The 281,656-nt window shown below is 43.4% G+C and overlaps 4 protein-coding genes and 1 long non-coding RNA gene across 10 annotated transcripts; 2 read left to right on the top strand and 3 right to left on the bottom strand.

Moving 5' to 3' along the window:
* Positions 1 to 3,787: 3,787 nt before the first annotated feature.
* ZFYVE19 (zinc finger FYVE-type containing 19) lies at positions 3,788 to 15,371 on the bottom strand. The gene is made up of 11 exons (XM_072865286.1): positions 15,150 to 15,371; positions 14,467 to 14,588; positions 12,598 to 12,651; positions 11,924 to 12,084; positions 10,527 to 10,672; positions 9,525 to 9,639; positions 8,750 to 8,959; positions 8,166 to 8,245; positions 7,330 to 7,440; positions 5,751 to 5,887; positions 3,788 to 4,321 (listed from the first exon to the last, which is right to left on the bottom strand). Exons 1-11 carry the CDS (start codon positions 15,201 to 15,203, stop codon positions 4,255 to 4,257), a joined length of 1,257 nt encoding a protein of 418 aa, XP_072721387.1. The 5' UTR covers positions 15,204 to 15,371; the 3' UTR covers positions 3,788 to 4,254.
* Positions 15,372 to 15,646: 275 nt separating this feature from the next.
* Positions 15,647 to 27,128, top strand: LOC140653611 (uncharacterized). The gene is made up of 3 exons (XR_012043169.1): positions 15,647 to 15,973; positions 17,963 to 18,034; positions 26,317 to 27,128. It is a non-coding gene; the product is annotated as an uncharacterized lncRNA (long non-coding RNA).
* On the bottom strand, positions 20,873 to 33,976 carry LOC140653610 (astacin-like metalloendopeptidase). Its single transcript, XM_072865863.1, has 11 exons — positions 33,908 to 33,976; positions 33,718 to 33,742; positions 32,613 to 32,750; positions 31,051 to 31,168; positions 30,330 to 30,508; positions 26,488 to 26,569; positions 25,443 to 25,570; positions 23,553 to 23,668; positions 22,889 to 23,114; positions 21,673 to 21,791; positions 20,873 to 21,103 (listed from the first exon to the last, which is right to left on the bottom strand). The coding sequence occupies exons 1-11, from the start codon at positions 33,974 to 33,976 to the stop codon at positions 20,873 to 20,875; spliced, it is 1,431 nt and encodes a 476-aa protein (XP_072721964.1).
* A 19,817-nt stretch (positions 33,977 to 53,793) lies between these two features.
* LOC140653385 (transmembrane protein 263-like) lies at positions 53,794 to 254,999 on the top strand. 3 transcript variants are annotated; one of them, XM_072865441.1, is made up of 4 exons: positions 53,893 to 53,927; positions 65,852 to 65,919; positions 68,208 to 68,298; positions 254,470 to 254,999. In XM_072865441.1, exons 3-4 carry the CDS (start codon positions 68,229 to 68,231, stop codon positions 254,754 to 254,756), a joined length of 357 nt encoding a protein of 118 aa, XP_072721542.1. In that variant the 5' UTR covers positions 53,893 to 53,927; positions 65,852 to 65,919; positions 68,208 to 68,228; the 3' UTR covers positions 254,757 to 254,999. The 3 variants fall into 3 exon arrangements, with proteins under 3 accessions (XP_072721541.1, XP_072721542.1, XP_072721540.1); XM_072865439.1 differs by lacking the exon at positions 53,893 to 53,927 and adding an exon at positions 67,781 to 67,879 and having other exon boundaries at positions 65,881 to 65,939; XM_072865440.1 differs by lacking the exon at positions 65,852 to 65,919 and having other exon boundaries at positions 53,794 to 53,927.
* Positions 255,000 to 261,962: 6,963 nt separating this feature from the next.
* On the bottom strand, positions 261,963 to 271,485 carry CHST1 (carbohydrate sulfotransferase 1). Of its 4 annotated transcripts, none has more exons than XM_072864725.1 (3): positions 271,000 to 271,485; positions 270,751 to 270,868; positions 261,963 to 263,947 (listed from the first exon to the last, which is right to left on the bottom strand). In XM_072864725.1, exon 3 carries the CDS (start codon positions 263,901 to 263,903, stop codon positions 262,644 to 262,646), a length of 1,260 nt encoding a protein of 419 aa, XP_072720826.1. In that variant the 5' UTR covers positions 263,904 to 263,947; positions 270,751 to 270,868; positions 271,000 to 271,485; the 3' UTR covers positions 261,963 to 262,643. The 4 variants fall into 4 exon arrangements, with proteins under 4 accessions (XP_072720826.1, XP_072720827.1, XP_072720825.1 ...); XM_072864726.1 differs by having other exon boundaries at positions 270,751 to 271,221; positions 271,324 to 271,485; XM_072864724.1 differs by having other exon boundaries at positions 270,751 to 271,485.
* Positions 271,486 to 281,656: the final 10,171 nt, after the last annotated feature.

Here is a 281,656-nt window from a genome sequence, read left to right as displayed (position 1 = left end):
TTAAATACATACATTAGTCTTTTCATCTTTATCAGTAACAGGGTGGTGACTATTACCTTTTGCTTCCCTCCTATTTTCCAGCAGAAGCGTCAGTGAACAAGCTGTGGGCTGTGCACATCTCTGAGAGGACAAAATCCAAGCTGCAGTAACAACTGCGATGTAAGGGCTTGCTTCCCTTCATGTGCTGTTCTTGTATGCAACAGCCTGCTGGAAGTTAGCAAGCCATGCAGCTCATTCCTTGTCCTAAGGCTGCTCCAAGAGGCTCTAAGCCTCACCCACTAGGTTGGAGAAATGGTCTTTCTTTATCAGGTCCATATATATCTATGGTAGCCCTAGGGACATGCCATTTCTGGCTTAGTAAGGAGCCTGCCCTCCTGAAATCTCAACTTTGTAAGACAACAGCAAAATTAAATCCAGAGCTGCACTAGTTGTAGATCTGACATTGCTCATAGATTGACACCTGCTAAAACTCATGTATCATACCCCTTGAGAAAGAAGAGCAGCACACTGATGAAGAGCTCTGAGCACTGTTAAAAACACAGACTAGGTTCAAACAGAAGTTCAGGTAGAAGATCTAGGTGGACAGGCCATGAGCTGTGTCCTAAACTAGAGCTGTAATTAGCTGCAGCACAGTAGTGCATAGGAGTCCAGACTAATTATGTACCCTACCAGGAGTCTTTGTTTTATTCTGCTGAGCTGTGACAGCACAAAGACCCAAGATGCCTCTCCTCTGGCCCAAGCGATAGATTTTCTCTACCCTGGGCATTGTCCTGTATTCCCTCAATATGGAGTGATGCAAAGAGAATTTTTGTCTATGCTTTAAGGCAGACATTGCTAGAATCACTACCACATGAGTGCTTCAAATGAGCACAGTGTAATCATGGGGAACAAAGCAAGATATGGCCAGTGCTAGATGATTTCTCAGCTCACTGGTGCAAAAGAAAAAGCAACATAAGGCAATCAGAGCAACTTTTTGTTTAGTTCTTAAAAGTAGTAAATCATACTTGCTTGTATTTACTTTTTTGGCTGTTCTCAGCCTAGACCAAAAGGATAGACTAATTTTTTTTTTTTTTTTTTTACCACAGCTTCCAGTTAACTTTGCTGTTTCTCAGCACCGTCACTAGCATAAGGCTGTAATGTTTGGGATGCAGATACTTTGTAAGAATGTTTCTTTAAAGGAACTTTGGCCTCTTGATTATACCAAGATAACTCGGAACGTATGAGAAAGTTCATGTGCTTTCCTAATTGAGGGTTTATGAAGGTGTATAAAATAACCTTTAATGCAATTTTACCTTAGTTATGATCAACGCTTACATTGCCTTTAAAAATATTCTGGCTGCTACATTTGGACACATGACCACATTACAGCACTTGAGACAACATGCATGCTCGTGAACCACAGCAAATGCAAGTTAATGCAGCTTAACTAAGCTGAGACCTCTCTTTGTAAGCTAATCTGAGTTCAGTCTTGTGTTATCATTATTTTGAATTCTCGTTGGGGTGGAGCCTACATTTGATAGTTCACATACAAAACATTTTGTCAGGGAAAGAAAATCTTCTTGTGCCCTTGTGGCATGCTACAAAGACAGAAGCAAAGAAGCTGATTCTCTTTCTTGAAGATACCAAGCTCTCTTCAGTCCTTGAATGGCTATGACTGAAGTTGATCTGGCCTGTCAGGAACTGATTGTTTACTAGTATCTTTATTTGTTTACCAGCACCTTTTCAAAGACAAGGACAGGGAGTAAGCAACACAACTAAAAGTGCTCAGCCCACTTAAAGGTCATGCAGCGTTCCTCTTTCACAATGACAGATTCAGCTAGGTTTGCTTCCTGCAGACAGCTGATCTAGATACCCCTTCTACCCCTCCTACATGGAGGTCACTGAGACAACAGCTACAGTGCGAATGGCTTTTCAGGGGAAAGTGATTGGGCTGCCACTAAAATGGCCAATTACATGCAGAAAGCTCAGCAGCCACAAAAATGTCCATTAGTGGTGCAGGGAAAGCATCAGCATGTGTGTGTATGGCTGAAGAGAGTCTTCCATGTATGACTAAGTTCTGTTTCAGGTATTGGGTTGGGTGCATTTCTGGATTCCTTGGGATGACCCCACAGAAACCAACCTGGGAAACTAAACTGCTTCTGGCTGTAACCTGCTCCTTTACTACTGATGTGAACAGGGCAGGGCTTACAAGATACAGGCTGCCTAACTGCACAAGGAGCTCAAAGTTCGGTTGCAGCTGATGAAGGATTCAAAATGTTACAAGTAGCGCACCAGCTCATACTAAGGTATTAAAAAAAAAGCAGCTGTAAAGCAAGAATTAAAACATCTGCTAACTGCTTGGAAAGGACACAGGCTGAAGCCCAAAAGAGTGGATCAGTCTTAGAAGAGATATAAGAACAGGTATTTGCATCTTCTGTACATGCAAAATACAAAGGATTTAACCTAAGACATAATTGGGCTGTCTTGCTATCAGACTAGTTATCTGGGTCAAATAGCAATGAAAAGGTGTCATTCCTACAGTAACACAAAGCCAGAACAGCATTTTGTTTTCATTTTTAAGACTGCAAGCTCCTCAGGCAGTAACTCTCTACTTAAATTTTGTGTAACACAGGCCTCTGCATCAAAACATGTAACACTGAGCTCTTGCATCAAAACAACTCAAGTAGTTTTCCCATCTACCTGTCCCAAAGCAACAGGCACTGGTGAAGCAAGGACTGCCAGGAGAAAGAAGATCCTCCACAGAGTCAGGTTTTGCCACCCCTTCCTAACTGGAAGGGGTCCTCCCCACTGTCCTTCCTATCAAAGGGTTTTGATAGCACTGCCAGATACATTTGCAATTTTTAGTGTGTTAACCTGCAGTATTTACTATTAACTATATAACCTGCAGTATTACTATTCTACATTGTCTGATACAGGTTTCTGTTGAAGGGCCTGATCCAGTCCAGCATGTTAGCACAAACCCATCTTCAGCAGTAGTTTAATTTATTTGCTGTGCTCTGACCAGGGGTGGCTGAGGTGCACGCAAACACTGTTTCGTCAACTCACCTACAGAGGCAGTGACCTTAAGCACAGGGGCAGGGCAGACAGCTGGGAGCGGCAGTGTCAAACCAGACAGGCAAGATTCATCAGAAACTCCCTGTCAAAGGCAAATCCTTGATTTTTTTGCTATTGAAATTTGTCAGCCTTAGAGAGCTGTCTCGGAAGTCACATTATAGTCCTGGGAAGAGCTCATCCTGATGGGATATTAGAGCCAGTTTAGGGCAAGTTTAGTTGGGTATTTGAAGCAATTCTGGGTGCTTTGGTCACTGGCAAGTGCCACTTGCATCTGGACTGCCTCCAGAGAGGGATATGAGCATATTAAACTGAGCTTCTCTCACAGCCAGATAAAGAGCGTCACATGGGTAACATCTTTATCCTACCAGGGGACCAAATAATAAACAGAGCCAAACCCCGCTTTCAGACTAATACACAACTCTTACAACTAACATGCTGCTATTACAGACCACATCGAACCTCGGCACAGCCACTGCAGATCACAACACTGTGCATCAGTAGCAGATTACCTTTACAAAGCATCCTTCGTTTCAAGTACATGAGCAACACTGCCCATCAAGGCAGAGTAGCCCCTGCACCTTTTCAGCCACACCACAGAAACATTTTTGATGACTTCATGATCCTTCATTTCTTTCCCTAAGCCACTTGACACTAGGACTAAGATACCATTACAAGAGGGCAACACTTTGTAAAGGGCTATCAGGCATTTTCATGAGAGACATTAACCACAGGCCTCTGTAAATAGTTTTTATTATGCTTTGGAAGTTCTCATCACACACGTGATCACGACGTAGACAGTTTTCTTAGTGCAAAGTGCTTTGCTGCCTGTTGAACCAGTGTGTAAGCTGTTAGCAAAAGCAGGAAGTTACTTATCAGCCAGTCAGTACTGCCTTAAACACACATCTTTACATCTTTACCCACACTGCCTTACCATCTGTATTTATAGACTCGTATCCACCTCCTCATATCAAGTCCTCATTTATCCCCAAGCATACACAGCAAACCCTGCACTTCTCTGGTTGTATTTGTGAGGACAAGTCACATGCCCTCCAAGCCTCTCTCAGATTACAGCACATCCTTTAACTGTCCAAAACATCACCCGTTTTGGCTGCAAATCCACTTGGACTCTTCCCATCTGGCCGAATCCTCTCTTTTCCCGTTCTCCATCTCCTTTTCTGCCCATGAAGAGTGTGATCACTTCTACTTGCAAGGAAGATGATAGCGGGAGGTGTGGTGGTCCTTCAGGTCAAACTCATCATGGCCTTCCCTGAGAAGCAAACACAAAGTGCAGTCAGAAGTAAATACCCAGGCAGGGAACTCACCCTTAGCCACTGCACAAGATGTCTCCCAGCAGCCCTTAACTAGAAACCTATCCCAAGGGTTAGCTGTGAGGACCCGACTGGCAGCCATGCAGCCTGACTACTTAAGATGTTTGCTTGTAACAGAAACCTCTGAGGGGCTTTGTGGAAAGGTCTGCTCATCCTTGTCTGCTGGAATGGGAAATGATAATAGGTCCCTCTGTCTCTTTCCCTCTTTTAGAGATTCATGTAACTGGTGGCTCATTTTCAGCACCATATCTGTGATTCCCAGGCACATTAGCAACTCCTACAACAACAGTCAAAATGACAGTCTGCTTCACACAACTCTGAAAAATAACTGTTGTGGCTAAAATGCAGCGTATTGGCAGCTGTCTTTTAACCATGCTCAGAAGTAGGCAGTGTCGAGTAAGACACAAGCTTGCATCTGCAGCATTCAACTGATACACTCACTCACCTGCCAGACTGCCAATTCTGCTTTTACTGATGTTTGCTGTCTGATACTTTTGTTTGTTTGTTTTGGTTTTAATCATCTAACATTGCCAGTCATATGTTTTCTTACCATTTTCATATGTTCTCCCCTACTCCATTTCCATCTCTCTACAAAAACATTTGCAGGAAATGAGAGAATATATACAAAAGCATCTCTTACTATCCCAACCAGATTCTTATCATCCTGCTGTCTAAATGTCATCCAGCACTAATCTGAGAACCTAGCCAACTACCCAATACTTTTGAGGCATGAAAAAGAGAAGCCACACAAGCTGTGAGGAATAGCTTTGTATTCAAAGGAATCAACTAACCAAATCTGAGACATGCAACTTTTTTTGTCAAAAATCAAGCTACAGTTGTTTAAGAACCAAGACTATAGCTGCTGCAAGGCCTGACTGAGCAAAAAAGGCTCACCCATACATATTTCAACAAAGATTTTTTTATATGGTTTAAGACTGCAGAGTCTCAACCTAAGAAAAGCCTCAGGAATTTATACTATCTGATCTCCCCTCTTATAGGAACACAGCCCAGATCATCCATCAATGTCATTAACAAGCCATAGGAGGCACTGAACAATGGTCTCGCTTATCCCATCCCACACAATGCAGCACATCAGCTGCTCCAGAGAACACTCAGACAATGTGCCCAAACATGCACTGGAGCAGTACAGACAGAACATTTCTGCCTAGGACCAGTTTAGTCCCTGAAGCCTAGGATAACTACTGATCGCACAAAGTATTTCCATAATGACTAGCATTCAGCTCAGATCTGGGTTCCTCAAATCTTCCCTCCTACTGCCTGCTTTTCTGCCCAATGGGAAGAACAAACAAAAGCAGCAAAGCTTACCTGTGACCCACCTCTCAGATCAAGAGGAATTGCAAGACTTACCGAAAACAGCGCTGGCAGTAGAGGTCCCCATCACAGCCATGGCAGCGCAAAGTGGCATCTTCATTGCAGATACAGCACCAGGGTAACTCATCCTCATCACTGTCATCTGCCCTGGCAAGAGCTGGGGCGGTTGGAGTCTGGCTCGAATTCACAAAGAAAACAGAGACACAGAATTTGAAGCCCAGCAGAGACAATACAGGACTTTCATTGTAATGCATGATGGCCACAATGACATGTCACATGATCCATAGTTCACTCTCTGTTGATCCTAAGTCTGTGAGATTAACTTGCCCAGAGCCCAAGGATAGGCTCCATAAATATCTAGATTGTTAAATAAAAACCCAAGGTACTCCCTACCATTTGCTCATGATCTATGTTGCTTGGAAGGTAAACAGGTATTCACCCTCATTTAGTGTCTATAGCAATATACACCAACATTGTCCATACTGTGTTAAGGGCATGAAGCCCAGATCTTCGGGCAGGCACCACAGCAATACAAAGTGATAGACAATCCCTGCTGCAAAAGCAAGCCATCAAGCAGTTTTGCTGAAAGCAGTTATGTAGGAAGGGAAAGCAGTGGGGAGGTGGGGGGATTGTTTTCTCCCTGTTATAGAAAGAAAACTGGGGGAAAAAGGAAGTGATTTGCCAAAAGGCCCCTACTATTGATCTGTACCTGAGGTTGGACCAAAAAGATCTTCTGAAATCATAATCTAAAATCTATCCATAAGGCCATCTATTGTCTCCTTCTGCTTTACAGAGAACTCTTGTGGAACTGAACAGCCATACACACATTGGGACACAGTGCCTGGACACTGGCAAAGGCAGCTTCCTAACACAACAGCAGTAAGATGGCGCTATCTTTTACATCAGGAATCCCAGAAGCACAAGGTGGCATACCTATGAGATGGATGTTTTCAATAATGCTTACAATTAAATAATTTCTTCCACTGCAGACAGGCCTGTCAGGTGTCTGTGAGTCACAGGTGCTTTTAATTCTTGTAATATACATTAGAGAAGGTGTATGTATTTCCATAATAGGCTGGCATCCATTCTGAGCGTAGGATATCTTGTTACTAATTCCTTCCTCTGACGTTACATGAGAACACAGACAATCAACTACTATCTAGAGGTTCTATTCTGCACATGCTGAAAGCACTGGCAAACCTCCCACTTACTCTGGTTCAGGCTGTATGGTACTAGACTGTGGCCTCCTTGGTCTACTTATATTGGTGAGTTAAAAATCCCTTCTCTAATGGGCATCTTGCGAGGTCTATGTTAACTTCTCTGGGTTTAGAGGACACCATCCCATTCAGCAGAAAGCCAGCCTGAAAGGAATTGTATTCCAGGGAGCAATTCCTTTTAAAAGTACAAGGATAACTCACAGCTGTGCTCAGGGCTGGTCAGCCTTGCAGAAGCCACTCAGCTTGTCTGCTCTGGAGAAGCTGGTTGGTTTATTTATTTATTTATTTATTTTTTCCCCTGCATCAAGCCTAGGATACAGCAAACTCTTTCTGCAGAACTGTACTCTCCCGAGACCTTGGAACATGTCATTTCAAGAGATCCTGACCAGCTCACTGACCTTTTGCTTTGCTTTCTTATGCAGGTTCTGTTGCGAGGGTCCTGGTTGAGTGGTCTGATCTGGAGGAATGTTGAATCCACTTGCTTCATCCAGGGCTGCTTCCTCTGTGAGCTGGTAACAACAGAAAGCAAGAAGCCTCTTGTTTCAAACACAGTTGGGAGCCTCATTCTAGGCCCTAAACCTCCTGCCCTTCTCCTTGCTTTCATGCAGTAACAGGAGATGACAAGTCTGAATACATCTGGTGTTACCCAGACAGATGTGAGCTTGCTCTGTCTGCACCCTGAACACTGTGTGTACATTGTGAACAGTCAGGGTAGCAGCAGGGGCCTTCAGCTAACACATTCTGCTTTGCAGTGCAGCTATCAGCAGACCATCAAGACCATGCAAATCATGCACGTGTGGTCTGTAATCAGGCAGAAACTTAAGCACAGAAAGCTCATGTCTGCCTGCAAGACAATTCATAGACATTTTAGAGAGAAATCTAGGCATAAGCTGTGCTAAACAGCACACATCTCATCATCCATGTTCTAGCTGGGTGTGGGAAAAGATGAAACAAGAAGTACAGAAGTACCAGCAGAGTGGGGTTGGAGAGGAGACACACACCACAAGAGACACTAAGCATGAATGAGAAAGACAATGTGACAGACTAGAAGTAATGTTGTCAATCACCTGTAGCTGAATGGCCCATGGGAGCTAGTGTTGGAAAAGCACTAGGAGGGGAAGGAATGAAACTCTGCCCAGGAACAGAAACATATCCTTTGCGCACTCACCAGGTAACATACACACTGGGAATAATTGAGAGGAAGATAAACAAGGCCACAGCTGCCACTTCTGACCTGTTTTAGCACTCTGCGAATGGCTTCCTCCTCAGCCACTTCCTCGTCGCTGTCAGGGAGTTTATAGGTTTCCAGTGTAACTGCAGGAGTAAGACAGGAGACTGTAACCCACACCTGCCTCAAACTTTGTGCCCACTTAAGTGCCAGAGACAATCCTTTGTGGTGTGAGCTGGTTTTGGCATTCTGGCTCTGGCACAGACAGATCCTTTTCAGATGGGGACTCCTCAAAAAGGGCATTACTGTTTTTTTTAACACTGGAAGAGGGAAGGAAAAAATCCCCACCAAAAACAGAGGTTTGCTTTTAAAAGCTTTGTTAACCTCACCAGAGCATGCTAGAATTTTCTCCAAGAAGGGTGCAAGACAAAGCAATCTGACCTTACAGCTCTGGCCTTTACCCTCAACTAAGATCTTTTATACTCATTTCATGATGAACCAACCTGTACAAGTTTACAGACAGAACCAAATCTCAGTCTGTTTCTTGCAGAACAGTGGAATTAAATGGATGAACACCTCTCAGAAAAGAAATTACTCTGTCACAGGAAATCGGTTCCTCTCTTGGCACTGTGTTCTCGTCTGCTACCCACCTTTCTCTGGGTCCTCGCCTCTGAGCGCTGCCAGTCTCTTGGCAACTTGTAGGATCTTTTCCTGCCTAGTGTTCTCTTCCCACAGCTCAGAGGCAGCTTCTGCCAGAAGTTTATTCTTCTCTTCCTCTAGCTGTTTTGGGTCCAGGTTTGCAGGGCAAACACAATCTTCACTTTCCCGATTGAGATCATTCAAACTTTGGCTACTAACAGCTGCAAACAGACAAACAGAACATGCTGGTGACTCGGCATCAGTGTTCCTTGGGCACAGACAACATGACTAAAGCAATGGTATGAGAGCAACTTGCTGCCCTCCATTAATCTGGGTAATAATGGGAGAAGGCATGCCACAGTAGGATCCGCACTGTACATGAAGAGAAGAAAGTGAGCTAATCTGTGTTTTATAGTGAGATTACAGAGAAAGCACTGCAGCTAGGAAGATAACGGTATCCCAGATTCTGATGTTTTGTAACAGAGCACAGGTGTGTTAGGAGTAGCAACAGCTCCTCCTCAGGGAAGGGTCACCTTAGAGAAACAGAGAGGAGCAATCTGAATAATACAACCCTGAGAAGAAGGGACCATCTCCAAGCAAAGACAATGAGACCCAGTATGGAGCCAGATAGCTGCTCTTGGTCAATTTGGGAGTCAAAAGGGGGAGATAAGGACAAACTGGACACCCAGCTCACCTGTACGCTAGACAGGGAGGCACATATTCCCTTCTCACTACAGCATATACATTATTAGACAGAAACAGGTCTTTGGAAGCCAAAACAGATACCTTGAGGCTGGACTCTTGGTCTGTAATGCTCATCAATGGCAACTTCCTCAGACAGTTGAGTTAACAGGTCATCTGTCTGCTGGACCAGACTTCTGGTATCAGGAGGCTGGTGTACCTAAGAAACAAGGAGGGCATGGGAAAAGGCAAATGAGAGGGAAGTGGCATACACAATCAAAGGAAAAGTTTGGTAACCACGATCACCCTAGGTGGGAGCAGCATAAAAAGATGCATCCACTGATCTTGAGAGCCTCAGCTTATGGTTATGTGGTGTAAGACTTTCAGAGCTTCATTCTCAGAGGTGCTGAATGCGCACAACTCTAAAAGCAGTCACCCAAACAAGGCAAAGTAGTGCTGAATGTACAGGAGTACATGCTGCTGGGTCCCAACCCAAGCTCTGCCACTACCTCCAATGTAAATAAAGAGTCATTCTCAACAGCGTCAGCCAGCAGCCCTGCTGAGGCCTATGATAACAGCTGGGTGGGCAGCACTGCTGAAAAAGGAGCATGAGGAAATGATTTCTTGGGGACAAGATTGTTCATATAGGCTTTGAAGGCATATATCCAACTCATTCCTCTGCAGTCTCAGACTCTGTGTTTCCATTTCTGGAATAATTAACAGGATTTTGCCCAGCTGGGATGTAGTAACAACTACAAGATACAATTAGAAGGTAGGGCTGATAAGCCCCAAACACAGACAAACAGCTCTGAAAAAATATCAGACCACTTAGGTATGCAAATGGGTTGAGAGGAAAAAGCTTAGCATCTATTGTTAAAAATAAATACATTAACTACATTGGACATAAAGGAACATACAGCATTCAAATTGAAGCAGTGAACTGGTAAAGGCTGGCCATTTGCTTCTGGAGCAATGACACAAACAGGAAATGGAGATTTCTGAAGGGACAGAAAAAAGCTGAAGAAGGAAGAACGGCTAACATGCTGGGACACCAGTTACTGTGTCAGCTCAGAATACATTGCTAGCTAAAGAGCTGAGGGATCTTACAGGTCTGGGAGCCTGGGATGGAGGATCTCTCCCCTGCAGGACAGCCAACCGTTCCTCCATTTCCTGTGTGGATGGAACAGGTCCCCGGCAGTCCTCCTTCAGGGCAGCCAGTCTAGCTTCAATCTCAGCCTGAGTAGGGATGGACTCTGCAATTCAGAATAACCCAAGCGAGGAGATTACTCTGTTATTGAAAACAAAAGGCTTCAATTTTTTTTTTTCTTAAAACTATATTTCTTTCTGGAATCAGACTCTGAACACATGAGCAAAAACCTCCCTCAGCCCCTGACATGAATGAGGGATCATACTGCAGTGACTTGGAGACTACCCTAACGCTAACTGCTATACTTTTCTACCGAGTCCTTGCCTCCTTCACAGTTTATCTCCTAGCCGTAAGGCGAGTATTAGGTTAATGTCATTTGGCAATCATCTGACTCGGGATACTAGGGACAGGCAGAGAAATAAGTGTCATTTAGGCAGTACAGTCCATTGCTCCAAAATCTCTTAATGTAATCCTAGGCATATCAGACTGAAACCCTCCCCCACCACATAACAGGACGAGAGGAAATGGCCTCAAGTTGCTCCAGGGGAGGTTTAGATTGGATATTAGGAAAAATTTCTTCACTGAAATGGTTATCAAGCATTGAAACAGGCTGCCCAGGGAAACGGTTGAGTCACCATCTTTGGAGGTATTTAAAAGACGTGTAGATGTGACACTTAGGGACACAGTTTAGTGGTGGACTTGGCAGTCTTAGGTTTACGGTTGGATGTGATGATCTTAAAGGTCTTTTCCAACCTAAATGACTCTATGATAATCAGGTAACCACTTTGCAGTGTGTTCTTTCCCTTTTAGAGATCACATATCATTTTTTAAATAGTTCGTTCTCCCACAAGCACCACAAAGCTGTCCCAGCACCTGACAGCTGTGGACTGGGATGAGAGTCCTTTTTCTCCTCTGTGAGGCAAGGCTGGCCAGAACATAATCCCACAGAGACTGGCACTGCTGTTGCCCAGGACAATGACCCACAGGAAACCTCCTGCAAAATAGTTTGGCCAAAGACCCTCATTTCATTCTGCTCCTATTGGGCTTGACACAGGCTTTTACCCCAAACAATGGAAAATGAGAAAGTGATTTTACAGGTAAGATACTGCCCCAAAACAGAGAAGCAGTTTCAAGGGAAACCCCAAGAAGCAAAACAAAACTGGAACATTAATCTAAAATCACTGTAGAATCTGGCCATTGTGGTAGCAGGACGTAGATGCTCTGTCCAATTTTAACCCTTCAATTCCCTAAAAAGGCAGCCTCTGAAAGCCCAGCACTTCCCTGTCCCTCCAGGTTCCACACTTCCCAAGTAGCAGTGTTCCCACCCAAGGTATCTCTGGTATCCTCCAAAACTCACTCGGTTTCCTTTCCTCCCTGAGCCTCTCCAGTCTCTCTGCAATAGCTCTGTCCTCTTTAGAGAGCCCCTGGTATCTGGAGCCTGCTTGACCTGGGGGTTTTGCAGCTGCCTTCTGTTGTTCTTTCAGCTGGTTTTGCTTAGCCTCAAAAGCTGCTACACGCCTGTGACAAGGACGGAAAAAAGACATGACAATTGAGAACAGGGGTTTAAACCCTGAGATATGAAAACATCCTCTGTGAGCCAACAGGCTATTTGAAGAACGTCGGTGTAGAACAGAACAGAAACCACTCCCTTCTGTACCAGGCTCTCCCATATCAGCACAATGACGTACTCCCAAGAATAAGGAAAACTTTAGCTCACAGGAGCAGCACACCTGGCACCATTTCCAAGGAGACAAGGAACATTTCACCACCAGGTTCCTGTTTCCAAGCCAACCCCGATCATAGGCAGGTGGCTGTTCAGGAGTCTATTCAAAAGAGCACACACCCCATCCCCCCAAACTAACAAAAAACCCAAACAACAAAACAAAAGCCCCATCCTTAATCTAATTCTGAACAAGCAAATACCAACATCACAACCCCCACTTTTGCTGGTCTCTATAGAGGAAGAGGAGTGAGGGCCTGAAAGGCTACTCTGCGGCAGAAACAACCGTCTGATTGGCAAATGCAACTCACTTTTTGTAGTTTTCTGGTGGTGACCATTTTGCTGAACTGCTTTGAGATCCCTCTCTGGAAAACAAAAACAATGATTTCTCTGAACTCAAGATACTGGCAATGCTTCAATCATCTAGTCTCTCAACTCAAGAGGAATCAGTATATGTTTCTCCTGGTACAGCCCCTTTCATAACCTCATTAATATGGAGAAGTGATCAGCTTATGGAACGGATTAAGATAATATAGCTGCCTGGGACAGCAGGGGACTTCATTTCTAGTCCTTTGGTCTGGTTGTTTTGCATGTGGACAAAGTATCATTTAATGTGGTCACCAGTGATCCAAAGGAGGAGGGGCTGAAATACGCTTGCCTCCACAGCCTGCACCACCCAGTTCAGAGAGCAGATAGAGAGAAGTCAGGTAAAGACTCCCAGTGTAATTAGCTTCCATGCAGCAGAACACTCTGAAAGGAGCTGTGGCATGCAACAAACACAGAATTATATAATGCACAAGCTAAACAAAATGTTACAACAATTATTATATAACCACCAGTATCATAACAACAACTAGCACACTTGAACACTGCACACCACAAACACATCATGTGTAACTATCTTCTACTTTGCTGTATTCAGGTTGAGCTGCTAAACTACACACTTATGTAAGGTAGTTAGCATATTTTATTCATTCTTAGGAGTCACAGGTACAAACACATCTGCGCTGTGCTAAGGCCTGTACAGTAATGAATGAATGCAACATTGTTGGACCACTTTCCAGTTCTAAGGTTTCAGTTCTGAAAGCTATTTGCATGAAGAACAACAATACATGCAGTTTACAGAGCCGCAGCCATGTGTATTATCTACCTGCTATCCAGTCAGGGAGGATTTTTTTCTGCTGTAACTCTACAGTACTGATATTAAACAGATGAGAAAAAACCCCAAAAGAAACATGGAGAAAGGCTGCCCTGTTTTCTTAATGGCTTTGGAGTTGTAAAAGGGAAATCAGAAAATTTCAAAACTGAAGGACTGAATACTGTACTTTCACCACCAATAGCTCACATTGTTTTCATGAGCCAGTGCTTCTGAAATGAAGACCTCTGCTAAGGAGAGGCTCTTCTCCTTTAGACACCTACAGAGCCAGAAAATTCCCCACTCACTGGCAAAAATTCCTTGCTATGGGAGAGAAGTGAGGAAGAGAGGTAAGAGAAATGCAAGAGAAGGAAGAGGACACAGAAGAATTGGTTGAGGGAGGGGTTGCAGTATACACTTGTGCGTTACTTGTTCATGCGTATAACCCATACTGCTACTGAATTACATTTTCAACAGGCAATCTACAGATTATGTTTGCAAATATTTTTTTTTCTTTTAAAAGCAAACCAATTTTATGGTACAAAATTTTAAGTCTTCAGGCTACAGAGAGCAGAGTCCCCTCAGCAAGGAGGACTTGTGTCACTGTTTGCCCACAGAGGTAATAACACTTTGAACACCTTATTGTCAGGCCGTTCAACTACTACACATCTGAAAAGACTGCCAGTGCTTTCAAAGGGGTGTAGATTTCTGGGCAATAACATGGCGGGGCTTAACCTGGTCTCATCTAGCTAAGATATCCAGTGGCATTCAGCGTCCATCCATGAAGATTTAAACCGGTTTCTTTCAGACTACTCTGTCACCATAGAGAACAGCCTAACAAATCCTGATTCCTATCTTTGGACTGCACAGCTCATGTAACAGCAGTTCAGTAATGGACTGGCTTGAAACTCCAGGGTACAGGCAGCGTGCATGCACAAGTGCAAGGCACAGCTCTCACGCAGAAATCTGCAACACAACATTGGGACGCAAAATGAAGAAACAAAGCAGGACACTGTCTTTGGGTGAAGAAACATTCCCGTCTTACCCAGTTAGCTTTTCGTGGCACTGCTTGCACACCTTCTGCTGAGTGCTTCCACAGCGGGGAATAACAGCACTGAAGCTACGGCAGCCTGAGCAGAACGACCGTCCACAGTTCTTGCATCCACACTGTGGAGATATAAGAGAGGGGCAGGACAGGACTTCATCACCTAGTGACCATACGCACCCCATTGCTCTGGCTGGCTGTATGCAGGGACAATGCCCCTGCCAAGGTGCACTAAAAATAACGCTGGGGTTATGCTGATGTTTTACGAGAACTGCATCATTAGCTGCTGCTGAAGATATGGAGGCTCTCAAGAGCCTTTGAGCACCAGCACATAACTCCTGCTAGAAGCAGACACCATCTTGTCCCACAGTATAATAAAGTGTGTATGTGGGGAATTACTCTGAGACAATGATCGAATATTGGATTAGAGGGATGACATCTAATGACGATTTTTTTTTTTTTTTTGCAGTGATTGCACATATTTAAAGACGTAGGCACCACGAGAGCTCAGTAAGCGAGCAAGGACACCACCACTACGACGCTGGTCGGGAAGCGTGCCCCGGCGCCGAGAGGCAGGCTGCCCAGCTGCCCGCTCAGGCCCGCTCGCACTGCGGGGCAGGCGCCCGCGGGACCGGCCGGGCTCCGCCTCACAGCCGCTCCTGACCCCCCTCAGCCGGACTTGCCTCTTTCTTGAAGACAGAGAACTTGGACGCGCACCCATAGCACCGGCTATCCATGGCGCTACCGGAGGCGCGACCGCCGCCCGGGCCCGGCGCTCAGGCACCGCGCTGCGCCCCCGCTATGCCAAGCTCCATAGTCTCCCCCCCCAAAACCCCCCAGATCTTTCTTTAACTGCCGCAGACGCAAAGCGCGGCAGCGAACAGGGGCTACCAGAGACACCCCTCTCACACACCGAGCCGGTGCCGCACGGCACCACGCCCCGACCCGCCGCGGCGCGGCGCACGGCCCGACGGGAGTTGTAGTCCTTCGGGCCGCCTTCCTCGCCTCCAGCCGCCAGGCGGCACTCCACGGACAAACTACACTGCCCAGGGCTCCGCGCCGCACCCGGCGCCCGGCCTGCCGGCAGCCGCCTGGCGCTGCTCGGGACCTGAAAACATCCGATTCCGTCGCGCGATGCATTGTGGTACTGGAGGTCTGGTGCCGCGGTCCCGCTATGCCGGTAGCGCGGCACGGAGCGGTTGGGGCCCGGGAAGACTCCATTTCCCGGCAGGCAGCGCGCCGGGCGGGCGGGCCGGGGAGCCCGGCGGCGGGGCTGAGGTGACGGTCAGCTTCTGGCGGCGGACTAGTTGGCCCCGTACGCTCTGTGGTGGGTCGGGAAGGAGGGCAGCGCCTCTCTCCTGCGCCCCTCCTCGCCAGGAGGGCACACAGGGCGGCCGGCCCGACGCCACGGGGTGGGCGCCGCCTCAGCCTCCCCGCCCCTCAGAGGCCCCCTTGCCCCGGCCTAGCTCTGTCTCGGATGTTCGCTGCTCCCACAGCCGCTTTTGAGGTGGGAGAGGGAGGACCGGCAGGCTGGGTGCTTCGTTGGTTTCTCCTTATGTAGTTAAGCAATTGCTTACAACGGTTTCAGTATGGTATCACTGCCTCGTACGCCTATGTGTGCCGTGCTCCCAGTACAGCCGATGTAGGTAGTAGGGTGTTGCATTTTTGCCCATTAGCTGTCGTTGGGTGTTAATAAGACAAAAAGCGTACTCTTTAACGCTGACAGGGTTGCACTCAAGTTATTCTGTTTTTTTGTCTTAAACCTGTGGTGAGATCCTATTTTGGAAGAGCATGAAGTCAGTGGAACTGCAAAAACTCCAGTTATTGCCAGCCAATACTGCCAGTATTTGTTTGCATGCCTTCAGAAGTGAACGTGCTACAGTGTTTGTAAAAAAAAGTTACTGAGTGTAGTTCTAGATACCATTGGTTCCCATGACTCATCTTGTTAATTGCGTGGGTTTGCAATTACATTTTGCATTCTTTCCAGTTTAATAGACAAGCCCACACTGTAAAGAGCTATGTAATTAAATTAGGAAACTGACTGATCTATTCAAGGAAGAAGATATCTATCTGAACAAAGCTAAATTTAAAGGAAAAAATTGGGGGTTTCCCCTCTCAAGCTTTCAGGTTTTTTTAATGGTAAAGAACATTAGAAAGACAACTGTATACAACTTGGAGCTAAACTTTGCAGCTGTCCAGCAACTGTATTAGAGACCACCTGGAAATTCCAGGTCCTGTAGGCATAAAGCAGGGAATCGAGACAAATATAAAACAGAATTGACTCAAATAAAATACTTCTTTTTATGTTGCCTTTGCTATTGAGCTGGCCAATGGGAAAAGAGGAAGAGGAAATTTCAATCTGAATGTAGTTATAGTGCAACCTACCGATTGACAGGTGTAATGTGGAGTGCTGCTCTTTAATACAAAATACGAGCAGTGACCCAAAGAACCTTCCTATCCAGAGAGCAGCAACAACAGAGGTGCACGGGAGGGAGCAAGACAGGTAAAGAAATTGAATTTACCTGTTTAGAAACGCCTCGGCTGAATTTGCCGGATGGAACTGAGAGTCGTGAGTAGGGCAGGAGAAGACCTCGCTCTCCCGTGTCTGGAGAAGAGGGAGGAGGCACGTTCCCGTTCCCCTGCTGGTGTCCACCAGAGGGGGCCCGGGTCCCACAGTTCTTCCAGCTCCTGCACCAGAAGGAAGCTGCACCGTTTGGCAGCTGAACAGCAGCAGCTTTTCTTTATTTCTTCTCTTGCCTGCAGATGTTTCCCATTATAAAGGGAAGTCCAATTATTAAAATTTTATGTGACAACTTAGTCCATAAGGTTTTCAATTTCTGTTTGAAGTGTAGGAGAGATTAAATGGTCTTTGGTTCATATGTCTTCTCCTTGCCAAACTCAGTTGTTGCACAGTAAGTTGTACGTTCTCTGTCCTATGTAGTTATAGCTGCAAATGCTGTGTTCTTCTCTAACTTGCTGTGAAACTGTGCCCCAGTCTATTAGACTATATTGTATATATGTTGTATGGATTACTATAATGGAACACATCTAGAAGTAAAACTGTTGGTCTGAAAAAGTTCAAATTAATTCAAAATGTGGCCGCCTGCCTACTAAGTCTCCCAGGCTGTAATGTTTCTCCTTGCAATTCAGTGTGATAAAAAGGGAAGATCATCACCACAGTGAAACTGAAAACTGAGTTTCAGTACTCTCTTGCTGTTTCAGTAGGCTCATTTTCTTCTTCTAGATGAGGAACCAGCTGTACTATCAGCATGCCAAAAGCTGCCCTGATTTTCTGTCAGGCATTGGGGTTCTAGTCATGCAACCAAGGCCTCATCTCAACCACAGTTATTTACTTATATAAGGGAAATGTGTTTTAAATTAAACACAAAAAAAGACTTATGAGTGGTACATTTTTTGTGTGTTTCTGTAGTGCTTTATTCCAGGCTGTTTTTCTCCTACAGCAGTAATTGACAGATCTCTGCTCTGGTTCTTACAGATTACAAAAGCATACCACTGTGATTTCCCCTGATTTGCCTCCCAGATAGGAACCTGGACAGTCCCAAAGCAGGTAAGATTGGAATACATGGATGCAAACAGTCTTGTCTCTTCCACGTTCACAGGCTTGTGGAAGTGGGTCTCTCTTAGCACAGATCTGGTTTTGTACACAATTAAGGTAATACCTGTTTGTGTCATGAGGCATGTACAGATATGGGAATACATATATATATATTCATCACTGCTAGATACCTCTGTTTTTTAAGGTTAAATACTTACACGTTGCATTTCAAAGGTGTGTTAAGTGAATGCTGAACTTTCATTAGAACCTCTCAAAATCCTCCTATGGTGGTATTTGAATCCTAAACTTTTGGCTATACTGTCCATTGTGTCTACTTGGTCACTCTTAATTAATATCTTTCAGAATATGAATGTTAATAGCAAGCTTATAAATCATTTTTATACATGGACAATGCCTGTGTGGGAGGATTATTGACTGTTAGATGCAAGTCCCCTTACACTGTGCAGCTGGGTACACCTAAGCTCTTAGCAGGGTTTGTGAATCCTACAGCTTCTCCATTTAAGATTCAGAACAAACTGTAGGTGAAAATGAGCAGCAGTCATTATAAGAAGGATGCCATTCATCAGGATGTTTTGTATCTTGCATTTTCCTGTTTGGTGGGCCACAGATTTATAGATGAGTAATGTATAACTAAAGTGGAGACTGCTGGCAGGAAACCAGAGATTTTAGCAATAATTAGAGGAAAGATGAAGGTTTTGATATCTGCAGAGGGTTAGGAGGTGGTTTGGAGCATGTGTGGAAGCTTCAGCTAACGTGCATATCCCTTAAGGAAAGTGGTTAACAAGGACCCCTAACAGATCTCAGGAAAAGTGGAGCCTTTAGATCACAGACTGAAAAGCCTTTCCTATGAAAGAGAGAACTTACTCATCACATTACATTTCAGCCTCTCTGTACATTCAGGAATGCATTTCTACATCATTACTGTTGAACTCATGTTTTCAAAACAAATGAGATTGGAGTCTTTAGCCAGGCTGCGTGCCCTTAGGGCTCACAACTTGCCTGCAGGAAGGGCTTGCTTACAAATAAAGCACCCTGAACAAGTCACATTGCCAAGTCTCAGACTCCTACTTAAAAAACATATTTCTAGGGACAAGTTGCAAGACTAATATTCCTGTATGCGGTACATTGCTGTTTCAATATGTTGTTCATGCTCCTTTACCATGGGTAAATATGGGTGAATATCTAAAACATTGGACCTATGTAGAGCCCCACATCAGGCCACGGGAAGGGAATCTAAAGTAATACTCAAGTTACAAAGCTATTCAGCACTGTACTTTTAAAATAGGGACCCATTCAACTTTGTATGCAACAACAGTTGTCATGGGGTTATTACTTTTGCACCTCCATAAAAGTCCTCAGACTCAGGGAGAAGAATTGGCTTTTGTACAGCCTGAAGTTGAGGTTAAAAGTAGAAATAGCGTTTAATTTTCTCTCATGCTGCTGAAATTGTTACATCCTTCAAAAAGGTGCCAATCTAAATAGTGAGCCAAATTAAATGAAGGAATACTTTTTATAGCCAGAAGACAGGAGCTTGTAAGAACTACAAATATTTGTTGCCTGCTGCACATGCACTTTCCCATCATAATGCAAGCAAGCTCTAGACCCTGATGTCCACAACTTATTATTTATCATTCTTCTGAGGGTGAAAATTAACCAGTGCTTATAAAGAAAAACATTACAGATCCTTAAAAAAAAAACAAAACAAAACCAAAAGTCATCATAATTCAAAATTTTCTTCGCTGCCTTCCTAGCACCAGGAAAGCAAATTGGCATTTTCAGCATGCTCTTCTTCACAAAGGCATAATTGCAGCATGAACTTTTATTATTTATTACATTTTGGCATCTTCCAGTTTGGCACTGGCATTTAGTTCTGAATACATCAAGTCAAGGCAAAGTGTTAGCTGTCTACAGTGGTGATTTCTTTGTCCTCTTCAGACATCTCCTCAGAGGTGGAAGATTTCTCTCTACAGACAAGGGACTTCACACCTAGTATGTTCTCCAAAGTTACTGGCTCCATTTACATTCAGTGGACTTTGCATTAAGTTTGTAGGCCTCATTTTTAAAACATATTTTGGTAATAGTCCATGGACAATTTCATTACCTGACTCAAGCCACAGCAAAGTGGCAACAATAGGTGTTTCACTCCATTCCCTCTCCCTCACTGCTTGTTCCTGTCACTCGTTCCTGCCACGATTAAGTCATTTCTTTAGTTAAATCTGTTCCCTGACCTGGTACATCTCACAGAGGAGTAGTGCAATTCTTTGAGTTGAGATGCTGTACAAACATCCTAGTTTGCACCTTCAGTGTAAAATGGTGATTTCCAGGCTAAGGTGTCTATATGAACTGTATAAGTGAGCTTGGCTTCAAAGCATAAACAAACATGTGTCTGAAGGTTTTTCTATATGCATACTGAAATGCACATTAGAGTTGGGTAATAACATTTGTCAGAATACAGGTTAAAGTTGCTACATAGCCATATTCTGAAATTTTTACGGGCACAGTTTCTAACACTAGAAGTTCTTGAAAATCTGCTTCCATAGTTTCAGTTCTGCTATTGTATTTTGCCATGCAACACCAGCAATGGGAATACTATAACAAAAAGCTTACAGTCTCAGACAGAGGCATCCTATGGGCAGGAACATTTTTGTCCATAATTCACCATGCAAATTACACCACTGTAGACCTAAGACTAAGAGATCAAGCTTCAAGCTTGTTAAAGGTATCAGGGAGCTATATTTTTTGCTGAAATTGGTGGCATCTTGACCTTTACCTGTGGCTAGCTGGTCTCTTACTTTCATGCTGTGTTTTTGAATTCCTGTCTGTATAGTACTACCTACCAAATGTATAACTCATCATGAATCCAGGCAACTCCCAAACTATATCGCTGTGAAATTCAACCAGCACAAAGTTCCCAGTGGAAGTAAAGTCTGCAACCTTCTCTGTCCCACAATAAGGGCCAACTGCAGGTGATGTAGGTCGGCTTCCATCATGTATGAGCAAATAGTCATAGATGCATCTGTCACTATCTTCCAGCTCAAAGGATAACATTTTGAGAGATATCTGGAGAAAATACAACCAAAGCACTTTGCTTCCAGGTTATATCCTTTTCTCTTACCTTTTGTATGTAGCAAGCACAGGTAGTCTAAATTCCTTACGTGCAGGCACTGTTTTTTATTCTGTGCTTGCACCACATCCCTATCCCATATTGTAATGCAAATTAGTAGCAAATTATTTGCTTAGTTCATCAGCATTTGGATTGGAAGGAGAAGCAAGGAACAAGATTGATCTTGTACACTTTAAATTCTTTTCTCTAGAGAAATATAAAAACAGCACCTGTGCAACGTTTCAGTTTTCTAGTGGGAACTCTTACCTAGGGATTATTCTGAACAAAGCCTACTGGTACAAGCTAAATTCATAAGAGTTCACATGCATCTGTAAAGGTTTTTTCTTTCTGAACACCTCAGATACCAAGATCTAGCATAAGTTCTTAAACTGGGTTTTTGTGTTCAGATTTTTACTCTGAGAATGCCTGCTCAAAAAGTGACATTACAGCTGTTATTCTCCAAGGCAAAAAAAATTCCATTAGAGAACACTGATGAAACCCACAGATGAATTCATCTGTGCCTTACCTTGTATCCTACTGGAGAACTGATGACCCAGAAGCATGCTTGTTTTTTGGGGTATTTATTGGGGTAGTTTGGAGAGGTGATGACTCCATTTAAGTCTGTGAAAGTATCTCCACAATTCACTGAGGAGTAAAGGAGAAAAACAGAGAAAGGCATATTAACAAGAGTATTTTGGCAGTAGAAGTGAGCTTGCTTATTGTATTCTTTCTTCAAGCCAAGAAAAAATGTACTACCATGAAAATCTACTGCTGAAATATTTTATTTCTTTGCTTAGTATTTGTATCAGCAGCTGTATTGAAGGAACTAAAAACATGGCTGCTAAATAACCTTTGGAGGACAGGAAACAGCTGCATCTAAAGCCATATCTGTCTTTACAATTGTTACCATATTAGCATAGCATTCTAATGGTACTAACTTACTGCACTTTCAGAAAAGAATTAGCTCAAGTCTTCAAGTTTGCATTATCAAGCTAGACCTAATGCTATCTAGAAATGACTCCATCAAGACTAATGCAAAAAGAGTAAAAATGGCACATTTCTAAGACTTCTTCAATTTATTAAAAAAGTTTGCATTTTGAGTTGAAATAAGGCAATAACAAGTTATTTGGGCTACTGCCTTCTAACTGAAAGCATGGTGCAGCACAACAGAATTTTATCCAGCAGTCCATAATACATTTGTATGTTCATAAAACAGACACCCCTCACGTGACTACAGTAAGGACTGTGTTTCACGCAACATAACAAAAGCCTTTAATTCAGAAAGTGTAAGTTACCCAAGGTTAGTACCTCTCCTGTTGCACATAAATCCTTGAATAACATATTGCCCAGATACTGGTTTTACATCTCATTGGTTGAGATTTCTTGTTGAGTTCTGTGTCTTTGTGCTCTTTGGCTGCACTGTTCCTATTAGTTACAGTTGTTGCATTGTTTTTATTTAAATAAATTGTTCTACAGATTTGAAGAAGCCTAGCAGAAGCTCTCAGAAGAATGTGAGTGGGTTCTCAGGATTACTAACATAAGACCCATGCAACATCCCATTTTCTGTTTCCTGCTAACCTTCAGCCCCATCATTGCCTAGCCTTCTGCATTAGCAATTGCTATGGAAGTGTAAAGAATAACACAGAAAAAACCTACTCTGGAGTAGATGTTCAAAATTTTCAGTTGTTCCATACAAATACTATTAATGCTGTTCTCCAATCTCTGTAAAGGAGTGTTCATACCCCTGTGGTAAGAGGCTCTGAATCCTGTGGCTGTAATGCTGTCATCACTTGCAAACTCTATCAGCATTGTCGATCCAGATGCCACTAAGGAGGGCAGTGGCCCCTTCCCACAGTATTTGTCCAGCAAGACAGGGGAATTCTTGCTGTTTCCATTGTAAATTTTTATATAGTCAGAAGAACAGTCTGAGGAGGGTTGGAGATCAAAAGCCTCAAACTGCAGGAAAATCTTGAGAAACAAGAAAACAGATGTTAGGTTTAATGCTATACACAGGGAAAGAGTCAAACCATCTAATTGTTATGAAGTGAACTAGGCCTTCGTATTCATTTTACTATCCATGTATCACTGAAATTTTACTTTCTGTATAAAAAGAGCATAGAATTTAACCTACCTACCCTGTTACTGAGCCCAGTGATTGATGTTTGACTATTGCTTGTCTTTGAAAAGCCATCCAGTCTTAGCTGGATAAAAATCAAGTTAAATAATGCATCTGATAGTCTTAATAAGTCTTATGAAAATTGTTGAGACTGTCTTTTCATTCACTGCGTAACAAAATAAATGTCTTGGTCCATGAAAATGAATCCCAGAGGGTAGTCATAATAATGAAATAATGCTGTGTAGCCTTGACACTGTGGTTCAAACCTTTTTTCTCCCAATAAAAATTACCTTACTTTGATGGATGCGGATCAACCACAGGCAGTTGCTATTGTTCGGGTATGGGGATGGGTAATTGACAGAGGAGAACGAGCCTTTGGATTTAGACAACACAGAGCTACAGCAATCTGAAGGGAAGAACCAAACAGTGTTGAAGAGAATGAAACTGCACAAAAATCTTCCAGAAAGGCCTGACAAGTCTCTCCAAGCATTTGCATCAGTCAAGCTTGTAAAAGAGAAATTAATTACAATGCTTACAATTGTGTTGATATTCCTAGTGCAAAAGTTATTCAAAACCTGCGAGTGAAATAAAGTTAGTTAAGGTACTTATCTGCTTCAGCTACTACTGTTTTTGTAAAGACAGTAGGGCTTCACTCACATATTTTAGTTTACTAAAAAAGGCCTGGATCTTTCATGAACTTCCTTAACCTCAATCACAGGACTAGTTTCAATGACATCAGTACCTCAATTCCCATCAGCAAATGTGTGTGTATTCATAACTGTATGCAAAAATCAAGCTTGAAAACTAGGTTCTGTCAAAGCAAAGAGGGGTAGTCACTGGGGGAAAACAATAACAGAGAGCACTGAAGTCAAGCTACAGACCTAGTGACTGGTATACAAAGTCTGATCTCATCTGTCTTTCATCTTTCCACATGTAGTCTTAATTTATTGCACTATGTGTAACTTCCCAAATTACAAAATATGAATCTATGGCATCTGAACATATGAATTTATGACATTTTTTCTTTTGCTCTCTACTTTCCCTGAGACAACCAGACTTTTTGTCCTTTTTTTTTAGCCCCTGAGTTTTTCTCCTTTTTTTTCAATTTAGCCCTTTTCTTCCAAAACATACAGATCTAATTATGAAATTACATAATAATGGTATTGAAGTGTGATTCATTCCCAGTCCCACTATCAAGAATAAATATCGTTAAATGCTTGTTATCACTATCTTTGAGACCATCCAGACACTTAAATTGTAAACTTTTCTTATCTGAACTTAAGAATTTGGGAGGAACCACTCTCAGCAATGATTTCTGTACCTAGCTCTCCAGCTGAAGGAATGCCCACTAATTACTGAAGTTTGTTTAACTAAGTTCTAACACAATTCAGAGCAGAATTTGGTACACTAATATTTAGGCCATGTTAATGTTTCTTGCTGTTTTGGTGGAAACTAATTGAATAACATCTCAGAAAAGTCAAATACCATATAAATCAATTAGCTTATGTACTGGGAGTCGAGGCAAAAAACATGCATTGCAGGAGCACATCTGGTGTTTTACCTGTATTTTGTGGAGCTCAACTGAAGAGTTCCTGCAACAGAGGAATGCTAGGTATTTCTAGACCTTAAGACACCACAGTGATGAGTTAAGAAATGGATGGGGCACAGAAGTAGATAACTATACAAAAACCCTGGGGAATTCCCCTCAAAGAGATGTTCTGATCAGCCTAAATGGCATCCATACTTACAGCCCTGAAGCCATTTTCTAATTGAAAGAAATCACAAACCTGCTGGCACTACTGATGCACATGACTCTAAGCTATAATCATGGCTGAGGATAGCTTACATGCTTTGCAACCTTCAGAGCTTTCCTGAAATGAGAATTTGATTGACGTAGCAACCATGATTTCTCTGATGGGTTTTACTTGTCTCAAAGAGCAGGGACTAGGTGAGGATAACTCAGAATGACAGTGAATTATTGAAAGTAAATTGTCCTTTCCAGGAAGGCAGCATCTTGGCACAGGGACAGGTCTGTTTCCACATGCATAGCAGCCTTCTTGTAGGGTGAGGGAGAGATGTATTGAAAGAGCTGTGGGCTGAGTTCCTTTGGGGGATGTCTGACAGTGCCTAGAGATATCAGCTGTATAAGGATTCACATGCCTTCTATCTACAGCACTTACTGCACTTGTAGAGCTTGTTGATTTTAGCTACATCCAAGTTACTCAGCCCTTCTCTCTGCCCAATGGGTATAGAGGGGTCAGGAACTGGTACAATAGTTGGTTTCCCTGGAGTGCTGGAGAAATCATACCTGTAGAAATAAGGAAATGACATTTCTAGATCACTTCTCTTAAACAGTGAAGTTCTCTAACTGCATAATCATACTCATGTACCATATGCACAGAATTTCAATGGAAAAAGGCAAGAAGCTTCTCAGAGACCAGTTAGTCTTCCCTGAAAAGGACCAGCATGGCAGCCATTTTGTGTGCAGCAGCTGAAAGCAAGAAACAAGAAAAAGCTGCACTGTCCTGAGTGAGGAGAGCTTTCGCCAATGTCCCGGCAAAATGAACTGAATCCCACCTTCATGGTTCCAGAGGCAGAGTAGCAGGAGTAGTTCTGTCTCAGTTACTAATAGTTTATTTGCTATCTGCAATTTCCTGCCTCCTGCTAGGCAAGTTTTATTTCACAGTTCTGTTCAGAAGCTGTTACTTGCTAGTAGTAATAAAGGAGAAGGTACATGATACAAGCTTGTACATTATGGACTAAAACACAACCTTAGACAGTGTTCCCAGATGAACATGAGGGAGCACACAACCTCTTAATGATATAAAAAAATTCCATCTTTCTTCTCTCTGTACCTAAATATTGTTGTCTATGATCAGCTGTTACTATGTTAATGAAATCATTTAGACTTCAGAACTGTTTTAGATCAGTGACTCAGTAGAGTTGAACTTTGGACCATAGCCATGTCAAAGGCCTCTAGCAAGAGAGAGGAGTACGGTGAAAGAAAACATTGTCCTAATTTTTTCTTCTCTCTATATCGACTCTGTTTTCCAGGAATCCTGCTGACAAAGGAAGTATGCTCACCCTCAATTATGTCCGTTCACTCAATTTTAAGTCAACAGCAAAAATCATTCCCTGCACAGAACAATTCCTTCTTCCTAGATCTGAGCAGAAGATCTGAAAGCTGTTTCCTCCTTTGAAAAGACATCTCAGAAAACAACTTACGCGCCATAGTGCATCACTGAAGAGTAGTCATAGGGAAGGCCCAGATTTTTGGAATTCACTTTTCCAAAGTTCCCTTGTTCCCCTGTAAGGTAGGAAAGCAACATTTCAGTCAGAAAAATTATTGCTGCTCTAATAGTACACTGCCTGCTGTCATAATCCTAGGAGTACCTTAGGATACAAATACTTGTTCTCATGAGATCTTAGATCTATCAAAACCACCAGAACCTTTTGAAGCCCATGGGAATCCATTTTCACTCAGTCTAGTAGGTTTCAGAATATAAACTGAATCAAGTAAGTCAAAGTTCTGATATAATCAATGAATCTGTTCCACTCTTCAAGTAAAGGTATTAATCTGTCCATCTTCATTAGGGTGTCTCCAAATATATTTCAGTGCATTATCTTGAACATTATAAGCATCCAACCTGTGTCCCCAATGCTGCATCCATACCTTGAGAGGGAAATTTGTCTGACCACCTAGATCAAAAATTCAGAGGTATGTGTGGGTGACCACCAACCTGCCTTGCTGAGTCCTTCCACCAAAGGGTTCTAAGACCACAAAAGAAAGGGATACAGTTTGCCTGTTATTTGCATCAAAGGACATGTTATCAGCCATGTTCTGGCTTTGTCTCTGGTCAAGCCCATCAGCGGTGACTACAGTGAAGTGATATGACTCGCATGAAACAAGCGCACTCAGTAAGATCAGCTAGAAACATTCTGTCTGAATATAGCTGGTGATATAGCCCCTCTCATCATAGCTGCTGAGCATCTCATCACTTTTCATCTGTTTAGGCTTAAAAAGCCCATATGAGGTAAGAAAGCATTACGCTGATACAGGACTGGGGCTCAGAGACACAGACTGGAATTCATGTCACCTGGCTTTATTTCTCTAAGTTAGGCACTGAAGCTATTAATCAAGGCTCCCAGGATAGTCGGAGGAGAGGGAGAGGAAGAGAGACACAGTTGGAGGGAGTTTCATCTGAAGGCACCTATTTCTCTCCATTGGCTGGAGAGCATGAATACAAATTGCACCCTGGGTCTCTTGTCCATGGTAAGACAGGCAAGCAAGCAATGTCAGAGCAGGGAGCTGAATGCAGTCAGTCTGGCCTTCAAGCTAATGCCCTAACCACTGAGCACTCCTTTCCAGTTCAACATCTGTACCTTCATTATTGTAACTAGTGGTTTGTAAACCACAAACCATCTGGACAAGAGTTCAGCATTGGACACTTGTCAGAAAAATCTCTGGAGTCTGCACAACTTGGCTGGCAGGTTTGCAATCAGAGCCAGTCTCTTCCAGTAATGTCCTTCAGCACTGCTCCCCATGAGGGCTAGGAAACACAAAGAGCAGCTTCAAAATCCTGAATTATAGAAAGTCTGGGGATAAACATAACTTTGGAGCTTTTCACAGCTCAAAAACTCAGTGAAGGCTCAAACTGGTTCTCAACAGCATTGGCTTTCCTGGCTCTGTTAGGTTTTTATCTCAGTTCCTCTTATCTGCTATACTGACTTCAGAAAGAATTATCAGCAAGTGCACAGCTTGTTTTGAGGTGATGAACAGAGAACACAGTTCAAATGCAGTGAAACATTTAAGCATATGGCTACTGTTTGGCACAGAAATGCTTTGCTGAATTGGTTTGCTAAAAAAGAAAAAGTAACAGCAGCCTGGCTGGACAGAGACGCTGCCAGAAAACTAGTATCTGCCTCATCACATGCCAGAGAGATTTGGCTGTCTAGACCTGCACACATGTGGACACTTCACCCATCTTTTCCACTCTAAAAAAAATAATCTATGTCTGCCAGCATCTAAGTGTAATGACTCAGAAGAGCTGAAAAGGAAGCTTTGGCTGAAGACTCTGAATACAGCTTTTTTCCCCAAAAGTTTGGGAAAAACAAGTTGAGTTTCAAGTAGCTAAGTGGACTGCAACCAATCAGGCTCATTTTGTCAAAACAAAGAAGTAGGATGGCTTCCAAGGTGAATTGCTGGGTAAAAACAAAAGCCAGCAAACATCCACAGTACTGCAGTCCTGGCAAGAGAAAAACAGCTTGTGTGGAAGATCTGGGAAGCTGCAAAAGGTCTTGAGGTCTAGTTCTGCCCCACTGAGGTCATGGGGAGCTCTACCATCAGCACTGTTAACAGCAGCATGTTTTTACAGGAGAGGTACACTAACAGTCCTCAAGAACATAGCTGTGTTTCTTCATTTCCTTTTCCCTGCATTTCTTTGCATTTTTTCCCTACAGTGCTTGTGCTGCACACACTCTGCATTCTAACTCCCTTGTCATGCCAGTCTTCTCAGCCTCCACTCCTGGTGAATGCTGTTAAAACACTGAAGATATACCCCATCTCCTTTTGCATAGTCTTGTCTTCTTCACCTCTTTCTCCTCTTTTATCCTTTCATGATACTGTGCCTGAATCAGAGCTTGGTTACATCTGTATCCTTTAGGAATGATGATATCTGAACATGTGGACTTCCCCCTGCAAAACTAGTGTAAGATTTTATGTGTGTTTAGTATCTTTGGTATAACTTCATGTTTTCAACTCCTCTTTCCTGGCATATCCTTTGCTAGCATTTCAAACATGGCACAGCCTTGTTGTACAATGGCAAACAATTAATAGCAAAATTACACCTTAACTTTAGAGCTGAAACGGCAATAAAGAACAGCACAAAAGGAATTTACTTAGGATATCATGGGAATAGCTGAAAAAAGTTTGGAGAACAGTGTGTTAGGAATTCACAATAAAAACAATCAAGTTCCATCTGGAGAAAGAGATAGATATATTTTCAGCTGTTCATGACATTGAAGAGTTGAATATCTTATTTGTTGAAAAGACTTCTTAGAATTTGGTATTCAATTGTCCCGCCTCATTTACTATTATTTTCTATAATGAACTAAGTACACTATTATCATTTTACAATTGTTGTGGGTTGTCCAGCTCTCTCATAGCTGTCAGACAAATGATTCCTTGCATCCTTTCTTCCCCTACTTTCCTTTTACATACCACTTTCTCGCTTTCCCTGGGTCCTCCTACCATTCTCTCTACCCTCCCCTCCCCAGAGCCTGGAGCTCTGTATATGCTCCCATGTTCCCAGCACACAGATCAAGGGCACATGCTCAAACTATTCATCCTGCATTCCTTTCCCTAAATAACATTCACTTGTTTTCCCCTACAGATTTACAGTCCTGATTGCAACCCATTGCTCCTTCTTTTCATGGCAGTGTATATTATTCTCTCCTCAAGGAGGAAATAATAGCAGTCCCTCCTCTCACATCATGCCAGGTCCCAGAATCTTGCACATGCTAGTGCTTGCATGTGCTTCCATCCTCTCCGCACTGAGTCCCTTGTTCATCTACATTTTAGGCTACGTGCATTTCACTCACTGCCAGTGCCAAGATGCCTACCTGCTGCCTTCCCTATTTCCATGGCTTTCCCCGAGATAGAGTTGCTGTGTGATTCCCCACCATGATCTCTGAATATCACATTTCTCCGCACCTCAGCTAAAAGTCTCATAGTCTTGCCTCCTGGCCAAGTCTTTGCTACGACATTTTGTGTTCTTGATGATCTTGGTATTTTGGATATAAGGTGAGTCTGGGCTCAAGATGGCAATAAAAATAAGAAAGTAGAGCTACTTCTAGGCTGCATCTGCCTTGGAGGACCACATAGGTAGGTGTAGCCACAGAAATTCCCCTAGTACGAACACTGAACGAGAAATTTCATCACACTGAATGTGCTGCTGCTGCAATTCAGCCAGTATTAATCATGATTCTTATTTGCATTGCTGTTCACAGAAGAAACATTCTCCTTTGTCTGAAAGTATATGTTTTCTCTTAAGATTTAGTGGACGTACCTGCCACAATGTGTTCCCACATAATCTTGACAAACCTGTCCCGATCACTCCGTGCTTGTTCATGGATGAAGCCCAGTGCGTGGTTCATTTCATGCTGAATTGCTCCTTTATCCATGCAGCCATTTTTCACCAGGCCTACTGCTTGACGTCCTCCAATTTTTCCAAAGTAAGACCAGCAGCTAAGAATAGGCAATCAATAACCAAAATGATCACAGTCAGCAAATACAAAGAAATAGATGTACTGATTATGCCACTAAGGGCCTCCAGATATGCAGCCACAGAAGGGGACATGCAAATAGTCACTGGTGTGAGATATCTAGGCTTCTGAAAGCTGCCAAATGACATAGGGGGAGAAATAAAACCTTTGTGATGAGTATGGCAAATTTTAAAACAGTAAAATGGCTATATCAAACTAAGATGAAGCAGTTTAAGTAGTTAAGCAAAGAACCTGAAACAATTATACTTCTTTAAATTTTTACAACAATTAAGGAAAATACCTCATTTTGAATTATACCCCATTATCTTTAAGTCCACACACACATTTATTCCTGCAGCCTATTAACTGATGTAACTACCAGTATATCTAAAGAAAAATGAAAAATTGCACCTGCTCTCTTGACTCCTAGGATAAAAAAGGGCAATTACTTAAATCCAGATCAAAACAGAAAAGAAGCTGAAAGACCTTTTGAGTGCTTGCACTCTCAGGAGACAGGGAGCTTACCTCTGCCCACGTTCAACATACACATAGTCTGTTTCTGTAGTGCGATTTACAAACTGCACACAGGTCAGCGTGGAGATCTCTTGCAGAGCGTCATCAATCCAAGACCTCTCTGCTACTGCTAGAAAGAGAAAGGGGCCAAGAGAAATCTTCCTTGGTTAATCAAAACCAAGGTGCATTGATGGGGTGCATTCCTTTAAAACTTCACAGCACTTGTTAGCTTTTTATCATACAAGTATAATAAAAAGGGGCACAAAGCCTTCAGAGATCTTCAAGTTGATTGGACTTATAAGGGGAGATGTAAGAATTATTGCTGGCGCTTATGCATATTCTATAGGAGGCAGCTGATGGAAGGCAAGACTGGCATTGTTTCTTCCACTAGATAGAACGGAAAAAATTAAACAGTTTCAGATACAAATAATTGGATTAAAGTATCCCAAATCAGCCATCAGACCATAGCTAAGCACCAAAACCATATTTTGTTCATCAGAGATAACAAATGTCTGCCACACACTCCTTGGAATCACTTGAGATAGCCAGTGTTCAGAGGCTTTGAAGATCACAGTGTTTCTATTCAGGTACCAGATAAAGATTGGAGTGTTTATCTACTCCTGAACATTTTGGCCTAATTTGGCTTTCTCAGTTATGAATCACCTACAACTGATTTGTATCTCAATTTCCTCATCTTTAAAGTTTGGAGAGAGGGAGGTAGATGGAATAACCCTCACCTAACCACAAGAGTATATGCTGTGGTTCTGGAAGCACATGGGCAGAGGAGCAGCCTAGATAACGCAAAGAGTGGACTTTCCTCAGCTCAGATGATAACACAGATTCCCTTTCCCCAGGAACAGGAATCAGGCACAGGCTGTATTTCAATTCCATGCCATTTTCTCTCAAGGTAAGATCTTTTAAGAAGGGTCTGTATGGAAGCCTCAGACCAGAGAAGCCTCAGCAGAGGAAAGATGGAAGACGCACACAGCCCATATGAAGTCTTCTGGAACAAAATTTTCTAGATTAAGGTATTGGTCCTGTAGCCTTTTGCACGGGACAGAGCTATTGACTGACTAGAGGGAAATAATAAGGGGAAAAATATCTCCAAGGATTTTTCCTCCATTTTTCCCTGTACAGGTTTTCTAGTGTGGGAATATTTCTATGAGAGATTTGAAATAAAATTATAATGTTCAAAAAAGTGCTCATAGTGGTAATTTTGACAAAAATACATTCATAATGTGAACAAATTATATTTCTTCTTCTGTACTTGCTAAATATCAAAGTGCATTGTAGCTAGCAGGAATGAGCTAATATTTGTAATTAAAATTAGTTAGCTGATATTTATATAACAACTACTACCCAAGTAACTGCATATTTTAGTGTCTGCAATGGAAATGTTTGGAGTCTTAGCCAAACTACCATAGGGCTAACAGATTAGCAAAAGAGACATGTCAATAAATTCTCATTTGGACAAAGATTGCTTTTGGTGCATGCCACAGAAACATAAAATAACAGAGAGTATAGGGACTAGAAGATCAATGCTAACTTTACAGCATCCATTTGCATATACTCACAGAAATCAGAAGAGATGTTAATTGGAACCTTGACTAGTCCATCTTGTGACTTGGGCCATAAACAACTCTCACAGTTAATTGCACTGCGTCGTCCTCTTCTCAAGAGGATGTCTCCTTCATACACAGCTATTTCACTACCTGGCAGATGAAGAAAATAAAGAACATACAAGGCACTGAGAAGACAAATAGATGTGCAAAAGGGAGACGAGAGGTATACGCTAACCAAGCTTTTGTACCTTTGGAAATTTCTTTCACTGAAGTTCATTTCCCAATAATGTGAAAAAGGATTAGTAAATTAAGACTGAGTGAATCTAGCATTCACAATATGCTAAGACTGGTTAGGTCTGCCTTGCTTCCTGGATAGAAAAGATTAATATTAATATAGATGTCATAGTGCAGCTCTAATCAAAGTCATCATGACTAAATATATTTTAGCTTAAGAAGCTTTGGGAGCCTTCAGAGTGGAAGGCTAAGTATTATAAGTAATTGTTCTCTTCATTAGAGCTTGTGGAATTAAAGAAAAATCACAACTGACCTCTGTAAAAATAGGATGAATCATACAAAAGAAATGACTATTTTTATCATGCATATTGAATGCATGCAAGCTATTAATTTCCAGGTTAACTGTTAATTTGACATAAGACATTGTGACACGCTCCTCAGTTCTGACTCCAAAATACTTAGAATACATTCCTCACAGACAAGTGCTATTGGTTATTATGCCAAAAATGTACAATAGTCTTGGGTATAGCAGACAGGGAAGTGCCTTGTATCACATAGGAAAGAAATCAAAGTGAAAAGTATTCTGATTTTCTGAGGAGGAAAAGATTTCTGGAAAGATGTCTGAGGAGGAATGTTCTTTTCCACAATAGAACATTCCTTGTAGCAATTGCTCAATGAGTCTTCTTAATTTCTTTATCATGACAGCATAAATAATCACACTGAGTGCGACTTTAAAACACATCTGAATTCTGTGAATTGTTTTCCACTGATGCTGGAAAATATTTTCAAAGAGAAAAATATACCAAATAATGAGAATGAGGTATAGAGAAGCAGCCCCACCAAAATCTACAGTTATTTATATAATAATTACAATCAAACTCACCGAAGTCATTGTTTCTTGTAGCTATCTGGAAAAAAAAAAAGGCATATCTTTTAATACATGTTTATCTCTATAGCAGAAAAATTCTATCATGTAGAATCATAGCAGTAAAAGTTTGTAACTAATTTTAAGGTAGTCAGAGCAAGACAGCAGCAGCAATGTAAATTCTAAACATCTGAGAGCAGGGACACACCTGGACAGGTTTACTTAGTGCAAAGCTATAGAGAAATGCTAAATGAGTTGGCAGAAGAAAGTACTTCATCTTCAAGTTTCCGAGATGATCTTCTCTGCTCTGCAGCTCAGTTCTCAAAGCTGTGGTTAGTTTACTTGGGGCAAGTTTTATGGGAAAGCTGCTGCTGTTGTTAACAAGTGTAACAAAATTAGATAACAAGAAGTATTTTCACAAAACGAACAAGCTGCGGGACCTCTCAAGAGAATTTCCAGGCTCTCATTTCTTATTTATCTTCAGAAAACAGAGGAAGTGGAGCAATAGGAAAGAAAATCCAGCAACCTTAAAGTGACTCATCTTTAATTCTACGAAGAACCCATGAGCTGCTGCAGGTCCCCTCACTGCTGACCAAGGGACAGGATATCTGGCAGCAGTCTGTTTACAGCAAAGCTCAATGTCAAGGAACTCTTTGATCCATCCACACTTGACTACCTGTCCTAGAAACTCCTCAGCTTGCTGCCAGGAGCCACCCGACTCTGCAGAGCCCATCTGTCAGCCTGCCTGTTCTGTGCACAGCTCTCAGCCAGGCACTGCTGGCCAGGAGCACTGGAAATCTGTTGGAGCCAGAGATGAATCTGATTGTTGGTTGAAATTGTTTTTCCGATACCATATGTTGCAATATAATCATCACTGGCAGTGATTGTGTGTCTTTCTGGAGTCTACAAATAAATAAATACACCAGCTCCCACAGATCTGGCTTCCCACCTTCTGGGAAGCCCTCCTTCCTTTGATGTCCATGAATAGAAACAAGCCTAAAAAGGCAGGCTGAATCCTAGAAAACCCACACTCTAAGAGTAAGCCACACAATGGGAATATTCATGTGGAAGCCACATGAACACCACCATAGGCAGGCAGATGTTGCTTTCTCCTCCCAGCTTCAGCCCCTGCACAAATACTCAGGTGCTATAGAAAATCCTAAGGAATTGCTGCGTCAGATCTTTAAGAAACAAGAAAGAAAACCTTTGGAATTGCCTGCAAAGGCAAAATTCAGAGGGCTCTATGTGGTTCACAGCAGATCGAGATGGCAGAAGGTGCCTTTCCAGATAGATGTATGGGCTGGTCCTTTGTTTTTAACGAGTACTTTGCTAGGAAAATTTTAGCTGATATTATGTAAAACTTTGCTACTAATATTTTCATTTTACTCTACTAATAGTTTGTTCTTAAACTTTCTAAAATATTCCACATTTCTGTGACTTCCACAATTCATCTACAGTTATAATTTCGATGTAGATTATACTGCAATAACAAGGTGCAGACATAAAGGACCCCTTTTGCTTTGGCTGATAAAGAGGATGAAATTCAGAAGTCCTCATTAGTGTGTTACACCGATAACCAGAGATCCTCCCGTACAGTTGCAAGCAACCTCCATGTCTATTCAAGATCAGGTTCAAAAGAGAGAGAGGGAGTCACAGGGGCACATTTCTGCTGCTCCACATCACAAAATGACAGGGGAGAGAGCAGAAGTTATTAGACAACAAAAGCAAGGGAACAAGACCAGATCATTGTGCAGAGCCTGGAGCTGGGTCACTGCAGGCATGCAGCAAGGTGGGAGGGAAGGGCCCTTTGAAGTTCTGCCATGCAGATTTGCATATCCATTCTGTGGAAGGCTGTAATACCTTACTGACTCCAGTTGCAGATCACAGACCAGAGTAACCCTTGAGTCATAAGATTTATCCCACGGTTTAATTCATTTTCCTGGCTGCTGGAAACAATTGGGTATTTTTCAAGGCTAATTAATAGACCAAAGTCTCATATCACCTGATAACACATTATCAGAAGTTGTCTCATAGATGCAAATTTCCTTTTTGATGCTGCTTGTCTACACTGTCTGCTTTGATATTCTGGCAGAATAATGTTCGGGTCTCAGTCTCATTATCTATCCAAATAATTTGATTACACAGCTGTAACTTGCATTCTTTCTCCTGTACACCTTTTCTTACGCTGCCTTTTGACATTTCTTATTCTTAGCCACACTGTCCTTGATCTGCCAGATATTTTATCACTGCTGTTTGTTAGTAATTTTAATACGATGTTTGCCACATTCTTAGTGATGCTTACTTAGTTTCACCTTCATTCCACAGCAGAGAATGAGCACTTCTTTCACCATGTAATCCAAGTCCCTCTTGGCATAATATTAAATGACAAAGTTAGAAAAACCAAACACCTATTGGTGTTCAAGTGTAGGTTTTTCCCTAGCTCTGTAGCAGTAATAGGTATCATCAGAAGCAACGGGAATAGTAAGTCCAATGATCTTTCCATAACGAGAAAGTAGAGAGGGCACTTCCCCTGGCTAAAGCACTAGAGTGTATGAACCTCAAGGGAAACAAAATTCAGGAGAGCGAAAGGCCACGTGGTTGTCTAAGGACCCAGTGGAATATCACTCTAATGCTCAGTTTCTCAGCTATTCACACCAAAGGTTATGCGGACAAGTGCTGGTGAACAAGCAGTTGGCTTAACTAAGCTGTGCGTTCTCCTTAAGAACCTTATTACTTTTCAGGAGGCTTCACAGTATCTCTATATGTTTAAACAGGTCGATTGTTCATACTACATTAAGAGTCCTAATTTTTTATTTAAGTCACCATCATAGAAAGTATTGCCCTCACTAGATGACAATTCTTCTTAAACTTGTTTTGTGTGACGCTGCACTTGGACAGAAATCAGATTCTGCAGAAGAGCATTTTTAAATAACTTTGTATCCATTAAATGAAACGATTATACTGTAACAAGTTGAAAAGAGTTAAATAATAAAAACATTCACAAAACTTCCTTTGTGTTTAAAACGATGTTGTTAAACAGTTATCTGTTTACAGATACCGTGTCCTTCAGAATGCTAGGATTAGTGAAAGCATGCATTCATGCCTCATTGTTTACTGATTGGGAGAAGAAAATGAGCTTTGCTGCTTTTCAGTTGCCACTCAGTTAATCAGTTTAGAATAATTAAATCACTGACCTTGATCAAGTGCAATAAAAATGTTTTGGCTTTTGTAGAAAAGGTCACAATCATGAAACTAAGATTTTGTAAATCTGGTCCCTGGTGCCTAGTCTTTACTTTGTCCCAGGTACCAGCCAGCAAAAGCAAACCTTTTACAGAAAAGGTTACTATCGAGCATAGTGTATGCTTGATACGTAAACACTTGAATGCTAGTTTTAATATAATTAGCCAGTTTTAGTGTAGGTTAGAGTATCTTATGCCATAGCATATATTGACGTATTTCCACATTTTAGGTATATTTTTGTTTAAATGAAAGATTTATTCTTTAAAAGAAAAAAAACCTCCAGCATAAATACTGAGATGTGTTGGAATTAATTTGAAACCAATGCATGTTTGGACTCTGTTCCTCCTAAACGACTCCTGCAGCAGTGTGATCTCTGCTATTTTACCACCATTTATCTTTTACCTTTCCGGTGTCAGAATGATACCGTAACATTAGAAAGGAGAGGCACAAGTCCTAAAGACTCTGCACTGGACATAACTACAGGTGTCAGTGAGCCTTAACCTGAGATGATGGCTAGAGAGAAGAATCAGCTGAAACTTTTATAGCTAACTTGGTTTTATCTGGTTTGCAGTAGCTGTAGGCTGAAGATAACTTTACTATAGTTTTTGAAATTGATGCATGGGGAAAGTTGGGATCCTGGAGACAAACTACAAAGGTTGGTTTCAGTATTTGAGTATCTAAGTACCCAAGGGCTGAGCCAGATGGGACTGGCTGACCTATAGCTTCCCTGGTTCTGATAAAATCTGATCTGAAACCAGCGTCCAACTGCAAATATCACCCTAATGCTTTGTTTTATTCACAAGTTGTTCAGACACATAACAGAAGTCCTGATCTAATGCTGCTCTCTAGTGGTTTGACATTTGTGCAAGTGGGACACGTTTCCAGAAAGTCAGGAACTCCCCATCACCACTCACAGCCTGTTCACTGCTTTGATCCCTGTCTGCACAGTACCAAACAGTAGCTGCTTCCTGAAGAAAATGCTTGCAAGCATGAAGAGTCTCCTGTAATCCATACTGACAAGTGATGCATCAGTTTTAGCCCGAACCATCTCAAAACTTTGTTTTAGCATCCGCAGCTTGTTACTTGACTATTCACCTTCTCCAGATATTTATAGATTATACATACAGATGCCACAATAGATTTCTGAGGTGCTCTGATGGCCTGTTAGGAAAATGAGCCATTTACCTGCACCATTTTCCCTAAAGGACTTTTAAATCTTAATATTTATTTTATTGATGAGTCCTCCTAAAAGCTTTTGGAAAGCTTATACGGCAGAACCAAATACTCTTCTGGCTCTACCTTAGCTCCACTTTGACTTCACAACATAGGTCATTGCCCCATTCCCTGGTTTGCCTTGAAAGAGAACCAAGACAAATTGGCCAAAGGGGAGCAGCAAGAAAAGGGCTGCTCCTTAGGAGCCGTGACTACAGCACAGTCTCACAGTACCTCAGCACAGTGGGGTGGGCAGAGAGCACAGCTTGTTGACAAGGTGTTGAATCACATCCAGACACTGAAGGCAAAGACAAGACCAAAGACAAGGATACAACATAGGTCCAATACAACAAAGGTCCAAGGGCCAGCAAGGAGACTGAGACCAGACTGGAGATAGGTACGCCTAAAACACAGCCCAAGCAGGGAGCAAAGGCTAAGGCTAGAGTTTAAATGGAGCCCCTGGGCCAATGGACAGAGGCCGTGGGTGGAGGCCCTAGGTGAGGCCAGTCAGGAGCCATTCAGGTCTGTTGGCACCCTCCATCCCTAAAAGCTACAACATGCTGCAACAGCCTTCCTCACTCCCTATACCCCAGTGTGGACTGTCCAGCAAACACAACTGCAGCTTAGATAACTATATGCACCTGATCACCTACTGGATCATCACTGCCTTCTTCAGAGACCTCTAGGAGATTGTGTTTCAGGCTCTGTGAAAGCTATGTTGACTCAGTCCCAACATATGATATTTATCCCTGAGTCTACTGCTTCCATTTTTATTACGTATTTCTTCCAACCCTGGGTATGGAAGAAATACAATCACTCATCCTGGATCCTTTTTAAGGTTTGATTGCACTTTCCCGTAGCTCTGGCACTGCGGGGATTTAAGCGGCACTTAGCGAGCTCACTCAGCAGCTGAGCAGTTTCATACGTGAGCTGCCTCTGAACTCCTGGGTAAGCGTCATCTGCTCCTAGCAAGATGTTACTGTTCATTGCACTGATTTGTGCTAAAACCCATTCTTCCAAGCAATGACACTTTCTCTGGGACATTGTTCCTGAACCTGAGATTTCCTCAGATTCAACCCCTGTAAGGAATGATCTGACCAGGAACTTGCCTGTCCTGCTCCGTAGCATGTGTCAACCTAGGGAATGCACAGCTTTTCCGAAGTGACCTTAACTTCCCTGAGAGCCTCTTTTATGTCTTGCTTATCTACTGATTCCATCAACTTTGATAGACTTCCAATTTAAAAAAAATATATTATCTTTTTAGCTATTATATGTTTCCACTTGTCAGAATTTACACGGCTCTTTATTTTCACCATTCAGATATGACTTAGACTCTTTATTTCTACTGCTCCTGACATCTAAGCATGATTGTTGTCTTTTCACAATATCTAGTATACATTTTATTTCTATCTCAGATATTATTTTCTTGTCTTTTCCAAGTTTTTATATTTTTTATCTAAATTTTTTGCTTTTAGGGCGTTACACTTTTTAAAGTGTCATGTTACAACCATGCATTTTGTGGCTCCTTCTGTGCAACCAGAACACTGACTTTATACAAACATACAAACATATATACATGTACATATGCATTTCCACAGCAGCTTTCAGGGAAAGAAACCTAAACCTTGCTAAGAAATGAAACTGGTTCCATACACAAGAGAGTACTTTCAGATGAAATTTCTTAATAGATAAACATTAGGCAACTGGGCAGGGATAAACATTTCTTTCATAAATCTGTCAGGATGAAGCTTCAGAAATAGAATAGGTTCAATTTCTCTGCATGTTTGTAGGGACAGCACATGTCTTGGGAATACACACTGCTAGGCTAAAAAATGACATGAAAAATGTACAAGCAGGTAATAATGTTCAGTACTTTCTCAGCATGTCTCATTCAAAGTATTTTGAAAATATATAGAAATACTGTGCTGAAAAATGGGATGTTTAGCCGCATTTTGTGAATAAAGAAATCCAGATGCTGACTCATGAAAAAGCTTATCCAGGATTTCCCCGTAGCAGAATGAGGACTAGAAGCCAGGACTCCTGTGTCATCCCTCCCTATGGGGATTGCTACACTTTCCTGACAAGTAATATTTGGCAAAGGAACAAAGCTTCCAGTCTTCAAGTGTTCTCTTACTATTGCTTACAAAGCAGTTGGGTGCTATTACCTCTGTTCTAGACAAGCAATTAGGGTCAAGTTTTCAAAGCTGATTGCTAAAGAGGAGCACCTTCAGCCACACTTAGGATTTGAAACAGGTGGGCTAGTTCTCAGAAGTGCTTAATACCTGTGGCTTTCATGGAGTTCAAGGATACAGCTTTGAAAAAGTTGTATTGAAGGAGTTGTTTAGCTTTGCACAGGGGAAGCTTTGTTAGAGTCAGTGTTTCTGTGGCTAATCTCTTTATACTTACTGATGAAGTACTTTGCCTTGAATCCCAAGGACTGCAGGCAGTAGTTGCTGTGGTACTGGATAACGTGTAGTTAACAGCAGGGACTGGGTCCTTTGCACAGGATTTTCCCATGTGGTGGGAGAGGGTTGTGCCACCACTGTAAGTGACTAAAGGGAGTAGTACTGAAAATTCTCAGAGTCAGAATACAGTATATGCAGTCGTGTCTGTCAGCACAAAACACAAGTGGATGCTTGATGGTATAAGTGTGCATGAGTAAAAGACACTTAGTCTTTTACTAAGGCCACTTCAAGGCCACTTAGTCCAGCTTCTGCTGGTCCAGGTATTAATGTCATAGGTTAGCTTTTTTTAACTTAAAATTTGCTCCCTTTCCCCCATCACACATGTGCTCTTGTTAGAATATTGTTCTGAAAGTAGATTTTGTGAATCATATAGGTACTAATGATGGTTTATTGAGAGTTCATGGGAGAAGCTGGAGTCTAAGGAAACATTGCTAATGACCCAAACTATCCTTTGATGTAAAGATTTGTGATGAACATGGATTGTAACAGGAAGCTCAGCCTGGGGTTAGGTGAGTAGCATATCATTACTACTAAAATAGCTGTATTCTGGTCACCATTGCTGACTTTTAGAGCACTGGTTTACCTGAGGGGATGCAACTCTACAATCCTACAGCTCTAAAGTGTTCTTTTCTGAAGTAAGAAAAAAAGTTGAGTGTACTGAGCTGTGAAAGACAGTGTTGAAGAGAGCAGCCCAGGTTGTCTTAGGCAAAATTTTTGGCTTTTCAGTTAGAAAAAGTCAGCTTATAAGGCCTTTTTGTGGCCTCCAAGTACTCCTATCTTCCACCTTCCATGGAAAAATTAAGCTGCTTAAATGGAGCTGAGATGCCCAGGACAGAGAAGAATAGATGTAAATGGTCAAAGAGCAAATTGATCTATGCTCAGCAAGAGGGATGGGTATTTTCAGGTGTGCTGGAGGAATGGGGCAGCATGGCGGCAGAAGACGGTTCATTTGGCCCATGGGAAAATGATGATGTTCTTTGCAAAAGCAAAGAGGAGAAATTTGGGAACTAGTATAACCACATTATTCTTCCTCAGTTTTGGGATATGTATGCTTTCAACAGCTTAAGACCTGACATCACATGTTTATAAAATGTGCTAGGAGAGCTTTCATGAAAAGAAATATTTGAGTTCCTAATTTTATATCTCATCTGAAATGTGGAGTTTCCAGCCAAAAAGTACTTCAAACACCAAGCTGTGAGTATCAGCTGGTTATAATTCACAGGAGAAAAAGCAATAAATTTAGAAATCAGCACAATTTCTTCTGTTTATCTTGACTATCTGAAAAATGCTTTTACACAGGTATTTTCCAGGTTCTTGTTTGCTTTTGTTTGCTGATGGGCTTATAGCATGTACAGGCAATATGCATGTTATAGCCTTAATCCTGGAGACTCTCAAGAGTTAGACGTGTAGCAGTTTGACTGAGTTTGACTTATTGCATTGCTGGGATTTGACATTAGCAGCAATTCAAAGATCAGAGTTGCATTATCTCAGGCATCTCCAAACTGTGTTTTTTCAACTGTATATTACTGGTGAGCCATTCAAGAGCAGTTTCCATGCTGGGGCCTTGTCATGCAAGCAGCCCTATAGCCTGTGCTGGTAGAGAAAATAATCTCCAGCTGCATTCTGGAGTCATACTGGATTCAGCCTGCTCGTCTACTGCTACCTGATTTCCTAATAGGTTGGTGGGATTCTCGGAGAGGCATCACTCTCTCTAGTGTGTTATACGTGCCTAAAGTTCCTCTGGTTTGCCTCTGTGATGTTTATGAACAGCATCTGATTTCAGTATCAGTATGATTCAGTATGATCAGTATGAATTCAGTATGATTTCAAGTATCTCAGTTGGTCACTGCCTTTCTCCTGGAGACTGAAAAGTGGCTGAAACAGCTATCTAAGGGTACATGGCTGTCTCCATCAGCTGAAGAACTGGATACCTCATGAACAGTCAAATTAAATCAGGAAGGGAGGAAGAGAAAAAGAAGGTGACAGTGCTTCGGGAAGGCTGTGTGCCAGAAATGGGATTACCACAGCATCTTTCACAGTTCTGCTATGCAAAGTTAGTACTTTCCCTGGATGCAGTGGAGAACTGAGACCTTACACCTTAAGCATTTTGCTTTTTAAATAGTTCATATATTTTTCAACAGTTACTAGAATCCATATAACTTGCCCGTGCTTTTAGCTCCAGGGCAGTGCTAATATCCTGACTCCATAGTAGCTCTACAGCAGGTAAGCCCAGCTCACCTTTTTTACTTCTAGAACTATAATTACCCAGGCACAGCCCATTAGTGGAGAATAATATGAAGGGTATGAAGGAGACAAAAGTTCCCTTTCTTGGCAGTAATGGTCCTACCACATTTCACTAGGATTAGAAAAAGGACTAATTGTACATGCTAATCCCCACATGCATGCATAAAAGTGTAAGTGTGTGCATAAATGCAGAAGCAGAGTTTTGCATATGGGCACTGTCTCTTGCAAGTACACAAGCATAGAAACATTAACAAATATTTGCTCTGCAAGGGATTTTTAAGAGTGTATATGATCTGTAACAAGAATTTAAACAGTCTGTGCAAAATACTTCTGTGTGTTTGTGTGGTGAGGATCAGGTAGGAATCTCCTTCCACCACTCCTCCTAACCCACTGCTGTGAGTTGGGTCTGAGATGGAACTGGATTTCTGTCAAAATGGTGATTATGTATTATATCATCAGCTCTGAAGCATTGTTGTGACCCACTTTGCGTGCAACTTCAATTAAATATACATAATAAGAAGGCACATCCTTTGACTGGTGCACTGCCAGGCATTTTTTTTATACGTGCACCCCCGTCATTCCTGTTCACACAGCATCCCCAGTGCACAGTTTAATTCATGGTGAATTATTCCCTCTTTCATGCAGCTTTTGCTCAAAGTCATTACCTGGGAGCCTCTGTTCTTACTAAAGTGAGACCAGCACCTAGAGAATGGAAGAAGGTCCTCTAGACTTCATTTCTCAACCAAAGACTGGAGCTGGCTCCAAACTTAATCTATAAAAAGGGAGTCAGTCACCTATGGCAGCTAGCAATATCTGTGTTGACTATAAACCGCAAAAGCTACATGTGGATTGCATATTACACCAAATAAGGGAATGCATATCCCTGTTCCTTGTTTAGTACTAGTCATTCTGGGATTACATAGTTGGTTTGAAGTGTTCAATACCCTCTGGGACTAGACACCGTTCCTGGTGCTGACATCTGCCCTAGCCTGACATAATAGGCAGCTTGAACACAGACCTGATTCTGTAGAAGCTGTCTGGGGTTTTTTAGAGGATTTTTGCCTAGTGATTGGACTTTCCCAGCAGAATTAATGTGTATTGTCAGCTGCTCTCAGTGGAAACTTGTTTTGAGCAGAAGCTGTTGAATGTAGGTAATATATTTAAAGCTACACAAAGCGTGCCTGTGTGAGAAGTGAAGCATCTCAGCCAATTACTGCATCAACACAGTGACATGGCATTTCTCTTTTCACTGTAGATTGCCAGGTAGTCAGTCTCTGCCTGTTTCGCTAGGCAGTTCAACAACACTGTCACTATTCTAGAGAGTGTGTTAGAACATTAATATGGGCCTAATCCAGAGCAGTGGATGCTTTGTGGATCAGTGGTCAGGTTGGAAAGACAACCTGGGAGAGGCAGTAAGAGGGCACTATGTCAGGACAGGGGCATGTGGGTAAAGCTGCAGTGGACAAGCAGATCTGGAATTTGTTTACAGCCCCAAGTATACCTGTAGAGCTTAGAAGAGTTCACACCGTGCCCAGCAGAGAAACAAGCCACTGCTGTTAATCTCTCCTCTCCAGGAGTATTAATTTTTACACCACTAATTTATTGATTAAGGAGTAATGGGATCAGTGCACTGGAACCTACCTGTCATTAGGAGAAATACTTATGCGGTCCTTTCCTCTTGTGCAGTCTAAAAAACAGATACAAGTCAAGATGTCATACTGTGGGATGGCCCCACCAAGCCTAATGCCTTTTTCCTAATGATCTGTGAGAGGAATCCACTGAGAGCACTGCTAACACCAAATGAATCTCCTCTTTTGGTAGCAGGTACTTTAGGGCATCAGTCTACCTTTGCAACACAATTTGCACAAAGCCATGTGACTGCGCTTAATGAAGATGCACGTTTGCAAATGTTAACAAGCACCTTAAATGCAGTGGTAGACACCTATGCAGGTAAGGCTGTCTATTGGGATGCAATTCAACCTAGCAGAACTGGGCTGTAAGACAAAATCCTTGGAATCTCAGGGTGCAGACCCTTGACGCAGGAGCTACAGAGCTGGTTACAGAAGCAGCAAAGCTCCACCAACAGTATGTGGAAGCCACAGCTAACATCCCAAGTCTATCTGCCGCAGTGCCTCATGATATTATTTCCCTCTGGTTCCCACTACTAACAGCAAGTAAAGGGAATGACACTCCAGTTAATAACTTATAAATGTCCAGTACTGTTTAGCTGTTTAGTTGTGCACAGGCATCCCTACAGAGACAATGAGCAGAGCAGGGGCCTGAGACTCAGCATTTGAGGGGAGGAGCTCTTACCAGTGAAAGGGCGCTGGAGAGAGCCTGAGGAATGTCAGTGTATCATCCTTCACTTCTTAACTGCTAGAAAGGTGGGTGTGTTAGGAAGGCATGTTGGTTGGGCAGTAGCGCCTGCTCAAGCTACACCATAGGGATGGTTCCAGAGTCCAAATGTTACATGTGAGAGCAGCCACGATGAACTCCTGGAGTGAATGTCAAGAACAGTATTTGTAGAGAAGGCCAAAAAATGTGGGAGAAACTCACCTTTCCACATATTTACCACTGCAGTATATGGCCAGGAGATAAACTGGGAGAAGGTCTTCTTTAGGAGGTCTCCAAAGGTTCCTGATAGGCACATGCAGGGTGGTATGAGTGATCTAAAATACTGGATACTTCATGTCTTACCTACATTTAATCTACCACTGGCTGGATTGAAGGGCCTTGTCCTCCTTTAGCGTGTCCACTATCTCTTTTTTAACAACTAGAAAAGAGAGGATTTTTTCCTCCTCTTTTCTTCTTGTTCTCTGTCTCACGGGACAGATTACTCACCTTTTCCCATCTGCAACTGCGGGACAATTTCATTTAAAGGGATATACATATGTGCATGTGTGTGCAGTGGTGGCAAGATGGGAGAAAGAAGAGTGTTTCACAGCAAGAACAGGGGAAGGGAAAATTCCGCCTACTCCAAAAGCACCTCAGAAACTCAGCAGAAGGTTAACCAGGCCAATATTTAATTAAACCTTAATTCTGTAAGGTACAATTTATGCTGGAATAAAAGTCTATCTCAGTTCAGTGCCACTAATACTCTTTCTGGACCACAGATCCTAAGCTTGGAGGCTACCAGTTGACTTCTCATCCCTGTCGTTATCAATGTTGAGAAGAAAGTTTACTGTAGGGAGGGGAGATCACAAAATGGATGATAAATTCATTAGAGGATTTTGGCCAGAAGCACTGGTTAAAGGAAACACCGTAACTTTGCAAGCATTATTACGGCAATATCTCCTTCCTGTAAATGAATTTACTGCCTGTGTAGGTGGAAAAAAAATACTTAAAATGAAAAGGTCAAAAATACCCTGAAATACACCCCCATATGAATTTTATTGTTCATGATAGGGGTGAAATATTATCTACAGCCTTGTTCTGGCATCCTGAGAACAAATCACTGGTGATTCCAAATGTCAGCAGAACCTGTTAGCAGAGCTCTGCTGTCTGTACAGTTCAGAGTCTTTGGCATGAGTTCAAAGTAAAAATGAATCTGAGAATTTCTGAAGTCTGGGAAGCCCATATGTGAACCCAGTTATGTATCCTGGCATTTTGGCAGAGATAGTTTTCTATTGCAAGACTTTGAAGCCTACATAAAAGAATAAATTGCCTTCATGCTCTATAACTAAAGGCATATGAAATACAGCAGCTTTGTTTAAGTGAACCCAAAAGTTCAAAACCACTTATTTTCACTTTTTTTCCTCATTAAAATTATCAAAACCTGCTTTCATTGCCAAATACATGGCTTTTTATGATGTGCAGCTTCCAGTTGCTTTTAAGGCTGGTGAATCTCTGTAGATTTTTCAATTAATCTCATCTGAGTTTTAATTTTGGAACCATATAAGCATAGATGCTTTCATAGTTTATTTGGTATAAAATACTTCCAAATCTTGTCAGTTTATTTTTCTCAGTGATGCAAAGCTAACCATGTATTATATGAACAAACTGACTACCTTAATTAAATTTTAAAATTAAACTAAAATACTATCTTTTTCATTCTCAAAGAAGGCAAATTCTAATAAAAAAGAGCAAAAATATGAACTTCGGACAAAATACAATTCTTGACCAGTCTGAGAATTAAACACATGGGGTATCTAGTATATTGCTATCAAACTGAAGCAAAATACTAGCCCTATGGAAGTTAGTGGGAATTTTGTATGACTTCAGCAAATGAAAGTATTTTATTCCCTGAATGCTCCTATAACTATTTTCTAATGCGCAGGAAGTGCAACTATTATAGTTATGCTTCTATAAGGGCTATTCTTACCTTATCATTTATGCCATCCTTCCAGGTGGTAGCATTTTCTACCAAGTGTGTACTGTGTTTGCAGGGATGTGCATGGTATAAGATGCATGGCAGGTGAAAAATCAGGCTCTAAGCATCCTTGGTTGCTAACAATATGCTCCTTCTTACACAACCCATGTTGTAAAAATCTCTCTAGAAGATGCCATCATCTGTTGGTGGAAGTGCCTTGCCCATATAATTTAAGCATCATGAAATACTGCCTGCCATAGTGTAATAGACAATTATTCTTTCTTGGTGCTCTGAGAACAAGCAGACCATGGTCATAGTTCAGTGTCTCCTCATATCATCTTTGATATATTTATTTTCTTGTTATGGAACAGTTTGTGAAAGGCTCTGTCACAGGCATTAAACAGCTAGCCTCATTTAACAATGCTCTTTCAAAGAACTATAAAGAAACACAACAAAGAACCAAAAATAATGACACAATAAGCCAAGCTGATATTTGGAGTTCAGGATTTTATACAGTTGAGCAAAAAACATTTGCATTCAGAGAAGTGGGTAGTCTGATTACAGTACAGCTCTAGAAGGTAATGGGTAAGCGTTGTATGCCTGGGCAGAAGGATCTTTATTAAAGAGATTTTAAATGGATTTTATATAAGAACTTTCCCAATAAGAGAGGAAAAAACCCAGACTAAAGCCAAAGTACCATTTGTAATCTGAAGCAGCAATATGTACTGAGTTCTTTTCATATATCTACTTGATAGCTAGATGACTTCAGCTTAGTAAGAGAGGGCTGATATATTTTTCTTTCTATTACTGCCATTTTTCAGTATTGTATAAATCACATCTTTATAGTCTTGTTTAGGGCTCCCCTGTATGAACAATACTTTTATATTTAACATGCCCAAGCCTGTTAGTAATGTAACAACACCAAATGAGGGGAAAAGGGGAATTAAAAACATTATGAAAGCAAAGGCCAATCACAAGTAGTTTTCCAGCTTATTTTTAACACTTACGGTAAGAAAGGAGAATGTAGTATTACAGTCATCAATAGCAAAAATCAGTTACAAGAGACAAATCTGGCAATGGCTTTGTTATTTCACTCTCCCATCAATAGGGAAGCTCGCAGTGACCTGAAGCTGAGATGCAGAATAGGAGAATTAGGTCTATCAAGTTCTGAAGGCTTGCCAGCAGCACAGTCTACTACGCTGTTCTGTAAATACCTTTTAAACTTTCTTGGTACTTCACAGTGGAGCTGCCACACTGTCTCTTCATGCATGCATGAGGTGTGACTATAAGCAAAAAACCTGGAGAAAAAGTGAACCCTAGACCAAAACTGACAGATCTTTTGAGCTGTGCAATATCCATGAAGAGAATAGCTTTGAGAGTGAAAACAATTTATTCTTAACAGTTGTTATCTGTAAGGTGGAAAGAAGTTTACTATTTGAATGAACATCTCTCAGTGTCTGGTCTTTATATTTTGCCTTTCAGCTCAGAGAGTGAAAACAGCTAGTTAAATCTGTGTTCCCCTTGCCAACTTTTCATTCTGTTCTCAGTAAGGCTTAAGACATGCAGATATACCAGGGATATTGTTTGGGCTGTATAGTCTCCACCCTCCCTATTATTACCAAATGATGCAGCATCAGTGTTCAGTCATGAGTATGTTTTAATGCACAACATTAACCTTACCCTTATTATGAAGTATTTTATTAAACAGATCTGTTCTATAGCCTAGATATTGAAAAGACATTGGTAGAAAAATATTTCCTTATTTTCAGATTTCAAATGTTCTCAAATCTTGCTGTTGCTTGCATTAATTTGTGCAGCAGTACTGTTTTAAGTATCAATTTTTAATAGTCTACGGCCACCAAATCTGCTTTAAACATGAGGAGTGTAATAGATTATTTAGAAATGTCAAAATCTCTTCCTCTCCATCTGCAAGAGCCAGAAGTCATATGCACGAAGCTAGGCAATAATATATCAAATCCAGCTATAACTAATTTCAGAAACTATTAATACAATCTCCTATTGTTACCATCCCCTAAACAGGCATTCAGGAATATGCTGGCCACTTGGCTACACTTGATTCTATTCCCCTTCTTGATACTTCTCATCTTTCCTGATAAAAAAGACTTCTCTCTGCCCAGGGGGAACCATGGCTTACCTTTATTTCATGCAACACCGAACCATTCTTTTGCTTTTAAGCATATGTGTACACTTTGCACCTAACACCAGAATGCCATGTGAAACACTGAAATCCTCACAGAGGAAAAACCCCTGTCACGTGAGCTTTTGGCATTCCAAATTCTTCAGCTTAAGTGCCACAGACTCCTCTCAGGAGAGGGCAGGTAGAGACCTGTGGACCTCTGAATGCTCCTTGCTACAGCTATGAATTGTGGCCTCCAATGACACAGCCAAATCACAAGATTGTCTATGCTTCTCTTGTTATACCATTAGGATTTAATTATGTTTTAAAATGAATAGGGACAAGTATTTAAAAGGAGTCAGTTCCTGAATTGCTGTTACCAGTCCAGGACATAGGAGACTAAGTGATGCTCCTTGCTCTGCCACAAATGTTTTCTGTGGCATCTGATACCTCACTCAGATTCCAATGTATGGTGGTTAGGCAACTGACTGCTGTAGGTCTGTAACTTCCCTTGGTTTAGTCACCTTTATGCCTTCAGAAATCTGAACTTCGTTCTCAGAGTTTTATGAATTCTCTGCTGGAGTTGGAGTGTTCTCCAGTATCCAGCTATCCAATGCAGCAAGTACCTCCCTACCTTCCAGGGATTTTGTAAGGGTGAAGTCAGGAAAGAGAGAAGCAAATGCTGCTGTACTGACAGCTATATAAGCCTATAAAAATATACAGATTCAGGGTAGTTATCGCAATACACAAGTCCTTCACCAAGATGAAGCATGAGGAAAGGCTACTGCTTACATTTTTGCAAAGTTGTGGCTAATTTGTTTGCTGGGTGTTCTTGGGATGCTTGATAAGGCCAGTGGCCAATTTATTTTCTCAAGGTAAGGGAGAATTTTTTGATCTGGAACAGAGAGGTCTGGAGGAGTTGTAAATGCTACAGTCATTACTAATCAGCAGCTTCATTGTCTGGAAATAATTTCCTTTCTACCAGGACCCTTTAGCACATGAGCCAACTACTGCCACCATATCGTGACTACCTGTTACAATGAATTATTACTGTTCATTGTTTTCCCGTCTTATATCACATGGTACTTGCATTTCTTTTATGTTGCATTATCCTTTTTAACAGCAGGCAATGTGAAGGCTGTTCAAATGTCACACAGGGCAAGTACATGACATAGGAAACCAGGGCTGAAAAGAGCACGGAGGTAAACAGGGGTAACAAGACAGGGCAATTCTGCTTTATGATGCCAGCCACCTGCATCAGGTGGCTAGTGTGGAAAGGTGAAATAGAACCTCGCAGCAGTCTAATTTGGTACCAATTATCCCTGTTTTAATGTTTCAGTCCACCTGAATGCTTTACAATGTTCATTAATTATCTCAATATGTTAAAATACATCTCACGGAAAGCTCTGTCATTGTAGGGGTGAGATCTGGAATCTCAGCTGTTGATCAGACTCTTATCTCCAAGCCAGTGTCTTGTCAAGAGCATAGGCAAAAAGTGCTGAAGTCTCATCTCCTAAAGTTAGCACTCATGACAGGGAGATGCCATTATGTTATGCTGTACCTGAGGAGTGTGCTTTCTAGTCTACACAGCAAAAATTATGCCTGAATATCACTCACCCACACACACTCACCCCTACACAAAGAATGACAACTTTTAATGAAACTGTGTTTCTTGTAAAAAGTTGTTTGGGAATGTACTGTGACCAAATCTGAAGGTCAAAGTATTTTTCACTGGTTTCAACACCTTGAAGGAAATTGTAAGTGAACCATGATTTAGTCATTTAAGATGTTTGAGATCCTCAGCCTTCACTGAAAATTCTGGGTAGGTAAATCTCCTTGAGTGGTCCGTGCTTCAGGAAGGCTGGGAAGGGAATTTCTGCATTATAAAGACATCACTTTTAATTTACAGAGAGTAGAGTTTAACTATGGGAACATCTACACTAGGCTTTTGGCTTCAATAAAGACACACTTGTGAGGTGAATCTCACCAGAGCAGGCTTGGAGTGCATTAACTGGATTAAATCCTTTTGGATGAAAATAAATTGGAAAAACTTATTCCAGGTGCACAGTTGTTACAGTCATTAATGGCATTCAGTCTAAAGTATTAGAACTTGTTCAAAGCAATCATGCCCTGAAATATGTATAAGGACCTAGCGTCCTCAGAACTGACTGTTTCACTGAACAAAGTCATACCCTGTGAGCTGCACTATCTGCTAGTGTGTATGTAGCCTGTGTTGTTTAACTTTTTGTTAGGGAATATTTTTGGTAGCTGCTGAAATAGTTTCAGGAATAAAGGACTTTCTGGGCCTAGCATAAAGTAAACAACTTATTTCCCATTCCCCCCCCCAATTTGTCTATCATCCAGAATATTCTGATTTTTCAGCTGGAACACTCTTTGAATGTTCTACAGACATTGCAAACACGACAACTTACTGTTAACTTGTTCAAAATATTGCACATATTTTATTTTAGGGGCTTAGGAACTTCCTGAGAAATCACATTATGTTCATCTGAAATTTCGAATTTGAAATGTAGAAAGCTGCATTATTTTGAACTTCACTAGAATGACTCATTTTACCTTGACGAGGGAAAAGATAGTTTACTCTTTAACCCTTTATAATTTAGGTAATATCCTTTTATTGGGAATTGGGCTATGATTTACATGTTAAACTCAATACAAACATGGTATGAACTTCTTTCTACTCATCATCTGATTAGAACATAAATATGGATTTCTATTATACAATTAAAAATCTAATACAATCTAATTCTACTAATACTATTGACAAGATTATTTTATATAAATTTTGTTATATAGTGTGTTGAGGAGAGGATTTATATTTTTGTTATGTTATTACAGTTAGTATTATATATAATACATAGGATAATATCTCACACACACATAGTAGGTGTGCTTATATATGCACACATATATATATGTGCACGTTTGTAGAAATTTGTGTGGTCTGTGAAACCGTCCCTGAATTCACTGGCTTCCACTACTGGTCTTCTGAGAAGATGCACATGCTTGAAGTGAAGTATACATGTATGAGCAAAAGAAATTGTAAATTCTGCTATGAGAATCTGTGCCAGGAAAGGGTTGCAGGATACTTCCTCTAAGAAGTGATCAAAAAAATGCTTTAATGCACAGCTGTGTTGTGAGAAGCAAAGGAAAGGGGTCTCTGTAGTTGTCAGTCCATGTGGGGCAGGGGGATTACTTTGTTTAGTGTCTTTCAAGAGCTTCCTATTTAACTGAAAAATGAATACTAGTCTTAGGTACACTCTACCTCTACTCTCCAAGGAGGTTCTGCAGATTAGAAAAGACAGTATGAAACAAAAAAATTAACTGCTTTTCCTCCGTGGTGCACTGAGAGAAGGCATTTCTAGCCTTTAAGGTAGCACATTTTTCCTTTTGTAGTTTCTGACTAAAAAGGGTCCACTGTACTGAAGAATGATTTAGAAGACATACATGGCTGCCAAGAGCATATTATTTGGAAAAGAAATTGCAAAGTTCCTCAGTTGAGGGGTAAAAAAAGGGAACAAAAGCAATCTTTCCTCTTTTGGATTCAACCACTTGTCAAGCTGTAGTTACCTTCTCTACATAACATTAACTCAGTATTCACCTGTGGAATAATACTAAATCAGAGAAAATTGAACTCTCATCACCATCATTTGCTTAACGTTGTTTTATCTCCCAATTCCAGGAATCATTTCTTCAACCCACCCTTCTTTTTGTTTTGCTTTGGCTTTCCTCATTGCATTAAGCCATTTGCTAGCAGTTAGCACCATTCTATCCACGTGTGCGATTGTGCCCGATGATACTTTTAAAGCAATACATGAGAAAGAAGACGTTACGTGCCAAAGACTATTTCCAGACTCCTTCATCTTCACCACCAAACAGTCCACCCTCACGTGAAGCAGCAGCAGTGGGCGAAGGCCCACCTCCAAGCTGGAGGCATGCTACGTTGGCCGAGGATAATGTGGGTGAGCCCCATCTCTCCTAGGAGCTCAGCACTTGGCTAGAAATGGTTAGACAACGGCAAGCGTAGAGCGAGCGAGGCCAGAGCCTGGAGAACAGGCTCCTCGTCTTGGCCAAACACCAATTCCTTGACTATGGCCGGGTCACTTCATCTCCCTTTGCTGCATTCCCATCAGGGATACAATGGAAATCTGAGGTGGTGAATGTGTTACAATCTGTAAAGCACTTTAACATCAACTGTCGGGAAGCATTTTTTACTACAGCGTGGCTCGTGGCCTGGCTTCGCTGGAGCGTCTCAGCTCTAAATCTCTCGGAGCATTACCGAAAGCCCCACGCCAGCTCCCGCGGCCGCCTCCCCCGGCAAGACGAGGCCTCGGCGCCAGGATGTACCGCGGAGAGAGAAAGCGAGAGCCCAGCTGCCCCCGCCAAGATGGCGCCCCTGACCCCCGCGCTTCCTCTTCCGGCCGGGGTTGCCATGGCGCTGCCCCCCCTCGGCCCACCCTCCCCCTCCCGCCGGTGTGTGTTTACATCGGGCAGGAGGAGCCGGAGCCCCAGCGCCGGGGGAGACGGGGACGCAGCCGACGGCGACGGCCGCCCGCCCTCCATCCCCGCCGGGCGGTGCTCCGGGAGACGCGGCATGAAGGTGATGCTGGCGGCTGTCACCGGGGCGAGGCGGGGGTTTCCCGCCGGCGGCGGTCGGCTGGGCCGCGGCGGCTCCTGGTAGCTGAAGCGGGGGGGCGAGGGGTAGGGGCCAGCCGGTGTAACGGGGCCGGGCCCGAGGCGGTAGCCAGCGGCGGGAGGTGGTGGCCGCTCGCTCCCTTAATGAAGCACAACTTCCAGAAGCTTCTAACTTCGTGGGGGATGTGGTGCCGCTTCTTGGAAACGTCTCCCGAGGAAGATTTCCCCCCGTCTCTCCATTAAAACCCAGATCGTTTCCTGCGGCGCCGTGACGGGAAGGGGGCAGCGTGGGAGCCGGGGGAGGCTGCCCGCGCCCGCTCCCGCCCTGGGCTTATGTCCCTGCAGAGAAATCGTCCTACTTTCCCCGGGCTTCTTCCCTCCTGCCCATAGCGCTGTAGGCGGTTTCACTCCCCCAGCAGCCGTGGGGTTTCGTGCTTTCGGTATGCCAGCGGGAGCAGCTCCGGCGCTCACCTGCGCTGCTTCTCTCGCAGGCCGTTCCGAGAGCGCGGAGGAGACGGTCGCCTTCTCCTTAGTTCGCTGTGGAAAACTATGAGGATAGAAACGGGCTGACCCGAGCCGGCTGGCAGCTTCGGCGCCGTGGGGGAGGCAGATGCCGAGGCTGGTTGGGCTATAAAAGTAGTAATGTACTAGCTCTCAGTTGAGAGGTTGTCTCTTCGGTTGTGTTGGTTAGGAGTCAGCAGTGCTGTGGTGTTGCTTTTTTCCCATTATGTTGTGTCGTATCTGTTTAATTTGCAGGTGTGTGACTTTTTAAAGGGTTCCCTCTTGTTAATCAGTCTGAAACGCAAGGCACAGCAGGCATTCCCAGTCTCCTGAATTTGTCTAGCAGTAAAAAAATGTATTGATCAGCTAGATTGTAAGCTCTTTGAGGCAGAAACTGTATGTAGCTATGGTCTGTACCTATCCTAATGGAGAAATTTGGTTCAGGCCATCCTCCAAGCCTCTGAGTCAAGTAAGTATGTGTTAGAAGTTGTGCAGCTTGTGCGGGTTTTGGGTTCTGGGCAGTGTGCCTGTGTCGGTCATTCAGGTTAACAGTCGCCTCTGTGCACAAGGGGCTTTCAACTATCGGTGTCTGCGCAGCTAACAGGAAAGAAAAGCGGCAGTTTCCAAGTACATGAAATAAATATATACAAAAAGAAAGTTTCCTTCTATACTGTGATATTTATTTGTTTTGCTTTAGTTCAAAACCTGGTAGTAAAGAGTAATTTTTTTCTTTCAGTGAATGCTTGTTAGTTCAAATAGTGTGGGATAACAAAAAAATTATACGTAGGGCAGTTATTGGTAAACAGTGCTATGGCCCTGGGTGAGTTGTTGACTTGTACTGCAAAACAAAAACCTCAGAATGCTGTCTGAACAGTACATCCAGCTGGAGGCCAAAAATGAAATTATTTCCTTCAGTTTCTGTTTTATTGCATGCAGAGTAAACAGCTGATTATTCTTGCTAAGCCCATTACTTCTGCTGAATTCCTCTTTTGCCCCACTAGAGTAGGGAAAGCTCATGGCTATTTTAGGTGGTCTCACTCAAAATACAGCAAGATGTGAGTGGAGTCATGTTCTGATTGTAAGGAAAACATGTGTGTTTGGGGGGAGAGTATTTTTAAAAATTTTTTAACAAATCATTTACCAGGTATAAGCACTGTATAGAGCTTTTCAGTATAAAAGGGTTCACAGTTTTCTCTCTGGGTAATTTCTTTAAGTGTGTATTTCTTTCCATATGTACCACCTTTTGCTGTAGCAGTTGCCTCAGTTTCTTCTATATAAGATCATCGCAGATGCATGATTTAAAGTCTTAAGCTGGGGGGGGTAATTACACTTTTAATTAACAAGTGGAACGCATCCAAGTGTTTGTGCATGGTTTTTTACCCTTAAAAAGGGGTGGGGGGGAGAAGCGGGGTGGAGGGGGTGTCTGTGCAGTGTGGGAATTGGGTCTGAATCCCTCTTATGGACCTGCTCACAAATAGCTCAGTGTGACTTTAAAACAAATCAAACTTTAAGTTGTTGATCATTGCAGGGAATACATTGGAACCAAGCTTTTTGAGAAGTCATCTTGCCTATTTATCCCCTAATTGTTGTTATGTCTTGGAAAATACATTTGAGTTTGTGTATTTTTAGCAGTATTGTTTTTGAGCCTTTCTCATTGATGCTGCTTAGCAGGTTGCTGAGAAGGCAGGGCTGTCAAAGTAAAACAAGTTAATGCTAGTATGTATAAAGATAGACTGCCTATTTACAGGAGGGAAGAAGCAGGTGAAGACAAGTGAGTGGTAACATCAGGGGAGTTCTGCTGTGGAAGTGATTCTTTTGGGATCCATCACTAATGTCTGATTGTTGCTGGGGAAACGGAAGCTTGATGTATTTTATTTTTAAGTAAATCAAATAACGTAAGTATCTTATTAAAAAGGTAGAGTGAAATAAAGTAGTGTGGCAAAGCCATACTTTAAAGCTTGAGGTGTTGAAGCGGGATTGGATTCAAGATAGTCTCTATGTGTACTTTGCTTCTGTTCCCATCTTTTTCAAGCAATGGCAGTGCTGAAAGATAGTATTTCTGGGCCTTTCAGGCTATGCAAAATATAAAAGTGGTTGAAGCCCCTATTTCCTGCACTACAGGGCAGGAATGAGAGCAATCATCTTGAAAGTGGACCATTGCTATATGTAGTAATATTTAAGTGATACGTGATGAATACAGCAAGAGCATTTGCTTTCCTTCAAGGGCACATCATCTTGATGGCAAGGAAATACACGTTTTCAGGCTGTGTTAGGGGCCTAGGTAACAGGTCTGTCAGGTGGGGAGGGCAGTTTCATTCCAGTATTATTCTGTTGTGGCTAAGCGCTGGATTTCTCAGGTCTTAGGTAGCACTGGAGAATGTGCTTGTGTCCTTGCTAACAGAACCTCTTCATGCCTTATCTTCAACCAGGGAATGAATTGGGGCATTAGGATAGTCCCTGATGGCTACCTGGTACAGTTGCTGCTGCAGTGACTGTGTCTAACACTGCTCCTGTCACTGCTCTAACTTAAATCCAAAGTCAGAGGAATGAAAAGCATTGAGTGTGTCAGGTCATATTGAAGTTCTTGTTTGGGAAAGCAAGCTCAGGATGTGATTTCAGTTAAGTAGCTGCTCCCTTTTTTATTGGATTGAAGTGATTCTCCAAAGTAGAATGAGAGCTTGTGGTGCTTTGGCATGTGCTCACATTTAAGTTATGTATTTTGGGATAAGACAGGTGTCATAAATGTGACATTTTCCTTTGAGAAACTTATAGCTATATTTAAGAGAACAAATGTGAACTTACTGCCTATAGTTGTTCTGTTTTTCTGACTGCCTGTGATGTTGGCAGATGAATCCTAGAGATCAGATAAAGACAAGGTATTTGGAAGAGGAAGCATCAAAAGTTATGGAAAGCCTGAGTAAATATTTCTCCTGCTTGTATTGACAGACAGCTCTGTTCCTGAAGGATATCATGGATTGTCCTGTCAAAACTTGATGTATATGTAACTTTTTTTTTACATGTCTCTGATCCTGTTTATCAGGGCTCTTGACAATTTAAATGAAAAGTACTTGGAAAGGAACAGCTTATAAAAAGGCGGAAGAGACAAAATGTATTGCTTTCTATGGAGTATATATCCTGGCATGTAGTCCTAAATTTGTTATAGGAAGCAGGAGGAGAGTGAATGTAAGTGGTAGAGTAAAAGGGAACATGAACTGTATATTCTGTAGATAAATCTGACTTAAATATTTGCCTACAATTGGTCACATCCAGTTTTCTTTATTAATGAACTACCTTACAACCTTTCCGGTGGTTTTCCTTTCCCAGCGTTTCAGCTGAATTTCAGAGAGATGGGAAGAGGCTACGTGCCTTCAAAGTTCTGGGCAAGGTACATGCTTACATTGGTGAGGACAGTAGTAGAGCTCTTACGCAGTTTCTTCAAAAGAAATGTTGCTGGTTGAACTTACTGGAAGTCATAAAAGTGGCTTGTGCTTGTGTTAGCAAATCTCACAATCTTAACACTTCTGGAGAGCTGCCGAAGGTCTAGTGCAATTCTTGGGCTTCCTTTTGGTCTAAAAAATAATTTTGGAGAGAGTCTGTGCACCTTGCAGATCTTCAAAAGTAAAAGGCAGCCATTACCAAAAGCTATTGCTGCCAGAATGAATTTTTACTTTTAAGTTGTGTTGCTTGCATTCATAATGATCAAGTGTTTTCTCTATCCGATGGCTGTTTAGTTGCTGAGTGAAGTAAGTCTGGTTGGAATCTTGTATGCAGCAAGTTGTGATCTTACTTACACTTTTTGCAGTTAGTTTGGAAGAAAATGGGAACTCTGTGAAGCCTGAAATAAAAGGGGCATTATTACTGGCAGTGCTTCTGGCTGTCAAGTGTAAGGCATTCAGGCTAGGTGTGAAATTGAAGAGCCTGATAATACCAGAAGATGTAGTGTTTGTCCTGTAGAGTAAGTAAATACGTTATCTGAGATTACGCCTTTAACACACTACAACAATAAATGCATAGAGCAACAAGCAACACTGAGCTCAAAGAGCTCTGATCTGAGTTCAGAACTCATTTGTAAGGAAGGAAAGAGACGTAACTACCTAGCCATCAGCAAAATCAGTTTAAAATTTGTGTGATAAATACATCATATTACAATCTCCCAGCTAATTCAGAAATGTTTGGTTTGCAGAAAATGCATTTTGAAATTCCTAATGAAATAAGGAAACAAGTAAGTTCGGGATTGAATAAAATATTTTATTTTTCACCTCAATTTCTAGTGTTTAAAATTACTTTTGGTGCTTTTGTAACAACTTTTTAACTTCAAATGGATTTGCAGCATTTTTTTTTCTTGTCAAATTTAAAAAAATGAAATTAAGGTTTTGGCAAGATGACGTGTTTGAAACTGTTCCAGTGATGCCTCTTGTGACTCTTTTGGGGAGGAGTGCTCATATTTTTCAAGCTGGGTACACGCTTATGTACTTTGGATTCAAGTTTTATTGTAGAAATTACTATGTTCTAGCTGTAAGACCCCTTTAAAAAATTAGTTACTTTTCAACCTATTAAAGCTAAAACAGTAGTTGTGAAATAAATGCATGGAAGTCAGATAATTCAAGTTGGCCATATGAAACCACTGTTACAGAATACTGCTGTAATGCATCCTTCCGTGAGTGTTGAGGGTGTTTTTTTGTGTGGTGTGGGTTTTTTGTTTGGGGTTTTTTTTGGTTTTTTTTTTAATTGTGACCCTACTGAGGATAATGGAAAGGGTACTGGTTTTTTTAAGTCTCTAGCGTGGTTAAGAAAATCTTAATCACGTCTGTCATATAGGCCTATATTATTAAGCAAAGGACTTATCATTTTCATTTCAGACAGATTTCTTGTGCTGTCTGCAGCTTTCTAGAGTGGTATTTCCACATCTCATTAGGTAAATGGAAAATACTCTTTCTGAAGTGTGCATTATCCTGTTTAGCCTGTGTAAAACTGGTGTTAATCATTAAATCCACCTGTCAAGGACCAGGCTGGAGAAAATGCATTTATACTACTTTTGCTAATAGTAGTTATGTAGAAAGTGCAATAAAACTGCAGGTCATTAAATCGTCTTACTGCTTGGTTTTCGTTCATCAGCTCAATTGAGTGAATTTTTTTTCCCCTGAAGTCTTTGATGACAGACAGTGGATGACTGACAGGATGTAGGAAGGCTTCTTCCCACTGAAATTACCTAAATCAGTGAATGGTCAGTTATCAATATGAGTTAATGGATATTTTTGAGGTATCATTATTGGTAATTATTTAATTGCTTTCAGATTGGTTTGCTGTGATGCAGGGTCATGCTTTGGTCCTGCATCATTCCGTGTTGTACTCTCTGTTTCGGAGTCTGTTAGGTGTTTCTGTAATGACTTTTTTCCTATGTATTAACCTGCCCCCAACTTTAACGATTGCTAATATTTGAGTTATGCTGTGGAATGACACTTTGCCTTTATGTAACTTCTTTTTTCCAAACAAATGCAATTCAGCACAGTCAGTTTTTGAATATAAACAGTGTTCTGGACAAGGCATACCGTTCCTTGTGGAGGTAGTAGTTTAAACTAGAATTGACAGCAAATTGTGCAGCCTCTTTCAGGGTAACTTTTCGGCCTTTACACTGCTGCATGGTATCCTTTTGATAATTACACCAGTTAACCTGCTCAAAGTGAGGAGTGTTCTCTTTGGGCCAGGTCAATACGTGATCAAATGAAGTGTGGTTTGTTTGGTTTGTTTTTTTGAAAAACACTCTTACTTTCCTTCTGTGCTAACATTGATTTAGTAGGTAAAATTCAGATGGAAAATAAATGGTCGATTCAGACAAAATTCAATACAATAATTAGTTCAAAATCCAGAACTGTCTGAACTACCACTGAGCAGAGTATATTGGCTTTTTGCTGTATAAATGGTGTTATCTGCCCCGTTTAAAGTGTGAATGTAAAAAGTGTAAACCAGACTGTTTACTGGCTTGCTGAATGGAGAATAGATTGTGGTGTCATTAGTGCTGTTGAAAAGTTATTTATGGCAAGTAAACCATAATTAGGATTACTCGCAGTACAAAGTTGTTTTATTGCTGTAGAAATAGGATTTGACTCTTCTGCTGAGAACAATATAACTCAATTTGGAATTTGCAACATTAAAACTTGCTGTTGTTGCCTCTCTCCTCCAGTCCTGTTGTCAAGACAAAATTAAGTGTTATTAAAATCGTAGCCTCCCTAATGTGTTTGTCCAAATGCAAAGAAGAGTAAATAATCTAAGCAACTTTTCTAGTTCTTTCTTACAGCATACTTAGAACAAAGTGTTATAATTTTACACTACTGTCATCCTCAGCATTTCTATTTCTGTACTTTCCTTTAGTGTTCTAGGGGATTTATAACTGCAACTCAAATTCCCCTTGGGCTGAAACCTGGCACAGAAGCTTTCATTATGAGCGAACCTTGTTTTGCAAAATTAAAAGCAAAGCATCCATCAAGAGGCTTTCTTAAACCGATAGGAAAGCAAAAAAAAAAAAATGTTTGTGGTTGCAGATCAATTTTTTTCTCTCTGCAGGAAAAATCTAGACGACTTTGGAAACCCCTGAGGTGTGGGTGTGCAATCAATAGTGATGGCAGATTCAGTGGAACATTCCTATTACATTTAGAAAATTTTAAATGAAAGTCTTAATTCCCCAATATGCTGAAAATTCATTGCTGAAGTAAAAGCTGCAGCTGCTACAGATACCTGCCTAACAAAGTTACAGTGATAGTTTTAACCACCGTCAGACAGTGGAAACAAGTTTATCTGAGCAGTGGTGTATAGGAAGATGCTTGGGTAGTTATGTGCTTCAGCTGAAGTTAAGTACCTGTAGACCCTCAGCTCCCTGGAAAAGGGAGTCGTCATGTTTTACTTTTGTTTTACCTACCCAGTGTCTGCTTGTTTAAAATCCTTGTTTTTTTTTCCTTTTTTTAAACAAACAAACCCCTTGTTTTCTGTAGGAATTGAGGCTTTATGTAATTGTGTAGAAGCAGAAAGGGCATTCTGAGCCACAAGCCACTTTTTTCAAATATGGAAGATGGAATAATTTAATTTGATTAAACACAAAATATCAAAGATAAGTTCTGAGGAACTTCATAACAGTGATGGGATAGAGGAGAGATCCCAAATTAACACTGTCATTAATGATGTAATTGTAGGAAAGCCTGATGAAGGTCAGCTTCATTATTACTGGATCTGACAAGCCCTTTAGCATCTGCACACGTTCAGCCCAGTCATAATATGTATCATCTCTCACCCATTTGGAGGAAGTGAGCCTGGGATGAGAAAGAGCTGAGGATTTTGTGGGTTTAGGAAGGGGCAAAGTATGCAAATGTGCAGGAAACAGTGTGGGTTTTAGTTTTGTGGGCATGCAATAAGCATTCTTTAAACATAATGCAAAAATAGTCGATGCTTTCACTAAGATACTTTAAAAAAATATTGTAGTTTCCCAAAGCACTTAACAAACTGTCCTATACTTGGGGATTACTTCACTTGTTTCTTCCCACAGACCCACTGAGTCTTGTAATTCTTTAGGGTTGCATCTATCCTTTGTAGTTATCAGTTGAGATGTATTTGATGCTATATAAAAGAGGTGTTGGACCTGTGCTGGGAAAGCTTACGAGAGAAATCACAGATGTGGAGGGGTGAAGCCTATGCTGTGACTGATTTTTTCCTCTGTTAAGTTGCTTTATTGGAACTGTGCCTACACAGAATACTAGGTGAAAGTCAGTGTTAGGCAGGACCTGTGATTTAGGCTGGCAGTTGAAGACTTGCATAGAATGAAGTAGGTCTGACCTTGTGGGCTCTTAAGGAGAGGCTTTATGAGGAACGAGGCAGTTTTGAACAGTGAAAGGAGTGAGATTCTAGGCTCAAGTCTAGAATGGAAATAAATGTGAAGATCAATGTCAGAAAGGAAAAACTGGAGTAAAGTGTTCAGGAGCAGAATGGAAATATGAAAATCTAGGTCAGGAAATAAATACTGTTTTCACTTGAAAATGCACAGGGAAAGTAGTAGCTAAAGCTGCAGATTTTAGAATAATTTTCAAAGGGTAGTCTCAGAACTGAGACACTAAACTGCTGCTGAAGTCATGACTGTGGGCTTTACATTCATTCCTCCAGCTTCTGTTCTGCAAAGGGGAAATGATTACTAATAAAATTCAGTATAATGGAGAAGAGTATTCATGTTGTGGGTTTTCTTTTGGTTTTGCTTATGTGGTTTGCAGGTTTTTTTTGTGGTTTGTTAAGAATACTGTCTCTAGGGATTGACTAGGAATGGCAAGGAGGAACAGAATTGTAAGATATATGCTTCTCCTTGGTTAGGAACAGCAATAAAGTATCTTTCTATTCGTGATAATAAACTGAAGGAAACTTGAAGTTATTTGCCCCAAACTCATTCAATTTCAGTAATAATTTTTCACAGGATGGATTCTTTTTTTATCTTTGATTTCTCCCCCCCCCCCCCCTTGGCCTTTGTTTTGGGGTTTTATTTTTTGCTATTCATTAGCCTAATCCTGGCTCAGTGAACAGTCAATTGACAGACTCTACTTTGGTTTAAGATTATATACCATAATTAATGTAATGCTAAGTACAAAAGTAGAGCAAAAGGCCTAAAAGCAGTGGTGGTGGTGGAGGGTAGGGGTTTTTTTTGTTGTTTCAAGATGGTCTGTAGGGACTTTTTAGAAAGCTTAGCCATTTCCAGTGTTGACTTACCTGTTTGGGCATTTGCAGTGACAGTCTCATGTTGCTGTTGACTTATGTGCAAAATGGGCTGATAATGGTTGCCTGGTGTTGGGATTGCTCCTGAACTATGTGGGGTTTTTGAGTACTTAATACTCTGCTGAGACTGAGATAGTATAGGCTGTTTTTATGACTGACCATGCTGAAATCATTTGTTAATACAAATGTGATGATAAATGCAGCTCTTAGTTTCAGTGTCATAAACATAACTCAGTACCTTGTGGAAAATACTGACCTTCACTGAGTAGGAACCTTCTTTCTGTCATGCATGGATTTATCACAGCACTTGTAAAATATACAGTCTTTAAATATACTGAAAATACGAGCATATCACTGAAGTTCTGGTCAGAATTATTCTCAAAAGTGTTGTATCTCATGGAAAAGCATGAGGTGTAGTCTGAAACGCTTGTAGGTGATTTGTCACGCTTGTTTAGTTCAGTACTGGCAGTCCTCTCCATCCATAAATACATAGCCTTCTATGAAACACAATATAAGACAGCAAATGAACACTAACTTACTGGGTCACAGCAGCCCATCATACTTGAGATAAACTGCTGTAAGGTCAGTAGTCATACAGTGTGATCAGAACATAGGAAAGTATGTTCCTTGGGTGGTTTCTGTGAGAATCCCTGTAGGTTTTTTCTCTTGATCTTTATCATTTACTGTGTTTATACAAAGCTTTTCAGCTTCCTTGTAGTTCCTTGAAACTGTTGGGAGGGACAGAGTGAGCTACCTTGGAACTGGCACATCCTTCAGTTTAGAAGGGTGGGTATTGCCTCTGCTTGAGTTGACTTGTTTCTGGTCAGCTTAGATCTTGTTTTAAAACATGACGTATAAAAATTGCCATTAAATCTTAATAGTGCTCATAGTCAGAAACTCATCAATTGCTGAAAGGAATTGTGCGATGTACTTGCTTGTGAGAGCAGGGATCATCTCTGGAGCGCCAAGAGGTTTTTGGTAGTTATATGTTCCTAGGCTCCACACCATAACCTGACTATTTCTGTAATAATACCTGTTTAAATCTGTGCTTCTCCAGTGGCTTGTGAGGAATGGAACCACATTTTCAATTAAAAAGGCTATATAAACCCTAAATAATTGGAAGAATGTTGTACAGTTAATAATCTACTGATATTTCTGAACTGTTGATACATCTTCCTGCATCTTAGATGCTCATAGAGGGAGCATCAAAGCAAAAGCAACATCTGTGTGCATTACTTCTGCCATGTCTGCAGCTCAAGAGGATTATTATAGAATTGCTGGATGCGGCATGGCTGCTTATCTGCAAGCCATTAACTTTATACAGTTGTGTGCATCCCATTCCTCTATTTGTCTGTCAAGGATCCTTAAGAATGAAAAAACAAATGTAACTGATGCCTCATTCTTGAAATAATAGTGTAGGGGGAAAAAAAAAGTCGAGACCAACAACTTTAACTATAACGTAGTTACAAATCTTCTTAGAAGGCAATTTCCTGGAATTTTTGATTGCTGTAGATTACTGTGCTGCCAGAACTGCAGATATTTTAGGTATTGATTACCAAGCTTGCAGTAGACCTGACGAATTGAACTCGGCAGATGTAACTAAGAAAGCAATGGATGTGGTAATCTAAGATACAAAGCCATTGTAAAGAGACTTTGTAATCTTGTTAATAACATCTGTCAGTGTTTGAGCCTTAAGTATTACTTGTACATATGGATACGAGAACCTAGGATCTCATCTACTGTTAACTGTTGTACATTTTAATTACTTAGTGAAATTCAGTACCAACGTGCCAATGTGCATACTTATTCACTGGTCTCAATCATTAAACTGATATGCTGAAGTCTGATAAACACAGATGTTTACGAGACTTCTTCTAGAGGCTCCCTATATTATAGGTGATCATATATAGTGATAAGATATCAATGAGATAAGAACTTGGGTTATTCTATAGAAAACATTTCTAACTTCATTTTAGCAACTGGGAAATCTCAAGATTTCAAGTTTCTTGCAAAACAATTCCTGGAAAAGTTAAGTTTGTTGTTACTTGACATGCCGTGCTTCAGTCTAGACTATTTTCAATTCTTAACATTGAATTTTGAAATAAAAAAAAAATTAAATAAGTTTTTTTCAGTGTTTTTTGGAGAAGATTCTAAAAAAAAAAATACAGGAAATGCATACCAAATACAGTTCAAAATATGCTGTATTGTGATTAACTGTTTTTGAGTAGTAAAAAAAAATATTCAAAAATACTGGCCATTTCTGTTGGATATTAAGAATATTCTATGAAAGTAGTAATCTTGGATTGTGTATTTTTCTTCTGTGGGATTCCAGTAGCAGGTGTTAAAGTTTTGAATTGGAGGGAAGTAGGTGATGGCAAACAGCATCTCAGCCATGGACTTCATAGTGGTCTGTAGTGGGCTCTGTTTTCCTCACAGCTGGATTTGTTAATACTAGCTTAGGGCTAAGGTTGACCTTCAGCTAAGATAAACCTTTATTTCAGGGTAAGTATTGTCAAGGATAACCAGCATACTGGTGAGTTGTATTGCTGATGAACACTGAGTAGCAGTCCATGCGTAAGGGGAAAAAAACTGTAATGCCACCACTCACTTTTGATAGCATTTTGCATCCTCTTTGTATTTGTGTAGATGACAACAACTGTAACCCAAAGGAGCATCACTATCATGGATTGTTGTTGGGAGAAGCCACTGAGCAGGTTTGTCTCATGGTAGCAAGGTGAGACTATTGATTATTTTGAAGAAGGAAAGAGAATGTTTTTCGTACTGGCTTTTCCTTAGTCCCTGGAAGTCAGATTGTCTCCTTGGGCATCACATAGTTAGTAAGGACTTAAGCTGTGCCCTGTGCAGGTGGTTCTGTTACTTTTTTTGTTTTTATTAACATAACTTTGGTGTTGCAAACTGGAAAGTACAGGCAAAGGATTCGAGACCACTTCTAGTTTAGGAGTTCTTATAGTTGTGGTTCAGAATGTTTGCAAGGCAAATATTGGTACCTCATGTCCTACATGTCTACATCTTTTATATGAAAATAGATGTTCTGATTTGGTATACTAATGTAGCCTTGTCTTCTCCTTTCTCTCTGTAGCATTAATGTATAGGAAAGAAATGTGTATAAATATATCGGCTGTGGTTGATGTAGAAACTTATTCAAATACATCCTCTATATTAAATTTGTTGCTCCTATCCGGAATTGTTTACACATTCTTGAAATCTAGGTCACATTACTTAGGTGAAGTGAGAAGATGGTTAGACCTCAGTGTTGATAACTGACTCCTGGGTTTGATTTTTAATTGGACTAAGTCAGGCAACTTCCTACTTTCTCATCTGTACCCTGTGGTAAAAATATTTTTCTCCTTTTCATAACAGCTACTACAAGGCATGACTTAATGTTTGAACTGTTCATTGACCAAAGCTGAGCAGTATTGATACCAGCTGTTTTTAAATGAGGAGAAATAGGTAAATAGCTTAGGTAAAGCTTGAATAGTCATGGGTGGCAGAAATCAAGGTTGTGATGGTGGCCCTAACACAATAGACTTGTACACTTCATCTGGGTGGTCTGTTTTTCCCTGATACCAGACTCTTGAAAACAATGTGGTGGTATTTCTTGTTTTCATGTCCATTTTGTTGAAAAAATGGGAATGGATGGAAATGTAAGCTACGTGTGCAAAGGAAGGAATTTAATAAGTGTGTTAGTCTTTATAATGTGCAAAATGAGGAAACGGAAAGAGTATGCAATGCTGTTGGGGGTAACCTTGCAGTTGCAGGGTTTGGAAAGTACGAAAATAAATACTGCAGCTTTAATGCTATGAGCCCTTTTTCTTCCTGAGTTCAAATAATAAAATCTTGCAAGCTGTTGATGTACCAGTGTTTAAGCTGGCTTCTGTAACCTTCCAGCTGCATATGTCAATATACATTTTCAGATAGTTCAGACTACAAACCCATTCATGTTTTCAAAGTGCACAAAAACCTTGTTTCCTAATGACTGATAAGTTTCTAATTTCACTCTTGACTGTACTAGCATTCCAAAAGAGGAAAATTGGTTAGGTTTTTTTTAAGGAGCTCCACAGCTATGCCTAGTGTTTACTCTGTCATTACTTTAAAAAAAAAGGGGGGGGGGGAGCAGACTGGTTTTTTCTTTGATAGTTTGAAACTGGAAAAGCAACTACACTTTTATAGCTCCACAAGTCATGAAAATATTGTGTGCAGAGTGAGTTCAGCAGCCTTAAATACAAGTGAATGCTCTCTAAGACTACAAATCTAATAACTCTGCTCATATCCTTCCATCAGCAACACTGCACGTTCTTTCTAAGATCCTGAAGGCTGGAAAGTGGAAATGTAAAACTTTGGAGGGCAAATCTGGTAGCTTTTCAGGAGTAGTTATTTTAGCATGTTACACATGCACGCACAAATGCATGTGTAGGGGCATGTAGGGGAAAACTACATAGTCAGTGGACCTGGATGGATTAGAAGATTGTAAAGAAGTTTGCTTTATTTTCCTTTGAAAAATGAGGTGTGGGACCATTTGTATAACCTGTATTGATCTCCTTCTGTATTGAACAGGCCACAGACATTTCGGAATTTAGTCTTGGTGAGACAAATCAAAGATTGGATTTTTTTTCCTGAAAATTCCAAGTGATGGCGAATCTGCTGCCACCCTTGGTAAATGGCGATTTGAATTTATTATTGCATTGTGTGTTTTAGGAATTGTGCTTCACCGTTCAGTTCCTGGTTTTTAGTCTACTCAGACCCTTGTAACTTTGCTTGCTAGCTTAGAGAGTCTTTTTTTTTTTCTTTTATTTTCTTCCCCCTTTTCTGGATGTAAATTGACTGCAACCAAATCTCCCAGCAGCTTTCTTTTTCATCAGCTAAAGTGAGCTCCTTGTGTCCTTACTGTCTGGAATATTATCTAATCCTGTGATTATTTCTGTGGCTCCTTTCTGAACTTTCTCCAATTTACCTCCTCTTGCTGTTCTGTTCTGTTCTGCAGGGACCTAGCTTAGAAACACAGATGGTGGAAGATGAAACTGAGACAACAAGTGAAGAACTGCCTCCGCATCTGCGGGAAGAGCCTCCCGAAGGTACAGTACTAGCAGTCAATATAAACTCTTTGCATTAAATTGGGGAAAATGTTCTGGCCAAGGAAGTCTTATTTATTTATCTATTTCTGCCTGTTTTCTTGAGAGGGATAAAGCTTTGTCAATGTTGGCAGCTGAGCTAACCTCCCAGCCAGAGGTCTAGCCTTTTGCGTTCAAAGAAAGCTGCACCCACTGAGGTGCAGATATTGTTCTGCATTCCCTTTAAGGTATGGTTTCTGATTAAAATTGTCCTTCTTGATCATCCTGTCTGTAGGCTTAGGAATAAAATGCCTCCTCTACTGTCTTGTGATGTTTTGAGCCTTCATTAGGGAAGACTTCCTCAGTAGTCATCTATTCTTTTCTTAACGTCTCTCTGCAGCATCCTGCTATTGAAATTGTCCCCAGCAGAGACTTGTCCAAGTTAGATACTCTAGTGATTTTGTTTCTTTCCACCATCTCTCTTGGAAGCCAGTTTAGCTATCTGAGGAGGAGGCAGTGAGACGCTGTCAGTCAGTAGGAGGCTCAAAAATGCCAATTTTAATTAAAAACCTTTTTTGCAATGGTATGCCCTGGATTTATACAGGGAACGGATTTTTCCCACTGTGTAAATGTTGCAGACATTGTATACATGCAACAAAATAGGTGTTGCTTTCTTTTGAATAGAAGCTGCTAACATTGTCACAAGTGATGATACATTTTGAGCTTTGTCTCCATTCTGGTGGCTTTTAAAACACAATCACTCATAATCATTGTGGACAGCTTAAACAACCCAGCGAGCGCTGAGATTCTGATTAGCAACTTACTGTTAAAATACCATGACATGTCTCTGGGAAACATAAATGTTTTATATTTTTCCTTTAAGAGAATAAGATGCTGATACAGCATTTATCCTGACAGCCATTCTTAAAGGGAATATGAACCAAGTAGATGGTTTTAGGATTTTGCTGCTCCATCCCTTCTTGTTGAGCATTCTGTTACAGTTTTCTCATTAAGTTGTAATTTCTTGTTCTGCCATTTCATATACTCTGTGTTGGCAATGACAGTATATAGAGGTAAGTGGAAGGCAGGTTTCTTTTTGCAACTCCTATGAAGCCAGAAGGAAATAAATGTGGAAGACGTTGTGATTACTATGTATATACACAGAGGATATAATCTTGATGGTGTTTTTTTTTTCTTTCCTCCCCACCCCCTTCCTTTGTAAGTAATGCCAAGTCAGCATGTAATGACAATGCATTGTTGAAGTAAGAATTCTGGTCACTAGCCTGAGCTGACGATTACATGAGCCTAGAGACCATATCCTGAAATGTAAAACACAGGAGATCGTCTTGTCTCATCAGTTTATCAGGAATAGTCTTAGATTTTGGGCTATGGCTTTGAATTGTGTAATCAGAAGGGTTTTTTTTTTTAATGTGGCTAAGCATTTTTGCAAAACAGGTTTTTGTAATTGAAAGTGTTTGCTTCTGCCTGCAACCAGGCTGGTTTGAATGGTGATGAAAAATGTCAGTATTAATATTCCACTTCTGCAACTTGTTGGGTGGTCTGGGAGAAGTCCGCGCTCTGGATATGCCTGCTTTGCTAGGGTGAGAAAAAAGAACTGTAACAGTTCAGCTGGTTTGCTTAAGCAGTGGTATAGTAGATACTGTGAGTTCTTTTAAAATCTGAGCTCAGTATGTACTTTTTAAATTTACGATGATGTTAAGAGTAGCAGAATAGGAGGGATATTGAGAACACAACTGAAACTAGAGACTGCTTGGGAGAAGAGGTGGAAAAATTGCTCCTGAAAGAGAGCCATCAGGATTATGCTGAAATTGTAGCTGGCTCTGTGTATTAGTGGAGCTGAGTAACAGGAGTCTTGCTTAGAAGCTGCTGTCTACCAACATAGACCAACCGGAATTACTATGAAGATCATGTAGTTGCAGGAGTGATTACAAATACCCCGTGAAAGAAATAAATCTCTGAAGTTGTTTTCATATTAAATGCCATTAAGCACTATCTTCTTGTTGTTGCTCTTCTACTGATTTCTGGTTTCTTCTGATAGCACTTTCCTAGTTAAATCAAATGCTTTGCAATAAATAAATAAACCATGTTGTCATGACTGCTGCACTCTTGTTTCCTGGGATCTATGAATTGGAGACTCTGTCTGCTTGCCTTCTGGTAATGAGCACATAAGGGATGGAAAGCTCTCGAGTCCATGTCCTTCTAGCACAATCCATTATTTCACCAGATTGCATCATAATGACTTTGTTTTCTAGCTTGCACTGCGTATTTACTCCCCTCCTGAAAGGAGGGAAACTGGAAGCACTGTGCTATATAAATATTGCAGTAAAATAAAAGGTTACCCTTCAGGGATGGTCATGTTTCTGAACAGCGTTGCAGTATGGCCGCCTGCAAATAAGGGGACAATTTTACAGGTCCATCATGTACGTAAGTGTCTTGAATAAGCGTATGTGTGGGTAACAAGTAGGATAGCGTAGCAAACATTGCTTTCTGGTGCTGTGTGGCAGCCTGTCTGTATTTGAGACAAGAGGAAGTTTTGTGCTTTAAAAAGGAGATTAACCAGGAAATCCTTGAAAGGGATTCCCTGAAATCCCTGAATCCATTTTTTCATCTTCTGTCAGAGTTTTTTGCGATTAAAATAAGTCAGGGGAGTAAATGAGTGAAAAATACGGCCGGCCTAAGATCCTGTAAGTGATACTAGATATCAAGAAGGGCTTTTTGTTTTATAATGAAGATGTGTTATCATCAGTAGCGTCGATATACCGTGCCCTGCCTTGAAATGAAGTGGAGAGAGGAAAATCCGGCCAGTGAGGCCAAGGCCACGGCCGTGTACGACGAGGTGTTGGCGCCCGCGGAAGCGGGGCGGGCTGCGGCCGCGGGGCGGCGCTGCAGGCCCGGCGATGGCTCCAGCGCTCCGGCGGGCTGCGGCGGCGACAGCCCGGGCTCCAAACATCGCTTGCACGCTTCCCAGTGAAGAAGAGAAAGTATTTAAACCTATTAACTCCTTTCCCATAAGCTACTTTGTGATATTACAAGGGCAGCTTTCCACACTTTCCGCCTCAGGAAGGCTGTTTATCCTCTAACGGTATTTTACCTCTTGACTTCATGATCCGTCTGCCCAATTCACATTTTTATTTTTTATTCCCCCTTCATCTTTCCTTTCTCTTCGATCTTGTTAACATACTTTTTATTTTCCCCCTCAGTTCAAAGGCAAGTGCGGGGGAGCAGTACTAATTAGCATTTGGAGTGCTGCTCAGGCTAGCGTGCTTAACACTTCACAGGGAAGGCTATGTGTATGGCAGAGTTACCGTCGCCAAACAGTGAAGGGCAGCGAGCTCTGCAGGGGAGTGAGTCTGTTTTAAATGGTATGAGACGCTTTCCTCTTTGCAAGGATTCAGCACTGCGGATCTGTGTTGCCACATGTTCAAGCACTGAGCTACTTTCAGGTAGATTCTATGTGATCTGGAATGTTTGCTGTTAAATGGCCGTCTGATCATAGTGAGAGAACTAGATTCAGTTACCCAAGTACAGCAACACCTTGCTATATCCGTTGCTTCTTTATCCACCATTTCAGAGTTCTGTTGCTCATCATTTAATACAGTGCACTGTTAATTTTATCATTGCCTTCCTTTTCTGTCCTTTTCCATTAAATTACCCAAGGAAGGTGATGGCAATGAAATCTGATGGTGATTAAATCTTCTGTAACATGATCAGTTATGAAACAGCAGCATCTCTTTTGTTGGACGACTTAGATCTTGATCTCTTCTATTTGATGAATCAATGGCCCTGACCTTATTCCTGCTTCTCCATCCTGTTGACAGTAGATTGAGGGAAATGATCCTTCCCTTTTATTCAGCACTGATGAGACCACACCTGGAGTCCATAGTGCGTCCAGTTCTGGGCTTCACAGTATGAGAGAGACATGGACATACTCGAAAGAGCCCAGCAAAGGGCCACGAAGATGATTAAGGAACTGGAGCATCTCTCCTATGAGGAAAGGCTGAGAGAGCTGGGACTGTACAGCCTGGAGAAGGATCAGGGGGGAACTTATCAACGTATACAAATACCTGAAGGGAGGGTGTAAAGAAGACAGAGCCAGGCTCTTTTCAGTGATGCTCAGTGACAGGACAGGAGGCAGTGTGTGCACTGAAACACGACTGAACATAAGGAAACACTTTTTCACTGTGAGGGTGACCAAGCACTGGAATGGGTTGCCCAGAGAGGTTGTGGAGTCTCCCACCTTGGAGATATTAAAAAGCTGTCTGGATGTGGTCCTGTGTAGCCTGTTCTAAGTGACCTTGCTTGAGCAGGGGGGTTGGACCAGATGATCTCCAGAGGTCCCTCCTACCCTCAACCATTCTGTGATGCTCTACCTCATATGTACTAGCTCTGCGTGTTTAAAGTTTCTGAAGTTCCTGCATGTATCCCCCGTCTATTACACTAATTCTTATGGGAAAAGTGGCTTTACTCTGTCAAACTGCTAAATGTTACGCATTTCAGGAATGTATCCGTGGTAAATACTGGGGTATGACTGCAGTTTCTTTTGGCCCTACACTGCTAACTAGTACTGAGTATACTAAAGCTTAGTGTAAGGTGGTATGGTCTGATTGAAAAGCTCTGTCATTAGTTAACAGCAGTAGCCCCTCTTGGGAGTTTACAAACCAGTTCTTTCTTCCATGATCTTCAAATATTAAGTGTTAAAATTTTATCAGCCAACCTACTATGACCAATTTGGCAATGGGCCTGAGTCTTCCATTTGAACCGTCTGTTCTCTCTTCCGCAGTTTTTAGACCTAGCAGAGATGTTCCTTCTTTGTTGCAGACAGATTGGGCCTTGTGGAGTAAAGCTTTATTAAAAGCAATGGGTCTTAGCAGCTCTGCAGTATATAACAGATCTTAGGAAATTTACTTTCCAAATAACTGTGGTGTTCCTAATTCAAATTGTTTTACACTTGCTGTGGGTAAAGAGCACACACGGATAGTTACTGTAAATCAGATGATTTGCACCAATTTAGAACACAGTATCTTGTGTGAGCCTTATAATCTGTCTCCATGGAGGCATATAGCCTTTTCTGCTGTTTTATATCTTCTGCAAAATAAAAGTATATTGCATACTTTTGTGGGAAGCTTTAGGACTCGTTATCCACAATTTGGGAATCTCTGACCCAAAGTATCTGGGAATTTTGTGGATCACTCATTCAGGATTGTCTTTGGATACAAGTATTTTACCTAGATGTATTATCTGTACAGGTCTAACTAAAAAAAGAAGTGTGGTTGTGTTTCTGAAATTAGAAATTAAATTAGAAATTAAATTTAATTAGAAATTAAATTAGAAATTGAAATTTCTGAAATTAGACTTTTAACATTATACTGGGGTAATAATGGGCTATTCTCTTACAAGAACAAGGCAATTTCTTGAAGCCAGCAGGTGCCAGAAGAACACGGCTGTTTAGGTATCTCATCTGAGATGAAAGACATTGAGTTCAAGTCCATGATACAGGTACTTTGGAAAGGTACATTCCTATAAACAGATCCAGTTTTGATAAATGTGTGGCACTTTTCCAATTAGTTTGTTTAAAGTATTCTTTACAGAGAACAGTCTCCATCAGAGACAAAGTTTTATTGTTGGGCCAAATGTTTGCCACAGTAAGCACCATACCAAGATTTAAATGCTGCAGACTTGAGCTGCACCGTGTCTTGCATCCTCTTGTTGCAGGTAATGTTTAGTGTGTTTGTCTCCAAACTGCCTATATCCAAATAACTGCAAAGAAATCACCTTGGAAAACGGTGCATTTAATAACAACTCCGCTTCCTTTCAGTGTTAAGCTCTGTACTGAAAACTGTTGCTATTTCTGGTATAAAGTAACTTTATCAAAGTTGCCTGCAGCACTTGGTGTCATCTGTTACATACATACGTATGTATGTGCGTATGTAGTCTACCAGACTACTGTCTTCAAGAAGTTCTGTAAAGCTGGCAGTGCAAAACTACGCTATCTGCTAAACCCTCTTCTGCTTTCCCTAATCAAATCACTCTCTTCAGTGTGCTATCTCATGAGGTCCAATAGTCAAATCCTTCTACAGAAGAGCTCTTTAAATTATCTGCTTTTTTTGTCTAATGGCCAGTTGGCAACGTTCTCAGCCTGGATTCACCTCTGCAGTTCTGTGGTCTTATAACTAAAGCAAAACACTGGGAAATGGACAGCTCTAATCTATTCCTAGCTCTACTATTGACTTAGTCTGTGGCACTAGTCAAGTAGTTTGGCTTCCTTGAACCATAGTATTCTTTGTGTATGAAACAGAAATGACTGTTCTAACTCATAAATGAGGATGGTAAAAAAGCAAATTGTAGATTTTTAAGCTTTTAGAGGTAGAAGATACTTGAAAATTGAAACAGAAAATGTGATCATAATGTATAAATAATACAAAACTTTGCCTGATATATAACTTGTCAGGCTTTTTTCTGAGTCTTTGGAGAGGTGATTGGACTTGTCAGATAACTTCAAATAGAAAGGCAGGTTTCTTAAAAAGCAGAGAAAGAAATTAGCAATGAGGCTGTCTGTTCTTTGGAGCTGGGACTTTATGTACCTGGCGTGTCCTCTCATCTATAAAAACATTTCCTGAGCTACGCGTGTAAATGGCCTGAGGCTGAAGAGCAACATTTCAGTATCATCTGTCTCCTTTTAAGGCACAGATTCTGTGCAGCCATACTCTTCTGTTGGCCAAAACAGTTCTTATTTCTGCAAAAAGAACTGACCTGGAGTGTGTGCAAAATCTACCTTGGTATTTCTGGTGGAGTTGTAAAACACTTTCACATCTATCCAAGTTCTATTAGCACTGTGTTTCTGATTAATTTATCATCATCATTGTTTTGGTAAAAGCTGAGATTCTTTTTTGTTTAAATTCTCCAGTGGCTATATTGGCTTCCTCGTGCTTTATTTAATTTTGTTCTCTGGGGGAAATCAGCAATCTGAAATGGGAATAATACTCAACCAGTGTCTGTGTGTACCTCTTTTTTTCCTTCTTTCAGCCCCTCCCCCCCCCCCCCCCCCCTTCTGTATTAGTGCTGCCGTATGCCTGCTACTGACAACGGGCATCTTCCATTCAGCAGCTGTGTTACGTGGTCTCCTAGAAACAGCATGAAAGCTATTTAAATTGTTTTTATTCCACTTCTCCCTCTGCCCTATTCTTTTCCTCTTCACTATTTTCATATGATATAATGAGATGTTACTTTGACAGCTCAGCATCCCTTTTCTCTAGCCTACTCCATGCCCTGCAAATCATTCTGTCACTAAGTGTTGTATGTGTGCACAGCATATGCTGTTAATGGCAGCATAAATAGCTTCCAAGTGCCTGGCGGATTCCAGAAGAAAGGTTCTCGTAACTTAAGTGTGGGAAACCTCTTATCGGTGGATCTTGTTAATACAATAACGTTGTGAAGTGAGTCAATAACCATCTGGCTTTCCCTGAGGGTGTTTGCACATAGGATGGGGCAATGATAGTTTTACCCTTTGCCTTGGCACAGTAAGTGTAAGTAATGTGCGTCATCCAAATGTAAAGACATTTCAGGGTGAAGGGCCAGTGGGAAGCCTCTGTCAGAAGATACATCTTTATCAATTACTAGTGAATGTTTTATTCTAGCAATAGGGTTTTGAACTGCAGGAGTGACAGAAATCTGTTTCATGAGTGAAAGCAATGTATCTTATTACCTGGGTGAAGTGGCAGACATTTGTCACCGATGGTGTACTAGTTAGAGATGTATGAAATTAGGAATGCAGGAGTATATTCTTTTATAATGTATTTTTCATTTTGAGAGGCAAAGATATTATCATAGAGATGCAGCCAATTATTTTGCAATAAATCTTTAGACTTGTAGTTATCAGTCCTGTTCTAAAGGTGAAAAAGAAAGCAGTTCTTATTTCTTCCTAATGGAGTAAAAAAAGAGGTAAGCAAGTCTCACTTTCTTATAGCTACAGTCTGCAGTACTAAATAAGAATGAGCAATGCAGTAAATCCAGGTCAGGAGTGAAACAGAATCGGTATATCAGTGTGTTAACAATGACGATATCTTAAACTGCTAAACTATCAGAGTATTATAGCAGGCAATTAAATCATAAGGTTGGTACATGAGGCTGTTAATTCTGCCTCAGAACTGAGTGAAGTGCCCAGTTAACGTATTATAAATGTCTGTAGTCTCAACCTGGCTGCCCGTCTTGATTTCAGCTGTTTGTGAACAATTTGAGCCGCTACTTTTATTAGCAGTATGATTGCACGATTGAACCAATCTGGCCTCTCCTGGACTGATCATTTTGGATCACAAAAACAATCTTATTCTGAAGAGTAGGTTTCTTTTCAAAGCTGTTTATGAACTTAAGGATGAGCTTGTAAAAATGAGGGGTTTTGTGTCAATTTTCTTGACCTCTGGGATAGTATTCTAGAAAAAGAAAATCTTCATCTACTTTGAAATTGGATAGAACTCTAGAGTAATTTTTATAGAGAACAGTCTTGCACTAGTGTGTGTGTGGAATTCTCTGTCTCATTTTATTTTCTGATCACAGTGAAGAAAAATGCATGTTCCTTATTAATGTGGAGGATTCTCAAGCCATTGTTGTATACTTCTTTGGCATATTATGGGGGATCTGTCCTCTTTCTGTCCAGCTGACACTTCCCTGGTCAGAAAGAGTTTAGCTAAGACTAAATTTTATGTTTATTCCTGTCTTCTTTGTTATGCCCTCTCTGTACCACTAACATACTACTGTGTTCAGTTTTTGCCAAAAGTATGTAACAGTAGGATATAACTGCTGCAAAAATTTTAAGTGGCTTTATATTTTTGGGTCTTGTATTATGAAAAATTAATGTCTTTTTTCAGATCATATCCAAAAAGAAATAACAAATATTCTTCATATAAGATATTAAATCCAGTTTGCAAGTAATGCTAAAAATTTGGCCATGATATTTTTGTGAACTGTGAGAGGGTCTTAGGATCTGGGATTGCTAGAAGAATGTCTTGGAATCTTCTTACAGTAGAAAGAACAGATTTATATTCTTGAACTATAACAGATTTTATTTTCCAGCACCTGAGACCTGATCTTTGGAATAAATGAGAGGTGTTCAAGAGGTAGGCAGGAGGTGAACAGTTTCCAATGTAGATGTGTGAGCAATTCACCAAAATACCTGTTCATCCATTTAAGACTCTAAGAAAGAAACTGGTAATGTTGACTTCTACTGTTTTTACCTTTCTGGAACTTAAATTTTATTGTAAAGGTACAATAAAAATAATAAGAATAAAGGTTCTGTCCTATGCAGGAGTTCAAAGTCCAAGATTGTTGTTTGTTTCCTTTGTTTCATTCCCTCCCTCAACTTCTCCAGAGATTTATTTGTGTGTGTGTGGTGTTCCAGATTTTATTTTTCATTAGTTTGTTTTCTGCTAGAAGGTTCCTATATCTCTTGAATACAAAATTGGAATAATTCTAGCTAATTATGTGAAGTCATCCTCTTTGGTTAAGCCAGCCATTTGTATGTGTTCAATACTGGAAAGTGTGATTGTATAAAGTGCCCAGTACCTCTCACTCATCCCTCCGAAAGCCAAAGAACAAAACCTCAAGATTTAATACAATGTTATTACAATATGTTAAAGTTAGGGCTCACTCTGGGAAACGCAAATTGAGGCTGCAAGTTTGGTTTAGTGTTTTTATAGCTTGAGAATGTTATTGTTACTGTTATTGCAGTATTTTGTTTCTAGCATCTTGAGGGCTGTTTTTTGCTAAAAATATTTGACTTATTTAATCAGGGAAGTGGGTAAGTTCTTCCAGTCTATGAATCTTGTACCTTTATGTTGAAAAAGGAAAAAACACATTTAGCAAGTCTGAATATTGCCTAAAAATCTCCTTTACGTTATGTAAAGAAATCTGTTTCCTCTGATAATCTACAGGTGTTTAAAAGGTGGTTATTTTCTGAATCCAGCTGTAATTAAAATACAGCTTGGTCATTGATTTAAGCTTAACATGTGCCCATGCAGCTACTGAAAGAGATCTTCCTACATTCAGCCCTGGTTGCACGTTACCAGTTTTGCCTCATTGCACGGCTGTGTGTGGTTGGTTCCTAGCACAAAAGCAGCAGAGCACCCAAAGAGAGGGAGCACCTCTTTCTGGAGAAAGTGTGGATGTAACCAGAACGAGTTAATGCTCATGTCATTCCCGTGGACGATCAAAGGATGGGATGTGCAGCTGAGTAGAGCCTGTAGCATGCATGTGGGCTTGTGTGGAACCTAAGGACAGGCCTTGGGTCTGGTGCCATGGGGCTCTTCTGGTTTCCTCGTTATTTTAGCGAGGAAGATAGGTGCAACCACAGGCATCATTAAAAACCTCTTTTGTAATAGCGTACAGGAGGTCATCTTTTGACGTCCGCCCTTCTAGCAACTTCAGTGTAGCACAGTAATTAAGATAGCGAGGAAAACAGAGGGATCTTGGCTTTCAAACTTACTCCTTCTGGCTCTGATCCAAGTATCATTAATATGACATGCCATGTTTTGTTGGTATTTGATTAACTGGGAGGCTTGTTCTTGTTTTGTGTGACACATTGTAAGTTAACCACCCGGCATGCTGACATGTGCGATTAAAAACAAACACTTAAAACCAAATTGAGAAGCCGCCTGCCAAGTGCACCGCAGGAGGAGCCTGAGCAGCCTGCCCTGAGGGACTCAGCTGGGATAGGCCTTACCGGGTTGTGTACAGGTCTGGCATCGGCAGCTTTTGAGTTCAGTACTGTATTCACGACTGTTCATTTTAAAACATTTTCTTCAGCTGTCTTGTGCAGTTAAAACACTCCTGACAGGATCTGGAAGCGGTAAGTGGCAAATGAGAGTTGCGTGGTTCGAGCAGAGCGCTCTGCGGTGACCGCTGTGGGGTCGGCCGCTGTGCCTCGGCGGCCAGCGGCACCTCTGGGGGCGCGGTGTTCCCGCCCGCCGCCATGACAGCGCTCTCCAGCGGCGGGGCTTTCCCGCTCTCCCGCTGCCGGCCGCGGCGGCCGCTGCGCGGTGCCGCGGGCAGCCCAGCAGGGGGCGGCCGAGAGCCAGCCGCCGCTCCGCCCGCGGCCTGCAGCGGCAGGTGCCGCCGGAGTGCTGGAGCCTCTTGCGGTACCGCGAGCTGACGTTTGCTCCTGCCGTGAGCTTAAATTCCAGGACATCAAGAACGTGTCTAGGCTTTCTTATTTTCTCATTAACTAATTAATTTCACAAATAAAACTTGAAGAGTTAGCAAATCTTCTTTTCCCTCTAGTTCCCTTCTCATTCTCCTCTTTATTGTAAGGTTTTTAACCTTCCCTCTCTCGTGGGGGTCCTTGGTGTGGAAACCATTCCACATTTCCCAGTCAGCAGCAGGTGTCTTTAAAGGAAGCGTTACCCAGACAGGGAACTAGGTTTATGGGTACTAAATATCTAAAGGAGTGAAAACTGTAGCATGCATGATAGCTGTTGAAGTCTTGGTAACCCTTAGCTTTATTTTCAGACCTGAAGTGTGCTTCACAGCGTAACAAGAAACCTTCTGCGGACTCAGTGGGCGCTTTCAATTCCACTTAAAGCAAAATGTGCCCTCTGACCTTTTCCAGACAGATGTGCAATGCTCATAAGAACACACAGATCCTCTTGTCTGGAACTGCTGATCTGCGTCATGTGCTGTAGCCCAGAGTTGGGTGGCCTCAGAGAGCCTCTGCTGGCTCCTCCTGGAAGGGAGAGCCATGGGGAGAGGTGCGGGAAGGTGGGCACTCCTCAGCCCCCTGACCAGGCGAGCTGTGGTTGCTCCAGCACACAGCTCCTGTGGCTGTGGCGGGGCTGTTCTTGTTTTGTCAGCTCCGCAACTGAATGCTTTTCTTACAGTTTGCCTGCTGATTTATTCCTGAAGCAGAGTAGTTCCTTGATTGATTACTGGCTCTGTGAGAATCTGTTAGAAAGTATTTTGGGGAAGGGGTAAGCAGGCCTTGTACAAAGCTACCTTGTTCTTCTTGAACACCAGTATCTGCTTTCCTTTCCTTTGAGGCAGGTGTGTGTGGGGGTGGAAGTCTTTAAATATACCTGCTAATTCCCAAGTTGAGATTTTAATCCTTTTGTTTGGAATGATTTTTTTTTTCCAGGGGAGCAAATTTTACGCCAGCAGATCATGAACTGTGACTAAAGTAGAGGGAAAACAGCAGCAGCAAGTGAACTGCTGGGAGGGGACACACGCACACATTTCCCTGCTGCTGTCATGAATTACAGCCAGGAAGAGAAATCTGTAAAGTACAGAACAAATAAGAGCGTTTCCAAATAGTTGGAGTCTCCATGACATACCAGCAGTTCTTTTAAGTGACCTGTGAATTTATAGTAGCTTCTGGCTAAAACGTGTTTTCAGAGTAAAATAACAGAGTGTTTTTTCACCTGACTTCTCTTCCTCCTGCAGCACAAAAGAATTCAGGACTTCAGATGGAGATAAGGAAGGTCCTGAGAGGACAGCTTGGAAAAAAAATATTCTGACAGCCTCTCAGAAGGACCTAGCCGGAGTCCATTAGTAGTCACAGGTTTGATTTGAGATCATGAGAAAGCTTTTAGTTCAGAGAAGCCAACCATCCCTTGCCCTCATTTTGTCCTGAACAAGCTCTTGTTCTCAGATGGTCACTTGAGCTAAATTACATCTCTCTGCCACACTGGAAAACAGATCTGTGAGTAATGAGTTGACAGGAAAACAATCTTCAACCCTATTTGGAGTACCTACAATATATTTGGTCTGTTACAACTGATAAATAGGGGAAGGATAGTCTTTGAATTGCACAACAACTTTTAACTGCAGATTCAGCTCTTGTTTCTGAAAATTGTGGTCAGATTTTTCCTTTCAGACATCCAGCCCTTCCCTTCAGATGTAGGAATCAATCTCTTGTTGGACAACTAGCAGTTTCATACTCTTTAAAGGGTGGGTTTGAGGGCTGAGCCTCACCCCATGTATTTTTCCATTTCCAGTGCTAAGTTTGGAATGGACACTATTTGAACTTACAGCTGTCTTCAGGCAAGATGGCAAGATACCCTGCTTTGCTAGAGAAAACAATGTGATGTTAAAAAGTAAAGCAGTAAATACGTGCAAAGCTGAGTGACTTTAGGAAAAGGAGGGAGGAAATACAGGAAGGGAAGACAGAGGTAGGTAAACTGACTCTGGTCAAGATTTTGACAAGAATGTAATAACCTTAAATGAGGTTTGTCCCCAGCAGACACTGAAGACATCCTGACCTTTATTAACTCTGATTTATTCATCATGGGAATGGATTTTGTACCTCATCCATTCTGTGACTGATGGGCAGGAGTAATTTCTCTCTCAATACAGATGAGTACGCTGTGGTAGACTCCCATTTGCCACACTGACAGGAGCAGAGTGCCATCAGCCACAGTGTTAGCTGAAGAAATATTTTCCTTTTCAGTCTTGCACTCTAACGTGTGCATGATGTATGTGTAACAGTAGGATGGGGGGAAGGTTACTGAATTGTATGAAACTTGAGTCATGAATTTCCTCTACTGTCTGAAATTTTCTCAAATCACAAGGAAAAGGAGTAACTGTGGCTTTGCTTGAAAGAATTCAAAGAGGAAAAAAAAAAGGCAGTGAAGATCATTCCCCCCCCCGCCATCCCACTCATGCTCTTTCTCCCGTAACACAATTTTATGAATCTTTTGCTTGCGGATACATTCCTTCTATCTGTAGCTTCTTCACGTGTCATGATCCTTATATGCTGAATTTGTTTTGTACGACTGTCTTGTCACATGGACGTCCTTGAAAGTAGTAACGGCCAGTCCTTTAGAAGGGGCAGTTATATTCAGCTTTTGTTTCAAAATATTGCAGACAGATCAGTTTTCACAACTACTACTACTTCATGGATGGCTTTGGGGCGAGAGTGGGAAATACAGGAAAGGAAGAATGAGATAGTTGAACTGATGCTAAAGAACATTAACATTGTCAGCTTATTGTATTTCAAAATATGCAAACACAATGAAATCTTGTGTCAGTGAACATCAGAGATTTAAAAAAAAAAACAAACCACAAAACACAAAAACCTAGAATTCTGATGGTAGGTAAGAGGAGGAGAGTATCTGTAGTTAAAAATTGTAATGAGAGGGTTTACAAACCCTAGGGTTTTTTCAAGCACAAATGAGCTACTCACTGGCTCTCGTCACTAAACAGTCACCATATTAGCAGACTATTCCAGAGTCATCCATTGTGAGCTGTGCTGTCTGTTGGAGCATATAGGCAGGTTTCATGTCAGGACAGATGGTGACAGTGTTTCTATTCTGCAGTACTTTGCTACTGACCAAAAATGTATTCAGGAAGTAACCAAACTAGTGTTAGATATCACAGTGATGGCAGAGCATCCATAAATAAAGGAGGAGAGAGGGATGAGAAAGACAAGCGTGAGGATACTGGCCTCAGTAGAGCAACGTAATTTTCTATTCTAACCTTATCAGCTTACATGCTAAACTGCGGTTCCAGCACACAAACACTTTGAAAACTGTCATGCAGACCACTTCTGCCAATGCAATCTCACTGTTCAAGCATTTCTTTCTGCTAGTAGGTGAAGCCCACGTAAAGGTGGGTAGCTGCTATTAGATGCTATAGGGTTCTTTAGAGGATCCTTCCGAAAGTCAATATAATCAATTCCCAGTGAATGGAAAGAATCTCTAAAACATGGTTTCTTCTGCTAGATTAACATTCTTGTGGGCTTTCCAGAGAACTAATAGCTCATCTGGGGTAGACTCTGCATCTTTGTGTTGTTTTTCCTCAGCTTATTTAGTAAAAGCTTGAAGTCCCCTACTATGTCTCTTTCTAGATCTTGAATAGAATATGGATCTAGATCTAGATTCTAGATCTAGAATATGAATTACAACCTCTGCTGGAGGTTGTAATTCATATTAGCTGTCGGTACACTGCAGACCAAAGCAAACATGAAATGGTATCATCTTGTGATACCAATTTGCTTTATGAGATTCAGGAGCCCAGCCAGGATGTTATTCAAACAGATACTGTGGGGCAGGAAGCTTCGGGAGTTGAGGGGTTTTTAAGACGCTTGCGTAGCTGGGCAGCGAGTCATCACTTCAGTGATATGTTTGGAGTTCTGTTGCTAGTTCATTTGGGATTTGCTTGATATCTCAGCTTCTTCATTCAGGAATCTTTAAAATGGGCAGGTGTAAACCTGTTACACAAAACCTGTGGTATCTGCCAAAGTTTGCCTGCTTTTTCTAGAAGGTTGACAAAGTAGAGCCACGTTGATGGTAATTTAAGAAGCTGAAATGAATAAATAATACGTTGATTTTTTTTTTTCCTTTCCTCTTTTCCAAGGTGGCAAATGGTGACTTCACAGGACTCTGGCCTGATTGGTTGCAGAGGAGACCTCAATGATCATAACTTAATAAGTCAGTATGGGCAAACTGATCAAGTCCTCAGACAGCTTGAAACAAAATCTGTGTGTTGCTTTTCTCATGTCTAGAGGTTTTTCTCTAATGACACATTTTAACTAGTAATCTCTTTGAAAAAGACCCATCTTACCGCTGTATTTATCTCACCAAATCAAACTGGTTTTATGTTAATTTCACAGGACCCCTAAGTCTCAAATGTGTCTTCTGAGACTGGCTGCTCCCTGTCAACATCTGCTGTGCTGTTATTAAAAATAGAAAACTTTGGCGTACTAGCAAATGAATATGGGAATGACATCAAATATACTGGACTTCATATCAAAATTAATGGAGGTCTTGTGTGATTTTTTTTTAAATTTGTATTTAATTATAAGAGAGCTTCCCTTTATTTGTGTAAATATACCATTACAGAATATGAAAATTCTACCACTGAATTTTGCACTTGCCTATTCCATGATAAACAATGTCTTGGTATTTGACAGCTGCATGATAAAAGCTTTGGTATTTGCAGGAGAAGAATGAGGATGCTTGGCAGGGTAGGATGGTTTAATTTCTTTGCACCACTTGCTGCTGCTGGAATTCTGACATTTTTTTCCCCCTTTATCTTTAGTGATTCTTTCCTTCTTTCACTTTCAAAAGGTAATCTTCCACTGCCTCTTTGCTTTCATGATGGTTTGCTGCTGACCTTTAACAAGCCCTGTAAATGTTACACTAGGTTGTAGGGTTTGTACACTTTTTAACAAATAAAGAAGTTATAGAGCTGGTAAATGTTCCAATATCAGTGAAGCTTTTTTAATTGTGTAAACCCAAAAAGATGGGCTCTAAAGGGACAAAAGGATGGCCATTACAGAAATGTCCTTTCCTGAAGGGCTGTTGCCTTTTTAATAGAGTTTCCTTATAATAGGAGTTCTACTTCTCATTTCCCTTTTTCCCCATAAAGTGATAGCTGATGTGCTTCATGCACTAGAAGAACAACTGTGACTCTCTGAGTCACTTCCACCAGCTTTAGTCTCCAGACCAGAACTGTTGATCCAGTTTGCCTTAATTGCTCTTCCCCATCCCTTCGCCTTCTCCTGTCTGTATGGAACTCATGATAAGGCTGAGATGTACTGTGAGACACTAAAGTAGCGTGCTCTTTTTTTTTTTTAATGTTCAATACATTTGGGTATATAATTTCAAGCCTGACATTAAATTTAATAAGTTCAATAATTCTTTAAAAAAAGTCCTTAATTACACAGTTTCATGCTGCTATTCAAACGCAGCTTTCCAATCTCTCTCTGCAATGTAGCAATGCTGCTGCTCAGCTTGTGCGTTAAAACTGTAATGGCCTGTGTGACTGTGTTCAACATGCTGTGATGTTCCCAAAGCTTAAGATTCACTTCAGTTTGGAGGGTGTCATGGTTTAACCCAGCCAGCAACCACACAGCCCCACACAGCCGCTCGCTCACTCCCCCCCGGTGGGATGGGGGAAAGAATCAGAAGAGTAAAAGTGGGAAAACTCGTGGGCTGAGATAAAGACAGTTTAATAGGGAAAGCAAAAGCCACGCACGCAAGCAAAGCAAAACAAGGAATTCATTCACTACTTCCCATCAGCAGGCAGGTGTTCAGCCATCCCCAGGAAAGCAGGGCTCCATCACGTGTAACAGTTATTTGGGAAGACAAACGCCATCGCTCCAGACATCCCCCCTTCCTCCTTCTTTCCCCAGCTTTATATGCTGAGCATGACATCATATGGTATGGGATATCCCTTTGGTCAGTCGGGGCCAGCTGTCCCAGCTGTGTCCCCTCCCAACTTCTTGTGCACCCCCAGCCTCCTCGCTGGTGGGGTGGGGTGAGAGGCAGAAGAGGCCTTGACTCTGTGTAAGCGCTGCTCAGCAGTAACTAAAACATCCCTGTGTTATCAACACTGTTTCCAGCACAAATCCAAAACATTGCCCCATACCCGCTATTATGAAGAAAATTAACTCCATCCCGGCCAAAACCAGCACAGAGGTTGAAAATCCATTTGTAATCAAATGAGTGATTTTGATATTAACAGGATGCCAAGTGCTGTAGTATTTCCAGCCGATGGTGGATAGTAAGTGCATTGTTAATGGAATGCTGACACCTCTTCCATGCTTTTCTTTCTTAGAGGGCTTAAATAATCTTTTGAAATCACTTTGGGAATTTTAATCTTTAAGCACTGGGTTTTTTCTTTGGTTTGCCTCTTTCTGCTAACCCTACAGTATTTCTTTGGCATTGCTGCATCAGACATCATGGCATCTAGATGCCTGAAAGTAATAACCTGGTGTTCTTTCTCATTAAAAGAGAAAAGAAAATCCTGTTTGTGGGGTTCTACCAAAAAATCCCTAAGCACTGGCATGGCACTGCCTAAGTGTACAAGTAAGGGGATCTGGCTCCCAAAGACAACTAAAAAGAACTTATCTCCTCCCCCCCCACCCCCCAAAGTAAATGTGCTTAATCTGCTGTCTTCTGTAGCCTTAATGTTTTGTGGGTCACTTCTGTCACACTGGCTAAAATTTAGCCTTGTAAGAACTGCTTGTCTATGTAGTATTATTTTCCAACCTACTTACCACATTTAAGGAAATGCAAAATACATTTTATTGTGTAACACCTGTATGTTTTATAGGATTGCTGAAGAGCAAGCTCAGTGAAATGAAGGCTTCCTTCTTGCAGCTGATCAGTCAGAATTTTTAACTAGGTTATAATGGGCTGGGTCACAGCTGCAGTTTTTGGTGGGTATGTGTGTTTGCGTTGCTGGACAGGCAGCTTAATTTCCAGTTCTACCATTCATTCTTCCAGTACCAAGCTACCTCTTTGGGTCTGAATGACCACCTCCTTACGGTACTGGGCCTGATATTCTCAAACTGGCTTATGCTAAAAACGAATCATCTAGTTTAATTTTTAACTTGTCAGAGAAATAATTTGGGGTTTTTTGTTGTTTTAAGTGTCTCATTAGTTCCCATCAAGCTGTTAGGATTAGAAGAGGAGCATGTTTGGGTAGATTATGATCTGAAAGTTCATATTTCTAACATGGGCAGCTTCTAACATGGGCAGCCTGCCCAGTCCTAGAGATAGTAATGTGATAGTTTATAATTTAACAACCAACCAAACCCCCTATAATTTGCTCTATTATTTAGTAGCCAGTATGCAGTGCAAGTATGTAATAAATTTTGTATCTTACCTTGTATTATAAAATTTTCTAGTAGGCAAAACTAGTCTAAGAATGCATTAGTCAATAATGAACTCAAAAGGGTAGGTCTAGGTAGGAAATGTGGACCTTTCTTCTAATGCATCTGGGTACCCTGTCTGCAGCAGGTCTTTGACTTCCATTCATGAACTTCTGTTGCACTTGTAACCTAACGGGACCATTCTGATACAATCCTTTCATTTTATCATAAATCATGAGAGGGGGAAAGTGGCTGGAAAAGTTTTCCTGGGCATATGCTCTCTAGTGCTATACCCATCCAGCCTTTCTGATCCTCTTCAAGAACTCCTGGTATTTCTTCTTGGTTTTGGAAGATGATGTGGATTCTTATTCTTTGGAGGCAATAAGCAGGTTTAATTGCAAACCAGTCTCATTTCTCCTATGAAAAATGTGAAATTGTTCTGAGAGGATTTTACAACTGATGTTGGAAAGAGGAATTTCTACTTGAGCAATGTTTTTCTGGTGGAACCCAAGAGATGTGAGTTCTATGGTCAAGCTTGTACGTATAATTAGACAGGTAGTGAATTGGAAGCCTAAGATGCATAACTGTGGTATCTGACCTGAATTTGATCTCTTGGATTTGATCCATGTTTCGGTGTCTGCAACTTTTGACTTAGCAAATGTAACCTAGTGCACGTTAAAAAAACCAAACCACAAAACCAACAACTGTGTTGCTACTGACGTTATATTTTAATTGGACTATTGTATAGCTTAGAGGATGGGCCACAAGGGAACAGCCAATTACTCTGTGTATCTGTCTAAAAGCCTTTTCATTATAGAATACTGATTAAGATTGTATAGCTTCATATTGTTTCATGTTATTGATTTCCACCAACCCCAATTTGATGGTCTCATTAATTGACAATTACCTTTGTTCCCCATGTTTCAGAAAATTGACATGAGCAACCTGAGGTGTTAAGTTCAATTTGAACTAGGTATCAGTGCACCTGTTTAAACTTTAACAAGACCCATTAGGCTCCCTGTTTTAATTTTACACAGGCCATAAAGGCATCTCCACAGGGAGGCTATGACCCTCTCAGTATAAGGAGAGCAAAGATAGTCTTTACAGAAATAATAGGGAATATCTATGGTAGGGCTTTTTGCCCATCTGTGCTGACAGGAGGAAATCGATATTTTACCTATCACAGATGCTTCAGTAAAGTTTGGGGCCATCGACATGTACCAGCTTACTTGAGTTGTACCTTTAATTTGTTTCACTGTATGTGTCTTGCTGGAGTTGTTGGATACAAGAAAGGAAATCTTGTCTCACATGCCAGAGGTGAGAATGTTTGAAACCTAAAGCACAGAACTAATTCTTTTGGAGGGAGGAACATCATGTATAAAACGTGAAGCTGGGGTTTTTGTTTTGTTAGATAAAGATTGCCTTTGTTCAGGACTCTAACTTCTGAAAAATACTTGCTTGTGTATCTTATGTAAAGCAGTCAGCCTTTAATTAATGGTATGTTACATCTACCCTTCTAGCAGCTTCCTCTAGCTCTGCTAGCTGCAGCTAGCTAGTCCTCCAAATTCCATATCCCACTAGACATGACAACACTGTTCCTTAATTTCAGTCATTGTGGAAGTGGCAATACAGAGCTGGAGGACATCAGCATGCTGATAGTGCCACAGCCCCATCTCTTCGTGAACTTTCCCAACAGTCCTCAACCACAATGAGCAATGAGGTCCTTTTTATATCTTCAGAGGAGGTGCTTCAGGGCAAAGAAGCAATTGGCACAGGAATCCTTTGTGTTTAATCAGAGAAGCAAAAATGGAGCTACTTGAGAGCAGCTGTACCTAGCCCAGCTAAGCTATGTCAGTAGGACTTTATTATAATCAGCGAAATCAAAGGTTTTCTCATTGTGCATGCTGTTTGTTCAAGCAAAGAGCAAAAATTAACAATGCTGTGGTGCTTGATTTTAGTTGGTGTTTCTTGGTCTTGTGCAGTGGCTCGGTCCTATGAATTTAATCGTACGCAAGGGTTATAAATTTGCAGATCCTCAAAAGAATTGTTGTTTTCCACAGTCCCCGTCCGCTTGTGCACTTCTGTGTCCCACTGTACGCCACTTGCATGCTCTTGAGGAAAGCATAATGAATTGCATTTGTCTTGGAAAGGTTTGTCTTCTGGCTGTTGTCTGACACTGCTGTTTCCCTAACTGACACACATTGGTAAGAGTAAGTGGGTCCCACAACTACTCATCAGTGTGAGGTGGAAGGAAACTTGCATGCCAATATAAATAAACTCTTGTTTGGAGCGTGCAGCGCCGTATGCCTACCACTGCCTTGACACCTCCTACTTGTTACTGGACAAATTCAGAAGGCAAAGAGTAACCTACACTTACTCTTGCAAGGCCAAAGGTCAGGTACTTGATTCCCAGTGTAGAAAGAGATGAAAAATTTTGAATTACTATTTTCAAAGATTTATCAGGAACTTCACTCAATTTCTAGTTAGAGACAGTCTCCCAGGGCCTACCCCGACCATTACTGCTGTGTATTGTTTCACAGAACTCATCTTTCTGTCTTCTTGTTTTAGTTCTGTTTCACTGGGTAACCTCAGTGACTCAAAATTAGAAGATGATCTTGAGAGAGTTTCTTAGGAAGCTTGTGTTAATTTAGATTAAAGTAGTCTTCAGAATGTCTTGGGTACTTTCCAAGTAGAGACTATAATCCCTCTTTCCCAAAGGTTATTAATTCATTGATTATTAATTGTATCAATGTTATCCTTAAGAACTTGTGACTAGGACCCAAGGTTTTAGAGCTGTTCCTTTTTATGTTCTTCATACTTTCTTTCCATTTTTTTCCTGATGTGGATTTTAATGGAAGATCATTATAATTTTACTTTGAAATAATATTTTGTTTTGCTACCGCCATGTATATCACTGTAAATATCTACTGTTTTGTTTTATTCAGTCAATCTCTCTAAGAACAAAGGAGATTTATGGTTCAATTACAGACGCTTCGATCTTTAATGAGTTGTGATAGAGGAGATGGTAGCAATCTTCAGTAAGCCAGAATCTGTTACCACAGTTCTCCAAAGAAACAGTTACAACGTTTATTATGCTGATGAGTTTAAATATTCATTTTAGCTTCTCTTCAGGTTAAATAGTGGATCCATTTGAAGTTGATTTCAAAACTGCTGCTGACTTGAAAAGCATCGGAATTTTACCTTCCATTTCCTCTCGCCCGTCTTACAAAAATATTACTTTTCCTGTAGCTATTGCATCAGACAAAAGTACGTTTTCGAAAGAGATTAGTGTGCATGCATTACGTACATGCAGTAATATACCCATGTTGGTTTCCCACAGCCTCACTTCTATTTCTTGTCTTGAGCTGTTTTAGGATTGAACCTCTCCTGTGTTTCATTTTGGGATGAGATAATATTAAGGAAGAAGTGGTTGTTTTGGTTTTTTGTTTGTTTGGGAGTTGTAGTGGTTTTTTTTTCAGAGGAGAAGGATTGTTTTTAACACCCCCTTTTGCTTTATTTGGTTCTACTTTCTTAGTGGGTTTGGAAGGGTAAAAGGTACAATACACTTCAAGCTTTTTGAGGTTCTTACTGAAAGGATTTGAAGCTTGGTAGGTCTGCCTATTTTTTTCTTTAAGCCATTGACACAGGCTGAATTGATGTGAAGCCTCAGGCCTTCCACTGCTGAATTTGTCTAGAGCATGAAGAATCTCATTATTACAGAGTGCACTTGAAGCTTGCAGTATAGAGAGTATGATGACTACATTGATGGTTAACTTCTGCACCCTATGAGTCAGTGTCATCAGTGCATTTAATGTCTAGGTTTGTGCCAGCATTCACATTCATGTGCTTGAGTGATGGCAGATGATAATGACTCATGCTTCACTTACTGGTGTCCTATCACTTTTTCTCTGGCTTCGTGGACCTTTCTCTGAATCTCAAAGAGCAATTACTGGGGAAGAATGAAGTCTCTATGCATGAATAAGGGTCAGAGAATTCAGAGAGACTCTGAACGTTGTTTTACCAAAGAAAACAGGATGTTTTTCTTTCTTCAGTTTTCCTGAAATATTGGTTTGTGTCATGTCTTCTGCTTTTATCAGAGTAGTTTAAGATCCTGTGTTGCAGGTTTAGCCACAGAAATTCATAAGGTAAGGTAGCTGAGCTCATTGGTCCATTTCTTGATTGAAAAGTAAAGTAGATGTGGTCGCTGTAGTTTAAAAATTAAAATAAACAGAAGCTGTGTTGTTTAAATACATTGCACCAAAAGTGGTTCCACGTTTTCCACCTATATTGGGAAAATACAGTATTGTCCTAGTAAAGATCTGGAGAGGTTTTATGCTCATTATTACTTAAATAAATAATGCTTTAATAAATTTAATTTATGAATTATTTATGATTTAAATTCAGGACTTTTTAAAAATACTAGACAAAAGACTTCTGTCAGATGTCTGACACTTACCGTCCTACTTCCTTTCTCTTCCCTGTTGTCTTTCCTGGCAGAAACAATGCAGAAAGATGTGGTTGGTGGCATAACCATGTGAATGTAAAGCAGCCAAACCAATGCCTGTTTTAAAGCTGCTTCTTGTTGCAATATCACATGGTCTGAAAGTCACAAAAAAGTTGACCACCTCAACGTATTTCTCAAAGGAATGTGAGATAAGAGGCATCCACAGCAGCTGAATATGGAAGATTGCAAAAAAGAAGTTTTAGGTCAGATTCAGAGATCAGAAAATATTTTCTGGCACAACCAGTCAAACATCTGTGAGAGGTCTGGGATTTTTGTTTTACTCAAGTCAGATGTGCAGTGTTTTGCAAATTCTGTTGTGTGTATGAACAACTGAAATTGTTTTCCTGTTTGTGGGACTGAGAACTGTAAACACAACTATCTACATGTGGAAGTAAAAAGACATATTAGAAAATGTTGGGTGAGTAGCAAATTTTCAAGGAAGCCTAGAGATGTTCGTGTTGCACGCAGGTCCCTTTCTTCCTCCGGTTGAGAAAGAAACTGAGGCCAAAGCAACTTAGAAGGTCTAATGCATGCACTGTAAGGCAGCCTTGCATACAGTCTCAAAAGGCTTGCAGAGTGATGGCTGCGGTCCTTGAAAAATAAGGAAGCTGATATAAATACTAGTTCTTAAACAGTTCTTTTCTCTGTAGAGATATTGAAAAGGAAGGCTTGGGAAATAGCTCCCTGCCACAGCAGCTGAGAACTCATGCTGTTAGAGAACAAGGATGAAGCTGTATGAGATGGTTGGACCTCATTCTGATCATGAAACTGTTGATATTCCTCAACTGAAGAGTTGAAATCTCTGTTCTTGATGTTGCGCCATATGCTATATACATTTGCAGTACTCCTAAGGGAATGGTGTGTGTTTATCACTGTTTCAAAAATCCTGAGTAAGTACATAGGCGCATTAGCTGGCCTCTTCTGCTCAAGGCAGCTTGCCATTACAGACTGGTGCTTCTAAGGTGGTGCAACGTTGGAGGCATCAGTAGCCCCCTGACTACTGATAACTTCCTCCTGCACCTTGTTGCATTTTAGGGGGCAGTAGTTTGAAATCTGTCCTTTTTAAAATACAATTTTGGATCAGAACTTAATTACAGCCTAGCAGGTAATGATACCAACTGGTGCTGGAAGCCAGTAGCATACACTTACATGAGCCTGGGAGATATACTCATGGTATTTCTTAAAGACCGGGGAAATAGATAGCTAAGGTGCAAGCTGGATATGCGATCTTAACTCTGCAAAAAAATCATAGTGTTTTTTTCAGTATCGAGGCTATTTGTCTGCGCTCAGAAGTTAGGAGCTCTGCTCACCACCATTAGGGCTGTGTCCTGCCTGAATGCACGCAGATGTACTGGGCTCTTTTTGAGGCAGTATTTCTAATTGTGTATGTTGCCTTTGGAACAAGATAGACTTTTTTCTCCAACTTTGTTATTTTATCCTTTTAGCCATCAATCTTTATTTCAATTGATTTGAAAAATTAAAAGCAATTAGAAAGTGTTAATAAAAGACTGAACATCAGATTAACTTCCTACCCATTAACAAAATCACCAGAAGACAGTGCTTCCTATAGGGAGTTAGAGGGGATGTAAAGAGAGCAGGGTTGGAGCTTCTTCCCTGAATTATCATTATGCTGTGTAATGAAGCAGAAGCTTACACAGCCATGAACTAATTTGTTATGGCTCCTCATGAGGTCTGCAGCCAGCTGGAGAGAGGTAAAGAGATGACAGTAGTTTGTTAGGAAAGGGAAGGAAGAAGCTTTCTTTAATAACTTATTTGAAATTTTGGATTTTCTAATGCCATCTTTGTTCAAAAGTCATTCGGATTAAATCAGTTGTGTCTGATCTATATAAATTGCTAGTGCTTACCTCATTCCTCCCCCCCATCTTTTTTTGAACATCATGAGTGCAAAAGAGAAGGTGACTAAATACCGACAAGTGATGCTGTTCACACACTGTAGCAATCTGCTACCAGCTTTAACGGTAGGATGCTGTTTCGGATCTGTTTAAATGAGAAATATGTTTATCACAAGGGTGCTGAGCTGTGCTTCCTTTTTGATTCCTTAATTTTTAATGTGTAATGATTCTGCTGAAAGCACTTCTCTTCCCATTTTTCTTAAGGCACTGCAATGTTCATTAATAAGAGCAACACTGTTGTAAGGTGCAATGTGTTGCTGCTGTATTAAATAATATGTATTTGAAAAGTGCGTTTAAGTGCGTTTTGAAGGTATGTTTCCCATGAGCGAAACAGAGGAACTGCTACTTTGTCCTTAATTCACCTAGTTACATTACAGATGGCGAGAAATACAAGAACAGAAGCATTTGGAGAAAGTTGTTTTCTGCTTGTGTTTTCTATCACATGCGACCTGTTGTTTTTAACATAGGTTGTAGAGAATTTCCTAGTATTTTTTTTTTATTAACAAATCTTAATTTATTTTGCAATGAGAAATCTGATGAAACATGCTTAGAGAAGAATTTCATCCTGTAGCTCAGAAATCTCTTAAACTTTTTTCTGGAAACATGAGTAAGGGTTTCATCTATGAAACTAACAGCCTGGATGTGGAAGACAGGTCTTTTAGGGTCTTTACACAAGTTTGATAGACCAGGTACTTGAAGTTAGGTTTCCTGTTTGATGGCTCACCATTCTGGTAGATGAGGTCTGTGTATGAATCCCTTTAACAAATTCAATATTTAGCTTTTTTACACATGGAAAGGGTATCTTTTATTTTATTGTTTGTCTTACTCTTTCTTTTAGAGTTCCTTCTTTAGGGTTATGGAGTCCTTGACTGAGATTTCAACACCAAAACAAGCATATGTGCTAGCGTGAATCGCAATTGCTACCAGCTTTGTTTGCAAGTGGTCCCAGAGTGCAGCTCTGTCTCTTACAATCTGGCTTTTCTGGCATAGGGCTCATCTACTTTCCCTTGATATGGAACAGGGATTTTTTTCTGAAGCCCTTCATCACTCACACCTTTCCCTCCCCTGCATGAAGAGTAGCAAACCCAAGAGCACAGAGCCAAAGTCTGTCATTTCTCCTTAGCTTCCCAAGGACTTTTTGGAGGAAAAAAATACCCAATCCCTGTGTTCCAGCAAAGGGGATGATATCTGCTTGTCACTGCCAATCATTCTAGTTCTTTTTGCTAGCTCTTTTAAAATGCTGGTGGTACTTAGAAACAGCACGGGAATACTCCCAACTTTTAGGTATTTGTTACATACCTGGAGAGTGCCACAGAATTCCTCTGGCTGTTTTAGACAACCAGTGTCCTCTTGCTGGAAATAAATATGCAGAACATCTGTACTTCCATTTTGATTTTTAGTTTGTCAGAATGAGCTTGGACAAATTGGCAGCTAGGGGATATTTCAACAGTGGAGCTTTCAACAGCGCACGCTTGTGGAAAACCATACAACGTTTGTATGATTTGAATCTGCTGGTGTTCCTTGCCCCTTGCTTTTGTATGGGAAAAGGTGGTGAAGAACTCCTCTGTTTATCCACATTTATCAGGTGTATTTGCCTGCCTGGCTCCAGTGACTGTGTCTACTGAAGTTCAAGACAAATTACCAGTAACTGGTCATCAGGTTCCTAATTTATCCTGTGCAGACTGCTTAACTCCCTGTTTGCTGAAATCTACAACAATCAGTAGAAAGGAAAAAAAACAAAGCAGAAACTCCCTAGTGAATAAAATGCCAAAGATAAATGAAACACTAGCCACAGCAAAGGTAGTGAGTGTTGCCTTGCAGCCGAATTCTGGTACTGTCTGGCACGTGTTTAATGCTTAGAGTGTACTAACCAGTGGTTCCAAAAAACTGTGGAATTTTGGGTCATGACCAAAAAAATATGCATTTGTGTCTCTTCAAGTAGAAAGTCTCCAAACGGCTGAAACTGGGCACTAACAGGAAGACTCTGAATTGATAATTATGTGAAAAATGTAACTAACTTGTGAGATCTCGCACTATGGTAGATATCCCTTCTTGAGTTTTATGAGTTTGGTTGTTCTGAAAGATGGTATTGAGGAGTAGCAGAGAAAAATATAGTTTGTGAATAAATCTCTTCTCTACAGAGGGCTGCCTTTCTGTTTTACTGGTCCTGATGAGTGTGTAGACCTTGTACAAGAACACTCTGTATGTACTTCTAACTACAAATACATATATTAAAAAAAAATGCACAGAGTGGTGGACATAAATGCTTTGTTAGGCTGAAGAAAAAAGTGATCTCATAAGCAAACATATTATACTGAATGTACACAAAAATAAAGGGTAATGACTGTTGCACAGGCAAAAGGAAGTGATCTATTTAATTGCATAAAACTATAATATACGTGGCTGGCAAAAAGGAGAATGTAAGACCTTTTCCTTGTCTCACACAATAGCAATCCAGAACAATGATTCTTTTGTATGATTAACTCTGTGAATGTTGATGCCAGGTTCCAAAAGTGAATCCACATGGTTCCGAGTTGGTCGATATTGCCCCCACTTGTGTAGTTGTCTAAATGAAATTTCCTTGCTGAGAGCTTGTTTGATAGCTCCTTTGATCACTCCACGTAACAAGAGGATTCATCTCACAATGTCTATTTGGTGCTAACATACCGTTTTGATTTCAGAATAGAAAACAATATGCTATTGCTACAGGTCAAGCATTGCTAGACCATTAATATGTACCTTGGACATATGAGAAGGCACCTCTTCCTAATTCAAAAGTAAAACTTCACCGTGGCTCAGATGTGTTGGAGGGTAACTGAGGCAAGGAACATTTTAATGGTATTCTTCTGAAGATCGTCTTGAGTTATTTTGTTTAGTGTGTATAAAGTACAGTTTAAATATATAACTTTGATTTCCTCCCTTCCCATCAGCCTTCCCAGTGGTGCTTATAGAGCAACTCCCTTAAAATCTAAATAGGCAGCTGTTAAACTGCCTATTTTAGGCAATGTGCTTAAACCTTAAGTAAAGGTTAGGTTCTGATGCATTTAGGAACAACAACTTAAGGTGTTATCAGCTACAGCCATCTGTTTTGCTGTAAGTGACTATCCCTATAGTGGATAATAGTGGAAAGTGTATCCTTTGCTTAGCTGCTTCAGACCAGTCCACTTTGCTGTCTTAAACTGCTGAAAAAGGTGGGTTTGAGCTGGATTGTGAATTAAGGTACAGGCACACACACGCTGGCTTGGCTCTGTAATGGAGGTTGTGACCTCTGAAAGTGATAACATTCCTACATCTATTTTCCTGGAGATTTTTTTTGAAGGTACAGCATTGCTTTCGTAAGTCACCTCATTTGTAGTGTGGCTTTGGATCATGGAGCACAAGGGTCAGTTTTAGCAGCCTAAAGACAGAAGGATGTTGGCACTCCAATATATTCTCAAAATAATACTCTTGAAGATGCATAGCTGAAGGAATGTGGTATATCAAAAACCTTGCTTTTCTTTACTGTTTTATTAACACATTTGAAACCTAGATTGAAACCTGCTTTCAGATGATGTTCTTTCTTTAGTGTTAAGGCTTCTATTTATGTAGATAAGCAGGCTCATTGACTGCTTGGCCCCAGTAAGCTGACACACGTGTATGTGGGTTGTTCTGAAAACCCACAGAATGTTCATCTTTGCAGTCCTCAAAACATTACAGTGTAGTAATGGAGCTGTAAATGGAGCTACATTACACTGTAGTTTGGCACCCTTCTCCTCCATAAGGTTTATTTCTTGAAAGCAAAAGATAACAAACGTATTACTTATAAATTATATTTATTCATATAAATTATATAGTCAGATTCTCTTGCTTCAGTTCTGTTTGAAGCTTGTCCTCAGCCAGCTGTCGTGCTAGGGCTCTCCTACTTTGACAGCTGTGTACTAACTTTTTAACTTCAAATAACATGAAAATAAATACAGCCTGCTGACCCTGCATTTAAAACCAACCAGTGTAAACAAGAGACACTTGTAATAAGGCAGTGTGAGAGCTCTGATGCTCTTGTCTTCCACTTTCTTCCTAACGTCTGTCACTTGGCAGTTTCTGTAATTCTAAAGTTTTCCTAAGTTGAATCTAACACTGTAAGACTTTGTTATATTGTATTTTGTTTGACTTTATATAGGCTGAAGTAGTGCCTCTCTTCACTGTACTCTATTGCTTTTCCTCAGAAGCCTATGGATAATGAAATCTTGTCCCACTGTGAGAGCAGGGGCTTTGACTGTTTTTCTGCATTACGAGGCAGCCAGGCTGAAATCTTTGCTCTGATAAAGAGTGCTTTATCCTAACTCATGCTGATTCAGCAGTGCAGGTACTGAATCTGTGCTCCCTGCTCTGCAGGCTGACATTCTAATCTTTTTCTTTCTGTAGTCTCAATCCCCCTTCCAATTTTGAGAAACACTGAGTCAGAACAGCATTTTTCTTCACACTTCTTGGTTATCTTTAATGCTGATGAGATAGGTATGCTGTAGATCTACCATGCACAAAGGCAGCTCGTGCTGTACTGTACACTACAGTCGGTGAACTGAACTTCTAGACAGAAAACCTCCAAAGGCTTAGCAGCTTTTGCTATTGCTTTCACTGTAGCAAGAAGCATGGGTTGTGTTTGGGTCCTCGTTCCAGGGACCATTTGTAATGCTAGTGAAACTGTATGACTGTTTGCAGGATGTACCATATCTTGGAGTTCAACAACCCTAAACAACCTTAGTCTCTACTCTTTTTCCTCTAGGCTGTGTTGTTAGATACTATAGACAGCATATAATTTTAGAAAGTTACCCATTTTGTTTTAATTATTGAGCCAATTAATAGCTGAACTCTTTCATGCTAATATTGAAGATTTTGGGACTTCCTCAAATTCTTCATATACAGAAACAGTATGTCTGTGATGTTAAGCCATTCACTTGCAGGCAGCTATACAGCTGTGGATGGAGAATTTAGGAGTTATGTTATTTTTTTACTACTTTTACAAGTTACCCATGTCTCTGGAGAAGTGTACTATTGACCACACAATAAATAACATATGTAAGAAAACTAGAACATATTCTGGTAGCACAGATACAATAATTAAGATTAGTATAGTTTAAATGGGAGCTCACAGAGACGTGTAAAGTAGGATACTTAATATGAGAACAACTGAAAATAATCTTGGGAGAGGAAAAGTTTGATCAGTAATGAAGGCTGGTTGTACTCTTCTTCATTCTGGTTATCATAAGGTCAAGTTCTGGGAGCATACCAGTGCAGGAAGGCAGTGGCTGTAGTCTGTGTTGGGAGGAGGGAATTCTTTCTGTTTCCCCTTCATTAATTTTCCTGCTCTCCACAGATTTTGATCTATCTGGGAACCTGAAACTCTGGGGGACTTTACCCTAGGCTGGAAGCTGCAGTACAAAGTGGTGGTGAGACACTCCCTCCCTCTTATCTTCTCAAGGCAGGGAAACCCATTACACTGGGGTGATTCTCATGCATTTACAGGACCAACAGACACTGCCACCACCACTTCCCTTGCTCTACCATCCCCCACCCCCAACCCAACCACCACAACAAACAAAAAAAACCCAACCCAAAACCTCAACAAGTAACTGCTTTGGTCTGACATGTGGTGAGGAAGAACTGGGCACCAGCTGGTGCTAGAGTAGATAGGCTGCATAGAGGCCAAGGTACAAGTCCAGCAGGCTGCAAAGAAGCACAGAAAAGATGAATATTGTGAAAGCGTACTAGTATTGATTCCTAATGTTTTGGGCATTGTTTGGTTGTGTGTATATTCAGAGTAGCAATATGAAAGTTAACTGTCTCTGGTCAAGAAAAAAGTTGAAAAGGTGCAACTCTAATCTTGCATGGAGTGAAATCTTGGCCCTAGTACAAGATTTCATGCCGTGTGGTGGTAATTCATTGTACTCCTTCCTTCCTAAGTCAAAGGAAGTCAAACCTTCCTAACTTCTGAATCTTAAAATGTTGCAGTGTCTCTTCAATAAAGACTGGTTGGACCAGTTCTCAGATTGATGTGCTTCCTATATTGCTTTGTTAGAAATTCTTTTATTTCAGGGGGGCGGACATGACACTTGAGGAATTTTAGCACGGGGTCAAATTTGACTTAAACAGAGTTGCACCTGGGATGCAGTGGTATGATTCAGATGAGTTCTGCTCACTGGATTTTAATTTTTTGAAAGGAATTCTTATATCTGGTTATATAATAGTGAAGCATAACCAACGTGTTTTCCTTGCCACCTCACACCATGGCGTTGTTTCTTTCTGTGACTGTTTCTTTCTGTGACTGAGTGTACACTTTGTAAGGCAAACAGTCCCCATGTTAAGGGAACACGTGTATCTCAGGTGGATTTAATGCAAGTGGTAACCTCACAGAGCTAGTTTGCAAGTCTAAGGCTGCTGTTTGATTCTGTAACTTTAATAAAAGAGGGTTAAAGGTGGAAAAGACCTAGACATCATACTGTCCATCCCTCAGTTGACACTTGGGTCACAAAGCATCAGACGCTGTGGCATTTGTTAATGCTCAGCATGAGATTGTCCAGACTGATTTGTTCATCCACCTATCATCATCTTGGCTTGGAAAATATTGTCAGATATGATCCTCATTCTTGTGCTTTGTGCTGGCAGATTATTGTTACTGGTTTCAGCTACCATTGTATCAGGCAAAGAAAATAGACCTTTTCCTCCCCCCTCAAATTCAATTACAGCTTTGGTTGTGGGTATCAAATACATTCATGATACTTCATAGCATCAAAGAACGAAAATAGTCCAGAGATGTTTGTCATAGCCATAGGCTGCAATATTATACTGACTCATTTCTGTGCGCATTAAAGTATTAGGGAGGGAGAAGAAGGGGGAGATGAAGCAGTGTGCAGATGCTGTGCAAGGCTGTGTAATGTGTAGAAATAGATGAGTAGTTTCTGGGGGCCAAGCCTTTTCTCACAGGGAACCTTGAATTTACAGATTTGTTCAAAGTGATTTGATCTGTACCATTTCCTGTCACACAATGTGCTGTGTTCAGATACTGCAATGCATCTGTTATGACAGATATGGTAGATTTGGGGAGTCATGAATAGAGAAGTGGGGAAACTGAGCTATTCATAATTCTCTTTCAGGATGGCTACCAGAACACAGCCAGTTAATTTTAGGGTTGGTGTTTATTCACTCAGTTTATCTCCTAAGGAGAAAAAAAGTACTCTAGCACTCTGTACATTAACCTTTGCTGAAAACTTGCCTAGCATTGTTGCTGCTGCTCTTGGTCATCTTTCTGTCTGGGTCTTTATTGCTTTTTTGTTGTATCATATCTGTAAATATTTTCATTGTTTCTTGAGATAGGAAGCATGGCTGTCTATTTTGGTCGACTTTTAGAGGCGCTTTGAGTGCTTCTTCAGGAAGAAAAGGTGAAATAAAAATGTGCCTGCCGACTAGCAGAGAGGTTGCTTCCTCCCTGTTGAGAGCTTCCTTGTTCGTTGATACCCTGTACAAACAGGAATGGATCTGGGGAGACCTCTGTGCAAAACTCCTCCTTCGCCACACCTCTTCTGCTGTATAGACCTTGTTAGAGTAAGTCATGACTGAATTAGCATTTCAGAGATGGTTCAGTGTCTCAGATGTTTTTTGGTTTTGTATTTTGTGTGTAGGTTTTCTTTCCCTCCTACCCATCTATTAATTAGTGCCGTGTGGAAAATCTGATCTGCTTGTTGATTGTTGTCTTCATTATTGAATTGTAGCACTAAAGCAGTGTCATTATCCCATGAACCTACTTTTATGTCTTTAATAAATTCACTCTTACTACTTTACACAGGGTGTTAGATTGATGGAAGAAGCTCAAGATGAGAGAACAAGTTCCCTCAGTGTGTTGTGCTAATGTTCTGTCTCCTTTGAGCTGCTGGTCCTTGAGCCATAGGCGTAAGGAGCACAATCATTTAAATCATGGCTTTTCAGTGAAAAAATGGGAGTGTGTTACAGTGGGTACCTCATCATTGCAGAGTGGAATGAATGTATTCATTTGAATCATAAAGCTTGATGAATACACAGACGGATTTTTTTCCTCCTTGAAATGAATGTGTGTTTATGTTCATGTTGTATGTGTATGTGTTCCCAATATCAGAAATAAAATGGGAGAGTTCCTTGCCCAAAGACAGGCTGGCTTTTCTCTTTTGCTTTAGTTTCCAGTTGTCATACAATCTGATTATGTATTTGTGCATTGAATGACTTCTACCACTAGGTGAAAATAAATAAAGGCCTTGGAAGACTTTCTTAAAATAGTCCAGAAAGTAGAAGCTGAAGTTGAAAGAAGTCTTGTCTATTAATTATCTTTTTTTTTTTTAACATTACTTCTCAATCTTAGCTCACAGTGTTAAATTGAATCACAGCTTGTCCAATACAGCAAGTTTAGTGAGTGAGTTGATTCTTGTTTCCAGTTCTTCAGACCACACATAGCAGAAATTCATTTCCTGAGTAGTTGGGCTCTATGGCAAATCTTATGTGCATGCTCACAGTAGGAATGACCACTCAACCCAGAACGACAGAGCAGCAAAACTAGTGGGAAGTGTGTTAAGGTTGTGCATTCAGAAGAAAGAGCTGTGTGCCTGTTTTGACAAATCACAGAATCGTATAGGTTGGAAAAGACCTTTAAGATCATCGAGTCCAACCGTAAACCTAACGCTACCAAGACCACCACTATAGCATGTCCCTAAACACCTCATCCAAACGTCTTTTGAATACCTCCAGGGATGGCGACTCAACCACTTCCCTGGGCAGCCTGTTCCAATGCTTGATAACCCTCTCAGTGAAGTAAAATTTCCTAATATCCAGTCTAAACCTCCCCTGCTGCAACTTGAGGCCATTTCCTCTTGTCCTATCACTTGTTACCTGGGAGAAGAGACTGACCCCCACCTCGCTACAACCTCCTTTCAGGTAGTTGTAGGGACCGATAAGGTCTCCCCTCAGCCTCCGCTTCTCCAGGCTAAACAACCCCAGTTCCCTCAGCCGCTCCTCATCAGACTTCTGCTCCAGACCCTTCACCAGCTTCGTTGCCCTTCTCTGGACACGCTCCAGCACCTCAATGTCTCTCTTGTAGTGAGGGGCCCAAAACTGAACACAGTATTTGAGGTGCGGCCTCACCAGTGCCGAGTACAGGGGCACGATCACCTCCCTAGTCCTGCTGGCCATGGTATTTTTGATACAAGCCAGGATGCCATTGGCTTTCTTGGCCACCTGGGCACACTGCTGGCTCATATTCAGCCGGCTGTCAACCAACACCCCCAGGTCCTTTTCCACCAGGCAGCTTTCCAGCCACTCTTCCCCAAGCCTGTAGCATTGCATGGGGTTGCTGTGGCCCAAGTGCAGGACCTTGCACTTGGCCTTGTTGAACCCCATACAATTGGCCTCAGCCCATCAATCCAGCCTGTCCAGTTCCCTCTGTAGACCCTTCCTACCCTCGAGCAGATCAACACTCCCAGACAGCTTGGTGTTGTCTGCAAACTTACTGAGGGTGCACTCAATCCCTTCGTCCAGATCATTGATAAGGATATTAAACGGAACTGGCCCCAGTACTGAGCCCTGGGGGACACCACTTGTGACCGGCCACCAACTGGAGTAAACTCCATTCACCACAACACTTTGGGCCCAGCCATCCAGCCAGTTCTTAACCCAGTTATGAGCACACCCGTCCAAGCCATGAGCAGCCAGTTTCTTCAGGAGAATGCTGTGGGAAACCATGTCAAAGGCTTTACTGAAGTCGAGATAGACAACATCCACAGCCTTCCCCATATCCACTAGGCGGATCACCTTGTCGTAGAAGGAGATCAGGTTGGTCAAGCAGGACCTGCCTTTCCTAAACCCATGCTGGCTGGGCTTGATCCCTTGGTTATCCTACCAAGGATCCCTTGGTTATCCTACCTTGGTCATCCTACCAAGGATCCCAAAACAGGGATATGGGGAATGTATTAATTTTACCCATTTGCTGGACATTAAACCTGCATAACCCTGGGTACACCGTACCTCACTGATACTGCACGATAGAGTTCGGACCCCCATCTTCATGTTTATTTGTGTTTCAGCATGAGCACAGGCAGAAAAGTGGCAGCCAGTCAGGCATAATTGTATTAAGTTCTCTTAAAGCATTGCGTTGTTTATCAGGATTCGCAGACTGTTTTCTTCTGTAACTATGCTGTTCTATTCCCCCTTTATGAGACCATTTCCTCCTCAGTGAAAGATGGCTATATTTTTCTCTTATAAGTAAGACTGATAACTTGCGATTGCTTACGTGCAGGATGAACTTTTGTAAGTGAAACCTGTAAAATCCTTTCCTCAGAAAAAATTATTGTGAATCCCTTGCGTCAGGTAACTTCTTCTCTTCAAGTACACGCTGCCTAAGTAAGGGCATGCCCTTCAAAGCCCATTTTTCATCTCCTTTTCAAACCAGAATTAATTTCTGGCATGTCAGTCACCTCCATGGATTGTGTCATTGTCACTACAGGATTATATTGGATTATTCATTTATTAATCTTTCTAAAGTAACATTTGGACATATATCCAGAATTAATACAGCTATAGAAATCTGTGGTAGATAATGAGTTGCATATAGGCAGAGAAGCTGCCTTATTTTGGCTAAAGCTGTTTAGAACAGCAAGGCCTAGTGACATAAGCAAAGTGGAGACGGGAACAAGTCGGCTGACTGCTTCTTATGTAATTGTCTAATTTTCCTTCCTTTGGCATCCTCTCTGAACTTACCAGACTGCATGGAGATCTTAAGACTGATACGAAGGAAGTGTTCACAGTATGAAGATGGACCTGTGTCAGTGACAAGGTACCCTGTAGATTGTCTTACCAGCCACAGCAGATTGGGAAGGAAGTTGCCTTGGCATTTACATATTAGTTGTTTGTTTTTAATAAACTCTCAGTTTACAAACTCTTAAGGGTAGAGTTAAATTCATTCTCTCTCCTGATAATAAACTTCCCAGGGAGAATTCTGGAAACGCTCTGTGTGTAGTAAAGCTGACACTTCAGATGGAAAGAAGCCGAGGTGTTAGCTCCTTCCTGTGTGCAGCAGAGCTATGCGGGGTATGGCTGTCACAGCCCTTTGTGTCCCCTTTCTCCCTTCTTAGTCTAAAGCACACAAACTGAAGGAGGAAGAGTCTTTAGAAGAAGAAAGATATGGCCATTTCTGCGTGTGCTTAGCTAAAGCGTTGTTGCAAGCCTTCACTGAGTATTGATTCTCATGACTTTCGAGAAGGGAAACGTAGTTAATCCTACTTCATGGGTGAGGAGACTGAATAAAAAAGAAGCTTATTGAGTTGTCCAAAAGTACACAGCAAGAGAGTGATGAAGGCAGGGAATCCCTAATACTCTACCCTCCTACTCTGACAACTTACTCTCTCACTGGCCACAGCAGCATTTATAACCTTAAAATTGTGACTCAGTCTGATATGTTCCAGAAGCATGCATTCTGCTCTTGCATGAAGTATGTCTTCGCTCAGCTCCCTAGGTTAGACTGTATAAGGGTTGTGGTCCATTTTTGTTAATGGCCTTGTTTATTTCCCATGCACTGTCGCTAGCTGTGTGGTGCACACTCAGAGTCCTGTTGGGTGCTCAAGCTGAGAGGCACCGCTCTGCCTCCTGCTGAGAGCAGCCTGTATGTAGCACTGAAAGTCTGAAGCAGACGGTTTGGGATAGTGGGGTAAATCAGCACTTTGACAGGAGCACAGTGCAGTTGTGGTGGGATTTGTATTCTCAAGTTTATCATAGCTATTCTTAACTGCACTTTCCCACTGTTGTTCAGAATAAACAGAAGCTCTGATTTACTGTCGAAAATAGGTTTTGTTTTGGAGATTGTTCTCGTGGAATGGGCTCTTTAATGTTTTTTCTGTTCCTGCAAGGACACAGGAGTAGCTCTTCTGTCTAATGAAAGAGAACTCTTTATTAAGTGGCAAATTAATGCAGGGTATTTAAAGCTCTCAAGTGACTCTCTGGCTATGGTGAAAGTACTTTTTCTCTTAGGGCTTTACTGTGGGTGTTATACTTTTTCTCTGAACATTAGTAATGATCCTTGCAAGCTAAGCTGTTCTTCCCATGTGTTGCTTTTGTGAGAAAGCTGAGCCTTGTATTAGTTACAGGTACATCTTGAATGTAACTTACTGTGTCTTCTCTTTACAGTCTTCATAGAAGACTTTGTCTGAAGATGGTAGTATCAACCAGCAGGACTGCTATGTAGTGCTTTTGGCTCAGCCTTGCCATTATAGATCTCCCCTGTGAGTGGCTTATCCTCTAGCTCAGATGTTTGAAGTTCTTTCAGGCTGAAACTAAATGTATGAGTTCTCTGCCTAGAAGCAATCCCCACCCTAATATTCCCTTAAAAGCAGGTTAGCTGCAGAGAGTGTAATGTAATCCCCTCTGCCTTTAGCACTTTGCAACTGAAAGTGTTTAAACACTTTCCAAACATTAAATTAGTATTTGCAGCACTTCTGTCAAATCAGTGGCTTGATGCTAAGGATAAGTAGATCAATTTTATACATATGAAAACAGAAGCAGAGTGGCGTACAGAAGGTCATGATTGCAGAGCTGGGAATACAGGAGTCTAGTGTCACAGATTCCAGCCCGTTTTAGGAATGAGAGTCCTTAAAACAGCTGATGAGTTGTTTATTTTTTGTGTTTCTTCCATCTGAGATCATCTTGTTGTTGCCTGAGATCTCTGAGGTAGTGGTAAGTCTCATTTTTTTTAATGTACTTGTATGGCTCTTGACTAACCGAGCCAACCTCTTGATTGGGGTTTCTAAAAGTAGCCTTAATAAAATAATAAATCACATTAAGATTCTATAACAAGTGATCTAATTATGTGGCACTGTAAGTAGGAAATACAGTGCTTTAGAGCTTCCCAGCATCTGCTCTCAAAAACTTCTTTAAATGGGCTGCATACATGGGTGTATACTTCAGTCAGGCAAAATAAAGATAAACATTACCTTGCATTTATGCTAAGAAACATATCACATTGAGGATGGACTCTTTTGTTTAAACTTGACAGAATTATGCCAGTTTCTTTCAGGGAAACAAAAGCCTTTGCTGTCAATGCTCCTGTACTTGTAGGGTGCAGCAAGATTGTTGGAATATGTTTAGTAATAGTTTCACTAAAGAAGGGAACTTATGATCTACATAAATTGGATGGGTAAGTTTTTTGCTTTAGTTTCTGCCCTTTCCCCCTTTCTCTGTATTCTTCTGGTTTAGTTCTGGCAGATGTATCTGGCAGATACATCTGGCAGTTCTGGTTTAGTTCTAGGAAAAATATAATTTTGATTTGATCTTTGGATGTCATGTGAGTTGTCTCTATCTTCTCAGTGTGTATGCCCTCATGACACATCTTCGCCTCAGTGATTTCCTCAGGCTGTTGTTCTTATTCACTTCCCTCTGGACAGTAGATGGCCTCTTCCTTGTTTGAATGCTCTTCCAAAAATGTCTTCCTGTAAGCAATTGGTCACTGTGTGTCTGTCTAGCTGTTTCCTAGTCTAACGACCTAGTCAAAAACTAGCGACTGTGAAAGCTGTTTGGCATGGATATTTGGAGAACTGTGCGAGGCTTGGGTATACAGAAGCCTTGGCAGACGCTTGAGGCAATCATCTTGCTTGTCTAACCTGAAATCTCTCATCTGGGAGAAGGAGATATATTACAGCATGAACAAACCATTTTCCAAAATGTTTAAATGGATAAAAGAAGGAAATGGTGAATTTAGACTTCTGCAGAGTCTTTGACTTAGCCTCTTGTGTCTACCTGTTAAACAACTCTTTACTACGCAGCAACACAAATAACTGAGTTTCTATGCTATCATCACTTTAAGACCAAATGGCAGCATTTATATATTTGTGTTTAATAATACAGAATTGAGTGCAAGTCTTTAGTTCCCTGCAGAGACAGCAGTTGAAACCTGTGAAGTCTACACAAATGAATCAAGAATTTGAAGATTGACTTACTTTATGAATGCCAATAGGTCTCTGCTTGCTATTGCATGCTAATAGGAAGATGAAGGAGGAAAGTGATAAAGACACAGCGTGTGTGAAAATAGAGATTCCATTAACCTGAGATCCTGTGGCTTCTGATGCTTGAGCATCACTCAGGATGCATCTGCTCTCGAGACCTAGTTACTTCAGGGCACAACTTTATGTATACTGACTAAGGGATCCAAGGGTGATTTTCCAGGTCTGTGTAAGGACAGACGATTGCAGTGACTTGAACAATTGTGTAATGGCCTCCTACATCTCATGCTTGTTACTAGGACTTAAATAGGGAGATTACCAAAAGCTGAAGGAGATCTGAAGTAAAGAGGTTAAAGGAGACAGTATAATCAGACATGGTACTACTGAAGACCGGGAAGAATGCAGAGAGGGAGAAAGAAAACAAAACAAGTTGTCCAACAACGACCGTTTCAAGTTCAAAATGCACTGGGAAAAGTAACCTGTAGGATTTTGACTTCATGTGCTGCATTTTAATTTTTCTTCCTCCATGAACAAGCAAATTAGGGACAGCTTTCAAAGGAAAGTTTGCAATCTTTTCTTCTCCCCTAATCTGCAGCTCTGTTTCTCTTGTAGAATTATCTGCATTCATGTGGCAACCAGATCATTGTTGCTGCTAGCTGTAGAAGCTCACATTAAAAAAATCTATATACTGGATGCAGCATTCCTCTTCACACCTGTTTCAGAAGTGCTTACCCACAAGTAAAGGCAGTACACAGGCAGTACACCATACTCCATTGCTCTGGCTTGCCCATGAAGTACTGGAGAGCTTGAGGTGATACTTAGGTCCTCTGGAACACATACTGCAACCAGCTGCATTTGTTGCGTTGCAGTTTTTTAGTCAGTGGACTGAACACAAACAAGCCTTTTTTTTCTTTTCTTTTCTTTTCTTCTTTTCTTTTCTTTTCTTTTCTTTTCTTTTCTTTTCTTTTCTTTTCTTTTCTTTTCTTTTCTTTTCTTTTCTTTTCTTTTCTTTTCTTTTCTTTTCTTTTCTTTTCTTTTTTTCTTTTCTTTTCTTTTCTTTTCTTTTATTCTTTCTTTCTTTCTTTCTTTTCTTTCTTTCTTTCTTTCTTTTCTTTTTTTCCTTCTTTCTGTTTCCTTGTTTCCTTTTTTCTTTTTTATTCTGTAAAGGTAAGTGCTGTTCCTCAAACGCAAAAATATGTGATTTTGACGCTTTTGCTGAACAGCCTTGTTGGGTCTCTCAAAGTCTCTGGCACATATTGGGGCAGATGTATGATTCAGTGATGAGCACACATAAATTTTAATTTGCATCCCTTTTAAAAATTCCCTTGACGTAGAACCTCCTGTGAGCTGAACTAGAGCAGATTAGCTTCCTGTGCCCCAGATCTCTGCAGGGGCAAGGCTGCAGCCACATGACAGGGATCTATTAAAAACTCTTTATGTAGTTCTGTTTTATGAGATCATGTGAGTACCTATAGCAACACTTTCTGCAGTAGTCTTGAAGTGTAGAGGGTTGTAGCAATATCTAGCACAATAGGTGGCACTGGCTTTTGTATTGCATATAGGCTTACAGATCTGCTTTACTGCATTGTTAGAAATGAACAATAGAATTTCATGGTCATATGTATTTTTTTTTTAATAAACTGTAATTTATTCCTTGCTTACATATTATTCTTATTTCCTTTAATGATACCTATGATAAGAGCTTTAGCAAACATTTGTGATTCTACCTCTCTCTCTGCATCCTACTATGAAGTGCATCCTCCTTTGCTTATCCACAGTCTGTGCTCATCTGAACATTGGATTTTTTTTTTTTTTGAGTAGCTGGACTGAAAGACATCGTGCTACCATTTTAGAGAGATACTGTAGTGTTGGGAGAGCTGTGGGTAGGGGGAAGGAAAACATGTTATAATCAGTCAGTTGATGATATTCATTCTGACTTTTATGGAGAGAATTGCTCATTAATTTTTCAAATTAGTCTCAGAAATAGGTAGCTGCCAATTACGATACCAAGGATTGGTTCACCAGTCAGATTCAAGTTACTGCTCCTGGCAGCCAAACCGCAAAAAGGGATAGTATCTTCACAGTCAAATGTGAAAGACTTTTCACCCAAGAGGTACTCCCAGCTCCTCCCATAGGAGAAATATCAGATGCAGTGATAAACTTTAATTCTGAAAGTTGCAGCTTGTCTGTAACTAGCAGATCACTGAACCCTGAGAAGACAGGCAAGTACACACTGACTTTTCGCAGCCACTAGATGGTCCCATGTGCTGTGCTGTTCTCTGGGGACTTGTCATGACAGGGTGGTCTCTGGCTGCCAAAATGTAGGGTTATCATCCCTGCCAAGGAAAGTCCATGTGTTCTGCACACCTGTGGTGCAGGTAAAAACGAACAAATTAATCAAAGATGGGAAAACAAAGGCTTCTTTCGTCTTAGTTTTGCCCAACTCCTCAAGCTGTGGCCATCTCTAATTTATGTGTGTTGCTACACAGGTGCATGTCTCTCCTAAATGCTACCAATGTATGCCTATCATGATGTTTTGGTATTTGGCAAGGAAGAGATTTTAAGATACGACTTTATCGTCTTAAGTAACAAATTAGCTTTCTTGTCTTCGTGCTACCTTATTTCCCTTGACTCTGTACAATCAGTGGAAGGAAAGAGGAAGTTTTTCTCAAGGGAGACAATGAAGCAAAAGCCTGCTGTAACCGTTCTGGACTGTCTCTTAGAAGACTCTTCATCTCCTTGTGTTGACTACATAGGGATGCTGTACAGCTGCAGATCCATGACCAACAGTTATGCATTATAAACAGTCCCCAGTATTTTTAACCAGTGTTCATAGAAGTAGTTTGATTTAGTAACTTCATGGAATGTTGGTTTCATAATGATACCACTTTTAAACTAAATGGTCTCACTAAGAGTTAACTTGTGATGATCTTGATAACATCAGAAGCGGGTTTGACATTGTCTTCCTTTGCTCAAAGGCCACAATCTACACTTGTGAGGTTTCAGTCTTTTGTTATAGACTGAAGTTCCTAAGAGCTTTTTTGCCATCTTCTTTTCGAGGGTGCATCTTTCCCCTGTTCTGTGAGTCTCTGTTTCATAGGATCTCTTGATGTTCAGTTATATGTATACTCAGATTCTGAACTCCTTCAAGTTGTGTCTTACCTGAAAATCAACCTTACCAACAGTGGTAGTACATCTCTATCAAAATTAAGTCTTATCTGGGCTCTTGCAGAAGCAGTGATTAAATAACCCAGTTTAAAATAAAAGCAATGGTTTTGAGGGGAACAAGTTTTTTACCTTTCCCAAGATTCCAACTGCATGCAAGCATCCAGTGACAACCTGATCTCTGGTCATGTAATGCTGTCTCTGTAATGAGCATCAATACAAAGCAAGAATGTATTATATTGTCACTCTACAGGTAGGATGTAAATAGAGTTTTAACGGATTCCATATCACTTGCAAGGCTCTTGCTGCTCACTGGTGGTGGTGATGCCTTGAAATGTTCATTAAAATGACTTGAAGTGTTGTTTAAGCAGAGTGTCTCACACAGTCAGCTAAGTTGGCTGCTGTTTTCAATTCACTGTATCAATCAGGACTTCAAGTCTCTACATTTTAATTTCTTTTGTGTCAGAATCAACTTTGTCGGCTTGTTTGTGCACCTCAGTTGCATAAATTGCCTCCTCAGCTGTCAAAAGTAGGTAATGGACTGCTTTGTAAAGAGCCCGTACTCTGAGGACTCTGGAAAGCTTTTTTAGAGTCCAAACTTATGAAAAACAGTTCTAGCTTTCTCTTCTGAAGTTTAAATATTACAACTTAGGCACTGTCTAGTATTTTTAATAGCTGATGGTAAAGGTTCAGCCATAGAACCTACTAGCTGCTAAATGCTGACGAGCACTGTCAAACACTGAGTGTGTAGATGAGTTTGGCAGGATTTTAGGATTCTAACCAAGCACACAGAAGTAGAGTACTGATGAATGTCCAGAGCTCAAGTGATTTTTTTTTTTAAAAACTTTTTTTTAAAATTAAAAAGGTGAAAATCAGGGCTTTCACCTTCCAGATTAATTCTCTCTCTGCCTTAGGGAAGTAACAGGAAAGACAATGTTGAAAGCAATGGCGCTGGCCTACCATAACTATTAACTTTCACTTCAATAGTTCTAGTGTTTGATACAGACACTTTGTTTTAACTCATCTGTAATATTCCCATTGTAAAATCATAAAATTGATCAATGACTTAGTATTTTTACAATCTGAAATCTGTGAACAGCCTTCAGAAGAAGCCTGGCTTCTTCTAGCTCTCTCTAAAAATGCATATGGATGAGTTTTCTTCCTGTATCTTCATCCTGTGTCATAATGTGCAAGTCCGGTTACTTGTTTGTATCAGGCAGGGCCATATAACCTTCTGTATAAAATGATGAGAGGGCCTCTTGAGCCTAGTTAAATTATTGGTCCTTGGAGTAAGTATCTCCTCTGCAGTTAGAAATCTCTTAACCCCTTGTCTAAAAGGGCAGTAGAGCATGTCAGCAGTTTGGATCCTTGAGGCTGTAAAGAGATCAGTCACAACTTTCTTCTCAAGCTTCAGGACTGGCCCTTTTTGACGAATGCAATCCCTGGCTTAGGTGCTAAAAATTAAAACATTGTATGTTTTGTTTGCATATGCTCCCTCTCTTTTTCTTCCATGACTAGTGGATTTATACAGCAATCAAAATCCTATTGTTTTCCTTTTCCTCAGTAATGATTGCACCAAACACTGAGTATATTTTGTGATTTCAAGCTTCTGTTTTCTTGTTAGAAAATATTCTGGCTCTGTCACTTTTGTCACAACCTTATAAAGGCAAGCTGTCTGGATAACTCTTTGGGGACAGTCAGTTCTATCTCTGCTTTCCCTTAAGATGAGACTGCAGTGAGCTTGGCAGTTGTTGGAATTTGAATTTCTAATGACTGTCAGAAGAAAAGGGTCTCTGCATTAATGACTATTCATGATACTTTTAAAATACCCATAAATTTTCAGTGGCTATATCCAAGCTTAAAGTTGTGGATAGTGACACACTGATAGTAGATGGTAATTTGAAATTTGTTTGCAGAAAAACTCCTGTGGCTGAGTATTTTAATAATATTAATTAAAATTTAATAACTTTAATAATAATAAAAATCTTTAAATAGTTAAAATATGTGCTAGCATGAGACTAGGTAGATCGGTGTTCTGTGGAAGCCAGTAGTGACACAGTCTTCATTGTCCGACATTCGATCCTGCAGAAGAGCTGCTGGAATAGCTCATTGTATTTAACTGTCTTATTTCAGCTTGTTAGGCGCAAAAAATGGTCTAGTGATATGGAAAGCATCCTCTACCCAAACCGTGCAGGATCTGTTGCATCTAAGAAAAAGCGCAACAGATTTCACACTGAGCTGCAAGATCAGTGCAGTTGGCCATGAGTTTACTGTGGCAACAAGAATACTGTGGGTCTGAAAAGTTCGCGCCTATGGTATTTCTTTGCAGTTATCCTGAAACTGTGTTCCTGTAGTAACAGCAGAAATACAAAACTCGAACTATGAATTTAGGTTCAGTTTATGCATGCTTCCACCCCCACCCTCAAATTTTCACTTTCTCGTAGCCATTTTCTTAGTAGTGTGTTGGAAGTGCAGCATCCAATACAAAATGCTTTTTTTTGCAACTGAAATGAGATCAGTGATTCTAGACGAGGTCTTAATTGCTTTCGGTTCACAACATACTCTGTGTTGCTAGGTAGTACATAGCTCAGCACTACATCAGTCTGCTGAAATGAGTCTCAGGAGAGGAATAACAGGATTGGGGAGCTTGCAAATTAGGTGTGATGTACAATGTCAAAGAAGTAGTGGAGGAGTGGACTAGAATTGGCCTTCAACACCTTTTTCTAGTCCAAGAATAAGAGAAATTGGCACAGGGATAAATTTAACCCATGGGGTCAGAACTGCAGTACCTGTCTGGGCTGCAGGTCAGAGCTGAGGTATGCCATCAGAGCTCTGTCTGAAGGTTTTAACAGCATCTGCCTTCTCTCTGCTTGACTTGTAGTACATGAGCTTGCTTTCATGAGTGCTAAAATATGCTTGTATAAAAATATCCATCGTATACTATGTGTAAAGGCCTTCTATAGATTACTCAAGAGAAGAAGTGAGAAGGATATAGACTCTTCTTGCTGTGTGTGTTTGGAGATGGCAAGTCAGCTTTGTCAGCTCTGATGATTTCCTTGAAAGGGCATGCTCTAAAGACACAGTGAAGAGCAAAGCACAGAGAAGAGAAAGTTATAAAAAGGGCACATAGTAGATGAATAAATTGCTGACAGCCCCATTGTATTCCTAATAATCCGTCTCACAAGAAGAAAAACTTCTGGTGCACAGCCTTGAATTTATTTTACATCTATCATGTTTTGCAGTCCTGGCACTGTCTCCGATTCAGATTTTTCATACTCTTCATCTCTCAGGTAAATTAAGTACTATTGAAACAGCTGTGTGTTGCCTCTGAGAGTATTGCTTCTATGTGAAAGACAGCAGTTTTCCATAGGACAGAAATTAGATAGTCTCCTCTGGGGAGAAACATTTATAAGTCTAAATGCCAGCCAGTTGAGTGCAGCACCCATATTCTCATCTGTTTTTCAGTGTTGATCTCTGCTTTTATTGCTGAAAAGATGTGTCCTAACACAAGGTAGGCAAGTGAGAATGAAATACTTGCTAAGGATAGGGACAAAAAGATGTACTTCAGATGTTGCTAATTGAGAGTATTGCATGCATTTGACCTGTGGCTGTTGAAAATGGCATCTATTGGATCACTTTCATTCACTTAGTGCAGTGATTTTATCGAAAGAAGGTGGACAAGGCTTCTTGACACTTAGTCCTTGTGAACATAATGCTGTTTTTTGCTCACAGTTTTATCCTCTAGTTATTTAAGTACTCATTTTATAAATATTTTTCTACTAAAATCTCTGTACAAAGAGTGGAGAGGTTTGTTTCTGTAGAACCTGTGCCACCTTCTCAGCTTTCTCCTCTCCCTTTTCTCATTCTTTCCTTTTCCTACAGTACTTGAAGAAAAAAATTATCATGCACTTAGCTGTGCCAGCCAATATTTTGATATTCTAAGATGGGTATTATTTTGTCCCAGTGATATTTGTTATAAATACTGCATATACATAGTCTACATTAAAAGAATATGAAGTGATGCACTTGTTCTAAAAAAATGCTTTAGTTAAGATAACCTTTAGCCACTTCCTCTGTTCATCTGTATTACGATACTGTTTAGTAACATCCTCACATACTACTGCAATTTCCCACAGAACATCTGCCTTACTGCATTTGCTTTTTCTCATTCTTTCTGGGACTACATCTTAAGTACTGCATACAATGCTACAATGCTAATCTTATGATAAAGTCAGAAATAATTTCTTCTCATGGGCAGTTCTGTAATATTACTGTGATACCGATGTTTAAGTATGCCTGTAGTTGCATGTAGCAGTGAAATGAAGTATTTTCATCCCAACAGAAACCAAAAAAATCAAAGATTCGGTTGTCCTTTGGGTTCAGCATTACAGTGTGTAGCCGGACAGCTTTCTTGTGTTGGCAGAAAGGTGAGGTAGGAGCAGAGCTCTTCCTGCTCCTGCTTCAGTGCCTTGACCTAACCTAGTGCTAGAGCTGTGAAGAGCTCTACCCCAGGCGGCCGAGGCAGGTGGAGTTGGAGGCTGTGATCTTCTTTCCTGCTGAGAAGTGCAAAATGGAGTATTTCAAAAGCTTGTAGTCAAATAAAACCATGGTGTTTTGGATGTCTTAGAGTGGGAAAATTGGGGTTCACAAGCGTTATGTGGTTGTCACATGTTTTGCTTCCTGCTCGCTGATAATCTTTAGAAGTTAATGAGTGGTGGTTGGCCTTTGATTGTATCTTGATGTAAAGTCACTCTTGTGTTGACAGCCCTTGATAATTAATTGGTAGCAGACCAAACGTTTCTGTGTGAATCATTCTCACCTTCATTTTCTAATTCCATCTGCCACCCAAAACTTTTTAGTTCTAGTAGGTCACAACAGAAAACAGCTGGATAACCAAATTGCAGAAGTTTTCAACATCTCCTCTGGTAACATGTGTGGGAATTATTTTTTCCTCGTATGAGCGTACTTCTGTTATGGAACTATACAGAGACTCTGCCTCAATGACACTGCTATGGCTATCTCTGAGCCTATAGAAAACAGAGCCCCAACTGAGGTTGTAGGAGAACATATGCAAACATTTCTTCGTAAAATGGGTGTTCTGTGGCAGACCGTATGGTGGTAATGATAAACCTCTTTTGCAGGATTTCATTTCCTATTTCTGTTGACTAGTATAATGCGTAACGAGGTAGTTCCTGTGTAGTCCAGGGTTGTTCTTGTTTTTTTTCCTTTTCTACAAGGGAAGTTATTGCAGTTGTTGATATTTTTGGTGGCACATAGTAAGTAGCAATTGTAATGTGGAAGTCTGAAATGCTTTGTTTACTTATCCTCAAGTTAAATTCATTTTTCTTTGAAGTAATGGAAAAGCTTTGACCTTCCATCTTGGATAAAACTGTTGGAAGGAGTTAGATTTTATATTCTGATGTGATAGAGTACCTTTTCTGCAAAATAAAATTGATATTCCATACTATGTCTGCAAACAAAAAAAAGATCACCCTTTTTTTCTATGTTTAACCCCTCTTGTGTCACTAGCTCCCAGTGGAGTTTATTCAAACACTTGAGATTATTAAAAAACCCCCAAAATAATCAAATGGGTATCAAGTGATGCAGACAGATAATTCTAACTTCAAAAATTTGTGAGACATTAAAAAAAAAAAAAGGGCAAGTGGGGCAAGCATAGACGAAGCTTGGGCATCAAAGTGCTCTGTCCAAGAGTAAATGAGGGCTGCATAAACAAATGGGACCTGGACAACCCTCACTTCCCATTCAGTAGGAGCCAGAAAAGAACGTGAAGTCATCTGGGAGTTGTGTAGTTGTCTTTATGGTGTGATCCATAAGGCTGAGTCCTAAATGCATGGAGCCAATCTTGCATGCTTTTAACAAGAGAATTAGCTTATAAATCTGCAGCTGTTGTGTGCTGAAGCACAGGATGTGTGAGTTTACTTGCCAGGCTTTAGATTTCTAACCGAAGTTTTGCTTGAACTAGGAAATCAAGGTCTTATGGAAAACCAGCCAAATTGGCAAGAATAGACATGAAAAGTATTGAGTTGGAACAGTCCCATCTACACTGCTGAATGCTACTGATAAGAGATCTTCAGGTCAACTGATCAGCACCAGTATATAACATCGTGAAATGCATTAGGAGCCCTTTTGCCCTAAGTAACCACAGTGTTTTAAAGGTGCTTTGTCTCCACCAGCACAAAGCTTTGCTAGCTGAAGCTAGTTGTTTACAACACTGACTTCAGCAGTGCATGCAGCCTCTGGGTATCCTTTGTGAAATGTACCTTGCCAGCTTAAAGCTAAGGTGGATCTCCGAGAAAACTGTTTTTTCTTCTTTTCAATTTTATTATGCTTCATTAGAGCGCAAAGCTCCTTATACATAGCATGTATAATCCTCTCTAAAAGAAAGGCAGTGCCACCAAGGAACAGACTCTAGCTGCCGACAGTTGCTTCTGTAGTTTCTGTTTTGATCCAGAAATACCACAAAGTTAATGCTAGATCAGATTTCCAAAGTGATGCCCAGACTCTTTGGAGGGGTGGGGGTGGTGTGTGAATGAGTGTGAAAGGCTCTTGATGGTAGGATAAAAGAAAAGCTCAGTCATAATCTGAACATTAAACGAATGGACAAAGTTCATAATCAGATTAATTAAGAATCTGGGACACTGGATGCTGTTTAAATTCATGAGATAACATGTGGCTTGTCCAGTGTGTCTCAGGAAATAAGTGGAGACCAAGGTCTGAAACCAAAGTTTTTCATGCTCCTGCAAGTGACTTACCCTCTGAACCATCCTTTCGCAGATCTACTTACGAATTAACGGAGTCACCCAGCATTAGTCATCCAGCTTGTTAACAGTGCCACCTGCAACAGGGCTTTATGAGAAAGTAAGCTGAATTTTAGTCCTGAAGTACTGTTCTTTGTTTACTACCTAGGGTTTGCATAGCTCCTGTCCGTATTGCATCTCTTCTGTAGATAAACAGAGGACATGTTTTAGAGCCATCCAGCCTGCAAATCAGCTAAAATGACCTCTTACTGCTCCGTAGAGGTTTATTTTGTATTGGTGCTGGAATCATTCCAAAGATGTCTCTACTTCAGCTCTGGTTAGATTTTTTCCAGACTAATTTAATCCCAGATATAAGAGGTAGTGAAGACATGGCTGGTCATCTAATCGCTCCTGAGTCCCTGTGGTGTGCAAGGTTGTCCCTACTGAATATTAATGAAGGCTTATCTATTTTATTTCTGAATGTTTATTCAGGAGTAGGTGCTTGCACTCTTGCCTTGAAGAGCATGCCATATTCTCATTCTTCTAACTGTGGAAGCTTTTCATAGTAGCAAGACTCTGTTCTCTCCAGACTTATGTTCTTGCTAACATCTTGAGTAGTGTATTTTGCTGCCTCTCCAAAGACACTTTGAAGGTATTGGCAGTCTATTATCTTGGCATCTAATATATTTTACCTTCAAAACTGTAAATATTTTTCTGTCTTCATGTGTCTGTTTCTGTGTGTTTTTTATGTTATTCATGGCTGCCTCTTTCCATTTTGCTTCCTTTTATCTGAAGTCTCACGACTTTGGGGAAAGGGTTGTTTAGACTACTGCATACTGAGCCAGCAAATGCATTAATGGAACAATTTAGGGAGCCTGTATGCCTGCAGCACTGATTTCTCTCTCTCACCTCCTTTCAGTGGACTAACTAAATTGATTTCTACCTGGTGAGGTCTCAGGGGTATCATTTATACTTTGAGTAGATTGATGAAATTTAGACACATTTTGTTAGTCTGTGAGGGGTTTTTTTTGTTTGTTTTTTCTTTTTTTAAAGTCTTCATGCTAACCAAGCATTACCATGCAGGTGGCTGGTACTGATCCCTTGTTCCTTTTCATTGTGCAGACTATGCGTATTGTAGAGACAGTGGATTTGGTGCTAGAGCATGAGCAGAGTATAGAAATGTTCATGTCTCCAGTGGGGTGGTTGTGATTTGAGCACCAGAGTGAGGTCTGGGGACTTGTTCTCAAAACCCCTCTCTGTCCTTAGGTTTTGGACAAGTTATGTCCAACTATATTTCTTATCTCTGCTGTTCCACCTTTCAATTTAAAAAAACAAAAAACCCACCACCACCACCAAAAAAAACCCACAACACCCTAGCTGCCTAATGCCTACAAGACATTACAGAGTTTTCCCATGCATTAATAAATGTTAATAAGTTGTGACAAACATGAAAAGTGCTGTACATTATTAATTGTAACTTCACAGCATGCACTTTCATTTTTCTGACAAAGGATTGGTTTTGACCATTTCAACGGGTCAGGTTTCTCTGAGGGCTTTGAAAAGAAATACCAGCCAGAGCAGCTTCTAGTAAAAGGTATTTACATGCTTTCCTTATATGAGTACTGTCTTTTTGTAAAGGAACGTAGGCTTTCTCCTGAGTTACTGATCTCAGCCAAAGACTTTGCCTGCTGTTCTTGTGGAGGGATGGAGATGTCTTTTAGCTGCCTGCAGAAAGGAGGGGTCCTGAGGGGTTCCCAGACATCTGTACAAACCACATAGTTCAGTTCCCAGGGGAAGAGTGTAAAACCCTCTCAGGCAATGCTTCTGTAAAGCAGTGCTGGAAGAGAGGAGGAATGATCGAGAAGTCTTCCTCAAAGGCATGCTGTGCAGCATAATGACCCATGGCCTGTTATAGCTAGGACATCCCTATTGTGTAAGTCATAAAAAGCTGGTTGGAAACACCATGTTTAAGTGCAAGCTGGGAAGGGAAGTGAATAGGAGATTAAATGTCATTTCTGTAGCTATTTCTTAACTTAATTCTCCAATGCTTCCTGTAAAATTGTTCCAATTTCAGTCATTGTGGATATTCAGTTCCCATTTGGACAACACAGGGAAATGGTCAGCTGCCATCTGCTAACAGAAGTACCAGCCCTCCCTGCAGTGTACACAGATGCGGCTGGAAGATCCCACTAAACAGCCAGATACTGCCTGTGTGAACTTGAAATAAAATTGGCGAGTGCCCTGGGAGTGTTGCTTTCTGGGAGTCATGCCCATCACCAAGCTGATTGCATCCATGTGTTTCAGTGCTGTACAGCCTTTAAAAGAAATCTGAAGGATCGCTTTTGAATATCTCTAATAGAGGAGGATGTGATTTGAAAGGCACTTCTAAAACTATCTAGGTAAAAATAAGTGAAATACGCTGGATAATGAAAAGCCTTTGAACACTAGTGATGCATCGAGAGTGGTAATGTTCACTGCTTGTTTTTATCTTATTAAATGTATAGTAGCACTTGAATTGCTTTGCTTTAACACCTCGACATAGCACATGCTGTAAAAAAGGAGAGCTGACTTCACAGTAAGTATTACCAAGGGACTCTCAAGTCGCACAGCATTATCACTGTTACTGTATATTCTTACGAGTATACAAATAGGAGGGACCGTTGGGTCATTGAGAGTGCTCCTCCATAACAGCAACAACTGTGTTAAGCTTAGAAGTATTCACAGAATATGAACTCCACATATTATGAGTGATGGTGTGCTGCTTAACAATGTAGTATGGTTTGATAACCTGTAATAAAAGATCAGATGGTGCGACTATAATGTGCCATAAAGAAGAGCAGCAGAGTTTGAGTATATCACTAAGTGTCTTAGGCCTATGCATTTGCATAGTATTTATTAGATAAAATTTGTAGATTAACCTAGGAACTAGTCTGTATACCTCATTATAGAGGATGGCAAGAAACAAAGCAAAAAAACTCTAAGCATTCTGACTGGGATATGAGGCAGTGGCACAGTACAGAGTTTCCTTCCACTCCAAATTTTTGTAAATGATTTAACATCAAACATGAGCAGGTCTCATCGCTTTGGCTGCTGTCCATATAATTGCACTAAGAACAGCAACACATCCTACCCAAATTTCTGCCCAACTGTGGCCACCCTCTAGGGCTTTGAAAGAGAAGCATGGACTTGGGAGGAAGAAGACTTCTGTTTTGAATTCTCCAAATGACTCATGAAGATCTGAATCTGGTATTTGTAGAAATAAAAACAGTGGAAACAAACTGATCCAGTCCTGTTTCAAGCCTTCTTCAGAGTCACTTACACTGTTTCTTCCATCAGCTTTTCAGGATGTCTTCAAATACCACAAGTGATTATTGCTCCCTCTCTGCCTCCTAAATATGGGAAAACCATTCTAGAGCTTCGTTCATTTTAACTTCCAGTCTGATGCAACCACTTGGATGCAGCCATTTTATAACTACTTGGTCCCCAGCTGAAACATTGTCCTTTGACTGAAGTAGTTTGTAGTTCTTCTTCCTGCCTGCTTCTCCATCTGTCTACCCTTCCCATATTTGAAAAGAGTAATTGTAATTTCTTGTTATCTCTCTCTCTTAAAGAGACTCCATTTCTCTTATCATTCTTGTAACCTTTCTTTGCAACTTTCCCAGTTTAAGCTCCTCTTCTTTGAATGTAGATGACCAGAGTAGGGTTACAATATTTCAAATGAGGCTTTACAGGTGCCTGGAACAATATTCAGAAATGACTGGCTGCAATTCATAAGGCGTTTGAGAACTGGGAAGTGAGAAGCCAGCACTTCCCCTGGAGGACTTGGCCAAGCTCTCTCCCTGCGGGGAAGCCAGTCTGTAAGGGCCGCTTCCCCCGGTGTCTTGGAGCCTCGTCTGCCTTCTGCATCATTACTCTATGCATGTGCTCAAACCCATGCCTTCCGGCTCCCCGGGAGGAAAAGTGGAGGCCAGAACAGTAAACAGAATTTTATCTTACTCACAAAAGGTTTGCTTTCAAAAATGAGAGAGGAGATTTGGAAAAGTGTTTGGCAGTGGTCCTTCTTCAGTCCCAGGTTTGAAAGGATCAGCAAGGTTAGACTGGAGTCCTTTGTCCTCTTTGCTCCTTCTATTCCTGAGCTCTTACAGCTGGCTAGTCTCTATCTCTCTCTGCAGCTGTTTGAGTAAGCTTTCCTGACTGATTTGTTCATATCTTTTTGCTGCTTTTGTACTGCATATCCATCCTGAAAACAGACTGGTGTCTTACCTTCCCATCTCCTTGCTTGAGCAATCAGCATGTAGTCTCCGGCGAGGAGAGAATGAGAGTCTGCAGTGGGAGGCTTGTGATGACAGCAAATCAAGTCCTCTCACACACTGGAGTAAGTGCGGAGTAGTTTTTGCTTGGGCTCTGCATAGGTGCTACCAAGGTCAAAACACTGTTCATTTGCAAATCTGTCCTGAAGCACGCACGGATGCCTACTGAGCATCCAAATCATATGGAGATGAAATGGAAACAAATCTGCTTCATAGCTTCTCAAACTTGAAGTTAGCAGATGTGTGTTTGTTTCTTCCTCATGCTGCAAAATCCCTTACGGCAGTGTTTGGGACAGAGTTACAGATATTTGCTGCCTTTTGGAATTGGTCTTTGTTTTCTCCTTGCTTTTGAACCTTTTCTGTATTGGTATTTTTCACCTACTGGATGAGAAAGTGACAAGAAAAGATATTTTCTTCATCTTTGCCTTAGAAGGGTGACAGATAGGGGCTCTTGAGCCTGTACACCAGCTGCACCATTGCGAAATTATGATACATTATTGCTTCCATTTCTTTGCTTTCTCATTCTGCTGCCAGAAGGATAAGGAGGTTGGGAGAAAACAAAGGGGCAGGCTGCTTTCAGAGTGGGAAACCTGAGGAAGGAAGACCATCACAACCACCAGTAAGAAAAAGGACACATTGTAAAGGAAAAGGAAAAGGTGCCTAGCAGAGGTTAGGCGTGGGGGTCTGGAGCAGCAGTCGAAGCAGTGGGAGTGTAAATACTGAAGCAGTGCTGGAAGGAAGGTTAGGATATCTTCGGAGCTTATCATGGAGGCACAGGCGAGCTTGCAAATCACGTTGAAGTGGTCACACAACAGAGACGAGTTTAACCTTGGCACATACTGAAGCATTTTCTTAAAGCGCTCAGATTTCAAATCAGTGTCCATTTACTGCATAGAAAACAATGTGCGTGTACAATAAATCTCTTCCAAGACAGGGACCTAACATGTAAATATTTTGTTCTTTTCCCTTTGGTGGGATGGAGGCATTTGCCATGACTTCCATAAAGCTGTGGTGTGTGTGACCCACTTGCTGGTGCCCCCATGTGCAGCGGGGTTTCTCAGCACTGGGTACCGGTGGAAGCTGGGCAGGCGTGCTGCCGTGTCTGCTCCCCCAGCTCGAGTTCTCAGGCATGACTGAAAGAAATGGTTGGATGTCTTGCTAATACACATGCTCTTTCCAGGCTGTGGAATTTAAATAAAACTAATGGTAAAGCCTAAGTGTGTCAGAGAAATAAATAACAAGTGATAGACTTTATATATATATATATATATATATATATATATATATATGTAAAAATTTTTTTTAAAAGTCTTCTTTTATATAAATTTTTAATATATATATAAATAAAAGAGAAACAGGAGTTATCCTCATAACTGGGGAGTGGAGGAAGGGCAGTCATAATATACTTTATTTTTTTCTGCTGGAAATTAGACTAAGAATTTTGCTGTAACTTTTCTGAGCAAGAGCAGCAGTTGATGGATTGTTTTTCTAATTAGGCGCAGTAACACGCACATGCTGTGGATGCACATCTCTGAAAATTTTGCCCTAAATGAACTCGGTAGTAGAAAGACTTTTTTTTGTTAGTGCAGTTAACAAGACAAACAAAACCCCAAACAGAAAAATGCCCTTAACCCTCATTCATTTGTGGACAATTTAATTCTTAATTTAGCAACGTTACTTAAATTCTAATCTCATCTTCTGGTGTGGTATATGAGCACCTTTTAATTGTTGGGTCACTTCAGTGAAGATTTAGGAAAGCAGACCTGCTAACTGGATGCTTCAGACAGCATTTAAATCCAGTTAAAGCTGGGGTATCTTGGGCACAAGTTGGTTGTAAGACATGAATTTGATGGCTTTGCTGAGTAAGAGTTGAGCATGAATCAACTTCAAATTTAGGCAGTCCTAAAACATAGTCCTTCATATGTGTATTTCATGTGTATAGTGTGTAAACAGAGGAGCAAGGGCTATGTTGGTAATGGAGAGAGAATAGCTTTCAGTGACTCCTCAGGTGTATACCCCTGGCGTGTTTAACAATGGTACTGGAAAGAGTCTTCCAGAATTTGAGTATTTTATTAGTTGGGAAAACACTAAAGCAGTTTGTTTTCTAATCTCTGCTTTTATGGCATGCAGTTAAAAGGGAAAGGTATAATCCCTCTCCCTCCTCCTGAGCCTGCCCTCTGACAGAAAGGTCAATATATGTTTGTGATCTCCTGTGTCATTTTTCTCTAAGTTCAGCTGGCATGCTCTGGTGACTAGTTGTGAATTTGTAATGCATCACGAGTTCATAAATGACAACAGCAACATAACATGGGATAGAAACCTAAATGCAAAGGTATTTTGCAATGTCAGCTTTATTAATATGTAAGCTTCTCTGTTATATTTGTGGTAGCTTATATTGCATCTCTTTCCAAATTTTTGATTCTCATTGACAGGAAGTGTAGCTTGTGACTTTTATCTGATTAAGTATTTTGATTATAAATGATCAAACAATTAATTTCTAGTGAATGTTACAGGGGTAAGTCATATTTCCAATGTATTGGCCCTTGAAAGCAAAGACCCCTTCCTTAATGGTTCCAGTTTTAGTTGGTTAAAAACAAGCTTTTATAATATACAGTTCTCCTTTAGAAAAGTTATTATTCACCCAAATATAGCTTGTGGAGGTAGACAGAAAGCTTTGAGATGGAGGATTAAAGATTATTTGGAGGCCTTACTCAATGTATTCTAACTTTCTGAGATGTAAAACTCTTTCAAGGATAGAAAATAAATAACTTTTCAGAGGTTGGATGGGAACTAATTCCATATGTTGCTCTGGGTGGTAAACATTGATTTCCTCTTCGATTCAAGAAGCTTAGAATATGTGAAATCCTCTTTAAGGCGAAGAGCTCCCAGTGCATTGGTAGGGCCAGTTTTTGCTGCAGTTACTGCAGTTTACCGCAATGTTTATGCTGTTGTGAATTTAGCAAGGACTTTCTTTTAGTGTTTCTCAGTACATAAATTTGCAGAGATTAAGCTGGGAAGCAAAAGGTCTTCCTTGTGATATGCTTTTGGAAGGTGTTCTGCATGTGGCTACTTTCCAGTTTTATTCTTAACTTTAAAATCAATAGAAGCTTATGGCCATAAACCTCTCTTGTAAAAAGATTAATTGATGGTCAGCTATTGAGAGCGAATTACAGCAATACTGTATTGGGTTTCTAAGGGAGACAGATAGGTGTCCATCTAACATTTTTATGGCCATTCTATTTTAGCAGATGTCTTTTCTTTCCCTGTCTGTCACCATACTGAAAAATATATGGGGTTAGTAATTCTAATGAGCTAGATGCATTCCTGAGTTTAAAAAAAAAAAGAGCGATAAGTTTTAGAATTTCAGGACAAATAAAATTACTTTTTTCTTTCCTAACAGTGTGATCTAAAGTCTTAACTTTACCAGCAGTTGATATCCCAAGTTCTGTGTTTGGTTCTGCCGTAGGCGGTCGCCAAACCATCTACTTTAGCAGACTTTACCAAGGAATTGTCTCACTAAAGCACTATCATTAGTTAATACACTTCATCTTCTTCTGAAGAAGTGACACCTTTTTCTCAATTTCTCTAAAGTCAGATAATATCAAAACAAGAGCTGTAGTAATGATGGATGCATATATAATATTTCTTTGACATCTCCTTGATGAAGGCTGTCAAATTATTTAATTTCTATGGACATAATCAAATGCCTGGATTCACTTCAGGTATAGAGAAACCAAAGCCAAGCCCGTCCTCATCTTTCTCAAGGAATAGAAAAGTTAATGTACAATGAACGTGGTGCAATTGTATTCATAATCCCTGGTTTTGCAGGTTATAGAAAGATTAAAGCACTGGATTTTTTGGTGCCTGTCAAAATTTTCAACACTTGCATTTGTTAATAGCGTGTTCATTTTAACTGCCTTGTATGTGAGGATATATCTGCTCATACACAAACACGCATTCTCAGATAAAGCTTGAAACAGGTCCTCTGGTTGGTACATTGTTCCATTTGTCTCTGCCAATATAAATTTCAATAACGTGTTTAATAGTATCTGGGTATTATTTTGGGAGCAGTTTGAGTGTCTGTTATAGATCTGTTTTGGGAAATAAAGTCAAGATTCCTGTCGTAGTATTTATATCTGGAAAAGAGCTGAGTCTCCAGTATGAGGAGTGCAGAAGCAGTCCGCTTGCTGTATGCGTTGATTCACTCTCAGATGGGGGGAGATAGAAATCTGCAGGGTCAGTTCCAGACCAGTAATACTTAGCACTTCCTTTAGTGCTCTCCATTCTCTCATCTGGATTATAATCACTAGATTTGCAAATGATATGAAATTGGGAGGGATTGCAAATATATTGAAGGACACAGTGAGAATTGAGTATAATCTTGGCAGGTTAGAGAAGTGGTTTGAGAGGAAGGTGGAATGGCACCATGTAAGGAAATGTGCAGTTTCCTAGGCTTCGGAATAATAAAGTGCATAAAATGCATGAAAACAGCGTAGAGAATAACTGGCTAGTGAGTAGTTTTGTAGAAAAAAGATCTGACATTAGCATTTGGTCTGTGATCCACCTAAGTTGAAGTGTTAGACTTGCAAAAAGGATGTCAGAGGGTGCATACAACAAGACTCATGGAATGATCCCTAAGACCCCAACAGGAGTGTGGTGTTTGGTTCTGGTCCAGGGAGGAGGTGAAGCAGTGGAAGAGAGTGCAGAGGAGAGCAATGAGGATGGTCAGCCTTGGATAACTTGGTGTTTGAAGGAGAACTGGAAGACCTGGGCTGGTTGATCTAAAGAAGAGAAGATGGGAGAGGGGAACTTAAGAATAATTTTCAAGCATTTAAAAGGCTTCTGAAGAAAGAAAAGGAACATGAACTCTGTAGACATAGTGGCTAGAAGAAGTGGTAAAGAGCTCTAAACTGCTCTAGTAAGGTAGATTCAAGTTGGGAAAATACTTCTAACAGGAAGAACTCTCTCAAGTAGTGGAGTAGGTTGGGATATCGTGGAGTCTTGATCGTAGGATGTCTTTCTCACCTGTTGGTTTTTTTGCAGGAAAACCATAACCCTTGATTCTTCTGTGGACAATGGGTGGACTAGATGATTTTTTAAGACTCCTTGTAGCCCTGTGGTGTTTTTGGTTTTTTCTTTCTACAATTTATATTGGACTGCAGATCTGCCTCAAGTGCTTTTAAGGATGAGATGTTTTATAAAAAGTATATGTCTTTTCAAGTATGTAAACTAGTTATAAATTATCCTCCTGGTTCCAAACTTCTCCTTACAATTCTGTACAAGATCTAGTGGCAAAAATATTCTTATAAAGAATACCAACTTTTAGAGACTATCAAGAACGGGTAATTTTCCTCTGTGATGATTTGAGAATTACAGCTTGGGGTCACATCAAAAATTGCGAGCAAATTTGAGAGTGAAATTGTTTCATTGTCCCTCTTCCTTTCCATTTTATCAAACTGACAATAGTGGAGAGATGTTTTAATTTTTCATATTTCACTTTTTAATTTGATCTATTAAATGAATTTTAAATACAAACTAGCTTCTTGCAGTTACTTAAGACCCTTTTACAATCTGAATATCTTGGCACATTTAATGTAAGTGGAAAATTGTATAGAAATTACCTTAACATCTATTCTGTATTGCTTTTTACTGCCGACCTCATCATTCAAATACACATAGCACATGCCCAGCTGGTATAACTTAATTATGTTCAATTTATGTAACTTAATTATTAAAGACCAGTTTTTAGAAAGTTGATTTCTGTGCTTCATCCAGCACTGTTGCTGGCTTAAAGGAACAGCTGTATAGAAAAACACGTTTTCAAGAAGACATGCTTTAAACATCACACATTTATTTTTACTTTCTTTTCCCCCCTTTTCTTTCTGGGATCCTTTTCTTTCCGAATTTCAATGAGGTCAGTAAAATACTACTTTAAAAACAAAACAACCTAACTTACGCAATAAGGAACAGAAGATAAAGGTGTAGTTTGTCTAAAATTAATTTAAAATAGTCTCAGAAATTAGACCTTAAGGTGGTTAGGAAATCTGACAATATAATAGCAGGACAATTTTTTTTTCCTGCTTCCCAGCAGAGACTACATTGAATGGTTGTCTGAACATAATGCTGCAAGTGTCAGGCTGAAAAGTTTGCTGCTAGCACTGGAAGATCACAGATCACCTGTTGTATGGCTGAATGGGCAAGAAGTTTTGTGGGATGGAATTAGGTTGCCTGGGAAGAGAAAGGGAACTGGAGAGCTGAGTGGCGTGTACATGTAGACACGCTCTCATGTAGCTGTATATCACTCTGTTCCTTCCTCAGTCAGTGAGGCACTTCAGGAGGGTGATTCAGAACTTGGGGTGAATCATCTTCTGGAGGTCTTGTTTGTGTAGGAAGATAGGAAAATTGGGCCTTTCATTCAGGGCTTCAGTCAACTGCTTAAAACTAGACTGGATGGATCTGAGCCAAGGTCTCTGCATCTTTGAAAAGTAAAAATTAAAGAACAAATGAGAAGTCATATTACTATTAGCTGCTTCGGTCTGTTAAATGTGTTTCAGGGTATGAGATGACCTTTTAAACACGAGTTACCAGCGTGCTGAGACCCCTGTCCCATTCTGCTTGCACTCTTGGCATGTGTGTCATGGCCATGTTCCAGGCTTTAGACGGGCATACCAGTTTGCACATGAGAACCTAAAATGGTTTGTGTGGTCAAAAACCCCAGCTGGGAAATCGATCCACAGTAAGCCTTACTATAACAAAATAAATAAATACATACACACCCATACACACTCTGTTTTGGGAATTTTACTGGGGAGAGGAGAACCGTTCTCCTACTCTTGGAGCAGGAGAATGGTTCTGATCACCACTGTGGTGTGTTACAAGCCCATCAGTTTTGCATCACGTTGGCAGAGTTGGTTTGGATCAAATAAAGTATCCCTAAAACTCTATGATGTAAGCCTCATTAAGTTCACTGAACTCCTTAATGTAGACACTAGGACTGTCCACATATTAAATTCAGTGACTGAGCTGAAAACAAATAGAATTAACCTAAACCATTTCATTTGACACAGAAAATGTTTTTGAGCCAGTATTTTGAATATTTAGTTTTAGAACATGTGCCATTTTAAAGCAAAAAGTCCACAGTGAAAATGTTGATAATTTTTTTTTAATTGTTTTGCTTAGGAGTTGGTTTTATTCCAGGAGGAAAGATCATTTCAGATGTTTTTCTTCTTCACTGATTCATCTTTTTTCTATCCATTCATTAACCACAGCAGAAATATTTGCCCTGCTTTGTTAGGTGTGTCCTTTTGGACCGCATCTTATAGGCTGTGTTCAGACTAAATTTAAAGGGAGCTTCACCATTCGTTGCAGCCCTCTAATTATAGCTGCAACAGCCATGAAGTTGATCCAAACTAAATTAAAAACCAAATTGCTCCTGTTGCTCCCACTGTTCGGATCACCTGAATGTTAATTCGGCTAGTGATACTTCTGAAGTTGGAGAATTTTTTTGTTTTGAAGAAGGGGAGAAAAATAGCCCAGCTGAGCTTTGACATCAGAACCTCTCTTGGTCGTATTTCTGATTTTTTTTTTTTTTTTTTTTTTTAAATCCACTCATGAACCCCTCATGGCAAAGCACGCTAGCCCTGCTGGTGAGAAGACGTCAATAATTCAGATCACATTATGTGGGCAATTCAATCAAATACAAAGTTACCTACGTTTCAGAAACATTTTAAATTCCTAGTTATGTAGGAAGTTAATTTGAATGAGCAGCTGAATGCCTCCTGGAAAATGCTGAGTTTCTCTTTAGTACCCATTCTGCTTGCTTGCTCTTATCATATATTTTCTGCATTTCTCTAACCTTGTTCTTGATGACAAAAGACATTTGCATGAAAACAGGATCTTTGTTTCTTAAGTGTTCATCTGTTCCTGCTGTTTATTTCCCACCTAAAGTCATAATCCTCTGTTTGTGGCATCACAATTGGTTGCAGTGGAAATGATTATGTCGTCACAAACGGAGGATTATGACTTCAGGTGGGGGGATAAGCAGCAGGAACAGATGAACTCTTAAAAGCAAAAATGCTGTTTCATGTAAATGTCCCTGGTAATAAAGAAGAAAGGGAGGCGAAATACGGAGAAACAGAAAATGGGTATGAGCAGACTTGTGCCTGAACAGTAGGGCAGCAGATTTTCCTTCAGGCAGGAGCAGCTATTGTAAATTAGAGACATGTCCATGTAGAATTTATTCCTTTAAATATTTTTCCCTCAATTAAAAAAAATATAAATACTGATGTTGCTACTCAAATCCTGAAATGGCGACTCAGTTCAAGGAGGGATTTTTCATCTTTGTCAAGCATTCTTTTATTCCTTTGTGTATGTGTTTGTCAAGTCACTTTTAATTTTAAGGGAGTTTCCCTTTTTGTGCCTGCTGATAGGTTTTTCAAGCCCAAACCCCACCATTTGGAAGGGAGCATCTGCCCTGTGTAAAGCAGGATGACCATGCTGGAAGCTCATCTAAACCACACTGCTGAGCCAATCAGCCAAATGCTTTTCACGGACTGCTTCCATTTAAAACCACAAGCAGCAAGCTGACATTTCTCTTCAGCATCATAAGATGGAAAGCTCTGAAATACCCAGTAGCAATCTCAGCTTGTACCTTATTTGGGTTTTAACTGAGCTTCCCCCCCCCCCCCCAATGTTGCAGCTGCTCTGTTCTTTAGTAACAGGAGGTTAAAAAAAATTATTGGTGCAAACCAAAAGGTTTATAGGAACAGAAACTAAAATACCGAATAGAAATGAGGGTACGGAAAGATTAATAACAAAGCCTATTGTGTGCTTCCTGTGGTAGCAGCCAATTTGACTTGCTTTCATTAAAATTCTCCTTGTTAGTGCGGGTGATGTGTTGGGGTGATGGACTATTTGATGTCTGAGAAGTGGTGAGAAGTTAGCTGTCTAATGATGGACTAATTAGAAAGCCCATCCTAGCAGGATCCATGGAAATTGATTTGCACAGTGCCATTTTTGCTAATGAGAATCATGAATACATGTTTGCAGTCCTTTACTTACTCTTCCTACCCACAGCTAATGAAAGAGAAGCAATCATTAAGAGCTCAGCTGCAATCTATCCAACGTTTCCTTTGCCTTGTAGGAATAGCCATACTTTTAAGAACTTCAGTTTTAAATAATACTCTTCATAGAGAAGCAAGCTCCACGCATCTGCCTCCTATAAAATGAGTGTGTTTTCTAATGCATTTCTTCTCAAGAGTTATCCTTGCTAAATAGGGAGTCTATATCTTCTCTGTGCAATTTACAGAACATTACCATTACAGCATGGGACTGGAAGAAACCATAAATATGTAGTCTGAGTAAAATTAAAATTAATTAGATGATTTTTCCTTCAAGGGCATAACATGTCCATCCACAACTAGGTCAAACATTCTTAATATTTATGTGTCTAAGGCAAATAAAAAACTTATTACTTTTAGTATCTCATCCTATGATTTTATTTGAATTCACATTTACCCGTTTGCTTTCAGATGCCTTTAATCTGCCCAGACGGTATATGCTCAGCCAGGCCCATATGACCCAGAGAAGAATATCCACAAAACTAGATTTTTTTGCAAAAAGATCTCATGAATAAAATATGGTGTTGATCAATGCAGTGTGGCTACTCGTAAGCACATCCTCTGCTGTCCCTAGGACTCTAGCCTCCTATCAGCTCCCAAGCTTCTCGAGGCCTTCTCTGGCCAATAATGATATGGCATTGCATTGCTTTTCTGTTTCACCTGCATGTGTTCCTGTAAATTCTACCATAATTAAAGAAAACTATAGACCTATTCAAATATCCCTTAACTTAGCTCTTTTAGGTGCATTTTGACTGATGTAACCAATAGCTGGGGATATAGCATGAGGTTCTAGGAGCTAGCTGTAACGAAGTTTTAATATATTTTCAGTGAAATGGATGTCCCATAAATGCCATCAGGCAAAGGTGGAGTTGAAGACGTAGAAGCTAAAAGTGTAGGCTGACAAGCAGCTGAGGGTTGAAAGTAAGAGGGCAAGCAAGGGAATGGTGAAACATCTTTGTAGGCAGCAACGAAGGAGTCAGAGCCTGAGGTTGTGTAGTGAAGACTAGAAACAAGGGGAATGGGTTGCTTGAATCTATTGTTACCTGGATGGATTAGAGGAAGAGGTAGCAGAGGAAACTTCCAAATCTTCGCAAGAGATTCCAATAGGAGAACAGTAATTTGCTCTGGGACAGGGAGATTATGTGTAGACAGTATCACAAACCAACATGATATTGGTGTCAACGTCTGATTTAAATATGAACAAGAAACGTCCAATTTGTTTTAATGAAACTGAGTTACCTAGACATAACCAGGAAGAAAAAGATCTTCCATCTTGCCACAAAGGAATTTAGGTGAGGTCAGCACTTTAATTTGTTTCTCAGGTTGAGCCTGCCCAGTTTGTCTTGTGCCTGCATTTGCTGTTTTACTTCAAGGAAGTTCTGTGCATTAGTTCCCTGAAGCAAAAGCCTTACCTGATTTTAGAAGTGAAAACAACTGTAAGTGTATTCATCTAATGGCTTGCTTTTTCCCCTGAAAGAAGAGATTTTCTAACTTAAAAGTTTACTTGTAACTCCTCCATTCACGTTTTGTGATGTAGCATCTGTAAAACATATATGCATGTGTATATTCCATGTATATATACATGAAAAGCATCTAGATATGGTAGGTACAAGATTTCGAGTTTCTTTGCTGTTCTGTGTTACCTCCCAACATTAGCTACTCATTAGTTTTGTGGGGTTTTAAATATTTATTCCTTTTTCTTCCTCTAGTGGGACCTACATAAGACATTAAGAAGAAATGTCAAACCCTTATGCACTTTCTGCACTGTTATTGGAGTGGGTTTTCAGTTGTCTTATAATGCATACCATTCAACATCTAAATGTGCTAACTCGTAAAAAGAAACAAAAAACTTAACTCTTTAAATGAACCTTTTTGGACATTTTTTGTGTGCAAAACTTATTTAAAAATAAAAATGAACCTGCAAAAGCAATTCGATGGATGCATAGCTCAGATAGAGATATTCCAAAATGGCAATCAAGGAAGATTATCCAGTATAGCAGACTAGAGAAGATTTATTTGTAGACCATATTAGGACTTTCAGAACTAATATTTCTTTAGAAAAATAAATTATGAAAGTATGGGTATACAGTAATGTGATCCACTAGCATTGCATAACATACAATATTGATGACTGATTATCTTTTTGAATAAATGTTGCTTTATACGGGCTCAAATATTTGGGTTTAATTTAAAGTTCAGGTCATATAACTGTTTACTTACAACTAAATAGTCTAGATTAATGGCTTGTTGGCCTGCTTGGGACAAAAAAAGATGTTGATATGGGGAGGTGGTTTGTAGCGTCATTGACTCTTGTACAGATCTGATAAATGTATTAGTTAACTGTAGTATATCATATAACACAAATATAAAAACATATTGAGTGGCAGGATTCTGCTAAGACGTCATTAATGTTGGTCATGTAGCTAAGTATCTATGCACTGCACTGAAGTCTGCCATGTTCTTTCTGTATAGAAAACATCTGTGCATCCAAAGAGCTGCTGTATGCTAGAGGATTTGATAGCTGTTAAAAATAGATGTAATGGGGAGTATGCAGTCACTGGACAGTGAATTCGCTGTAATAATTATAGAATGCTCCATGAACAAACCTCTTACCCTTCCAGTGTTCAGGTCAGAGGCATAGTCTTCATAGGCACAAAACAACTTGGCTGCAATGAACCAAAACAATAAAGGAAAGGCCACGTTAATGAAAAAGCAATGAGTGATTTTAGAAACCCAAGACACTCTGTTAGAAAAACACTAGTGATCTACCTAGCTGGTATCTGGTGTCCTGTCATGTAAAAAGAAATCACCTACACAGTTCTGTTCTCACCTAAATGCAGCCTTTGTTCTGCTTTACACTCTCTCCCCCTTCACGTGTGCTTCTCATCTTTCGTCCCTTAACGTGCCCTTTCCATTTCGTTTTCCCAGTGGAATTGCACTACCTCCTATGCAGGCTCCTTTTCCCACTGTGGAGAACCTCATATCCTCTCTTCCCATTCTTCCTCGGTATATTGTATTTACTTGCCACTAAAATTCGCTTTTATGAGCTACAGTATTCTTGCTTTTCCTCAACTGTATCTTAAGAGAGGAAGAACTTGGTTTCATTTAGGGTGGCCAGTCTTGTAGGGTGGATACGTACCATGGGACTTGCACAGTTCTCCACTGGGAGTTTTCCTTAAGCGAAGCGAGTGGCCTTGCAAAGCACAAAGGTTAGATGATCGCTGTCAGTTCTCCTTGCTTTAGTTGGAGATCATTGCAGTAGACCTGCTGAAATATCCAAAGATACCTAGCTTTTTGTATCATGCTTTATTGGGCAACTGTTTTTATAAGGTGTTTGGGTTTACTTTTTAGAATTTAAAAATATTTTTATTGTCCTTGTCATCTTCTGTTCACTTGAGTTTAGTGCAGTCAGAGAGTAGTGGCAAAAGCTTAGACAACAAGCTAGCTTTAGGTAAACTTTAATGCTAGGAGCTCCTTCTGGGCTGCCATTGCTTCTATTACAAATCTTTTCTGAGTTTTGCTCCAGGTTTACTTTCCTGTAAGATCATGTTAAAATGTAGCCCTTCACAACCAGGGAAATCAAAGCACTTGAGCTGGTAAAATAAGCATTTGTATTTTGGAGAGTCTGTCCTGGATTTTGTCATTTAAGACTGGTGAAGTATTGGAAGTATCTTCATTGTTTGCTGAAGTGTAGGCGGAGGAAGCAGTTACAGAAAGCCTTTAGTGCGTTTTCAGTGGGATGGTTAGGAGTCCTAGTCAGGGAACAGAGAAAGTCTTTGGAATTAAGGTGATGAATCACAGTGTTAAAGTTCAGCAGCAATGATTATTAGATTAATTTTTGAGGAACTCATTGACTGAAATATGTTTTAAATAGTCATACTTCATGTTACACACTTAAAAAATGGAAACCTTAGGAATTTTTTTAATGTAAGGGGTACATATAAAGAATAGATAAGTTACCTTGGTTTACGGACTGTAGTCACCTATTTAGAAGACAGATGAGTAGAATATTCTTGTGTTACCTGTTTCATCAGTCATGTAAATTTGCTGCACACTCTGATTTCATCAGAGAGAAGTTTGTTTATCCCTTGGGAATTGGAACAATGAGCTTGTGAGTCATCCTGCACTTGGGGAGCCCTCCTAATCTACCCTCTCCCAACAACCTGTCCTAGCAAACCCAAAAACTAATGTGCTTTGCAGTCCCGCCCCCCACGTATCCTTGACTGAGTGAAGTCTATTGTCTCTGGGGTTTAATAAACCAGGTGAGGTGAGGAAGAGGACTCCACCAGATTTTCTTACTTACCATGTTGAGGACCAGCTTGGCTTATATGCACTGCCTACCCATAGCTGTGATTTGATTTTTCTCTTTTGTTCCCTTCACAGTTGGGTAGCATCATTTAAAAAAAACAACAAAACCCTCACAACAACTTTGAAAATCTGCAGTAAAGAACAGGATCCATAGCTTTATTCAAAACTTGAGACAGAATAAAAAAGGCATGTTTATACTTTTCTCTTTTACTGACATTTTTCAGTCCATGCTAAAAAGAAATGAAGACACTTGCCTAGGGAAACATCTTGGAGAAAACAGTTAGGCAAAAAAATACCTTCGTCAACTACATTTTTGATTCATTTCTTAGTTTCTTTATCTACCCTATGTACCCTGTATGTACCCTACAGCCTGAAGTCCCCCAGAGTATTATCATTGCGAAGAAGTGGTCGTGGGTCATAGAACACCATGTTTTTCAGTGTATTTTTGTTAGGATTAAGTCTTTGTCTCAAGAACTCCCAGAAATTCGATACCCCAAAAGATCAATGTATGAAAGCTAAAGAAGAGATACATTAATGTGATGATCAGTGAAACCATCACTGAGTATAACACTTTGCTCCTATAGTCTCCCTCGCTTTGTCCAAACAGCTCAACAGCACAAGAACAGGAATTTTGAAAACTGCAGCTCAGATATGAAACATCTGTTAACACCAAGCAATTAATTAACTTAGCAGCAATTGTGGTTGGTTTCCCATGGCGAACATGCACTACATATACAGGCTTTGTATGCATTGTCTCTGCAGTGCAAGAATTTAATTCTTAAAGTTAGGCATGATTCCATTTAATTTCGACACGTACATTTTCATCCAAATTCAGCTGCACAGAGTAGCTGCCTAATTAAAAGGAATTTAATTTTGAAAGTCTTAGCCCTGCCTGAGAGACTCTGGACCCAGACCCACCCCAGGTCTTTTCCCCAGGACCTCACCTGTCCAGAGTTCCAGTACACAAATTCCAGGACACTGGCACAGCAGACAGGGCAGCACTGTAGCCTTTGCTTACTCTCCAAAAAAGTGTGCTTATCACCTGGCAAACACTGGCTATTATTGACACACTATGTGAGTATTCAGGCAATTTTCTTGTTTCTGAGACTTCAGTGAAGGAACTGATGCTTGTACCCTTATCCCAGCTGCTCCTACACCTGCCGGTAACGACTGGATTCCAGTTTACCATGTGACTTAAAAATGTTCCCAAACATACTGGCTTTCATGAAAGCCAGGTTTCATTCCCCACGTGTCTGAAAACTGGGATACTCTCCTAAAGCTATAGAACATCTCTGGGCTGCAATTAATAGCGACAAAACAAGAGACTGTGTTATCGTTGTTGGGAGAAGAGGAGTGCACAGTAATTGTTCCTGAACAAGCCATCCAGCTTGCTATGACAGGCAAAAATTTTAGTTAGCACAGGTATGTTTTCCATCGTATTATGGATGCAAAGAAAGATATGGATGTAGAGAGAACAGTCTAAATACATTATTGAATTTCATATCTGCTTGAAATACTTAGAAATTGTTAGTAATGGGTAGCGTGCTTGGGGACTTGTACGGTTTAGTCAATATTCAAAGCAACAGGCACATTCAAACTAAGTCAATGCATCACTCTCTAAATAAATTTTAAATATGAGGGTATTTTGCCCTCTAATTATCTATTTCTGATGTGTAAGGGGTATCTTCTTGGTTGGGTATTTCACACACTCTTCTCTGCAGGTCAGTGTCTCCTAGAGTAAGACCATTTTCTGTCACTGGAAAAAGAGAGTAACAGATTTATATTGACTGACTAATGGCCCATCCAGTGATTAAAGCTGCTGATTCTTCTGAAATTACTGGCTACTAGCAGGAGAAGCCAAAAGTGAGAGGAAGTGAAGGACTAAGCTAGGAGAAATACCTCTATTAACAGTAAAAATGTAGGCATAATATTCTCACTTTACTAATGGATTTTTTTAATCTTAATTTCTCTTTGTGGGAAGGGACAGGCAGTAGACATCCATACCTGATGCTACTGCAAAAATATGCTTTAATTTATTGATTATATTAATTTATATTCATGTAAGCAAGTAGAACGTGGATATTCTGCTTTACTGACTTGGAACTATATACTGCAATATTAATTTCACCTGTCTGCTATGTTAGACAGCAGGCCAAGTGTGAGACAATCAAGAACGTACCATGAAATATTTTTATTAGACAACTTTAATCACAGGTGCATGTTGGGATGTAGCATGTTTTACGATATTGTTACTCTCAGAGTATTTGGGTGCATGAGATGCTGCTTTAAGTCTGCAGAGAACAGTAGGGTGAGGGAAGGAGGGATGAATGTTTGTCTTTCCTCTGAGTTTCTCTGTCAAGATTTTTAGCTGTACTTTTATATCAAGAGATTCTGGAATTACGTATAAATGTGTCCACAGCAAAGTCTTGTGTACCCTAATTTAATAAGCTGGCTTTGTTACAGCAGTGTTAATGCTAATCCTGTGGCAAAAGTCTGCCTTCGCAAGATTTAAGGTCTGTCTCTGCAAGCCTAGAGACCTATGAAAGAGACTAGGAAAAAAAAGGAGACTTAAATAGTCTAGACCTCCAAATATTTGACTTTTTCACAGGTAGAAATCGAAGGATCAGTAAGGTGAGAGCTCAGAGCATGATTCTTTACTGCTGTGTTGTGAGTCAGAGCAACATGAAAAATGCTTATTCTTTCCAGCAGTAAAAGTAGGTGAAGTACTTGGATGAAATAGCAAGGAATGCTTAATGGCAGGTGTTATGTTGGTGCACAGTCTCAACCTGAAAGTATTGGGGTGGAAAAATTAGATGAGATGAAACACTTCACAATATTGCTTCCATTGGAGCTCTGTGGAGGTGGATAGATAGCTGGGACCACTATGAAGAAGTGTCAGATGAACTGAAGAGCTGTAAACTAGTGTCTGCTGCTGACTGTGGTGGTGAGAATAGTGATTACTGAACACATGAGCTGAGCTCTCTAGTAGCTCTGCTGCCTAAGGACTAGGGACTTCTTACGAAGACACGCTGCAGAAAGTGCCATGGTTTTTAGCAGAGTGGGCCTAAGGTGTCCTGGCTGTGCAACACTAGCTAGTTCATAAGCAGGGCTTGGTACACAGCCTAATCAATGTAGACAGCCTTGGAGCAGAGATGTCCCTTCCTTTTTGGATGTGTCTCCAAAGGCCACCAGCCTGTGTAGTTCATGGAAGTGCTTACTTCTGTCAAGTGACTGATTACCATCATTTGAAACCCAGGGTGTCATACCTAGAATGTGTGTCAGGTGTTAGAGAGAATATAGGCAGGCAGATTGATCCAGGTTCCCCCCTCCTCCCCCAAGGAACTTTAGGACAAGATTTTTTGAGCTAGAAAAAGGATAAATACTAGCAAATTGCTCTTAGGTATCACCTTTGAATGCAAGGTAATAAGATAGACTCGCTGGTGAAATGAAGAAAATCCTGGCTGAACTTAATGGCCATCAAAATTGACCTTAGGAGGAACTGGGCAGAAAGAAGTTAGCCGAGACTCAGGGCATTGTAATAAGATTTGAGACAAGGCTTTCTATTTTTTATGAATATAAATAGCATTCAAAATTACCACTAAATAGGCTTCAAAAACCAAACTTCGTGTTAGGAATGTTAGTGACTGTTAGGAGAGGAACAGAGAATAAAACTGAAAACATCATTATAACACTGAATAAATTCATGGAGCATCCACATCTCCAATTTTTTGTGTGGTTTGGGTTCCTTTGTCCCTCCTGTCATCACTCCCTCTACCTCAGAAAAAAAAAGACAGAAGGACTAGAAAAGATGCAGGGAAAGGTGTCAAATAGAATTCTAGGTTTACAACAATTTCCATATTGAGGAATGATTGTAGACTGAGTCTCTGCACTGTAAAAAAGAAACCACATGGAGGAAATCTGGAATGCAGGCTTCTTAAATCATGAGTATCAAAACAGGGAATAGTTGGTCACTCTTTCTCCTTGTACAAGAACTGGAGATCATTAATGAAGTTATTAGCTGGTAGGCTCAAAGCAAATGAAAGGCAATATTTCTTTTCACAGAATCTGTAAACAGGCATCTTAGTGCCACAGGTTGTTGCAAAAGTTTACATGGGTTTAAAAAGTGAGGAGAAGAATTTGAGGAAGAAAAATCCATCAGGACCTTTTAAACACAAGGTTACCAGGTGTAGCTGAGTTCAAATGCCTTAGTTGTAAATAGCTAGAAACTAGGACAGCATACAGAGGAAGTATCATTCATTATAAACTTGCCTTGTTCTTCCCTTCATTTGTGCCCAGGTGTTGTTACCAAGAGAGGCAGATACTGGGCAAGGTGGGGTTTTGGTCTGATCCAGTTTTCAGTCATTCTCACTTTAAAAAAAAAATAAAATAAAAATTCAAGGCTCTTGCTTTAGGACATAATTGATGTTTCCTTTAGGCTAGTTAATTCCTGTATGTGCTTTTTAGAATCTGCCTGTAGAACATCTGATAATGATTGCTGTGGGAAGTAGTCATGCTGAATCATACCCGTTGTCCATTTCAGCCAGTGTATTGTATCTCACTGTGCCTATGCATTCCAGTATAAGCTTCTTTTTTTAATATAGAATACTTTTACAGCTATGGTGTTCAGTGCAATTGTGGGAGATGATGGAATTATTAAAAGGATACTGTGAACTCTGAAAACATACAGGTGCTTAGAGACACTGGCAGTATGGTAATTAGGAGTACTTTACTGACAGTGTTTAAATTCCTGTACCTTTTCTTTACTGACACCTCTAATGTAAAATTGAAATCTAGAGCTACAGATGTTATGCAGTGTTACTTAATGCCTTATGTTGACTACAGAAGTTCAGATCCTCACCCCACGTTTGCTCTCTTGGTACTACTCAGGAGAAACAAATGAAGTACCGAATATACCCAAGCATGGGAACACCTCCAAGGACATGTACTCCACAATACATGCACATTTGTATTGTGGTCATAAAAGCAGCAGCAGTGTATTGTGCATGCAGCAAGTAACAACATATACAAGCCCACTTTGAACTCTGGCTGCTCTGGATGTCCTACACTCAAACTAGCTAGCTTAAAGATGTACCCTCAGATGGCCTAAGCAGATCTGTGCTACGTCCTGTAGACCTCTCTCTGTCTAGCATTTCCACCACCCCTGACTGGTAGGTAGCCTGTTGGAGAGCACTGCCAGCCTGCTGATTTACATCATTCCCAGGTTGCTTCAAGTTACTGTGGGACATGCTTAGAATAAGCTGTACAATGGAATAAGCAGCTTATTTGTCAAGTCATACAAACATGTTATGGTCTTTTATTCAGTGTAAAGCATTTTACAGAATTGTAGGTAAGCAGATACTCAGCTAAAGGAGATTCTTCTGTCTTCCCCTGCTGCCTCCAGTTACATGCGTCTCCTTAACCTTGGTTAGGATGGCGTAAGCAATCTCCCTCTGTAGTTTTCCTCTGCTCCCTAGTGTCTGGCTGCGTGGAATAGAGTATCTAAGTGCCTGTCATGGACTGTTTTGCACACATGGGTGCAAAAAGGCAGGTTAGTGGGAGGTACGCAGAATTGGTGACATACTGAGTTACTGAACAAATGTTGGTTGCTTCAAGGCTGTAGAAGGCAACACATACAAATGTTAATTCGTGGTGTTGATATGAATGCTCTCCTCTCTAAAGAAGCCTTGGGATGCCCTTAGCCATGTGGTTGTCATGTAACAACACATGGCCCTTTTTATCTTCTTGATTAGTACTACATTTAATTTGCAGAGTTGGAGAATATTTCGCTTGAGTTTCAGACATGTACTCCTTTCCTCACTTTTTCATTTAAATAGTTTGACAGTCTCACTAAGGCCATTCCCGATAATGTAGTTCTCCTTGCTTTTGTGACTTTTCATCCCTTTGTAGAAGTTGCCACAATGAGACTTTGGTTCCATCATTGGAGAATTTCTTATTGTCATAGTAACTAAATATGAATAATGCAGCTATTAGTATTTTCAGATACAGCAGGGTAACTGACACAATTGAAAGAAAACTGATGCTTTTTGCCACAATTTGGGGGACAACATATTTGGTACGATGGTATTCATCTCATCATCTCTCTGGAAAGGGAAAGGAGAGTTTATTTTTTCAAAACTTGAGTTGGTTGAGTCTTAGCCTGCTCCACACCGGGTACTCTACTAGGTAATGAAACCTAGAGTTTTTGCAGACAGAGGAGGAGATATGAGATCAGTGACATCTAGGACAACACTGAGTACCTACTGCTACTGCAGAGCAGATAGTGTTGCAAACAAGGACCAGCGGAGAGCAGCATGGATGGCCCGAGCCAGCCCAAGTATATCGAGGTGGTTGTTTGGCAAGGACAGAGGGGCGTTGGCATGCTGGGCTGTATTCGCCTTGGGTCAGTCTTACTACCTTCTTAATTTAAGCTCAGACTTAGCTCTAAATTTACCTAGATTTAAAAACAAAACTCGGAACTGCTCGGCCGATTTTTCATTTTAATATGGCTATCTTTGTTGCTCTTCTTTTCTGAAAGTGAACAAAACAGGTGTGGTTAAAATTGAGTTGCTAGCTCACTTATTTGGGATTGTTCTTTTCATTGCAAGCTCAGAAAAAAAAAGAAGAAGGTATGGTTGGAAACTGTTCTGAGCTGTCAGCTCAGATCGAGTACGGTCTGCGCAGCTCAGTGCAGCATGCACTGTTTACTGCAGACAAAAGAGGGGGAAGTATTGTTAATTCTTGCTGCACCGTTTTCTGTGAAACCTGAAGAGAATGCCGGGAGGATTTTGATTTTGTTTCTGGTTTTGTAAAAGACATTTCTTGTTTCCCAGGGTGATGTTCACAACAAGCCAGGTGTCAGCAGAATCCAGACCAGAACTCAGCCCTGCTTTCCCCAGCACCTCATGGTCCACTAGGAGCCTGGCAGGAAAGTCTCAGTCATCCATCCTTATCCCATCCTATTTTGCCACCGTTTCCCCTAAACAGTAACCCAGCAAAGTCCTGCCGCACGCTGGTCTCGGCTGCAGGCTTTTCAGTCAGTACCGATAATTAGACTTTGAGATAAGCCATCTGCTTGCTGGCCCCCAGTGGTCTGTGGGCTTGGCACTGAGCTGCGGAGGCCAGTGACAGGTCTGCTGCAGGAGAGGCTTGGCAGTGACACAGCAGCTGCTCGCCGAGATACCGAGCGCTCTTGCAATTGAGCACCTACGTGCTGGGGGTTTTAAAATGTCACTGGCCAGGAGGAGCAAACAGCACTCCCATAAACAGCGTTTTCTGTCTCTCCGAAGCGTTGGAGAGTAAAGGGAGGGGAACGGTCTGCACTAATGAAGGAAAGTCAGGGTGGGAGGGCAGAGAGGGCTGAATTCGGTAATGAATTCATGATTTCGTCATGCTTTTGAGCATCCAGGCAGGGAAGGGAAGGCATGTTTTGCCCACGTTAATTCTGGCTGATCATAAATGGAGGAGGGCAGGGAAAAACCTGCCTTTAGATGTTGTTTGTTCTGTGTTTTTGGCAGTCTTGTCCCTGTCATACAGATCAGCAATATGTGAAGCCGTATTTGCAATGGGATAGATAGCTCAAATTAACACCTTATTAGAGGTTTAAAAGTACTATACATCTATATCAGGCTCTATACTGCAATTGAGAGACCTGCTTACCCCTAGAGTCACTTCCAGTTCTTCCTTTTTTTTCTCCTCTCGCCCCATCATTTGGCTAGAAATCCCTTCCTTATTGCAGGCTCCTTTCTGCTATGGGTCTGACGTTGGAGCGCAAAAGCTTCATGATCATCATAGTTATTATTATTCATTATTTTTAAGGCCCCAATCTAGTCCATGTCTTATTGGTGAACAAATAAGCTGGTTTTTTCCTCTTTTTCCTGTTGTGCAGCAAGCATCTTGTGTGAACAGAGAGGGATGAATGTTTGGTTTCTTTTCTTTCCAAAAGTGAGTGGAAGCTTAGCTCAAATCAGTCTCTGTCCGCCTGGCTAGATTAACAGCAGGATAGCTGCAATTTTTGTTTTATTAGGCAGGAAACTTCTTACTTATAAGGGTAATCCCATGAATTCTAGCTCTGTGGGTCGGCTGGCTTCAAGGACATCCCAGAGGGTGTAATGGCCTCATTCTGGACCTAGGAAGAAATGGGAGTCTTTCTATTCACTTAATAGACAGAAGCTTAAATCCTTGTATTTAGAGGCTGATTCCATTTACTTTTCTAGTGATGAGGTGAAATTGTCAGCAATTGCAAGGAGAGGACTAAGTGCCCACCTCTCCCTTCAAAAAAAGGAAAGAGAAGTGTTGATATTTTAATTACTTGGGAGGTACTTCGGATTCTGCAGTGATGGAAGCTGTTGAAAACACCCGTGTTCAAAAGCAGATGCAGCAGTGACTGCCGTGTGCAATGCAGGGGCAGTGTGGCATGAGCAAGTGCCAATCCATCGCTTTAATTACAGCTGGGGTCGGATATCCCAAGCAGCAGCTTGCCTTTCTACCTTCCCTGCTGAACGAGATGGCACTGGTAGGAAGAGAGAAGAGGGACCCAGGAATAAGCAAAGGATAACAGGCCAAAGGAAAAAAATGAAGCATTATCAGTGGAAACCACATCAGATTAACAAACTTTAATTACATTTAATTTTAATCCTTAACATTTATCTAAAAGGTGATTGAGGGAAGGTTTATTAGGATTCTGTGTCCCTATAGCCCTTCTTTGAAAGAACACTGAACAAGATGATTGCTTGCGTCTCTAATTAGAAGTTTTTCCCCCTCTTGATCACCTAAAGTCAAATTCATTTACTCTGCTTGAAACAAGGATTTAATTTGATTTTTTTTTTTTGCATCAAAAGATGTCTTTCAAACTTGATACAGAACCACAGCCTGCTAATCAAGACAGAACCCATTACCAGCCCAGTTTTATGAATATTCACATCAGAGGGCAGCACCAGCTTCATTAGGAAGGGTGTTGCAATCATTATTAAACTGTTGGAGTCCATTATGATTCAGAGTGCTGTAATGATGACTGATACCCACTGAGGGCAGCTGAGAATAATACCAGAGCATAATGACCTCAGTTTTTTTTCATAAGCCTGTAGGGCTTTTAAAGGCTTTCAGCTTACGTAGTTTGTATTCTTTTCATCAAGTGCATGAAAGTGGTCTTAATATCCCTGATTCTCTTGCACAAGTGGTGTGAAGAGAAACACAAGAGCAATTAGGGAACCTGGAGGTTATGTTTGGGTGATGTGGTTAAGTCAGTAATACTACTAATTCTTTCAGATCTTAGGTCTCCATTAATGAGTTGTTTCTTGTCAGTTAGACTAAAAGCTCAAAATTTATAAGCTGGATCAAGCCCCTTCTGTTCCTTCCTTGTAAAGTGGGAAGACGGTACTGCTCTTAAACCTGAGTTTGATCATTTGGGCAGCAGAACTGCTGTAGCTAATGGTCCGTCAGTACTGTCAGCATAAGCCCTTTCTCCACTCTCCTTTTGCTTTCCTGCTCTGAGAATAAAATCCAGTTGAGGTTAAATGTTACTACAAACAATTTGCTACCCATGTCTTGCTTTCTTCAGATCCGTGCTTTATTCAGGCACAGTGAAAGGAGGTTAGCCTGAACTCTCCAACTCGCAATCCCAATCCTGCCTTGGCTATATTTACATAAATTAATTTTGAGCAAATTAGCATAGTATTGGTGGAATTTTTTTTTGGCATTTACAATAATCTGGAGGATGTGTGTAGCTGTTAGTATGCTTTCTGAGCTCAGAAAGAGGTTTCTGATCTCAGCCTTCATGTAACGATGGAGTAGCTATACCTAACCAAAGAAATTTGTACGATTCTTGCAGTCTCCAATAGCTGAGAGAGATGCCTGCTGCTTTTTTGTGTCCTCAAGACAATTTACTATCTTCTTTTAATGATCCTCCTCTGTTATCCTTGCATCCTAGAGATCATCTTTCAACCCAGAAAGCAGCTCTCTTTGGAGTCCTTTGGGATCTCTCTTTGCTCAGCCCTGAAGGGTGCTGAAAAAGTTGTGGAGGCCGCATGTGCCACCTCTGTTTCCTCTGCAGATTGGGACTGGAACCTGGCTGCCTCTTATAGCACTGCGGTCTCAGTGCATCTGTTTTAACGTGCTTTTAATTGACATTTCTTGCTACAATGTGCTTTTTACAAACTTGCAAGAGACTGTTAATGCAACTGGTGAGGCTGATTGTAAATTATTCTGTGATAATGATGCTGTAAAAAGGAGGCATTATGGGAAACTAATTGTAAATTGCAAGCAGGACAGCTGTGTGCCACCACAGAGAATCTCTTTCTTCGTTCTTCCAACTTGGCTTCTGCACTAACTTGTGTGAGATCTCTAACTTGAGAGCTCTCACTTCTTCAGCTACCATCTTGTGAAATGTGAGTGAACATGTCCTAGTTGGTTGAAGCATAGTTGTTACAGCTGTTCACAGCAAAAGTAACATCGGTCTTTGTAGGATAGAACAGGAAGGAGCTTCAACCAACTACAGTGTTAATTAAATCTAGTGAGGGGAGTGGAAATGCAAGGGGTCTTGTAATAAGCAGGGCAGAATCCGCCTTTGATTAATGATATTGCCAAGCGGATTAATTAGAAGATTAACTCAAATACTACCTAGAGGGGTCTGTGGAGAAGAATGTCTAGCATTTCAACAAGAGAAACTGCCGTAGGCATCTTAACAAAGGTTGGGACACGTCTCCTTTACAGTGATTTGGCAGAAATACCAAGTTGTGAAGCAGCCTGCCTCTGGCAGCAGAGAACACCTCCTAATTAGACTGTTTGCACAGCACTTGTTGGCAGGAGAACATATCTTATTTAGGATCTTTGGGGATGCCCCTCAAGTAAACCTTTCCAAGGTGAGTATTTAGACTAAGCCATTATGTTTTTGTCATGTCCTGATTCATCCCAGTTTCCAGATTTTATTGCTGGTAGCATCTACCATTTATCCAGTAATGCTTATGATCAGCAAAGAAGGTCTCTGTTCTCAGGTAAACGTGGACCTTGTGGGAGGCAGATTTTGGGCAAACCATCACTGGATGACAAAATGATTGTCACCACTTCCCATGTGAAACTTCATATTTTGCTGAATGACGCAAAGTCACCTTCTCAGGTTGATGTATTCCTTCATTATATGTGGCAATAAGCAATAAGTGGAAAAACCACAGTTCAGGCCTTCCATTTCTTTTAGAATTATAGTTATAATCTACTTCTAAAATAAGTGTAGAAAGCTCATCAGAACTTGGTTTGAGAAACAACCATTTCTTTAAACAGGGAATTTCCCTTGCCCTGGATTACATTGGATGTGTCCTTTTAAACAGCTTTATTTCAAATAAGTCTATCTTAATTGATCCCCTGAGAGCCTCTGAGAGGTTCCCTGCTGCACCAGCTCTTGCTCATTAATGCATTTAACTATTAATGAAGATATGTAAATACCAAGTTGTTTAAAAAAGGGCTTCACCTCCATTATTGCACAATAGGCCTGCCATTCCTGTAGATATTTGCTGATGTTAGTTAACAGCAATGCCTGTTCTTCATGATCTTCTTGCCCTGCAAAATAACTTGTGATGCATTGCATGGAACTGAATGAGAAGCAATATATCAGCTCTGGTAGCGATGTCCAGTGCATCAAGGGAAAACAGAGTTTGCTGTTCCCTCAAGGCTTAAATTTTCAGGAGATGCTAAAGATGCTAGCTTCCCACCTGCATTGACTTTTGATAGTGTTTGAGTACTTGACTCTTATTTTCCTTTAAAAATCTCCACTTAGGTGATTTCTGCAATCCTGAAATTGTAACAGAAATTTTGTCCTTATACACCTCTGAAACTTGAATTACTGACTTTTTTTGTCACTCTGAGTACAGTTGCCATTTATAGCAACTCGCTTTGTTTGGCCATTGACAGACCCATATAAACCCCTAGCCAGAAGAGTGAGGAAAGGTAGAGGAAATGCACCCGCCTTCTGAGAGATGATAATTGTATGCAAGACAAGTGACAGAAGAGTCTTTCAAAAGAGGTGGAATTAAAGCACTGACACAGTAAGTATAAAGCCTGAAACAGTTTTGTTAACATCCCTCTATCCATCACAATTGGTCCTTCTTGCAGCTTGTCCAGTTTTCTCTTTGTTAGGCATCAGAGGATGACTAATAAGCTGCTATTCAGAAGAATGGGGCTTTTATTGGCAGTAGTCATCTTATGCAGCAGTAATGCTATTTTTAAATTATAACATGCATTTTGCACTTAAAACTGTGCTGATTTCACTGTACCTTTTTGATTATTTTCCGCAGAAAGCACAGTAGCCTTATTCCTCCTCTGATAGTTGGTTTTAAGTTATTGTTGCTCCACCTGTATCTAACCTGATGTTTCCAGGAGCACGAGACATCTGTTTGTCATATCGGTTTTAGTGGGACCTATTCTGTGCTTATGAGGAATGGGTCACTTTAGGTGTCCAAATGTATATAATGTTGGAGTTCAGCTGTTGGCACCTAGCTTTGGCAGTTGTTAAGATCTCCTGAAACTTACGAACAAACTTAAGTTTGTCCCTACTTCAACAGACGAATATTTAGCCAGGAATTTTCAAGGGGCTTGGTTATTTCTGAAAACTGCAGGGGTGATGGGAGTGCAACTCTGCCTGTCCCCTTCAACCGATTGCAAGGATTATGTGACAGTCGGAATTTGGGACCATGTATCCCTGAAACACTCAGAAAAACAATCCAGTGCATTGCCCATCTCCCGTTTCCCCTACCAAACAAGTGAATCTTCTTTGGGATTTCACAAGCAAAAGGTGTTCAGAAAGTAGACTCTAGAAGTGGGCCATGCTTTCCTTTGTTTCCCTCTATGAAGTGACCACACTCTTTCGGTGCATCTGTAAACCCAGTTGAGTAGGAGGAGGCTGGTTTTGGTATCCTCTCATGTTTATGGGCTCTTCAAGTGATTTGTCAGTGGACAATTACTTTTGGACAGGTATTGGCTTTTCGGTGTTGCTTTAGATTGAAACAGTGGTTTTTACATGTGGAACTTCAATGTAACTGTTGGAAAATCTGTTTCTGACATGTTCTTTTTGATAAACTCCTTAATACTCATTGTCTTCGGGGACAGGACACATTCCCCACATATAATTAGCCTGTCTCATTTCAGACTTCACAAGAAAACGAAATGAGTACTTTTCCATCATATTGAAGTCATCCTCTTGCTTCCAACCCACACTCCAATTTCATATGTCAGGCCTCCTCTGTGAAGCTGAAGCTGTGTTCTCAAAGAACAGAAAGGAAGTCTGTAACGAATCAAGAATAGGTTCATTTTATAATGTCTTATGTTTAAATGCACAGCTGGGTATGTTGTTTTAGCACTTGTGTGTATATGTTTAATGTTTGTGTTGTGTAGCAGCCTCCCCTCTGTTGAGCAGTGTCTGAATCCTTTACCAGAGTGAAGATCTCTAAGGCATGGCGCAGAGGAAACTTCAGCCAGCTGGAACTGAAGTAGATTTCTGCCTGTGAAAAGGGGGAATGGCACACATTTTTGCCTACCCGTTATATGGATCTTTACATGTGTGTATTTCACATTCATATGTGGTGTCAGTTCCTTTAGGATCTACAGTTAACTAAGTGTTCTCAGTTTAATAACCTGCTTTCAGTCACTTAATTTTGCTTACATTATCAGCCTCGGCATTAAATTCTTGGGCTTCCTCTCTGCCAAAGATAAATATTTCTGAGAAATCTCTAGGGGACTTCTCTGAGTACAAGAGGGGTGAATAAAATGTCTGAAGACAGTGTGTAGGGTTTTTCAGAGCTATGTAGTATCAGCAGGATTGCACGAGTAAGAAGCTGAAATTTATCATGGAAGTACTTCCATGACAAGAAGGGATTTTGCATCCTCCAATGAAGACTGGCTTGGTGCTTACAATATGACTCCTTGAAGACCTTTTACCTGATTTATTGTATGACCTCTGCAAGAAAAGGTGTCCAGCTCTGAAAAAACATGCAAGACAAATACTTTTGATTTGTAGTCTTTATAGTTCAGTAGAAAAAGGGCCCTCTGGACCTTGGTGTTATATATGGTGTTTTCTTTCTAGCACTTCTTTCTACAGTCTGAGCATGCAATGTGAAAAAAAGCCTGAGAAAGCTGTTCTCCACATATTTTATGCTCAAAATTCAGGCAATAACAGCATTAGTGCTGCATACACAGCCTTGTTTCTTTTTCTTCATGTGAGTGTTTGTGCATACTGTAATCCAATTGCCTTGTCGCATAGTGCCTCTCAGACGTGTGTGCATTTTTGTACAAGCCTTAGATCCCTTGGATAGTACCTTTTACACTCCTTTAATCTTGTCTATTTTCTGCTCCTCTCACTATTGTTATGGTTTAGAATCTTTATAGTTTTTTTTCCCTGTGACTCTGATCTTGGCATCAAATTCATTATATGCGGAAAGGGTGACACATAGAGAGCAGTAATGAAGTGAATGTGATTCTTCAGAGGCACAAGTATTTGCCCAAGGGGTTACAACTGTGTAGGGTTGGGGTTACAGACCATAAGCATGAGTTGCACACTTCTTTTTCAAATAATAACCCTGCCTGCATTAGGTAATTTCCAGAATTACAAGGCCTACAAAAAGGCACTTTTATTGGAAAAGTAATGTTGCCAGAATATACACATTTGCTTCTAATCCTGGAAAGTGCCAACATATCTGGAATTTTAATAAAACACCATTTTTATATGTTTAAGAACTATTTTAGGGATGTTACATGTTTTAAAATACAGCAGTTACAATTTCCCTTTGCTTCCAGGGCATGCACAGTTGGACTTAGAGTATTAAGGTGACCTGGTTTTATAGGCCATATGGAAAATAGTACCAATAAAAAACCTCAGAACTCCTTAAAAGAGCCTAAAATAGAGCAGCATCGTGGATGGTATAAAAATTTTATTTCTATTCTGTTTGAGATGACCAGTATAATTTGTTTGCCACCTATTTAAATCTTTTCATCACACTACGCTACCTTGTATTTGTTTGGTTCAAAACCTTTAGAAATTCCTGGCTTGAATGCAAGCACTGGATAGTAAAGAGAGATTATGGGTGATGAATGGATTGAGAGCAGCCCTGCGGAGAAGGACTTGGGGATATTGGTAGATGAAAAATTAAATATGAGCTGGCAATGTGTGCTTGCAGCCCAGAAAGCCAATCATATCCTGGGCTGCATAAAAAGAAGCGTGGCCAGCAGGTCGAGGGAGGTGATTCTCCACCTCTGCTCTGCTCTCGTGAGACCCCACCTGGAGTACCCCGTCCAGCTTCACGGTCCCCAGCACAGGAAAGACATGGACCTGTTGGAGCAGGTCCAAAGGAGGGCCACAAAAATGATCAGAGGGATGGAACACCTCTCCTGTGAAGAAAGGCTGAGAGAGTTGGGGTTGTTCAGCCTGGAGAAGGGAAGGCTCCAGGGAGACCTTATAGCAGCCTTTCAATATATTAAAGGGGCCTTATAAGAAAGATGGAGAGAGACTTTCTACTAAGGCCTGTAGTGACAGGACAAGGGGTAACGGTTTTAAACTAAAAGAGGGTAGATTTAGATTAGACATAAGGAAGAAATTTTTTATGATGAGGGTGGTGAAACACTGGAACAGGTTGCCCCAAGAAGTTGTGGATGCCCCATCCCTGGAAGTGTTCAAGGTCAAGGTGCACAGGGCTTTAAGCAACCTGACCTAGTGAAAGATGTCCCTGCCCATGGCAGGAGGGGTAGACTAGATGACCTTTGAAGGGCCCTTCCAACCCAAACCATTCTGTGATTGCACTCAGGGCTCCACCATGTGATTAGTTAAATGTCTTCTGCATTCAACGAAGGCAGAGGAGTGGCAGCTGGGCAGTTAGGACTCCTGTTCTTGGGAGCTGTGCTCTTCTAGAGGGAAATCTTTCAGAGACATTGCATCCTGGTGAGATATCTACCTTTAGGGATTGTCTCACGGATTATTCAGTTTAGTTACACGGAAGTAATGCTTGAGTTGGGATAATGCAAGCAATGGTGACACAGTGCCCTTTTGGAGTAGTGTGACATGACAGGAAAACAGCCAGCTGTTTGATAGGTGTTTCTAACTGACGTGTACCGCAATAGCTAAAACTTCTCAGTCCCTTCAGCGAAGGGTAAGCCCTGATGATCAGCTCATGTGTTTTGTTTGTGAAGAAGGGAACATCTGAAAACAGTTAGAATTATTTTTAGTATTGATGGTGAAGGAAAACCATGCCAGTGCGAAACATGACCTAAAATTCAACCAATTTAAAAAATAAAGCTATCGTTTCCTCATGTGATTTTTCATTCCTGTCTTTAGCAGAGAACGCAGGGGAGGTGGAAGGTGGCAGGTTTTAGCTGACACGTTGGCATCATCTAATAGGCTTGGTTGCAGTGAGAGAAAAGTCGAGCTGACCGGGAACCTCTGTATTACTCTTTTGCATCAGTAAACGTGCGCAGATGTGCAGGTGGGAGGTTACGGCTCTTCTGTGAGCAAAGCTCCAACAGTTGGGTTTGCATCTCACAATTCAGGCACTAAACTAATTTCCAGTAGTACTGGGATTTCAAATTAGAATAAGAGCATGTGAAAGGGACAAGTCACTAGGCTTTTACATAATTGAGTAGTTCAACTTCACTTGTAGAGCACTTCTGCTGGGGCAGTCTGTCTAGTAGAGGTGCACCAGCAGAAGTGTCCTGTGTAAAGTTAGAAAAGGATGTGTGACTGCTAAGGACACATCTGGTTTTCTTCTCTTTAACTCAAGTGTTGTGTGGATTGGTTTAGTCAGCTGGAGAAGATGAATCTAAAGGGGCCACTTAGCTCAGTAAGACCAGTTATCTCAGGAACAGAGGGTTCATGTGAAAAACTGATATTTACTGTGCATGTTATCCTGAAAAGAAAGAGATATAAAGGCAACTTTTCCTGCAAATCTTGAAGTCCCAGCATTTTAGTCTAATATAATGGATCAGATTAGCAAACATGGCTGCTCATACATTTACTAAAATAAGCGGGTGTGAAGGGTGACAAATTGGATTAAAATGCAGAAATTTTTAAGTGTAACTGATAACCTTATTGGTACACATGCACTTGCACTTCATGCAGATAACAGGGGAAGCCTAATTGTCATTCAGAGTGGGAATTTGCATGGGGAGAGAAAGGCTGGCAGCTGGTTTGGGATTTTTTAGAGGAATATACCAGAAGAATGTGTGTCTACCAAGTGCCTATCTGTTTCTAGTGGATTTCATAGAAACCCAGTGTGCTACGGCACAGATGACTGGAGGGGTGGCTGGGAAAGATTGTCTATCTGGTAATGCTGGCTTTTTATGACATTTAGCTACAACAGAAAACAGATCACAGACCAGAGAGGAAACAGCCTAATGAGAGTATTCAGAGGTGTTGAAATAAAGATAATATTGTCTAGGTGGTGACATAAAAGACAACTTTGTGTCTAGAATGGTAATGAGGATGCTTCCACCTTTTAGGCTCCTGACAGACTTTGAAGTAAAGAGGGGAAGAAATACAGAGGCAAGAGAAGAGTCAGTGGTGGCCAGAAGACAGGGTTGGAGGGATCATAAAATGCTGGCAGAGAGCTACCAGGAAATGCTGGAAATGCACCCATCCTGTGCCTTGCTGTATATTGTAAAAAATAAATAAATGGTAAAGCCATGGTTTTACCATCTGCAAACTGGCTGATAGTTATGTGATCCAAATTATGTAGCCCCAAATGACTGTAGTCTGAATAAAGTTATTAAAGAAACAGGCTACAGAAAGCCTTTTATCAACACCCCCGGCAGACCTTTCCCAGCACTGTTGCAGTGGATCTGTGAGCACCATGGCACGCACTGTGGTGTTTGTAGCTGTCTGCGAGCACTTCCACACTGGGTCCTGGTGCCTGCTGAGAATTTGGCCAGCAGCAGGGCAGGTTTTGTCCTCCCGTGAGATCCTGCCCATCTGACCTCTGCTGCCTTGAAGCTCCTGGATGACTTAGCTTACCATCTTGCTGTGCTTCACCTGCAGCCTTCTGCATCTGTCCCTTGCAGCCATCTTTTGAACATGCCTTTCTGTATGGTAAGTGTGAAAAGCTGTGGTTGATTCATAGCACATGATTGCTTGGAAGCTGTGGTGAATCCCCTCTTTTGGTTAGCAGAATGAAAACTGATAGCTTGACCTAGAAATTCAAAGAAAACAGGCAGAAGGAAAAGGAGAGTTAATGGATTAACTCCGCAGAGTAGCTGAGATAAAGGCTCTGTGTTTCATTCTGCTGCTGTTTCAGCAAAGAGAGGGTTTTAAGTGTCTGCTTTAACCCATGTGGATGGATCTCTGTTAGTTGGTGACCCAGGAGAGCAAAGAGCTTTCATCTGTACCAAAGGAGTGCACAGGTCCTTTTTCTTCCCTTACAAACACATTTAAAAAATACACTTCTGTTTTATTTAGTCAGAATAATGAAATGCAGAAGGTGAGAGGTTAAGAAGATAGAGGTAAACAACAGAGGGAAAATGTTTTCTGGTTAGCCTAATGGAGAACATACTTAGAAAAGATGTTGCACATGGCAGGGGCCACAAGGGGAGGTGCCTCCGCACAGTAGAGAAAACTGATGCCAAACGAGCAGAAGGAGCAATTCAATGACCAAATCTTTCAGATATCTTTTTGAAATAAAATGTACAATTATTACTTGGATTCTGAAAGTACTTGAGGCTTCTGTGTGTTTTGTGGGAGGCTTGTGGTTGGGTCAGTAGTGGTCTAATCTCCGTATTATTCTGAAGGATTCTAAAAAAATAAAATAATCAGTATTTATTTACTGCCTTGCAGGTGGCAAAGGTCTGCAAATTTCCTCCAGACAAGCCTGTTTCCTATTAAGAAGATGCTGATCATTGACATTTAACATCTGTGCCCAATAGAGAGCACATAGTTCTCTGAGGGAACTTAGATTTGGGAAGGAGGGGGGGACCTAAAATTGTTTGTGCTCCACTGAGACATTCATATTTACTGATGTCTGAGAGATGCTTAAAGGGGTTGCCTGATGAATTATTCTACTGTCTTGCCTGACTCTGCAGCTGAGCATTGGAAAGATAGCATTTTGCCATTAAATGAAAAATACAGGGACAAGAAGATGTCTGTCTCCCTGGTCTGCCTGTGTGATGGCTTTGCTGGCACCATCCATCTTGCAAAGCAGTACACTTGTTTGTGACCTAAGAGATAAACCCTGTGTCACAACGTGTACCCTGCTCCTGTCCAGCTGTAAAACGATCATTAAAAGAGCTCTGACCTTTCAGTTTCTTTCTTTATGTAGTTTCTGGTGTGATCTAACAACAGTAAAGTAACAGCCGTGGAGTTGGTAGTTCCTCAAATAATTTTCTTCCCTTCATTGAGAAACACAACTCGCCCGCCAAGAAACTCACAACACAGTTTGTAATAGACTTTATGTACAATTCTGTATTTCTTAAAAATTCAGCAGTTTCTCTTTGCTCGTGTTTTGACACATTCAGATACATGGGATACAGTTATTTTTAATTAATCTTTTTTTCCTCTTACTTACAGAATTTTAAAACTGTAATTTGATTCTTTTGTAACTTATAAACTTGGAAAATATTTTTTTTTCTTTTGAGAACCTTTTTATTCTACCCATGTAGTTTTAATCTTTTCAAGTCAAAGGGCAATTCACATACCTGCTCTTTCTTTGCATTTAGACACTGTTTGAGGTGCAGATCTGCCATTTATCAGAGAACTGAGATGTGACACCCCAGCTGCTTGGCTCTGCAAGTAATACTGATTACCTAGACCCTCAGATTTGCCTCCCTTAGCAAGCGTTTCAGTGAGAGTGTCCAGGATCATGTTCCACTTAGGGTTTCTCTCCTGAATCAGGGAGGGAGTCTGGCTGTCATCCTGGAGTGGGCGTCCTTACGTTTGTCAATGACCAATTAACAGAAGGTTTTTAAATTTCAATAATCTTCTATTTGCAGAAATTCACATTAGGTAGAGAGCTACATTATCATCCAGAACAACTGGTCGACACAGCTAAACAGGTCGCCTAGTAAGGCGTGATCATAGGAGGAATCCGAATGGGAGAAGTGCCACCTGAAACAGGGCACAAACAAGTTGTACATTCAAAAATGGAGGTTTTAGCCTGACACATGTATGGAGACGATCTTCAGTGCTGTGGATGATTCTTTATCTGTACATTGGCAGATTTTCCAAATCAGGACATAGCTTAAGCTGGGGCTTTTAGTTTTTCTTGTGCCACGACATGTTTCCCTACACTTGTCAAGCAGAATATAAAAACTCAGAATATTAGAGTACAGACATGGAGAAATTAAATAATACATTTATAATCTTATCCCATGTCATAATACCCAGTGTCTGTATTGCAACGCTTTGAGATAGACTTATGACTGAAGAATAAATTTTGCGCTTCAGCTGGCTGACGATGCACACTTCTTGATCCTGAAGTAAGAGTGAAGGCTTGAGGCAAAAGATGTCAGTTTTGTAATAGTAATTAAAGTCTATATACGCCTAAAAGAATTGCAGTTACACGTTCAGGACCTTCATTTGTGGTCTGTGGACAGGACAAGAGTCTTGCCATGAAAAGAAATAAGATCCAGGAATGTCAGACCCCAGACATGGGTGGGTATGAAATTTGTTCATAGCCTTTGCACCCAAATTCTGAGGTTGCCATAATAATGAGATGATACAATTGCAAATCTTACATATATATTAAAAAATAAGAATGCATATAATTTATGTTTTTGTTCTTAGTGATCACACACTCAAGCTGTTTTTTTATTTACACACCAGATGAGATTCTCCTCTCATCACATAACTCTGGGAGCTTAAGCTTTATACATAATGCTAATATTGCAAGCTTTGTGACAAAATCCAAAATATTGGCAATGTTATGAGTAGAAGATTAAGTTGCTTCAGATTATAAATGTAATGAATTTGCAAGACCTGTGGTGGCTTTCAAGTAATCTTTTGTTGTTCTGGTTTTTTGAAGGAGGTGTATGAAAATGAACTGAGAGCGAACAGCATGTAGAATGGCACAGGAGGGAGTTTTTCATTACTGTTGTATTTATCATTTAGCACAACTCTGAGCTCTGTCAGACTTAAATGGCAAGCTCATTGTTAATTTCAAAGTTCAAAGTGTTCTTTAATCTTTCCCTTATTTTGCTCGCTCATAAATAGCATTATGGTTTTCAGTGCCCAATTCCAGGGTTCTCACCAGTATTATCAGGTTGTCCTTGATAGGTGGGAAAATCCATCTTGCTAAAGGAGCCATGATTCAAGAGGTCAGAGCAGTGTCTGTCTCTGGAAACAAGGCCCATAAAATACTGCTTAACAAAGGGGTCTATTTGCAATGTGGAGCCTCAACATATATCTGGTAAGTGCCTGGATGTCAGAGCTGAAGAAAGAAATGAAAATAAAGAAAATAAATACCCAGCACTACTAAACATTTGCCAGTACACTGAGGAGAAGAAAGAAATGCATAAAAGGAGCCACTTTTTCTTTTTATTAAGGAGTTTTCTTAACAAGGATTATTTCTTACTTTTTGAAATGTGCTTATGGTGTTTTCATTTTCTAGCTAAATGGAAAGAGGAATGTTTTGTGAGAGGCTCTTGCATTCATCCCTCCTTCCCCTACAGCTTTCATGCTAATAAGATGCACAGATGCAGAAGCAGTTTTCCGTGTGGCTGTGGCAGGTCTGTTAGTAGATTAAATGGTCAAGGTGGTTTTTTAAAGGGATTTAGTATGTTTGGAGCTTGTGAGAGATTTTGAGTTTAAAACCCGCTAAGGTTGATTATTCCCAGAAGAGATAAAAGTTTGGCAAAAATGAGGGAAATCTCCCTTTCTGAACCACCTGTCTTGATCCCTCAAAATCTAATATAGGTGAAAGAGAAAGGTAATAATGACCTTTTCAATCCTGAAAATGCAATTAGGTTGGCTAGCTTTAGTGATAATTCAGCAATTCTGTCTAGGAAGTGGGTCTAGAGCCCGACTCCACGTAGGCCTATGAATGTTTGGCTGGATTCCAGTCTCAATTGTATTCAGATTGGTAAACTGGAAATGAAGAGTTCCATTGCTAATATGCTGAGCTGGCCAGCTCCCTTTATTATATTATTTAATGGCGTGCTTCCCTATTGACCAAGTCCATGTCAAACTTGAATGAATGCTCACAAAAGATGTTACATCACCCTCTTCTTAGAAGCCACTGGAGTTTCGTGATGCCTGTCTGTCTTTCAACCAATATTCTTACTTTTCCACAGAGACATTCACAAGTGTATAATCTCTTTGTCATTATACTGAAAAGTTCTTGAAGTAGTTCTAATGATTTTCTGCTTCATGTTGTCTGTATTAGAGGTGCATTTTCTATATGGGGACCATAGGACTGAAACTCTGTTGTCTTTTTCATGGGATCAGTATAGGTTACTATTGTTGGAGCTATTTCACAAATGCATTTTTTGTGAACTTTGGTTTATTTTTTGTTAATACACAATACCAAAAGGCAAAGGTAGCTTCTCAGCAATAGACAATTCTCCTAACTTTTTAGGGCAGAGGGAAGATAATACTGAGTACGGTCGTTGTGCCACTGTGGCTGATGCCATACCTTCAGCAGTGGTGGTTCAGTTCCCTGCTACCCATCACTATGCTTCCTGAAGGCAGGATAACCAAATAAACACACGTATTCTGGACTTGGCACCATTAGGGCAGAATGTCAGTCTCAGAAGACCAGTGATCAAATAACTGATTTAGTTCAGTACTAGGAATGCTTATTGATTCCATCAAAGGTTGTCTATTCTGCCTTTATATGAGCAGCCACAGTCAGCAGCATAATAGCTTGTTTAAAAAAGACAATGATAGAAAAGTGAGATTCCCCTGATGATGCATCTGTAGCAGGGTCACATGTACTGGAAGGCACAGAGTGGCTGAAGAGATCTTCTCAACCTTCTGAAAGATGCAACGGCATTAATTCAGTCTGTTGCTATGTATGATGTACCACTCTGTGCAAGCAGATGCAGGTAGAGTCAGTGCTGAAAATAATTGCTGATAAAACACTCATTTTTTCGTGTGTCAAAATTATATTTGCAAATGGCCTTAATTTCCCTTGTCCATGTGACCTGGCCCGTATTCCAGGGTCTCAGCTCATAGGGTCATTTAAGGCCACTTTCCTCCTTTGTGTTTTAGGAGTCCCAGGAAATGGAAGAGCTCTTTTAGTTAGCCATTTATCTTTCTGCTGTATCAGCAGCTGTTCAACTCACTTGTATCCTGGCTCCCTCACCCTTTTTGTGCTGCCTGCCTGCATGGGGCAGCACAGGGGGAATGCAGTGGGAACCAAGGGGGAAGGGGACAAGCAAACAGGTTCTGGCAGGAGACTGCAGAAGAAGACACAGTACTTTTGACAGAGGAAAACAACACTTTCCACAAAAGAACTGCTAAATTAGGTGGCCTTTTTATTAAGTGGTTGACAGTTAAAGAGCCTGTGGGGCCACACGGAGTTCTCGGGAATACTGCTTGGGCTCTGCAGAGGTTGGACATGGGACGGTTAGACTGGTTTGCTGCTTTTAGGCTGTCTTTATGCTGATAAGGCCTATGTATTTTTTTTCCTAATCCTGAGATTCCACAGAAGATCGTTCACCTCCTTTGTGTATATAGCTGGCTTCTACTTTGATTAATTGTACTTTGAGGAGGGGGCTGAACTGTTACCCTTCGGAGGTCCCTTCCAACCTGAACAGTTCTCTGGTTCTGTGGTTCCACGTTGCAGGCTGCCAGTTCAGCTCTAGCCTTGCCTCTCTTCGCAGTCAGCAGCGTTGCCTACAGCATTAACTTGCTTGTGCTGTCTGGGGGCACCAGCTGGAGTCATTTGGAAACACTGTCTTTATGAAATAAGTCACGAGGTGTTTTGTTTCTTAGCATGAATTTCGTTTTCAGGGCAGTGGCCATTTCCAAAATGATGTCAATTTGTCTTTCATGCAAAGTTCTCCTTTGCCTGAGACTTCATGTGCGTTATGATGATTATTTCTGGGTTTGGAAGTTACAATTGTAACAGTTCTTCAGGCCAATGCTAGCTCTGCTGTTGCATAAATTCTGTGGTGCTTTTTGTTTGTTTGTTTGAAAGAAAATTTCTGAAATTGTTGGGCTTCCATGTTGTGATGAAATATAATTGTTCTCAAAAGCACACATTATAACGTGGAAAAGAAGCCAATTCCTGAGAATGCTTTTGGTTGAAAGTAAATTCATGCTACTGTGTGGAATCTTGTCTCTATTTCCATACGGTCGCTGTTCCATCAGTAGCTGCTGCAGTACCTTGTCACAAACTCAGGAGATGATTTAGTTTATATGAAATGGAGCAGGTTTTATTTGTTGTTGTTGCTGGGTTTGGGGCTTTTGCATTTTTGTTTGTGGCTTGCTTTGTTTTAAATAAGCACATCATACAGACAGCAAACTGGGTTTACAGTGTTTTCTTATTAAGGACAGCTATACTGCCGCCTGTTCTCGGCTTTTATGTTAAATACACTGACAAATGTGAAGCAGATTCCCTGTTTTCAGGAGGAGAAGCTCAGCTGTGGCCTGTACTAGAACCATCCTGGACAATTGCTTACCTACATGGCAGCCCTATCCAGGATCACAGAATATCCAGGATCACCCTGGATAGGGCTGCTATGTAGGTATGCAATTGTGTGTATACAGTTATGTATGTGCGTAGCTGTAGCCAGAACTGTTCTCATACAAGGAAAGACGTGCTGATGCAACTGCCTTCAGAAGGAGCCCAAAGAATTTCTGCTTTCTGCGATAAAGCAATTCCTAAACTTCACTGAGTATTTTAGCTGTGATTTGACTCCAGTAAGATAATGTCTCCAGTCAGCTTTGCCTCTGACAGAAGTCATTTCTGCCCCCAGCCATTCGTTCCCTTGCTCATCTCTTGTCAGTGTAAACATTTGTGCAGCTTTGTGGTAAATCAGATTGGGGAGCTGACATGGGTTTTTTGGCTGGGGCAGCCCAAGGGTGATAAGAAGAGGCTGGGGTAGGGAGGGTAGGACTGCTTTCAGCAGCAATGTCAGCTTATGCCAGCTTTACCCATTAGTGATACTGCAGCCGGAGGCTCTGGGAATTTTCAGAAAGGAAGCATCAGTCATTTCCTGAAACTGAGTTTTGCAAACCAGTATAGACTCAATGTGGTGTGTGTTGGATAAGAAAACTTATCCAAATCCAAGGAACCAGTTTCCACTTGCTAATACTCTGGATGGATGAAGTGCATGTTTGACTTTTTAAATGGTCCTGTGCACGTTTGCCTTTGATGTGTGTGTGCACCTGCTTCCACACCAAGAGATTATAAACTTAGCTTGTTTCAGGCTCCTTAGTTCTGCTCTGAATCGTGTCATCCATGGGCATGGCACAGCTGTAATTCAGTTGGGGTCTGAAGAATATTGAGCCGTTTACTCAGGAAGAGTCTCCAGATTCACTAGTCAGCTGTCAGGTAACCAGTCTGGGAGCAACTGAGGAGCCATGTCCTGGCAATTGCTTGTTATGAGGATAATGATTATGTTCAAGAGGATAAAATGTACATAAGATGACAGAGAGAGAACTCTTTCTGCTTTACTTGTAAAGATGTTGGATTGCAGCTGGAAGTAAGTGATAAGGAACATAGCAGAGCTGGAAATGAGCAGTGACCGTCTTGCCTTCTTTCAAGTGTGTTGTGCCCTCTTGGGACATCAGGGAGCTTTCTGGTTTGTAAAGGCCCGTAAATGGCTGATTAGTGAACAGAAAGGAGCTGTAAATCCTTCCAAAAACATACTTTGCATTTTTATTAAGTAAAAAGTCCCCTTGAATGATGTATGATCAAATGTTTTTGTATTTCCTATCAACTAAGCTAATTGATACAACAATTCACTGTACAGAAAAGCTTCTCTCTTGCATTTCATTGCTTCATCTTAGTCTATATTAGCTAGAAAACAGATCCTTCTTATAGACTGGCAGTGACCTTCAGGGCCAATAAATGAGATAAGTTTTTAAGCAGAAATAAGTGTGTCATTTAATTGTCCTCTGCCCTTTTTCCACAGCAAATCTAGATGCCCTCTAATGCTGCCCACCAATATAGCCTGGAGCATTTGCTCACTCAGTGCTTTTGAACTGAAGAAAGCCTTAGAAAGCCAGATTAACTTCATTCAGTGTGAGCTGTCAATACAGTCATGAACATGGTCACCAAAAATAGTGAGTATAGCAGAAATAGGTACTAGCTGTAGATGACCCCCCGTGCCTTCACAACAGGTCTTCATGCTATCAACTTAGTTTGAGGGGAGGAAATAAACTGGACTGGAATTTCAGTGCTACCAGGGGAACCTGGAGCAAAATCCATGGAGAAGTGGCCCTGATGGACTCCGGGACTGTGCTGACCTGCCCTTACTCTTCTTCACTGTGAATGGTTTTGAAAACCTTCCCCATTTTCAAGGGAAATAACATAACCAGCTAGAGAACAATCAGTCTGGATCCAGGCTTTTCTTATATGGTTGCTTTAACAAAATGTATATTTCCCTTAATCAAATTACAAATGTAATTAACTTTATTGAATGACTTTAATTGGAATGAAGACAGTCCTGTGGAGAAAATACATGGAACTAATGAACCTGATTTTTTTTAAGCATCTGGAGTTGAGGTAATCTTTAGTTTCAGTGTACAGAACAGAAATAATTTTAGTTCAATTAATTCTCTGTTTTCTAGACTGTACCTTTAAAATTCCTAGCAGCTGGTAAAAGAGAAAAATACTTCATTGCCTTATCTTTCCTTTTGCTTTCTTTGCTTTAGCTGGATTTGGGAGGGTGAGGGTTGCTCCAGTGGCAAGTGACTTGTCCCTGTGCTTTTTTTTATCATTACTTGCCTGTCATTTTCAATCATCTTCCCTAATTCTTTTCTATATAACATCTCATATGCATTTCTTCTATCATCTGGGCATCCTCTGCCTCTCCTCTTTTTTGCTTACCAATTCCTTTGCTTTTCTTTCAAGTGTGCTTATTATTAGCCTGTGCTGACTGGAGTCATAAGTATGTGTGTTGCTTAGTTTTCCATGGCTTAGAGAGACTTGGCTAGCACCTTATTAGATAGTCTGTGACTATTCCTTGCAGATGGACCACGTGCTAACTTTTAGAAAGGGTCTCTTTGCTCAACTGGTACAATCATCATCACCAGCCTGAAGGAATCTGCTTTGTAACATGTCAGCAAAGTTTCTTATTTCGCTTTGTATTAACTGAGCAGTTTTAACTCCTTTCTGTGGATTTGCTGACTGACAGGCTGCAAAATGTCTCTCCTGTCTCTCATTCTTTTTCTTCTCCTACCTGGGTGTTGGGATACAGAAGAGATTCAGTGTGCAATAGGGTTATGTTAGTGCTTGGATGCTATAATTACCTGTGTAAAACTGAGCTGCTCTTTAAACGGAATCAGTGCACTAAAATGTTTTTTGCTGTGCCAGAAAACTGTGTATCTGGGCCTGCCTTTCCCCCCCCCCCCCCCTTTTTCAATCCATGGCACAACAGGTAGGATAGCCTATTTGCTTTACTTTCTCAAGACAGAATTATGTGCAACCAACTCCCTGAGATGAGATGCTAGGTCCTACGTTGCTTTGAAGCAATCCTGATTTTCAGTTTCTGTTCAGTGTACATGACATTAACTTAAGTTTTAGTGTACTGAAAAGCAGCAGGGCTGTAATTCTAATAACAAACACTGTTCTGTTCTCCCACCAACTGTGCTCTTCCCCAAAAGAAAGAAGAATAGAATGGAGGCAAGGGAGGGGAAGCCATAGACCTTTCCAGCAATTAAAATGATACTGTTCATCTTGGTTTTAATACTCTGTTAAGGAAAGGATCTGATGATAGTGCTGGTTTTGGAGATTTTAATCCGGCAGTCCCTAGGACAGATGAATCTTCACTTGCATTTTTTGGCAGCATGCTTCAGATCTGATCCAGTGAGAAAAGAAGTAGCTGGGACTTTGGATTGCCTATTGAGACAGTTGGGAAAAGCGTGGTTGCAAATCCATGCTGGTTTGTTTGTGGTATTTTTTCTCTCTGCATGAAAACAAAAGTTACTTCCAATTGGTTTTCATTGATACAAAATCGGAGGAACTAATCTAAAACTTTTGTTTCTTCCTTCCCTCTTTTTTTTGTTCATTGCTTTCATATGCCGCAGCCTTTTATTTCTCGCTCTTAGAGTAACTAGCTGTACCTCCAAAATGCAACTTTTAGCGCACAATGCCTACAACTAGGATTGAAAGAAGGAAAACTGAGGATTTGCAAAATAAAACCCAACACTGGCAACATCAGCAGATTGATGGTCTGCCCTGCTCCTCTCCTTCCTACTTCTAACCCAGCATTGTATCTTCCTTCAAAACCTGTCTTTGATTAAGTCATCATCTGTAGTGTTAATAAAATCAGCTGTGGACACTGAGGGCTGTGCTTGGAAGTAGCTTATGCAGAATATGCTCTGGTGAGAGCCAGCATGGTCTGTGGCCCATCCGTGGATGTAAGTGTGAGTGCGTCTGCTCATTATCCAGATACAATTGCGACAGGAAATGTGACTTGAAGGTAGAGGAGAAAGCTTTGTGTGAGGCCAGAGACAGTGTGCTGCCTGGCGTGGTAGTTGGTTCTCCTTGCCAGCTCATCACCACATTGCTATGAGGTGCATCCAGTTTCAGTAGCATATATTGTGTCAGTGATGATGACATTCATCTGCTTCTTTGATGAGCAGACTAGAATAATCACTGGAAAGAGGGTAAGAAAATGGAAAATGTTATTTGGAAGGGAGAGATAAAAGGTGAAGGAGAGGACCACAACTTAACTTAGTGATTCACTAGAAATGCAGCATTAAGCAATGCATCTGTGTAGTCAGACAGGATCTTCACCAGGTACTGGAGATTGTTTAACACTTTTACTTTGCTTTGTTGAAGTTCACTAGAATTTAAGAGAACTCCTTTACTGAAGAGTGTTGATCTAGCATTTCAGTGTGGTTGGTACCGTGTGATACTTTCTTTTCAGTCCCAGGAAATCCCCAGAAGGTTGCAAGTCGCATGAAGACACTTTATTTCACTGAACTTTCACTAGTCTGAGGTTATAGGAACTCCTGCAGTAGGCTGCTGAGGCAGCGGAGAGTCTCATTTTCCTTAATAAAGGTAAGACATCTCCCCCTTCTCCTTCCTTCTGCTAAGGTCTGGAAGAAAAGGATGAGCTACAGTGAGGGGTGTTGTGTTCAGGAAGTTTATTCTTAAAATGTTGTCTTGTATCTGTTTAAGAGTTTACAGAAAGCTTGGTTAAAGCTTCTGTAGGTGTTTTGCATACCTTCAGTGCAGGGCGAGAGTGTCCTGCTACTACAACCATAGATAATGGGCCTCGAGGGTGGGTATTGGCCCTGAAAATTTGTCCTGTCAAAGTGGTGAGGTTGGAGTTGTTTGGGCTGGGAAAACTTTAACACATGTGAGACTGAGAGTGAGAATGAGTCTGGCACTGGGCACAACCAGAAAGTCTGACACTCAAACCGCAGGTTCTTGATAAGATCTATGAAGTGTTTCTCTAGTAATAATTTTTATAGACCGTCTGTGCGGTGGAGTGGAAAATCAGAGCACAAGTGCCAGGCGTTAGTTCTGGAGGATTGGTTATATGAGAGAAACAGGGTGGTTCAGGTGGCGCCTCGTCTGTTTCTTCTGCTGACTGAGAAGGAAATAGTTTCAGAGATGGATCCACTCAGTTGTTCTCTAAACATTTTAAAGTTTCTCTCAGTCTCTCGCCGTCAGCAAAATCCATCAGGGAGAGCTACTTGTAACACAGAAGCAGAATGACAAGACCTTGCAAGAGTTTTGTTAATAATAAAAAATAAATGTAATATATCAGAACTCCTTAAATACTATAGTGTTGTCTTTATTCTAGATGTGCATGGATGTCCATTTGTAAGAAGAAGTAAACCAAGGAGATAATTTTTTGGCATCCTCCAGACTTCTCCATATTTACTTGAGGTACTTTAGGCTTGACCTGGGAAGGAGTGAAACAGTTTGATCCCATGTCTGTTCCAATTTTGGTCTTTTTGCTGACGCAGCTAAGAGGAGAGTAGTTATGAATTGGTGCTGAAGCTTCATAAATTGGATGTCAAAGACACAGTATGAAGACATTATGTTACAACGTCCTGATACATATTGGAGAGGTGGTCCTGCCATACATGACTTTCTCTTTTAGTGTGCTGCCTGCGTTGCATGCAAGAACCTGTAATCTCCTGCAGTCAGTTCTTTATCTTTAAGATGGTGGGGCACAGCGCAACCAGAAAACATGGCTAGTGAACAGAGCACAAGCCTTCTAGTCAAGTGAACTAATCCCATTTCCAGCTCTGCTGCTGATTCTTTGTAAACTTTGGCACATCACTTAATTTTTGTGCCTCAGTGTCAATATCTTTAAATGCCACCAGTCCCTAGAAACAACTTTGGAATAAAAATGTTTACTGCTTTCTCATGAGGTCACAGCTGTATGAGACCCAGTTTTTATATGATTGCTACACATCTGTATGAGAGCCCCTGCATTAGCAGAAACGAAATTTAACAACTGCTGAGTGCTCCTTTGAAGGTCATCCTGTCCTAAATATTCACCGGGTTTTGTTACATTTTATGTCTGTCAAGAAATCTCCTGACTCCTATTGCTCTGTAACCAGCATTTTGAAAACTGGAGGGTTTTTTTTAAAAAGTGCTCTGCTCCCTGTGCAACCTGGTCTCCCTCTCCGTCTGCTTCAGACTCCTGTCTCTCTTGCTCTTGGTCTCTGTGCTTCTGGTATTGCCGGCTGAATCTTGCACAGTGTTCTCTTCATCCCTTCTAACTCTTATTAAATGCAGTTTATCTCTCTGCTGTTAAGTAGTCTATTGATTCACTTTAGAGTTTATTAGATTATCGCTGTCTGGGTTTTGAAATTTTTTAAAGCCGTTTTTCAGACTCGTATGTGTGTACGTATGAAAATAAATCAATGAGCAGGGACAATGCACAATTATTTACACGGCTACAGCCGCCACTCTAATGTAATATTATCATTTAAATGCTTGCTGAGTATTCAGACAGTGAAGGTCTGTACTGCATGCTCTGCAGTGCTGGAGCCCTAGAGTAATGTTTTTCATAGCTGTTTATTCCTAAATACTCTTGATGGAAATACAGATGCCACCAAAGCTCCATATGTGGTTTCAAGTACTGGGAAGAGGGGGAATGGAGGGGCCTGTATTGTTTCAAAAATGGCACTAAAACTTTAAAATGTGTCTGAAAAAGAAACTGAGATGCAATGGGTCTGAGAGAAAAGAGTGATAAAACCAAGTAGAAAATTGATCTGCAAAGCCTGCAAGTTTATTTGTAAAATTCCCCTCCAGCAGAAGCTTAGACACTTGAATGAAAATGTGCTGCCAGTGCTGAGGTTAACCCGTAGCAGCCCAGGGTAGTTTTCTTCACCTATGCCTTCCTAGGGAGACGTTTACTGTTATATTTGCAGGATTTCTCTGGCCAGGGAAGGCAAACAATTTACCTCAGCAGTGCCTTGCAGTTGTGTCTCTGAAATGGTTCGTATTTGTTTAAATTTACAAGTGCACTGCACTGTTTTATATTGTGGTGGAGCTGTGTCATGCCCAACAGTGTTATATTTTTCATTGTGCTGGCGGGGATCAGACTTCCTCTGCTGGATGGGTTTAAGTTTCACCAGCTGGTGGGAATAGCGACAGGAATTTGGGGATTACAGATGTTCATGCAGCCAAAAAGGAAACAAGCCAAGTTTAAAGGGACATTGTTAAATTTGATCCCAGGGGCCTGGCTTTTATTTTCCCGAAGATATGAAGACCTCAAAAGACTTTTTAGTGTCATAGTTCATCACTCCCCCCCGTTCTTGGTAATCTGTCCTCCATTAGGAAAGTGTTCATCTAAAAATCTTTAGCTCACCAAAATTACATCGTTGCTCCAGAAAAGACTCCATCTTTTCATGTAAAACCTTCAGTTTGCTGCGGATGTGTTTGTACAGGCACAAGCCTCAATTTCGCAGAACACTTAAACATGTACCAAAACCCTGCTAATGCTGATTGAACGTCTGTCGAAGTGCTTTACACTTGGGGCCATGTTCTTTGTGTGGAGAAAAATATGTAAGTATACATGCATGCATGTATGCTCAAAGGAAGAGATTCATATCCAGTATTAAAACTGACCCAGAGCCATTGATGTGGGCTCATAGTTTATTTGTAGGGTAAAGTCTCTTTCAAAGAGCTTTTTGTTTGGCACCTTGTGTTTTACCTGATTTTTTCTTTCTTCTCTGAACTATTGCTTTTTCAGTCCCCATTTCAGTAGGGTTTTTTCTTTCTGTGGCACAGCCATTGGTGTGGTACAATCAGAGCTCCTCTGTTCCATTCTTCTGCTAAAGGCTTCCTCCAGCCTGGCTTTATTTTACCGTCAAAGGCTGCTGAAAAGAAACTCTGTTGCTTTCCTGCTTATTTTAGACAAGCTCCACTGTAAAGTTAGCATTAGTTCAGTTGGAGGAAAAAACACCTAGTCCTATTCTGTACCAGATTTTCTCTACTGCCATATATACTGGTGTGTATTGTTTTATTTTAGTATGGTTCTGCAGCTAGCGCTTTCCTGCGCAGCCTCAAGTTTTCATTTCATTGTCCCTTACCTGTGGTTTTGTTGATATAAAACCAAGGGCAAATTGTTGATGTTATCCAAAATAGATTGCATTGCCAGAGGTGCACGAGTTTAATTTCGGGTGTTAAGAATTCCTATACAGTGCACCACATGTCTCTCTGCTGCTCCCCTTTTCCACACCTGCTTTGCTGGAGCAGTTTCCATAGCAATAACCTCTTCAAGTTTTCCAGAAGTGTTACAGGAATGATTTTCTATCTCCTCCTCTTCAACGATTCAGGAAAATGGAGCTTATTAGAGATACTTTTTTGTCCTCTGTGCCTTGATAGGAGCCTAGCAGGGGCACTCTGCAATCCCAGGTAAAGCTGTCTGCAGCGTATAACTGCTCTTCTGTGATGAGGACCCCAGCCGGGCTGCCCACTGATGCAATTTGCTTGACCTGATATAGATTGTCTTCCCTTCTCTCTTGACTCGGGCAACAGTATTTTTATGCTGCTCCGACTTCTAAGAAGAATGAGCAGGACAAATGTTTAAAAAAAAAAAAAAAAGTATTCTGAAAATGGCAAAAAATTATTGTATATCCTAAAGACTGAGAGCCAATAATTCAAGTTGCCATCATATTTGTTTCTTCTGCCAGGCATGTGAAGTACTACACAACAGCTCAACTTGCAGCTCAGTAGCATATGGGAAAATATAAATCCCTGGAGAAGGAAAGCATTAAGCAGCTGCCTGGAAACCCTCAGGAGCCTGACAAAAGGGGGAGGTGGATGTTAACATGGGACAAACAGTGATTATCTTAAAAAGTAATGCATTCAGGGGCAGATACGAGGTTGTGGTTTGAAAGCGAGATGTAGGTGACGGGATCTGTAGCAATGTGGCAAATCCTTACTTTGTGACCTACTAGGCCAGAGCAGAACGACCTGATGAACGCAGGTATCTGTGCTAATAACATCCAAGGAGTCCTAAGATACGGCCTAGACCTACAGCACTAGGACTGGGCATTAGGATACTACCATTTCTAAATTGATGAGCAAGTTATTATGCCAAAAAAAGTTGTTATTGGGTAGAAATATGTTGAAAACAGTTTATAGACAAATCTGTGAAGTCTTCTAGGGTGACACATGCAAAAATAGCTCCCAAGCATGGTGGGGCTAAGTTCCATTTAAAACTAGGTTTGCCTGACAGGGACCTTGGAAACAGCTGACTTTGAAGCACTGTCTGAGACATGAGTTGGTATGGCTCATACTTAACATTCACACTTGGAATTGAAATAGTAGGACGTAAGTTAGCTTTATTTTTGCATTCTCCCTCCAGATTTGTGACCAGACAGCAACAAAATTGTGAAGTTCATGGGAAAAGCCTTTTTCTCTGGACACAGGAGATGAGCCCCACACCAATGCTAAGATCCTTTATTATCTCCATGTGCCCTTAGGGTTTTACTCTGCATCTGAAGCCTGCCAGACCCCCCACTGTGTAGGCTTTCTATTTCACCATTTGTTTCAACCTTGAAAAGACCTTTTTGAATGTTTTAAAATAATCATGTTGTCATTTCTTAGTCAAAAAAGTGCTTTTCTTCCCTCTGTTTTTTCCCCCTTCAACCTCAGTTGTTCAGACTTTTTAATAATTCATATCCCTTTTGACTTCACACACCTGCTTGAGCTACCTGTGGTGCTCGGTGAGAAATGTGCTCTTTGCAGAGCTCAAAAGATCAACTGAGAAATTACTTAAAATGAAGTAGGTGGAGGGTTATGTTTCACCTGCTAATTGAAGTACTAAATCTACAGGTGTTAGGGCTCCTACAGCAGCCTGGCCAAAATGCCAGTGCTATGTTTATTGCTGGCTGATTTCTTCAGTAAGCATGGATGCTGGCTTTGTAGAAGTGAGTTGTTGCTGAAGAAGCAGTGAACTGGAAATTCCCTATCTCTGTGTATTACATCTCGGCTGCAACATTGTGCTGTTGTGTTTTGCACACAGTTACACGCAGACTAGTAGAGGGAAGGTTGGAGAACTTCACTAGTCTTTCATCACTTTTGCAGTTTCTTTAAGCTTCCTTTACTTGGAAATCCCAGGTGTTGTGCTCTCTTACTGACTTAAAAAATACCATTTTGACAACCTAATCTTGCAAAAAGACAAAGTCAGAGTATTTCTTCAGGAAAGTGTCATAGCAGCATACATACAAGATTTGGTTTTTAATTATTGCTACACCCTCTAGCTATAATAAAAGACCTGTCAGAGTACTCATGCTGTCCCTATTCATATTCAGAGGGTTGGAAAGTAGAAGTTTAGATTCATTCTGGTTTGAGGTTAGGCAAGCAAGGTCTTTTCTTCGGCGTAATGACTTTCAACTCAGTTTGGTGACTGATCAGTTCAGTTGTCTGAATTGTGTATGCACAAAGAGAAGCAGGGTTGTGCTTTTGCATACATTCAATTTTCATATTTATAAATCAGAATCTGCCTCCATTTAAAAAATGAAGTGTCGTTGCCTTCAGCTTATAAAGAGCAGCTGCCACCACCATTAAAACTTTGAAATGTTCCCTTGAGAACTCTGAGAGTGCATCTGTCTGAGCCTCATAGTGGTCTGAGCTTACAAGTGGGAGCAAAGTGTCCCTTATTACTCGAGAGTTTAGACAATAGATCAAAGACTTGAGGTTTAAGCAGCTATCTTTCTTGGATGAGCCTGTCTGCATGGGTAGTTGCGAAGTTCCAGCTGAAAAGGATAGTCTTGCGACTGCCAAACTTAGGCAGAGCACTGCTGTTGGCTTCTTTAGAAGCAACAGTGGGTCCTAAGCTAGCAAAACGCTTCACTAGCATAAGAAAGACCTCTGGTAGCTTTTGGCAGAAAGCTTTTTCTCATCATCCCAATGGCCTAAGTACAGAAGTAGAAGTGATCTTCTGGAGCTGTGCAGATCTGGGCTTTTACTTTGCTTCAGAGGTGGTCTGTAGAGTAAGACTCTCCTGAATATTTCAAAGAGCACATCCACACCTTATGATACGAAAACTTGCAAGGTAGCTGTGGGTGGGTTTGCTCCAAAACTGGAAGCGACTGGGCTACAGTGGCATAGTGTGGGTGAGACACAGGGCTGATGAGCTCAGGCACACTCCCTCAATGACATGGCTGTGCTCCTGTCAGGACTTATACTGGTGTTTCCATATGGCATTGCACTGCACAGGCTGGGCTTTATGAGGGGAAGGAGGAAATGTAAGAGGTCATTGCCGTGTTCGTTGGGCTTAACTTCCTTACCTTGCTCCTACATGCCTTTGGCACCACAGGCGGTGCTACGCTGTGGCTGCGGTCGTGCCACCAGCGTGAGGGTCGTGCGGGAGGTGGCAAGGGCTAAGGTCTCTCCCCAGGGCCTGTGGTCTGTTGGGACTGTGCTGACTCTAAAGCTGTCTGCCCATGACAGAATGCAGTTGCCTCCCCATGGCTGGCAAAGCTCTGCCGTGGCCATGCTGCAGTGCAGAGGCTGCTTTCTGAGCATCTTTTCCCACCAGGTCTCAGCTTCTGGCAGCCGACTGTGCCCCTGCTGTGCACATCACACAAGGAGGAAGCCTTAGCTCTGCTCACACAGACGTTTGCCATGGCTGCACTGTAAGGACACAACTGCACACTTGGAACTAGCTTGGACATGTTACACTTACCCTTAAATATTCAGCACATCAATAAGAGATGTAGTTGTGTACTGTAATATCACTATGCTGCAGCTGAAGCCATGCCTCAGTTTCTGCGACTGTGAAATGGTATCTACACATCAGGGATCTTTAAAAAGTAATTTGTAACTACATCTTCCTCAGCTTTGCTACATCTTGCTGTTGTCTGTACCTCTTGTCTTGCAGGTCCCAGACACAAACATGCTCTTGTGCTCCAGGTTTGAGTTAGTAATCAAATTAGTTCTAAAGACTTTTTCCTCTGGACTTTGTACACAGAAAACAAGAAAGGATAGAAGAGCTAAAGTTGTCTACTTGTGTAATTTCATGGTGTCTTTTGGCTTTCTGGGTTTCACGTCTAATTTATGAACTCCCTTGGCATCTCTGTAGGTTGTACAACTCTGAGCTCGTTATTGGCACCTTCCAAACGATGACTGTAAAATGTTCTGAAGAAAGTGGTAGTGGCTGAGTGGTTTGGGGTTTTTTTACAAGCAAGGTCATCTAGATTGTCTTCCTTCTTACATCTTTTCCTCATTCTTTTGGTTTTTTCCTTCTTTATTTTTGAAGGTCTTCTCAAAGAGCAGCATGTGACAAAGAAACATGGTGAGCGTGGGTGCTTCCTCTGCACTGGGCATTGGGCAAGCAGAATTGTGTTCTTTCCTCACGGAGCGTTACAGCTCTTGTGTTGAGCCGTTTTAGTTTAGGAATAGGCTTACCATCGTGCAGTTCGACTCCCAGTGCAAGAGAATTGATCAATGACACTTACTTGAGCCCACACTCTCATCTCTGAATCATGCCAGCTAAAGCGGCATGGTGTTGTAAGTGGGTAGGTTTTGACCTTTCATACCACAGTTAGTCTTGAGAGGCTGGTGGCTTCGTATATACGGTAAACAGCTCGAATTAATACTATGTGTTTGGCCGGATAAGTAGGCTATAAAATAAGTGTAAGCTCAGACCAAGGGTTTTCGCTGTGACATCAGTTGATGTCACCTTGTGGACTGATGAGTGTTACTGGGGCTTGGCAGCTGAGGTGAGGCGATGGCAGCGCTGTCCGCGTGTGAGCTCCAGGCTCCTTGTGCGGCAGTGTCCTGGAGGCCATGGGAGGACAGAGCAGCCCACAGGGCAGGCACGAAGGTGTCTTGACTCAGGGGATCAGTGGAGTCACGGACTGGTAAGTGTCAAGCCTGCAGACCTTCCAAGTTCAAGTGTTTGACTGCACTTGAATTCTCTTCCCCTGGGGGAGAAGAAAAAGCTTTAATTTATGAAGTGTCACAACACATTACAGCACATCACATCCCAACACGCCGCTGCATGGAGCTGACATTTGTTTGCTTTAATTCCTCAAAATAGCTTTTATTTAGAGCAAATGTTCCCTTTTAATTCAAACGGTTCTCATTTTCCTGTGCTCTGTACTTGCCAGTTCCCATGGGGACAGTTGTTCCTGCAGTGCTTTGCCCTGTGTTGGTGAGCTGTCAGGCCTTGTCAAGGGCTTTAATTATTTTTCTTATTAGTAATGGAGAACTTCTTTGTTGCCTCTCAACCCAAATACTCACTAGACAGGGTGCAGTGATGCTTATACTTTTTAATTTTAGTACTCTGACTTACCAAGTGCTTTGTAATCCTGCAAGGAATGGGGGTCTTTTTTGGCAGAGGAGCAGGCTTCAGGTGTTTGGTAGTCACCATACTGGCTGAGGCAATGGAAGCCAATGTGGGCGCCAAGCGCTGTTCTAGATGAGCTTGCTGTAGGGGCCACCTGTGGCAGAAGCCACCTACAGAAGGTCTGTCTGCAGGCTCGTGGTCCGGTGGAAGCTGCTTTGCTTGCCAGGCAGCAGCAGCCTCCCCGAGGGGTACGCAGCCTCCCCGAGGTCAGCCAGCGCGTCGGGCTGAGCAGCGCTCCTGTCGTGCAGGGCAGCATCCTGCCAAGCTCCTCGGGATGAACAAGCAGTTTTCTCTCTTGAAGCTGCCCTTTGACGGGGCTCTGACAAGCTGAAGTTTGTCAGCAAATAGCGGAGCCTCAGGCCTAATTAGGATCGATATCCTGTTGTGGCGGGGGCTACACAGGCACAGAAGAGGCACCTTCACCTGTAGTGAAAAACTAGAGAAGATTGCAACTTGTGTATTCAGCAAGGAGTTTTCATCTGTTTTGTGTACGTGTTTTATGGGAGGACAAGGAATTGTTCTCGCCTGAGAATAGCAAGTACTGCACGTCATGTGAAAGGCTAAAAAGAAATGAGAAGGGAAGTTCAGCCGCTCATCTCCTAGTGTGCAGTACATCTTTTGCCTCCTCTGTGAGCAACATCTGTAGAGGTACAATATTCCAAATCTCTGGGATTTGTCATTTAATGAATTCTAGAATGGCCGATTTAACACTTACCACATCTAACTTCACCTAGAGATTCAGTGTGACTTTTGCTTTCCAAGTGATGACCAAAAGATGGGCAATACCTATTTTGGATGTGTTTATTTTCTTCAGGAAGATACATATCTCGTCTATTTGGCAATTAGTTGCTGGACCATTTTCACAGGTGTATGTGGACTCTTTATGACAGTTGGGAAAGTTCTTGGAGCAGGAATGTTCTTCTGTCTTTCTTCAGTTGGAATAAGCAGACAGGTCAGGTGGTTGTCAATGGTATTGCTGTTTGTTTTCTTGGGATCTTTTTCCTTTTCATCCAGTCTCCTTCACTGTCCTTCACTTTGCTGTATCTCCTGTGAGGAGAGAGAGCCAGAGCTGCCTGTGCTCAAAAAGGATTTCTGCCGCTCACTTCTCCAAGTGGTTCAATGCATTAGCAAATCCCAGGTCTGTGTTGCATCAGGCCCTATGTCACACTACTTCTACTGGAAACTGCTGCTGTCAGAAAGTGTAACGACAAGCAAGGTGAGAAGGACACTGAACAAGCAGTGGAAAGCACTAAAATTCTTGATCCTTCCTGCTCTGTGTGCGTTCCTGGAAACTTTTCTGCTGTTTCCTTTCTTGATCCTCTGCTTGGAGCCATACTCATCTCTAGCTAGGTACTGCAAAAACAAAATGGAAAAAATTCAATATGACCAGCAAGCTTGCAATGGGTAAGCATAATATGTGAAAGAGTCTCCATGAAGAGCTTGTGTCTCTGGTGCCTTTGTAGATTACTGTCTCCTGGGCTTTAGGAATCACAAATAAATTAGCCCTTCTGCAAACTACACATCATGCAAACAAATATGCCTTGACTTCTGAGTGTATTTGAATACTCTTCTTCAGATGGAGCAGTGGCTTGGGCTGTTGGGGAAAGCAAGAACTTAAGATCTCAGAATAATGTCAGAACTGTTTTATTTTCAGAAACATTTTCCCTTATGGTTGAAAAAGCTAAATGAGTAAGGGAGGCTGTTTTGGAAGAGAGAGCGCAGGGGGGAACGGTGTGAAGCAGGAGGGGATAAGTGAGCAAGCAAGTTGGTCTGTTGATAGGGGAGTCTCAGCACAATCAAAAGCAGTGTTTATGTAATTTAATGCAGAGTGTGCCTCTTGCTTTCCTTTTCCTTGCCTCAAAACTATTTTATTCTATTATGTTGTAAAGTAACCTGCATACATTTAATCGTAGGTGGTTGTGATTTTTGTTTCCCATAGTGTCTCCAGATGTCTATGTAGGACTTGGCTCCTCTCCTGAAGTGAAGAACAAGGCTGCAAGGAGACTCTGAAATGTGATGGCCCGAGCTTTGAGCATTTGGAGCAGTCCTTTCTGTAGCGGAGGGATCAGCTAGAGCTACTGCCACTCTGAAGTTATCAAAATGGCAATGAATACTCACTGTGGGTAGAAGGCCTAGTTGCATCAGGTGCCTTCCTGCCAAGTGTTAACTTATGTATGGTATTTTTCCCCCTTCAGAACAGCACATTATTACCCCACCGTCTGTCAGCATTTCTGTGGAGCTGATCTTGTTCAACCAAATAGCATCCTCCTTCTCTGGGCAGAAACCCAACTTGCTTTCCTCCTCCTACTTTCCTTCATTTCTATTCCTCAATCTTCTCCATATCCAGTGATAGATAAATAATAACTTCAACAGAAACCACAACCACCCAGTTTATTCCATGCTGCTTTGTGCTTTCTTTTCTGCTCATCGTGGTGGGTTTTTTTTCCCAGGATTATTATTTATGAGTTGAAACTCAGAGAGTAGGAGGCTTTTCCAAGTGCAAAGAATGCCAGGGTTTTCCCTGCTTTGGGCATGGAAGCTTTAAAGAAGTTTTGACAATTTGCATTTAGTAGACAAAAAAACCCTCTCAGTTTATGAAAAACAGTTACTATTTTGTATTTGGGCGACCACTGTGTTACCCGTTGATTCTCCCAAACCAAAGAGCCATGGGACAAACCTCAAACAGTGTTGATTTTCTGTCTGCAAGGGTTATGTGTGAAACTGCTTTTGACTATTTTGTTCCTTATCTGAGATACATTTCTCTCAAGGGAGCATGTGACACTTCTGTCCCATGCCTGCCTTGCATTCCTCATGTAATTTAAGGTGGTGGCTTTAACCTTTAAAGCTTGAAATAGGATGAGTGGTGTGTGGTATAGCTCAGGTGCATCTGTTGATTTCCCATCCTGCTGGCAGCCAGTTGGTTTAAGGAGGAGCAGTTTAACTTGAGGCCTTTGGTTCTGTGATACCTTTCATGTGTTGTCGTGCCAGTGTCTGGGTGTGTCATCCTTTAAGATGAACGACAGATTCTCCTGCGTGTTGGGTGTGGAAGGCAAAGGAGCATTGGCTGGTGTGGGGCACAGCAGGGAAAAGTCTCTTACTCTGCAGAGCTCTGTGGGAATGTGTGTAACGTGGGTGTAGGCATTCTGTGTACCTGTCTCCTGATGTTATACAAGCATGAGATAGGCAAAATCATAAAAGCTGTGAAAGGAATTGCTAAAATTGAGGATGAAGGGAAACAAGTATGGAATCTTTTCCTCTGACAGGTGAAATGAACAAGCCAGGGTCATGGTGAAGTATATGATGCTTTGTGCAGCTGCCTCTCCCTTTCCTATTTTCACTTTCCTGGGAAAGGGTTGGAGCCAGACGGCAGGTTCCCTCGGCTGCTGTGCTCAAGTCCGGTTAGGCAGAGCCCATGGATTCACTTCATTTTGTGTCCTCTGACCTGTTCCAGGTTCTGTACTTCATTCTCACCTACTCCTTGCTACCTATTATAAGGGATAATGTGAACTTTCTGGGAAGCTTTCTCTTTAAGTGACATTTATGTGTATTGCCTAGTGCCTTAATGCATTGCTTTGCCTTCAGCAAACAAAAAAGGTACTTGAATGAAAAGAAAGGGGTAATAGCAGTGAAAGAAGAGGGTTGTTACGTATCATAATGTTAGCATTCTTTGGAGAGATGCTACTGTAGTTGGAGGAACTAATCTTTGCTTGCATAAGTAGACACAAATGCTGGCAATTTACAGCATCCGCTCATACCCAGATGTCAGCTCACATTTCCAAAGAGAATCATCAAGTCAGGAGATAAACAGCTGGTACAGGTGAAAGGAAAATAAGCTTGTAAGTGTTTTAAAGAAAAAAAAAAAAAGTGTTAATTTTTATGAAGTGTAGTGTGCTGGCATCTAAACGAATGAAAGTTAAAAGCCAAGAGCAGGGAAGTGAAAGGGCTTCTTTTTCTTTTTAACATCTGAGAATTAAATTCTTGGTTCCTCTCTAGCAGCTTCAGAGCACCCCTGTATTTTTGTAAGAAGTTCCTTCTAGTACAACTTAATGTATGCTAGCGACAAAAAGAGAGCTAGCATTGATGGGTTTTGGACATTCCCACAGCCCTGCCTTGATGTGCTTTAAACTGGTCCAAGCATCAGAGTATGGCTGCACATGCCTCTAATTTTAGATTTTAACCTCATGTGCATGTCTCACGATCGAAGAGGGTCTCAGTAGCTGCTTCAGGGGCACTGGTGGCCAAGAGACAAGGTAGGCCTTGGAGACAAGGTCTGGATGCCACACATAGGGTGCTCAAAATTAGAGTTCCTTTCCTCCTGAGAAGTGAGGTGTTTGCCTAAACTTGTAAGTATTGATCACTAGATAATTATTAAAGTTATATGTAAAAATAAAGTGTTTCTGTGGTCAACAGGCATAGAAATGTAGCTGCAGGGAAAGTCAGTGCTGGGATTATTGCTGAAAGAGCATCTAATAGAGAATGCTGACTTGCAGCATCCTTTGCAGGGAATGAGAAACAGCAGGTCTGCTGCTGGCCTGCGGATGTCTTTCTGTACAGGGAGGAGATAGGTTTGCATCCTAGTTGGGTTGATAACAAAGCAAAGTAAACAAGTCTTAAAAAAAAAAAAAAAAACCAAACCACAACTAAAAAACTGAACTATAAATTCTGTACTCCTTGAAGGAAAATAAAGTGCAGAGTATTTACGGTCTCCCTCCCTTCCTCCCTTCCTCCCTCCCGTTCTTTCTCACTCCAGTCTTCTAATGCTCACGGGGCCTAGCAGGGTTTTATGTGGAAATCGTTGGGATTATCTCCCAATTTTTTCTCAGATAATTCAGTTGAGAGGTTATACAGAACTGAACGGTTTGGAGAGTGGGAATCACTAAGCTAGAGGCTTTAAGATGCTCACAGGCTCCTATCCGGACAGAACAGTTCGATATTTATTGGATGTGCTACTAATTGGCTGAAAAATCCATCTTTCCTACTTTTTCTCTTTTTTCTCAAGGTCATTTTCTGAGGTTTGGGAAGGGCAGGAGGGTAAGTAAGTGTCCTAGCTTTCTAAGATCTCAACCTGGCAAGAGTGTACTGAAAATTGCTGTGGAGACTTGTGATTTATACTACGTGTTTCCATGTGGTGCTCCCCAGGTGAACAGGGGCTTGCTGGCAATCTGCATACTGTCCTGGGATGGGAATCCTACAGCGTAGCCCAGCCCATGCAGCACCTCCAAGTTGGTTGTCTATCAGAGTAGGTGACAGTGTGTGCAGAAAGCCAGACAGTATGGCTTGGAGAGCAGACCTGGAGACATATTTGTGTGTGTGTGTTATTCAGAGAAGGTCTCCTGGTTAAGGGGGACAGAAGGTGCCAGTACAGATTCCCTGCTGTAGCTCACCCCCAACAGCCATGCCTACAGCAGTAGACCCCTGCCGCAGTTCTGTCCCCCATCTCTTCCAGTAACAGAACCTGCAGCTGCCAGCCCTTCCCTACACTAGTGTTTGAAACAAATAAATTGTAATGAGATGAGCTGTCTTAGCAGTTACAGTATTTACAGGATAAATAGTTTCCACTTCACAGCCATCAATACCTCCGCCCTTTAAATCCATTAACTTCCTGACTGCTATACGCTGCCTTAGTAATGGGCTGACACTGATTTAAGGCTAGAAAAACCCTGTTTAGAGCTCTGCATTAGGGAGAGTGAATGTAAATTGTGACCACACCATTTGGCCCGGGACTAAAAATGTCTGCAAAAGTGACACATTTCAAACCATGCATTGGGTTGCAACAGCGATGGTGCAAAATCTTCTTCTAGTCTTAGCCAGTGGATTAGCAGGAAACCTGGAAATTAGCAGTGCCGTCTTTCCTGAGAGTCTGTAATCTTAAAACTAGAAAAACATGGCTGGTACGGACTGCTCTGTAGCCTCATCTAAAACCTAGCTCTACCCTGGACCATAGTGCTCGCAGGTGTTTGTGATATTGACTCCCTGCATCAGTGAAAGTCTTCCAGAAAGATAAATACTTTATTTGAGCCGTGTTCAGTTCCTCTCTTGGACCTGTCACAGTAGCACCAAATGGTTACTATTTTTAATCTTTCATAGCTGATTGTTTTAGAGGAATTGAAGCAGACTTCACTTATTTATTGATGGCTGGAAATGAATACCCTGCAGCCTCCCTCTTGCATTCCTAGTGTGACCAAGAGAGGAGAGGTGTAGAATCGAATAGAAGATCTATCACATTCAGCCTGCAAGGCTATTATTTGAGCTGTCTCAGAAATGTTTAAGTTTTTTGCTGTTGTGTTAAAGCATTGGCAGTTGGATTTTGTTAAAGATGACACAAGCAGAGAGGTTTTATTTGAATCCCACCCACATGATCTTCGGGGATTTATATACAACAGAATATGAAGCTCCTTCTCATTTTTACATATCACAGATTGGCCTTCTTATCTTGTGATGCAGGGAGTGTATGTATTTCAGAGCCTGGGAGTGAGGAGAAGGAAAGAAAAAAAAAAAAGAGATGCATCCTTTTTATCTTCCCCTGGTATATTTTGTGTGTGTTGGTTAAAGCCTCTGCAGCTAGATACAGCTGGACACTGAGCAATGTAAGCTATGCAAGGACAGTTCAGCTGCATACAGGGTAGTGATGGGATGCCATTTCAAAGTCTCGCTGGCTTCTCCATGGCGAGTGATTCTGTGTCGTGCTGTATCCGGGGACAGTGATTTTGCAGTTGGAAGTATATGACCCCGAGCAGCTAATACAAGAGCGGCTATACTGGCTTCATCCTGCATGAGCAATCAGCACTGAACCCATCTTCTCCAAAGGCACAAACCTCCTGTAATTTTGCTGCTGATGTCTTTCTCATGAACCTTTCCTCTCCTGCTTAGATTGTTTCAGTCAAGGATATAGGACAGGCAGTGAGAATATGATTTCTCACACTGTATCCTGCAGTACACAGTGAGGACAAGTCAGAGTGTCGTCTTTTCTACTTGTTTCCTTCCCATTATTATAGTACTGATAGGTGATTGCCAGTCTCCATCAGAAATAAGCCTCCTAATTCCATTTGAGGGAGGACCATGTAGAGAAAATGTATGGCAAGAACTTGTGAGACGCAGCCTGTCACCTCCAGGAGGTGAGAAATAAAAGGGCACGTTGCTCCGCAATCTGCTACCAAGTTCATTTGTGTGTGCTTTTGGAGTGAACGAGGGTGGGAGGTTTCCTACGGGGCTATTCGTGCATAAAGCAGCCAAGCGACGTTGAGCATCTGTTTCATTATTAAACCATTATCATTAGCTAATTTCTCAAAGCCCAGTCAGTGGAAGAAGGGAAGCATCGTGCTTTTCGCTGTGTGTATACCTGCAGGTTACTTCATTTTCTTTTTGGATATGATTAGTCTATTTGATGGTCATTAGCTGAAAAACAGTGAAGTCATTAAAGCGCCATAGGTGCCCTCTGGAGCCACTTGCTGTATGTTGATAAAGGAAAATGTCAGTGTAATATAAAATATAATCTGATCACCGCATCTAATTACAGACAAGAGTAAGCTGCTAAAGAATGGTTCTGTAAGAATATTATAATTGTGTTCATACAGCATTTCCAACTTGAAAGCTGTGAGCAAATATCGACTAATCCTCCCAACAGCCCCTGAGGGTGGGAAGGTAAATCTATTACTGTTTATTAAGAACTTGTTTCAATTAACTTTAACCACTGTTAAAATAACTATGAATTGCTGAAAAAAAATAACAGCGCTTGCCTTGCAACAGTTTTGAACATCTTGGATGTCCCAGTACTGAGCAGCATTTCTGGTATCTCAGCTAGAAGGGCATCATTTGACTGGAATTAATGTTTGGAAGCATCAGAAAAATGCCTGTTACTTTTTATTTCCATCAATCTTTAGTGTCTTATTAAATACTAAATTTTCTTGTTTGGTAAATATTTAACAAGCTCTCTGGGGCTTTGTACAATGTATTGTTTTCAATAAACTTACACAGCACTGTATTATTATTACTATAATTCGAGGAAATATTTTTCTGTGCAGCATAAAACTGTAGATGTTGGTAGTAATATCTCTTTTTACAGCATAGAACCACTGCAATTTTGCTCCTTTAATTGGTAACATTCTCTCCCAGCCCCAGGCTAGGGGACAGGGGTGGAAATTACACATAAAATCATTTAGTATAGCCTAGGCACCTGCAAAGCACAAAATGGACAAAAAGTTGTTTTGGCTGCTTCTGATTTTGGGGTTCTAGATGGTAGTGCTCAATGTCAATCATCTGGCTGACGGCCCCTACAAATTTCCACTGATGTCAGGTTGTGCTTTGGATGCTCAAACCTTCTAGTAGAGGAGTGGCATTTCCTGTGAAAGGCTGCTCTTGGAAATACAGTAGTTTTAAACTTTTTCCTCATCTTAGAGACTGAAGAATTCATGTTTGGTTTTATAATGTGTGTGTCTCAATGGCAGGTCAAAGATGGGGGGTCACTCCATAACCTTTGCTTTGTTTTTTGTTGGCTTCTTTTAGCAATGGTTGGAAGCTTTATTCCAGATTTATACCTAACGTATAGGCTAAAAAAATTGAATATTCTGTGCTTGGAGGAGAAAATGGAACATTTTTATTAGTTGCATGAGAACTTGGCTTAGCTTAAGCCTGTTCAGGCTTCTGAGGATTTATGCCCTGGGCAATGTCTCTCTCTCTCTCTCCCCAACCCCCCCCATAGTTTGGGGTTTTTTATTTCTTATGTCTATTATCATGCATATTTATCATCTTTTTGGAACTATTGCCTCCGTGCAGAAACATGCTGCAAAGCTGTAGAGTGTGTACTGTATTCTGTAGCTTTCTCAGTGAATGTTTTCTATGTCATTTTGTTATATAAAACTCCTGGATTTGACTCAATGCTTAAATAGTTGTCAGGTGCTTGCAATAGATGGCTGAGTGTCTTGTGCCCCTTTTTTGCTCATGTATGCTGAATGAAAAGCTGCTGTTTGTCACTTGTTTGGCAGACTCTCAGTGCCCCTACGCAGCTTGCATTAATGCTAATGGGAGCTGCATGCACACTGAAGAGCCAAAAGAGCTGGGTTCCTCCTTAACCTACACTATCAGGTAGTGAATACCTTGTCATAGTATCCAAGGTGGCCTTTCGCTGCCCAGAAATTCAGTCTACCATACCCTTATTGCTAAAACTGCATCTAGAAGCTAATCGGATTCCTCCCCCATTCTGACAGGTGAAAAATGGGGTAGTGTATGAAAGACAAAGCTTGAATGAGCAGTAACAATTGAGTAGGCAAATGGTGTGTGCAGAAGATCACTAGATCTTTCTTCCATTGGCACTGGAAATCCCTGGGTTTGGGTAGGTGCTGGGAAAACATCAGCCTGGTGCGGCTGAAGGTTTTGGGCAGCCTTCCTTGTTGTTTGTTCCTCTTCAAATGTAGCTCCTCACCCTTCTGCTTTTATCTGTAGCTGATGTGCTGGGTACCTGCAGCAAACGGTCTGTCCAGGGAGGCTTAATGAGAGATCAAAGGTGAAGGGTGAGCAAGCAGCTGATTCTTCAGCAGTGCTGGGCTCTCCTGAACTCCTCTCGCCTTCCTCTTCTTGATCTTTTCTTCTTTTAAAGTAATCTCTTACTGTATGTCTGATAGTTAAGAATTGCCTTTTCTTCTTCCATGTCTCACAGTAAAATGCCAAAGGAGTTGAGACAAGGTAGACATTCTGCCAGAAGCTGCTTGGAAGCAGAGTCAGCACTTCTCGCCTGAGCAGTTCTCTTCCAATTGTGTTTCCCCTACCAGCTTCCCTCTGAAACGTCCCCGCCCTCCTCGATACAGTACGGTATTTTGAAGTTTGGTCATTTTTGTACTTTACCTGGATTTCCTTTTTATGACAATTGCAGCCCTTAAGAGCAAATTAAAGTGATTAGGCTTTTTTTGGTGGCTTTTGTTTTTTATTACTTTGTCTTTGGAGGCATTGATTGAGACTCCCAGCTGAGACTCTAGGCATGCTTTGTGTGCTGCCTGCTCCTACTCTTTTCTTGTCCTGATGTGTTCTTGTTGCTCTTGAATGCCTGAGCAGCCCTAGAGTTGCTTTTTCCTTAGCCAGAGTTGATTACAGAGATTTTGAGACAGGAGAGTCTATTTTATTGCCCCTCAGCCAGCCTGAGCATAGTCCTCCCAGTGGAGCTGCTGACCTGCTTTGTATGGACTGGCTGGCAGAGACAGCAACTGTGGGTCTTCATCGGTTGTCGTGCACCTTTTACAGATTAACCTCTGCTCTCTTCCTATGACATTATTTTGTAGGCATGTTGACAAGCTGCTTTGATAATAAGGAGTGGGTGTGTATTAACTGGGAAAATGCTTTGGCTCACCTTCACTTATTGTATGAGCCAATTAGGCAGCTGCCTCCCTGTTGTTATAACTGGAATCTGGGTGAATAAAGCCAATGGTTAACTATAGGTGGCAGCAGCTTTCTAATGCTGTTGTTATGTGTGCATGTTGTTCAGTTTCTCCAAAGCGGAGGTGATGCTTCATTTGGACCTCAGCTCCTATTCTTCTTTGTTTAGCTGAAGCTTTTTTAGCTTGAGCTTTCACAGGAAAAAACCTAGCTAGCTCGACAAGTCATTAATGCTCTGAGACTTTTCCATCTGCAGAACAGGATGTGCTCCAATTGTCACACTCCTTGATATTTATTAATTTGTAACTTATACCTATTTCTAGAACTACAATGTTTAAGAAGATTTCTGGCTTGGCTTGATTTCTGGCTGCTTTCTCTGCTGTGCTGTCCCAAGTTTTCTTGAACTCAGTAGAGATGTATAGCTTCCTATACCAGCATCATACTAGTGTTGCATTCTCTGTAATCATCTCTTGAACTGCCTTGCTATGGCAGAGCAGCAGCCTCCAAGCTGCAACTGGCAGGCCCTTGGGGACCCACGTGCTACTTCGGGGGGTGGGGGAATCTGTTAAAAGCAACTAAGAAAAATCAGTTGTCTGTGGACTTAGGCTTGCTTATAAGGTTCTGCACCCTCCCTGGAAAATGCCTTCGGGGTCTGTAAATTGCAAAAAGCTGAAAAACACTGAGTAATGTACTGTAAAGAAAAACAAATCTGTGCACTAGGAATCGCTGTTAAATCTGTCAGTATTAATGCTATAAATAGGAACGCTTTGGACAGCGAAGCACAAGCACGTCTCTTAACCGTGCTGTAATACATTGGTTTGTGAGAGTTGTGGCAAATGTGGTGATAGATGTTCTGCTGAAACAGAAGCAGCATGCATCTTTCTTAAATCCCTTAAATTGAAAACCAAATTAACTTCCAGTTTCATTTGCCAGATCAAAACTTTGCACTTGTCCTCACACCTGATTTTTTTTCTTATGCTTGCTGTAGGCTGCTTCTCAGTCTAGTGGGCAGGATTCCCTGAGCAGTGTGGCACTGATAGTGAAACAGGGACTGCAGCAGGACGTTTCAAAAGTCTCATACCTGAAGCTACCTGAAGGCATTTTGAGAAAACTAAATACTTAGGAAATGATGGTTTATCAAAAGAGAATGGTTTGCAGTATGGAAACTTTCACGGGAAGAGTATACTGTTTCCAGGAAGGAATTTCAAGTAAAACTCAAGAAGCTCGTTTCTATGTTCAGTACTGTCACTTAGGTTGTAAGAGATCAGACTTCAGCTTCTTCCTCTCTCTGAATTAAGACCAGGGCTTGAAATTCATTTTTCCCATAGGAGGTAAGAGTCGTGGCCGATGACTTGGCAGCTCTTAGATGGGGGCTTTCTTGCGCGGTCTCTCTTGGAGCAAAGTCTGAAAAGCTTCTTGGTCTCATTCAGAGAGGGAACAGGAGGATGTATGAAATTCTGGAGTGGTATGGGATGAATAAACCGTTGCCACTCACCTGTAGACATGACACGTGTTGCCATCTGGACGTCTGTTGACTTCTGTAGGCTTTCCTTCAGTATTCTGGCAAGTGAGCATATGCTTGTTCTGCACAGTGCATAGGTGAATTTCCCCATAAGGACCTTGGTGTTAAATGCAGCTGCCCAGCTTTTAATATGCAGGATAACTGGTTAAAGCTAGTTTCGCTGTCATCTCTGCATAGTACCAAGTAGGGTACTGAGAAATTAAATCAAACCATTCTTGTACAGCTGAGAGGGTAATGCTTCCCATTCCAAGGGGCTGGGTCTTTTCTTGAGTCCCCAGTGATACTTTACTATCCCTTTATGTCTCATATTGCTCTTTTCACCCCCAGTGTTACACATCCTAACTTTATCCTGCAGTCAATTAAAAAAGGAAAGTACTTGGTTTCGCGGGAGTTCAGTGTGTTCATGCAAAAGCCCCTTAGCATTAGTCTGTGAATCAAACCATCGGGTGGTAGAGGTGTCTCTCTTGCCCTTATGCATGTACACACTCTGCAGCTTTCCAGCAACCAGGAAAAAAGCAGCAGCATGTCTGACCCATGGTAATTCCAGTTGCTGCTGTTGCCTAATGAGATGCTTCAAAGCTAGAGGGATAATGTTTTGGTTTGTAGTCCAGGCTCAGAAAGTGGTGGTTGTGAATGAGACTGAGTTCATAAGCTAATACTTTTTGCCTACTGGTAGAAATTACAGAGCCCCAATACTGCTCATTTTTTTTGAAGTTGTCATTCCCTCTTTGTGTTTGTTTACTGTATACTTTTGAGTGGAGACTGTAGCGGGACAGCAGATGAATGTAATCATTAAATTTTGCTGGAAATGATGAAATGGAAGTGCATATTATATTCATACCTGATGCATCATTCTCCCGCCTCTACCTTCCGGCCATCACATTCCAGTCTATTTCAGAGATTTAGATGCATTTATGTCAGATTTCCCATCCCAGAATACCATGTCTACATCCAATTATCAACCCTTAGGGATACATTAGATGTAACTATTAGATCTTCTTCTGTCAATAAAATTATAATCACGGAATGCACAAATGTCCTACTTTGGTTTCTAAAAGCATCATGGAAAAGAATGAGATGAAATGAAAGGGCTGTTATGCTGCATCTTACACATGCTCATATGCAGAAGATTGCCAAAATCTCAAGCTGAGGTATGTATCTCCTCTCTCTGTCTGCTGCTGACAAACACTCAGCCCTGAACAAGCAAGCGCCTGCGTAACATCTGACAAAATTAGATGCAAAGATGATTTAGGCTTTTCCTCCATTTGTTCATGTGCCATGTCCAAGAGAATCGCAAGGGCCTGAGTGACTTGTAAAGCTTCGGTCAGGACTGTCACACACAGGTTTTACAGGCCTGTCTGCACCAAAATACTTGGTTAAGTGAAACCAAGTTAATGAAAGAGTTGAATTTCAGATATATTAGAGCCCACTAACCCCCTTCAACGCTCTTCTCAAGAAATAAATTGCTCTGAGTTCTCATTAGCTTGCTCAGACCCCTTTTACTTCTGACTGAAAACATCTGTACAGGGGTTCCTTAGTTAATGCACCTTAAACTTACACCTGTACTTAATTTGGCTTAACTTCCCTAAGTTTCCCTTAATTGCAGATATGCCCTAAGTGAAACAAGCCATATTTAATTAGCTCAGCAGAGTCTGGAGAGCAGTAGTCACTCTTTATCAGATGAAAGTCCTGTTCTCCCTTTCAGGCAGGCATGGTTAGTTACCTGTGCTCATGAAACAATCATCTCTGATTGTAAGGAAAGAATTTCATCTCCTTAAGAAAACTGCACCATTTGAAATTAAAGGAGTAAGGGGAAAGGGAGAATTTATTCTGTGTGCAGATTATTCTGTAATAGTCTGCTCCAGTGTGTTTTTGCACCTTCATTTAAACTTTCTGGTACTGACTACTGTCAGAGGTGGAGAGAAGGCTAGACGATCTCCTGCTGATTCAGGAACACGGGAGTTTCCATACTCTGAGCTAAGCCTCTGGCAGGGCTGCAGGCAGGGCTAACAGCATCTCTTTCAGCTAGTGCATAAAACAGAATTTCATTTTCTAATACTTCCAACCCAAACATTTCAACGGACAAAAATACTCATTTAAAATACTGGTATCTGGCAATTTCTATTTTAATTGTCAGTTTTTAAGCTGGAGCTCTTACCTGAGTGCCAAGGAAATGGGAAGAGGAGGATGTCCTAAACTGCAGAAATACCTGAAGGCACGATGACGTGGTTAAGGATTTGGTGATCACTACCAGTAAAGGGAAAACACATGGGCTGAGGGTTTGTTTTTGGTTTTGGTTGGGCTTTGTTGTTTTTTTTAAAAAAAAAAAAAAGCAACAAACACAAAGTTGTGTTTCCCTGGAAAGTAATTCAGGTTTGGACACAGCCCCACCCTCCAAGAGGAAAGCTTTCTTGTCCATGTATCAACTTAACAACCACTCATACCTTGCCATGACTGGAAGGAGGTGGTAACAGTTGCTCTACTGTGTAATATCCAGGAGAAAAGTTTAACTAGATTCAGAAACGTACTGGGCTATCGGTGGGATTTGTGCAGTAGCTGAATGGAAGAGATGGGATTTTAGGATGGATCAGGAGCATAAATCTGGTGATTAATGTTTTAGGAGCACAGAGTTTAATGGGCAGTCGGATTTTCAATTCAGTTCTCCCGTGGGATTACATTAATCAGAAATTTTGCTGAGAGATACCGTGGTGACCGTCTGTAAAACTCAGACGTCTATTTGATAAATCAACAAACTTGCAAGGATTGAACAGTACTAAATTTCATCCCTGTCTGTTACACCTTAAAGGGTTTGTTATCTGTAAACCAGGTATGGGTTAGGACTGGACAAAGGAAGTTTTAAAATGAGGAGACTCCAGATTGCCCTGTTGCTGTACACCATTGCCATATTAAGGTGGAGGACCTATCACTATGAAAAACTTTGTGTGTATCCTTCCAATTATCACTGTTACACCTGTTCAAGGTACTGCTATTTCTAAAATCACCAGCATTTCTGTAAGATCAAGACTAGGTGTGTGTTTACTTAAAACTTCCCTGCAGAAATTGCTTTCCCTGGTCTGTGTATGCATGCACGTCTGCACACTGGTATATTATACAAAATAACTGGCTGCTTCGGAAGGGTACTCTTTTTTACCCTTTTTCCTTTCTGTGACTCTAATTTACAGTGTCCTATGGGCTGTTTGTGCTTGAGTAGATGACTGCAATATAATTTCAGGAAGAAAACAAATGAGACTTGGAAGCAGCAAAACAGGTCGAGTTGCAGGAGGATGGGTAACAAAGGAAATGTGCTGAAAAAATGGTCTCCTGCTTTCTGCCTTTGGAGGGCTATATAATTTATAACTGTTCTTTGCAAAGTGTCTGAGGCAGTGCCAGGTGGTGGGGAGTTAAATTAACCCCTGTGGCGTGTAGTTATCGGCAGAGGCCAGACCTATGGATCAATACCTCGGTGCAGTGAGTCACCATGTCAACTGGGGAAAGTGAATCTGTAAGCTCCTTATTTCTCCATTCTTTTAATCGCAGGGCTGTGTCTGGCAGTGATGAAGATGGAGCAGACGCAAATGTCTGATGCTTGAAGCTCTTTGATTTCTGAGTTGATGGGGTGAAGCCAATGAAAAGCTGGGAGAGACTCAGAGAGCTGGTAGTGTTTTGCCTTTTTCCAAGTCTCCTCAGTCCCCATTCTCCTTTTTCTTCCCCCCTTCCCCACAGATCTGGTTACACTTAGTAGCTTCATGGTCTGTGCTTTGCTTGACCGACACAGATAATTTCTAGCATCACTAGTTAAGCCTATTTTTTATTATTATTAATAATAAAGGCTGTTTTAGTCTCGCTTAAATGGATTAGCCTTGCTACTGCCTGCTTTTTGATTGTTTTTGCTGCTGGGGGCTCACTCTTCCAATGAGAGTTCTTGCAGATAGAGTTATTGCCAAGCTGGTCCATCACTGAGGCATACCTAATATGGATCAGTCCAGGGGCCGGTGTAATTGGGTTTTCAGAGAGCTACTGCACCAGAAGAACGTGTCTCACTCCAAGAATGAGAATTTTTGTTGTAGCTATGGAAGATACTTGCACAGCTGCCGAGTCAGCCGCCTCCGTTCACGTGCCCTCAAAGCTTGTGGGCGCACCCATTTTCTGCATGCAACCCCCTGAATTCGTGCCTGTTGACAGCTGAGTCTTCATGCTTCCCTGAAGACTGTGTATGTCTTCCAAATCTATTACCACCCCCTCCACCTCCCTCTAAAAAAAAAAAAAAAAATATCAGCTACATTCTTCCCTGTTAATTTTTCCAAAACTCAGAGTTACCCATTAATTGCCCATGTAGAGTGCACTGGTAAATCAAGTAACATGTTGTTCTTTCCTAGCTGCACCCACTCTCTAGAGGATTGGAAGATTGACATATGCAGCCATCACCTAACAGAAAAATAAACAGGATCAAACAACTGCAACGAGTTTCTTACACAGCCAAGTGTAACATGCCCATCAAAACCATTCCCATTCCTTCCCCTCACAATAAGTGAATTATTTTTGCCTTTTGAACAATGACAGGGGTCACTGGCCCTAAAACTAGTCGTCCCTCAGCTGAGACTTGAAGCAGTTACAAGATAAGCTAGCCTTTTAGTTGAACAGTGGTAGCTGTGGATGAGCACCTTGGGTGATTGGTTTCCATGATTAATGAAGGCTGAATTTACAGTGGCTCCTCAGCTTAACAGCTGAGCTTCTGGCTATTGTTCTAAATCTTCTCCTGTCCCTCAGCTTATGTTCTGACTTCTAACCTCGCTTTCTAGTTCAGTTCCTGTCCTTGTTCTGTCCTGTCAAGTTGCAGATACTGATCCTAACCACTGGGCATAACTGTTCATGCCCTGGTCTCTTTCTCTAAAAAAATCGTCTGAGCCAGGACTGAGCTTTCCGGGTTTCCTGCCGCTTTATTCTCAACCCATTGTCATCCTCTCCCAGCCGTGGAGAGTAGATACATATGTGCATATTTCTGCATCGCTGTTCCTCGCCGGGGACATTCCTGCATAGCAATGAGAGGTATTATTTATTTCAGTGTGCTGACCGTGTTGTCCAAATTGGTTGTCCCCATCCGTCTTCTCCCCAGCTTCTTGCACATAGTCAATTCTTTATCCCTCAGCTCTCTTCCTTTTTATTCATATATGAAGGCACATTTTAATAGATACTTAATTCAGGTCAAATAAAAAATGACTCTTATGCTGAAATGAGGATGTCTAGAGAGGGATTTTCACCCTTTAGTTTTATTGGGAAAAACATTAGGTAAGGCCTTTACTAGACAAGTACATGTTGGTTTTAGATATTTTGATTGGAAAATGTCTGTATGAGCTTGAACAGAAATAACCAGTTATAATTCTTACAACTTTTACTTCAGTGCAAGTTTGTTTATGGTCCCAAGACACTGGGTGAGGCTCATGTGAAAGACTCTCAGGGTGAGTTTGTGGGTCTTGGAGCCCTGATGACAGCACCGTGCTTCATCTCAGCCATAATAGAAAAGTAACTGTGGTCATAAGAATTGTGTCAGCCACAGGCAAAGAGCTAATGTTGCAGCAGAACTACATTAAAGATGTTTTCTTTGGCTCACTGGCACTTGAGGAGGGATTGTAAACAAGCCACTGCAAGGAAGCCAGTGCACAAACAGGTAGACAGTAGCTGATATTGTCTGGATCCTGCAGATGAGAAGTTAGTGGCTTTACCGCTGTACTTCTGACTTGGTATTCATTATGTTTTGTGCATCAGCACAAAGATTCTTGCAGAGGAGGAGCAACTGAGATTGAAAAGGTATTGATATGAAATAACGGGGAGCAGAATCAGGTGTGGAAAAGAGGAGGAAGGATCAGTGTTCCCTTTCTTCATCACAGCATGATTTGTGTTTGGAGGACTGTCAGGAGAGTTGTGAATGAGTTTTCCACAGACTGACTCCAACTGGCTAGGTGAGGTCACTGGGCTTTTGAAATATTTGAGGTAGTGGTTTTAAACAAGTGACTACCTCAACACAAATAGGAATAAAGCAATCTTGTATAATCTTGGTCATACAGTGACCACTTTGTTCTGCCTTCACTGCTCGCAGTGAAATGACTTGGCTTGTTAAATTGGAGACTTTGCATCCCTTAGTGGTCATCTACCCCTGTCTGAAGTCTGCCTGAGTCTGCATTGCAGATACTCTGTGCTTCTGCTCTTCCAGAACTGAATTTATATTTTCAGTTCTTAGAGTGAAAGTATTGAAGCTGTGGTGAAGACAAATAGCTGGAATCAGAAAAATCTTTTGGTTTAACCCTGACCCTGCCAGCATGTCATCCAATAAAAGTGACTGAGGGGAAACTCTCTGCATCCCAGTTGATGCCGAACAAGCCAGCAGCTGGGAAGCTTGCTGAAACCGGATGCCTTGTGGTAGCAGTGCCATGGTGACAGTTGTATACTGAAAGGAGTTTTAATTGGGGTGTATTTTTTCCCTTCTGAAAGAAGGTGACTAGCCAGGGACAGATTACGCATAGATTTAGTTCTTGTGTTCTCAAATGTTTCTCTGTAATTGTTGTTTGGCTTTTTTCTTTATAAAAGTTTAATATGAAGTCACTGAGTTTGGGTTAAAGCTGAATTATATATTTCTTGGCAGCCCTGGTTTTCATTATTGACCAGAGAATTTAAAAAGATACATTGCCCACATCTTTGAGGAACCCTCAGAAGTGCCTCTTGAGTAAATTGGCCACGGTGTGTATATATATTTTTTTTTTAATGGTGGATTTAGGATCATCTTTTGTTTGTGCGCGTTGTATATAAGCCTAAGTGCTGGAGGGTTGGAAACAGACAAGATTGAATGGGTCAATTGTATGAACTGGCAAACACTATGCTTCTCTGTTAAATGTTCTGCTATAACAAAGAAAGATGAAATGTTTGGTCTGTATGGTGTGTGAAGGCTTTCTCAAGAGGCTAAGCACTTCAAATAAGTAAATAAAGCAGAAGTTTCAAGTACAGGCCTTACTTGTGAAGCAGAATGACGCTACACACGCATTTAACACAAGCCTGCAAAAGCAAGGAAATGAAAAGCTGAGTCCTTGTTAGGTGGTTAAATAGCATCTTTCCAATAGTGGATCCAAGCCCTTTGCTATCACCATACTCCTGGTGGATCAGGAGTGGGGTACAGTCACTGAATCCAACTGCTTCAGAACAGGTTTGGGGTTTTTTTTTCCCTCTTTTTGTAACAGGAGCATAAAGGGGTAAACCTTATCTTTTACCAGCTCTTTCATGCAAAGAACAACTGCCTGAAAGTTTCAAACATTGCTCTCATTTTCTCCTCTTTCCTATCCCTCCCTTCCTGCTTCGTATTTGATTTGCAGAGAGACAGGGTCAGCCAGACCCATCGCTTCCCCCCATGAAATATTGGTATCTTTCTGTAGTGCAGAGGTGAGCTGCTCGAGTAAGGGGAAAGCTGTGACCCACTCTGCACGCCCATTTCTGTCTGTCAGCAAGCTCCGCGAGGAGGGCATTAGTCATACTTCTGCCAGAAATACATGCTTTTTTCCTTGGGGACCTTGCCCTGAATCACTAGAACGGCTCCACATTGCCCTAGACCTGCCTCAGAGTGACACCACTGCACTTTGGAGCAAGGCCACAGTCTTGCTGGCTATGTGGGAGCCGAGTTTCCCACTGCTGAAGTATAGCTGCCTCTCAAGAGGAACATAGCAGCTGTTTTATGACAACACTATTCGACAAAACTACTTTTGCTAATGGTGAAGGGTTGCGTTTCAGCGTAGTATTAGTATTTCTTCCCAAACATGAAATACAAGAGCAGCCTATATGTCTCCAGGGTACTGATAAGAGAATAACTCACATGGACTAACTTTCTGCACTGAAGAACACTGTCAATGGGCTGTGAAATAAAGGCGGTTTTGGGGTTGTGCAGCTCAAAGTAATGTATTTCATAGCAGGACGTGTAGTGTCTCTGGGAGTTGCACAGCATTGCATGGACCAAAGGTATATTCATGGACACATTGTGGGCAGCATCATACCTTCCACATCATGCACTGTTCTGTCTTCCCATCTGCAAATAAGCTTTTTTAGCCTTTGTGGCTTTGAGTATCTGGTAGTTTGAGATGACTTATCTGCAGTTGGCGTTGTTTTGTTGGCAGCCTACATCAGGCATCTTGTCAGAAAGCAGCTGTTCTTCTCTCCCCTCCCCATCCTATCCCAACCCACTTGCATGTCAACTGCAGTGTACTGTTGTCTTATCAGTCATCTTGGAGAAGGGGTGGTTTGAATTATTTTCACCAGGAGCGTTGTGCCTGCTACAATTTTCAGTGAGAAAAATGTTCATAATTCCCTCAGATGGAAAAAGGTCCTGCCTTCTCCCTTGCAATGTCCAGTAGCAGAAAGACACTTCAGGTTATATTTTCTTACCTTTCCACCTCAGAGGCTAGCTGTCTGATTTGCTGACTTGTGTAAAAAGACAAGGTGATCACCATGTGCCTGCATTGTTCTCCTCTGACTGTGTTTCCATTCCTTGTGTTCTTCTAAGGATTGAATTTGCACACAGCTCAGCACACATGCTATTTCCTGCTTCCTGCAGATGTGAGCCCAGCAGAATAATATGTATGACCCAGGTGGTTGGATGCCCTGGTAACAGGACCTAGATGGGTGGGTTGTATGCTGGATGTCCCAAAATCTCACGTTTTCATGTAGCTGATCCGGTAATTTGCGAAATGCCCATGACTCCTGAGTCTGTGAGATGTGAGCTTTACGGAGTGATGGTGTTCACCAGAGAATAGCTTACAAAAGGATGGGAGCTTTGTCTGAGAGAAAACATTAGAAAAGGAGCATGTGCAGTATATTATCACGCTCAGTAGGAACACAGATTTTCTGGAAATTTGAGCTAAGTAGAGCTAGAAGTCAGTTGTGTTAAGTCATCCAAACAGGTTTATGCCACCTGTTTGGGGATCTTACGACAAGCTGAGCCACATGGATTTTTTTTTTTAACTCATCACAGGAATCAGGACTTACACTTTAATAAATAACTTGCCAATGGCTTGGTTTTGATTAAAGGTGTTTCTTTTGCCATCTCTGAGGTCAGCAGGGGCTAGGAAGAAAAAGGTATAAAACAGAGGGACTTGGAACAGTAGATTGAGTCAAACCTAACATAGGTAGGTAGCGTGCCACGTTTAGAAATCAGGGTATGCTTAAGTCGCAGACCGCAGCAGTCCCTTTATTGCCAGTTCTAGGCTTCTCTTGAACATACTGCCAGATAATCAGTTAATGCCGGCAGAGAGCTTAGAGCCTGACTTGAGGGCTGAACGTTGTGATGAGGCTGGTATGCATCATGCTGTCTTTGGGTAGGAAGACATTACGGTGTAGAGTAGAGGGATCCCAATTACTCCTCCTCCCTTGCTGCCCTGCTTCTGAAATTAAAGGCTGCTGCTCTGATCCACAGTTCCCTCTGATTCTTCTCCATGTGGATTTCAGGGCATTCACATATAATTGTAACAAAGGTTTTCTCTCATGCCAGCCACCTGCATTATCCCGCTCTTGTGAGCATCACCAGTGAAAACCACCAGTTGGACCACTATCTGCACAAAACCTCAGCAGGCAGCGGCACTCCTGCTGCTCTGTTCAGGCAAGCCCAGGCAGCTCACAGGCAGGAATGTCATCTGCCATCAGCATCTTCACTCTTGGTTTTTGTGATGCTGTTGATCATGGGGCTACACAGCAACGACGAATATCTCAGGAAAAGCAGAAGTTTTTAGACAAATTTTCAGTGGAATGATAGAGGTTTGACTCAGCTGGTGTTCAAATGGCTTGTCCCGCTTCCCTTGCATCTCAAGAGTTTCCTTGCTTTGTAATATGAGACAGCTGGGCTTGAAGTTAATCCCAGGGTTTGGGGCTTGGAGGGCTTTTTCTTCCCCTGGCAAACTTGTGAGGAAAGATTCTTCAGAAATATTACCTACTGGCTGTCACTTGGTGGAAACTATAACAGTCGGTGATGGTAATAGCATTGGTTTGAAACTAGCGGGGAAACGCAGGTCTAGCATATGGACATCTAAAATCTATGGAGTGCTGAAGCTGAGGAACGTGAGATGTTCAACTGGCTTTTGAGTTGAGGGCTCAGAGTTCAGGTTTTACAGCATCAAGCTGTCTTGGAATTTGGCTGCAGTAAGCATTTAGTGCTTCAATAGAGAAATTTGCAGCTGATCTTTTTTCCTGCATTTGCTGGGCAGATTGCACTGAGTCAGCTCAGCCCGGTCCCCACTGTGCAGTGGCTGCAGCCAGTCTCACTCCATCACTTTTAATGAAACTGAGTCTCTGTGGTTTTCACTAATTTACTCATACGCAAGAGAAATGAGGAAGTATTTTCCTGTCTCTCTCCGATAATGAATGAGATATGAAAGAGCTTCATGGCCAGTAAGCACCCTGGAGGGACTTGAGTTTGTCAAAACGTGCAAGGCGTCTTCATCAAAGTAACAAAATTATTTTCTTTCCCCTTACTCTATGAAGTGAAAATTCACATGACAACAGCCAGAAACGTGCTCAGTTTTGCTTAGACAATGGAATTGACTTTGAAAAACTGAACGTGTGACAAAACTGATAACATCTTTTGCATCAGTATTTTTCAGAGGTGTATCATGCAATAATAAATGGTTGCCTGAGGCAGACTTTAATGTGGGGCTTTTGCTGTAGTCTGGCTTGGTGTCTGCACTGTGAACCCCTGCTTGCACAATGTAGTATGTTGCTCTCGGAGCACAGCGTGGGCAATAAACATGTTTCCTTCAAGGGATGCGTCAAATTTTGTTTATGAAGAATTCCCATTTCTGTTTGCTGCCCTCCTCAAATGTACTTTGTATACATCAGAAGGACAGAGATAAGAGTTTACAGAAGATTAAGCAGGCGCAAACACATTGAGAGACAGTAAGGGATGCAAATTGTTAAACAAAAATATTAAAGTCCACTTTAGATGTCTTCAGGGCTTTTCAGTACCCAAGCTTAATAAAATTAACCAACTATTGCAGCTTAGCTCCTGTGCTTAGCATTGCTATCAGAAGCAATCAATAGGAAATCCAGCCTTTTATGGTGTGGTTTTGGGGTACAAATCATAGGTTCTGCTCTGAAGTGGAGAACAACTCCCCAGAATATTGTCAGCTGTGCAACTTCAACAAAGTAACTTGTCGCAGTGCTCCTTAATGCACTTCAACCCTTTTTAAAATGCAGTCCCCTTTGAAAGGAAAAGTAAATAATTTGAACTATTACTCCAGTTTCATATGTAAAGCAGATAGTGCTTGTAGGAAATACAGACCTTGAAAAGTGAGCTGAACACTTGTTAGCCCAAGGATTAAATTAGCTGGCCAAGAGAGAATTATCGCCCTACAAACTTCCCATTGAAAGCTGAAGGGGTACAAGTATTTTTTGCTGTTTCATTTGAACATATGGTTATTCAGTGGAGACAAATACTCACTGAATCTACTATTTAAACAATACTGCATATTAATTGAATATTGTGTCTGTAGCATGAAATTTGAGCGTCACTCAGTAGTCCCCTCTCGTGTACTCACTACTTCACTTTGATTTCAGCATTTCTTGGGCTCTTAAGCATTTGTCATGCATCGATTCCCATGGAGTTCCCAACTTTTCATCTCCCCAGGGAGCCTACAAGTGTTTGACTGTGGTGGAAAAGGCGAATATCTTGGTGCTGAGGTCTTTTTGTTCTGGATGTATGCTAGATACTGCCTGGGTGTGATACTATTTCAGATTTGTCCAATTTTTGTGATTTTATTGCTTGTATCAGGTAGAACCTCGAGGCTCCAAGACATTCAGGAGCCTGTGGTGGTGCATGCTTTGTGCACTCATGACAAGACACAGCTTCTGGTCCTAGGAGCTTGTCTGTGTTCTAAGATGAAACCCATCAAGTGGATGCAGCAAGGAAGCAGAGGAGAAAAATTAAGATAATCGTGACGGAAGCACCTCAGTATGTGGATTGTCTTCCTGTATCTTTCACCAGTTCAAAATCCATTTTTTATATGACTAAGCTATTAATAACATTCAACCCTGCTAGCAAGGAGGAGAGCGTCTCCAATGCCTCCTTCTGTGTGTGCAACAGTTAGCGTCACAGCAATTAGTGTCCTGCAGTCTGTGGCTCGTCCCTCTGGGATGCAAGCATACAGCACAAGCTCTTCTGAGAAGAGCTGAGTAACATCAGGTAACATGAAGGAAGCTCCATTGCTCCTGCAATTTATTAGCTTTCATCTTAACCTAGCTTCATCCTAAAAAGCAGGTCTGAGGAAGCGGCTCCTTTGAGGCCGTTTGGGCTCTTGCGTGCTGAGTTGTGGTTGTGCCAGCACATCTCCCTGGCCCGTGGCCTTTGTGAGGGATGGCTGAAAAGCAGGAGGATCTGTTGCCCTGCCGTTGCTGAAGGCAACGCTGAGGCACTCTAAGGAAAGACATGGGCTAGCACATACATATGTCCTCCTTCTGGAAGGAGCCCAGTGTGGCAGAGGCGTTTGGCCTGCGTTGGCAGCCTGGTGCTCCCTGGACACCTGTGCCCTATCAGTACACATCAGCAGACTGAAGAGACTCGCAGCGGGCAACCTTTAAGACGTGATCTCTGAGGCGGCATTTCCCTCACAGCCAGATCCCGAGCAATAGACCTGTCACCTGCGATACCTGTTGCAAAGCTGTGTCGGTATGTTTGAGTTTCAGGCGTTCGGGTGCTCTACACAACATCTCTAATTCTTTGCTTCCTGTAAGGAAAAGTTTGCATGGTTCCTGTGCCGAGTGAAGTTCTGTGTTAATCAGGAGCATGAAATATATCTCACCTAAAGAGAGAGAAGTTCCTCCAGATAAATATTCGAGTCATTAAGAATGCATTACATGGAGCAGAAGCTCCAAACACAGTTTCCACTGCTGTGGGTCCTTTACCAGCAGAAAGAATGATTCTAAAAATCTATTTAAAATTAACAAAAAGAATCATTAAGCAGAGTAAGATTTTAAAAAATGCACTTTCAAGCTGGGAAACCACTTCATTTAGTATAATGAGTGAGCAGATCCTTGGGCCCTGAAGAGAAGCAAATTGAAACAAAATGGCTCCAGCACTGACTTGCATAATGATGGACTGAGCACGTGTCCTGGCATATAATGATCCCATCTTTCCCACGGGGCTTCAGAAAACAGCGTTCATTGTGACAGAAGGCTCTGGCTGGGACACTGTTTCCATCGGGGGAAAAGAAAAGGGCTGGTAACAGTATGAATATGAAGTGGAAGAAGAGGAGGAGAAAAGTTAGCGAAGCTTAGGGTCACAAGCATTGGAGAGAATGGTGATAATGCTCACAGAAGCAGAGTGGGAGGCAGGAAAAGGGGAACGGCTCAAGGGACAGCACATTTGGGAGGAAGGATGAGTTGGGGCCGTTGAGAGATGCTTCCAAAGAGCTGCCGGTTAACTGGGTTAAGAATGAATGAGCAATTCCTGGTGGGAAAACTAACCCTCACATGATCCCTTGCCAGTCCTAAAAGCTTCTTTCCATCTCGTCTTTCCAAAGCAGCACAGGGGTGTTTTGAGAGAGAAGGAACCGACCTGCCAAAAATGTAGTGGTGCAGCACCAATAGCAGCAGTGCACCCAGCAGGTGCACGTACTTGTACCAGCCCCACGCTCTTCTGCCTTTCCTGCGTAGTAAAGTGTTCCCGTAAGTGGGAGGAAGAGTAGGCTAGTTTCATCCTTGGCCTTTCTGCTGAAATGTCAGCCATAGGTAAGAAGGTGTTGAATGATCACATGAGATAAAGAGTAATGAGATGTGGATGCTATCTCCTGAGAACTGGACTGGATATCTCAACTGCTATTTCAGATTTTCTGTATTTCATAGAAGTTACTGGGCAGCTGTGAAACGTAAATGGAGCAGTGGATCTCAGTTGACAGGCGCTAGGATTTTCCTCTGCCACCCCAAAGTCCTTGGAGGTCTTGCTCCATTTATAAGTTCCAACTGCTACTTAGTATGTTCTGGCTAAGTAGGTTTAGTGGGTCACTGTGCTGAATATTGCCCTGCAGCAAAATCACTTGTCCACTTTGCAGACACAGTCTGGAGAGTGGAAGATCCTTAATAATGACCCACTTTGTGAGGGAGGCAGTGGGATTGCTTTCTCCGGAACGTCAGTCAGCTGGCCTAAATGAAGTAACGATCACAGCATAGGTAATTTGAAGCTAGATTACTAGCCTTTACAGTAACATCAGAAAAAGTGCAACTGTCCTCATCCGTGCTAGCTAAGAATTCAGGAAAAGCATGGGACTGATGTATCAACTGCGTGCGTACTCATCAAAACTTGGTGGTCCCAGTGGAACGAGGCTGTGCACTGTCTGTTCTGCATGCAGCCGCCTGCTGCCTGATCCGTCATCCATTCCCTTTCATCTATCATTGTGCATGGGAAGCAGGGAGACTCTTTGCTCCTCTGTCTGTGGCTTCTGTCATTTTTTTATTATTGCACACTGTCAAAATGTTGTCTCTCCCCACACCTCCCTTTTTGCCTGTCTCCCTTTGGAATTTGTGCTGAAAGATGAAAGCAAAACCAACTTTCCTGGCTATGAAAAAGGCAGAAGGTTCATTCTGACATGTGCATGGCCTGTGGAGAGACAGAGATCACACTGGGGATGAAGAGGAGAATATTTGGGTGGAGAGAAGCCATCTGTTTCTCTGGCTAGAGTGTAGCCTACCTTCTCATGGGCTCTGGGAGGTTTACTTACTGAAAGAGTACCTATCGTCTTGTTTACCTAAGCCTCCACTCTGCCACTTGAATGCATCTATGATCCAGTCCAGCACAATATTACCAGGCAACACATCAACTTCATCTGTAGATAAGGACACACAGATCTCTGTTTCATACTCCTGCAAATCTCCACTGACCGCAAGACTGTCCTGCCCCCTAGCTAAAGCCTTTCCCGGGAAGGCAGGCACACGAGTGTCTGTCCCTGCGTTTGCACTGCATGCAACATTTAGAGGCAGCTCTTTCTTTCCAGAGTCTCGTTTCCAAGGCAGTTCTCCTCGTTTCCTTCAAAATCACCCGAAGAGGAGGAGGGGCTGTGGGAGCAGGCTGATGTTGGCATTTGGTGTGAGGGCCCCTGGAAGAACCGACAGGCTCTTTAGCTGTCTGAGGGTAGTGCTGGGAACTGCAAGGGAAACTGTGGTCTCTTGCAATGTTGGTCTTTCTGGCAACTTTGCAAATTAACAAGATTTTGAGTGGCGAGTTGTCTTCACCTCTGATCCAAAATGAGATTTGTGTGTCCCCTCATGTGTGTGTCCCCTCACATCCCTGCCGCCCTGAGCAAGAGCTGTGTTGATGAAGAACTTGTTAAGAAATACAATCTCTAACATGACCTTTGAAACCTGCCATGCTCCCTCTCTCTCTTTCTTTTTTTTCCCTTCTTTTTTTTTTGTTTTTACTCTCTGCCTTGTTTATATTTTCAGTAATTGTTAGAAAACTTGTGTCCCTCCATGTTTAAACACATAAAGGCTGGGCTGTGCTGGAAGAGACTGAAATACCATTAGTACCACGTTGATGTTGCAAAGCACCTCAATGTAGTAGATACAGTTTTAGCTTTTCAGCACCCTTCTACCACCAGGAGCTTTGGTACTGGAGGGGGATATGTAACTGTGGCTTCAGATTTAAGGATATTGCCAGAACTCCAGTGTTACTATTCGGGATTCCTCATGCCTCTCCATCCGAACCACCATCCTAAATCTAGTTGGATCCTGAGGTCCTCTCAGACGTTCAGGTCTCTCTTCAGAAAAGCTGAGCTGTCAAAACCTGGTGCTCTGGTTGGGTTTCAGCACGTGCGGTTCTGACAGCGTGCATCTCTCTGCAGTTTCAGCTGGATTCTCTCATCTTTGCTTCCTTTCTTAAATGTTTGTGTAATGGTGTTATGTCTGTTCCCTTACATATTAGAGACCACTGGAATTTAGGGTTTATAAATCGCCTTTTTTTTTTCCCCAAGTACTGACTGTATTCGGTGCTGTTCAGATTTATGTCATTTGAATGTCTTTAGAAGGCCATTTACATTTGTGGTGGGTTTTTTTATAGTAAGTTCTTAGTTACTGCAGTACCGTTAGCATAAGTCACAGAAAGTATTGATGTCCCAAAGATTTGCTGCAGCCTTAGGAAGAGAAAAACAACCCCGTTTCGTACCATCCCACTCTACGTGTCCCAACAGTTCAGCTGCAGTGCAAACTGTTGGCACCCCACAGCGTGATCCCAGGTCAGCCCCACCACTGACCTCCTGCAAAAAGGATTGCTGGCAGCTGGCGTAGCAGGGCAGGATTAGAAGAGGAGGAGTGGATTATGTGAGTTCAGGCTAAAGGTAATTGATAAGCAGCAAGAAAATGGGGTCTGCCTGAGCTTGGAGGAAGGAGTGAGCAGTTCTAGAACAGGAGTCTTTCCTGTTTCCCTAGCAGGTATGGGACTTCAGTTATTCTGCAGTTGCAGTCCTGGCTCCCATTTAAAGACAGTGAGATATTCTGTTTAATATCCTTGCTATTTGGGAAATCAAAGGTTTATCACTGTCCTTGAAAGTAAGAATTAATGCAGTTGCTTCTATAGTGCCAATTAAATCCTCTGTTTAATTCTGGGAGCCAGCTGGAGATGTTTGTGACTAAGACTTCAGATGCATTCATCTTAATGCATCTATCTTAGTTGCTGTTGGTGTTTTCCCTCTCTCTTGTGCCTATATCCCAGGACAGCTGCTTCTGAGGACATTAGCACTTTCTAATCCCCCACTTTCATGGCCTTCTTGTTCAACCCCTCTCTTTGATCTCAGACCAAAAACTCCATTTACTTGTCTAAATATCATGAAGCCCAGGGTGGTCTCATCCTACACATGGAAGTGAACAGTTAAGAGCTGGTTTGAAACTGCCCAGCTGAACAGAAAGTTAACGCTGGTTGTTAGAGGGTTACTGTTCCTTCTAGCAAACTGTATTTTGTGTGTGGGGGTAACAGTTAGGGATGAGAGTTGTTTGTTAGTCTAAGATCTCTAGATATTGTCTGATGCTTCTTGTAAAGCTTGCTGTTCCACACAAGGCTTCTGATGCGATTGCTGTTCTGGGATCTGCCCTTTAGCTGCATTGGTAATCTTGTTGAGCTTTTAGGAAAGCCCTTGGCCAGTGATAGGGTGGGGAGAGCTGCTAGTGTTTGGGTTTCTTCATTTAATGCAAATTATGTTTTTTTCCTGCTGCTGAAGCATCTTTCCTGCTTCTTGCCACAGCTGTGGGCCAGGTACAGGCGAGCGAAGGCTAGTATCCAGGGAGCAACATTAGATTCAAACCGAGGGCTCTGATTCATGATCAAGCTCATCTGTGTCCACCAAACTGGAATAGCTTCTTGTATGTGTATTCTTATCCAACATGAGGTAATTCAATTGATTTCACTTTCCAGTGAAAGACGACTACCAGATTTGTGTTACCTTACTTTGCTCTTCCCACTGATAACTACTATCCACAAAGCAGAACTCGAGAGTTACTGAATAGCTGCCCAAACCACAGTACCTTGTGAGTCTGTAATATCGTATGTTTACGAATCTTGAAACTTTGCAATGACCAAATGATAATTTAGCAAATGAGGGTGATTTTTTTATTATTCCTTTCTTTCTAAGTTAATCTCTGTTTAAAACTTAGTGAGCCTTTTCTGACTGTAGCTTTGAAAAGCTTTGCAGACTTAGCTGACTGTTACTGTATTCAGAAATATTGTTATGACGACAGCTAATTCCTTGAGCAATGTGATTTTCATCTGGCTGCTTGCTCTTCTTGCAAAGCTCCAAGGTGATCCATAGCTGTGAGTGCAGAAGCCTGATCAGTCACGCTTTCTGAAGAACCCATCCAGGACTGTCTGGACAGAACCAAATGCCCTTTATTTAGCACTTTGCGTAGCAATAGAAAAGATGAATAAAAGGAAAGCTAGTCTCGCCATGTCCTCTGGCAGTCAGTTAAGTCAGAGTAGCCTGCACTGTCAACACACATCATGGAGCAGGGAGAAGTTAGCTCTCTCTAATCACTTTACTGGTGTTCAGGCTTCCTCTTTTTGCTTAGACTTGACTCATTGGAGTACTCGTCAGCTGGCCTAGCTAGCTTGTCATGTTATCTGTTGTGTCTCTTCGACCATTCTGTCTCCCTTGCATGAATGACAACTCTAATTAGGATATTGTAGGAGTATGGACCTGGCTGCAGGTCTCTGTTAGAAGCATCACCACCCTTTCGCGAGGTGAACAGCTACATTGCCTTATTTCCCAAGAGCTCATGTAACAGGAGCTAACTTTTCCAATGAGACTTTTATTTTTTTATGAAGAAAACAATCTTTTCCTTTTTGTTTCTTTTAATTTTTTTTTCCCCCCAGGGAGTTATGGTATTAAAATATTCAGCTGTCTGTCTCATTTCTTAACATGCAATTTGTCAGGAAGTGAGTTTCCATTAAATTCTTGATAATTAGCATACTTGGACTTTGATAGACATTTTTCTTTTTTTGCAACAATATTTTTTTTTCTTAGCTCATTATCTGCATGCAAGATCAGTCAGATAAATTCCTGTCTATCAGACATCTCTCTCGGCTCATTTTTAACCTGTTTGAGGTCCATAAGTATTGCAATGAATTACTGCACTGGATCTCAGATTTTACATGGGTCACAGGTGAAACGAGTTGGGAAAACTCTTCTGTGGAACATGCTAAATGCTTTCTCCTTCCATGCTACCTGTTTTGAAATTATACTTCTCCCTGTTTTCTATGCTAAAAAGGGGAGCAGGAATTCAGGCCAGGTCAGCAGTGGGGTGGTATCTAGAGTGCCCTAATCCTTTAAAACAAGGTATTTAGTATTCAGTCCCCCCTTCAGAAGGGACTGGCAGGGCTTAAGGCAGCCTCTCTATGTACGTTACGCATAGCTCCAGCTAGGCGTACTGAGCTCGTCACTATCACAGGCACTGGATTCAACTAATTTTTTATTATTCATCACAATGTGTTCTTTGACTAAATTGAGTTTTCCATCGCTATTGCAGCTGCTTTCTCAAAAGAGCTGGTTATAAATGCACAGCCTCTTTTTCTGAACATACTGCTTAAGAAGCACATGGACATGGCTGTATTAACATAAAAATCTCTTCTTGCTTAGTTACTCATCCACTGGCCTTTTTCCCCGTGGGTGGCTGTTGTAAAAGAGCTCTTGGAAGTGCAAACACTGCTGCAAGTTCTCAAGTAGTTCTGTCCAGCAGCTTGTCAAGATGTCAGAGGAGAAGACAGCTGCGGCAAAAATCCAAGCCCTTACCCGGGATGACATCCATGGCAACGTCCAGTAAGTTTTGCCCCAGGGTAATGCTAAAGTAAATTATATATTAAAAATGAGGTAGGGAAAGTAGCAAAGAGGTAGCTAATCCCACTAAGCCGTGGGCTAGAGGGAGCTTTCGGCCATGAGCAGGGAGTGAATCGATCACAGCTGGCCACAATGGGCCGTCCAGTCACATTAACTTCAAAGGGGTTCTCGGCAGCTATGGGTTCTCTCAGGCATACTAATACTGTCCAGGAGCAGAGAGAGGAGGAAAGGACACTCAAAGGGGGCAGACTGGGTTGCCCACTTGCAGTTAGTGAAAGGAGATTAAGGCAGAAGTAGAAATTGTCATGGTTCTGCATAAATACATTCCTCCGTGAAGGAGCAGGGAGGCTCTGGGGTGCTTTCACAGCAAAGCAGGAAACACGAACAGCAAATGACACGAAAAGCATTTCTAAAATTCTTTTTCTAATCAGTCCTCACTGTGCACATGTGCTGTGGTCCCAGTGCTTGGTGTCAGATACTGTGTAGCTCCCACCTTGAAACCAGGGCAGGCAGGGAAATGGCATATGGAAAGTGAGCCAGGCTCTGCGTGGCGTGCTTTACATCCCTTCGGTCTGGAGTGCACATGGAAGCATGAGCCAGCTCTTTGGACTTTCCTGGCCCCGAGCAGCATGGCTGCTGATGGGCCTCAGGTCCCCTGTTTGCAACTGATTTGAATCTTGTGCACTTCAAAGGTACTGTCTGCAAAAGATAATCCCTAGCTATGCATCAGCCCATGGCTTCTGGCAGTCTGACTTTAAAAGAGGTAGAGAAAACTTTGAAAATAATACCAGCGGATTTTGGTTCCTATCCCTCTTTCCCATACCCAAACCTTGCTTGTACCACTGCCTAGTTAGTGTTGAGAGAAAGAAAGCATATGGAAATCAATCTAGAAGTTGAATGTAAGCTAAAAACCAGAGAGTCACACCATGACCTGACCATAATTCCAGGATTCCCCCTCCTTTGGGAGCCCTTATTCTTTTGTATGGGCTACTTGGACAACAGGGCAAGGAGACAGATGTGGGTTAACAAGGTTTGAGTGTTTGCTGTTGGATTATTCTCTTCAGATACAGATATTGGTGCAGGATGGTGGCTGAGGCCGTCGGACTTCTGGTTCAGGTAGGTGAGTCACTTAAAAGCCGTGTGGCTGAAAGGTTAGCCAAGGATAAGAGCAAGCTGCTTTCACCACTGAGGTGGCTGCAAGCCACCGCACACCAGTGTAAGGTTTCAGCCAACTTGTAGGTGTGCTGCTGAGGGAGCTGGCTCACAGCTGCTAGCTAATCAAAGTCAATGCTCTTCCCTTCTCTCCTTCAGAAGGCGACCCTGTCCTCGTTTCTAAGCTGCTGCAAGCCGAGTGGCTGCTTTTAATAGAGTATGCACAGAAGATGGTTGTAGGCAATTGAATTAGGGTTGCGTTATTAGTCCATCTGTGCAATATGCTCTGTTTATTGACAATCTGGTTAGAGTGGCTGGAGCTTGTTAAAGGTAAAGTGTTTCCTATTGTTGAATTTTGGGAGTTGTCCACCTGCTAAGAGAAAGCAGCGCTGGAGGAACGGCGCTCTCTAGGCTGAAAAGGGGCTTGGTGTGAACTGTCTGGAAGCTTCTTTGCTGTTTGTTCTGGCTTTCTGGAAGGGAGAAGGGTTGCATGGGAAAGGATCATCAGATAGCAGGATTTCGCTCTGCAGTTCGTTGTGATGTGCATGCTCCCACTCCATCCGCTTGCGGCAAGGGGCAGCTGTTGGCATGTGGGATTGTATGCAGGCCTCCAGGGAAAGCTCTCTTTTGCTCACATTTCTAAAGGTTGCCCGGTAGGATCGGATCTGCGGCAACCATAAGCCGAAGTCAGTTTCTGAATGTCATTCTGTCCGTGAGGTATCTTTGTGAACGAAACTCGTGTGCATCAGAGGGGAGAACTGTGTGCTGCGTTGCTGGTTCAGGAAGGTGTGGCATGACTTTTTGCAGCAGGTTTTATGTGCATGTGCCAAGCTATTGCCTGTAACAGTAGCCTTGCTGTGGTATTTGAGATAGAAAGCTTGTCTTTAAAGATGATCACTAAGAGAGGAGGGAACAAATACAGCAATTGCTTATGCAACAAGTACATTGCTTTTTGAAGACAGCAGGTGCATACTGTTGCCTGGGGAATAGAAAAATGGCCAGAATCATAACTCTTTACCAAAACCATGATATTCATTCAGGCTTACGGCTTCCCTGGAATCCCTTATTTCAGAGTTTCGTTGTCAGTGCACTCCTATTCTGCTCACCAGCACCAGATCTTTATTCTTGTATACCAGAGCTATCTGTAGTGGTCTAGTCACATGGCTTGTAAACAATCTTGCTGGGTCTTTTTCAGTATTGGGTCCCCATAAGTGAGCTTGATTGTTGCACATTACAAGGCAGCACAAAATGTCTTTGGTAGCTGTATCTGTTTATAGGTTCATAGTGAAAACCCCATGCAGAGAAGCAGCAGTGATGATTAAAGAGGGTGTGGGAGGGACTTAGGAGAATAGACATGGAAAAGCTAAATAGGTGTAACTTGACTACAAAGCAATTTCTGAGACATGCTGTAAATGTATTTAGAGCTTGAAAGTAACAGGCAGAGGGATAATTGTTTAAGGTGATCTAATGGGGATTCAGTTTAAGCAAAGGATCAAGTATCAGAATTCTTTGTGATAATGATATGTAAAATCTTCACTCTGAATAAAAAGAGCCTCTATCATTTTCTTTGTACAAACCAGAAAGTAGTCTTAATGTATGGAACAACACTGCATAACACAAGAGATGTGTTTAACCCTTATAGGATGTATATTGTTCTTGAAATTGAGTTGCAAAGCAACTTCAATTTCTAGAAGTCCAAGCTCCAAAGGACATCTCTTGAGCATCCCAAGGGTTCTTATTGTGGCTAATTATTTTCAAAAGAATCAGAAGGAGCTAAACAGCAAACTCTTACTGAAACTCAGTATGCAACTTGGAAAAGTCAGAATTTTAAGCAGTATCGTTTGTACTGGCATGAAGGTTGACATGAACCGGGGAACGCTTATCTTGAGTTACCTGACAGTGGCCTGAAGCAACACAGTATGAAAAGAGAACAGTAAGGGTGCATAAAAATTTGCTATTCTTAAGACCATGCACATTACCGTAGCGTGCCAGTCCTGTGCGGGAGCGTCTCTCTTCACTGAGAGCTGTGAGACTGCAAAAGTCAGTCCATATGAAAATGAGCAACACAGTTTAGAGACAGTCTGCATTTCTAGAGATCAAACCTTGAAAAGCCAAGGATCACATAAAATGTCTGCATCATGTATTCATTCTCTCCATCTGAAAGAAGGAAGAGTTTAATAACTGAGAGCTAGACTAGGGAATCCAATCCATCCAGTTACTACAGAGAGAGAAGACTGTGGAATATCAATGCACTTTGAAATCGGTATCCTGGTAGACCCTGGTGTATTTGTGATGATTTGCAAGTAACTTGACAGTGCATGAAGTAATTGTCTTTGTAGATATGAAACAACAATGACAATGACTTTTAAATTTAAATGAAAGAAACACAGTAGAGTTCTTTTAGATGCATAACCTTGGTGCATTGACTTATTTTTTCTTTATAATAGGTTAATTATTTGAACAGGTATTAGTTAAAGAGGTTTCTATTTTATTATAAAGCAGAAACAACCATGTAAGGATCTGTGTTCTTGAACAGTTACAGTATATTGCTTCCCACCCTGTATATAAATATGACCTAAACCAAAGTGATTTAATTGTCTGGGAGTAAATAATTGTTATTCAGGAAATGCTTTGTTTGGCCTGTCCTGTTGCTGCTGTGAAGTGCAAATCACAAAACAAATAGCAATATAGTCTAATTTGTTTGTGTGCTGTGTGCGGTACACACAGCAAATACACAAGCAGCAGCTTCAATAGCTGCTTAGAAAGCTCTATTGGTGTCCAGTGTCTTTAATGCAATTTCTTAGCAACAAATGATTGTATTTGAGCAGAAGCTTTCATTGAATAGTTTTGTCCTTTTCAACATCTCGAGTTTGCTATTGTATGACATCTGCAGATGAGTAGGGAGTTATTCAATATTAATAGGTTTATTTTATCAGGTAAAGTGTTTATTAAAGAGAGTTCCCTAGTATATGATAAAATCTTTATTCGAAGCTATGAAGTAGTGATAGAATGTGATGATCCTTCTAATGCATTCAGTACAAAACCATTTTACATTTCCAACAAAGACCATTGCTGCCCTAATTACAAACTGTTACACTCTAAATAGTAGAATTTAATCTTGTCTAGTCTCAATATCAGCATTTGCTTTATCAGTCTTGTCAGGTGGCATTTGGTTGGGGGGGCATTCAATTTCATGCCATTTTAAGCAATTTCGCTGGCAAAGCACATAGATTCACAATGTGTTTAAATGGAAAATGGAAATTCTCAGTAAAAACTTGTTAAAATCTCATTTGAGTTAGCATATAGCTGTGTGAGTCTGTGTACAATCCTAGCCCTTTGTGTAGCAGCGTCCTTCAACAGTCTCCTCCGAGTTGCTTTGTGGAAGAACATTGGGTTTAGTTTTACATTCAGGACCCAAGTTCCTGATTTGATAATGGAAGTAAATTCACAGTGTAAATACACAGAATTGAGGACGTCAAGGCAAACCTGGCTGCCAGGTGAGCTCTAGCTGTTAGCCAGAGCTAATGAGCAATGCACTATGTTGTAGGTAGTTTAAAATCTGTTATTTTCCAGAAATCCAACACAACAGTGCCATAGTCAATGTCATTTTTGGTGGAGGGGGAGAACCTGTTGTGTTGCTTTCCGTGGCTTTGCCTGGGTCAGGATGTGCGCAGAATCCAAGTGCTGTCCAGGGAAAACATTTTCGAGTCCTGACAGCAGTATATGTGTGAACACATGTGCAATGAAATAGATCAGCTCTTCTGCTATAAAATGTGGTAGGTTCCCACTGGAGGAATGTGCTCTAATAGGAGATTGAATGGTACAGAGCGGCTTTTCTCACACAAACCCAAATTTCCAGGTAATCTGCATGCTCTCCTTTTGTTCTTAAAACCGCTTGACCACAGCTGTGGCAAACGTGCTGCACTGCTGGTATTGTCCATGGTGCAGATGTGAGGAGTGCATGTGAGCCGTGGAGGAATATTTACTTACCAGGATTTCTTACTTTCCCTCCCTTCCTTCTGTTTCTTTCCCCACCTGCAGCACAAGGGAATAAATCAGTAATAAGTGAGAAAATACTGCTTGGGTTTATTGTTTAATTCCCTCAGTGCTTGATTTCTGGAGAGCATAGGTTTAGTTTAAAGCAGTCCCTAAGCAACAATCTGGCTATAATTCATGCTTCCTTTTCTTACCAAGACGTAGGAAGCCCTAGGTATTCAAAGAGATGAGTCTTTCTGAGATTGAGACTATATCCTCATTGCTCTTAAGTGTGTTCAGGATGTTTTGTCATCCTGGACAATATTCGCCTCTTGATAATGGGAACCTGACTACCAGAAAAATCACATTTGGCCTGAAGTCAGTCTTTTTGGCCAGTTTTTTTCAAAAGTTGTTAACATAAGGGCAATACCCAGCTCCCACTGAGAATCTGGCTATTTCTCTTTAGTGCCTCCATGGGAAATAAAATATTTTGAAAATCTGGCTCCAATCTGTGCTTGATGAGCAGGCAGAACATGCTTCCAAGATTGCTGTTCAGACATCTCATTTCATGTCTTGCTGCAGAAATCACTGAAATCAGGAGAGGCACGAATGCAGCTGGTAATTTGTGCTAGCCAGTCTTTTTAGCTCTCTGGACTTGATGAAAGCACCATCTCAATTTGGTAATACTAACAGCTAAGCCTGGTTTCATTACTGCTTGCACAGACTTTTGTGTAAAAGAGGTCAGAAAAAAAGCTGGAATTGTAACTAAGAACCAGAAAAGGAAGTCAGAGCAGTGGGCATGTCGTGTCCCATAATTTGCTAGTGCATCTTAGTCCTCCATTGTTGTAAACTTCATATTCTATTTCTGTTTATCCATCCTTTTCTCCGAGGCTGCAAACTCAGAATAGTTTTGCTTGTGATATCCCCATCTGTCCCAGCTGTGTGCTATTTCTGAGTGGATGATGCCATTTGCAGCGTGTTGCCATACTGTGTAACTTTTGCAACGGGCAAATATCCACCAAAGGCTGTGCGGGCAACACCAAAATTTATTACCCTGGTGAGCTCGCTCAGCTCTCCAGGGGTTGAAGGTTAGTGCACTAATTTATGGTATCAATCTACCTTCTGCTGTGGTACTGTTTCAAAATACCTTCTGCGTTTCAGGGAATGTCTTGAGTTCAGTACATTTAAATCCCTTTTATATGATTTTAGGTTCAATAAGGTAAATTTCTTGCCAATATAAAATGTCTTCAAGTATTTCATGAAGAAGGGTTTGTTTGAGCTGGTGTTCATTATGGGAAGATTAATGGGGCCACTGATCCCATTAATTTGTTATTGACCCTTAACTTCCTGTAATGGGTCAGGCATCCCTACTTTTAGCTTCAGGACAAGTTTACCCAGGGAACAAATTCTCATCTTGTATAATATCTTTCTTCAGAAAAGTTCCATTCATCTTTAGCATCTGGTTTTAATAGGGTCTCTGCTTTATATCCAGTCCTGCATCTGTGTAACTTGAGCTATAGAGGTAGGTTACACAGCTTGGGCAGGGTCCCACGCACATCCTGGTGTCTCCCCAGTACTGTAATATAACTGTAAAGAGATGTGTGCTTGTGGAGTCACAGATAATATCCTTTTCAAACTGAATCTGTCTTGGGTCACGGCTTTTCTAGTTCATCTATACATCTAGAGACGTATATGAAATGTTTTGCAGAGTACTTCAGAACTGCCTCCATGAAAGACAGACCCAAGGAGAGTTAGCATTTCTCTAAAAGTGCTTGTGTCATGGAAGCACCAAAACTCAAGCTCGCTTGGTAGCATGCACGGAGGTGCAACCTACTTCAGCCCACGGTGAAAATGGGTTATGCTGTTTGTTGCAGTTAAAGCTGCTGTGCTGGCACTGGCGTGTCATTAAGCTGCGGTGACAGAATCAGGAATATAAACCCCTAAATGTGTGGTTCTAGCAACAGTCTCACTGTCAAAGGGAGGTGTTTCTGTTCAGGTGTTATCATAATAACAGAATTGCTTGCTTTTCAGTAACGCATTTCTTCACCTTTCTGGTTTCTCTGTCCTCCTGTGACAAACAGAGCCTGCATGTCTTCCCTTATGAGAGAAGCTTTTCAGGAAGGACCTCTTCCGACAGCTGAGAAGAGCACTGGATGCTGCAGCAGTGCCATGTCAATCAGGGTGGCTTTTTGTCAGGTGCCCGCTGTCTCGGCGGGCAGTTTTTCAGTCTGTGTGGCCTCCCCGGTTGTCAGCGTGGCAGCCAGAGCTCTGGTGAGAGGGACAGTATGGCTATGCTTCTCCATGTCTGGTTATAACACTCCCCACCCAGGGTACAGTGTTTTGTTGTCTCTGCCACAATGGAGAGAGTATCAAAATTTGGAGGGAAGAAGGAAGTGAGTGAGGAAATAAATAGATTTTTTTTCTTCTTAAAGCTTTATGACAATTTGTCCTTAATCGCCAGACAAACTGTGCTCTTCCTTGATGACTTGTGCATCTTCAGGAGCTCGTGGGTGTCAGGTGGTGAGCCTGGTTCAGAGTGGGAATCTGAGCTATCTCCTCTCCCACCTCCCTGAAGGCACAGTAGGTTTCCTGCAGTGTCCTGCCCAAGGCTGACGTGCAGTCCCACAAAAGCAGGTGCTTTATGACAGCCAAAGTACAACATACCACCTCATAGCCTACGTTCCTGGTTTTGTAAATAAAAGCAAAGGGTGACTTCATTCATGCTCCCCCATATATTTGTAATCCCTTTACCAGACATTTTGTGTGTACCATCTGTGCGCCCTACCAGCATACTGTGTCCCCCGATGCTCTCTCGTCTGCGTGCCCCGAAGGCAGGCAGCGCTGTGCTTGTGTTCAACAGCTCATGCTGTCTTCTGTGCTCAGTGGTTTGTTGAACTGCTGCTGTCCCATCACACAAGGTGCCTTCTGTCTTGACTCTCTTCTTGTCAGGCTGCAACATTATCTGCTATGCGGGAAACATTGCCACACTCATCTGGCTGTTGGGGCTGGCCTTTTGCCATGCTATTTACACTTCTAAAGGCCCAGAATTTCTTATAAGCTCTTTTTCTGATAAATTAATCTGTAAGTTCATGTTTTCTAGTGGGTCTTTTTACTAAGGAATGTTATTTGTATACAAACATACAGTAGAAACGTGAGAAAGATGTACTTGCTGAAAGCATACTGACTGGAACTTAAAAGGCTTTTTTAAGCCTCTATTTTAGTCTCCGTATGCTTTTTATCTCTTGCACTACAGAGAACCATTTCCTCTGATGCCCTCTGCTTTGAGGAAGTTCTGTAATTTAACTTCTGGTTTCCAACGTCCTCCTGTGTCTTTTATCTCATGTCCCGTAATTTTAAAGAATTTCGTTAACCACTTTAAGGGCATTGCTTTAGCTAGAATCTGCCTTACGCTGTACAGCCTTTTAAAAATCTTTTAAAGCCTAGTATTTCTTATGCTGCCTCTTATAAGGGCTCTATTTGGCACTTGAACCAAAAATACTAGTTTTGCAAAGTCTACATCTTCCCTCCAACTCTTTGAATGAAAAGTATTTTCAGGGTTTCCAGGTTCCACCTGCGTCTCTTTTCTGAGCACCTTCACAGCTGCTTCACTCATACCCGCAGGTCTGGACCTCCTCTCTGGCCCCTGCTCTCCAGGGAGCTCTTGCCGCACACCCTGTGCCCTGGGCTCTTTGGAGTCTGAGCAAAAAGGAGAAGATGGTCCCAGCTAGGGGCTTGTCGTTCACATTGTCTGGGTTTCTTCTGCCTCGTAGCTGGAATCGCTACCTCCAAAGCAAGTGCAGTTACAGGACCAAATTTTCCAGGTGTCTTTGTTCTAAATTTAGGATCTCGTGTTCCTGTGTAACTTCTTGGAACAGCTCGTCTTCTCCAGAAGCTATGCTTTTGCTAATACTGCTTAACTGCAGATTAATAATGATCTTCTAGCCACCATGCTGCTTATTAAATATTTATATTGTGGTAGCACATAAAGGCTGTAACTGGGGTCTAATTGTGCTGATTTATTCAGACCAGTTCCAAGACCTTTGCTACCACTAACTCTGCAGCTAGCAACCCTCCTATGTGTCCTTGTCATTCACTGTCATTTTCTTTGGTCAGGTCAGCACATGAAACCAATCCCTGATTCCCTGGTGTGGAAACGGAACGTCCAGAAACCGCAGTGCACTGACAGCTCTGTGCGCTTGTTCTCTCTTCATCCCTTGTTTGATTTATTCTTGGATTTTTTAAAAAAAAAAGGGGACAGGGCAGCCTGTCTTCTGAATTCCCCTGCAAATTTTTGCCCTCATCAGTGTATCTTTTATATGTCTGTTGATTATAAAGATCGTGAGGCAGCCCAGGTGAGCAACCGCCTGCTTCCCTCACACACATAATGCAAATTGCTTCTCAGCTCAAACTACATAGCTCAGCTGCTGCCGATGCCTTATACATGTTGAAGAATCTTAATATCTTTCCCATTTCTTAAAAATTAATCTCCTTTAATCCTGGCAGCACTGTAAGGTTCAGAGATGTTTTACATTATGTACAGGTAGGATTATGGCTTATTCGTTAGTAGAAGGGAAAGATTGATTTTTTTTTTTTTTTTCATTGCATCCCTGGTAGTTTTTTCTTTGCTGAAATCCTAGTTGGTGCTTTTTTTTCTCTGTTCAGCCTGACTCTGCAGAAGGTGAAGATGTAACCCTCAGTATGAAAAGTAAATGCCACAAGTCCAGTTGAAAGCAGCAAACTAGCATCACTCTTTCTGTGACAGAGATGTAGTATTCTGAATTAAGTTGTGCCAGGTGATCTGCCCTTACACCCTCCACTCTCCTGTTAGACACTGTGTTATCGTCTTCAGTTTTCATTGTTTTAATGGTTGCTCTTGTCTGGAATGAAGAGAATTTTGGATCCATGGCAAGACACAAGCTTGTCAATAAATATCCCCTTCCTGCTTTAGGATTTCCTTAAACTCTTAGGTCCAGTTGTCAACGCAAATCTGTCATATCTTAGGCAGCAAATCACTCTAAGGCAAAGCAGAAGAAATTCTCAGCTTGAAGTGCCCCCAAACCCTACTTATAGCAATAGGAACACTGCAAAATGTGTTTTGCCTAGTGTCCCTGGGTGATTGAAAATGGAGCTTTGTTGACAAGCCATAGACTAGTTGTTTATTTTAAGAAAGTGGGACAGAATACATTGGTGTGTTACAGAGCAAAGTCATCTAGCAGAAGTAACAAAGGCAATTCTGAAATAACACGGTTGTTTTTAACTTTACGGGTTTTTTTTCTTTCTTCTTTTGTCTTCATCATAGCTGGAAGTCTTTATTAGGACTGTGCTGAAGGTTAGAATCTTTTGTTTGTGTCCTCATGTCTCGTAAGCCCTAGACAGCACAAAAGACAAGTGAGCTTTGAAGTTACAGGTCCTTATAGGTCCAGTGATTTCTTTTGCACAAGCACATAATCTATTGTACAACCCTTTCTGTATATCAAAGAAGCCTTTAGGGGTAAAAATCATTTGGCTCCCAGTCACAGCTCAGTTAAGTCCTGTTTGTAGAATATGATTGCTAAGATCTGAGATGGGACCAAGATTTTAAGAACTGAGGGGGTTCTGTCTAGATTCTAAAGTGGATGTAAGTGTAAGGTGAACACAGAGCAGAATCTGGATGCTTCAAAGTTTGAAAAGACACAAATAGGAAGCCTGGTGCAACAATGAAGATCTCCAGAATTTACACAATTAGTATGGTAAATGGGGAATTATGAACACGAGAAAAGAGTAAGCAGTACAAAAATAAACCTTTCAGCAGTTCAGTCTGGGAAGACTGCTGGCATGATTCAGTGATTGGTGATTAATAAACAAGGAAGATCCAGAGAAAGAAAGGAAATCTTAACTAAATTAGAAAAACTACGTGGCCGTGCAGAAGAGCATGATGACACTCAGATGCCTGGGATGAGGATCCTCCATCGAGAATGAGGATTTAATGAAATCTCTGATGTAACCAGAAACTGAGTTTCAAAATGGGGTATACTATGATTACGACATGGTCATAGAGGTCTCAGCTATTCTGAGTCTCACTTTATGCAGCATCTGGAGTTCACAAAAACAGTCTGTGTAACACAAAAGCATCTGCAGAATGAGGTGGAGGTTGTGTCTGGGCTGAGCAGCAGTACTTGTGGCTTGTTTGCTGGATCCCTCCAAATAGCTCTGCCTAGTGCTGTGGGTGATCCACATGTAAAACTTTGTTCCTGGTGTCCTGTTTTTAGCCTGACTCTGCTAGGATGCCCCACAAAGCCACTATTGACACCAATGCCAGCCCGACATTGAAGTTTACAAGAAGGAGCAGCAGGGACAGAGGCCAGTTACCTAAGCTGTAGCCACAAATATGAAAGATGGGGATTTCAGACTCCTAAAGGAAACTGGAGGAATATTCTTTTCCTTTCTGAAGAATTCCCATCGGTCAGGTATGAGGTAAGCTTCTGTTCTGGCCATTATCAGGTTCGTGCCCTCAATACCTCACTCCCAGAGACTTTCATGCCAGCTTTGTAAAGTTAAACAGTTCTGCTTTGTAACTGTTCTGCTTTGCAACTGTGAACAAGTGCATTGTTCATCAAACGAACCAGTCTAAAATGCGCACAGTGCTTTTCCTGCCAATGGGTTTTACCCTTGTCGTGTAGAAATCAAAGACTGAGATGATCGTTCTGTCCTCCACGTGTCTCTGGTGAGACTGCCGAGAACGAGGTACCCAATTAGCATCTGCAGTATTTAGATTTTTATTGTGGAGAGTCTTGCCTAACTAGGAACTGGTCTGAATAAAGCCAATTCCAGCTAAAGCTGTGAAGTTTTATATCTTCCTCCTGTTTTCCTGAGCCATTCAGTTTCCCTTTACACATCATTTCAAGTAAAGAACCTGTTAAGTTAGCAATGTCCAGTGAGCCAGAGGGACCCATGCAGCAAGGGTCTGCAGAGGTGAGACAGCCGTGCCACTTCAAAAAGGGGGAACAGAAAGTGACGCTTCCCGCTCTCCCCCAATCTTTTCTAGGCTGCCACCTTCTTTCCCCTGCGTACAGTATCTGCTGTCTGTGTGAGTGTAATTTAGTGCTAATTACGAAGTGAGTGGGAGCCATAAGCTCATTTCATTTAGAACCTGGAAATGGCCTCCTGGGAGCCCGCAGAGGGTACCGGCTGCTTTCTCGCCACAAAAGCTTCTCCACCCCACTGCTGTAATTCTAACCACCAAGCTCCAGATCTCAAAATTCAATGCCAGCTCAGAGTTACGGAGCATTAAGCGACTGAATTAAATCCTCAGCATTCACTCAGCGTCAGGCTGACTGAGTAAAGGATTTCACGGGCTGGGGTGCTCTACAAGGCCATAATTTATAACATTATGCAGAAGCTGCTCCTCCGAGTTTTATTTTGGCTTGCTGCAATTTCTTTTTATTAAGGCCCCAATAGTATTTGTTGTTTTTCTGTTTGCTTTGATGTGGGAGTTTTAGATTAAATCTAAATAAATAAATGAGGTTTAAAATTAAATTAGGTTTCATTTGCATGAGTTGGGGAGTGAAGTGCATCTTTCTTTCACCATCTAAAATCTAACAGACCCATTACCCATCACAGAGCCCTCAGTTGCTCCTGAAGAAAAATGACATTTCCCTCTGCGTAGAAAATACTTAAAAGTCCCAAGAATAGATTTATAGGAATATTTTAACCTTTTCTTTGATCCTTGAAATGTCATTGTTCTGTAGGCTATATTGCAAAACGTGACCTTTTATAGGAACCATGGGATGGATTTGATCTTTGGAAGACGTTTTAGAGATAATGCACTACAGGGTGCAAAGAACGTTCACTCCTGAAAAGGAGCTGAAAATGGTTTTGTCTGCGGATATTTGTGTTTGTGGTATACCTGAGGACAAAAGGATTCTTTATGGTGAGGCTTGTACTCCAGGGACAACAATGAAGAAAATAATAAGAGAACATGGCATCTTCTTTTGTTTTAATGTGCAACAGTTTTATTTTCATTACATTTAAAAGAAAAATTTAAGTAGCAGAAATTGTTCACATGGGAGATGCTTGCAAATGAACATGTTTGAAATGTAAGTTTTTTATAAGCACTAGCTCTTTGCTTTTCAGAGTGCACCTTGACTTCTTGACTGGCAAAAAACAAAGCTGAGCAGTTCGGGAAGGAAAAGAGCTGACCCTTTGCTTCAGATTTGTGTTTGCTCTGGTAGTGTTCCCTTTCACGGTTCTGCAGCCTGTCTCTCTTGAGTCCTTTCTCTAGCTGTCTTACACCCAGCGTTCTCCATGCCACCCACAGTACGAATTCCCTGGCAAGAGATCTTGGCGTGAAAACACCTGACCTGTTTTGACATTTTCATGATGACTGCAAAAAGCTTGTGAGCCAAGGCAGATGCGAGTCCGTGGGTTCACACTGTGTAAGCGCTGTCTCTTTGCTTTGCCAGTAACTGTTCCAAACCAGATATTTCTGAAAGATGCCGCAGCTCTTATCACCGAATATTGTAAGGCTGTACCTAATTCTGTAGCTCTTGCGTGTGCAGAATTTTCATCGAAACCTATTGTTGTTGGCAAAATGTATTAGATTTTCCCCGGAATATGAGATGTCTGTTCTGTCCCAGTAGAGCTTGCAGTCCAAGCAGAGGGGAAACCTATTCAGTGAGAATGCAGTGAAGAAGATAGTGGGTGAGAGAACAAAGATCATAGGTCCGCATCCTAATCACTGTTTATCCAAGTTTAGGGTGAAGTAGTGGACAAAAGCACCGAACGAATTCTGAGCCACATCAATATTCAAAGAGTTCCTGGCTCTGGCTCTTCGGGCTTCTGGCTGCTGAACTGCCTGCCCCCCTGGTGCGACTGTGCTGGATCCCAGTCATTCTGGAGCTTGAGATGCAGATATAAAATCAAGAATTTACAAATACCCTAAGAAGTCAGAGTGCAGAAGACTGAAGGGTAGGAAGGAGGTACTGGCCTGGAGGAGATGAGGTTCTAGGTGGCAACAACCCTGCCTTGCAGAGGCTGAGAACCGTGACATGGCACAGACAGTCCTAGGGGCCTTTCAGGGAAGCCATGGAGACTTGAACAACATTGTCTTCATAGGCACTGGGCCTGAAAGGATTTTACACATACCTAATGTGCCGGAAAAAAAATTAGTGTCTGGGAGTCATTGGCCTTTTTTAGAGTGTGACATGACTATTGGGAAGTGATGGCTGGTGACATTTTGAATGTAGGAAGTGAAATGAGCAAAATAAGAATATCTCAATGGCAAGCTGCAGCAGGAAATGATGCACGTGTTGTACGTGAAGTAAAAATATAGTGGGTAAGACCCAGTCTCCTTGCTTTGCTCAAATAATTGAGCTGTTACTCTGATGCTTTACACAGATGACTTTTTATGAGGTTGCCCCTCCACTGGACAAGCAGGGCTTAAACAGGTTCTGCACGGGACAGACACCCCATTTCTTAAATTGTCTTTTGTCTTGTCTGTGTATCATGTTTGGTCTCTGTGTGCTGCCAGAGATGAGCTGAAAATCAGAAGTGTGATAAGATGTTGTGTGAACTTTTCTCTGAATCTATGATAGTAGTGATGAAACAGTTCAGTGTAACATAGTCAACCCCAAAATGCTTTGAACAGCTGAGAAAAACTTCCAGATGAGCATGGGATGTTTCACTTGTATTGGAAAAGGTGATTGTGTATAAACCCTCTGTTGTCAAGTGAGTCATCATTAATGTGATGTGTAGCATGTAGTTGCATCTTGCATCCTGTTAGAGGTCATAAGATTATCAGAAAATTATTACAGGATGTATATGTTTTATGCTATGTGACTTTTTCAATGCTGTGAAATCAAAAAGAGGATGTTGTTGTCTAGGGAAGCAACCAAATCTGTGATAATCCAAGCATGTAGTAAGTCATAAGAAATCACTGCATCTAAAAACTCTCTGACAACCAAAGGTGAGCTTGTCCCCAGATGAATTTATGGTTGTTTCCGTTGCCTTCCTCCTGTATGTCACTTAAATCTGGCTGCAGGATAGTGTATTTACCTGTATTAAAGAGTGGGTGAGGGATAGGGAAGGCAATATAAGATGTCTTTGATATCATCAGGTGTCCTTGCCCTGAGAAAAAAACAATTCTAGGCATTTAGTGAGACTGTACTTTTAAGTCATGATTTGAATACATGGGACACTGTAATGCATTGTGAATTCAAGCCCTCTGCCCTGATGCCTAGGAAGCATCTCCGACTTAGTTCTCTGAAATAATACTCAATAGTGAAGTGTTACTGGACTTGTCCTCTATACCTTAATGTGAGAGGAAGCATTGGACAGAATCCAGAACTGAAACTCAGAATTAAGTTTCAAGTAGATATTCACTTCATTTTCCTCATTTCCCCAAAAGACTGAGAGTCATCACACAAAACAGACGCTCCCAAGATTCAAGGAGGCAATGAAAGTCTACAGCAGAGCTCCTTCAGAAATACTGCACCTGTTTTTCTTCTCAGTTGTATAATCCAAATAATTGCCTTTGTTCTGTAATACAGTAAAATTGATTTATCCTCTCCTTAAATCTCTTTTAGTTGGCACTCTCAAGGTGATCTGCAATACTAGGCATTCCATTCCACAGGGCACGGTGAATCTGCCTGGGGTGGTGGTCAGACTTGCCTTTGGAATGAGGCATTTTTGAAGCTTTTAAGTGTTAGTGTGTGTTCCCCACTCCACTGCTAGAGGAGGTTTGGGGTGATTCTTCCCCAATATATCTCTCTAGCTTCTAGCAATCTGCGTTTTAGGCATTTCCTGAGCCAAAGACTCCATCTGAACCATCATGTTTGATAGCCACTGATAGACCTGTCCTCCATGAATTTATCTAATCACATTTGGAGCCATTTATACTTTTGACCTCTACAGAAATCCGTCGCAGTTTAATTCCACAATTCAAGTGTGTGTTGTCTGAAAAATCGTTTCTTTCATTTGTTTTAAACCTGCTGCTTGATCATTTTACTGGCTGCCTCCTAGTTCATGTGGTATAAAAAATACTGAATTATCATCCCCTATTCAAAATCTGTATGCCATTCATGGTTTTAAAGCTTTTTATCATATTCATCCACAGTCATACCTTTTCCAAGCTGCAGAGATCTAAACTATTTATTTCTTTCTCATCTGGAAGCTGCTTTATACCTCTGAACCAACAGCATTGCAACATTACTGTCATTTTCCCTAGTTCTATTATGTCCTTTTCAAGGTGGACAAACCATAATTGTGCATAGTATTCTAGATGTGCACTCTCTGTTGATTTATACAGTAGCATATTTAGGACTTCTTAATTCCTTCTTGATCATAGTTCCTTCATGATAGCTACATCCCTGGTTTAATTTCACAGCAGAAGAATACAGAGGGATGTAATTGGAAAGCTGTGGTCTAACACAATCCAGTGGAGTCAGAAGAAGCTGTGTTCCCCAGAATTGCAGATCTATAGCTCAAATCATGATTTATCATTTTCTTTGCTACGGTCTCCATCCATCACCCTTCATTTCACATTCTAATGCTCTCGTTTCTTCAGTGTCATGAATTGCTCATCTAGAAAACTTACTAATGGAAGATGTCAGAAATGTAGGTGGATTCTGCTTCTCTGTTACTTAGAGGAATTAACTCCTGGATGCCTTGCATTTCTGAGCTGTTTGTTTTCACTTAGGGTGCTGAGTTTTCAAAGAGTTACTGCTTAATAATACCAAGTTGCTCTAAGATAGAAGGCCAAGTGCCTAGGATTTGCTTTATCATACGAATTTAGTGCAACCCCCATCTCCTCAATAAAGACCACTTTCCTCCCTTTTTAAGAAGTACCAAGCAGGGAGTATGAGAAAAATTATATTCTTGAGTTATTCTGTGGTATGAGCCACACTGCATGAGCACACATTCTAATTCAAGAGTGATTTTGTCATTCCCATTGGCATTTGGAGGGTTTCAGAGCACCCAAGTTTTGCCAGCCCTCCTACCCACGAAAGGTAATGTTTGAGTTGAATGCTCAGGGAACATGAGTTTTGAATTGGGTATTGAATTGCTAAGTTCAGAATGTAATTTGTTTTCTTATTGGAAATTGCATCCACATCCAAAACCTCTTCTTTGATCTGCCACTTCCTCCCTAACTCCAAACTCCATGTCCTGCTGAGGTGTTTGATAATAACTTGTGCCACTGTTCTCAACTTGGGAAAACATGGTCTTGAGGAATGTCTTCTCAAGAAGACATTGTTGGGAACCTGCTGTAGAAGCACAGCAGGAGACATATGTGTGGGAGGAGGTGGCTGTGTCAGGGGCAGCTCAAGGACTGCACATTTGCAGCTGTCTAAGAAAACTCCAGCTAACAGCAAAGTGAACTCAGAAAACAGAAAGTAAAGCTTCCCAGAAGAGCAAAGGCAAGGTGCTTTATCTTGGACAATCATTATTATGATTGAGTCTTGTCGTGGAGCTCTTGCAGAAAGTTGTGGCCCAGTTCTGCTGTACTCCAGTACTCCTGGAAGCCACAAGTTCCTTTTTCTCTTTTCTGTGCTACTTGCCTTCCTCCCGTGGCTCTTTTCGTGCCAGCTCCACTTCTCCATCCCTGTTCCCAAACCAGCCCTCTCTCTTCACTGCATCCCCCTTCTGCTGCCAGTGACTCTGGAGATGCACAGTTACAAGACAAATGACCCATCCCTCTGCAGGGATACAGTTTGAAACCCACCACACTGGCACAGTACTTGCATGTAGAACAAGAACAGGCTGTGGAAAGCATTCACAACTACTTTAAAGTAGATCAAGATTTTTGCAGCCAGCCTCCTGATAACTTGTGCTTGGAGGAAAAAGGAGGAAAACCAAATGTATCAAATTATGGGCTGAAAGTTCTTTGCATAGGTCTGCTCGAGGTTTGCTGTCATCCAGTGCAAAGACATGATGCCTGGCCAGGGATCACGACAGCGGGTCTGCAGGATGTTTTTAGTCCCTGGTGGTGTAGTGTCACTTGCAGTGCTGAAAGAAAACCTGACTGGCTGTGTAAAGAGACACCTGAACTTTTTGTCACCTTGAATACTGTGCTTATACTGTCCTTTCTCTTCCTCTCTGAGCCCTCACCTGTGCTGAGGTTCTTAGAACAATACTTTTCCCAGGTGTTTGGGAAAGTGTTTTGACCCAAGGACCTGTACCTGCTGTCATATAGTATAGCCCTGTGATGCATGTGTTAGAATATCTCCACCTTCTTCACCTCACAAAGCCCAAATGTGTGCGTAACTGTTTGCACTTACTTTTGTCCTCTTCCCCTCCCCACGCTGACTGCAATGCACAAGTGATGCATTAGCGATGCATCTGAACTCTTGAGTCGTGGCTGTCTGAAATTTCAGCCCTTATGAGAGACAACAGACCGTGGAAGCCACAGTTTTTTATTGTGCCCTAAGGTTGTTGCAAGTGAATCATCAAAATAGTATGATTCAGTTGTAGCCATAACATTGTTTTTTCTCTGGTGCCACGAGCATGGAAATGCAGAATTGATATGCTCTGAGTTCTGGTCGCAGGTGCTGCCTGAATCCTTTCATGCATGAACTGTAATGGTTCTTATTTCTAGTGGATCTAATCCCTAGTACACGACTCTTCTTCTCAGGCTAGGCTTAATTCGGGGACAAGTGGTAACGTAAGGACTTTGCTCGTCTGTCTGGGTCTGTCTCTTATTCACATGCTCCTCTCCCCTGTGCCCCCGTGCTTTTTTAGATCTTTCCTATCAGAACACATATGGAGCCTAATGCAGAAGTGTTGGGAAGTCTGTATCAGCATGTCACACAACCATCTCTGACACAGATACCAACAAAATGTGTTCAGACAGCCCATGCCGCAGGATTTTTGCTTGTCTTGTTTCAAAATGACTATCACCTGTGCTTCGCCAGTGGGGGCCCCAAGACCATAACTGCATAAACAAACTGTGTCAGGGAAGAAGAGGTGCCTGACACAGGCACTGATTAAGGTAAAGGACTAGGTAGTTCTAAAAACTTGATTTCTTGGTGTAGCTCAGGTTAGATTTGTCAGATTGTCAATCTGTATAGCATGATTCACTCATGAGATGTTAATTCTGTGTCTGGCTCACAGGCTAACAGCATACTCGCCTCAATTCTTACCATGATGACGAACTATCTTCCCTTCCTGTTCCTACTTATAAAACATGTCGTACTTGTCAAATTATGGAATTAAACCCTCCATTTCAAACCAGACAGTAGCTGCAAAAATCCTCAGAAAATGTTTATGGGGAAATTTTTTTCCCATTCTGGATTTTCTTTATGTGGTTTCTTTTTTGTTTCTTCCCTGCTCCCTTCTCCTTTGCAACATCTGAGAGCAAGACAATATCTCTGTGGACACGATTCAAACCAGTGAACAGGTTTCGTTTCAGGGCTCCTCCTGTGCTTTCTGTAGACAGTTCTGCATTCCTGTCTTCAGATCTGGGCTTACATGATAATTACATGAGCCTTCTGCTCTGCATCTCCTGCCATGAATCCGCTTTAGTACAGTTTATTATTTCTGTGACTGTCAGGAAACTAGATGGGAGTCGCCTCTTTACAGAATCACAGAATCATATAGGTTGGAAAGGACCTTTAAGATCATCGAGTCCAACCGTAAACCTAACACTACCAAGACCACCACTACACCATGTCCCTAAGCACCTCATCCAAACGTCTTTTAAATACCTCCAGGGATGGCGACTCAACCACTTCCCTGGGCAGCCTGTTCCAATGCTTGATAACCCTCTCAGTGAAGTAAAATTTCCTAATATCCAGTCTAAACCTCCCCTGGTGCAACTTGAGGCCATTTCCTCTTGTCCTATCACTTGTTACCTGGGAGAAGAGACCGACCCCCACCTCTCTACAACCTCCTTTTAGATCTTCTCTTTCTCTCTCTCAGTATCGGACATGACAAATAAATGAAGATCTCTGCTCCAGAAAGTTTACAGAAGGCCAGAGGAAGAGAGGTGCTGTGCAAGGTGATGATTTCCATGGTTTCAGTGGCTAGAGGGCTCATTGATTGCCTCTTTATGTGGTGGTGTATTGGGCAGGATTTCCTCACAGTACCCATGGGAGCAGGTCTTCATGGAGAGCTGTCATGGAGTGGGGGCAGGTGAAATGAAGCAGGAGGTAGAGCAAAGGGAGAGAAAATCTTCAGAGTAAACACTGGAAAAAGCTGAGGATAGTAATGGCATTAGCAAGTCTTCAGCACATGGGTTTGTTCAGCTAGCTCTTGCTTACCAGGTCTCCATTGCTTCCCTGAAGTCACATGGCTGGAGAGCAAGGGTAGGACCATGCAGACCTTGATGGCCCCGTAACTGATGGGAGAGGTAGAATCATTTGCCTGCTGTCCACTGATTTCCAAATGTCATTAAAGAACCTTCATTTTTCTTTCACGTCATGTTTCTTGCCCTTTCTGCTACTCCTTTACAAAGAAGTAACCAGACAAAATCCCATTTTTTACCAAAGTCTGTACAAAATCCTCTATGGGTTGCTTCATGTGGTAGTGCATTTTTCATAGTGCTCCCACTCATTAATGCCCAATTTTTGTGTTTGGTCTTACATCATTCCTTTCAAAGACATCCTGAGGACGAAATCTAATGGCTGGCTTCTTCTAAAAGATTGCTCCAAGCCTGGCAGGACCTCAGCTCATGGAGCAGAATAGTACATCAGTGTAACGCAATGTCTGGGCAGTACTTTCAGGGCAAGCAATTAAACTACAACAACAGTGACCCCTGAAATGCAATGTCCCAGCGTACAGTAATTTTTTTTATGTTCAAGTTTTATATTGCTTCCTCGGGAACTGGTTTGGGAGTTTTTTCACATCACAGTCTGGATGTAATTGGTGCATGCTGCAGATTTATTCCTCCGACAGGTCAGATAACTGGTATATTTCATTGCTAAGCTGAGCGGGGCTTTTATTTTCTCAAATTATATTTCTATCAAATATTCATTTGTCTGTTTCATGGTCACAGAGGATTTGGACCATTTGGTGCTTGCAGCAAGTGGATTTACCCAATGAGTTCGCTCTTCCTCCAGATTCTCCTTTAGTGACAGTTGTTGCCAGCAAAGGAATGGTTTGAGTAGGGGCATTAGTGTTTCATTCATCTAGCCATGGCTTTTCCCCCCCCGGGATGAAAATGCATTAGGAACCATAGAATGGATTGGGTTGGAAGGGACCTTAAAGATCATCTAGTTCCACCCCCCTGCCATGGTCAGGGACACCTTCCACTAGACCAGGTTGCTGAAAGCCCCATCCAGCCTGGCCTTGAACACTTCCAGGGATGGAGTGTCCACAACTTCTCTGGGCAACCTGTTCCAGTGCCTCACCACCTTCATTGTGAAGAAAATAACCACCTCAGCAGATACTTTGGAAGCTCTTAGTATTGCAGCAGTCTGGGGTCTAGCAGCAGTTCCTTTATTTGCTGTGTTTTCAAAGAGTTGTAGACTTCTCGTGTGAGCAGTTTATATTGAACTTGAACTTGATAGGCTGTGTCCTACCATGGATCAATAGAGAGTACAGGACTGTATACAGTCGAAAAGAAAGTATCCTCTAGGAGAACATTAAGGATGCAAGGGAAAGTGTGCAAAAATAAGAAAATGCTTATCATCAGTTTTTGCAGAGAAATCCTATCTCTGCTTTTTGCTGCATTTGCATTACAATATTATATTTAATAATACTATGACAATAGTTCTTGAAGAATACGCTGTAATGGAATATGATAATTTGTATGCAAGTTTAGAAACATTTGTAGGATTTTAATTTTCTTGCTCTAGGTTTCCCTGTTTTCATTATCACAGTGTGTCTGAATTAGACCTCTTACAGATGTTCTCAGTAAATCATTTACACCAATAATTTTGCAAGTAACCTTACTAGACGTGTTCTTTCCTGGAGCTGAGGCAGCTAATGATGAACCTGATTTGACCATTTGTACATATGCTGAATGCAGTACTCCTTAGCTGTAATTTAGGGACTAAGGTAAATAAATAGGGACCTAAATTATCTGCAGTCATGCACTAACCCTATGTGTGATTCACCTTTCCCTCTTCCCCCAGGGAAACAAAGTCGATCTGTGGTCTGTTAAGGTCAGTCTGCTTATACTAAAATTTAAATTATGTTCTTTAACTGCAGTTACTTCTCATACATAATTGAGCTTGGCAACGTTTTTTATAAGGTAAGTATGTTTGGAGAGAGGGATGGGAGGTAATTACTTAACCATTTGCTCATTTAAACCCACGTTTTCTAGTAACGTCCAGTGAGGAAGTGAGGGGGGTGGAGAGGGGGATATAAAAAGAAATTATCATCTTGATCATATCCTACTTATCTAAGACTCTAGCTTAAGCGCTTATGGAGAAAATAGGAGAAACAGATGCAAGTCCATCCTTTCAGGTCAGAAGGCTTTCCATCCCTTAAGAAAGCTCCTTTTCCAACAAGCTAGAGAGTGTTTTGAGGCCGATGTCTTTAGTCGTGCTTCTCGCAGTCCTGTGAAGGTCCTGATGGAAATCCTGAGTCTGATGGTGAGAATGCTGAGCTGGCAGGGAGAGTGCTTTAATTCCACTTCTCGCTCCACTGCATAGTTAATTATTTTTGCATAGAAGAAAACACTAAAAGAAGTCCATCCCAAAATACAGAATAGCCTAAGTATATAGTACTCCACAAGCAATTTGGAGACAAAAATTTGAATCTTTAGGGCCATTAAGCCTAGTTTTCTTCTATCCTTGGTGAATGCTCTCGCCTCTGAGCTATTACATAAAAACTAAATGCACCACCAGTTTTGTGAATCCAACCATTCATTTTCATAACTTTTTTTTTTTCTTCTAACAAGCACTGTAAAGGGTGTGTGTTAGTCTGGATAAACTAGAATGTTTCCTGTTGAGCAAAGCAATGGTTTCCGGTTGCCTCTTTCTTGTGCTGAAGAATTTTAAGTTGAACTTGATTTGAAGCAGATCATTATATCAGTTTAATATTTTTTCATAAAATGTCCCTTTCATCACACTTGAGGTGATAATATTATTATTGCCGTTGCTGCTGCTGCTGTTGTTGTTGTTAATAATAATAATAATTTGATTTAATAGCTTGGGACCAGTTCTACTGCATGTCCTGGCCCCGTGCTTTTCAGTCTGTGATGCCAGAACAGTTGGGAGGCTCTAGATTACTTTGAATGGGTCTGCAAAGTTGGTTAAGGCAACTATACTAAACCTGCAAAATTTCTGAGACATCAGGATCTCTGTTAGAAAGCCGTTCTGGGACCACAGATTGAATTCATGGAAAACCACAGCTCAAGCCTGATCCAGCAAAGCACATAGACACCTGTTTAATTTTAAGGAATATGCAGTGTCCCATGGACTTTTATGAGTCTCATGGTTTTATGAAGCATTTTTCAGGACTGAGGTAGAGCACTCGGTGTATGACAGAATCAACTCCTTAATGAGCTTACCAGAAAACCCCACAGGCATACTCAGCATGTGCTTTTTAGACATGTATAATTGGGTCAAATGAAAACTAATTCCCATTGGAGTCAGGCCATGCCCAAGGAACCCTTCCGGGATTATTCTTTGAAATCCTTCAGGCAGAAATATTTCCATGCCAATTTCGACTTCAAAACCTTTTGACTGTGGAGCTGTTCAAGATTAGGCTAACAAGAATTCTTCTTCTATGAGAATTTTTCCTGTTCTCCATATCCCTCCCCTACCATCCTTCTCCCTCTTGCTTTCCCCACTGCCTCTCAGCATGCTAGAAAAGGTCAGAAACAATTTGATCAAATGTCTCAAGAAACTAGTATCTTTGAAGAGAGTGCAGGCCTATGGAATTTGAATATGAGAGGTTAATATTTTGAGGAATTGTTAGGTCCTGGAAATAGAGCTTTATAATGAAAAATCAAATCACCTTTGAACCTTACATCTAGCTATTTTAGGTTAAAGAAAAATAAGTCTTCTCATTGGGGAAAAAAAAAGGCTTCCTACTGAAGGTATATTCTCCCCCCTTTGCTGCCTGGGTAATACATTTGGGCTGGTTTTCCATCCCTTGGTACACATTCTACAGACACCGTGAAATCTAGGGAAGAAACAAATGAATTAACAGTCCCAGAGGGCTGTCAAAATGCAAAAAGTTATAAATTAAAGACAGACTTAGCCTAAATTGGTGTGTCTGAATTCGTGAATGAATTGACACATGGCTGTGCTTGTTCTCTGAAGCAAGAGCTGCTGAATCTCTACAGCTACTGACCTTGCCCTCCCTCACCACAACTGCCTGGCCTTTTCTTTAATTGATCATGCATAGTAGAAGCTGTATCGCTGTTGAAGTGTACATCATTCTTATCTGCTGGCAAGACTTGCAAAGCTGTTTCTGTTTACTTATCGATATAGTCAGAGACTTCACCGGTTCCCTCGCACGTGTTAGCGTATGCTTTCTGCTTGATATCCCAGTTGGATTTGTCTATGTTGGAGAGTGATCATCTTCACTTTCGCTACAGCTCATTTAAAAACGTGCAGGAAGTCAAGCTGCAAAGCAACTAGTTAGCTTTGTAAGTGGAGGGGGAAGCTTACACATCCCAACGCTGTACCTTAAATCTGGAAGGGAGCCATTCTGACTTGGCTTACACATTCCCCTGTCAGGTGTTGGCCTTTTCAGCAGCAGCAGCATTCCTCCTCTTAGCTGAGAGATGCAAGCTGAGAAACCCTCCAGCGCTTAGAGATGGGCTTTGACTCCAAGTGTTGGTGCATTTCATTTTGATCTTGGCTCTCTGATTTCCAAAAGTTCCACTTTACTTTGAGATCTTTCAGTTGTTTAAGAGCTGACACACGATGTGATACTTGTCATAGAAAATGAGGGAGCACTTGCCAGAGGACGATGTTAGCCATCTCTGGTATGAGTCCTTTAATGTGTAGTCTCTGCTAAATGGATTCTCTGATCTTCTCTGGGATATTTTTCATTCTTGACAGTGAAAACAGACTTAATCTATTGGGAACAAAGGGGAATTATTTCTCACTTTTTGGAAGGGAGGTCTCTCTTTGCTTTAAGACTGCTGTGCAAAACAGCTAGATTTCATCTCTGGCTGAACTCCTGTCTTCACACTCCTGTAGGGATACCTGCAGGCAAAGAGGGTTTAACTTGCAGCTATTGACAGGAGAGGAGCTAATGTCATAGACCTTCCCTAGCTGTAGCTTCTATATTTTCCCTTCCTCACGCAATATATAGTTGTCTCTTTGTCTGTGCTGGACTGTGCCAGCAGGGGACTAATAACGTCTAGCAAAGGCTACAAAAATGGTGATACCGTTTTTATTTCAAACGGAGTAGTTTAGGCTTTCTGGCTTACCTGTCTTTTTTTTTCAGGCAGGAGAACATTTTAGTGCTTCTATAAGGAAAAATAAGTGCTCAGGATGGCAGCTGCAGGGGGTGGATCGGTCACCATGCTCCTAGCAATCCCTTGGAGCTGAATTCTGCCGTAGGGGCAGGCTCCTGGTAGTGCAGACCCCGTTAGCAGGGAGAAGGGCCTCTTGAGCTTGCATAGCCAGGGGCAGGGTTTGGCCTGCAGCGTACAAGCAGGCTGCTGGGGAGTGCAGATCTTGGGATTTTCCCATCAGGCAGCAGCCCCGATGTTTGGTGGATTTGTAGATGAGGTAGACTGCAGTTTAGCCTAATGCGCGCTGGTGCTTTGGGAGGGCCCAGAGCTTTAGAGGTTTGCTGCATTTAAACAAATTAACATAGTCATGGTAGCAAATTAGTGTGATTTTTCCTAAAGATGAACAAACTGGGGGTCTAATGGGGACTTGCTATTTCTCAGAAATTTCACAACGCTCCTTCCCTCAATGAGGCCAAGGAGGATTTTTCTTACTCAAACTGGCCTCAGTTCAGGCACTGCTGAAAGGTCAGCCCTCCAATCCTTTTTTTAGATTTTTTTTTTTCTTGTCACAGTGAATAAGTCTTATCCCAGACAACAAGTAACACTGAAGAATGATGGTTTTTCTGCTTGTTATCCAGCACAGCTAAACTGGAAGTCAGCCCTGGGAGATCTGTATGTATCTGGTGTAGCATTTGTGGAGTTCATCAGGACAAACCAGAATTGACGACGTCTTTAGGGAGGAAAAAAAGAAAAAAGGAAATCAATTGGTCCTAGTGTCAGAGCTGATCAGATGTACAAAGAAGGAAAGCATTGCCAGACAGTATCTGGGACTGGATAATTCACATCAAAATACTCCGTGTGTCAGAATCAAATAGTCTCTGGGATAAGCAAATAATTTTCCCCCAGTTCAGAGGATATTGAGTACCAAGATTTTTACATCCTCTTAGAAACTTGAAAACAACCCTTTTGTCCCTATCAGTGCTGGTTGTTTATTTTTTTCCACTGGACAAACATTGATTTTTCTTGCTGCCAAACTCTGCATTTCTAATGGAGCTTGAAATTAACATGATTTTTTTGTGGTTGTTGTTGTTTACCTCCTTGTTTGCGCACCAGCAACCTAAATGATGTTGGCACAGCTTGAGGAACAAGGTTTCTTAAAGTTTTAGTTGAATGCAGCAGGGAAAGCACAATGCATCTTTTTCTTCAGGCACTACCCAAGTAATGACCGCCACATGGTATCAAGGGGTGGTTTTATATATCTGTGACACGGATTGAAAGGCTTGGGAGAGCTTGCATTTTTGTTTAAGATATTTGGGATCCAGAGGGCATTCTTTATCATACTCTGCTGGGATGATGATTTCAGTGTGCTGCACATACAACCTCGAGGTAGCAGCTGCTGCAGTATCCTGTAATTCTGCTCCAGAGGTGGAGAACCTATTCCTGTGTTTTGGGGAAACCTTTTGTGAGGTCTGCAAATTAATCAGAGATATCTTGATTCAGAGAAAGTGGCAATTAAGCTGAGAGAAGAACAGTGTTCCTAAAACCTTCTTACATGTCAGAATTCACTGTCCCTCCTGACCTTATAAATTGGGATGCTGAATTGGGGTGCTACCCTTGTACAAAGCCTTAGTCAATACAATAATCCACTCTTGTCTGGCTAAGTTTAGCAGTTTCAACTAGCTATAAATTACAGCATGCACCTTGTACAGTAATTTGAAAATCTAAATGTCTGAGTATTCATTTGAAACTTTGCAGCTATCCTTTGGTCTCAGTGCCAGTTCCCCTTAATCCTATCAAATACACTTGGAAGAATCCTTGTAGTCAGAGATAATGGTCTTATGATGTGGCTGAATTTCCTTGCTGTAAGTATGAATAGATAATAATAGCAATAGATTTCTCCTTTCCTTTGATGTTCACACAACAGGTTAAAAAAAAAAGGAAAATTTTAAAGCCATGTAATTAGAAATAACTAAAGATAAGATACTCCTGAGTCCTTGCACTCAGGACCTTTTGGTAATGTGAGTGGTTTGAGAGAGCTTTTCACCTCTCCACGACGAGAAAGGCTATGATTAAATCCCAACTCTGCTCTCAGCAATTTGGATCCATATGGGCCTAGTCTCATTTTCTCAACCGTCTGCCAAGAATAAGATGTGATCTTTGGCAAGACTTCGTGCTCCTGTGTATTGAGAGCAGGAGATATACACCACAGAACCATTCTGGATCAAACCTGACTGGCAAAGTGGCCTGAATATTAGGTCAGCAATTTTCCATCAAATTGCTATCAGTTACTGTTGATACAGAATGAAGGTCATTAATTAAGCAGAAAGGATTTGGGCAGTTCAGGGTCAAGACTTGAGCAGCTCTTATTCCCTGAGTAAGAGCCTGCTATCAGTGTCCTTGTTAGCTATTACAGCTGGAAATTCTTTTAAAACTAATGTGTTAATGTACTGTTCTACTTAGGAAAATGACTGAGTGGGAATGTGACACTGTACGTTTTGTATTTATTTTCACTTGCTGACTTACAAACTAAAATCTGTTCACTTTCCAACTCCAGCAATGATTTTTCTTCCTGCCAGAGGCACAGACTTCACCTGGGATCTGGAAAAATCAGTCTATGGCATCTTTATCAACAGCGATGATGTATGGAGCAGACATAAGGCAGGAGTCAAGGCACGTGTTCTAGAAGTGCAGAGCATCCTTGTTGGTGCTGTGCTCCAGACTCCGTCTCATTCTCCTCTCTTGGCTCTGCAAGACCAAGAGTTGAAAATCCATGCACGTTGGTCAAGCCAGTAGTTTAAAAAGTGAGGAGGGGCAGGGAGCAGAGATGGTGGATAAAGTCACCGCTGCTCAGCGCTGCCTTTTCTTGCTATTTCTGCTCAGTTTTGTCTGTGCAAAGCCCCCAGGGGTGAGGTTGTGCACCAGGATAGCATCACTGTCATGTGGGAGAAAGCCATGAGATTTGTACTTTAGGACTGAGAGTTTGGAGGAACTCATTTGGGGTACGTCAGCAGACTTCCATCAGTGAGATAAAGGTGTTAATGAACCAGCACCTCTGGTCAGGTTTATTGCAAGCCAGGATTAGAAACTTTTTTTCAAGGTCTTTTGCATGTCTTGGCTGTGATGCTGTGGGGCTTGACTCAGCAGCATTCAGTGGCATTCCCTGCCCTGTGTTTTACTCCTATTCGTTTCTGCTCTTAAGACTGAAATGTCATATTAGATTAAGAGCCCTATAGATGTCAACAGCGTGAAAGGCTTCCCTTTCGCTTTAGCAGGAGTGGGGACTGAGGTACTGCGTTGCTGAGGGCGTCTGGTGGAGTTTTGCTAATAAGATCTGATTTCATGAGGTTTGCATCCTATTAAGGCAAGTAGAGGCCTGTGAGCATGATAGAAAAGTGCAAACACAATAGAAAGGCTCTTATGAATATTAATAGGCCATGAAACAATACAAGGCGAAAATGGTGATGAGGTGGGGGGGTGAGCAACTGCTGTCTAGGGTAGCACAACGGCCTCCCTTTCACCGTGCTTCCCCTGCCATTTGCCTGGGCCTGTCACTCGCAAACCCTGATAGATTCAGGGATGCAGCTCGGGAATCTGATAGCTTCCCTGAGCCAGATTCAGCTCTACAGCTCGTGGCCTCTGTATAGGTACGTGTAACTGAAGTATCTGATCCCTATGCACCAGTCGTCAATCTTCCCTAGCAGCCCTGCCCAGGTGCAGGCCAAGATCAGCTCTCCAACTATCCAAAGAATTGTTTTTAAAAGTAGCTTGACTTATCCTTAATAAGCCCCTTCATGCGTGAGAGATCATCCATGTCAATGATCTATATGCATCTTTAACCTCAGTATAAAACATCAGCCAGTAAAGCTCCTATATTTCCCTGCGGTTCTGGGACTGGCTCACTGCCACAGCTCCGGCTCGCTCCTTGTGGATCGCTTCCTCTGCTGTAGCTCAGGAAATTGCTGGTCGTGTCTTGCACGATCTGTCCTACGATGCACCAGCTTTGGTGCTTTCCTGCAGTACTTTCACGGAGGAGTCAATTCATGCCTGTCTGTTATCATCCACTGTAGTTTGCTCTTCTTACCTGCCTAGCAAAGAATTGCCCTCCTTTGTGCACCTTTAGCTTTTGAAATTATATGCAAACATGAACCATTCCAGCATCCCACACCAGACCTGCCCTTAGCCCCATTTTACAGACTGAGAAACAGAAGCAAAGGAAATTGCCAACAGACTAGTTGGCCAAATTGGGATTAAATCTTCTGCTTCTGTAAGTGTACTCCCGTGAGCGGCCCTTCGGCACCCCCCTGCCCAGCCACCACTGCCAGGGCAGGCACTCCTGTTTCTTCATGCAGCACATGCGAGTTGCCAGACCTCTGGGCTACAGGAATTAATGGCATGTACTGGCCTTCCAATTTGTTCACATTTCATTTCTTACAATGCCGATCTCTCTACAGAAGTGTTTGAAAATCCCCAAGACATTGATTATCTTTCTTGACACACATTTCTTTATCAATTGAATTATTTAGTAAAGAGGTACGTTCATATTTTATTTATATAATTTGAGGCGTAATCTTATTCCTTTTCCCTTAGCACTTTTGTAAAGAAAACAACATTTCATTCTGTCTTGCTTTGGTTTGTTTTCCTTTCATTCGTCCCTGAACCTCTAAGCATTTTATTGCTTTTTTGGTGAGAGGCAACTGAGTTGTGGAGGTTAAGTGATTTGCTGCCATTCATAGAAGGGAGCAGCAGCCGATGAGAAACAACATCGAGGAATCACTCCTACTAGTCCGGTGCTGTCCACACTAAAGTGGTATCAGGCAACATGTGGGCCAGTAGTGTTGTCCTTCCATTTGTTAGCAAGCTGCCTGTGAAGGAGCTTTTTTTAAGTAGGCCCTACCTAAAGTGATACTTTCAATTTCTTGGTGATGGTTTCATGGCTTGAATTCATTTTCTTGCTTCACTGCTTTCTTCCATCATCTTTGCTGTTACTTTTAGATGCTTTCTGCCTCAGTTTCCCATCTGTTTGCTGGGGCTAGCCACATCAGCCCATTTCACAGCAAAGGGGGATACATCAGAGCCTTAAAGGGCTGTGATACCATGAGAACTGTAGAAGCTGGTAAACCAAGGTAGCCCTCTTCAGGAATATGGCTTTGTATTAATAGTCTGGAGAAAAGCTCCCTAGGAAAATGGGGCCCAGGCAGGTTTGACTGAAGCACCTAAAGCTTGTTAAAGAAGTGAGTAATGGTAACTTAATTAAACTGCTCTCCTCTTTGTTTTTCTGCTCTTTGGTAGAGAAGTGAGAAGCCAAGTCCCACTGCTGTGCTGTCATCTCTGGCCCCTGGTTGGTGAGAGAGTTGTTTTATGCTTGGCCTCTTCAGGGAAAGGCTGCTTGTTTGCATTGTATTTGTGGCATAATTACTAATGGTACAGATCATTTTTATTAGCCAAGCTGTCTGCATTAAAATGATAGATTTTTTGGTATTATTAAGAACATCCAAGGGAGTCTCCGGAGCAGCAGGAAAAAGATGATAATTTTTCGTTTAGCTTAAGAGCAGATGGTTACAGAAACATTCTATGTAAATAAATTAAGGAGAAGCCACCCTCGCTAATAGTTAAGTAAACAGGTTTGGAAACAGCCGGCTCAGGACCAGGCTTTTCTGTTCTCTTCCTTTCCCGCAAGAGCTTCGTTCTGCTCTTCAGCTTACAGCCCCGTATGGATAGGGTGTTAATTAAACCAATTTGCTTTTGGCCCAAAGTTATCTAAAACAACTTGAGTCCTGCTAGAGCAAGACTCCCACTCACAGGCAGCTTTCATGAGCACTAGAGAATACTTACCTAGCCTAAGCATCTGGGCTGTAATCAATGTTATTGATAAGCATTTCCAAATGTCTTTTGTTGTGGTAGCGAGGCAGTGAGCGATCTGAGAGAGGTATTACTAACGTTGGTGTATTTTATGGCTGCATTCTGCAGTCTCTGATGAGTGCTCGATGCTGCCCTCGAGAATTTCGACTCAACAAAACAAATTAGAAGTGGAGAAGTAAGAGGTAATTAGGGGAGGAAAGTCAGATTCTGTAGCACAAGGGCTGCCTTAGCTGTGGTAGCTGGAGAAGAAAGTAATGCTTCTCTTCCTACCATCCAAAAGAGAGCAAGAGATGTCGGAAAGAGGAAATTGTGAAAAGCCTCATCCTCAATGGGTTTACAAAATGAAAAGCTGCAAGAGCCTTGAGGACAAAGAAGGTTTTGCTTTATCTTCTTGGAGTGGTTCTCTCCTGCCCACGTGAGTTAGAACAGGAAGGTAGGCTGGTACCCAGAAAACACTGTTGCACAGGACAGTCCCCTCTTCTGTCCTCGCAACCAGACTGATGCAAAAACATCACCTGGGTGACTGGCTTCTTCCCAAGGTCTCCAGTCTCACAGCCAGGATTCAGCATGCTTGCAAGAGGGTTTGGAGTCTCGGGCAGCAGCAGCAGGGGATTTGTGCCCCGTATCAGGAGGAGGTCACATGCAGATGAAGTGGTGGTTTTCTCAGCTGGTGGAGGCTGGAGCTGAAGGAGAACCACTCCTCCTCCTAGTCTGGAACAGATACTTGCCTGGGATGACTTGAGCAGTTTCTAGATTCCAGCATAGATTTTCTGTTGGGTGTGGACATACAAAAAGGCATGATACAAAGCAGTTAGCTTATTACTATTACTGATAGCAATGCTTGGAAATCATACAGCCAAAACTGATGACCAATGACCAAAATGATAGAAATGTAACAATTTTTAACAGTACCAAAAAAAAGACTGTACACCTAAGGACTGATAACAAGAATGTCTGGTGTAAGCTGAATGCTCATTAGGGAGTTGAGGGAAGAGAAGGGTTAGAGTATGTTAGTTAATGAAAGAAATTACTGTACCCTATCAATATACGGAAAACCAAATACAATACTAGGTTGTATAAGGCAAGCTGTCCCTTTAGAGAGAAGATAGTATACATGGCTTTGTCAATTCTCTGCACACTACCAAACAGCCATGTGCAAAAAAACCAGACGTGAGACTGGCATATTAGGTAGAGAGAAAGGCTTCTGGGATGGTGGGGACAATGGAGAATCCATTGTATACATAAGGACTAGAAGTGTGTGGCTTGTTTAATCTAGCAAAACAGAGGCTGAGAGGAGATATGAATGCTCGCTATTAATACATCAGAGGAGTAAACACCAGGGAGGGAGAAGAGCAATTTAAACTAAAAGACAACATTGGCTCAAGAGGAAATGGGTATAAATGGCCCATGAATAAATTTAGGCTGCAAATTAAGTTTCTAAGCAAAAGACCAGTACGATTTTAGATATCCAAGTAAGAGTACTAGGGCAGATAACCTAACTGTTTCTAAGATGGGATTTGATTACTTGTATAAGAATTAAATAATGTGCTTAGCTGTGGTAAGCTGTGGTACCTCTACTACCTTACCTGACAGTGGAGGACTGAATATGATTATCCTGTGGTTTTATATTCGTATATGGGGGAATATCAGCCTGAAAAAAGCAGTCTCCATATTTGATATCTCCAGAGCCAGAGCCATCATATGTGTAGCCTGGGTGCTTCACAATAATTTCTGCTACTTAATTCTTCATGATGAAAAAGAGTTCCTAAGTAAATGGCCAGCCCCTCAAAATTAGGAACTTAAAGTAAAACTTGTATTTACCTAATCAACTATGATAGGTTGATTTATGAGACCTAATTTATGAGAGCAGGCTGTTTTCTCAAGGCCTAGCACTGCTTAAAAGTTTGGAAAAGCTCAGATGCAGGTGTTAACAGCTCTAACGTCAAGACTAAAATTGTCATGTGTGCACACTGAAAATTTCCCAGCCAACCTTAACTGCTGCTGATGTTTCACCACCCAAAGCCAGTGACAAGCCTGTTCTCAAGCAACATATATCTTCACCACATCAGTGACTCTGGAAATTGAGAAGTGATCTGTGTGTGGTCTACCTTTCTCTTGTTTGATAGATTGATTTTTTTTCTCCCTTACTGTAACATTTAAACCAAAGTCTGTGTGTCTCAAAGCAGCAAGCTACTTTAAAAGAAGTAGTTTGCAGGGAAGAAGATTCTGTTGTTCATTAGAAGTAACCACACCATGAACTCCGTTGACCAGAATAAAATATGTAAGGTTTTGATATACGCCATACACTTCAGTGGATGACAGATGTATGGATTGAGGTGATGTTTATGCCAACAAAAGATTTTTGTCTCCACAAACAATGTTCACATACTACAGATTTAAGATTTTAACAGCTGCAGACAGGTAATGCCTTACATTTCTTCTCTAAACCTCCTTGTTAACAAGTCCTTATCCAAGCGTTGTAGGCTAGGAATGAAGGTAGAAGGTTGTAAGGAGGTGGAGTGGAGTAAAATTTCGAAGCCTTTCAAAATTTCATATTCTTTGGCTTTCTAGCATGTAGGGCAGTTGGGGGTTAAGTGACTGAGCTGTGAATTTGCAGCCTTTGCTGGCTGGATTTGCAAAACTGAAGGATCTTTGCTTTGATTAACAGTATAATTAGAGCTGTATTGTAAGCATAAGCTTCACTGAGCTTTGCAAGTACTCATTTCTTACCTTGACCTCAGAGACTCACCACGATCCTTAATGCTGTGCAGAGCAGAGCCAGGGTGTCTATTTAAAGACCTCCTGTGCACTTAGCCAGTGCCTCTTTCCTGCCCCAAGTTAAGCTCCCCTTTGGGAATGGTACAATTTCATAGCTCCTGGGTGTTTTTTTTTTCCAGGTTGCTGTCAGTCAGCTTAAAGAATTCTCACTGAGGTCATTAACGCAGTGAAATCGTATGAGGCGTGAGGGCCAGGGTCAGGAAGCCATGAGCCTCCATGGCTCCAGGGGACAGAAGAGAGGAGACCAGCGGCATTACAATGGGGCTGCTTGGATGCTGCTCCCCTGTGCTGACCCGACGCCAGTCCCATGTATTTGTCCTCCCGTTCCCTCTGCTCCTCCTTTCACAGTGGAAGTCAGTCCCACCAAGCAAGTCTAACTTGCAATAAAGTCTTCATAGTCAAGCTGCTGACTCCAGAGAAAAAACGAAATCCTCATCAATCATTTTGCCTATACGATATCTCTCAGTAGGCAAATTTTCTGCTGGCAGCATCCACTGTCACTCTTGAGTCTTTTTGCAAAGTGCCCATTTGGTAGCTCCAACCTATACGCTATACTTGAGAGAATTCAGAGTCTCGCATCGGGCATCTGGGCCGTTCTGAGTTTCCAAACTAAATTAATTCAAAAGTAACAAACTGATCAACTGTGATCCTTGAGCAGGAAAGGTGGGGGGCAGGAGGTATTGCACTTTGCTAGCTAAGCAGGCTCAGACGTGAACTGGGGGATCTCACAGAAAATTAGATAGGTGGCACAACACAGCTTGTTTAGCCTAAATCAATGTTAAATCAATCAACATTAAATCAACGCTGATTCTGCTTTTGCAGGTCCTGCATTGTAATTAAACATGAACTTAACATTCTGAACCTGAAAATTTGCAACCCGTGTTGAGAAGTTCAAGTAGTGGACACCTTCTGAAGTTTGTCAGGGTATGTGACATTTCATCCAGGTGGTTACTGCTGTCCTGACCACTCAGAGAAAACTGAGTATCTTGAAAACTTAGTGTTTTCTGAGATCAGGTTCAGTCTTTCTAGCCAAATTTTAGTATTTCCGGACCTAACCACTGCTTTTCCATTTCCCGCTGTTTATGGATGGAAAGTTTGGTGTTCCAGAATCTCTCATCTCAATGGAAGTTAATTTGCAAGACAAGCTTCATTTTCCATGCAGACCCTCGATAGGTTGTGGGGCAGAGGAGGCAGGTGAAGGTAGAAGCGAGTGGACTCCAGCGCTGCCTGTGTCTGTGCAGCGGTTCAGTTGCTTTCCTGGCAATCAAGACCAGCTGGACTGAATACCTAGAAGTGCTCTTCCATACACGCCAGCTCTGTCTCAGTGCACTGGCTCCTGGGAAGCTCTGGTATGCAGAATTCAACCGTCATCAGGGCTTGCCATAAGGATAAATTTGCAAGCAGACCATTTTTGGCTCTTGCTGTAGCAGTCTCTGAAAAGAGCCCTTCTTTCTATCTTTCCTCCACCTCCCTTCCAGAGACATGACCAATGTTTTCCACAAATGGAGAAGTTTACAGTTCCCCACACATCGCCGTCGCTGCCAGAAATTTTGTTTTAGTTGCCACAGCAACAACTTAACGAATTTTTAAAGCCCCTGCCGCTGGCCCTGCCTCTGCCCTGTTTGTTCTTCCTGTGCCTTTCCCCAGCACCACGCAAGGCTGCAGAGGCAGTGACTGAGAGCTCTAATAACCCCAGTAATGGATCCAATTATGGCCGTTAGTGCTTCTGTTGAGAATACATGAATAAGTAAATCCGTGCATAAGGATGAAAGAGTGTGTTTCTAAAGCTGCCTGAGCAGTCTCTGGGAGTGATGGCCACGTCGCTCTTGCCAAGCCTTGGTGGAGGATGGCAGCTGAGAACTCAGCAGCCGCTCAGCTCCCCTCCGGACCATGCAGGCCCACAGGCTCCCTGTGAGTTGTTATGTGGTCACTAGCTGGTGGCCGTTGACTTACAGGCATGGCCTCACACCGCAAGCATTTGTGCTTGTTGCAGTTGCACTTCAGGTGTCTCTGTGGGGCACCTGGGTGCTGGGGTGTCTGCTGACAGAGCCTCTCTGTTGATGGCAGCCACACACACAATAAATAGTGCTCCACTTTCATTAGAAACTGTCACCATGTTTGCATGGCTATGGGGCTTGTGGCTGGGTATGGACTGGGCAGGACAGAAAAAGCACTAGCAAACTTTTGCAGGAAATGTTCCACTCTTTGAGTGCTGTTTCATCAGTGCAGGATGATCCTTGCATCCTCTTCACACCACCAGAAAACCTGTTACTTCCTCTGTCGCTGGGTCTTCCTTCATCTACTGATAGCACAGAAGCATCCATCCTTACCCGGCTTTCACCCATGGTAATGCACATTTGTGGTCTTCTATCATCCAGCAGTTGATCAGACGGGGAAAGGTACCCTCTTCTGTTCGCGACAGTTTCCTTCCTTCTCTGCCTTTTCCTAGCTGATGCATGGAGTGGTAGGAGAATAAATGTCTTTTGGACAGTATATGGCAGATTTCAAGGAGGGGGTCCGGAATGTCAGCTGTCCCAGTGCTGGCTCCTCAGATGCCAGAAGGGAGCTGGAGGGACAGGCATCTGAGCAGGAGAGGTTGGTTGCAGGAGACCTTTCAGCAAGCAGTGCCCTGTTCCTTCCCCTGTTCCCTGCGTATCTGTGGTGGCAGGAGGAGACAGTCACACTCCAAGACTCGGGCAGTGAGCTCATTGCATGCAAAGCCATTTGTAGGCACCAGCTCCTAATGCTGTGTATAACCAACCAGGAATCCTTACGCTTGTTCTAGCCGCTCTTCCCCTTCCTGTGTCATTGTCCGTTTGTCCCACAGCTGTTTGCACAGCTGCCTGGCCTGGGTTTATTTTTCTGGTGCTCGCAGAGTGTCTCTGTATGGATTGGGACAGACTGGCTGCCCAAGACCATCGTGGTAATTCCCCAAAATCAGACTTCCATGCTTTATGGAGTCGGGGTTGGTGAATCTCTTGAGAAAATTATGTCCTATAAAATACCTAGTGGCCCTTGTGAGCCTGTGAGCACGAGGCTGATGGTCTCCCATTAGCATTCAGAAGACAAGAAAGAGCTGTGAAAGAGAAGCGGCATTAGCTTTTTCTGAATTGAAATGACTATTTTCTGATGAGTTGTTGGAGGGCTGCTTTACAAATCAGCCTGTGAGGAGTAGGCTGGGAAAGGCTGACAATACGTCTGTTGTTGGACGTAGATGTCCCCTTGAAACCTGAGATTCATTTCTACACCCTGCACACGGGGTCTATATAGCCTTTCTGTCTGAAGTGAGGTCTCGTTTTCCTGCCCCACAGGGGTTTGCAGTATTAGCCTGCTCTTGTTAACTGCTGGAAATCTGAAATACTAGGGTAGTAATTACAGTTTGGAAGAGGTCCCTGAAAGCAGTTTCTGGAGAGTGAGACCATTTCACATATAGATCTGCCCACATGATCCAGGTCTCAAGAAAAGTTTAAAGTACTCTGCAAAATAAGATGTTCTTTGTCATCTCCCAGACGTCAGGGGAGGCTGAGAAGTGAGTTAAAGGAAGGCTTGTCTCCTCCCTGCTCAGCTGATACCTCCTGGAAAAAGAGTGATTCTTTTCCCCCTCACCTGGCCTCACCTAGCTGTGTCACAGGAGAGTACATTTCTGCTATGCATCATTAATCTGAGTTTCTAATAGCAGTAAAAGACTCTGAACTTGGTCGACAGAGAAGTTAACAACCAGTTTGCTGGAGTCCTAACGGTTGATCACTTAGCCTTGGTTATTAACTGTAGGCAAGGACCAGTTTCTGGGAGATAATTGGGGTCATAAACAATAGCTGTGTAATGGAGACTGTGCCTTAGGAGAGGGACTAAACATATTCAGCTGCAAGAAACTTACGGCCTTTGGATGGCATCCAGGTGCTGCCATCAGCCAGCCAGAGTTCAGACAGCCAAGTTGTTGCCGTAGGGGAAGAGAGCCCTTTAGTGCTCAGCAGACAGCATCTGTCTGTGCTCAGGATGGCCCCTAGCTGGAAGGGTGCTTGAATGCAGCCGTGGGAGGCTCGATAAACTTCTCAAGCAGAAATCTGGAAGGTGCGGATCGGAGGCCATGTGTCTTTTAGTCCATTTCAGAAACGGGGCTCAACATTTAGGAATGGTAGGTTCTGCAGCCTGGGCTAGGGTTGGTGGTGTCAGCTGGATTTTCCAAGTTGAAGGCATCTGAGGGTTGAAGTGGCCCCCTTATGTTGCTCTGGCTGAATGGTGAACAGGACTGCAAATGTCCTGCTGCCACATCTTTCACTTCAGTAGGTGTGTGCACGTGCACCGCAGGCACAAAATGTGTGTGCGGGGTCTCCTAGGCCCTTTGGGCTCTGCTGTAGTGTTGTTGGAGAATTAAGATTTCTCTCCCTGGAATTCCTTAATACAGAGTTGGTTTGTTGCTAGGAAAAAAGTCCAGAAAAGCACCATTAAGAGCTAGGAGGGTATTTAAATAGAAAGTTGGGGTTTTTTTACTTTCTAAAATAAAACCTAGTTTCTGACTACTGAGCCCATTAAGAACCCCTGCTGGGGACACAATGTACACAGGGGTTCTCCAGGCCATGACAAGATGTTTCGTTTCAGTGGAGGGCCTGTTGGGACTGGAAGATATCTTGATGGGATTTCTGATGTGGCATCAGCCTCTGATTAGATTCATGTCACTCCAGTCATTCCCTGTATGCACCTGATTGGAAACAAAGGGAGGAAAATAAAGGTGCAAATGAGTTTTTATAATGATTTTACTAGCCCAGATAGAGTGTGGCGTGTTGGGATCTGGAGTTTCTGAAGGTTTTATCCTGTCGAGAATAAGGGTAGCATGTGCGTGCATGTGGGCCACAAGCTGAGCTGGGCACCCTGATGTGAAAGCTGGGAAGGTACCTGACACATAGATCCCGCAGCTCTGTGCTGTGGTACTTGAAAGCATCCTTGGATACTCCCTCATTTTTAAAGGAATCAATTGTTCTGCCCTGTTGCTTCCCATGTATACAGAACTGCAGAAGAAAATTTAAGGGGAATCTGTGGAGGAGGGTAATGTTGCCCTTCATTTCCCGATAGCAAAAGCATGACAGCATTGCCAGGCTGGGCTACATTACAGAATCAAGACAGTAAATGTTGTCTTAACGTGGAGACCTGAAGGGCTGCTGTAGGTGTGCAGCTGAATTTTTCCACTGAGCCCTTTGCTCTGACAGCAAAGTCTGGCTTTGCTTGGCTTTGATTCCAAACAGGTAGGTACCAGCAAAGGGCAGTGATTCCAGAGGGGTCTCAGGGTCTCCGGGCTTTCAGCCTTCCCCAGCACATCGCTATCCCAGTCAGGCATATGGGAGGATTTTCAGCAGTTGGTAAAATGAATGAGAGCAGAAGTATTAGCAATATTTCTGATACTGGTCTCACATGAAATCCCTGCTGGGAACTGAGTTCACCAGGCTGAAGGGACGTCTTTGAGTTAAGGGAAGTCCTGCTGAAACTGGTGGGAAGTTGTTTGACGTCCCCCCTCCCGGTGCCACAGAGAAGCACTGCAGGCTAGAAACTCCTCAGGAGAACTAGAAGCAGAGCAGGGAGGGAATCGGGCTCTCTGCCTGCATACACTACAATTCTGGTACTTTATGGTCAGCCGGTCTTCTCCAGGCAGTGACAGGGCATGCCCCGAGCTAGAGTCAAGACTGACTCCGGAGAAAGCCAAGAGGTGACAGGGGCTCTTCTCTTTCAGATAAAGCGGAGCCTGTTTATCACTGCTTGGCAGCGGGGGGAAGGCAAGCTCAGATAGACCTCCCAAGAGAGGCTGAGAGTGTAGAGCTGAGCTGGTGGCTGCGCCAAGGATGTGGGCGGGAGTCGCTCTTATTCCAGATATTCCTCCAACTATATGAAGCACTAATCTCAAAGGGAGGCTTAGATATCCCAGCGTCTCTGAGAGCCAAACTAGACCATGGCTCCATGGCAGTCCTGCCACAGCGTCAAAGAAGAAATCCAGTTTACCTACAGCACCAGGCAGAGTCCTTCAGTAATCACTGGGAGGCCGAGTGCGCGTGGGATCCCTGTTGTGTCATCCTGAAATCTGCCCTGGAACGAGCAAGAACGTAAATATGGAAGGAAGCAAAGGGAACTGTCGCACTCGCAGCTTCACGTTCCTAAGCAGCAGCTCTTTGTCTGTGCAGCATAGAGGAGAGGAGGAGGTTTGTTGTCTTCTTGGGCAGTGTTAGTGCTACCTCTAATTTATGCATTCAGGGCTGAGATTTCCAGGTGGCAGGCTCACTGGGAACACAACAGGTAGGACTGGCTGGCTCACTTCAAAGCGACAGAGGCGAGGGGACGCGCGAGAGGTTTGGGCATAGAGCTGGGGTGTGATTTTTGCACTGGAATAGATCTGATTGTCTGAGGCACTGATGGGTCCTGTCCTTCCCCGGTCAGCCTGGCTGTGGAGGAGGGATGCTCTGCCTGTTCATCTGCTCCCAGAGGCAGCATACCTGCCCACTCATGACTGCAGCACTCTCCCCTTGACAGGTGAGATGGGAAACGAGTTTTTGAGACTATGCCATCGAACACCTACCACCAGCAGAATAACAAAGGCCCTATCCTGCCCATTGCTGGCATGCTGAAGCGTGAGCAGGCAAGCATATTCGTGCCTCCCCAGTAAATCCCCAGCTCAGCTGCTTCTGTAGCACACAGCTTTTAGCTTAACTGCCTTGTTATCCTTTGGATGGACAGAAAGACTCCTGGATAGCCTCTGGGATGAATGGGTCATTTCTCTGAGTTGAAAAATCTTCGCTCGGACCTTAGGTCAGTTAAAATTTGTGGCTTTGCTTTTTCAGCTGCCGTCCATTTTTTCTTCAGTTTTTCCATGTGCCTTGGAGAGGGGTGAGGAGCACGTAATCAGAATAAATGGGGAATTTCTGGATTTCTCACTGGTGCCAGCCATCCTGCTGGAAAGCATCAGCATCCATTGCTCAGCTGCTCCAGGAGTGGGAAGAGGAAATGCCTGAACCTGGGTCCTCTCCTATTAGCAAGGCAGGATATGTTCCCAACTTTACTGGGAGTATTTTTGGACAAATTCTCAGATACCTCAGCTGTAAAATGCTTGAGTGACAATCGTGTTTCCATAAGGTGGAGAGATTAAGCCTTTAATAATAAGGTGGCAGAATACACAAAATATTCACAACAGTTGATGAACGAGCAGAGCAGACTTTCGATGTCTGATCTTGGCAGCTTGGAGCACCTTCCTGCTGGTTAGATGTGACTGTCTTTCACTCCCATGCCCCTTCCCAAACTGCTGCTGGGACCAAACTTCAGGCACTTTCTGATAAATTGTGAGTTAGCAATATTGTCGTGAGAAGGACTTCTAGCCTCACTGGACAGAGGAGGCTTAGCCGAGTCTGCCTTTCTTTAAAAACCACTGGGTAGCACTAGAGCATGGAAGAAAAGTCATTTCTTACATAAGCTTGGATTATGTTATTTACTCTCCGTTGTTTGTAAGGGCCTCATAGAACTGTGAAAATGACCTTTATTTCTCTATGGATTTTGTCCTTTTTCATTTTACAAATATTGATTTATTTTTTTTCTCCCGTGTCTTTATCAGAGCTGAATTAACAAGGTTGTTTAACAAGAGCCTCTGATTCATTTGGGGTCTTTTTGTGCCAGGTACTATCACAAGCAGCTGAAAGCAGCTCAGTGAAGAATGTGCAACCACTGTTACAGAATTGACAGAGTAGGTGATGTGCCCTGACAAGAGCTGAGCTAGCATGGGTCAAAGAGCAGGCTTACGAAGACGGTCTCTTCAGCCTGGGCACAAATGCTAGGAAGGGTTGTTTGTAAGGAATAAAATTTTATGTCTGAAAGCTCTCCTCCTCAAACCATTAAAGCTTGAGGCCACTGAAAATCGTTGAGTCTACTGGATTATTCCAGCTCCACCCACAGATCCCCAAGTGAGATCAAGAGCCCATATTCACAGCAAGAGGTGATTCCAGTCCTTGTGATCCAAAATCTCAGTGTCATGGTGATGAGACTCCAACAGGAAAAGGAGCCATTGGTGCAGCTTTATATGCTCTTTCTTGCCAGGCTTGAATCTGATTGATTAAAGAGCTTGTATGTGGAGCAGAGAGTAGAAATTGAAGGCAGACAGGGACGTAAAGTTCAAACAAACTAAGTCTGATGGCCACTTTTGATGCTTTTAGCACAAGTGAGAGGGAAGGTATAGCTCAGCTGATAGGTGTCCCTTGCTGTTCATACCCGCCGTAATGCACTGTTGCCATTTCTCATGCAGGACCTGGAGGCTGGCGAGGGTGGGGAGGAAGCAGCCACTGCGCACAGTTCTCTGTGGCAAGCTGAGATCTCATGCCTTTCGGGATCATCTTTCCACTCTGTCAGTGGCCTTGAGACTTCCTGTAGGTTTTTTAGTGACCTGTCTGGCCAGTAGCAAAAGCCTGACCTTCTGCATATATTCCACATCGAGAAAAAGAGATGTTGTGATGGAGATAGAAATGGCATGTCCAGATTTCTTTCCTCCCAAGTAGGCAATGCCACTTGTAGCTTTGCTCTAGGACTCTCCTGTGGGCCCGTCTTTCTTACAACCTATACACTGTGGTGGGAGATGACATTTGCTTTGAATGAGACAAGGGTCTCTTTAAGCCAGCTGTTGTACAAGCCTATAGAAAGGGCGAGTCCTCCTCCTTAAGCACTTATGATCTATATCAGAGGATGGCAACCTTTCGAGGAGTTTGTCCCAGTGTGCACTTCTTTCTGTCTGAGACGAGAGGTTAAGTATGCCAGTGGGAGCTGGGAGATTGTCTCTAAGAAGTACCATGAGGCCAATCGGTTAGTGCTCATTAGTTTCCCCTCTGCAAAGGGTGGACTCCTGCCTTTCCCAGCTTGCTGGGCTTAGCAGAGCTGGGGCTCGCTCCTGCCTCCCAGCCTGCACCGGCCCGCTCTGCTGCAGGCTGTGTGGGATCGCCAGCATGCTGTCTGGGCAGTCACACCACCCGTGGCTGAAACAGGCTGGTGGGGTGGAGGGCAAGCAGAGGAGATGTAGTCGTTACCCAGCAGGTCAGCAATAATGCTGAGAACAGAGCTGGGTCTCCAGGCTCCTACCTGATCCATGTCCTTTCTAGTAGACAATGCTGTCTGTCCTGCAACTCACTTGCATTTTTCTAGAGCAGAAGGAGCATTACCTCTGTGAGCCATCCTGGTCTTCAGCATCGTTAGAAACTATGTCTATGCCACCAGAGTAGCTGAAGTCTCATAAACCTAGAGGGGAAATAAGGAATTAAGAATCAAAAGGGTCCCAGGGAATCCTGGTTGAAGGGGACCCTGGCTGTTCCTTGCAGGCCATTACAGCTATATAAAAGAGATATTTCTGGAGCAAGAAAACAGTCATCATCTGCAGGAGAGCAAAGCAAAGGAACTGCTAGTTTTTTCCAAGAAGAAGAGACCTGTTTCAGGATAGATCTTGGCTCTCATACTGAAAGCCTTTGGGAAAGTGAGAGGACAAGTTTGTATTCCTCCTCTGTTTAATATCTCATACAAAGTGAAACAATTCAACAAAAAGAGTGAAAATGGGATTCAGCTGCTGCTTGGGCCATTTATCGGGTGCGTGTGAGGCTGGGGAGCGTCCTTGGACTGACTCAAGACTGGTCAAATGTTTTTACCACTGTGTTGTTAGCTGCTCTGGGGCTGATCTCCCTGAATTCTTTTTTCAGTGGAAGTTTCAGCAATACCACCATGTCTTTACAAATAATTTCTGTTTCGGTGACACGATGCTTCCCAACAAAAAGAGTCAGAAAACTCCCAACCAACTCTAAGCCTCACACTTCCAGAGTCAGAGCTTTGGCTGCTTCTCCCCAAAGGCTCAGCCAAGGAAAACAAGCCACTGCATGTCACTGTTCGTTTACCCTCCTGAACCCTGTCTCTCAGTGCTTCAAGGTAGATGCTTCAGCAGTTAATACTGCTCCTGGGGCATGTGCAAGGAACAATTAAAGCTCATTGTGCCAGTGAAGAGCCCTGGGGTGAGCCGGGCTGTGGAGACAGCTGCCCTTGTTTTGCTGTGCGCAGCAGCTTCCCGAACGATCCCGTTGTAGAGAGGCAAGTGTGTCTTGCTGATTGCAGAGCTAAAGCTTAAAACTCAAGGGCTAAACTCAGCGTGGCATTTCTAGGTATTTTGCTGGTGGCAACCTTCTTGGTTTGTAGCATTCAGCGCCTGGGCAGAGCAGGGCTGGGGAGAGCACAGCTGCTGAGCCTGGGCAGCCATTTCCAACCAGCTGCAGCATGGGACTGCTGGCAGGAGTGAAGCACGAGTGTTTAAAGAACAAACACTTTGTAGTGCTCCCTTTAACGCTTTGCCTGTGACACTGCAGGATCTAGATCTTTGATCCTGAGATGACAGAAAGGACATGAACGGCAGTTTCTCCATCTCGGGTATAAACGCTCGCTACAGCTGTGCCCCACAAGGATCAGCTAAGCCTTGTCCAGCTGCATGCAGGAGGCTTGGGAGAAGGCGGTGGTGGCCATGGACTGCCGAAGGGCCCTGCTAGAAGGTGTACAGCGAGATTTCATTTGTGCCCAGCAGTCAGAGTGGTCTCTACCTGTTTCAGCTGCTTGTGCTAGAAGAGGAGTGTATTGCCTAAACGGAAAGTCTCCGCTACAGGATGAACTTGCATGGCTCCACAACAGCAGGCTGGGGTGTGTGGGGAGGGGACAAGCTTTTCTCTTGCCTTTGTGACTTGTCTGGAAACTGGAAACCTCTCCGGAGATAAACTGGAAGTTGTCATTGGCGTCTGTACTGAGAATGTCAACAGGAATCTGTCAGCGCCAGTCATGACGATACAAACACAATTGCCCCATTTAAAGCACCACACCAACTGTACCTAATTAACCTTTATGACAGAACAGCAATACAAGGAAATAGGGATCATTAACTTCAGCTTCGCTTTACAGAAGGGGAAGAGAAGCAGCAGTGCCAGCCCCATACTTTTCAAATTGAGGTAGGCTTGGAAAAATCACGAGGTTAAAAATAACAATAACCCATTTGGGGTTCTCAGAGCCTTAAGAGTGCACTTGAATCAAACTTTCAGGTTTTTTTCCAGGAATCAGGACTGGAAACTTCTCTCCTATACGTGCCTTTTTGTGACTCAACAACCAAGGCTTTTAGAAAATCACACATTCTCAATCACAGTGGTGCAGAGGCAGTAAAGATCAGAGCGATTTGCTCAGTGTTGCTTAAAAATCAGCTGGGCAAAGCTGGGGCTAGACTGTGTGAGTAGCTGACCCTCCACCCTTTGCTTGTTCCTCCAGACCAAATGTTTTTCTAGGTAGGGGAACCTGCCTAAATCCACCAGTGGTCACTTAATAGCTGCCAGAGGCATCATTCAGGCTTGAACTAGTGACCTCATCCCTTCCTCTTATGTCTGCTGAGGGACAGACTGATGACATTGACTGTTTACATTTTGGTCTCTGAGCCAGCCCAGCTCCTTCGCCTGGGGCCCAGCAAGGATGGAAGTGTCCTGAAGATGCAAAACCATACGTGCCGCTCCCTGACACGGCTTTCCTGGCTTGGTGCCGTTTCTGTAAGTTCATAGGAAAGAGCAACTCGTACAAGTCCTTCTTAAAGTAAAGAGTTCTCCCTGCCTGTTGTATCACCGGGGGCCGAGGGGAAGAATAACGCCTGTGCCATTTGTAGTGGGCACCAGTGCAAGCTATCGTTTTCTCTCACCAAATAAGTGCAATGCAAAGCCCTGAGGAGTCACCGTGGCAGCTTTGAAAGTTGTACCTGTTATTACCGACAAACTGATCTCACTTCTGCCCTGAGCCATAGATGCTGTCAGGATCAGAGGAGAAAACCCGGTTTTGTCTGGAGCCCCAGCAGGCAGGACCCTGCTCTGGAGAGAAGCCAGTGGGGACTGCAGAGGGCTGTGGCTGAGGAGGAGAGCCTGTTGTGTGGGGTGCCGACCCCAGCCCAGAGAGCTGGCGTTCACACAGGAGCGCATTTTATTCATCACTTTCTCTCCTTCTTCTCTTCTAAGCTGACATGGGGTGAAGTGAAGCTGAAGGGACCCTTGGAAAGGCCATGTCAGTGATGGAAAGGTAAAAAGATTTGGCAGATGGTGCAGGGCTTTCATGAGCAGCATGGGCTGCAGCGGGCTCCAGGGAACAGAATTGTTCCCCTGCTCAGGCTGTGTGCCTGTTTCTCTGATTATTTTGTGTATTTCATCTCTGCTGTCTGTCTCGCCCTTAATCGGGGCTCCTCTGTGCCAACAAAATGCTTAGCTCACTCCATTGTCTGAGAGACTAATTTGCACTGTAAATCTGATGCTTATCTTACATGACAGCTTACTGTAGGGTTTATTGCAGTCCTGAAGACAAACTAACTGGGGATGGCTAGAAAGCTTTCAACACATCATCTGGAGTATAGAACGAATACGACCTATTTCAGCTTGCTGCCAGGTTAGGATGTGGCCCCTTGTGGCTGGGGTCACAAGGGATTTCTTTCTCTTTTCACATCTTTTCAAACCTGAGTTTGTTTGGGTTTTTTTTAAGGTGCAGCTTCTGTTCTGTGTTGGAGCTGTTGGAATGCTTCTGCAACAGCCTCCCACCCTCCTAGGGTCAGGTCCTCCATCCCTCCTCCCTGCTACCTGTGGAGTTTTAAGGACCATGAGAGTGGCTGCAGACCAGGTGCAGGCAGCGTGCGAGCACTGGTGCTCCAGTGTGCTGCAGCTTTGTTGTCTCTGCCTAGCTTAATCAGAAAGAACCTTTGTCCTTGTCTTTCTTCATTAGTATTTCCTGACATTTCCTCCAATATGTGTTAGCTCTTTGCTGGCAGAGTGACATCCCCCCTCAATCTCACCTGCAGTTGCCTCCTTCCCTCTGGTCCCTGGGCTGTCCACCTGCAGGCATCCAGCTATCATCTAAGAGATTTTCACACTAGTGTTGTTCAGACAGCTGGGCAGCTCCAGCGGCCTCAGGTCAATTACAATGTGGGCAGAGGCCTAAATCTTCCTACAGAGGACTTCCAGATAGCCTCAGACACAAGTTTACCTGGGGGGAGCCAGGAAGATTATTGCTGCATTGATACAGCTCTTGGTTCTGCAGCTGAGCACGCTGGTAGGTGTTTAATGCCCAGAGCTTCTGCATTGCAGTCCTCTGATGGGACGCACAGGAGCCTGCTTCCCCGGACAGGGGAGCGAGAACACAAGACCTGCCATCCTCTGAGGATGGTGTTCATTTGGAGGACCAGTCTGATTTTTGCTGAGTAGAGTCCTGCTTTAAAGTCTCATGAATTTCTGGATCCCTCTGTTCTTCCCACCCTCGGTCTGAAGACAAAACACACAAATGGCTGTACGGGACAAGCTGTGTGCAGCAGCTGTGAGGCCGGCAGCTGAACTGGAAACGGAGCCAAGGGGTCTCAGTAGCATTGAGGGAGAGGAGAGAAAAAAAAAAAGTAGAGAAACTGTTGAGGAATAGGCAAGCAATACGTCATGTACCAGGTAGAACTGTAGCTGCTTAGGCTACACCAGAAACTCTGTACTGGCCCCTCTCAAACTCCATTTTGCTGCCCAGATTGTCAGACAGGTGTGTAACGTAAGGCTTATTCCAAGCCATCAGAGCTGGTGAACACCAGACTCCTCACAGGCACTGTCCTGGGACGTGCCCAAGGGAGAGCTCTGTACAGCCCTGGGTCAAGCTCAGGGAAAAAGCTGCAACTCTGATAAGACTCCAAAATCTGCAGAATTTTAGAAGAATTCAGCACAAAAATAAGTAGGAAAGGATTGTCACACCACCTAACTCAGACTCATGGCTAGTCTAGGTTAGGCTACTGTATGCAGTGCCCTCTGAAGAAGCCCCCTTCTCTTCCCTGGCTAGAAATGGAGTCAGAGGAATCAAATCTCCTAACTTAAACTCCTATGTTAAGTGCCTAAAAGTTAGCAATTTGAATGTGAAGACATCTTAATTTGTTTCCTAAGAGGCCTGGAAAATCCCCCTTTCCCCCAGCTGACATGGTGCAATCCGAGAGTCCCCGGTGTGACTGACTGGCCTCCCGTCCGCCCGAGCGCTTGCAGCACAGGCAGCAGCTCTCATCCACTTGGCAAGGTCAGGTTGTCCCTTCAGCCATGTGCATCCAGCACCCCAGGGCAGCTGGTGCTTCCAAGGATAAAATCCGTGCCCTGCTGCTGCTGCTGAGTGTTTTCTGTCAGACTTCTGGTTGGTTTGTTTCAAAAAAGAAAAGAAAAAAGCTTGTTTTCAAGCAGCGCTTAGAGACCCTACTGTGTTGCGTGACACACAGACAACGGGAAGACGGTCTCTGCTCCGAAGGATTCACAGGATAACTTGGCAGAAGTACGCTGAATAGCAGATGTGGTGAAGGCACGGCATGGGGCAAGTTAGTATCAGTAAGAGGAAGATGTTTGCTTAGGCTGACTAGGTCTGACATCTCCATCAACCACGGCGTGCAGCGTGCGAAGGCCCCGCAACTTGCTGAGCGGTCGGGCCAGCCTCCCGGCACTCCCAAGGTCTTTGCTTGCTGGCAAAGGAAATCCACTGCCTACATCAGTGTTGGCTCTAATCTGCCTGGAAATGAAAGTGGGTGGAGACATCAAAGGCGGGTTTCCAGGTGGAGTTTTCTGCTGCCTGGAGTGTTATTAACAATCGAGGAAAGAAGCTGTTGCTGCCTGGCTGGATAAACAAGGGGGCTTTCTTCTCGGGGAGCAGGAAGCTTTAGAGAAAGGGGGTGGGGGGAGCTGAGAGTGTTGGAGAGTGCGGTGGAAGGGCTGGGATCTCAAAAGAGAAAGTGCATTCAGCCAGCAGCTCTCGCCTACCTGCCATTAGCTGCATTAAGCTTGTCCGCTTGCTTAGGTTAGCAGTAAGTCCGTCTGTGCAGCCCAGTCTGGGCGGGCGGCTGAACCGGGATGCCGTAGCCAGGGTGTCTCCCTCTTTGGTCCCAGGGACAGATGCCAGGCCTGTCCCCGCACAGGGGGACAGGTGCGCACAGGGCTGTGCAGCAGACTGGCTCCTTCCTCGGGGTGCTGGTGGAGCCCCTGCCATGCTCTGCTCTGAGGCAGTGGCTGGTGCTGGCATAGCCCCTGTCCTGGGCTCTCTGCAGACGTGTGACTGCACCATGTTTTTATGCAGGCTTTCAGAAAGCCATTTCCATCCCTGTCATTTCCCCACTTCTCAGGAAATGGGGTGCGCATTTAGCAGGGAGCTAAAGCCCTCCTGCTGCATCAGCACTGTGCAACCTCTCCTCTGAGTAGGTAATGGGTTAGAAGGGCTGCTGCTGCTCCAGGGATCCTGTATTCCCAGCTGGTGCTTGCTTTTTTTCCTGCCAGGATTGCTTTATTGTATTTTTGCAATTATTAGTAACTCATCTCGTGTACGGAACTGGCAGTGAATCAGAAGTCAGAGTATCCAAAATATCTCGCCCCACAAAAAGAGCAGCTCCTCCTTTGCTGCCGGCACGCAGCATTGTTAGCTGACGCAAAGGGAGAGGATTGTGTGGAGGCCGGCAGGAGAGCTGTCACGTTTGGATCCCGGGAGTAGCAGTTCAGAGTCAACCCTTTCCCAAGAAGCGGCGAGCTGCGAACATTACGTCTGCAGCGGTGTGGGCAGGTGCGACGGCAGCTTGGGTGGGTATATCATGCTGGCCTTGATCCAGTTGGCACAGGTAAACCAGCAGTGACATAGTGTAGCGACTTAAGCACTGTCTTAACACTATTAAATACGTAGCTGAGATCTCCAGAGGGCTTGTACAACCTGAGGTGACGTCCGTGTCACTGTATCTTTACTGCAGTTTGCTATCTGTGCTAGCTCAATTACAGTTCTTGCAGAGAGGTCTGCGCCGTGCCTCAGTCCCACATCTGACGTTGGCGCAGACCTGCCTCCAAACAGATGCTTCTGAGGACCTGCAGGCCACGCAAACGTCAGCTGTTGCTGTCTGCAGTCCGTGCCTCCTATGCTGGCATTAGTCTTTGTGATTTACTGGCGTTAGCCAACACGCAGGGGAGGGGAATTACATCTCCTGTTAGTGGGATTTGCTTTGCGTTGCAGCACTGAGGCTTGTGAGTTTGAGGCTGTAACTGAGCCACCTTCTTCCCTTCTCTGTCACATGGGCAATTCTGCTCCCGCTCCCTACCCTCCCAAAGTCCTCTCCTGTCATGCTGTAGGCCTGAGATCACCCTGGTTCCTCCTTCAGGCACTGAGAGGTCTGGGGCTGCAAGGCACTGCCCATACAGGAGCGTGCGCCATGGTGGACGACTCTCCTGGGCTGGAGGAGGTGCCCAGGGAGAAGGTCTTCAGCATGGACACTTCTGACTTTCCCTTTCTCTCTCTCCCCACAGATGCCAGCAAGGACCATCCGCAGCAGCAGGCAGGGGTGATCTGGAGAGTGACGGGCGGCTTGTTCAGTATCACCCGGGGAGCCGTGGGGGCCACACTGGGAGGAGTTGCCTGGGTGGGCAGCAAGAGCCTGGAGCTCACCAAAACAGCTGTGACCAGCGTCCCCGCCGCTGGCGTCGGACTGGTGAAGGGCAGCGTCTCGGCAGTGACCGGCGGCGTCGGAGCTGTGGGCAGCGCGGTCGCCAGCAAAGTCCCTTTCACCACAAAGAAGAAGGACAAGGCTGACTAATGCCTGCCACAGCTCCCTTCCAAAAGATCAACCTGCCCATACTCTCCCCCTACACAGCACCTCTTTGAGTTGGAACCAGCCGCTTCAGGGAGGGTCAAGCACCCGAGCAGACTCCGGCTGCAGCCTGCTCAGCACCGCCTGCCTGGCTCAGAGTTCACAGAGCCGCTGTCAATGCCTTTCACTCCCATTACCTACTGGGAACCATCTCTACTCCGAGGGCTTTAAAAGCACCATTGTCTCTGTCTTGCAGTTTCCTTCCTCCTTTCTTGCTCTTGTAAGCACAGGGGGGTTGGGAGAGGGTGTCAGGCTCCATCTGCCTGGGGGTGGGGGGAGTAAGAAGGGAGGGGGAGGAACTATGCCTTGCTTGGAGTGTGGGTTATGTAGTCAAATTCAACTTCAGCTGGGAAGACAGCCTCTGAAATACCCCTTCCCTTGGCTCTGGGAGGTGTGTTTGGGGGGTCTGCCTGGGGGAGAACCGTAGAAGAAGGTCCCATTGACACAAAGGAGAGATACTGTGAAGAGGGGGAAGCCTCCCTCCTGCCCTGCACCTCTTACCTTTTCTTTGCAGGGCCCATCCCACAAGCTGCTCCCAAACACTTACTCCCTGGCTGAATTGCACCCTTCAGAGAAGGAACCCTCAAGCTCAGCAGAGCAGCTCCGGGGATGATGCCACACCAGAGTATCGTATGTCCCGGGCCATCAATTTCTGCACAAATTTTCTTGGTGAGAAGCAGGAGGAAGAAAGCTGCTGTATGTTCCCATTACCAGCTGACAGTGGCATCTGCCAGGCCTCTGTGATACTGCAAGCACAGGTAGTGGTGCTCCACAGACACACAAACTGGGCCCTTGGGTTTGACCCTTGAAGTCCTGGCAGTATCCCCATCTGCAACAGGGGCATTTTGACTCTAGGCCACGCTCTCCCTCCACAGGTGTCATTAGTAACCATGGGCAAGTCTGTTCCCAAATGCCACCCAAGTTCTGCTGCAGGATGGGAGGGGAGGCTCTCCCTGTGACCCCAGGAGCGGTGGCCTGGCTGCGGGCAGGCTGCGCCGTGTTGGAGAACGCTTCCCCGAGGGGCTGAGCGTGCTCCAGCGGCAGCCAGCCTGCATGAGGCACCAGCAACTCCTCCTCCACATGCTGCTCCTGGGGCTCCGGCCCGGCTCCTCTAAATGACCGCGTTGCACTAAAAAGCCCGCCCACACTCACAGTGCTGCAGAAACCCAGACACCTGCATTCATCTGGGAGTCACAGCCATCCTCAGCCTGGCCCATGATGCTGAAGGCCGCGTGGCATCCCGCACACACACGCACACTTGCACACACACACGCTCAGTCACTCCAAGGTCCCCTGTAATTCTCGGGATGAGGGAAGCCACAGGCTCTACCATTAACTCTGCTGCTCCTGGCTTTGGCAGGTGATTAGCCTAGGTTGTTAGGTGTTGGATGCATAGGCAAGTGAAGCAGTGCTTGTGCTGTATTTTATAAATATGCATCTGTGTTAGCGTGTGTGTATGTATCAGTCCACAGGCATGTCTTCAGCCAGGTAAACAAAACTGTGCCACTGCTGTGGAGGAGTTTACATAGTCATCTTCGGCACTTCCAGCATATAGTTTTTATATAGGGTCCTGGTCAAAATAAAAATCATGTTTTAGAGGATGTTTTCCCCTCTGTTGCCCAAGAGTGTAGTTTATTGAAACCAAAGGAATGTGAAAAATCCCCTTTCTCCCGTCTGTGTGGTTTGTTTACTTTCTGCCCTATCTTTTGGACACCGAAGCCGACTTCCTTGATCTTCATTTCCCGTTGGAAGTCATTGTACTTCTTGGCTGCTCTCTTGTGCTTGGGACTAGACATCAGGGAATATTTAAGTACAACCCCCCTCACCACCATTTTTGCTGAATGTTCTTGGGCTTGTGAAACAGTTTTCATTCAGACCTTTATTAAATCCACATTTTGGGCCTGACTTAAATCGCTCTGTCCCTGTGCTAGTCACGCTGGTGTTAGTCTCTCTCCATACCCTTCGCTGGGTAGTCCCTGCTGTTTGCAGTGGCAAGAAGTTGCTGATCTCCACAGTGTGTTACTCTTGATAGCATGAGAGTGGTTTAACCTACATCTTTGTTTCTGAAGAAGAAACAGCATTTGGTATGTGTGTGCATTTCCTCGCTTTGTCTCTTTTGTTCTGGTGAAGGCCAAGTTGACCCAGACGTGTTGGTTTTGTCTCTGAAGGCAGCAGCTTCACAGAAAGATCAGGCCTTGATGTGTGCCTGCACTTTGCTGGGATGCTCGTGGCAGTTGGCAAGACCAGAAGAAGTCTTGTCTGTTCTTCCTTTGTCTCAAATGCCCTGCAGAGCAGGAGGGCAGTTTGCACTGCGTGGATCTCTGCTTGCCGCTCTCCCTGAGCGCATCTCATTTCTTATTCCAGATCACAGGCTGCTCCCGAAGCCAGCTCTAACCCCAAAGCTAAAAGCTGCTTGTGCGTAACTAGCTGTGCTGTACCAACCCTCTTAGAGAGATACAGTTTCTTACCAAGTGGGCCAGAAGACAGTCTTCTTCCTAACTGCCTCTCCCAGGCCTTGGACAGGAGAAGATAGTATCTAAGGGGCTTTACTTCACCAGCCACCCCTGGGCAGGTGATGGGAAGCTCATCATGCTTTTGGCTAACCAGTATCCCATGCAGGCTCTTGCTGGAGGAGGCAATACATCCTTCCCAAGCCGTTGTCTGCAGGTACCGTGTGTGCAGAGCAGGCATGGAAAATGGGATCAAGGTGCATTAAGGAAGGCCATAGGGTTTCCCGTCTTTTCATTTCTGCTCTTCTGTGCATCCTTGCAGTAAATGGAGTAAAGCTCTCCATTTGTCTGGAACTGCCATTTCCTTGCGGGATGGCCTGGAGGAGGGGAGAAGAGGTGTGAGGGGAAGTCACAGCCTAAATTGCTGTTCTTAGAGCCCAGCTAATGGAGAACTCATGGATCATAAATAGCAAAAGAGGGCAAACTAGCAGGTACGGGTAGAAGATTAAATCTACTCCAAAACCAGGGCCTCACACCGCTTGACAGGCATTCAGGAACACATAACTATGCAGGACTCAAAAGGCATCTGGAAAGTCTCTGTTAGCGTGCTAGGCCTGCTCGGTTCATCCAGGTGACCCAGCCCCAGGCTGCTTTTCTGGGCACTCGGTGCCAGAGCAGAAGGAAAACAGGGTTGGTGTTCCCAGTCTAAGAGCAAAGACGCCTCCTGACAGCTTTGGTTGCAGAACGGTAGGATCTGGATTGGATGGGGAAGCTGTTGGCTCCTGACAGATGCCCCATCTTTCCTCTTCCCCCACTACAGAGACTTCATCCAGCTCAGAGTCCACCTCGGCCACTGGTGCAGCCCTTCTCCCACCGCCCCTTCGTGGTAAGGGGGGCAAAAACTGCATAAATCCCTTTGATACTGGGGGGCCTTGGTGCAAAAAGAGGAACGCACCACCGAGGGAAGGATGAAGGGAGCTAGTAGAAGGAAGATCACCAGTTTTCGGGTGACAGAAAGAAGTTGAGGAGAGACTTGGTGACAGGAGGAGGTGAGGAGAGAGTAAGAGTGGGGGAGCAAGATAAGGGGGAGCATGGAGGGAATTTGTGTCTTAGGACAGGCCTGAATCGGAGCATGAACGTGATGGAGTTCGTCCTAGGGAAGAGCGTGGAAAGGGAAGTGGACATATGTGGCTTTTGGTGTGTGGTGGTGGTCCACACCTGGCTGGTGCTCTGCTTCCATAGTAGTGATGACTGCTAGATGTTTCCATTTAGCTAGATCAATGTGCCCAACAGATGGTCCAGGCACCTCCTTACCCCCCGCCTTCCCAGATTTCCCCTAGGCTTTCACCATGATTTCCCCGTGGTGGAGGTGGGATGTGGCCTTACACGCAGCCCTGTGCCCCACCATGGCTGGGCATTCCCCGTGCCCAAGGAATGTGCCCCAGCTGAGAGGAGAGCCCACAGGCATATCCTCTCCTCCCTTTTCCCTTTGCTCATCTCATTATCCTTTGCTTTCTTTTTTATCCCTCCCTTAGCTTTTTGTCTTGCCCCTGGGTAGAGCTCTCCGAAGCTCTCACCGAGACCTTCATTAAACATCCACACTCATATTGGCTGGGAGGGCAGAGAGGGTGACTCTGCCCCGCAGCTCCCCTGGCTGGGAGAGAAGTGCATGTCTTCCACCCCTCTCTGTCCCCTTGTGTTTTGCGTGTGGAAAATCTTAACCCACTTCTTTTCCTCTGGGTTCTCTCGTTGGCTCTTTTTCCTGTGGGTGGGTCATTTCTGTGTCTCCATTGCAAAGTCATCCTTGTAAAAACAGCAGCTTGAGTGGGAACATGGAGATGGCTAGAGAGAGCCACAGAGCTGCTGGGACAGATGCCAGGGCCCAACTCTGCTTCTCTAGGAGCCGAGGAGCCCTTGTGCAACCCAAAACCGTCACTGCAGCCACGTGGTCCCGTGCATGGTGCTGGGCCCCAGAGAACACTTTTGTTCTTTATCATTTCATTGTCTGTAATTGGTTTCCTACTGAATTTGTTTGCTTGGTTTGTTTTGCAGTGTGTTTCTGGGAATATTCTGCATCTCTGTATTTTAATTACAGTAAAATTTGAGGATAAAAACCTTGGTTACGCTGGCTCTTGTTTCCAGTGGGGGAAAATGAGGAGAGGAAGCACAGATGAAGGAAGGTGTTAGAGATTCCTTGGGAAATCAGATCTCTCGCCTAAGGGCTCTACGTGAGGCACCAAGCAGGGCTGAACCTCCATCCCTGCTTAAACTAGGACGTGGCTTTCAACCACGATTTAGAAACCATTTTGCTGCAGGCGCGTTTCCTGATTGGAATGGTAAGAACAATTTGGATAAGACTTCTAAACTCAATTTCTTGTGTTGGTTTAAAGACCAGTGCACAAGAGGACTTTCAGGCCAGGGACAGCTGGTCTAGCTCCGAAAGTGGGATCTTGGCAGCTGAAGATGGGAAATTTTGCCTCTACAGCCACTGTTCCTTCATGCAGGTTTGCACAGCCACTTTTCCCAGCTGAGGCAGCGAGGAGAAGCCTCATTCCCCCTGCAGCAGCCTGCCCTTTCTGCAGAAGGCAGTTTGACATCCCTCCCCAGAGCTGCGGGGGAGCCCCACAGGGCAGCCAGACCCTCTGCCTTTGCTCGCCGGCTGGCAGGCAGCGTGGGTGCTGGGGAGGGCACAGCTGGCCACCCTGGCCACCTCACCCGCTCCACGGGCACTTACCCAGGGCAGAGATGCCTCATGCTTCCGGGGATGCACAGCCCTCATGCAGGGAGGATTGCAGCCCGATAGCCGGACTGTGCTGGATCGGGCCCCAGACAGGGTGTCCCTTTTACTGGGTCGAGGCCAGGAGCCAACAGCTCAGCATTTATTAAGTGCTGACAAAAGGATTAATTTAGTAACTAATAACGGGGCAATCAAGCCATTTATTTGGTTGACGTTTTGCTGCCAGCTGCTCAGAAAGAGCAGCGAGCAGCGCACTGATGAGGCTGGCTGCGGCCACCTCTGCTGTCTGCCCCCCTCCTCCATCCTCGACCACAGGCACAGCCAGGGCAGCGTGGCTTGGGAGGCACTGAGCCGGTAGCAGGAGCAGGTTTGGCAGCGGAGGGGACAGGGTGAAGACGCTCATTGCTCCTGCCCGAGTGAAGGTGCCTGGGCTGGGGGGTTCTCCTCGGTTGCCCGGTGTGGGGAGGCAGATGGAGGAAGCGTCCATCCTGCAGCACACGCACGCTGTTGCCCCATTCCTCCTCATGGGGCTGGAGCCGGCCATGTCACCTTGCAGACAGCACAGCTAGCGGAATTAGAGGTGCTCCAGCTGTGAGCTCTGAGAAGAGGCTATCAGATACATCACCCCTGCTCACCTTTTCTGCAGCCCAGCTGGAGCAGGTTTGCCATGTTCAGTCAGGTTGCAAAACGCCACTAACACGCTGCCCCTCCAGACATCTTTAAAGAGGGAAAAGGATGCTGGACAATCACATAGTTACAGCTTTCCCCTGCCTTACCCAAACAGTGGGTGTGCAGGCAGCGTGTCCTAGCTCCCTGTGTGCAACTGCAGCACCCAGTCTCACCCTCTCCCACGTAAGAGCTCGGGCTGGGAGCTGGTGGGCAGCAGAGCTCAGAAGACACCTTCGGAGAGGAGACCTGCCCAGGTGGGTGGGCTGTGGGTGCCTCAAACATGCCTGTGCCAGGAGCAGGACCAGCACTTGGGAGTGTGTAGCTGTGGGTGGATGTGACCAGCTGTGTGACCACATCTCTCTGTGGGTCCCTGTCCTGCCGGGCTCCAGGAGCAACAGAGACGAGAAACTGCTGGGGCGTTGCTGTCCTCTGTCCCCTGGGAACTGGCCCTGGTGGCTTGCCATCTGCAGCTGCCCGTGGCCTGTGGGATGTACCTTGAGGGCTGGGCTGCTTGGAGGACTCTGTCCCAGCTGGATTGGAGGAGCTGGTCGGCTGTTCCAGCAGGCAGAGATCAAATAGACCGGTGACGTCTGGTGTCAGGCTCTCGGTGCTCTGCGGCGCTGCGGTATTGCTCCCACCCTGCGTGCCCAGCTTCCCCGTCCAGCTGCTTGCTGCCCTGCTCAGCTGCAGGCCCCGCGTGGCAGGGGCTCGCCCACGTCCTGCAAGGTGCCTTGCGCACAAGGGCCCTGCCTCCGCAGGCAGCGGGCAGCTCGTGAAGAACAACTCGTGCGTTGCCAGGACCGTCTTCTTGTTTGCTCGTTTGCATTCTGGCAATTTTAATGACCTGAACCGGAGCACTTTTCTCTGGTCCTCCAGGGCAGGGCACGCCAACGCTGGCATCAACAGCGTCAGACATGGCGGGGGGTGCAACAAAGGGCGTCCTGATGGGGCTGGGCTCACCGTGCTGCTGCTGTGAGCGCCCTGCGGCCAGGCACTTCGGCATGTTGCGTGCCACATGCAGGCCAACAAGCTCTCAGGTCTGCAAATAACCAGAGGTTCTCACTTTTGGCTTAACTACTTGCATTTTGACACACTTCAGATGCAAACATGCACGTGCCAAAGGAGGTGACCGCAGTTCCCTGCCGCCCTGGAGCGTGTGGTGCGGCTCCCCCGCCTTGCCCCCACCCACTCCCAGCCTCGCAGGAGCCGGGCAGACGCGGGGACGCTGTTCTTTGCCTGCTGGTGCATCCACCCCAGTTTAGTCACTGAAGTCTTTCAGTTGAAGTTCACCCTCAGGTCAGTTTTATTGCACTTTTATTTACAGAAAACACAGAAATAAAGCATTAAATGTGTTGGGCTTTTACCAAACCACCCAATCACTTTTTTTTTCCCTTTTTTTTTTTCTTTTGTGGGTTTTTGGCACAAAGAGATATCACAGGTGTTACCAAATAACCATGTACGAGCAGCTGACCAACTGCCCAGCCCAATAACAGGACTTAAACAGACAGACATGTGGCACCGAGATCAAAAAACAGGAGGTTGTTCCACGTTCAGCTTCCAGTCTAACCTGCTCATCGGGGGCAAGGGGAGTTATTCTGGAGGGGACGACACCATTCATAAATTATATTTATATTTACCTCTTACATTGTAAAAGTAAACAGTGCAAAAGTACAGTACCCCAGGTACCCTTCGGTTTGGAAAGCTTGAAGGTTGCTTTATACATTTTGTGTGTTTTGTAAACATTGTTACCCATCCACAGTTCTAGCTCTTGCTTGGAGAGACCCGACTCCTCTTGTGTCGGAAACGTGTTGAGGGGCAGCAATCGCTTCCCCTGGACTCTGTTGAGATTCCTACTCAAGGTTTAGTGCAAATTTTGGAGAGAAAAAGATGGGGGGGGGGGGAACAAAACGAAAGAAAATAAAATAAGGCAACAGTTAGAAACAGTCTGTATCAAAACCGGGCCCCCATGGGGCTTCCTTAGGAGAAGGGCAGGAAGTCTCTCTCCTCCACCAAGCTGATGGAGAGGTTCTTCAGCTCCTCCTCGGAGCCGGCCGTTTTGTAGCCGAGCTGTGCCAGCACCTGCTGGCAGGCGTGCTGGGTGAACGCCACGATCTCGTAGGACAGCCGGAACCGCCACTTCTCCGCTGTTGCCGCCGAGTTGCGCACCGTCCCGTACTTGTGTTTGGAGGAGGACCTGTCTCCTCGGGTGTTGTTCTGTATCCAGCGCTCGACGTTGCTGTCCATGGGGATGCCCAGGAAATCGTAGATCTCCTCGGTCTTTTTCATGGGGTTCCTGGCCAGGTCTTCGTATCGCACCAGCATGTACTTGCCCTTGAGCCACGGCGGCCGGTTGAGGCCGGTGGACACGGAGTTCCAGAAGTCCTCACACACTGTGGTGAGCTGGGTCACGTCCAGGTTGTACGGCTTCCTGCCAGTGCCATCCCAGATCCTCCACAGCCGGTAGGTGTCCCGGAAAGTCTCGCTCCGGGATGCCAGGATCCCCCGGGGGTCCCTCACCAGCTGGATGACCTTCAAGTTCAGTCGTGGATCCTCCACCAGGGCCCGGAGGTCGCTGACCTCGGGCACCCGCACGGTTTTGATGGCCACGTGCCCGTGCTCTCTGCAGGACTCGGTGGCCAGCGTCAGGTTCAAGGTACCGCACTTCTTCACGCAGTCTCCCTCCTCCAGGTGGAGATCGACAGCTCCCAGGGACTCGCAGACGGGCGGTGAGCACAGGGCCTTGCTGGCTCCCCTACGGAAGAGGCGGTCGGTGGTGTGGTTGACGGGCTGGGGTTTGATGTAGTTCTCCAAGAAGTAGAGGTCGCAGTCGTACAGGCTCCTCAGCAGGTCTCGGCTGGCCCCCAGCATGACCCGCCTGTCCGTTGTACTCTTGCTCTGGGTCAGCTTTGGGATCAGGGTGTACTGGACGTGGTAGAGGGGCTCGAATAAATAGAAGACATCGAAGTGCTGGTTAAACAGCTGCCCGACAAATGAGGAGCCGCTGCGGGTGGTGGCAAGGATAAGGACGTGCGTCTTCCTGGAGAGGTTATATGCAAACGTGGGGCTCTCGTCGCACAGTCTGTCGGCCGCATCAGTATCCTGGCTCAGGCTGCAGTTCACGGGGTTGGGGATGGGGCAGCTGTGGAAGGACTTGGCGGTGAAGGTCCGGATTGCTGTATACTGGATCGCAATGGATGCCAAGGCTAGTAGGAGGACAGCCTTCCAGGAACATTGCATGGCTGGTCACCTTCATGGAGCTTCTTCACAGGTTGTCTCGGTGTCTGCAACCCAACAGAGAAGTCACGGGTTGAGCAAGGGCTGCCAAGGAGGACCCAATTATCCTACTGCTGTGTGTACCAGCAAATGCCCTCCCACAGTGCATGTACATCAGCCGTAACCACATGGACCCCAGTCACACATTGCAGAGCCCCATTTGAGAAAAGAGGAGGACCAGCCAGAGGCTGGCAAGCCTGGAGAGACACTTCCAGCCAGGACTTCAGCTCCAGGGAAGTCCTTCCAGGCTGGGGGTGCATGCAAATCCTGTGCCCCACAGCTCACCTCATGCCCTGCAGCCAGGGCAGGGGGGTGTTAGAGCCTGGTGGCCACACTGTCTATGTGCTTCCAACCAGCTGCTGCAAACACTCCTCCCCAGCTGCCCTGAGAGTCACTTGTCATCCCATCAGCCAGTGCCTTCGACACCCAGTGCAGGGAAAGGGCAGGGGATGGTGCCAAGCACTGCCTGGAGAGGCTCGTCTCCATCCTTCCTGGCCAGCTGGCAGGGTAAGGCATGCTCCATCCAGGCCAACAACCTCCTGCTTGGGAGAGCAGCGATGGCTCTCCTGGAGCCGCAAACCTCTTTGCTTAGAGGTCCACCAGCCAGGCCAGCTCAGTCAGCCATCCTCTGGGGACGAGCAGAAGCCTGAGCTCTGCAGCTGGAGCCAGAGCTGTGTCCTAGCTGCCAGCCCCATATGCCTCCAGCACTGAGCTCATGGTGCTGGCCAGGTCCTGCCCAGCTCTGGGATTCAGGCCCCCCTGCTATTCTGAGCACCAGCAGCAACGCTACAAAGGAGGCGTGAGAAACTGCATCCCCCCCATCCTCTATTGGCAACAGGGCAGCAGCAGGAGCCCTGGGCAGCAGAGATGGGTGCAGGGAAGAGCAGGGCTCTAGTTGCTCAGGTCAACTTCAGTCTGGTGGTGCTAACTCCGGCCCTTCTGCTGCCTGCACGTGGGCGAGGGTAGGGGAAGCTGAGCAGGATGCTTGGATGGGGTGCTCAGGGATGGCGAAGTGAGGAGCACCCCTGCCATGCCTGGGGAGCTGTGGCATTGCTGGGAGGGGATGTAACCGTGGTGGTGCTTCAACATCTCCCCCCTGTTCACTAACCAAATAACATTCACAGACTGCCCTGCTGCTCTCCAAAGCACAGGGCTTCACATCCATGTGCTATCGCTCCCCAAGGCCAGCGGGGCTGGGGGGGGCAGGAGATAGCAGACTCATCCCAGAAACGCCAAACAAGCCAAAACCCCTGGGCAGGGGAGACACCCCAGTATTAGCAACGGCTTTGAAGCTCCTCTGCACCCACTTTCCCTTGCCCATCTTCCTTCCATGTCCCCTGCCCCGGTGTGGTATGTTCACCTGTGCACGTGCCTCTACAGCCACCTGCCCACCCTCCTCAGGCAAAACCAAGGGGACAGACCCAAATACCTCCACTCCCCACCCAGCAGAGCCCTTCCCACAGCATCATTGCCACCGTTGCTTCCTCTTCCCTACTCCTCTTGTGCTCCCTGCATGTCCCGAGGAAGAGCCGGCCCCAAGCTGGTGGCGAGCTCCTGGTCCCCTGCTCGTCCCCAGCACACCGGCCACTGCAGGTGGGATTGTTGGAGCCGCTCCTGTTGCTGCTCGGCCGCGGTCTCTGAGGGAGGCCAAGCGGCCAGCGACGGACTTCAGCACACAAGGCGCGTTCAAGCCCAGAGCACACAGAAATCCCAGATGGGCTTGGGATGGTGCAATGCTCCTGGTGTGCATTCCCCGCAGAGCCCATGGCAGCTGGCACGGCATGTTGTTCCCATCTCCTCAACATGCCCCACTCCCCGGAGAGACCCTGGCACCCAGCGAGTGACGCTGGGAGCTGGGAGGGCTGCTCAGACCTGCAGGTAAGTTGAAAACCTCCTTCCTTTCTTTTTTTTCATTATTATTTTTATTATTTACCAGTTGTCCCAGCTGCTCGGTGTAGGCAGGAAGCTGCAGGAGCTACCAAATCCATAGACCTGTTGCCAGGAGCGGGGTTTTCTGCACCCCATGAGTCAGAGCAGGACCCCAGCACAGGGGCTTCAGCAGAGCTGCTGCAGGCCACCCCCACCAGCCATCACCATGTCTGTGCACTAAGAGGCATGCTTTAGACCCAAAATGATGTTTTGAATAAGAGTGGCTTTCTCCCGGGCTGCTGCCTGCCAGGGATGTGGCATGTGGCTGGGGACAGAAGTCGCAGATGCTTGGCTATTGCTGCTCCTGATCTGGGGTTACCTACCCTGCAGAGGGGAGACCTGGCCCAGTGTCCACATGGGATATTCTGTCCCTTGGATAAAGTGTTTTCCAGGTCTGCTAAATCAGGGCAGGACAGGATAGCCCCTGCTGGCACCTCCTGGCCCAGGTGGCTCGGGTATGCTGTCTAGGTGGAAGCTGCAGTGGGAACGCTTTCCTGCTCTCTAGTGATGGCCAGCCACACTGCATCCTTCACACGCAACCTCAACTTCTACTCCTTGCTGCGCTGCTGATGGACGCTGGAGCAGATGTGACTCAGATTGTCCCAGGACGTGGCAGAAACCTGCTGCTGGCTCCCCTGCAAAAGGCAACCAGAGCCTGGGTGCCTCCTTGGTCCCAGTTCCTGCCGGATCACTGGCTGTGAGTGTTTCAGGTTCTCCACCCACCCAGACCTGCTCCCCTTCGCAATGCACGAAGCTGCAGAGGGGAAGAAATGGGGTGTTGATTCAACTCCTTGGCAGAGCAGGTGTAAAACTACAGCCCAACTTCGGCCTCGGCTGCCCCTCGTCACCCTTCATGTGTGCCCTGCCTGTCTGCTGAGCCGCAGCCAGGGAGGGGCAGATTTTGGGAGAAGGCTTCCCTCCCTGATGTCTCATCTGTGGCCTTTAAAGTCAGCCAGAGCCTCCTCTCAGCCCCCGGCCGGCTCTCCCACCTCCTCCCATCGCTGCCTGTCCCACATGGGACACGGTTCCTGCTCAGCCCAGCCCTGGGCTCGAGAGGCAGCAGCGACTGGCAGCTGAACGCTCTCGGGGGGCTCCTGGGGCAGCGCAAGCGCATGGCACCCGGGAGCTGCCGGCACGGCTGAGGATCGCTTCCACTCATGCCCCCCCTTGCTCATCTGTCAGACACAGCCAGGCTGGTGCGAAACACCTGCCGAGGAGGTGCTGAGTGTGGCTCCGCATGGCTTGGAGCGGGCTGGCTGCGCAGCGGACATGCTGCAGGAGGATGTCTCCTACACACACGCACAGCAGGATAGCCTCTTGCTCTCCCATCCCTGCCCAGGGGGACCTTCTTCTTAAATTGGCCTGTTCCTCTTCAGGCACCGATACCAGGGCCAGCAGTCCAGACCAGCAGCTGGAGCGAGGGCCGTGCCCATGTGGGGCTGTATGTGAGAGTCCTGTGTGAGGCATGTACTGTTTTGGCTACTCAGCCCTAGACCGTGGGATGCTGTGACCATGGGAGTCATCGAAATGCTGGCCTCACAGCTGTTTCCATGCTATAAAGTGTTCCCAGCCGAAATCTCCCTCTGCTCTGTCTCCAGCTCAGCTCCACCAAAGACGATGAGAAAGATGCAGCCTGAGGGTGGGAGCTGAGTCTGGTAGGTCCCTGCAGGCAGCTGGGGCTACGAGATGGAGAGCTGGGGTGGGGGTAAATCACTGGTACCTTCCAGCCCCTGGCACTGCTAGCACTGCAAGGGGCCTGCAAGAAGGCACGTGGGCTCTTTTTTACGCTGTGCTGGGATCACCACTGCCCCTTCCCTGACCCTGACCCCTCTCCGGTCACAGCATGCCAGACTGTGCTCCACTGCCTTGCCCACATCTCCGTCCGGCTGCCTGCAGTCGCATCAGGACTGGGCTGTCCACGAGGGATGCACGGCATCCAGCAACCAGCTCCGAGCGCTGCAGGAGGCCGGCTGGTGCCTGGCACGGGGACAGGAGCATTGTCTGTGGGAAGAGGAAGGTGCGGAGCCTTTCCTCTCCTCTGCCCTGCTTCCCGCAGCCTTGAGCCCAGAGGAAGGGAGAGGATGGGTGCAGGCAGTGCAGCTCCCCCCACCCTGCACACCCGTGAAACAACAGCGGGTGCATAATCACCTGCCTTCCTCCTCCTCCTCCCCTGACTCCCAGCGCCGCTCCAGGGAGGACGAGCAGGCGAGAAGCCAGCAAGACAGCCCAGGAGCACCGGCGGATCGGAGGCAATGAATTAAGCTGAATGGCATCCATGAGTCACCAGCACGGGGAGCAGCAAGCGTGGCCGGCCAGCCGCAGCGCAGTGGAGGCCTGGGAGGAGATGCTGAGCGGTGGACTCCTACTTCAGGGATGGTCTTCCCATGTTTGATGGGAATGACCTGGTTTTAGAGCCACGCAGCAGGACCGCAGCACCAGAGGCTGTGCTGGCAGCTGAGCTCAGGCACTAAGCAGGCTGGACTTGGTGGGGCTGCTGCAGGGATCGGTGCGACTCGCACGTCTTCTCCCCTCCAAAAGCTGCCAGGTGCTACACAGGGCAGTGCCCAGACTTGCCAAAGCTTGTTCTCATGGGGGGCTGCTGCAGCATCTCAAGGAGCGTGGCTGCTCTGCCTCCTGCCCCAAGCCTTCCTTGCAGGTTCCCTTGCTGATCCCTGGAGGTGGCCGGTCTTGGGCGACTCAGGGGTGATGGCAGCTTTAGGCAGGAGACCTTGCAGTAACTGATAGCTGTCATTGCTGTGTTTCCAAGCCTCTCACAGGGCAGTCAAAAAACCCTGCTCTTTTCAGCTGCCTTCTGGGCTGTCCCCCTCTCTCGACAGCTCCCCAGAAGTCGTGCCCTCAGCCCAGCTGGGCTCATCCTGGGCTCCCTCACCACTGCTAGGGAAATCCCTCTGCATTTCCCCATGGCAGGGAGGAAGGGAAAAGGGAGTGGAAGAAGGTGCGAGGGTCTGCGACGCGGATGCCTGCTCCGGCCCTGGCACAAGCCCCGGTGCCAGGGCAATGCGCCGGCAGAGCGGCTGTGCCCCACAAGCCCTCCGGGGGGCCTGCCCGATCCGGGTGCAGCTACCAGCACCCTCTACTCCCAAAACCGATTCCCGCCAGCAAGGCTGTTTCCATGGAAACGGCAGAGTGACTCAGGACTTTGGGACCAGCTGGAAAACACAACTGTGAGCAGCGAACGCCCGCCCGGGGAGGTGCTGGGGTCTCGGTGGAGGAAGAAGGGTGGATGAGCGTAGGGACTGGGGCAGGGCTGCCTGCCTGCCCGCACACTCGGGGACACTCGTGCCGGTGCAGAGGGGCACACGGGTGCACCCTGCGTGAGGCGAAGCCCACACCGGGAGTTGTAAGGCAAAACCCCTCTCCCAACACGAGTGCGACTGCAGCACTTGGAAGGCATCACTGCAGCACGCTTGCTGGGGGACACATCCCAAAACGTGCCTCATCGCAGACAAGCCCTCATCCCCCCTGGGAGGGAGACCCACGCATGCATAGTCACCCACAGAGTTCACAGCACCAACTTCACGGCCGCTCAGCCCCGCACCCCGGTCCCCTGCCCGGCAAGCAACACCCTGCCCAGGGCAGAGCAGCTTGTCGGAGGGCTGGTCAGGGAGGGGAGAGCTGCAGCCAGCACCCTGCGGTGCCTCCCTGCCCAGCCAGCCTGGCTCCTGCGGTCCCGCTCCCCCCCCACCTCGCTGCCCAGGCATGGAAATTAAGTCGTAGGGTTGCAAAACAACTCTCAGGCAGGGACCCGCTGGCACGGGCACTGCCGCTTCCCGGCGTCCTCCCACTGAGCAAAGAGTTTATCTTATAAAACAACATGTTGTGGCCACTGAGGCAGGGAAGATGGGCTCCTGACGGGGTTTAACGACGAGCATCCCAGCAGCGGCTTAGTCATGCTGGTGGCTCTGAGAATCCAGGCAGGCACTGAGCACGCCTCTGGCCCAGCCACCCTGGGCACGGGCAGGCTGCACCCGCTGCTCCCCAGGGGAAAGGGGGACCACTGAGGAAAGCAGCACCGAGCAGCCTCCCCTTCCCCCTCACCACAGGCGCTACCTGATTTTGGGTACTGCAACAGACATGTGAGCCGGGCTGGTCTCTGTCCCCAAGCCTCCGCCCCAGCAAGGCCCACCAAGGTGAGATCCTGATGGGGTAGGAGTGAGCCTTCAGCCTCGCCTCTTCAGCCGTACAGCACTAGAGCTTCCCTACAGTCACAGCTTCAAATGCCAGCTGGGAACTCACGCCCGCCACCTTCCTCGGGTGAGCACCCCACTGCATGCCAAGTGGAGGTACTTTGTGCCCGTAAAGACCCAGACGCGCTCTGCTCTCGCGTGCATCATCTCCTGGGGCACTTTTCTAACGATAAGGCACAGGACCCCAGTGCTCAAAGCCACTCCTGGCATGCCCCCTGCTCCCCTACCCCTGCCCACCCGCTCTGCATTTCAGAGGGACCGAGAGATCCTTTGCCACCAGATTACTGCTCACTTTGACCAGCACTTAAATCATCACGGAGCTTTCAACGGGGATTTCAGTTTCTCCCTACTGGCACTCAGCATACACGTTTTTGAGTTAATTAATCACTATCAAGTAATGCCAACCCCAGCCAGTCCCAGAGTTTTCTTATCGCAACATCCACCTGTGCCTGTTTATCCCTCATCTGCTGAACCGCATCTGTCTCTTCCCGAGGATGCGAACGCCTGGGTAAACTCAGTAGAATTTTTGTGTGCTCTCCACCTTCCCCTGAGCCATCCACCAGCCTGTTTGTGCATGCTCACTCCCTCCTGGAGCGCTCCCCTGGCAGGAGCTGGAAGGCTCTTTTGGGATGAACGCGCTCATTCACCACCTCGAAACACTCTTTGCAACGTACCCAGCCTACGGCCGCGTCAGGAGCCCGAACCTCGAACCGTGCAGCTTTCCTGTAGGACTGCTCCATGCCATGGCGTGCTTCAGCCCTGCTCTGCGAGGTCTTCTCGCCAGCCTGCGTCCTCACGGCAGGTTTATCAGACCGCTTTAAGGTCTGACAGCAAATGCTGGGGCATTTGCTCCGCCGGCTGGCGCGGCTCACGCCACCGGGCAGGGCATCTGGCCTCCCCCGTGCCACCGGGGACTTACTCACTTGTTCCAGGCGGCAGCTCCTCACCCAACAACAGCCCAAGTTTCGCCGCAGCTCGCTCCCCCCGCCGGCTCTCGGGGGCCAGGGCTGCCGCCCCCCCGCTAAGGCAGCCCCGGGCCGCGGCCGGCCGGGCGCTCGCAGCCCGGGACGGGGTCCCGCCGCAGCCGGCGCCGGGGACCAGCGGGGAAAAGTCCCTCCCGCCGCTGCGGGTGATGCCTCGCTGCCCTGGAAAGTTGGTGGCGCGGAAAGGGTGACGGGAGAGCCCCGGCCCGCCGCCCCCGGGCACCCCCGCCAATCCGCACCGCCGCCCCCCCCAGCGCCCCTTACCTGGCGGAGCGCCGCGGCGGGCTCCCCCCCGCATCCCCGGCGGGCCCCGCCGCGGCTCCTGGGGCGGGGGACGCCGAGCCCGGCCCGGCCCGGGGGCGGCTGGCGGCGGAGCTCAGCGGGCCGCGCCGCAGGGGCTCATCCCTGCCGGCGGCCGTGCGCAGCCTGCCCTGCCCTGCCCTGCCCTGCCCTGCCCGCCCTGTCCTGCCCGCCCTGCCCCGTCCTGCCTGCCCTGCCCGCGCGGGCAGCCGCCGCGCGGGGCCGCCTCTCCACGCCCCTCCGCTCCGCTCCGCTCCGCGCCGGCGGCGAGGGGAGGGCGGGCAGGGGAGGGGGCTGCACCCGCTCTCCCCTCCCTCCGCCGGCCCGCCCGGCAGCGCGCACGGGCACACACGGCGCAGGCAGAGGCGCAGGCAGAGGCAGAGGCACAGGCAGAGGCAGAGCCTCCGCGCTGCCCCCGCCCCGCGCTGCCCGCTCCGCTCCGCTCCGCGCCGCCCCGTGCTGCCCGCCGCACCCCAGCCCGGCCGCTGCGCTCCCGGCTTTGCCGAGCAGGAAACTCTCCGTTTCCTTTTCTTCCTCCCCGAGGCGGCCCGGCCGCAGCGGGCAGAGCCCCTCCTCTCGCGGGGGAGGCCCCGGTGGGGGTCCCCCCGGCAGACGTGTCCCCCCCACGCTGGGTGTTGGCAGGGGGATCCCTGGGGACCGGGTGAGGCCACCCCGCAGACCGGGGCTGGATGCGGGGCGGCGGGTGCCTCCCGCCCTCCCCACGCCCCAGTGCTGGGGCGCAAGCAGCCCCCCCCCGGGGGCCCGGCCGGGTTTGGTGGCCATGGCGGTGGGCATTTATTCGCTCGTTTTCCGGTGGCCTTTGCTCAGCAGAAAAAATATTGTCATGGGGACTGGTTCTCCAGCGCCAGGAATCCTCCCTGCGCTGCCACAGCCAGGGCTCACCGCCACGGGCAGGGACCAAACCACCCTCGCAGTGCGGGCACGCTGGCAGCGCCATCCTGACCGCCGGGAAAGGTGGGATGGGGCAGAGGAAAGGAAACACGGCAGGGTGTCAGGGCTGTTGAGGCGGCTGCAGCCCGATGGCCGCCTTCCTCCTGGGTTCTGCTTCTGTTCGACCCCTCAAAACGGGCGAGACATTTACTTTTGGCAACTTTGAATGTTTCCCTTTTGTCCAGCGCTTGCCAACTAAGCTGCTTTTTTAGCACTTTAACTGCTCCTCCGCTGAAATGACAGCTGCCAACAAAAGCCAGCTTGTGATTCTGGAGATGCTACAGTGGATATTCATTTTTTATATCCCCGTTTTACTTTGTGCATGTTTGGTGCTGCCTGGGCATTAGAAGGAATCACAGCAGTTCTCTTCTTACATTCACATGAGGAACACCCAGCTCCTGACAACCCCTGAGCTCTGCAAGGAGCTGCCTCCCCAGCTCAGGGATTTCCAAATCTTCACCTCTGACTCTAGGAGTCACAAAGTGTAGCTGCGGGGTCACGGTACCAGCACGTTGCTCGGAACAACTTCGCTCGGCAGCGAGCGAGCTACGAGAAACAGTGGAGCCCAGGTCCCTGTGCTGCAATTGTGTCGAGAGAAAAATAAATCCCTGGGAACGCTGGTCTCGCCTCTGCTCTCAGAGGCCTGCCAGGCTGCGACAGCGAGTTCAGGGCTATGAGGTTGCCTTTAAATCTCGGGAAGCACAACAGCAGAGTCGTCACTTTTGATGTTTAGCATTTTGGACTTGCATTTGCTGTTTTAGGAGTACCCAGATCTTGTGTGTCCAAAAATACCGGTATTTCTCAAGTCTTTTACAATATCCTGACAGCCCTAGCCCCCTTAATCTAATTTTAGAAAACTTTGTAGGGATTATATATTTATAAACAGTTGGTGCTTAAATATTATTTCCCTCACCATAGCAACAGCTCCCCATCGTAACATTCGTTATACGGTGCTATTGCATCGGTGTATCCCTGTTTTGAGTGAGAAAGCCCTGAAGCCACTCTCTCCCATGCCTGTTTTCCTACACCTTGCGAAGGACAAGGACTGAGGCTCCTGCTTGTCCTGACTCTCCTCCCGGAGCTGGGGAAGAGCCGTACCACTGGCTGCTGCTGGAAAAGTGCCGGTGGCCCTGGGGTTTCCGTCATCGGTGTTCCTCAGGTGATGCGCCTGCTCAGGCCACCCCCTTCCACGGACACAAGCTGCTGATTCATCCACCGTGGCATAGCCGACCTCGTACCTATGGACGCGTAGTACCTCCGCAGTAGCCCTGAGTGCCACCCCCATGCGGCACACAGGCTTTCGGCAGCTCTGGGTGCCCGTGATGTGTGCCTGATGTACGCTCGCACTTGCTTGGCACCTCCAGCGAGCGGTGGGGAGGATCAGGGAGCGGGCGTCCAGCTGGCCTGCAGCCATGGCTGTGCTCCGCTCCCACTGGGGGCCAAGGCGCTGGAAGTGCAGGAATGGCAGGATTTCAAGGAGTTTGGCCAAGCGGGGCATAAACCGGGCCAGGGACCGGTGCCAGGAGGAAATCAAGGGGCTCACGGTAAGAATACAAGAGCAGACGGGCACCTGCATGCTTCCCAGTCTTTCCAAAGAGTAAGGATTTGCTCCTCTCTTAGACACCAGCCCAGAAACAGTCTGGGCACTGAGACACCTCCAAAGTCCATCTGCAAAAATCCAGGGTGCCCCACAACTTGGAGCAATCCCAGAGCTACTTGGACACATACCTCCTGGTGCTGGGGTTGTCCCCCCACCTGTGGGACTGGCATGGGTGGCCGGAGAACTTCCAAACACCAGCAATGCGCGTTGAGTGTCTACGCAACACCTGGGCTTAAAATGGTGATGTTGAACCCAGGGCAGTCAAGGTAACGTGGCCGTAGAGGCCGTTTCGTACGAAGTAAATAAATTTGAGAGAACAAAACGAAAAATGAGGACTAAAAGTGGGGTTGAAGGACAAACAGATGCTTCTGATAATTTCAGCTGGGCATGATCACATTTTGTGATGCTCCGTGGTATTTCAAGCGTTAATCTAGAGAGATGCTGTTGGCTTGAACGTTTACGTATTATAGCTCTGTATCTCTGACCGGTGAGTATTAAAATATTAATTAGGCTCCATGGGGTGTGTTTATGGTCAGTTTGCCTTTCAGAGGGGAGGACTGCTGTGGCTATACCTCACCCTCATCAAGAAAATTTGCCTCTGTTTAAAAGGCATCGTTTTTCCCCTGCGTGGCTCTAGGCGGGGAAGCAGAGAGGCTGCTGGTGACTTAGAGAGTCAAAAAAGCTCACCTTTTAAAATTTTCATCTGAGCCCAAATGCAGTTTGAAAGCATCCAATTTCCATGCTCTCCAGCAACAGATTTCTGCGAAGGCTTTGTATTTTCTCCTCTTGAGTTATGGTTCAAAAAATCTACCTTAACAACATAATCTGCTTGGGAATATATGTAATAAAATACCAGTGTGGCTGTTAAGGTGATATGAAGGTTACTGTTCTAATCACTCAAAATGCAGTCGGGAGCAAAGTTACGATTCTCACAGTAATCTGGCCACGTTACATCCCCCATACATCTTGTGAAACGCTGTTAACGTAAAGGGCAATGTATGAAGGCACATAAATTTAAAGGCAGACTAACAGAAAAGGCTATTTGTGTGCTTAAGCACAGCATTTTGAGAGCCTGTGTCAGACTGTGCTGTAGGTTTGTAAACCCACCTGCATGCTACGGTTTTTCTGCCGGAGGAGAGGAGGCTCTCCCCGGGCTGCAGTGCCGGTGTGCCACCCCGGCTGGCTCCCGGCGGCGATGGAGGTCCCCTCCCTGCCTGGCCGAGACTTTCCGTGCTGCAAGGAAGCACGGCTCAGGGCCGAGATGATAAAAACTTTGCGGCTGCCCCACGGGCCAAGTACGCGCAGAGGATCGTGAGGTATGTGGCAGAGAAAGAGCTGCTGTTTCGCTCGCTGGCAGCTGCTCGGCAGCAGCTTGGCTACGGCAGGGGCATTGCAGCAGGGTGGGAGCAGCAGGAGGGCTGTGCCGAAGCAGGGGCTGCTGCCGCTTCTCCCCTGCCCTGTGGCTCCCTTCGCAGGGTTGTGGGGTGCAAAGCCTCCCCCGAGGAGTTTCTAAAGTCTGCCGGAGCTGGCTGGTGCGTGGGGCCGGCGGAGTTACCGAAATCATTCCAAAGCCCTGTAGGAGTGCCAGCCAAGATTTCTCACAGAGTGATCTTTGGATACCTTGATCCAAAGGGACAGAGTCTGGAATATTTTGGGGACGCTTGATTTTCAGAAAATATCCTCATTGGCCATCGCGTAGAAGCTTTAGCAAAAGACTTTAGACTTGACATCCTTCTGTAGTTCAGAAGTGGTGATAAACAGTTCATGCTATAATCCCTTCTCTTGAGGAGCTTATAAACTCCCTGTGTGCAGGACTGGTAACGTAGCCAGGGATGTGTTTATTTACCCCAGCCTTTCACTCCTTTTGGTTTTCCTTCCAAAAAGCCACGACAAGTCGATATAACACGTAACGTAAAGGAAATAAATGAGGGCAAAAGTAACCATCTCCATGTTATGTTGCTACTTTGATATACTTAGAGCATCGTGGCTACAGATGAGTTTTAAATTGCTGGGGTGGGGAAGGGAAATTGTCCTCCTCTGTACAAAAATAAACACCATTAGCTATCCATTTGTAAAATCCCAGATTTTAAGGGCCAAATAGTCATTGCGACTGTTCAACCTTGCCCCTGTGGGTGACAGGCTACTGTCCTGTCCCCAATAATTCCTGCATCGGAGCCGTCGGCGGAGTGCAGGCACACCTTTGTCTCAGGAGAGATGCCATCGCTGCTGTGGGTGAGTTGTTCCAGAGCTTGATGCGCCTGACAGTGAAACGTGCACCTTATTTCTAGTCTGGAGGCGTCGAGTTTTGGCTTCCAGCCACTGGATTGCATTATGCCTTTGCGTATTAGATTAAAGAGCTATCTACTATCTGAACTATTTCTCCGGTGTAGGTATTAATAGATCATGATCAAGGCACCTCTTAACCTTCTCTCTGAGAAGTTAAATAGACTAAACTTCTTTATCTCTCACGACGAAGCGGGGGTTTCTGGGCTTTTCATCATTCTTGCTGGTCTCTCCAGCCTGCCCAATGTCTGTTTGGAAACACAGACCCCCCCAAGTCAGAGAGCATCCCGGGACTAACGACAGGAGATCGTACCTTGGCTCGGCACACCTACAAGCAATTAGCCCACCATGATCCCCACACCCTTGTCACCAGCCTGGGCTGATGGCTGTCTTAGCATCCCATCTTACTGCCAGGAAACCCTCCAGGAAAAGGTCAAACCTTACCAGCTCCTGGGGTCTGCGTTACTCCTAGCACAGAAAACAACGTAAATGAGACGCAGCGCAGCTCTCCTCCAGCCTCGCCGCTCAGCCCCCAGCCACATTCATCCCTCCCAGGCTCGTTTCCACCTCCCTTGAGGTGAGGCCGACAGGAAAATCACCTGCTGATGGAGACCCAAAGCCAGTATCAAAAACCATATTGGACTTCCACATATCACTGTATTTTTGTTTTCTTCTCTAAAAGTAAACATCAGGCTTCACGGTGTTAAACGTGCCCCATAAATCACACTGTAGCCAAGTCAACACTTTTACGTGGCCTTTATCTTTTGTAGTCCCATTTTCTTGGGAGTTCAAAATATAGTAGTAACTTTAATGCTGATTCTGGTATTTTTAATAAAAATCATTCACATATTGTGAATTTACAGAGGGGTTGGGTGGCTATTTACTAAGAGACTCTGTGTTTCACCGGAGTGAAAAAAAGGGAGGTTTGTGAAAGCGTCAGTAAAAACCCAGAGACTAAAAGTCTGGTTAAACAGCAGTCTGCCTTTGGGGCAAACCCCCCTGACAAGTCCTGTGCTGCTGCCTTCCCCGCCGGTCCCAGCCAGCCACCCCAGCTGGCTCAGGCAGGTAGGAAAACCCTCAGGAAGCTATTTCTCAGGGCTGCTTGGTGGCATCAGGTACGTGGTTGCTTTGATCCCATAATGAATGACAGGGCTGTCAGAGCCAGCCGTGTGTGCCACCTCCGTGCCGTGCTGGGGTAAGGTGCTCTGTGTTCATACACCTGTGTGTCTTGAAAACTTCTGTAAGTGGCTGAAGAGTGGGGGTTTTTTAATCATGGTGTACCAAAGTGAGATCTTAGGGAAGGTGATTTCATCACATAAAATCTCTAAGCAAGTCGTTTTTACCCATTCGTGCTCCCATATGTGCAAACACCAAGATGCATGTCCCCCAGGGATCTCCAGGATCTCTCTCCCATGACCCGGAGGACAGGAGATGCTGGTCACTGGGTCCTCCCTGTGCCTCCTGCGTTCCTCTTGCTGGGCAATGAAGAACTATTTTTTTGGACTGATCTTGACTGTCTGTTCGGAGTAATCTTTTGCAACTATGTTCCTGCTGGGTTAACAGAAAGTAATAGCACTCTGGTGTCCTCTGCTAACACGGCATCTGTGCTGGGGCTTATTGGACCTGGGCTGAGTGGTGCTCAGCTTCATTAACTGGAAACACATCCTCGGTTATGAATACAGCCGTTCTTTCAGCCCTTGTTCTGCTGTCCCCCCAGTGCATACACACATGAGCTTGCATTTGTCCATCATTCATACCAGACTTAATATTTCCATTAAAAGCCTCTGCAAAAGGCTAAGAAGGGGAACAGCCTGCCACCTGCTAGGCCTGGATGCCAAGTGTCCTGCCTGTAAGGGGAAAAGAGAACCCCTCCTTGCTAGCTGCCCAAGACTGGGATCCTGTGCACGGAGGAGTAGGCTCTGCTGGGCCTCGGAGCAGGTCTGTCCCAGTACCCTGGGGTTCTGGGTCCAGTTAATTTCCCATTTTGGAAGAAGAAGGATGCAAAGTGTTAAAGTTTGTGCGGTGCTGGTTGTTCTTATTGTTACTTGCAATGTTTTTTTTAAGTTGCTCTGATGTTGATATGGCCATGGCCACCACATCTGATAGGGATCCCCTCAGAGCAGAGGGACCTTGGGAGGAACCGGCCAGTCCCCAGGGAAGATGGGGAGGCTGCTGGATCCTGTTTGCAGTGCTTGAGACTAGAGCAAAGTCTGGGCGGAGGGCTGTAGCCCTGTCCTGAGAAAGTTGTGCCTCTACCCCAACTTAGGGGATCGCACATGGCGCTGGGCATGGCTGCCAAAGGGGCATGAGGGCGCGGGGTGCTCGCACGGGAAGGGGCTGCCTGGCCACGGAGCGGCAGAAGGCAACAGGACCCGCTGTGCCTCCAGCCCTGACCCGGAAAGGCCAGGGCTGTGGCGGAGGGCCCGGGGCAGCTGTGCTCCGTGCATGCCGGAGCCGTGCCTCTGCCGGAGAGCCAGGCGTGACCCACACCAATGGCGGGCACAGCACCCGCTGCGCCTCCCTGGCCCGACCCTTTTGATGTGGGTGTTGCGCTTCTGCAGAGCCTCAAATTAGCCCTCATTTAGTCCCTGGGGAAGGAGGAGGCATCAGTGGAGTCTCTCATTTCATCTTAAATTGCCCAAAGTTCACAACACCTCCGCAGGAGCCCGCCAGCAGCCGGGATGCACGTGGGTTAGTGCCATTCACGCTGCGAGCCCGGAAAGCACCCCGACTGTCTGCCTGTCTCTCTAAGGACAGATGGGTCCCCTGTCCATCCCCAAGGATGCCCTGTCTCCTGCAGCCACTGCTTGCAGGGTGCAGAAAGCTGTGCCCTGAAGCCCCCCCGCAGCGAGCCCTGTTGGGTACCAGCCCCGTGCCCCCTTCCCAAACCACCACGGCAGCCAGGAGATGGGGAAACAGCTGCCCCACCAGCAGGCACGCACCCCTCCTCGCCAGCGCTCAGGGCTGCCCTGGGAGGGAAGGGGGTGAGCCTGCTCCCCGCCGGGTCTGTGCTGGCGAAGGCAGGGAGCTGCCGCTTCACCCTGCCCTGACCCCACACCCTGCACGTGTGGCTGGCAAAAGCCTCCCGGCTCCGTGGTCGGGAGAGAAAAGGTTGTTTGCTATCTGACAGGTTACACAGCCAGGTCACCACAGAAGTAATTTTCCCTTTTATGCACTTCTTGGGTGCCGTGGGCCGGGAGAGGCCGGGAGGCTTTGCCTCCAGCATGCTGCTGTCCCTTGCAGGGTACGGCCCAGCCTGGGGTGGCTGGCCCCGTGCGTCTGCAGGTGCCGGCTGCTGTCACCGGATGTCTTGGGGCCAGCTTCCCCGGGCAGGTGTCCTTCCTTCCTCTGTTTTGCATGTTTACGGGTGGCTGCGGGAGCTTAATGTGGAGGGCCAGGCAGAGCTGGAGTCCTGCCACTGCTCCCTCCCCAGCGGGGCTGGGTCCCGCTCAGCTCTGTCCTAAGGACGGGGAGAGCAGAGAGCATGGCAGCGTCCAGCAGCTGCTTTGAGAAGGGCTGGAGTGGTGGTGGCCATCCTGAGCAGAGCTGCAGCATCGTCCCAAGGGGCTGGGGCCAGGCTTGCGTGAGAAAGTCGGGTCTGGGGAGCCCAAGCAGATGCAAGGCTGTGCCACGGTGATGGGGCAGTGCGAGAAGGGGGTAAGAGGATAAGTGCAGAGGCCTCTCTTTTTTGGGAGCTCCAGGTGCGCACGCTGAGTCCCTCATCCTCCTGTAGCTCCCGGCTGCGGGCAGCGTGACAAACCAGCCTTTTCATGGGGGCCTGGGAGGTCGGGGCTGCCAGTGGCCGGGCATGGGGCAGGCCAGCCCCCGCCACCGGCACCCGCCACCCTCAATGCTGCCTGTGTCTCTGCCTCCACCGCTGCCGACAATGAGCCTTTTCAGGGAGCTGGGACCAGCACAGCCATGGCGGCCCTGCCTGCGAACACAGGCATTGAGGATAAGGGGGCTGCAGGCAGCGTGCTCGGGGTCCCTGGGAGTCAGGGTCCCCTCCTACAAACCCGGGGGCATCTCCCAGCCCAGCCCTGTCACCCCGGTGTTGCAGCTCCCTCTGTTCCGGCCATGTGGGTTGCTCGGTATCCATGGCCTTCCCCCACAAACCAGGCTGGGGAGGAGGGTGGAGGGTTGGGGCTTTGGCCGAGATGCCAATAGCGAGTCCGAGATGGTCCCATCGGGACACAAGGGCCATGTGAGAACTGGAGGTGGGCATCAGGCAGCCAAAGAGCCCACAGCACCATGGCATGGGGCCAAGGCATGCCAGCCGGGGTGCACTGGGGTGTTTGCTGCAGGCTGCCTGCTCTGGGTACCTGTGGCTGCTGCTGTTGGTATCTGAGCATCGAAATCCCGGATTAGCTCTGTGATACAGATTCAACAGGTGCCTTCCAAGGTCACTCAGCTCCCTGAGCCCTCCTGCCCGCCTCGTGTTGCCCCTGCCCCTGCTCAGGGCTTGCCCACACTCCTGGCTGCAGCTTTTCAGCCTCCAGCGCTGGCTGCTCTGACAGCTCTGCTGGAGGGGGGACAGGGAAGCAGCTCTTGTCCCCATGGGGCACCTCTTCTGCTGAGCCTGCACGTCGGTGCTGCTTCTGCTCCAGGCGTAACGCTGGAGCTGATCCCCAGGCTGCTGACTCAGCACGGGGACAAGAGCAGGCAAGGACACTGGCTGGGGCAGGGTTGCTGGCTGGTCTCCCCAGAGGAGGGCAAGAAGATGCCCTGGAGCCTCTCGGGCCAGAAGCAGTGAGCAGGCAGGGTCTCCAGGCCAGGACCCTTGCGCTCTGCACAGGCGCTGCCTGGCTCCTCTACGAGATGGTCGCAGGAAAGGTTCATGGGCTGCACAAGTGAAAGCCGGTATATATTTATGTTTGTGCACTGTTCTCACAGCACCCAGCAGCACGTCTCGGGAGTGTACCAGGGCCTGATCCTTCCCCGAGGAGCGTGGTTAGATGTCATGCAGTGGAGCCGGAAAGAAGACAGGGTCACGGATGGAGGAGGAGGCATCACTGCAAGAGGCCAGCTGGGGCACCGGGGGCCTTGCTGGCTCCCCAGATGGGCTTGAACTCTGCATCAGGACACCATGGGGACTTGATACTGGAAGTTTTATGTCTTGAGCCCTTTTGTAGCCCCACATATTTCAGGCTCTGACTCTATCCTTGCTCTTCCTCAGTGGCTTCTCCTGCTGTCCCAGGCAGGCTCCTTGCTTGCACCTTCTGGTTTGATTTTGGTGGGCCACTTGCTTTTTCCGCTTGTTGTTTTGCCGTGCCTGTTTTAGAGCAGTATTGATTTCTCTCTTTGCGTGACTTCCACAAAAGCTGCTCTTTGCTCCCAGCCAGGGATGCTGCTTTTCGCCATCCCTTCGCTTCCCTTTGAAAACGCTCGTCCCGCTAACCCCTGCAAGCAAGAAGACACCTCAAACCCCCAAGTACGGGTAGATGAAAGCCTGGATGTAGTCCT

This window comes from Ciconia boyciana, chromosome 6, assembly GCF_034638445.1.
Source record: "Ciconia boyciana chromosome 6, ASM3463844v1, whole genome shotgun sequence".
NCBI classification, from domain to species: Eukaryota; Metazoa; Chordata; class Aves; order Ciconiiformes; family Ciconiidae; genus Ciconia; species Ciconia boyciana.
The sequence above is the reverse complement of the archived record's forward strand: the minus strand, read 5'-3'. Positions and strand labels throughout refer to the sequence as shown.

What these genes read in the sequence shown, in the direction of transcription:
- ZFYVE19 (XM_072865286.1), bottom strand. Translation starts at nt 15,203, where the DNA reads ATGGATAGCCGGTGCTATGGGTGCGCGTCCAAGTTCTCTGTCTTCAAG. An exon ending in CATCCCAGGCTCCCAGACCT is followed by an intron (nt 9,640 to 10,526) that starts GTAAGATCCCTC and finishes CTTGTTTCTTAG; the next exon opens with GTACACCAGCCTCCTGATAC. An exon ending in AGGCGAGGACCCAGAGAAAG is followed by an intron (nt 8,246 to 8,749) that starts GTGGGTAGCAGA and finishes TTACTCCTGCAG; the next exon opens with TTACACTGGAAACCTATAAA.
- LOC140653610 (XM_072865863.1), bottom strand. Translation starts at nt 33,976, where the DNA reads ATGAAGTACTTTCTTCTGCCAACTCATTTAGCATTTCTCTATAGCTTT. An exon ending in TAACATCTCTTCTGATTTCT is followed by an intron (nt 31,169 to 32,612) that starts GTGAGTATATGC and finishes TTCTCTTTCTAG; the next exon opens with CAGTAGCAGAGAGGTCTTGG. An exon ending in TCAGTGATGCACTATGGCGC is followed by an intron (nt 25,571 to 26,487) that starts GTAAGTTGTTTT and finishes TTATTTCTACAG; the next exon opens with GTATGATTTCTCCAGCACTC.
- LOC140653385 (XM_072865439.1), top strand. Translation starts at nt 67,856, where the DNA reads ATGGCGAATCTGCTGCCACCCTTG. An exon ending in CGAATCTGCTGCCACCCTTG is followed by an intron (nt 67,880 to 68,207) that starts GTAAATGGCGAT and finishes TCTGTTCTGCAG; the next exon opens with GGACCTAGCTTAGAAACACA. An exon ending in GCGGGAAGAGCCTCCCGAAG is followed by an intron (nt 68,299 to 254,469) that starts GTACAGTACTAG and finishes CTCTCCCCACAG; the next exon opens with ATGCCAGCAAGGACCATCCG.
- CHST1 (XM_072864724.1), bottom strand. Translation starts at nt 263,903, where the DNA reads ATGCAATGTTCCTGGAAGGCTGTCCTCCTACTAGCCTTGGCATCCATT.